The sequence below is a fragment of the Callithrix jacchus genome, chromosome 1 (genome assembly GCF_049354715.1).
Source record: "Callithrix jacchus isolate 240 chromosome 1, calJac240_pri, whole genome shotgun sequence".
Taxonomy (NCBI): domain Eukaryota; kingdom Metazoa; phylum Chordata; class Mammalia; order Primates; family Cebidae; genus Callithrix; species Callithrix jacchus.
Genome location: NC_133502.1, coordinates 90,153,569 through 90,441,926, shown reverse-complemented (window position 1 = coordinate 90,441,926; position 288,358 = coordinate 90,153,569). Strand labels below are relative to the sequence as shown.

General features: G+C 37.5%; 1 protein-coding gene and 1 long non-coding RNA gene across 9 annotated transcripts; one reads left to right on the top strand and one right to left on the bottom strand.

Annotated features, from left to right (window-relative positions):
* Positions 1-57,524: 57,524 nt before the first annotated feature.
* LOC103792776 (uncharacterized) lies at positions 57,525-77,442 on the bottom strand. 5 transcript variants are annotated; one of them, XR_013526425.1, is made up of 6 exons: positions 77,323-77,442; positions 76,869-76,992; positions 64,213-64,268; positions 62,391-62,644; positions 58,840-58,898; positions 57,525-58,191 (listed from the first exon to the last, which is right to left on the bottom strand). It is a non-coding gene; the product is annotated as an uncharacterized LOC103792776 (long non-coding RNA). The 5 variants fall into 5 exon arrangements; XR_013526427.1 differs by lacking the exons at positions 57,525-58,191; positions 58,840-58,898 and adding an exon at positions 62,862-63,021 and having other exon boundaries at positions 61,034-62,644; XR_013526426.1 differs by lacking the exons at positions 57,525-58,191; positions 58,840-58,898 and adding an exon at positions 62,912-63,021 and having other exon boundaries at positions 61,034-62,644.
* A 493-nt stretch (positions 77,443-77,935) lies between these two features.
* Positions 77,936-276,636, top strand: RORB (RAR related orphan receptor B). 4 transcript variants are annotated; one of them, XM_035302344.3, is made up of 11 exons: positions 77,936-78,288; positions 95,667-95,753; positions 214,485-214,570; positions 218,787-218,928; positions 226,150-226,551; positions 245,058-245,179; positions 246,570-246,702; positions 249,476-249,583; positions 251,928-252,038; positions 255,941-256,053; positions 268,945-276,636. In XM_035302344.3, the coding sequence occupies exons 2-11, from the start codon at positions 95,744-95,746 to the stop codon at positions 269,098-269,100; spliced, it is 1,383 nt and encodes a 460-aa protein (XP_035158235.1). In that variant the 5' UTR covers positions 77,936-78,288; positions 95,667-95,743; the 3' UTR covers positions 269,101-276,636. The 4 variants fall into 4 exon arrangements, with proteins under 4 accessions (XP_035158235.1, XP_002742890.1, XP_078205101.1 ...); XM_002742844.6 differs by lacking the exon at positions 95,667-95,753; XM_078348975.1 differs by lacking the exon at positions 95,667-95,753 and having other exon boundaries at positions 78,267-78,684.
* Positions 276,637-288,358: the final 11,722 nt, after the last annotated feature.

The following is a 288,358-nucleotide window of genomic DNA, read 5'->3' as shown; positions in this document are numbered from 1 at the left end:
AGGTTTCTTGGGATACAGGACTTTGAATAAGAAAGCCTGGAAAGTCCCAGGCACTTAATTTCTTATCATGACAAGCATGAATGACTTTTGAACTTTGAAAACATCAAATAAACAAATAAGCTAGTTTTGGCTGGACTTAATGATTTTTGAATGCTCTAAGAAAAGACTTTTAGTTCTCTAACAAAGTTCTAAGTGAGGTGGCCTGTGAAAGTTCTTTTCTTTTCTTTTAATTATAACAGGGTCTCATTTTGTCACCCAGGCTGCAGTGCAGTGGTACAAACACAGGTCCCTTCCCTTGACCTCCAGGGCACAAACCATCCCCCCAACCTCAGCCTCCCAAGTAGCTGGGCCCACAGATGCACGCCACCTTGCGTGCTTGAAAGTTCTTTTCTGACTCAAAAAGAAAATAAGGCCAGTGACTGAGTGTAAGAACAGTAAAGTCATGAAGGTAGTTTGAGAAGAGAAACGAAATTTAACGGTCTATGGAAAAAATGAGTTGAGGAGGGAAGCAGGGTAGGCTTGCCAAGAGGCATAAGACCCAATTTTGTTTTGAAGTCATGAATTTAAAGCGGGACCAACATGCACAGGTGTGCACTTCTTCTAGCTATGTCTGGCTGCACAAAATCCAGGCAGAGCATTGAGGCAATCTCAGTAGGATTTATATAAGGTTGCAATTTTATTAGGAGGGTGATAAAGAAAGAGAGGGGTCAGGTGGGTGAGATGAGAAGCAAAAGAAGAACCATGATGATAGTCCATTGAATATAAACTTGATACACAAGGAAATGAGAATACAAATGGGGATGGGAGATGGTGAAAAGGTGGTAGAATCCAAAAGGGTGGAGTGGCAGAACTGGCAAGGTGGGACTTAAAGGGGGTGACTAACTGCTTAGAAAGATAAGTGGCTATGATCAGAGAACAAGAGTGAGAGTTACAGCATCTTAAAACAGAACAGTCAGCTGGCTTTTTTTTCCCCCAGAGAATCCAGTGGCTCTAAGTTATGGCCATTCTGAAAATATGTACAAATAATAGCAGAACAGCTCCTTTCCCTGTCACAACACCAGTATTCATTGAGCATGAGATTATGTAGTACATGAAGTTAGTGATGGCAAAGATTCAAAGCATGTGGAGAAGAGGAGAAGGACAGAGAGGCCAGTTCCTTATGTCAGTCTGAAAATTACCAAGAATTATAACAAGAATGGAAGGAAACAAAAACAAAAAAGAATAAACACTGACTAAAGCTATTCAAAACACAAATACAGTAGAAATCACAAAAAACAGAGGAGTGAGATAAAGTGACTGAGTGATTTAGGAATGCCTAAGGTGCCATTTTAAAAGAGCAGTTTCAAACCCATAAAAAAGTAGAGCAAAACCCAGAACTATTAGTGCTCACCAAACAAAAAGAAGCATTTTATAGGTTGTTTGTAGCTTTGTTCTGAATAGCTTTTGAAAAACAAATCTGGATCAGATAAGATCAGGAAATTTTTTTTTTAACTGCCTACAGATGACAATAGCCAAAGTTGCAGGAAAGGAACATGAATACAATTTATGTAAGCAAGGTCATCAAATATCCTTAGATGTGACCTTTTTAATCCACTGGTTACAGAGTGATGTAATTTGGCTCTGTGTCCCCACTGAAATCTCATGTTTAATTGTAATCCCCCATTTTGGGGAAGGGACCTGGAGGGAGGTGACTGGCTCATGGGGTGGATTTCCACCTCACTGTGCTCATGGTAGTGAGTGAGTTCTCACGAGCTCTGGTTGTTTTGAAAGTATGTGGCACCCTGCCCTATGCTTTCTCTCTCTCCTGCTGCCATGTGAAGATGTGCTTGTTTCCCCTTCACTTTCCACCATGATTATAAGTTTCCTGAGGCCTCCCAGCTATGCTTCCTGTACAGCTTGTGGAATTGTGTGTCAATTAAGCCTCTTTTCTTTATAAATTACCCAAACTCGGGTAGTTCATTATAGAAGTGTGAGAATGGACTAATACACAGAGTAACGAGTAATATATAACATCTATAATGAATGTTGATGTGCTGATATTTCAGTGAAGTATAGTTTCATAGGGAAAACATACTTGGGTTCTTCTTGCTTGCTGGATGACACATTTCTCTCCATTTATTCATTTCTGAAGGAAAACTCAGTAATTATAAAAGAGGAATCTGTCCAACTGAAACTACATACCCAAAATGCAGCTTTGAATTAATTATGTCACTTCTAGGAGGCCCATTGAACATTTTTACCTTTATTATGATGCAATAGCACAGAACTATTGAGCAAACTTACTAAGTTTTGTGAAAAATTATAAAAAATTATGGTGTCTTGAAACAGAACACTTGGTTGAACTTCTTTTCTGGAAAATCCAGCCAGAACTCTAGGATATAGACATTCTAATAACATGTACAAATAATAGCAGAGTAGTCCCTACCCTGTCAAATCATGAGTGCTAATTTTAGAAACCCAGATTTCCTACAGTGAACATTTAAAGACCCCATAACATTTGGAGGCCTTCTTTAACATTTTATTTTTCTTGAAAAAAAGGTACAAAGAGGAAAGATGCATTAACCAAGAAAAATAATAATGTGCCTGAAAGAATACAAATTGTTATTTAACCAGGGGGTGAAATTTTCCAAGATAGATCCTTAAAGAAAATGTTTACATTCTTTTTTTTATACAAAAGGACTCATCTAACAATGTATTACAAACAAAACTCACAACCCTGTTGCTGATCTCAGCTGGAGTGAAAGGATAGAATGCAGACCAATTTATTGCCAACTGGTTTAAAGAAGTTATAGGCCCAGATCCAGGGGAAAAAAGGAAGGGAAGCTCTTCAGGGCATAGAAGATAGGAAATTCACATTTTCTGATCATGAAACATGAACAAGCTTTGTGCCTGGCAGTTTATAGAAATTTTCTTATTAATCCAAAAAGTAACTTCATGATAAGTAAACCTGATATGCTCTTAAGGAAAGTGAGGCTCAATGAACTCGGCAAATTGTTCAAGGTAAAACAACCCAGAAAATGTAAACCTGGTTTATCTGACTTAAAAACCAGTGAAAGACACCTAAAGAATTTCATCGGATATTTTTAAAACCTTATTTGAAAAACAAAAAAATGCAAAAATTGAAGTAATTTTAAGGCTCTGTCCCCTGTCCCTGCCTAAATTTACTTAGATAATAATTCACAAAATGTGATTACAGCAGCTCTGTGATGTGACTTAAAGACAATTGAAGGTTGTTAGGCTGTGTGCCTTTTGTGGCTCTTTTGGACCCTACGACTAAATGATAGCATGTCTATACCCTAAAAAAAAAGTGCTAAGAACAGGATTAAATGCACCAATAGTTGAAATTAAAGGATTAACTTCAGCGTTTATAAACAGGTAGTTGGTGGACCAAATACAGCCCTGAAACCTGTTTTCTATGATTGGAATTGGGTTTGAATTTGACAGGTTATTCAGTCTCTAGTTTGCTGCAGGCTTTGCTTCCCTCCTCCCTATGATCTTAAACCCAGCCAGATTCACATATTTATGTTACCTGCCTGACCCTTGGAGGCGTTTGAGTTTGTAATCCCTGGACACAATGCTGCAGAAAGCTTCTTCCAGCTCTCAGACTCTATGATTATTTGATCTAGAATTACTGAAATATGTACCCAGAGCCATCAAAACTTTAAAGAAAAAGTTTCTAACTCACAATTTGATATGAAGAAAAGGAATTCTTTTTAAAGGCAAAAACTTTCTGATCTTCAGAAGACATCAGTATTTGTAGGAAAATAATATGAGAATGTGACATTTCCTTAGCATTTAACTAAAATAAAATCTATATATTGTAATCACATGTCAAACAATCAACAAATGTCTATTAGAAATCAACACTGTACATGGCATACGCTAGACATTTACAATAATGCAAAGAAGCTAAACGCATGTCTCTCATAATCCAAAAGGAAGCTTCTCATTTAATTTAAAAACTAATGATAATTACCCTGTAAATTTACTGTGTCTGGATTTCTGAAAGGGGGTAGATAGAGTTTAAAATGCTAAATCAAAAGTACTTTTCCCTAGGAAAGAAATAACATCAAAGAGATATATCTTGGTAAGTAAAAAAAAAAAAAAAAAAAAAATGCCAATCATGGCCTTTTGGGCCGTACTGAACTGAATGAACAACAGAAAAATACTGGTTTATGTGAAAAGGGGATTTTTAAAAATTCATTCATGAAATTAAAAGTCATTTGTTTTGCCCAGAAGCTCAGATAAGTTGAGATATAATCTTTCATCTTGTCTTCTTCATTACAGGAATCCTTGTCCAGAGCATCAGATATCCTATAAGTTCCAAACATAGTACTCTTTTAATTTGGCTGATTTCAGTCAAAATTTGTCTCTCCTGTCACAAAGGTGAAGCCTGTAGCCAACACCAGAAATCTTTTCTTTATATGCCTGATATCTGCTGTTGAATGACTAAGCAGTCATCTTCTAGAACAATAATGAGCACATAGTAAGTACCCAATAAATATTAGATCTTTATAATTTTTATTGTCATCATGGTCATTATTTTGGCTGTAATTGTAAGGGCCAATTTCTTTGTCAGGAAGCTCCCAGGGCTTTTAACTGATATTTTCTAACATACTTTCATTTTTCAGTTAAAATAAATACTTGGGAAATTAAATTCATAGGAAAAAAACTCAGAATATTGAGCACTAGACACATGACAAAAGAAATGGTCACCCAAGAGGATGGTTTGTGTTACTTGTTTAGAAGCATGCTACCCACCGAACTTGTCTCTGGACTCCTAAACTATGCAGCTGACAAAGAGCCTTACATGAGATAGTGGTCAGTTTAAACTCTATCATTGTAGCATTAGCAAATATATTTCCCAAAAACATTCCTTCATTCCCATAAGCGGAATATGTACATCTTAAACAAATCAGGAACCAGGTGCAAAAGATAGAAAGTGATACCACATATGTGAAGTGGGGTTGGAGAAAGAGTGTAGTAATAGGACTTTCATTGAATTCACATGGACAGAAAGATGGGATCAGTAGTCACTGGGATTACTGGAGTTTGAAGGGTGAAGGTGAGGTGGCATAGAGTTAAAAACTACCTGTTGGATACTATGTTAACTACTTAGGTGACAGGATCATTAGTACACCAAACCTCAGCGACATGCAATTTACCTATGTAACAAACCTGCACACATACCCTCAAACATAAAATAAAAGTTCAGAGAAAAAAAAGAAATGGAGGTTCCCCATGAACTAAAGTTGACAGTTGCTCATTGTGTACTTTCCAACATGCTCCCATGGCCCCATGTGCTTACATATGCTGTTACCACCGTTGTTTTTTAAGTATCTTATCTGCCTTTCCCACTCCACAGTGAGTAACATTACTCATTTTGCTCAGTATTTGGCCTCTAGGCCTAGTGGACATCCTGAACATAATGGGCTTTTGGTATATCATTACTGAGAAAATAAATGTATAAAATTGCAAGTGAGGTATTCACTATTTAACTGTGAAACCACCTTGATCCTGTGAAAATCCATCAAGGCCAAAATTAAGTGTCATGATCCGAAGTTCATGATCTAACAAGAAAATTCTTGATATTTTTGAGATGCCTCCTTTTCTTGAAATCATCATTGATGTATCCTGACTCTGAAACTTTATCCACACTAATTTTTTGGAAGACATTTACTTCAAGAATTTCAGCTAAACGTGTCAACATGGATTCTCACAGGCCATACAACCTATTGTAGATTCAGAGTCAGAAGGGAGTGTCTAACACATGCAAGACCCTGAGCCAACTGCTTCATATGTTGCTTTTACTCATCCTCACTGCAGCCCTGTGAGAAAAGCCATGTGATCACCATGCCGCGTATGAGCAAACTGCAGCTCGGAGCGATAAAGTTAGCCAGACACTAAAGAGCTAGTATGTGGAAGGGCTGGACTTCAAACTAGATCATTCTGATTCCAAAGTCCATGCATTTTTCATAACTCGATAAATAAGCAAATAAAATTTAAACAGAAATGTATTAAGGCAAGTTTGTAAATTTTTTAAAAATTGAAATTCTAACAAACATATATTCCAATTATTTAAAATTAAGACCCAGACTGAAAGTACAAAGTCCTTTGTCTTTGGTTCAGATTATTACTGCTAAATAACTGTACTGCAGATATGGAAAGTATTTGACTACTGTCTAAACAGTCCAATTCTGTAATAGACATCAGTATGATGCATTTGGTTTTTGCTATAAGAACCTGAAAATTATTTTCCCCATATTTGTGTTTGAAAATAATCTCTTTAGGAGGATAGAAAAGGATATGACCTTGCAACGTATTTGCAGGTATAACACATCAAATAGCATAATTTTGACCATCAATATTTACATCAAAATATGAGAAAGAAGCTACTTCCTAGGACATGCTTCCCCTAGAACTGTTCCCTTTCCAAATCGGGAAGTAATAAGAGTTTTTAAAAGGATGGGAGGCAGGGCTTGATGAATTACTAGGCATTCAGTGTTAACCATATGCTAGTGCTTGATTGGATAAAGATGTAGAAAGATGAAAGTTGCAACTACAATAATTACTGGGAAATGTCTATCATCTTTCTATACCCCAGAATTCTCAATTGAAATCTTGTTCAGAGAATTGTCTGTGTTCAACTCCCCACCCCCGGGAATTCCTCCAGCTATATCTCTACGGAAGGCAATATTCTGCTTATCCACGGAGAGAAGGAAGTTAATCTGCTGAGCTGTTGTCCTGTTCTTTAGAAATACCAAATCACTGACAGTATTGATTTTTGGCTGTTTATACAACTTTAACTCTTCAGAATTTAATACGAAGAAACTAATGTTCTTTTTTTTTAAGACCTTTTTCGTGGGTGAAAAGCTCAGTGCTTTGAGGGTAAACAAGTATTTTGTAAATTGGTCCAGTGAATGACAAGGCAACAGACTTGAAGCCAGCTGTCACCTTTCATTAGTCACACCCATAAATCCAGCCTGGTGCTTGGATTGTTCCCAGTGTCAAGAATCATGGACAAGGTACTGGGGGAGGGTGTTATTTCCCCCTTTAGAGCATTCTATTTGGAAGTGTGAGGGATTGACTGTGTCCGATGAATTAATTTCCTCGTAAATTTTCATAAGGAGAAAATTGAGGACCTGTGCTATTTTTCTTTCTGTCTCTCAAATTGTCCACTTTTCAGTCATACATTTGGACACAAATCCTGACTAACATAAATCTAAAATCGATCACTCTTCATCAGTACAATTATTTCTGTTTTGTCCCTCCTCCCTAAAAATAAGTAATACTACCTTTTTGTTACTAGATCTCACAGGCTTGAAACATTACTAAAAAAGTATAATAACGAAAGCTGAGCCTTTGTTTTATCATCAATATGAATTTTAAAAGAATGTCATCAAGAAAATCATCTTCAAAGATTTTTTTTTTTTTTTGCATGCTTAAGTCCTGCTGCTGAGATGAAACCGGAGTGACTGCAGCAGTTCTGATACCCTGGGCTTTTTGGTGTTCTGATTCTTTCCTCACTAGCAGAGGCAGTGAATTTAACACTCAGATTTGCTCTGACAGGCTGACAACTGATATCACAAGACCACAGCTAAGAGTGGTTTATTACTTTTAGTGGGATTTATTTAATTCAGTCTCACAGCCTGAGGGTGGGGTAAAGATTTAACTTGAAATTAAATTCCAGCAGGAGACCTTTTAATATAAGAAAAATGGGCAGAGGGATAAATGGCATGCTCAATTGCAATGAATTTTTTTAAAAAAAAGCTTATATTTAACGTGGAAAAAAAATCTCACAAAATCATTTCAGTTATTTGACAGATATAAAGAGGAAAAAATGCAGAGGAACAAGTAAGAATGATAGAACTTAAAAGAGAATGATCTAAAAGAAAGTTTTTGACAAACTAAAATTTCTTCAATCCATCGCCCCCCCAAAAAATCTTAGTTTATGAATGCTTTCCATCAATGTCTGGATAAGTTGATAAGAAATCCCAAGTGTTCATCTCTTGTTTAACTTCAAACTATACAATAATTCTGGATGAAATAGTAGAGTTTAAGCAAAGCTGTAGGTAGAAATTACTTAGGTTTTTAACCTGAACACAGTGAATGCTTATACCCAAAAATTCAGAGCATGAAAGTGGTTTTCACTTGTTTTATAAGCTAAGAAAAATTGAGTTTTATCATAACAGGTAACCCAAATAGAGTCTTGCAAGTTAGGTTACTTAAGGGGTATTGGATGGTTATAATCATAGTCTTCTAGTATTTGCTTATGAGAAATAAATATCACTTACAGAGAGAAAAGGAGATAGCTCATGGTTGATAGATATTGGAGTAGTATCAGTGATATATTTTGCTTTCTATGGTAATATTTTGGTGGTTTGGAACTTTTTCAAAGAAAAAAAGATAATTTTATAAAAGCCTATTAAAATGAAATGCTTTCTATTAAAGGCATGTCTAATTTTGAGGCTTCTGGAAACTCGATGCCAAAGAAAGAGCAGAATATAATAAGCATAATGGCTATTTGCCTTATACTGGGTTTAAAGACATTTCAGTTCAGTCCAAGCTTCAGAAATGTGAGACCAGATCATATGAGACCGGGTATCCATCAACCCAATAGCAAGCTTGGCGCTAGACCCAATCATAAAGGTCATGACCATTTTGTTCCCTAGCCATATGCCACATCTTTACTGCATCTCTCCTTCTTCAGGAACCCAAAGTTCTAATGACTCTCCAAGAAAGCCTTCTTTGAAACTTCACACCCACTTGCTAAGGAGTTTTCTGACTCCCTCTTCCCTACAGAAACATGTGCTGTGTTCATTGAATCCAAGTGGTTAAAATATTGCCATATGATTAGTAAATGCAGGGCTTTCTATGTCTTCTTGGTTCATGACATCCTTAATTGTCTCAATAATTGTTTCATGTTATCATCCCTAGGTGAAAAGAAATACCTAACAGTCCTATTTATTAAATTCTTATGTCAAGAATTTAATATTTAACTCAAGCACCTTAACAAGCATTTAAGTATTAAAAATGTAGTGCCTACTGTTAGTTCCAGGAACCAACCCAAATGCCCATCGATGATAGAATGGACAGGGAAAATGTGGCACATCTACACCATGGAATACTATGCAGCCGTGAAAAACAATGAGTTCGTGACCTTTGTAGGGACATGGACGAATCTGGAAACGATCATTCTCAGCAAACTGACACAAGAACAGAAAATCAAATACCACATGTTCTCACTCATAGGTGGGTGTTGAACAATGAGAATACATGGACACAGGGAGGGGAGCATCACACACTGGGGTCTGTTCGGGGGGACTAGAGGAAGAACAGTGGGGGGTAGGGAGGTTGGGGAGGGATAACATGGGGAGAAAAGCCAGATATAGGTGACAGGGGGATGGAGGCAGCAAACCACATTGCCATGCATGTACCTATGCAACAATCCTGCATGATCTTCACATGTACTCTAGAATCTAAAGTACAATAAAAAACATATATTTTAAAAAATGGTGCCTATTGGACACTACACAAATTTCTCAAACTGTGAATCAGATTGGACTTCACCACCTTCATTGGAAGAAATGTAGTCATCGACCTTAAAAATGTTAGCTATCTTGAGCTCATAGTTTAGAAAATGTCCAAGAGATTTTACTGTTTTTCTTAAAATCTTTAAATATATTGCAGTGCTTTTTTGAATCTGCATTGGAGCCCTAAGTGACCTCGGTGCTCAGTTTGGGAATCATGAGTTTAATGTGTCATGTCTATTAACAACTCTGCATTATAACAGAAATGCCCATTGTTTATTCCAATGAACTATTGGTGCCAATTTCCAGCAATTGGTAGACTCAACTAGGAGAGATATTTGGAGACCATGATTCTTTTGCTGCCTCTGTTCTCATACCTCTCACAAGCTACCTAATTCATTGAGTGATAAAGCCCTCGTTAGAATCTAGCATATTCTTAGGGGTTTATCCAAAGTCCAAAGACTCTGGGGACAATTCTACTCATCCCAACTGACTTTTTAATATTATTATTGACATTTTTCATAAAATCTCTCTGTAATTTATCAATGAATCATTTTCTCTAGGAAGAGTCTGATCATGTCAAATCTCTGACCCCTTGTAGGAAAGCCCTCCTAAATAGGTAAACCACAAACTACGACCATGACCATTTTAAACACAAATATTTACATTTCTCTGGTTCCCAATACCCCTCTTACTCCTTTTGCATACCCACCTAGCCTGGACATACAACATATAATACAGCCAGCATCTTCCCTTGCTTGTATCTGTGTTTCTGTGATTGTTTTTCTCTTAAATTTGCCCCAATGTGTTTCCTCTACCAGTGTCTTTGTCTAGGATCTTGCTTGTACAAATTTGAATGCGTTCACCTTGACATAACTTGATACATTATTGCCTTAATCCAGTGGCTCCTAATCCTTGCATGAGCTTTTGTCTTTTCTTCCTAGGTGAGCTTCTCCCTCAAACTGGGATCTGAAATGCTTACTGTGCCTTAGGGCTCATGGCCACGATCAATAATTTCCGCAAGAGGAGAAAGAGAATCATTTCCAAAAGCTCTCTTAGGAGAATGAAAAAGAACTTCCTCAAAAGCCCCTAAGAAACTTCTTACATTTGACTCTTTTGTTTTTGAACTTTTCCACCTAGAACATACTAAATAAATATACTTTAAGAAGGAATAGTACAGATAGAAGGTGCTTTCCTGTTTTCTGATATTACTTTTAAGTGCAGATTGAGTGCCGGTTAATCATTAACCTCCAAACAAATGGAAAAATTAGAGGATAAATTTGTACAGAAAGGAATATGCCCTTTCAAAAGGTATCTCTCTGCCTCTTCTTACCTGCCACCAACTTCTTGGAAGTTTCACTTTTTTCGTGAGTTATTACATTGCATTTTACATATAAATTATATTTATTTACTTTTAAATCATTATAATGTTTATAGCATTATAACATTGTTTCCATTATCCAAGGATGTTTGTTTGTTTATCTATGGTTTGGAATAGAACTCTTCACAAATTTTCCTATTCAAGTTAACCAAATTTTTTCATTTACCAGCTTTTATTTAGTGGCAGGTTTTTCAGAAGAGAGTTAAAGTCATTAAGAAGAGATAGGTGTATACTCAAAGCAATTTACTTCTTAGGTGATTTGATAATTGAGACATCACCGTATTTTTTTCCACAGTGAAGTTTAACTGAAGGTCCATCTGCTGATGAGTAGCATAACCAGATTTTAGGTTAATTAGCTCCCCTGTGTCCTGTATGTATTTATATCATCAAAAGCTCAAAAGGTATGCATTAGAGTGTGTCTGAAACCAGAGCGCCCCTCTACTGAAATCTAGAGTATGCATTTTACAGAGCCCCTTCTCTGCCAAATAAATAGTCAGCAGTGCTTTTATAAATATATTCACATGGAAATTTTTATGCTGAAAGTTATTGGTAAGGAATCATTAAATGTTGTACTTTCTTAGCTTCCTAATGATGACACATATAGATATGTTGAATTTCTTCTAAAAATCTTTATGTGGAAACACCCTAGTACATAAACTCCTTGAGTGAAAGCAATATCTGTTTACAGAAAATACAAATCTTAGACCAAAGAGTATAATACACAAAAAATAATTTTTTGTATTGCAATTTAATTTCTATTATATTTCAAGTCCCCTTTCAAACCAGCTGGCAGAAAATTTTAATCTCATCCCTGTCCCCAGGACTGTGTCCATGCTCCAGGAGTCTTACATAGTACCAAGACACTGGATTCAGGTCCTTGAGTCGTTTTACCACGTATTCCACTAACATACTCATTATCCTAATCCGGAGGCTCTTTACTGATAAGTCACACTGTGGAGCACAAAAAAATCTTTCTGCAAAGATGTGATGTCCTTGATCACCTTACCCAAAAAGCTATCTACCACCTGCTGGCTGACGCTTGAAAATGTCTCTGGAGAAGTTTCACCATTTAGAATCAACCCCAATATAATGGAAATATCCTTGAGAGAAGAAAACTGTATAGAGGCAACCATTTTTGCTATGATATGAATTAGTGCTGGAGTTTTTCTTAAGAGCATGCTGACACATGGAAAGACCACAATGTGGGGTTCTCAAAGAGAAAAGGAAACTGCCCCACAGTTCTAGGTTCTCCATACATTACATTTGACAGCTCCCTATTTTTTCATGTACAAGTTATAATCTTTTCTTAAAGCCTAACAAACTGACAGATGGTGATTGATTCCATTTCCTATTGTCTTGATATATATTTTTAAAGAGAAAGTTCTCAAGGAATTTCTAAATTTAATTTATATGGGTACTTGGATGTAATGAATCCTAAGCAATATCCAGTCATAAATAAGAAGTAACTTCAGTAGAATATTGTTTATAGATTTTTTCCATGTTTTATCCTTCTATGAAAGAGCCTAATTCTCAAAATACACATGCGTCCTCACTCACTCTCTTTCTCTTTATCTCACCATAAACAAAAAAACTTAGACATACCATGTGGAGATAAATGTGAACATGTGCACTTTTATAAAGGAACTGAAGAAAAGATAAATAAGTTATGCATTTCGGTTGGTTTCACTAATAGATTTTTTGACTGAAAATGGAAAGCAAGTTGTCTAGGGTACTAGTTGCAATTGGAATAGAATAAAATCCATTTCAGATAAGTTGTGGGAAAAGGAGAAAAATATACAAATATAGTTTATCTGTTTTAATCTAATATTTGCATGTATCTACCTTTTTCACTCTCAACAGCTCTACCCATATTTAATAAGCCCTGCAAAGACTAACTGGATTACATGATGCCTTCTGTAGGTTAGTCACATTCAAAACAGAACTTGACAGGGTTATTTAGGGCAGAAGATGGGTAACCTTAGAGTTAGTAGCACGGAAAGCCTGTTTCATTGCAGAGCCTTAAGTATTCCAATTTATTTCAGCTTGGTGTGTGTGTTTGTTTGTTTGTTTGTTTGTTTGCTTGTTTGCCTTCCTTTGGCAGCCCAAAGATTCTTTGTACTTTTCACTTGCCCATGGGCTGTAAACTAATGTTAAGCCAATAATTATTTTCTCTATCCCCCTTATAAATTCTCACTTGGATCTTGCCTCAAGTCTCTGTTTTTTCTAAGATTGGGAAAAATTATTGGAGATCATGAAGCTGTGTTAGAAAGTAACCCTTAAATTAGCTGCTCTGTGATTTGGGTTCTATTGTTACTTTGGGTAAGGCGACCCCTTGGCTGAACTAAAATTATAGGCAATGTTGCCTAGTAAGGGAAGCGTAGGTTGAAAATCAGCTTCAGACTCTCCAGGGGTGGGGGGACACCATATATTATAGCCTTCTTATTGCATGAGGGTGTGTTTATCTCACTGTGCAAGGGTTACAGTTAAAAAAGATTATTACTTCACTAGTCAATTCAAATTCCAATATTCCAGGAACTAAAAGCAATAATAAAGATCAGCAAAATCTATTTTCAACATGATAGCTAGGTAAAAACAGGGCTCTCTTTACATAAATGTTGATGAAAAAAGGGAATGCTACAACTTGAGACTCTATCAAAGAAAGGCATGTTCAGATGAAATGCTAGAATGGAGAGCTATGTAAATACCAGTACACAGGTTCCCAAAGCCAGGGATGGAGAATTAGAGGAGATCATGATAGGTGAGCATGACCAAGTGGCCTATGGTATCAGAAGAGAGAAGGGCTCTTAATTTGAACATTTGTTCTTTCTGAACCTGCATGGTACATTGAGAGTCTTCATCAGAACTTCTCCAATTAGCTGACTTTGGATCCCTGAGCCAGCCCTGGTCTTCCCCAGACCACCAATGTGCCATGACAAGTGCAGTGAATTAACTTCTCTCCCAGTTTCCTTCCCAATGTGTAACAACAACTAAGTGCTTGCCACTTTAACCTGAGCATACCACTACAATAAAACCAGTGTTAAGTTGATATTCACACTAAGAGAGGTAGCATTTGAATGCTGGGAGAAAGTTTAGGTATAATCTTCTCCCTCAATGTAACTGCTACTCAAAACCAGTCACCTAGGAAGAAAATTTTATAGTTCTTATTCTGCTATTTCACCTTCCATATCAGTTGTCAATTCTCAAGTCCTTATGAATCTGACTTCCCAATATTCCTTACTTTTATTGTCACCTTGCCATTTCCACTGAATTCACTCTGGTTTAATTAACTAATTCATTTCTTAGATACATGTCTAACCTGATGAAAGAGCACTGGCTTTGGAATTAGGTAAATTGGGGTTAAATCTCATTTTTTCCCACTTGCCAGATGTATGATATTGGGCAAGCTTTGAACTTAAAGTGCTGCATTAATTTTATTATTTTATTAAATATATTTTGTTATTCCCAAATACCTTGAAATAATATCCAAATTGAAGGGAGGGAACCAAGATGGCCGATTAGGAGCTGGTCAGGGTTGTAGCTCCCAGTGAAAGTGTGGAGGGTGAGTGGACGCCCGCATTTCCAGATGGATTTTTATTGCCCACAGACCAGGAGATTCCCAGACAGAAGAGTCCCACAGGTCACCAGCTAAGCTGTTTTGGCCAGCACAGCTGTTTTCACCAGAGCTACTGTTTTGGCCGACGCAGCTGTTTTGGCCGCAGCCCAGCATGGCAGCCCTCCCTACAAAATACATGGGTCCGGGCACAGCATATTTTAGCTGGCCATTGGAGCTTTGGGAAGGCAGACTGGCCCATTCATCTGATTAAAAAGGGACTGAAACAGGGAGCCAGGCCAGGAGATTCCCCAGCAAAAAAGCCCACGAATCTCAGCACAGCTGTTTCAGCCAGTGCAGGCGCAGTGGGTCGCCACACGGGAAATCACACAGATCCCAGTGCCTTTTCAACAGGCGACTGGAACACCTGGCAGACAGTCAACCATTCAACAAAAAAAATAAAAAGGCTCTGAGGCAGGGAGCCAGGTGATCAGGCTTAGCTGGTCCCACCCCGACAAAAAAAAACAGCAGTCAGAAACACTCTGGATTGAGAGTTTCACAGCAAGCACAGCTGAACCGGGATGGTCCAGCTCCATGGGGGAGAGGTGTCCTCCATTACCGAGGCAGTCTGCCACTATGGAGGTAGTCTGCCATTGCTGAGGCAGCTCACTGTTACAGAGAGAGTCTGCCATTATAGAGGTGGGCAGCCATTGCCAAGGCAGTTCTAACTACACCCATATAAACAGGACTGAAGGGAAGTTCACACTCCAGCTGGGCAGAGGCCACAGCAGATCAGTAAAGCCTCTACAGGCAGACAGTGACTAAGCTGCCTCCTCATTGGGCATGGAAGCCCAGAAAAAAGGCAGCAGCACAACAGAAACCCACAAAAAAAGGCCTAACTCCCAGGGACAGAGCTCCTGGGAAAAAAGGGGGGGTGATTTATGAGTTCTGCTGCAGCAGACTTAAACATACCTGCCCAGCAGCTCTGAATGAAAATGGAGCTCACGACTCAGCAATTAAGCTCCTATAAAGGACAGACTGTCTCCTCAAGCAGCTCCCTGACCCCCGTATATCCAAAGAGTCACCTCACAAAGGAGAGCTGAGACTGACATCAGGCAGGTATCCTTCTGGGAAAAAGATAGCAGAAGAAGAAACTGGCAGCAACCCATATTGTTCTGAAGCCACTGCAGGTGATCCCCAGGCAAGCAGGGCCTGGAGTGGACCTCAGCAGTCCTCCAGCAGAGGGGCCTGAATGTTAGAAGGAAAACTAAGAAACAGAAATAACTTCATCATCAACAAACTGGACGTCCACTCAGAGACCCAATCTGAAAGTCAACAACCACAACCACAGGTAGATAAATCCACAAAGATGGAAAGAAACCAGCACAAAAAGGCTGAAACACCCAGAACCAGATGCCTCTCCTCCTCTAAGGGATCACAATCCCTCACCAACAAGGGAATAAAGCTGGACAGAGGATGAGTGTGATGAATTGACCGAATCAGGCTTCAAAAGGTGGGTAATAAGAAACTTCTGGGAGCTAAAAGGACATGTTCTAACCCAATGCAAAGAAACTAAGAACCATGAAAAAAAAATTTGACGAAATGCTAAAAAGAATAAACAACTTAGAGCGGAATATAAGTGAATTGATGGAGCTGAAAAACACAGCACGAGAACTTCGCAAAGCATGCATAAGTTTCAATAGCTGAATTGACCAAGCAGAAAAAAGGACATCAGAGGTGTAAAATCAACCCAATGAAATAAAATGAGATGGCAAGATTAGAGAAAAAAGGGTAAAAAGGAATGAACAAAGTCTCCAAGAGATATGGGACTATGTGAAAAGACCTGATCTACGTTTGACAGGTGTACCTGAATGTGACGGAGAGAATGAATCCAAGCTGGAAAGCACTCTTCAGGATATTATCCAGAAAAACTTCCCCAACCAAGCAAGGCAGGCTATAAAGGCTATATATTCAAGTCCAGGAAATACAGAGAACACCACAAAGATATTCGTCAAGAAGAGCAACACCAAGGCACATAATCGTCAGATTTACCAGGGTTGAAATGGAGAAAATGCTAAGGACAGCCAGAGAGAAAGGTTAGGTTACCCTCAAAGGGAAGCCCATCAGACTCACAGCAGATATCTCAGCAGAAACGCTACAAGCCAGAGGAGAGTGGGGGCCAATATTCAACATCCTTAAAGAAAAGAACCTTCAACCCAGAATTTTATATCCAGCCAAACTAAGCTTCATAAGTGAAGGAAAAATAAAATCCTTTGTGAAAAAGCAAGTACTCAGAGATTTCAGCACCACCAGGCCTGCTTTACAAGAGCTCCTGAAAGAGGCACTACACATAGAAAGGAACAACCAGTACCAGCCACTTCAAAAACATACCAAATGCTAAAGAGCATCAACACAATGAAGAAGCTGCATCAACTAATGGGAAAAACAGCCACCTAGCATCAAAATGGCAGGATCAAATTCACACTTAACAATATTAATCCTAAATGTAAATTAGCTAAATGCCCCAATCAAAAGACACAGACTGGCAAACTGGATAAAAAGCCAAAAGCAATTGGTGTGCTGTATCCAGGAAACACATCTCACATGCAAGGATACACAAAGTCTCAAAATAAAGGGATGAAGATTTACCAAGCAAATAAAAAGCAAAAAAAAAAAGCATGAGTTGCAATTCTCGTCTCTGATAAAATGGACTTTAAACCAACAAAGGTCAAAAGAGACAAAGAAGGACACTACATAAAGGTAAAAGGATCAATGCAACAAGAAGAGCTAATGATCCTAAATATATACGCACCCAATACAAGAGCATCCAGATATATAAGGCAAGTTCTTAATGACTTACAAAGAGACTTAGACTCCCACAAAATAATAGTGGGAGACTTTAACACCCCATTGTCAATATTAGACAGATAAATGAGACAGAAAATTAACAAGAATATCCAGGACTTGAACTCAGACCTGGACCAAGCAAACCTAATAGACATTCACAGAACTCTCCACCCAAAAACAATAGAATATACATTCTTCTCAGCACCACATCACACGTACTCTAAAATTGACCACATAATTGGAAGTAAATCACTCCTCAGCAAATGCAAAAGAACAGAAATTATAACAAACAGTCTCTCAGACCACAATGCAATCAAGTTAGAACTCAGAATTCAGAAACTAACTCAGAACTGCACAGCTTCATGGAAACTGAACAACTGGCTCTTGAATGTTGACTGGATGAACAATGAAATGAAGGCAGAAATAAAGATGTTCTTCAAAACCAGTGAGAACGAAGACACAACATATCAGAATCTCTGGGACACATTTAAAGCAGTTTCTAGAGGAAAATATATAGCAATAAATGCCCACATGAGAAGCAAGGAGAGATCTAAAATTGACACCCTATCATCAAAATTGAAAGAGCTAGAGGAGCAAGATAAAAAAAACTCAAAACCTAGCAGAAGGCAAGAAATAACTAACATCAGAGCAGAACTGAAGGAGATAGAGACACAAGAAACCCTTCAAAAAATCAATATATCCAGGAACTGGTTTTTTGAAAAGATCAACAAAATAGACAGACCACTAGCCAGACTAATAAAAAAGAGAGAATAATCAAATAGATGCAATAAAAAATGATAAAGCGGATATCACCACAGATTCCATAAAAATAAAAACCATCATCAGAAATTATTACAAATAACTCTATGCACATAAACTAGTAAACATGGAAGAAATGGATAAATTCCTGGACACTTGCATCCTCCCATGCCTAAACCAGGAAGAAGTTGAAACCCTGAATAGACCAATAGCAAGGTCTGAAGTTGAGGCAGCAATTAAGAGCCTACTAGCCAAAAAAAGCCCAGGTCCAGATGGGTTCACAGACAAATTCTACCAGACACACAAAGAGGAGCTGGTTCCATTCCTTCTGAAACTATTCCAAATAATCCAAAAAGAGGGAATCCTTCCAAATCATTTTATGAGACCAACATCATCCTGATTCCAAAACCCGGCAGAGACTCAGCAAGAAAAGAAAACTTCATGCCAACATCCATGATGAACATAGATGCAAAAATCATCAATAAAACACTGGCAAACTGATTGCAACAGCGCATCAAAAAGCTTAGCCATCATGATCAAGTAGGCTTCATCCCAGGGATGCAAGGCTGGTTCAACACATGCAAGTCTATAAACATAATTCACCACATAAACAGAACAAAAGACAAAAAACACATGATTATCTCAATTGATGCAGAGAATGCCTTTGACAAAATTTAACAGCCCTTTATGCTAAAAACCCTCAATAAACTAGGTATTGACGGAATGTATCTCAGAATGATAAAAGCTATTTATGACAAACCAACAGCCAACATTATACTGAATGGGCAAAAACTGGAATCATTCCCTTTGAAATCTGGCACTAGACAAGGATGCCCTCTCTCACCACTCCTATTCAATATAGTACTGGAAGTTCTAGCCAGAGCAATCAGGCAAGAAAAAGAAATAAAGGGTATTCAAATAGGAAAGGAGGAAGTCAAATTGTCTCTATTTGCAGACGACATGATTGTATATCTGGAAGACCCCAGCGTCTCAGCCCAAAATCTCCTGAAACTGATAAGCAACTTCAGCAAAGTCTCAGGATACTAAATCAATGTGCAAAAGTCACGAGCATTCCTATACACCAATAACAGACATAAAGAGAGCCAAATAAAGAATGAACTGCCATTCTCAATTGCTACAAAGAGAATAAAATACCTAGAAATACAACCAGCAAGGAATGTAAAGGACCTCTTCAGGAGAACTACAAACCACTGCTCAACAAAATAAGAGAGGACACAAACAGATGGAGAAACATTCCATGTTCGTAGTTAGGAAGAATCAATATTGTGAAAATGGCCATACTGCCCAAAGTAATTTACAAATGCTATCCCCATCAAGCTACCAATGACTTTCTTCACAGAACTGGAAAAAGATGCCTTAAACTTCATATGGAACCAAAAGAGAGCCCACATAGCCAAGTCAATTCTAAGCAAAAAGAAAAAAGCAGGAGGCATCACACTACCAGACTTCAAACTATACTACAAGGCTACAGTAATCAAAGCAGCATGGTACTGGTACCAAAACAGAGATATAGACCAGTGAAACAGAACAGAGGCCTTGGAGGCAACACAACATACCTACAACCATACAATCTTTGATAAACCTGACAAAAACAAGCAATGGGGAAAGGATTCCCTGTTTAATAAATGGTGTTGGGAAAACTGGCTAGCCATGTGCAAAAAGCAGAAACTGGACCCCTTTTTGGGAAAACTGGCTAGCCATGTGCAGAAAGCAGAAACTGGACCCCTTTCTGACACCTCACACTAAAATTAACTCCAAATGGATTAAAGACTTAAACATAAGACCTGGCACCATAAAAACCCTAGAAGAAAATCTAGGCAAAACCATTCAGGACATAGGCGTAGGCAAGGACTTCATGAACAAAACACCAAAAGTATTGGCAACAAAAGCCCAAATAGACAAATGGGACCTAATCAAACTCCACAGCTTCTTCACAGCAAAAGAAACAGTTATTAGAGTGAATCGGCAACCAACAGAATGGGAAAAAGTTTTTGTAATCTACCCATTTGACAAAGGGCTGATATCCAGAATCTACAAACAACTAAAACAGATTTATAAGAAAAAAACAAACAAGCCCATTCAAAAGTGGGTGAAGGATATAAACAGACACTTTACAAAAGAAGACATACATGAGGCCAACAAACATATGAAAAAATGCTCATCATCACTGGTCATTACAGAAATGCAAATCAAAGCCACATTGAGAAACCATCTCGTGCCAGATAGAATGGTGATCATTAAAAAATCTGGAGACACAGGATATAAAATCAATGTACAAAACTCACAAGCATTCCTATATACCAATAACAGACTTAAAGAGAGCCAAATAAAGAACCAACTGCCATTCACAATTGCTACAAAGAGAATAAAATACCTAGGAATACAACTTACAAGGAATGGAAAGGACCTCTTCAAGGAGAACTACAAACCACTGCTCAACTAAATAAGAGAGGACACAAACAGATGGAGAAACATTCCATGTTCATGGTTAGGAAGAATTAATATTGTGAAAATGGCCATACTGCCCAAAGTAATTTACAGACTCAATGCTATCCCCATCAAGCTACCATTGACTTTCTTCACAGAACTGGAAAAAACCACCTTGAACTTCATATGGAACCAAAAGAGAGCCCACATAGCCAAGTCAATTCTAAGCAAAAAGAACACAGTGGGAGGCATCACACTACTGGACTTCTAAATATACTACAAGGCTACAGTAATCAAAACAGCATGGTAATGATACCAAAACAGAGATATAGACCAATGGAACAAAACAGAGGCATTGGAGGCAAAACAACATATCTACAACCATACAATCTTTGATAAACCTGACAAAAACAAGCAATGGGGAAAGAATTCCCTGTTTAATAAATGGTGTTGGGAAAACTGGCTAGCCATGTGCAAAAAGCAGAAACTGGACCCCTTCCTGACACCTCACACTAAAATTAACTCCAGATGGATTAAAGACTTAAACATAAGACCTGGTACTATAAAAACCCTAGAAGAATATCTAGGCAAAACCATTCAGGACACAGGAGCAGGCAAGGACTTCATGACCAAAACACCAAAAGCATTGGCAGCAAAAGCCAAAATAGACAAATGGGACCTAATCAAACTCTGCAGCTTCTGCACGGGAACAGAAACAGTCACTAGAGTGAATCAGCAACCAACAGAATGGGAAAAACTTTTTTCAGTTTACCCATCTGACAAAGGGCTGATATCCAAAATTTACAAAGAACTCAAACAGATTTACAGGAAAAAAACAAACAAGCCCATTCAAAAATGGGCAAAGGATATGAACAGACACTTTACAAAAGAAGACATACATGAGGCCAACAAACATATGAAAAAATGCTCATCATCACTGGTCATCAGAGAAATGCAAATCAAAACTACATTGAGATACCATCTCACGCCAGTTAGAACGGCAATCATTAAAAAATCTGGAGACAACAGATGCTGGAGAGGATGTGGAGAAATAGGAACACTTTTACACTGCTGGTGGGAGTGTCAATTAGTTCAACCATTGTGGAAGACAGTGTGGTGATTCCTCAAGGACCTAGAAATAGGAATTCCACTTGACCCAGCAATCCCATTACTGGGTATATATCCAAGGACTATAAATCGTTCTACTATAAGGATACATGCACACGAATGTTCATTGCAGCATTGTTTACAATAGCAAAGACCTGGAACCAACCCAAATGTCCATTGATGATAGACTGGACTGGAAAAATGTGGCACATATACACCATGGAATACTATGCAGCAATCAAAAACAATGAGTTCATGTCCTTTGTAGGGACATGGATGAAACTGGAGACCATCATTCTCAGCAAACTGACACAAGAACAGAAAATGAAATACTGCATATTCTCACTCATAGGCGGGTGATGAACAATGAGAACACATGGACACAGGGAGGTGAGTACTACACACTGGTCTATTGGGGGGAATAGGGGAGGGACAGAGGGTGGGGAGAGCTGGGGAGGGATAGCATGGGGAGAAATGCCAGATGTGGGTGAAGGGGAGGAAGACAGCAAATCACACTGCCACGTGTGTACCTATGCAACTATCTTGCATGTTCTGCACATGTACCCCAAAACCTAAAATGCAATAAAAAAAATCTGGAGACAACAGATGCTGGAGATGATGTAGAGAAATAGGAACATTTTTACACTGTTGGTAGGAGTGTAAATTAGTTCAACCATTGTGGAAGACTGAGTGGCAATTCCTCAAGGACCTAGAGATAGAAATTCCATTTGACATAGCAATCCCAATATTGGGTATATATCCAAAGGATTATAAATCATTCTACTATAAGGACGCATGCACATGAATGTTCATTGCAGCACTGTTTACAATAGCAAAGACCTGGAACCAACCCAAATTCCCATCGCTGATAGACTGGACAGGGAAAATGTGGCACATATACACCATGGAATATTATGGAGCCATCAAAAACAATGAGTTTGTGTCCTTTGTAGGGACATAGATGAACCTGGAAACCATCATTCTCAGCAAACTGACACAAGAACAGAAAATCAAACACCACATGTTCTCACTCATAGGTGAGTGTTGAACAATGAGAGCACATGGACACAGGGAGGAGAGCATCACACACTGGGTCTTTCATGGGGAAATAGGGGTGGGGCAGCAGAAGGTGGGGAGTTGGGGAGAGATAGCATGGGGAGAAATGCCAGATATATGTGATGGGGAGGAAGGCATCAAATCATACTGCCATGTGTGTACCTATGCAACAATCTTGCATGTTCTTCACATGTACCCCAAAACCTAACATGCAATAAAAAAATAAAATAAAATAAACAGTATCCAAATTTCTTCCCCTGGAATCCTAGGTCCTACGCAGATGTCATTTAATTAGGGGAAACTCCCTCGATTCTCCTACACCAGCCTCCAGCTGCATCCAAGGTGGAGTCCTTGCTAACTCCTGTGCTCAACAGCCATGATCTGTGCAAGACCAATCGCATTTTTTCCACTCTCCAGAAGAAGAAAACTTTATTTTTCCCACTGCCCATCTCGAGCACAACTTACACCTCTTTCTAGATTGAAAAGGCCTCCAGTCACTTCAGACCTAAGAATAATTGTCTTTCATTGATGATTAAATATCCATTCCAGTGTCATCCTGTAACAATATTCACTTTGCTGATATACTTGAAAAATTCCCCCCACTTACCTTCAATTCAACCTGAGCTAAAAATAAAAACCAAATGATACAGACAGGGGAAACCCAGTCACTGTTTCTGAACTTTGAGAAAGACTGAATGGCTAGTTCCCAATTACTCCTCTACATCTGAGAGTGCTGGTATGTTCTGTTGCATCTCTGGGAAGAAATGTAAGACATATTTTATATATTGCCATTAGAAATATAGATGTGCTGGTTTGGGGAGGTGAGAGAGAATCTGCAGTGAAGCCTAAAGGAGTCCATGAAGATCTCCAGTTCAGCTTCCCAAAGGCAGCAGCATTAATTCTCCATTGGAGTTGAATGTGAGGATCTCCAAAGTTGTTAAATTGCATAAAATTGTGTCATAAGAACTAACAGTACTCACACAACACAAGAAAGAATTGTGGGAGATGTAGACTCCTGTAAATTTAGAAATGAGAGATACTTCATAAATCATGCTTTATAATGCTAGGTCACTCGGTTTACAGTAGAAGAAACAAGCATACCACCTCCAAATTCAATTTGTGATATACCTGTAGTATTTCAGCAACACTGATTCAGAAATCTTCAATTCTTCCTCAGACACAAATGGTACCTCCCTATATTGACAAACTCTGAATATCCTGTCTGAAGGTGATCCATAAACTTTTGATGTAAACAAACTTGCAAAAGGACTAAGCAATGTACAAGACATTGCCCAAAAATACTGTTTCTCAGCTACTGTGAAAAATACCATTCTTCTCCCTACATTTCCATGATACCAAATACTGAGAATAACCCATGCTTTGCCACTTTCTCAGCAGCTGGGTCAATTCTGGATAATCAACCACTGTGTCTCAGGACTTGTGACCTTATGTTGTACAGCTAGTCTCCAATATCCCCTAGAATAGCTCTGAGGGTCTGATCATTATTGTTTTAGTGAAAAAAAGTAATCATCATTTATTGCATTCATTAACAAAAACGCGATCTAAATCAGAAAAAAGAAACTGTCATGTGGCATGTCACATTTTCATTCATTTCTCCCTCAAAAGAGATACATGAGCTTGGACCTCATTTTTTTCAAGCAATAAACATTCTAACTCCTAAGCTGAGTTCATTATCTCTTTCAGGCTTTCACATAGCCCCCTATGCAGAACTCTGATTTAGAAAATAATACTTTGGCTTATAAGTATCAGTAAATTCACCTGCATCTCTGAGATTCTTTTTACCTGTCCTCACATTCACCCTAAACTGTAATCCTTTGGGGGCTGTTTAAGTTATTCATTGCTGTGTAATAAACAACTCCAATATTTAGCTACTTAAAATAACAACATTATATTGTCCCACAATTTTGTGTGTCAGTAATTTGGACAGTGCTCCTCTGAGCAATTTTTTTTCTCCATGTACTGTCAGCTTAGATCTTGTAGGTATCAGTTGGTGGATGGGTTGGCAAGAAGAATCCAAGCCAGCCTCATTCATTTGTTTCGTGTCTCCGAGGGGATGGCTGGAAGATTTGGCTCAGCTGGTATCATCCACTGGAATGCCTACAAATGGCCAATCTGCACGGTGGTCTCAGGGTAGTAAAATTTCTTCAATGGTCTTCCAGGGCTTTATTGAGTGATTATTCAAACAGGCACAGAGAGAAATTGCATGACTTCTAAAGACGCAGCTTCAGAAGCCTCAGAGCACCAGTTTATTTATGTTATATTGTTCAAACAATTCACTAAGGCCACCCCAAATAGAAGAAAAAGGAAATCAGACTTATCTTTCAAAGAGAAAAACCAAAGAATATATGATCATATTTAGTCTACTTTAGAAACTTTCCTTCATTTATCCAACACATACTTACTGATTCTCTTTGAATGCATACCACACAATGTGCTAAGGACTGGGGATAGAGAACTGAACAACTTAGATTTTAAAAAGGCCTACTCTCCTATTACTCATCTTAACATACTCTGTATTCCAGCACCAAGTGCTATGCATGGAACATATAGATGTTGATATAGTTTAGATATCTGTCCCCTCCAAATCTCATGCTGAAATTTGATCCCCAATGTTGGAAGTAGCACCTGGTGGAAGGTGTTTGGATCATGGGGATGGACCCCCCAAAAATGGCTGGGTGCCATCCTTTCAGTAATGAGTATGTTCTCACACTATTTTGTTCACAAGAGAACTGGTTATTTTAAAGAATATGGCACCCCTTTCCCACCCCCCCTCACCTTTTCCTACTCTCTTGCCATGTGTTGCTGGCTCCCCTTCCCTTTCTGCAAGAAGTGGAAGCTTCCTGAAGCCCTTACCAGAAATGAATGGTGGCACCATGCTTCTTGTATAACCCTGCAAGCCAAACAAACCTCTTTTCTTTATAAATTGCTCAACCTCAGATATACCTTTAAAGCAACACAAAAGAACTAAAACAGATCAAAATAAAATTTTAAGGATCGTAACAGGTAGGGTTGGAGAATTACAGGAATGGACAGCTCTTCCCTTTAGGAGTGTTGAGACCAAAGCAATGGAGAGGGAAGAAGGAGCACTCCTTACCACTTTGACTCCTTCTGGGCAACTGTCATATCTTCTGGTATGTTAAATGATGATGCCAAGTCAACCAGGTCTTAGCTTTGAGTTTGCCAGTGTCAATTGTTTACCCATTTTAGTGGAATGTATACTCGATGAAACAATCTCATGCTTTAGATTGAAGGAAGAATATTTGGTTGCCAATTCTACTTTAGTTCTTCCAACACTTAGGTGTTTTTGTTTTATGATTAAATTCAGAATGTTTTTGGAACATCTCTCTTTAGTACAAAAATCTACCTGAGTATTAAATTATAGTGATGACACTCTTATATACATCTGAGATACGTCTGAGGTGTGTATATATAGACTATTGCGGGTATTTGGGATGTTTTACTTGTTTTATTTCTGTGAGACTTGCCCAGATAACTTGAGAAAATCCATACAGTATGCAGAATAACCTATGAGTTCAGTTTCCTTCCAAATTTTTCTGATGGCATTAAGTATTTCAGTGTCAACGCACTCCTCCCCAAAAATCAATTGCTGTGACAACATGGACTCAAGAAGCAATTTTAATGATACATTTCACAAGGCATGATGCAATGTTTAATATAATGTAAAGGTGGTAAACTTATGACTTTTTCATAAAAAGCACATCATCTTTATAAAACATTATTTTAAGCAGAACACTTTCAAAGAAATATACAAAGAGCAATCTTTTTTTTATTAGAGTTGGGTTTTTTCATATAGGCAGTTTTCAATTATCACCACAAAAGGCAAACCTCAGTGTAAAGGAAAATCCAGTTCCCCTCTTTATGTAATTTAAGAAAACCTTGCAAATAATAATGCATTTTGGCAAGGTTCGATATGTATACACACATATAGATCGACTTAAATATGTATAAATATATAAATGTATAAATAAATATTAGCTGCCAGTAGGTGTTGTCTAGTAAGATGGATGCTTTAGCATGTTTTCTTAAGCTTACTTTTTCTTCACAAAAACATATGAATCTGGAAAAATGAGACCTTTTAAGAACAACTTTTGGACATTTGAACAATGTGTCACCGAATAATGACATACATTTCCAAGAGGAAATAATATTCTTTTTTCTAAAAATTTTCCTTAGAAAATACAAAGAGAAAAATCTAATGTTGAAAGAAAGTTTGCAAAAATGCATGTTCAAAGAGCTTTGATTTATTAAATAAGAAAAGATTGCTCCAGAATCATTCATACTTGTACTTAATGAAACTGCATGTAATAACTGCATTTCATTTCTTTTTACCATTTCTTTCTTGCATTTTAGGTTTCTTTTTACCATCTTTATGGAAATATTTGTACAGATGGTTAATAGAGAATTTCAAAGAAGAAAAAAGTGATCATTTTCAGAAGTTAATCATAACTAGAACCGAATGTAATGAAACAAAAAATATTAATATAAAATTGTAATTTCCATTTTTAAAATGTTTGCCTTTACAACATACCTTCTATTTTCTTATCTCTGAAAATAATAAAAACAATATGAAAGTCTGTTGATTCATTTCAGTTTTATATCTTAAGTATACTGCAACCTAGAAGCCTAGTGGAAATTTCGTGAAAATTATTAGCTCAATTCTCCCTGGACATTTGATGTGAATATTGTAGATGATAATGAGTAAATGGAAATGAATTTGGACTTTAAACCAATAAAAATTAAAACATTTGTTCATCTTTGCAGAAATACAAATATTAAGATCTTGTCATCCATAAACACTTTCTAAAAGAATCCATAAAGGATGTTCATCAGCAAAATACACAATGAACACAAAGGAGTCAAATGACAGAAGCTATAGCCACAGAAACTCATAAAAATCTGTTTGTAAATTTAATCAAATATTCACTATAAGGAGTAAATATCATATTAAAATATGTTCTTATGAAAGATCTGGAAAAAAGTTGAAACAATGAGAGGTGGAATATTGCTCATTGGGTAGGTAAAACATGGAACATTTCTTATGCTATCCAAAGGAAAGATGAAGCTATTGATTAAGTCTGGATCTTGTTAGAAAATTTTATGGCTGTGTATGTTTAAAATTTTGAGTGAATACTATATAATGATTTCCAAAGCAGCAGAAAAAATGAAAAAGAAAAATGTTAATTAATTCAACTTACCTGTTAAAAGGGAAAAAAATTAAAGCTTAATTAATAATAGAAATAACTGCAAATGTGCACCAGTAATATCAATGTACTTAAATGGACTAATTAAAAATGATAAAGATTATCAGATTCATTTTTCTAAATCCTGCTAAAAATTTTTATAATGGAATAATACTGGATAATACTGAATATGTGAAATAGGACAATACTGAATATTTTAAATGGGATAGGATAAGTTATAAAACAAAAATACTGCATTGACCAAAAGATGACATGTATCAATAAGAATTTTAGATGAAACAAATTAAGAAAAAAAGAGAATAAGAATAAGAACTTACAATACCTAAAGACAACAGTCTACCAAAAATTGTACAGCTATCATGAATTTGTGTGTACCTAACAAATTGGTTTGAAATACAGTTTCATAATGTTCAAAAAAATAGACAAATATGCAATAATATACCTCTACCAGAAACAGAAAGATAAAGCAAAGAAGAAAATTGTAAGATTATAGAAAATTGGAACAACACAGTTAATAGATGTCATTTAATAAGTGTATATCCACATTGCAGCCTACAAGCAAAAAATATATTGTTCTTTTAAACACATATGAACAAGACTGGTGTGGTGGCTCATGCCTGTAATTTCAGTATTTTGGGAGGCCAAGGAGGGAGAATTGCCTGGGGCTGAATTCAAGACCAACATGGCCAACATTGTGAGACCCACACTCTATTAAAGAAGAAAAAAACATATGAACAACTATAAAACACATGAAAAAGCATGAAGAAAGTCTTAACGAAGTTCAAAGAATAAATACCATACAGATCACATTTTCTTTTCATTCTTCTTTCTATTCTTTTTATTTATTTATTTTTTAGTAATTTCAACTTTTATTTTATATTCAGGGATACATATGCAGGTTTCTTACCTGGGCATATTGTTTGATGCTGAGGTTTGGAATACTACTGATCCCATCAACCAAGTACTGGGCATGGTACCCAGCAGTTTCAACCTTTTCCACTTCTCCTGTAAGTCCCCAGTGTCTACTGCTGTTATCTTAATGTCCATGAATACCCATTGTTTAGTTCCCACTTATAAGTAAGAACATGTAGTATTTGCTCTCCTATTTCTGCATTAATTCATTTAGTGAATTAGTGAATAATGGCCTCCAGTCACATCCATGTTGCTACAAAGGACATGATTTCACTCTTTTTATGGCTGCATAATATTCCATGGAGTATATGAACCACATTTTCTTTATCCAGTCCACCTTGATGGGCACTAAAGTTGAATTCATATCTTTGCTATCAAATGACCCATTTTCTTAATTTCCATTTCAAGACAATTGAAATAGAATTTCCAGATAAAATGCAGGACATCCAATTAAATATGAATTCCAGACAAATAAATGAATTTTTTGTGTAAGCAAGTTCCCTACAATATTTGATACATGTTTATATTTTTTAAATGTTGTTTATCTGAAATTCAAATTTCACTGGGCATCCTGTATTTTTGTATTCTAAAACCGGCAATCCTAGAAATATATATCGTCAATAAAAACACAGAAAACCAAACCAAAACAAAACCAAGACTATGCTTGTCTAGGAAATGTACTCCAAATGTACTCTTTGCACATAAGATTGAAAGCAAATTAGGAAGAAAAGTACCTGAATGAAAAGGGAATGGCAAGGAGCAGAAGGAAAGTCTCACGCTTCCAGATATTCAAAGCGTTATAAGGCTATGGTTTTTAAGTATTACTGCAGGAATAGATACAGAAGGCAGTGAAGCAGAATGAACAGACATGCATCCTTTTATGGAAGTTTGGCATTTAACAGAGAACATTACAAGCCCAAGGCTGACAAGTGAGTTTTTAATAAAACTCATTGTAACAGGTTACTTTCCAAATGGAAAACAAAGTTACATTACCTCTCAACATGAAATTTTTATGAATATTGAAAACAAATTAAAAGTTAAGGCTTCAGAGGAACATATAGAATATCTATTTGAGGTCAAGTTAGGAAAAGATTGTCTTATAAGAGCACAAAATAGTACATGAAGAAATATTCATAGCATTGTCTCTACATCTTCAAAAAGTCTATGGAAATCAAAAAGACTAGCTACAGACTGAGCAAAGATACTTTCATTACATATGATCGACAAGAGATAATTAGTAGCAAATTTATGTAAAGAACTCACACAAATAAACAAGAGAAAAGCAAATAACTCAATAGAAAAATGGGCATATGATATCAAGAAATAATTTATAGGAAAGGGACAATTTGAACTCCAGTAACTATGAAAAGAGGTTCAACCACACTAATAATTGGGTTGATACATATCACCCACAAGATAGGCAAAAGCAATAAAAATGAAAATATGCAAGTGACAAGTATCGTCTGATTTCAAAAATCACTCTACCCTTTATTAGTCGTATGACCATAGCAAGTTATTTAACCTATCTATGTCAGTTTTCATCAGTAAAAAGAGAACATTAAAGCACCGATGTCACAGAAATGTAATGAGAATTAAATGAGTTCGTGTTTTCAAAATTCTGAGAACAGAATCTGCCCATTTTTTGAGCATTATATAACTTTTGCCAGATGAACAAAATACTGGCAAGGATGTGGCAAAGTGGGAGTTCTCCATTCCTGTGAGTAGAGGTGTATTTTGGAACCCCTACATTGGAAAGCATTTTGATAATGTCTAATTGAGATTGAAATGTGTATAATTCTAATTTTAACAAGTAGAACACAATCCTAAAACAACTATGATTTTCCTTGAAAACAGTGTTAGGTCAATAAAGCAAATTGCAGAATTATGCATATTGTCTAACACCAATTATATTGTTTAAAAACAAAGTAGTACAATATAGTATTTTGAGTGCACGAATACACAGCAAAGTATAAGGCACAGTCAAGAAGGACACATGCCAACTTCATGACAGTGGTTACTTGATGGAGAAAGCAGTTTGGATTGGGGATAAGTGAACAAAATCTAAAGGTAATATGGCAAAAGTTGACATTTACTAGATCTGGGTGCAAAGGATTTTTTTACATTTCTTTTTTGTGGTGTTCTCTACTTTTGAAATATTTGTCATTAAAAATACATGAATTTTTCCACAGGGATTTAAGGAAGCTGATACATAAAAATCTTTATTTCATATACTAACAGTAAAGATTATTATATTTTATAAAACAGATAACTATAGAACATGTAGAATTTTAACCATTTTGAATGTAAAAATGCATTAAAAAGTCCTGACCGCTTCTTGATTATTGAAATATTTACAACCAGATAATGATAATATTACTATTAGAAATAGTAATAATATTTATTCTAACTAGTTGTCCTTTTGAAATAATTCCATAGAGGCAGAGGAGAAAAACAGCAAGTATCACAGGTGAAATGTCTAAGTTTCAGATTACATTATTAATTCAGAGATAAGCTTAAATAGTCTTTAAAATATGGAGTTGTTTTCAGGTTCTTTAAATTATTCATCTAAATAGTCAATTGACTGAGTAGAAACTCTTACAGCAGATAATTCAAACTTGAAGCCACGGATACACACTTGAAACACTCATATTTTGTCCAATAATTGGAAGAAGACCTGCATGCTGTAGATTTCAGGTATTTCAATGACAAGTAGATTTTTTTATTCTAAAAGCTGCTTTGTCATATTCTTGCTTTAATGTTGTGGATGGTCGGTAGAAAGGGAATAAACCTCTAAAGAGATGAGTAAATCTGCAAATTTTATTAATAATACTAAAGCTCTTAATATTTCTTTAGAAGAGGTTAAACATGCAAACTCTTTCTGACTATACAGCTTGTGCCTTAGGAAACTAATTTAGTCCAGACCAATCTAATAAATACTATGACCCATTGCTATGACACTACAATGTATGGTCTATTATTTATAGTCTTTTAAAAATATGAATAAGAACTTATTAATTTCCTCAATTATAATTTATCTATTCTGTCATATCAATCTAGTTAAACTGGCAAAATCAATGCTTCACCATGATTTGCTTAGTCATTTCTATTAAACACTTTGTTTACTAGCATCTAGAAGACCTGCACAATCAGAGATTTTTCCATGATAGGGATCTATTTTTTCCACAAAAAATGAAAACAAAATTCTCATTTAGAAATGGAATTTTAATTAAAATATATTAAGTACCAGTTGTGTCCAAAGCTATTATTTTTATTTCAAAAAAAATCTTTATTAAGTGATGTTTTTACTTAGCTTGACATGGAGCCAAGTTCAGCGACTAATAACAAAAAAAAAAATCACTGTTAACTTTATTAATGACCATTTATCTCCATATTATATTCCAAATCAATGGTACTAATTTGTTTTAAATAGCTATAATGCTGCTGGCAACTGAATTTGTCAGTGTTTTTAACAATTAATCATTGCCTCCTTTTTTTTCCCATCCAGAAATTAGTAGGGTGTTTCTGTTGGTTTTTACATTTCATATCAACATTCTAACTCAGCTGAAAGCAAGGCAGATCCACAATGGACTATTTAATTCAAACTGGCAATGGAGGTGGGAGGGGAGTTTGGATTGCAAGTAAAAACGTGAAATGCTTCAACTGATTGTATGTCTAACAACTACATTAATTAAGATCAGACTATTTCTATGAATTCATTTCCTTATTGCAAGTGGCAGAGATTCTATCAGACAGAAACTGGTGTAAATCCCATGCAAATGATTTTTATTGAACATGTACTGCTCATATTTTAGGGACTGTATTCTACCTAAATAATGCAGGAGCATGTGATGCCTGCCAAATCCCACACAATGTTGAAACCCCAGTTAGTGTTTTATCTTTAAAGAGCGAGCTCTGCATCCTTTTGGCAGCTGATGAGTTCAGATAGAAAACATGCCAGGAGTGTGGACCAATGCATTATCACACGCACCCCCCGCCGCATAACTGTGCCTCGTCATATGCCATAACATTGGCAAGCAGAGCCCAGAGCTCTTTAAGAACAAGAAGCAGCTCATAAATAATGGTTGAATCACACGAGGGATAATTAAATGAGACAACTGAATGCCAATGGACTCCCCAGCAGAAAATGCTCCTCAGTGAGGATCTTTCCTGCGCGGCTTTATTTTCTTTTTCTTTCTCAGTTTTAGTTCTGACTAGCAGTTCATTACTGCAGATACTTTTCAAATGGGAGTGTTTTTTAAAATTGTCAAACTCTGGAAAACATTTCGAGACACTTTCATATTTGGGAACATTTCTTCAATATATATAAACATATCAATATATTCTTATTTTAACATATTTTAGGTCTAGCCTCACCATTTAATGGCTTATACCTGCTTGACAAACCAACCACAGATAACACTCCTGAAAAGCGAAAGGGGAAATTTTCATAATGTGCAAAATCTCAGTGAGTTTTGCATCCTACAATGCGAGTAGAATTCATTCATTCTTTTCATTTAGGATAAATGCACATCAATGTTATAGCTGCCTCCTCATTCTTAAAAAATGAGATTCACAATGAATTTCAATGTGTCTCCACCAACCTCCTCCGAATTCTTTTTCAGAAAGGCTTAATGTTTCTGGCTTGACAGCTTTGTGCTCAAGGTTGACAGGATATTTTTAGTATCCCAAGTATTTTAAAGGCTCAGAAAAATCTAGCTCTGGTTTGCTTGTTTATGAAATACATTTAGCAGACAATTACAGTTCATTTAATATGCATTCATTGCTGTCTGAGAAAAAAATGCCTTTAGCTTTTTTGGCAAAATGAAGAGAAATATGTATTTTCTCACACTGAGGCCACTCAGAACAGGGCATACTCACTAATCACTGAGGATTGGGCACCTCAGACAGTGAAAGGGAAGAGGTGTAGAAGGAGGTAAACCTAGTTCAGCCCTACTACTTAATCAAGAAGGAGAGGACAAAGAGCCTGGGGTCGCCAGCCCAACACATTCAAATTTAGTAACAACAAGATAATACTGAGTAGCAGTGCAAAACTGCACCTCAATTTCAGGCAGCCTTCTGAAAAATTAAGTGAAATCTTACATTATCTCCTCTGCCAGTCATCAAATATTTATTTGGCACCCATTGTGTGCCAGGCTGTGTGGTCAGTTTTGGAGCTAAAAATGTAAATAGAATAAGGTTGGTCACTTCTCTCTTGGTGATTTCTATCCAACAAAAAGGGCAGAACAAAGAAGTAATTAATTAAAAGAGCAATGATGTCTCTAACACAACACAGTATCACGTATGCATTATTCCAGCCTGAAATGCAGAATATAAATCTAAACATAAAGGAAATCACACAAAACCAAAATTGAAAATGTTCTCTTTAAAAGAAAAAGGGGAAGTTTTTTTTAATGTTAATTTTTTGAAAAAGAAAATAAAAGCTGTGGAAATTGTATGAGACTAATGTTTTAAAATTAAAGAAATAAGAACCACATGAGCCTACACTCTATCCTGCACTATTAAAAGTGCTTTAAAAAGAATTAGTGGGTGAATTAACAAAAAACATGATAAGTGGTAATTAGACAAAAGTAATGTACCAATATGAAGCTTAATAAAGGTGATAACTCTGCTGTGGTTATGAAAGAGAATATCTCTATTCTTAGAAAATACACACAGATGTATTTAGGGATAAATATGTCATCCTTATTTGCATAGTATATGCAACCTACACTCAAATGGTTCAAAAAATAATATGCTATGTATGCGGGTTGTGTGTGTGAGAGAGAGAGAGAGAAAATAAATAGAAGAGAGAGAGAGTGAGAGAGAGAGGAGAGAATGCCAACAATAAGGCTAGTAAGACAAAATATTAACAACTGGTGAATCTGGGCAAAGGATTCTATTTACTATTCTTGAAACTTCTTGGTAAGTATGAAATTATAAACCAATAATAAAAAAAGGTCAACTCCTTTTTGCTGAAAAGGAGTTGCACACTGTGCTAGAAGCCATGTAGGAAGTAATTTAACCTAGTCTCTAAGGGAGACTGACTTAGAAAGTAACACGGTGATGCCTGAAAGATAAAGAGGAGAGTAGAGGAGACGTGAAGAACGTGAAGTGTTAGGAAATCATTCTAGGCACCAACATTTATGAAGACCTTGAGATAGTTGAGTGTTCAGACCAGAGAAGTCCTTTATAGCCAGAGCAAAGAAGTGTTAAAGAAATAGGGCTGTGCAGAAAATAGAAGGAGAAGAAGGGGCCTGGTCATGTGGAGTCTCATACACCAAGACACAACATTGGATAAGTCTGGGAATGGCTCAATAACTAGTGTAATGTAATTCAAGTCAAAGGAAAGAAACAGAACAATTATTTTTTTTTAATGGAGTTTTGCTCTTGTTACCCAGGCTGGAGTGCAATGGCACAATCTCAGCTGACCGCAACCTCCACCTCCTGGATTCAAGCAATTGTCCTGCCTCAGCCTCCTGAGTAGCTGGGACTACAGGTGCGCACCACCATGCCCAGTTAATTTTTGTATTTTTAGTAGAGATGGGGTTTCACCATGTTGACCAGGATGGTCTTGATCTCTTGACCTCATGATCCACCCGCCTCAGCCTCCCAAAGTGCTGGGATTATAGGCATCAGCCACCGCGCCCAGCCAACAGAACAATTCTTTTAGCATGATTAAAAATAAAGTTAAAAAGATCTTTGAAGGGTAAAGATCTGTCTTGTCAACCAGAATCCAACTTGAGACCCCCAAATGGTAAGGGCTTGCACACACTACTAATCATCAGGGAAATGTCAATCAAAACCACAATAAGATATCATTCAACCCATTTACATGACTATTATCAAAAAGACAAAAAATAACACATGCTGGTGAGGATACAGATAAAACAGAACTCTTGTATAGGTGGGAATGTAAATTAGTACAGTCACTATGGAAAACAGTATGAAGGTTCCTCAGGACACTAAAAATAGAACTACTATGTGACCCAACAATGCCACTGCTGGGTATACCTCCCAGAGAGTGGAAGTTAGTGTACTGAAGATATAGCCGCCCTCCCATATTTAAATTGCAGCACTATTCATATAGCCAGAATATGGAATGAGCCTACCTTCATTAATAGATGAATGAATTTTTAAAAAGGGGTAAATATACACAATGGTCATAAAATAGAATGGAATCCTGTCATTTGCAGCAATATGGATAGAACTTACTGGGAGATCATTATATTGAGTAAAGTAAGCCAGGCACAGAAAGACAAACATCACATGTTCTCACTTATTTGTGAGATTTAAAAATCAAAACAACTGAAATGATGGAGATAGAGTGTAGAAAGATGGTTACCAGAGGCTGCAAAGGATAGTAAGGAGGGGAGAGGGATGAAAAGAAGTTGACTAATGGATACAAAACACAGTTAAATATAAAGAATAAGCTTTAGTATTCAATAGTACAGTAGAGTGACTATAGTTAACAATAATTTATTGTATATTTCAAAATAGCTAGAAGAAAATGAAGAGTTCACAACACAAAACAGATAAATGTTTGAAGTAATGGATATCCCAATTGCCTTGATTTGATTATTACATATCATATCAAAATATCACGTGCACCCCCCAAATATGTAAAGCTTTTATATATCAATGAAAAAAAAGGAAAGAAAACTTACAAACTTAAATTAAAATGTCAGGACACACCACTGTGTGTATAGCTGCCATTTCTTTTTCTTTGAGAAAATAACAATTTTGCAGCTTAAAGGGAAATAAAATCCTAAATTGTAGAAAGGCAGAGGGAGAGAGAGAGAGAAAAAAGAAGAGAGAGAGATTAGTATAAATATGCAACAGTGAAAGACCACATGAAGACACAGGGAGAAGATGGACATCTATGAACTGAAGGACAGAGGCTTCAGAATGAAATTAACCTTGCTAATGCCTTGATCTTGGACTTCTAGCCTCCAGAACTGTAAGGAAATAGTATCTGCATTTAAGTCACCCAGTCTGTGCACTTTGCTATGGCATCCCTAGCAAGTAAATGCAACCATTTGGCATAAAGTCTGGATCTGATAATTAGATTTTTTTTAGACAAAGTCTTGCTCTGTCACCAGGCTGGAGTGCATTGACACAATGTCAGCTCATTGCAACCTCTGCCAGGTTCAAGAGATTCCCCTGCCTCAGCCTCTGGAGTAGGGGACTACAGGCACGAGCCACCATGCCTTTTTTTGTATTTAGTAGAGACGAGGTTTCACCACGTTGGCCAGGATGGTCTCTATCTCCTGACCTCATGATGTATATGTTAATTAGCTCTATTTAGTCATTCCATGATATGTTTCTCCAAACATATCAAATACAACTTTTATTTGTCAATTAAAAATAAATTAATTAATTAGAGGAAAAAGAAAATGTGTTTCCTTTATGGCAACTGGAGGCATTCTGGAGAAATCTTCAGCAATAGAAATACTAATTTCACTGAAAAAGTTATAAAACAGTTAAATGAGTTATTGCAAACATTATCATTGTCCCTATCATATTTAGTCTTCTGGGAAAGTTGAAAGGACAAGTGGCATTTAAAATTGAAATTGACAAAGTTAACTAAATCAACTAGATTGCTTTACTAACGACATTATCATTGGCTTTGATGGAAAGCATATCCATCCATACTGGAAAACACAAATTAATCCCTTGTGAAATAGTTACTAGGAGACCTACGTCCCTAATATTAAAACCTTCTGTATCTTCTGCTCTTACAAACTCTGACATGATTCAGTGTTGCAAGGCTTTAATGCATTATGCAAACATATATTTTCATCAGGTAAAAGAAGCCTTCTGTGACCCACAAAAAACAACCAGACATCTCATAAACTAAGACTTAAAGCCTGCGACTTTTTGGGAATGGCACCAGAGAAGGACTGCCCTTTAACCCTGTTGGAAGGGAGTATACTGTATTCTCACCACCCACACATCAGCAAAACTTCAAAACCTCAAGCCTTGGGTCCATGTCTCTCAATTCAAGAGGGCCCCTCCAGACTCAGGAGTGTACACTTGTTGAAGACCTAAACTTATGAGGGAGCTTCCTCCCAGAAGCAGGTGACATCTCAGATGTGGACAGCTTTCCCAAGATCACAAATCAAGACTTCTTTCCTCTGTCATTGTAAAATGTTTACTCTTTTTCTTCTTTTTTCTGTGCCACTATTCTGTTTATGCATGGGAAGATATGATATGGTTATAATTTCACAACTGATAGCCTTCACAGAAATTTAACTGAATGATGAATATATCATGTTAAGCCTAAATTTCTACATCATCTTAGAGATCCTCTAGCTTATCCTATAACAAATTTCATTCATATTCCAAGTACAACTACTGTTCAAATTGCACATCTGATTCCTTCCATAGTGTTAGGCTTTTAGATTCATGTATTCGCAGTGTTTGTTTAAATCTGACAGCAGGCAAAAGCTCTAGTGAGGGTTTGGCAGTTTTATGCCAGAAACCACATAAGAAAATTAAAAGGAAAGATAATTCAATAATTTGTAGACAAATTCCTAATTCTAATTTTCATTATCCTCCTAGTAGTCATCATAGGAATCTCCCTAGTACACTGTATCAGGAGTCTTAAATGCTTGTATGCAGCCATCCACTATGCATCAAATGGTCTCAATCTGGTTAGAATAATAAAAACATAAAGAAAACATAAAGCATCAATCCATTGACCTGACACCCTGACTTGTGAATTCCATGCTAAGACCAAAAAAGGCCATCATGATGGTAACAGAGAGTGGTGTCAATGTTGACAGTTTTGACAAGCTGACTAAAATGGAGAAATTATTAAAGCAAAATTAGCAGGAGTTCATTAGCCTGAGGCTATCTTCATACTTAGAGTTTCTTTTTTGGGGGGGGAACCTAAAAATCAAATCAATTGAACTCATGGGAATAAAGAGTAGAAGGATGGTTTCCAGAGGCTGGGAAGGGTAGTGTGGGGTTGGAGAAAGGATGGGAATGGTTAATAGGAGCAAAAAAAAATTAGAAAGAATGAATAAGACCTATTATTTGATAGCACAATAGGGTGAATATAGTCAATAACAACTTAATTGTATATTTTAAAATAAAGAATGTAATTGGCTTGTTTGTAAATGAAAGGATAAATGATTGAGAGGATGGATATGTCACTCTCCATGATGTGCTTATTTCACCTCGCATGCCTGTGTCAAAACATCTCATGTACCCCATAAATATATACATACACCTACCATATACCCACAAAATTAAGTTAAAAGTCAGAAAAATATAGTATATTCAACTTATAATTTTTCATTACAATGGCAGAGATAAATGACTTTGGATATATGAAATTCATAAGTAATATTTTTTTGAGTCAGCATAAGCCAAAAAGCTAAGCTTCATTCACCTCCCACCATATCTTTTTCCAGAGCTGATCTTTGGTCTCTCCATCAATTAAGGTTAAACTTGTTTCTCTTTTTCTCCCCAGAGTTAATGTGAAGGACAGTTAACCCAAAGGGAAGAGTAGGTGGCCCTAAAGGACTTAATAATTCGCAGATTAGATATGAGTTTGTGGATAAGCAGGAGTTTGCTATAACTGTTCTTCATCATTGCCTTTGATTGGAAACCTGTGTTCCCTTTTCCAACAGGAGCCCCAAGGATTGAGTTCATGCAATACAGGATTGCTTTTATCCTTATCCCCCATGCACCCCACTGCCGGCACTCAGGGAATGTCTGAAATTTAGAGCAGGCATGGCCCGCCAATACTCTGTTCTTTTACCACATGTTCTTTCACCACATTTCAAGGTTATCAGAAAGGAGGAAGTTCCATAAAATAGCATAACAATTCTTAAGAAATTGCACGTAGAAGCCAAAATACTCTTTGCCACCAGAATCTTTTGAATGCCGTTTTCCTGGCATTTTTTATTTCCTATTGGCTCTTAAGGGTTACCTACATTTTCTGGAGATCACAATTAGGAGTTATTTCTCCCAACTGTGAGGACATAGTGCTGGCTGAAGAGGCTACTTATCATCTTAGCTGGGGTTTTGCACCTACCTATTGGGCCTCCTCTCATGGGCCTCCCCACAGTTTTCCAGCACCCCATTGTGTCCCTGCTCTGATCACCACTTGAGTTATTCAGAAATGAGCCATTCAAGGTTGGAGATTTGAAAGAGGGAACGTTTAATAAAGAGTTTCTCCCATAGCATCTCTTCCTCTCTGCAGTACCTCTTTTTCCTTTTTTTTTTTTTTTGTAATGGATTGGAGGTTTCAGTGGGACAGGAGAATCACAAGGAATCAGGTGTTCAGAGGAATGTATTGAGTAGAGGTGAGGAACTAGGATGTTGAATAGTAAAAAAAGGAGAGAAGGAGAGGAAGAAAGAGGAAGAAAAAGAGGAAGAGAGAACAGGAATATTGCTTCATTCTAAAAATGGGTATTAATAATGGCCGATCAATATTTTGTGTATTTAAAATGGAGAACTCTATAAATATTTATTGAGTTTACTTGTTCCGTGTCTGAGTTGAAGTCCTGGATATCCTTCTTAATTTTCTGTCTTGTTGAGTCTAAATCTTGTTATGGGTCTTATGTATCCGGGTATTAAGATCTCTTATTGTTGCATTGATCCTTTTACCGCTGTATCTTTGTTGCTTTGAAATCTATTTTATCAAATGTGAGAATTGCAACTCCTGCTTTTTGTTTATTTATTTATTTTTGCTCTCCATTTTGTTGGTAAATTTTTCTCCAAAGCTTTGTTTTGAGTCTTTGTGTATCTTTGGATATACCATTAGGTTTTGGCTGTATCTTTTGATTGGGGGATTTAGTCGATTTAAATTTAAGGTTACTGCCATTTGATATTAACTGGCTCTTTTACTTAGAGTTTCTATAATAAACTACAATAAAATATAGTATACAAACAAACTGAAGGCTAACTTAGTATTAACAAACAGCCAGGTTTCAGCCAATCACAAACAGACAACTGAACAGCTTCAGCCAATCACGATCAATCAACTGATGGAACTATAATCAAATAAGGCAAATGCCTAGCTGTAGCCAAGCAGATGACTTCTCTCCTTTATTTCTGTGTTTGGCCTATAAAAGGTCACTGCTTATGCTGCTGGGCAAAGCTCTCTGAACTATTTATTCTGATTACTGCCTGGTTCATGAATTGTTCTTTGCACAAATATACTCTGTTAAATGTATCTAAAGTATTTATTTTAATAACTATATGAATGCATATGTGTGTGTATATATATATATATATCCACCAACAGACATACACAAGAATTTTATAGCTGTATAATTTATAAAAGCCTGAATAGGAAATAACCCTAATGTCTATCAACAGTAGAATTGTCAAATAGATTGTGTGATATTTATTTAATGGAATAGCATAAAGCAAAGAAAATGAACAAGCAAGTTAACACCACAACATGGCCAATGCTGTGGTGAACAGTTAAACAATAAGTCTGCTGTGAAGTTGAATAAGATTATTTCTATGAATGGCCTGTTGCTTAGACTCTTCAAAATTCCTCCACTTACTAACTGCACCTAACTACAGAAGCAAATCTTGGTTACATTTATTTTACTTCTTTAGTGGAAGTATCCTTTCTGATGCTCAGCCTGTAACATTGCTATGCATCTACTTGATGCCCTTCTGAGCTGCTGGCCTTAAGAAAAGGTGGTGTCAAGAAGGGACAAAGGACAGCATGAACACTGACTATGAGGAAATTCTGAGTCAGGTTCTGCTGATCTATTAATATCTGTGGTCCAAGAGGAAGAGAAAAAGAAAGTTTATTGTTATCTATAGATTTATCAGCAAGAGAACAATTCCCCGTACTGAGCAGCCAAAGGACATAGGATATAGAGTGTGGGTGACGGAGCTGCAGCCCATACTGCAATACAGTACAGAACCCTGAGTGCGGAGCATACTGTGCACACACGACAAACTTTCCTATCCCATGGTCTTGGAAAGGAAGGCACAGACAAGCTCTGAGAAATGGACAGACAACTTGGAAATCATGAAAGAACTTTCACACTCAGAAAGTTTGTATGGCGTATCAACAGCCTCTTTAAATGTGATCCAAACTGTGAATGACAACTCTAAATATTCTTTGATCCACATCTGTGAAAGTAAGATCTGTGAACAAGTAACCTCAAATACTAGTCAACCTATAAAAAAAAACAACAACAGCCTCAACAAAATCAAGAGTTCAGTAGTCAAGGCTTTTACACTTCAGAGTCACAGTTACATATGCTGTAATCTCAGGATTTTCTCAGTTGCTAGCTGTAATGTGTCCAATTAATCTTTCTGAGGTCAAGTTTTATCATGTCTAAAGTTGGTGTAATAATATCTACCAAACGGGAGCATTAAAAAATAAAGAAATAATATATGTAACGTACATATCACACTGGTTAGTAAAAAATAATTACTGAATAATGGCAGCTATTATCCAAAAGACAAACACATTCTCTCTATTCACACACACACACACACAAACACACACACATTCATGCTCTCAAGTAACTCAAAGTCTCAAGAGGGGAGTTAATACTCATATGAGAAATATGTGCAGAGGTTTAGATGGGTTATCAAATCAAATCTAGGGACTGGCTATCAAGAAAAAATTGTTCTACTGAAAGGAATACACATTTATGGTTCCACATATGCTATATGATAGATGGCAATGCATGCTGTATAATATCTTAATGCAATCCACAATGCCCCCAATAATGTATAAGTATTGCAAGTTTCACAAAAAACCATGCTTACATAAGGTGCTATTTTGTTGTTGTTTGGACTTATTTTCAGACTGTTAGATGTTAATTTTTAGAACTTCATGAAATGTTTATTTTCCATGAGTTTTAGGAGACAGTTAATTAACAAGCATTATAGAGCTGTTCAACTGAGCAAATTGGTTTTCATCACTAGCATAGGTTGATGAGGCCCATCAAACAAAGAATGTGAGAAGGCATAAAAAAGACTTGTTGTGCTCCAAAATGATACATCCTTAATCCGGAAGCTCATGCAGTTCTGAAGCTCTTTCACAAAGCATTTGCAATTATCCATCAAATGTGCTTCCCAAGAGCATTTTGAAAACTCAAAATTGGGGGTTATTTTCACACAGCTCAGTATTTTCAGGCTTTCACTGGTTTTTAAATTAATGGAAAAAGTATGACAAAACAAACAGAATTTTTTTCTTACAAGAACCTGTTTGAATGCCCATTGTGCTTTTTGACAGTAAACACCAGGTAGGAAATTCAAGGGTTTTTTTTTGAAGTCAGTGCACATAATTTTCTACTTACTCTTAAAGAGTAATTTGTTAAGAAGTTTCTTTATTTGCAGTAATAAAATATGTCTCACCATCTCAAAAGCAAAATAATCATTAATAATGACAATTATCTGACAAAAAGAATTAGGTCTTAAGAGAAGAAAATCAAATTTAGATAGCTTGTGATAAATTATTTTGTGAATACTAAAATGTATTATGAATACTAAAAGGTATTTTAGTATTGAAATACTAAAAATGTATTATGTTTGTGTATGTTTGCGCACACATGTGTATGTATATGCTTATGTATGAGTGTGGGTACATATATATCATATAAATGTTATTATTACTATCTACTCTCATTGCTGACTATGACACCTGTGATTATGGTTATGATGTCACAGACATATATAATCATACTGTGATAGTATTTGTCATTTCTTCTATTATGTGGAAGGGTGGTAACAAGGATCTACTATGTAGCTAATAACAACCAAGAATCCTGATAAACTCAGTACAACACCAAGTTGTCTCTCTCATTTTCTGTTAAAAAAATAGAAGAAGAAATAGTACATAAGGTATATCATCATGCCCTCTATAATTTGTGTGAAACAGCTCAATACAGTTGTCACCTGAATTAGGTGTGACCTTCCCTACCACTTTGGAAATAAGACTATTTATTGTATATTTCTATTCTATGCTAACTTGCCTATCATTCTTGAGAGTGCAGCACTGAGAATAAATCACCTTTTTAAAATAACCTCCATGACTTGTACTTTAAGGATGTTGTTGAGGATGCTGTTTGCTACATCAAACAGATCTTCCTGATGAAGTTAGCTTAGAAAAATGTTGCATTATTTTCATGCTGCTCTAAAGAAATTCTCATGACTGGGTAATTTATAAAGAAAAGAGGTTTAATTGACTCACAGTTTTGCAGGGCTTGGGAAGCCTCAGGAAACTTACAATCATGGTGGAAGAGGAAGAAAACACATACTTCTTCACATGGCAGGAAGGAGAAGTCCAAGCAAAGAATGAAAATCCTATAAAACTATCAGATCTTGTGAAAACTCACTCACTATCATAAGAACAGCAGCATGGGGGTAACCACCCTCATAATTCAGTTACCTCCCACTGGGTCCCACCCATAATTCCCTCTCATAATATGGGGATTATGAGAACTACAATTCAAGATAAGATTTAGGTGAGGATACAGCCAAACTATAACATGTCTTTCAAGTCCTATGTCAAAATAACTGGGCTTCTCATCAGTAACTTACCTATTTTCATCTCATGCACATTGGGCCTACTGTAAATAAATGATTGTATTTCTCTTTTTGCCTTGGCTTACCATCAAATTTGTGGACCACCTCCATACTGGAAAACACCACATAGTTGCTATGAACCAATCTTGTATGTTAATTTATTTGATTTTTTCCTTTCTTTACTCTTATTTCATTTTTGAAATTGTATTATAAAAATTTTAAGCTCCCTTAAATTCTTTTTGACAATGCAAAATAGGTATCATCAGAATAGAACCACTGATACAATACCAATATATTTTCTTTGTGTATGTATACTAATTGATCATCTACCTTTCCCAAAGAACTGTAAAAGATATCAACATGAATCAAATATGGCTTCTGCTCCAGTTTTGAAAGAGACCTACACACAAATAAGTTTAATAAAACAGAGATCGATAAAAGTACAGAAAATGGATCACGAGGTCAAGAGATCGAGACCATCCTGATCAACATGGTGAAACCCCATCTCTACTAAAAATACAAAAAATTAGCTGGGCACGGTGGCGCGTGCCTGTAATCCCAGCTACTCAGGAGGCTGAGGCAGGAGAATTGCCTGAACCCAGGAGGCGGAGGTTGCGATGAGCCGAGATCGCGCCATTGCACTCCAGCCTGGGTAACAAGAGCGAAACTCCATCTCAAAAAAAAAAAAAAGTACAGAAAAAATTATATGGAAATTGGGGAAAAGAGAGATATTAATTGCCCTTGGTGTTAAAAAAAGATAAGAGACATGTAGTAAAGTAAAATGAGCAACGCTGTTGCTTACTAGCTGTGTGACTTTGGATGAATCACTCACCTTCTTTGTACCTCAATCTCCTCATCTGCAAAATGGGAATAGTAATATCTTGCTGTAAGTTAAATGAGATAATATACTTAGCACAAAGTAAATGCTTAATATAGTTTATCTGATATAGCTAACTTTTTGGTACCATAACAGAGATTATATCAGAGCTTGATTTTTATGGAAAAGTATAATTTTAATATTTGATATGAGAAGAAAAAGTATCTAGCACTATAAAAATATACAAAGAGAAAAGGAACAGAGACAAGAAATCATTGTACATACACAAGGAAGAGAAGGTAGAAGGCTTTGACTGGGTCTATAGCACTCAAAGAAAGTCAGTTGGACATAGGTCTTAATAAAAAAGCTTAAATGGAGGTAATGAATGTGGGATTTTTTTTTTTCAGGAGCCATGGAAGCATTCTGAAGTTTTCAACGAGTATATATTGCAATCAAATTAATTGAAGGACAAATGAATTAAAATGTGAGTAAAAATAACGAACAGTGAGATGATTCGTGTAGCGGCCCAAGTCAGAGGTAATGATATCTGAATTAGTGTATTTGTAGAAAGAATAGAAAGGAAAGGATAGCTGCAATATATTCACAGTCTACAGATGCTACAGAATTTGGCAACCTTTTGGTTTTAGTGTTAAAAAAAGGAGAGAAATTGAAGTCTATGGTTTTAATTGTAGCTGATAATTGATATTCAGTGTCATCAAAAAAAGGGCAAGTTAAGGAGAAAGAAGAGTGGTGAAGGCGAGTTGATCAATTCACATTAAGATAGTTGCCATTTGTGACACTGATGGGCTGCAAGAGCTGAGGTGCCAATGAAGCTGGAAATGAAAGCACTTAGATGAGGAACAGAAATAGGGGTAAAGAATTGGGAGTCATCTTCATTGCTGAGCTATCCAATTAGGTGAGCTTTATCAGACAGAAAGTAAGGGAGAAGGTAAAAGAGATAAGGATTAGCCCTAGAAATGCATTATATTTAGGATGGAGAGGAAGAAGAGCACCCAAAGAGGAGTAATTGATGAAGTGAGAATAAAATCAAGGAGATTTGGTGCAACCCCAAAATGACGATTCCATTCAAGTGATGCAGTTTTCCTTCATCTTTTGCTATTTTTTAAAATTAGAACTTGATGTAATTGGAGTAAACACTTCTCCCAGAATCATGTTATTTAAATTTTTTCTAAATATAAGAATTATATCCTCAGCTGGGGCACGGCGGCAGCCGGCCCTACCCAGCAATCCCCACAGGGCGTGCTTGTCCGGGTGCCCTGTTGAACCGGCAACCTGAGACTTGAGAGGGCTGGACTTGAGACTGAAGGAGACTTGGACAATAGGCCAGCCCAGGGGATTGCAGGGACAGAGCATTCGGGATACCAGTGGGATGAACAAAACTGCGATTTCAAACTATCCCGAGCAGACGGTCCGAGACGCTCTGTGGGGGAGGGGCGTCCACCACTACCGAGGCAACCCGCCCCAACTGAGATACACGCCCACTGCTGACGCAGCCAGCCGTTGCCGAGGCAACCTGTCCCTACTGAGATACACGCCCACTGCGGACGCAGCCTCCCGTTGCCGAGGCAACCCATCCCTACTGAGATACACACCCACTGCTGACGCAGCCTGCCGTTGCCAAGGCAACACGCTACAATGAAGAGACTCCGCCGCAGGGCGTGGCGGAGACCACAGCAGAGCCTGCAGGAACAGGGCGAATCACACAACAGCAGGGCGGAGACTCGGCAGGCAAACAGTGGCTAGTCTGCCTCCTAGCTGGGCAGGACACCTCAAAGGACATCGAAAAATAAAGCCCGAACCCCCCAACACAGAGCATTTGAGAAAAAGAGGGTTTTTTTAATGAGCTCTGTTGCAGTAGAATCAAACATAGCAGCCTAACAGCCCGGAATGAACAACAGAACTCACAGCTCAGAAATTGAGCTCCTAAAGAACAGACTGTCTCCTCAAGCAGCTCCCTGACCCCTCTATATCCAAAAGACTGACATTTGGCAGGCATCATCCTGGGACAAAGATAGCAGAAAAAGAAACGGGTAGCATCCCTCGCTGCACCACAGCTGCTAGAGGTGCACCCCAGACAAGCAGGGCCTGGAGTGGACCTCAGCAGTCGTACAGCGAAGGGGCTAGGCTGGTAGAAGGAAAACCAAGTAACAGAAATACTTCATCATCAACAATCTGGGTGTCCACTCAGAGACCCAATGGAAAAGTCAGCAACTACGCAGACGACAAGTGGATAAACCCACAAAGATGGGAAGAAACCAGCGAAAAAAGGAGGAAAACACCCGAAACCAGAACACCTCGCCTCCTAGAAAGGACCAAAACTCCTCACCAGCAAGGGAACAAAGCTGGACGGAGAATGACTGTGACGAAATGACGGAATTAGACTTCAGAAGGTGGATAATGAGAAACTTTTGTGAGCTAAAAGAACATGTATTAAATCAATGCAAAGAAACTAAGGAACTTAAAAAAAGATATGAGGAAATGATAACAAGAATGGATAACTTAGAAAGGAAAATGAACTAATTAAAGGAGCTGCAAAACACAATACGAGAACTTCGCGAAGCATGCACAAGTTTCAATAGCCGAATAGACCAAGTAGAAGAAAGAATATCTGAAGTCGAAGACCAACTCAATGAAATAAAACGAGAAACCAAGATCAGAGAAAAAAGCGCAAAAAGGAATGAACAAAGTCTCCAAGAAATGTGGGACTATGTGAAAAGACCTAACCTACGTTTGATAGGTGTACCAGAAGGGGACGAAGAGAATGAATCCAAGCTGGAAAATACTCTTCAGGACATCATCCAGGAAAACTTCCCCCACCTAGCAAGACAGGCCAACACTCAAATGCAGGAAATACAGAGAACACCACAAAGATATTCCGCAACAAGAGCAACCCCAAGGCACATAATCGTCAGATTCAACAAGGTTGAAATAAAGGAGAAAATACTAAGGGCAGCCAGAGAGAAAGGTCGAGTTACCCACAAAGGGAAGCCCATCAGACTCACAGCAGATCTCTCGGCAGAAACACTACAAGCCAGAAGAGAATGGGGGCCAATATTCAACATTCTTAAAGAAAAGAACTTTCAACCCAGAATTTCATATCCAGCCAAACTGAGCTTCAGAAGTGAAGGAAAAATAAAATCCTTTGCGAACAAGCAAGTACTCAGAGATTTTGTCACCACCAGGCCTGCTTTACAAGACCTCCTAAAAGAGGCCCTACACATAGAAAGAAACAACCAGTACCAGCCATTCCAAAATCACACTAAATGCTAAAGAGCATCAACATAATGAAGAATCTACAACAACTAACAGGCAAAACAGCCACTTAGCATCAAAATGGCAGTATCAAATTCACACATAACAATATTAACCCTAAATGTAAATGGACTAAATGCACCAATCAAAAGACACAGACTGGCAAATTGGATGAAAAGCCACAACCCATCAGTGTGCTGTATCCAGGAAACCCATCTCACATGCAAGGATACACAAAGGCTCAAAATAAAGGGATGGAGGAAGATTTACCAAGCAAATGGAGAGCAAAAAAAAGCAGGAGTTGCAATTCTCATCTCTGATAAAACAGACTTTAAAGCAACAAAGATCAAAAGAGACAAAGAAGGCCATTACATAATGGTAAAAGGATGAATAAAACAAGAAGAGCTAATGATCCTAAACATATATGGACCCAATGCTGGAGCACCCAGATACATAAGGCAAGTTCTTAATGACTTACAAAGAGACTTAGACTCCCACACAATAATAGTGGGAGACTTTAACACTCCACTGTCAATATTAGACAGATCAACCAGACAGAAAATCAACAAGGATATCCAGGGCTTGAACTCAGACCTGGAGCAAGCAAACCTGATAGACATTTACAGAACTCTCCACCCCAAATCCACAGAATATACATTCTTCTCAGCACCACATCACACCTACTCAAAAACTGACCACATAATTGGAAGTAAAGCACTGCTCAACAAATGCAAAACAACTGAAATCATAACAAACAGCCTCTCAGACCATAGTGCAATCAAGTTAGAACTCAGAATACAGAAACCAACCCAGAACCGCACAGCTTCATGGAAACTGAACAACTGGCTCTTGAATGTTGACTGGGTAAAAAATGAAATGAAGTCGGAAATAAAGAAGTTCTTTGAAACCAATGAGAACGAAGACACAACATGCCAGAACCTCTGGGACACATTTAAAGCAGTCTCTAGAGGAAAGTATATAGCAATAAGTGCCCATATGAGGAGAATGGAGAGATCCAAAATTGACACCCTATCCTCAAAATTGAAAGAGCTAGAGGAGCAAGATCAAAAAAACTCAAAACCCAGCAGAAGACAAGAAATAACTAAGATCAGAGCTGAACTGAAGGAGATTGAGACACGAAAAACCCTTCAAAAAATCAATAAATCCAAGAGCTGGTTTTCTGATAAGATCAACAAAATAGACCACTAGCCAGATTGATTAAAAAGAAAAGAGAGAACAACCAAATAGACGCAATAAAAAATGATAAAGGGGAAATCACCACAGATTCCACAGAAATTCAAACCATCATCAGAGAATATTACAAACAACTCTATGCACATAAACTAGTAAACCTGGAAGAAATGGATAAATTCCTAAACTCCTGCATCCTCCCAAGCCTAAACCGGGAGGAAGCTGAAACGATGAATAGACCAATAACAAGGGCAGAAGTCGAGGCAGCAATTAAGAGCCTACCACACAAAAAAAGCCCAGGTCCAGACGGGTTCACAGCCGAATTCTACCAGACACACAAAGAGGAGCTGGTACCATTCCTTCTAAAACTATTTAAAACAATCCAAAAAGAGGGAATCCTTCCCAAATCATTTTATGAGACCAACATCATTCTGATACCAAAACCCGGCAGAGACCCAACAAGAAAAGAAAACTTCAGGCCAATATCCATGATGAACGTAGATGCAAAAATCTTCAATAAAATATTGGCAAGCCGATTGCAACAGCAAATCAAAAAACTTATTCACCATGATCAAGTAGGATTCATCCCGGGGATGCAAGGCTGATTCAACATACGCAAGTCTATAAACGCACATAAACAGAACCAAAAACAAAAACCACATGATTATCTCAATTGACGCAGAGAAGGCATTTGACAAAATTCAACAGCCCTTTATGCTAAAAACCCTCAATAAACTCGGTATCGATGGAACATATCTCAAAGTAATAAAAGCTATTTATGACAAACCAACAGCCAATATCATACTGAATGGGCAAAAACTGGAAGCATTCCCTTTGAAATCTGGCACTAGACAAGGATGCCCTCTTTCACCACTCCTATTCAATATAGTTCTGGAAGTTCTAGCCAGAGCAAACAGGCAAGAAAAAGAAATAAAGGGTATTCAAATAGGAAAGGAGGAAGCCAAATTGTCTCTATTTGTAGACGACATGATAGTATACCTAGAAGACCCCATCACCTCAGCCCAAAAACTCCTCAAACGGATAAACAACTTCAGCAAAGTCTCAGGATATAAAATCAATGTGCAAAAATCACAAGCATTCGTCTACACCAATAACAGACTTAAAGAAAGCCAAATCAAGAGCGAACTGCCATTCACAATTGCTACAAAAAGAATAAAATACCTTGGAATACAACTCACAAGGAACGTAAGGGACCTCTTCAAGAAGAACTACAAACCGCTGCTCAACGAAATCAGAGAGGGCACAAACAGATGGAGAAACATTCCATGTTCATGGTTAGGAAGAATTAACATCATAAAAATGGCTATACTGCCCAAAGTAATTTACAGAATCAACGCTATCCCCATCAAGCTACCATTGACTTTCTTCACAGAACTGGAAAAAACCACATGAACTTCATATGGAACCAAAAGAGAGCCCGCATAGCCAAGTCAATTCTAAGCAAAAAGAACACAGCGGGGGGCATCACACTACCGGATTTCAAACTATACTACAAGGCTACAGTAATCAAAACAGCATGGTACTGGTACCAAAACAGAGATATAGACCAATGGAACAAAACAGAGGCACCGGAGGCAACACAACATATCTACAACTATACAATCTTTGATAAACCTGACAAAAACAAGCAAGGGGGAAAGGATTCCCTGTTTAACAAATGGTGTTGGGAAAACTGGCTAGCCATGTGCAGAAAGCAGAAACTGGACCCCTTCCTGACACCTTACACTAAAATTAACTCCAGATAGATTAAAGACTTAAACATAAGACCTGGCACCATAAAAACCCTAGAAGGAAATCTAGGCAAAACCATCCAGGACATACGAGTAGGCAAGGACTTCATGAACAAAACAACAAAAGCATTGGCAACAAAAGCCAAAATAGACAAATGGGACCTAATCAAACTCCACAGCTTCTGCACGGCAAAAGAAACAGTCACCAGAGTGGATCGGCAACCAACAGAATGGGAAAAAATTTTTGCAGTTTACCCATCTGACAAAGGGCTGATATCCAGAATTTACAAAGAACTCAAACAGATTTACAGGAAAAAAACAAACAAGCCCATTCAAAAGTGGGCAAAGGATATGAACAGACACTTTACAAAAGAAGACATATATGAGGCCAACAATCATATGAAAAAATGCTCATCATCACTGGTCATCAGAGAGATGCAAATCAAAACCACATTGAGATACCATCTCACGCCAGTTAGAATGGCGATCATTAAAAAATCTGGAGACAACAGATGCTGGAGAGGATGTGGAGGAAAAGGAACAGTTTTACACTGTTGGTGGGAGTGTAAATTAGTTCAACCATTGTGGAAGACAGTGTGGCGATTCCTCAAGGCCTTAGAAATAGAAATTCCATTTGACCCAGCAATCCCATTACTGGGTATATATCCAAAAGACTATAAATCGTTCTACTATAAGGACACATGTACACGAATGTTCATTGCTGCACTGTTTACAATTGCAAAGACCTGGAATCAACCAAAATGCCCATTGATAATAGACTGGATTGGAAAAATGTGGCACATATACACCATGGAATATTATGCAGCAATCAGAAATGATGAGTTTGTGTCGTTTGTAGGGACGTGGATGAATCTGGAGAACGTCATCCTCAGCAAACTGACACAAGAACAGAAAATGAAACACCGCATATTCTCACTCATAGGCGGGTGATGAAAAATGAGAACACATGGACACAGAAAGGGGAGTACTAAACACTGGGGTCTATTGGGGGGAAAAGGGGAGGGCCAGTGGGAGGGGGAGGGGGGGAGGGATAGGCTGGGGAGAAATGCCAAATGTGGGTGAAGGGGAGAAGGAAAGAAAAGCACACTGCCATATGTGTTCCTACGCAACTGTCTTGCATGCTCTGCTCATGTACCCCAAAACCTAAAATCCAATAAAAAATAAAATAAATTAAAAAAAAAAAAGAATTATATCCTGAGGTAGCTTAAGCCTGAAAAATTCAACAGAAGTAATTTGACTCCATAAAGTATGTTTCAGTCTCGGTGGTCATAAATATTACTCCAACTATGAATTAAATTTTTTCAAAAGAAACTAAATTAAATCATAGTACATTTAGTGTAACTTTTGAAAAACTGCAACACTTCTGGGTAATATGATACTATTGTTTCTCCAGTAATTCATTTTCCATATCATTTAGGACAGATAAGTACACTTTCCTTGCAGTCTGACCATTTTGCTTCTATTTGTACATTTTGCCTTCAGATTTTCTTCACTTCTAAAAATCTATTATCATTTGGCATTTGGGTAATTGTTTTTATTAATATTTTTCCCTTAACAGTCTATTTTTTCATGTTTAATTTCTATCATGCATTTTTTAAAATGTAAAGTAAAATGGACCATTGGTAGTAAATGATTGCTTACTAAAGTGACTTAAAAGCTTCAAATACAGCAGCAAATGAGAACCAATAAGCTCATATGAATATTAAAAGATTTTTCTGTTTACTTCTCCCAACCAAGTCACTCATAGTGATTTTTTGTACTTTATGTGATTGATACACTTGGGGTCTCTTGTTCCTTCCTTCTAGTCTCCTCCACTGCCTGTAATTCTGCTTTTAAGTCATACCCTTCTACTACCGCTGTGTTGATGCCCTCAATTAAAACAAGGCTTCCTGGTGTATGAACTTCAAGTTATCAAAAATAGAAGTATGTTAGGGCTCTCCACAAAGACAGAACCAATAGAATTATGAATAAATAGATGAGAGAGGATTAATTTGAAAAATTGGCTCATGCAATTATGGAGACTGAGAAATACCACAATAGGATGTTGGAGAACCAGTGACTCTGTAGTGTGGCTGCTCAGTTCAAGCCCAAAGGCCTCAGAACCAGAGAAGCTGATGGTGTAACTCTTTGTCCAAAGCTAAAGGCCTGAGAATCTAGAGGTGTGGGAGGTGGTATAAGTCCTAGAGTCCAGAGGCTAGAGAACCTGGAATTCTGATGCCCAAGGGCAGGAGAAGGATGTCCCAGCTCCAGGAAAGAGAGAATTCACCTTCCATCTGCCTTTTTGTTCTATTTGGCTCCAGACAGTTGAATGGTGGTGCTCACTCACATTTAGGGTGATCTTTCCCGTTCAATCCACCAAATCACATGCCAATCTCCTCCAAAAATACCTTCACAGACACACCCAGAAATAATGGTTTACCAGCTATCTAGGTATTCCATAATCCAGTCAAGTTGACATTAAAAAATTAACCATCACAAACAGCATGTTCCTTTCAATCATTCATGCACCAAAACCAAATTATATTCCACAGAAATAGGAAGAATGCCTATGCAGCTCACACATTATCTATTAAACATGGATGGAGAATAATGTTTTCCCCATTTCTCTCCTAAGGTGTCCATTTCAAAGCACCCTCCATATAGCCTCTCTTTATTCTAATGCAAATTATATCATCCAAATGTGTGCTTATGATAACACACAGTTCAGCTATTTATTAGATTTATTAGACCCTGATTTCCAGTTTAGATCAAGGCAGTCTTCTTAATATGGAAAGAGATAAACGTAGTTACATAAAAATGAGCTCTAGAGATATAGATACAGAATAAGTAAAAATAAAAATAAGTAAAACAAACTATCAATAATCATTTTTATTTTGATACCAATTACCTATATCTTAATGTAGATCCCATATATACAATAAAATTATCAAATTAGTTTGAATGTTGTAGTAGTTACTTTTTTCTGCATAAAAAACACCTCAAAACTTAGTGGCTTACAGTCACTTATTTAGCTTACAACTCTACAAGTTGGCAATTTGGGCTAGGTTCAGCTAGAAGTTTCTTGTAGGTTCAGCTGAATTGGCTCATCAGGACTCTAGTGAGCCTGTACAGACCAATTCACAGAGAAGCCACAGAGATCTGAGGAAAAAAAAAGGGGAAGCATTCAGGACTTCCAATTACCTAAGCTCAAAACTGGCACATCATCACTTCTGCCATATACTTTGTCCAACGCAAGTGACAAGGCCAGTCCAGATTCAAAGGACAGGTAGACAGACTTTCCTTTTTATGGAAGGAGCTACAAAGTCATGTTTTAAAGGTTTTTGGACATGGGACTAGAAGACATTTTTTAAGCTGTTAAATAAAAAACTGATTAAAACAAACAATAAAATATGCAAGTTCACACGACAGCCTTCTCCCCAGGAGGGTCTATGCTACATAATAAACAGTGAAGGTCATTGAAAGACATTTCAGGACAGTATCTGGCAAAAGAAAGGCATTCAAACCTATTTGTTGCATAAATAAATGATTTGAGAAAATGAATTTTCATGGCAACTAAAAAATGGTTAACTCCTAGCATATTCTGAAAAAATATTATATCCTCCAGATGGTTATCATTAACTTAAATAAAAATATTGTTTTTCTTTTTTCTTTTTTTTTTTTTTTTTGAGACGGAGTTTTGCTCTTGTTACCCAGGCTGGAGTGTAATGGCGCAATCTTGACTCACCACAACCTCCACCTCCTGGGTTAAAGCAATTCTCCTGCCTCAGCCTCCTGAGTAGCTGGGACTACAGGCACGTGCCACCATGTCCGGCTAATTTTTTGTATTTTTAGTAGAGACTGGGTTTCACCATGTTGACCAGGATGGTCTCGATCTCTTTACCTCGTGATCCACCTGCCTCGGCCTCCCAAAGTGCTGGGATTACAGGCGTGAGCCACCGCGCCCGGCCTTGTTTTTCCAAGTGACAAGAGTTTAGAAACATAAACAGTTTTTTAAAAGACAAATGATACATAGTAAGTCCTCACTTAACATTGTAGATAGGTTCTTGAAACTGTGACTTTAAGCAGAATGATGTATAACAAAACCAATACTTTTGTCATCAATGTTATAACAGAATAATGTTAACTGAGGGCAGCAATACCTTACTTTCTTTAAAGTCTTAGTTTCTAAAAACCAATTTTGATACTAAGTGAGGATTTATTGTACCAAAATGGATAGCGCATCTTGCATTTTCTAAAGAGAAATGGACTTAAGCAGCTTCAAATCCTCTCGAGTACAAGCCCATCAAAAGATAAGTCAGGCTGAGCACAGTGGCTCACAATTCTAACCCCAGTACTTTGGAAGGCCAAGCCCAGGAGTTCGAGATCATTCTGGGCAACATATTGAGACTCCATTTCCACAAAAAAATTCTTTAAAAAATTAGCAAGGCATGGTGATCTGCACCCTGTAGTCCCTACTCAAGAGGCTGAGGTGAGAGGATTGCAAGGCTTCAGTGAGCCATGACCATGGCACTGCACTCCAGCCTGGGCAACAGTAAGACACTGACTCAAAAATAAATAAATAAGAAATAGAAATTGGTATCGTTTGGCCTGTGTCCCCACCCAAATCTCATTTTGAATTTCCATGTGTTGTGGGAGGGACCTGGTATGGGGTAATTGAATCATGGGGGAGGTTATTTCCCATGCTGTTCTCATGATAGCAAAAAAGTCTCACAAGATCTGATGGTTTTAAAAAGAGACATTCCCCTACACAAGCTCTCACTCTTTTCTCTTGCCACCATCCGTGTAAGATATGACTTGCTCCTCCTTGCCTTCCACAACGATTGTTTGGCTTTCCCAGACACATGGAACTGTTAGTCCAATTAAAGCTCTTTCTTTTGTAAATTGCTCAGTCTTGAGTATGTCTTTATCAGCAGTGTGAAAACAGACTAATAAAGTAAACTGGTACCAGTAGAGTGGGGCGTTGCTGAAAAGATACCCAAAAATGTGAAAGCGGCTTAGGGACCTGGGTAACAGGCAGAGACTGGAAGTCTGGAGGGCTCAGAAAAGAGAAAAATGTGGGAAAGTTTGAAACTCCCTGGTGACTTGTTGAATGGCTTTGAGAAAAATGCTGATCATGATATGGACAATGAAATCCAGGTTGAGGTGGTCTCATATGGAGATGAAGAACTTGTTGGGAACTGGAGTAAAGATGACTCTTTTTATGTTTTAGCAAAGAGGCTGGCAGCATTTTGCCCATACCCTAGAGATCTGTGGAACTTTCAACTTGAGAGAGATGCTTTATCTGGCAGAATAAATTTCTGAGCAGCAAAGCACTCAAGATTTGACTTGAGTACTGTTAAATGCATTCGGTTTTATAAGGGAAGCAGAGCATAAAAGTTTAGAAAATTTGCAACCTGACAATGTGATAAAAAAGAAAATCTCATTTTCTGAGGAGAAATTCAAGGTGGCTGCAAAAACTTGCATAAATAACAAGGAGCCGAATGTTAGTCACCAAGACAAGGAGAAGAATTTCTCCAGGGTATGTTAGAGGTTTTTATGGCAGCTCCTCCCATCACAGGCCCAGAGACCTAGGAGGAAAAAGTGGTTTCATGGGCTGTGTCCAGGGTCTCTGAGCTGTGTGTAACCTAGGGACTTGGTGCCCTATGTCCCAACTGCTCCAGCCATGCTGATATGGGCCAATGTAGAGCTCAGGCCATGGCTTCAGAGGGTGAAATCCTTGGCAGCCTTCACACGGTGTTGAGTCTGTGGGTGCACAGATGTCGTGAATTGGGGTATGGGAACCTCTGCCTAGATTTCAGGTGAGGCCCTTATGGAGAACCTCTGCTAGAGCAGTGCAGAAGGGAAATGTGGGGTCAGAACCCCCACAGAGAGTCCCTACCGGGGACTAGAATCACCCAATGGAGCTGTGAGAAGAGGGCCACCAGCCTCTAAAACCCAGAATGGTAGATCCACCAACAGCTTGCATCGTGTACCTAGAAAAGCCATAGACATTCAATGCCAGCCTGTGAAGACAGTGAGAAGGAAGGCTGTACTCTTTGAAGCCACAGGGGTTGAGCTTCCCCATGGAAACCTACCTCTTGCATCAGCATGACTTGAATGTGAGACATGGAGACAAAGCAGATCATTCTGGAACTTTAATATTTGACTGCTCCACTGGATTTCAGACTTACATGGGTCTGTAGCCCCTTTGTTTTGACCAGTTTCTCCCATTTGGAATGGCTTTATCTACCCAATGCCTGTGCCCCCATTGTATCTAGTAAGTAACTTACTTGTTTTTGATATTACAGGCTCACAGTGGGAAGGAACTTGCCTTGTCTCTGATGAGACTTTGGACTGTGCACTTTTGAGTTAATGCTGAAATTAGTTAAGACTTTAGGGGACTGTTGTGAAGGCATGATTGGTTTTGAAATGTGAAGCTGTGAGATTTGGTAGGGGCCAAGGGCACAGTGATATGGTTTGGGTATGTCCCCACCCCAATCTCATCTCAAATTCCCACTTGTTGTACCTGGTGGGTGGTAATTGGATCATGGCAGCAGGTTTTCCCATGCTGTTCTCATGATAGTGAATAAGTCTCACATGATCTGATGGTTTTAAAAAGAGGCATTTCCCTGCATAAGCTCCCTCTCCTTCTGCCTGCTGCCATCCAGTAAGATGTTATTTGTTCCTCCTTGTCTTCACTGTGATTATGAGGCTTCTCCAGCCACATGAAATTGTAAGTCCAGTTAAATCTTTCTTTTGTAAATTGCTCAGTCTTCAGTATGTCTTTATCAGCAGCATGAAAATGGACTAATTCAGAAACAAATAAAAAATTAAAGATATATCAGAGGTAATTCTCAGAAGACAGTTGCCTAAATACTTTGCTTCTTTCCTTAGCCAATGTACAGCTGAGGTGACTCAAGCAGTAGGAGGCCGGTAGTGCAATTGAGGAGGCAGGAGGACATGCAGGATAGTTTTTAAGCCTGAAGGAAATGCTGCAAACATCTAAGGAGCTGCTCTCAATCACAACATACAACTTATAGGAGTCTCCACGACACAATGTGAATCAGATGGAAAGGAAGGTAGCCTCCTCTGGCAAAGTATGCAGCAGAGCACTTCAATCTTGAGGCTATTTAAGGGTTTAAAAGATTGGTAACAGGATCCACTCAGTTCATAGAAAAACTATCCCAGCCCTCTTGTTCCTCAGGCCTAGAAAAGGACTACTGGAAAAAATCCAGCTATTTGGAAAATTAACTGCTTTCTTTGTCCCCACTGCTTGCCAATATAGCACTTCCCAAGATACTGAGTGTAATAACCTCAACTTGCACAGACTAACATAGAAAAATAAAACGAGGCTTGGTTATTTCAAGGAAGCCGACTGTCTTAGTCCCTTTGGTGCTGCCACAACAGAATACTAGGGACTGGGTAATTTATAAAGAACAGAGATTTATTTCTTACAGTTCTGGAGTCTGGGAAGTCCAAAATCAAAAGGTGCATATTTGATGAAGGCCTTCATGCTGTATCATCCCATGGTGGAAGGTGAAAGGTCAAGAGAGAACCAAAGAAAGAGAGGGGAAAGAAAATCAAGCAGGCATCAGATTTCTCATTTACTACACAAAAACAAAAAAAGACAGTGGAATTTTTTTTTGAGATGAAGTCTTGCTGTCACCAGGCTGGAGTGCAGTGGCGTGATCTCAGCTCACTGCAACCTCCACCTCCCAGGTTCAAGCAATTTCCCCACCTCAGCCTCCCGAGTAGCTGGGACTACAGGCACACATCACCACGCCCAGTTAATTTTTGCATTTTAGTATGGATGGGGTTTCACCATGTTGGCCAAGATGGTCTCAATCTCCTGACCTCATGATCCACCTGCCTCGGCCTCCCAGGGTGCTGGGATTATAGGTGTAGCCACTATGCCCAGCCAACAGTGGAATATTTTAAACATTTTGTTATTTTGTGAATTAGGAAACAAGAGACACTCTCAGACATTCAAGTATTCAGAAAGTATACAGTGTAGAAATGCTTTCCAAGGAAAATAATTAAGAAACTAGTAAAAAAAAATTAATTAATAGTAAAAAAAATCAAACCAAATATCAATTAAGAAGAAAAGTATACCCCAAATTAGAATAATAGAGATTTCCATTTATTCTGCCTTCTTAGGTAATTTCCCTATTGCTCAGGAGTTCCGGCGGCAGCGTGGGAAGGGCAGGGACATGAATTAAGTTTAAAGCAGTTGTGGATACATACATTCTTCTAGTTACAGGAATTAATTCAGAGATGGGAGCTTGACCAAGTCAAAATTGCTAACATACAACAAGACTCTCCCATGCTCCTATGTCTGACTAACAGTAACAACATCTGGAATTCTTCAGCCACTTTACAATCAGAAGCAAGATATGAAGAAAATGCTAACATTTTGCTGAGGAACATAAAATAAGACAAATTTTTTGAACAATGTGTCACATGTGAACCCATCTTCCAGGAAAATTCAATATTATAAAAATATTAATTCTCCCTAAAGTGATTTATACATTTAAGTACAATCCTAAATAAATTTCTGTGGAAACTAACTCTTTGTATTGAAGTCAGCAAGATGTTTCTTATAGAACTTAAAAAGATCATTTTAAAATTCATCTGTAGAAGAAACATGAGGAGGATAATTTTTTTAGAAAAAGAACAGTGTATTAGTCTGTTCTCACACTGCTATGAAGAAATATCCAATGGTGGATAATTTATAAGGGAAAGAGGTTTGTTGATTCATAGTTTCACATTGCTGGGGTGGCCTCTGGAAACTTATGATCATGGCAGAAGGCAAAGGAGAAGCAGGCACCTACCTTCCTCACAGGGTGGCAGGACAGAGTGAGTGCAAGCAGGGGAAGTGCCAGATGCTTACAAAACCATCAGATCTCGTGAGACTCACTCATTATCACCAGAACAGCATGGGGAAAACTGCCTCCATGATCCAATTACCTCCACCTGGTCCTACCCCAGGGATTATGGGGATACATGTGGGCCTTATGCGGATTACGGGGATTACAATTCAAGATGAGATTTTGGGTGGGGACACAGCCAAACCATATCAAACAATGAAAGGCATATGCCCTTCCAGACGCCAAATATATCTTAAAGTTATAGTAAGTAAAACAAAGGTAAGTGGCACAATTAGGTCAATAAAACTGAATAGAACCCAAAAGCAGGCCCATTTATGTATATAAATTATAGTAAATGTGATGTATTAATTCACTAGAGGAGAGTTTAGATTTGTTTCGTTGCTGTTGTTGTTTTGTTTGGGGGATTCTTGTTGTGGTTAGCATATATTAAGAAGAGTTTACAATATGCCAGACACTATTCTAAGTGTTTTTCATGTAATAATTCATTTTATCAGTCCCACAATCTTATGAGATAGATAAAAATATTATTCACACTTTGTGATAATAAAACTGAGGCACAGAAGAGGCTAGTCATTCTGAACTACCAGCAAACAGGAGAGCTGGAAAATGAACTGGAGAATTTTGACTCCATCACATCATGTAAGAAGACACATTTGATTCCTACCTACATTATATCAAATAAGAAAGCTCAGATTCTTGGCTGAACCTAAAGCCATACTGTAAAGTATTTGAATAAAATATGGGAGAAAATTCTTACAAGATTGGATTAAAGAAAAATTTTATTGTAAAACACAAAACTCAGAAGCTAAAAAGAAAAAAATGTTGTCATGTAATAATATATATATAAATATATCTATAATAAAATATCTTATATTATGGTAAACTAAAAGGCAACTTGCCGAGTGAGAGAAAATGTTTTCAACTCGTATGATTACAACACAGAATTAATATCCATACCACATAAACACTCCAGACAAATCAGCAAGAAGAATAAGAATAAACAAATCATAGAACAAGAATTCCTAACAGTCCATAAACATATGAAATGGTCCTCAACATCAGTAGTAATCAGGGAAATTAAACCAACAGTGGGGTACCAAGTGCTTCACTGAAGAGTGAGTAACTCTGGGTTGGTAAGGGTAAGAGGAAATGACTACCTTCATACACCATTTGTGGCCATAAAAGAACATTTTGGAGTCTGGTCACCAAAAGGTTAAAGTTAAACCTTAGACTCAGCAGTTCTACTTGTTATGGTAAGAGAGTAACTTGTATGTATAAGGGAAGACAATGATACACACACGCACACACACACAAGAAACTAAAATGAGTGTGACTGTAAAGAGGAAAATTCTCTACTAAATGCACTAATATTTTAGCAGTAGTTCCTGCTAGTAAGGGAAGGTTGTGGAGGAAGGGAAAGGAAACTGTAATGTTCACTCTATATGCTCATATTATTTAATACTTGACTGTTTTATAGTACATAAGTGTTTATGTATCAATTGTGTTATTTAATTTTTTAAAGAATAAATCTTGGTTGTTTAAGAAAATGTCAAAACTAGGTTCTCCTGTGTGCAAATAAAACTGTATTTCACAGTTGCCATTTGCTGTCTCAGTTTGCCTTCCCTGAGACTATTTACATAAATCTAGACAGAGAATTAATGTAACTTTTTGAAATGTATTTACAGAGGTCCACTTGGGCCGTGCAAGTGTTAGTCAAATCTAGTCCAACTTGTGAATAGTCAAAGGTTTTTTTCCACCCCTTTTCTTCAAAACGCTAACTATAATTCTGGTATCTCTAGCACTGTCTCTTTAGTTGCTAAGGCCTAGCCATGAGTGCCAGGTCAGCTCCTAGCAACAAGGCCCATTGATAGTGCCAGGCCAGCTCCTGGCTGCCAGGGCTGCCCCCACCCCTCTCTCTGAGGACAGTTAACTGGCATGCAACTTCTTCCCTCTGCCTTCTACTTCTTCCTGAGGTAAGGCAGGAAGTGGAGAAAATACTTTGAGATCTTCAGGGAAAGTGCAAGAGGACAAAATCCATATTCTGTGAGTGTCTAAGGAACAGACAGAAGCCCCTGTGTCCCTGATGGAGTCATGAAGATACTGTACTGGCCCTCTTACCTCTGGCCTTCACGTAGTGTAAAATAACACTAACTCTCTATGTGGTTCCTCCACAGATAAACTGGTCTTTCTGCAATTTACAAACACCATCCTCACTTGTATTGAAAGCTCAGTGACAATTCAGGAAAACAAGGTAGAATTGGACCAGGTGGTAAGATGAAAAAAGAAGACAGCGGCAGTTCCTCTTGATCCACAAGGCTGGTTGTTGTGTAACTCCTGTGGCAGGAGCAGTTGATTCAGGAGTTCTTTATTCCCTTAGGGGAGAACAAATGAGAATAGATGTGATTTTTTTTTTTTTTGACTGTCTTTCCCTCCTGCAATGTTCCTTAAAAAGGACCACAAAATGCACACATGTCATTTTGCCTGCCAAATCATTTTCTTTTGGGACATTTTCCTTTCACATAATTCCAGTAGGGCTGACCCCTTCAGTGATCACCAAGGACCCCTTCCAGACCTGCCAATCAGACTCACAACCATTGCATCAAGGATATGAATATGATCCAGGCCAAACCAATTGATACCAGATCTGGGGCTTTTGCTGAAACTGTTAGAAGAGATATGGCATTTGCACGGAGTTTACTCAGGTGGTAGAATATAAGCTAGAACATCTGGTAAGCAGCTTTGCCATTTCCTAGGGACATGAGAAGGAAGACAACATAAAGTAAGACACAGTCAGAAGATGGAAGGCGACAAGCCTGATAATAGTATGTGAAGTCCTATATCCAACTGTGTTCCTTCTGGACATAAGCCAATAATTTCCTGTTTTTCTCAAGCGAGTGTTATTTTTTAAGTGCTTGAGTTTTTCCTATCACTTGTAACCCATAGAATCCTGACCATGCAAATATACTGCAGAATTGCCTTACCTTAACAATTAGAATTTCAATAAACTATAAACAAGACGAGTTGTTCCAAGGAGCATACTAACATTTAGATAATAATAATTAGATGCTGGGTGCTTTTGAATATGGTACTTCCTTTAATTCTCAAAAATTCCTGTTGGATTGGTAAGACAAATGAGAAACAAGGAAGAGATGGAGTAAATGACCACTCTCTGACTCTGAATCCTTACTCTTTTCCTGGCCTAATTCTTCTTTTAGCTCAGAGACCTCTATCTTGGCCTCATTCTTCAAGCACAGAGAAATGGTTACAGAGCTCCCTGTCAACAAAGAATTCTGATAAGTCATAAGAAATGTTAACATTCTAATTAGAAATGCTAGGATCACAGAGAACGTATTAAAATTTTCAAAGCTCAAAACTGTGCCACCTTTGAGAAGTTCTTCAAAGAACTAATCATGGAGCTTTTATGATAGGGTTGTACTCCTGGAAGACACTTTTCTATCTTCTGGGTTTTCACAATCACCAAATTAAATTTCATATGTTGGGGGCTCCACCAGGACAAAACCTTGTCAGCATTTGCATGTTAAAATGATCCATATCTATCTAAAATCTCCTGTTTATATTAAGATATTTTAAGTCTCTGATTTTAGAGGCAACAGGTCCATAGAACATGTTTTGTTAGGTTTATCTACAAAATAATTCTGCATTTCCAACACAGGTCACTTTAACCTGCCAAAAAAAAATATTAAGCAGAATTTCCAGTTTTCAACTCAAAAAGAAATCTACAGGGTCCAGGTTCAGTGGCTCATGCCCGTAATTCCAGCACTTTGGATGGCCAAGGCAGGAGGATTGCTTGAGTCCAGTCAGGGAAACATAGTAAGACTCTGTCTCCACAAAAATATTATAATAATAATAAAAGTAAGCTTGCTGTGGTGGTACACACCTGCAGTCCCAGCTACTCAAGAGGTTTAGTTAGGAGGATTACCTAATCCTGGGAGTTTGAAGCTACTGTGAGCAGTGATCACACCATTGCACTCCAGCCTGGGTGACACAAAAAAAAAAAAAAATTTATAAATTTGTTTTGTTTTAAAAAAGCTTTTAAAAACATTGCATGACAAATGGAAGTAACCTAAAAAAGATTAAGTTAATTGTAATATATCTACTTGTTTATAACAAATTCTAGTAATAATTACAAGATATGTTATAATATTTGCAAAGGACTATACAAAATTGTATATATAATAATAATAATTACATAAAATCATTTTGCATTTGAACAAAATAACAGAAAAAGAGAATAGAAAAACAACAATCATATGGTTAATTATGATTTTAAATAACATTTTTCTTTTTCCATACTTTCTTTTTGACTATTGTATATGTTTTATAAATTTAAAATGATTATTTTTAAACAAAATATCTGAACAAACACCTCATTAATGGAGGCATACAAATATAAATAAGCATATGAGATGCTCAACATGATATGTTATTAGAGAACTGCAAATTAAAATAGCAATGAGATACCACAACACACCTATTAAAATGTCAACAACAACAAAAAAAAAACCCAGAACACTGGCGATTGCTGGCAAGGATGTTGAGTAACAGAAACTCTGATTTACTGCTGCTGGGAATGCAAAATGCTACAGCCACTTTGAAAGACTGGTGGTTTCTTGTTAAAACTAGGCATGCTCCTACTATATGATTCAGCAATCATACACTCCTTGGTATTTACATGAATAAACTGAAAATTTATGTCCATTCAAAACCTGCACACGAATATTTATAGCAGCTTTATTCATAATTGCCAAAACTTGAAAGCAACCAAGATGTCCTTCAATAGGTGGATAAACAAATTGTGGATATCCAAACATTGGAATATTATTATTAGGTACCAAAAGAAAAAAGAGTTATCGGCCCATCAAAAGATATGAAGTAAAAGTCAATGTGTACTACTAAGTATAAGAAACTAATCCAAAAAGGCTTAGTGTGATTGTAAATATATGACTTTCTGGAAAAGGCAAAACTATGGAGACAGTAAAAAGCTCAGTGTTTATCAGGGGTTATGTCAGGGAATGACTAGGTGAATCACAGCGGATTTTTTGGGCAATGGAACTATCTGTGTGCTACTACAATGGTGTATACATGTCACTATACACTTGTCAACACCCATAGAAGATACAACACAAAGTGTGAACTTAAATGTAAACTTTGAACAATAGTTAATAATATATCAATATTAGTTCATTCACTGTAAAAACAACTCACCACACTAATGCAAGATATTATTAATAGAGAAAACTGTTGTGGAAGTGGGAGGGTGCATATGGGAACTCTCTGTACTTTCTGCTCAATTTTTCTATAAACCTAAAACTGCTCTAAAAAAATAAGTTTATTAAAAGCTATCAATCATTTTGATGTGATTTACAAGATCATCTTATTAGTACATTTTAGTTTAGCTTTACATTTAGTTTGCTTAATATTTTGGTTTTAGGGTATTTCTTTTTGTTTGTAAAATTCCTACAAATTTTCTCCATAAATTATAAAGCAGAATTATATAGAACAATAATTTTTCAGGTTTATCTATATCTTAGAATATTTTATGGAAGGACTTCTGTTTAAATAAATATCAAATGACCCATGATTTTTAACAATTTTTACTGTCTTTGCAACAAAATTTACTCAAGGTGTGCCCTTTGTTGAAATGTATAGGAAATTGAAATGAAAGATTTTACTCAAATCTGTATTTATTGACTCTTTAAATGAATGACAAATCCACCTGTAAATATAGTGATGGCTTGGTAAAGTCTGCTTTTTAAACTATGCTTTTCAAAAATAATTCCCTTTTTCCTCCCTAGAGCTGAATTCCTCTCAATCATTTGTAACTACATCCTCCACATTCTTCTCTTGAGTCCAGGATGCTTGTACAGACACCGAGTTGGTCCCCACTCATCACAGCCCACAGGGATCAAAACCTGTTTCTTTTTCCTTAGGCATTTTAATGTTTCCATTTTCTGTTCTTACTGTCGAGTTCATTAGTTCTTTAGAAAAAACAATTATTTTTTGAGATTGTAGAGCTTTTTGAGAGCTAATGTAAGGATCTATTATTAACCAGAAAAGGTAATTTCCAAGTTAAGAAAACCAATCTGCAGCCAGATTAATAAAGACTTAGCTATTTCAACATTTCAATGAAACATAAATTTGTCAGGAAAAAAATTGACTCTATAGGAAGATAGTAACATATGAGAAATATAAGACATACTATAATAAACTACTCTTGATTGAAGACAACTTTGAAAAAAATTATATCTGCACTTCCCTGATATCTCCTAATTCATACATGTGCTACTTCAATAAAAATAAAGTGAAATAACTATTAAGGCAGACAAGTATAGTTTCTTCTACTTAATTTTGAGCTCAATGGGTTTGAGGTTAAAATAGTGATTTTGTAGCCTGCAGGTAGCTCCCCACAAATGGGAAGATGCTGGTAATTTCAAACCAATAAAGTTGAAAGTGTTTGCTAAATCAGATCCTGCTACCAGCACTACTCCCTCTGCTGGACACTGTTCTTCCATTTCCAAAACTCTTGGGGCAGGAAGTTGATGCAAGGGACCCCTTGGATGTGGCAGAGAACACAAGCTTATTTGCTGCCCCAAACCCTCATTTACCCATTTCATTTATATCCCATCCATATCTCCAGAAGCAAAGATACAAGTGATCTAAGCAAATCTCTACAACTCTTTATTAACTTATCCCTGAGTTTAAAGACATGAAATAACTTCACTAGCCTTCTCTGGGGACACACCTGCACATGTGTTAAGTGTAACATGATATGACCAATTATTTTCAAAGCTCTGCTTTTCTGCTTCCACTTTGATTACATAACCCTTTGGGACTCATAGTCCATAAAAATTAATTCTTTTATAAAATACTTTTGTTCCTGTTTCTGGTACATTTTGAGTATAACAAACTTACTGAAGAAAAAAAAAGACTCACTTGAATGTATTGTAACTTCACTGTATTGTAGATTTACTGATATTTGGAAGAAACTATTTTCCTTTTTAACATATAATTGTCTCATAGCACTAATTTCATTAATCTTACATAATCCCCAAATGAACAATGCCAGCTTTACCAAAATAATTTTTTACAACTTCATAAAGCAATTTAGTTAATGGATATGTGCTTGCTTTGCAGTAAAGCAAAACAATCCTTTCTGAAACTTTTATTGGGGGACTGCGAACACTGCCTTGCATTATTGGTTTCATGTTTGCATGTCATACATAAAGTAAACACAAGCAGAAAAGCCCATTATTCCCTTTTCCCAGAGTAGACTATGGTTGTTAAAGATAGAGACTGGTAGTTTACAGAGGCCATTAAGAGAAGACCCTTGAGACTTAATTGCCAAAAATACAAACAACAAAAACCCCAATACTACTCTTCAGGACCCAGACAATCAATTCAGTCCTGAGTGATCAACTCCCCTTCACATAAGCCAATAAACAAAGTCAAAGTTGTCCCCGCTCTTTGTCCTCTTCCCTTTTTCCTTTGTCCCTTCTTTTTCTGCTCACCATCCTCAGGACTCACCCCTGCTTTTTCTCATTCACCATCGAATGACTCATCTGAAACATGTCCATGAAATATACAATGCACATTCTTTAAAGACATATGTATGCCTTCCCTGTCTCTCTCAAGGACTTTTTAATCCCTTAATTCTCATTCCTTTTCTTATTCTTTATTCCTACTTTTCATCTCAACTCGTGTTTTTGGTTTTGGTTTTTTCACTCCTTCTTCTAAGTCCTGGCTGTTGAGTTAACAGAATTTACATTCAGATAAAACGTTTTCTCCACATTTTAACATAAACTGACTGAGGTTGTAGCCATCCTACTAGGGAGTTCAGGTAGAGTTGCTTAGAATTTTTTTTTAAAGCATGCTGATTTCATTCCTTTACTCCCAGTGTCCCTTCAGAGAGAAAGACGAGCTATTCTAAAATTGGTTCATTTTGATAAAGTATTTGCCCTTATTTAAAGGGCTCATCTTCCCTTAACCTCTCTTCTCATTTACTAAACAGATTCTGCAGCTCTCCTCATCTGAGAAAATTGGACTCCCTTGTCTGCTTTGATCCAGAAAATTATGCTTTTATTAACACGAACATTTCCTGATCTCTGCCAGTGCATTTAAAATTTCCAGATTATGTATGTGCATCATTTATCAAAATGCCATCAGTTCCCAGGAATGCCAAGCATTCAAACTGAGTGACCTATGGCCTATATGTGGATGCATTCTAAGGAAGGGACATGGTGATTATAATCTTAGTCTCCAAGGTAGCTGCAGTTAGCTATATATTTTTTATTTCAAGGAAAGAAATGTGGCAATAAACTTCAAGGATGAGCTCTCACCAAACTGTAGAATCTCAAGGGAAAACAAAGATTCCCATCTACTCCTTTAAGCAATAGAAAAGATGAAAACATTTTGTACTAAAAAATTATCTGATTTTAGTGAGTGTGTTGAAGGGAACATAGTAATTTCAGTGATATTGTAAACATGCAACTATGTATCAGTAACAATTTTGATGTTTGGGAAGAAAAACGCACAGTAAGTTCTTTAATCTTTGTGGAAAATACCATGAGTCAAGTTTGGCCTATGTGCATGCTTTTCAACAAAATGCTGTTCAAACTCAAATCTTCAAAATTGTCTTGACTTGTGTTTTCTCTGCTCATTCCAATCTTCTCTGTAACAGAGAAAGAAAACACCACCATAACAAGCAGCATTTTGATCACCCAGAGATCCTTTAATTTTTATAAACCATGTCCAGAATTTCAATTTAAAAACTCTAGAGAATATATTAAAAATATATCAAGTGAACAGATGACCTAGATATTGGAATTATCGGACATGGGCTTTAAAGTAATGATGTATTCATATGTTCAAAAAAAAAGGACAAGATGGAGGATTTTATCAGATAACAGAAATCTATAAAAAAGAACAAAATGGAAATTCTAAGACTAAAGACAGTAACTGAAGTAAATGCCTAAGTAGATAGGTCTGTCAACAGACTTGAAGAATGGACATAGTTGAGGAAAGGATTAATAAACTAGAAGTTGGTTAAGTATAACATATACTGATGGAAGTCTGGAGAACACAAAAAATGGAAACTATGTATAAAACTGAAAGGGACATGTGGGACATGATGAAACGTTCTAGCACGTATGCAACACCATCTCCCTCCAGAAGGGAAAACAGTGAAAATGAGGTGAGAACTACATTTAAGAGTAAATATTAGCCAGGCATGGTGGCTCACACCTGTAATCCCCAAACTTTGGGAGGCTGAGGTGGGTGGGTCACAAGATCAGGAGTTTGAGACCAGCTTGGCCAATGTGGTAAAACCCTGTCTCTACTAAAAATACAAAATTAGCCAGGTGTGGTGGCCAGCACTTGTAGTCCCAGCTACTCAGGAGGCTAAGGCAGGAGAATCACTTGAACCTGGGAGGCAGAGGCTGCAGTCAGCCAAGATCACACCAGTGCACTCTAGCCTGGGTGACAGACTTAGACTCCATGTCAAAAAATAAAAATAAAAAGAGTAAATATCAAGAACACTCCAAATGCTAAAAGATACCCAGCCACAGATCCAAGAAGTGCTTCAAAGTCTAGAGAGAGCAATTAAAAAGAAAAACACAGCTAAGCTCATCTTCTTGCTGTACTCTCACATGGCAGAGAGAGGAAATTGTGGTATTTCTTTCTCTTCTTATAAGGACACTAATCCCATAATAGGGGCTCCATTGTCATGACCCATCTAAATCTACTTACCTCCCAAAGGCCCTACGTCTTTAGACCATCCAATGGGAGTTGGCGCTTCAACATATGAATTTAGAGACGATACAAACATGCAGACCATAACCAGTAGGTTCACAGCCAGCTAGAAGTTACCTCGCAAATAGCAGATCTGGTGACAAAATCGGTTTTTGTTTGTTTTGATTGCTGTCCTGTTTTATTTACTCCCAAACCAATACATTAAATCAGCACTATATGTCAGTTGCCTTGAAAGGAAAAACAATATTTCGTGCATTTTTAATGCGGTCATAATGAGATCTTGAGTTATCTTAGCAAATATGTGAATAAAGTTTTCAAAAAGCAAAAGAATTATTACTTACATCGCTTTAATTGTGGCAATTAGTCAAAGTTATCAATTCACTGAACAAACTTACTAAGCATGTACTAAGTGTCAGCCATCATACCAGGCACTGATAATGTAATACAAAATAAAAGAAGTGGTCACTGCCTCCTGGAGCTAATAATAATATTAATTATAAATTAATTGAGTTCTTTCATTAGATATTAAAAGAAAACAAATAATCATAAATTCTGATATACACTATAAAGAAAACAGAGGCTATTTGCTAAAAAATTATAAACCAGTGCTCGCTTAGGTGGCATTATGAGGGACAATTTCTCTAAGACTATAACATTTAAGCCAGAAATGCTTTATAATCATCAGGGTAACTACTAAGCATTGCTCAAACAGGAACATATTTGAAAATGAAAGGGACACTTTTAACAATTATGCAGGGTTTCAGGGCAAACTATAATATATATGCGCCCTACTTCTAAGTCACAGTAAATATTGGCACAGTAAATATAGATTGTCTAAATGCAATAGGAAGACACTAATGTTTTTTACAGGGGGATATTTATTATCTGACTTTTAAAAGTTCTCTCTAACTGCCAGTTGGGAAATTAATGGGGTGAGAAGCAAGAATGGAGGTAGAGAAAATATTCTAAGAATATTATACCCATCTAGGCAGGAAAGGGACAGTAGCTTAGATTGATAAGGTGGTGAAGTTACAGAAAAGTAGGCAATTCAAGATGAACTTTAAAGACTATCAGCAAGAACAGTGAAGTTATACAAAATATTACATTTGCATCTTAATTAATATTTTAGTAAATGTACAAGAAATTATCCTAAAGCCTTGTCAATTGATCTGGAAAGGAACTTCTCAACCGTATTCACAGAGCTATAGATACAAAGAACAAATTATTCACCTGTATCAAAAACCATAAAGAAAAAACCATTTTAAAAAATTGTCTACTAAATTATCTCCCCTTTCTTCTCTACCAACCTCAATTTTTAGGTTTTTTTTTTAATCTAAATCTTATCAATTTGTAAGTTTGCATACATTTGTTTATGAAGGCTACTAATCTTCCATCTGTCACACGTGCAACAAATATTTTCTCCAGGCTATTGAGTTTGTTTGGGGGGGTCTTTGCCATTTAAAATACTTACTTTTAATGTATAGGAAAATGTATCTAACCTTGTGGTGTCCGGGTTTCCTGATGTAGCAAGTTTGTCCCTATTTAAAATATTATAGGGACAAATATACACAAAAATGTAATTCTATTATTTTATGTACCTATTTGTCCACATTTAAATCTGACATTGTCTCTATTCTCCTTGGTGTTTCTGAATGTCATAATTTTTTTTTTTTTTTTTTTTTTTAGACGGGGCCTTGCTCTGTCACCTGGAGTGCCGTGGTGTAATCTCAGTTCACTGGAACCTCCGCTTCAGCTTCCCAGGTAGCTGAGATTACAGATGCTCACCACCACTCCTGGCTAATTTTTGTATTTTTAGTAGAGATACGGTTTCAACACATTGGCCAGGCTGGTCTCGAACTCCTGACCTAAAATGATCTACCCACTTCGGCCTCCCAAAGCGCTGGGATTACAGGCCAGAGCCAACATGCCCAGCCTAAATGTCATAAATCTTACTTTGACCTCTAATCAATTTCCAAATCTCCAGTTCTATCAATAGCCAACTATCTATCTGTTGGACATCATCACTGATAGGCAAAATTGAAAATTCATGTCAATATTTTCCCCTATTTAAATAAGAATCTGCTCTTTCTTCCTTATATACTTAGATAAGTGGGATATTCATTCTAGAAGCTTTGGTTTGACTTCTCCCTTCCTTTACCCAACATTCTGCCCACCAGCACCACTGGTCTAATCATTGCATTCGATGTCATAGCTTCTGCCTGCAAAATGTGTCAGGCATCCAACCTTTTCATTTTCTCCCTTTTTTCCTAGTGCCAATTCAATTCAGGCTTACATTGTTTACAACCTGAAATATTTATTGCAGAAATATTTTCCTAAACTCCATGATGAACCAAATCAGGCCATTGTCGTTTCATAAATTTTTCACAGTATCCTTTTATTTTTAAAGTCAGAATTCATTGTTCTTGGCGGGGCACAGTGTCTCACGCCTGTAATCCCAGCACTTTGGGAGGCCGAGGCGGGCGGATCACGAGATTGGGAGTTCAAGACCAGCCTGACCAACATGGTGATTCCTTGTTTCTACTAAAAATTCAAAAATTAAACAGTCGAGGTGGCGCATGCCTGTAATCCCAGCTACTCAGGAGGCTGAGACAGGAGAATTGCTTGAATCCAGGAGGTGGAGGTTGCAGTGAGCCGAGATCACGCCATTGCACTTCAGCCTAGGTGACAGAGAGACTGTCTCAAAAAAAAAAAAATCACTGTTCTTATTTAATATCATTTTGTGACATATGACTATTTATCAGGCAAGACTCTAGATTCTGTGGATTCAGCATTGAAAAAATTAAAATAAAATGAAGAAAGTTCCTGCACTCATGAAACACATTTTAGTGGCTATATCTGGGTTTAAATCTTGGATCCAGCATTTTAAGATTTGTGATCTTAGATAAGTAAACTTTTTTAAGCCTCTGTTCTTTTAGCCATAAAATAATTTTTTTAATGTAGGGAGGAGGAGGAGATATAATGTATAACATATAGACTCTTGTAAGAAATAGAAATTAGACAGGTTGAGAGATCATGTGATTCATCCAATAAATGTTGGCTCTTGTTTTTCCTGACCTGTATGTTTTTTCCTTGTCCCAAAGCTAGCCTTACCTCTCCCACATACTGGGGTTCATTCATGCTTTGGCCCTTACCACCTTTTCCAATTTATTAAAAAGTACACGCTCAATTTTAATATTTGCCTTTTTTTTAATTTGAAATCTTATTGAACTTGCATCTATATTTTAAAATGACGCAGAACTTAAAGAAGTCAAAGATTATGAAGAAGACTCAGCACCTGGGAATAAAATTGAGAATAGGGCTGGGCATGATGGCTCACATCTGTAATCTCAGCACTTTGGGAGGCCAAGGCAGGCTCACCTGAGGTCGGGAGTTTGGGACCAGTGTGACCAACATGGTAAAACCCCATCTCTACTAAAATATAAAAATTAGCGAGGTGTGGTGGCGGGTGCCTTTATCCCAGCTACTCAGGAAGCTGAGGCAGGAGAATCACTTGAACCCAAGAGGTAGAGACTGCAGTGAGCAGAGATGGTGCCACTGCACTTCAGCTTCCAGTGGTACTCCCTCTCAAAAACATAAATACCTAAATAAATAAAATTAATTTGATAATAGTAATAAATATAAAAATAACTAAATTTACCTTTCTTTTTTAACTACATAACCAAAATAATAGTAATAAATATGAAAATAACTAAATTTAGCTTTCTTTTTTAACTACATAACCAAATATCAACCATCATTTTTTTGCCCCTCCAAATTAGAAGAATTTAAAATGCAGATTCTCCCCACCTCCTCTTCCCATTCAACAGAAACTAAGAAAGAAGGATCTTATTCAGGTCTTCACTCCATTTGTGGTTCACATCCAGTGACCCAAAGGTTAGAAAGCATTCATTCCACCAATAATTACCAAGCACATATAAACTACCAGCAGTTCTTACGAACTCTAGGGATATCCTGGCTCCTGCTGTCATGAATTTTGCATTCTCAGATAGGAAATATGGCTCTGATGCCTGCTGGGGCAGTGGTAGCAAACTTTACTCCATGTGAATTCAGTCATCCCTTGGTATCCATGGGGGATTGGTTCCAAGACCTCCCACGGATACCAAAACCCATAGATACTCAAGTTTCTGGTATAAAAGGGTGTAGTATTTGCACATAACCTATGCACATCTTCCTATATATTTTGAATCATCTCTAGATTACTTATAATGCCAATGTAAACACTACATAAATAATTATTATACGGTATTGTTTTGGGGATAATGACAAGAAAAAATCTGTACATGTTCAATACACATGCAATTTATTTTTGCTCTGCTCTTGGTTGAATCCACAGATGCAGAACCCACAGACAGGGAGGCCAACATTACACTTAGAGCTACAGATGATCTTGGAGGTAATTTAGACAACTTCCAACCTGGTATAGAAATCTGTATACTAGAGCATCTCTACCAGAACCTTTCATTCAACACTTGCTTGGATGCCTTCAGCAACAGAGAGCTCAGTACTTCACCCTTCCCACTTGTAAAAGGTTTGAATGTTAAAAGTTCTTAAACTTTTCTGGCTTTTACAATATTTAATAGCAACTTTATATCTCTTTTTCAACTTTCACAACCACACAGCTCCCTAAATAGAGTTAAACATACCTAATCTGTCAGTCATTCCCAAACATAACATTGTTATTGGTATTGCTAATGTCCCTTCAAGATTCATAATTATTTCAAATATTCCCTGACCAGGGAATACCCTCACTTACCAGCTCAGAATATCGTGAACTGTACTTCCTGTTTAAGTATTTTAGGACTGGAAATAATTCTAAATGCTGTGGCCATCCTATCTGGTTGGCTTATACTAAAACTTTGCCTCCTTTGGGATATTTGTTGCCATTAATGCTCCATGATACAGCTCAACCAGAGGGACACTAACGTATCTGAAAAACAGGTGAGCATGCAAGCCTAAGTGGAATACTATGCAATTCTTGAGACTGAGGACAGTGCTATGTGACTGATTGTCATTTAATCAAAATGTAACTATCAGCTTAGACTATCCTTTAGGCCCAGATCCAAAAGGAGAGTTTCAAGCTTATAGGAAACCAGACATGATCATTCAAATGAAATTACTGATACTGTACTTCATGTGAGCAAGGACATTATATCAACATATTATTATGCCACTTGAAATATGGTTATTTGCTGGCAGGTAGGTTATAAAACCATCAGATTATATGTACGTGTTTTGTGAGTTCTTAGAAAATACTTATTTCATTTGAATTCTTAATATTTATTCTACATAAATGGGATCCATTCAGTTAAAATAAGTGTGAAAATTATTAGAAAATTTCAACAAATCAGTTCTTAAATTTTTAGAAAGATCCAAAATGTCCCAGGCCGCCACATTACAACCAATGATGAGCATTTAAAGAGAAAATGCATACTTTTGCATCACCATAAATAGAGAATATGAGTTTTAAAAAATAAAATAACATACTAATTAATAATTTATTCAAAAATACTCAGAAGGAATTAAGAAATACGTACTAAGCAAAATTATGCCTTGTTGAACCCACTAAACAAAGAGAATATAAAAATATGCGGGGGGGTAAAATACTTTTTATACATGTGCTGACTACCTTTTTCAAGGATTACAGATACTGCAGCAGTAAAAAAAAAAAATCAGAATTCAATAAATGTTTAGAAAGTTAAAACAACATAATTTCAATTTTTGATTTTTTTCTAAGGTTTAAATTCCTATTTACGCTAAGGAGAAATAGAAATCTAAAATGATAACAACAACAATAATAATTACACAATGTTTACAAAGCCTTTAGAATTTTCGATATTACTGTGTCTCTGCTTGAAGCAACAACATGAAAATGATATAGTCACAATTTGTTTCTTGACTATTTTATATTCAGTAATTTTTAATGAAGCAACTAAATTAGGCATAACTTTCTACAGCTTTAACATAGTTATTATGAATATATTTTACTTGATTAAAAATAATAAAACTAGGGAGCCTTAAATATTATCTTAAAAGATTACTGTGTCAATTACAAATCTAGGAGAAAGGTATTTAGAAAGGAATAACTATTCTGAACAGTTACTTCCTTTTGTTCATTTCATTTAATTAATGACTCAATCAGCTTTCACTCTTAATACTAAAATTTTCCTAAATTACACATTGGTTTGCAAATGGGATGGCATATAGCAGGGTTATGTCAATTTAACGCTGGTAAAAATTCAGCAGATAATTTATTTTTTATTTAATCAAGAAAGAAAAAACTAGCTGGCAGTGTAGAGAGACCTAATTAACTAAATAACTGCCAATTCTACACTGTACTTTGTGTTACATGACATATCGTGAATAAATACCAGTCAAAAATCAAATTATTTGGATACTTAAGTGATGATGAGGCCTGCTGTGCCAACAGGTATGCTAATGAGTAGACATCTCCCAGACTCAAGGCTGAGTGAATGAGGCAAATGTTTTCACCTCCTAATCTTTTAGGGTGTTCAATTAACGCCAAGTATTTAAGAAGTTCCCTACTATTGGGAAAGAAGTAGACGTAATTATCTATATGCTTATTTTGTCAACTGAGGAGGAAAAACTTGCAAAGAAACAGTTTTTATATATGTATTAGATTTTTGTACAATTAAATGGTCATAGATGACGATTTTCGCCTAAGGAAGACAAGTTTATCTATGTTCAGTTACCGATCGCCTCTAAATAGGGTAAATGTCTTCTGTTGGCAACTAAAGTTAACGATGTCTTCCTTCTAAAATCTTTCTAAAGAGCACGCTACAATCTCACCTTCGAGCCTCAAGCCCTTTTCCTTGAATTAGTAAGGTGACCATACCGCCAATTTGAGCTGTTCTCCTTCAGTCCTGTAGTCCACGCCAGGGGATTCTCCAAATGCTAATAAAAATCAATTTCCCTGACAAAAGAACATAAACATGAATGCTTTTGTTTTCCTTTTAAAGAAGGGGGTCAGGGAGCATGTGACCGACGTTTTTAAAGGAAGGGGACAGCTACTTGCATGGGACTGCATTTTAGTTGTGCTAAAAGTGATGGAAGTGGGTTAGCATTATTCTACCACTAACACCCACGGAAGACCTGCCCACGGAAACCCCTGCCAGAGACGCGAAGTTTGCCGAAACAGCGCTCGGCCAAGTGCTGGCACAAATTCAAAACTAACTGTGCCGGGCCCGCGGGGGTGGCGAGAGAGGGACCTAACGTAAAACCCGGGGAGACCCGCGTCTCTTGCCTCCGAAGGTCTGCCGCGACCAGTGTCCCCTTCTCCGCTGGAGTCGGAAGTGCCTGTCACCTGCGGATCTGCCCGCCTCTCCCGGTCCGCCCTTCTCCTCCGCCCAGTTCGGACAGTCTCGAATTCCCCGATGCAGCCCAGGCCACCGAGGACTCCCCGGTCCCCAGCCCCCGCCCCCGCCACCGCCGTGTCCCCTCCCCGCGGTCCCAGCCTCTCCAGGCGCTGCCGGGCGCTGATTGGCGGCGGCGCTGACAGCAGGCGGGGCCTGGAAGTCGCGGCCGAGCCCGCCCTCGCGTATAAGCCCCTCTCAGCGCTCTCTCTCCATCTCTCCCCTCTCTTTCTCTCTCGCTGCTCCCTTCCTCCCTGTAACTGAACAGTGAAAATTCACATTGTGGATCCGCTAACAGGCACAGATGTCATGTGAAAACGCACATGCTCTGCCATCCACACCGCCTTTCTTTCCTTTCTTTCTGTTTCCTTTTTTCCCCCTTGCTCCTTCTCCCTCTTCTTTGTAACTAACAAAACCACCACCAACTCCTCCTCCTGCTGCTGCCCTTCCTCCTCCTCCTCAGTCCAAGTGATCACAAAAGAAATCTTCTGAGCCGGAGGCGGTGGCATTTTTAAAAAGCAAGCACATTGGAGAGAAAGAAATAAGAAAAACAAAACCAAAACAAAACCCAGGCACCAGCCAGCCAGAACATTTTTTTCACCCTTCCTGAAAACAAACAAACAAACAATCATCAAAACAGTCACCACCAACATCAAAACTGTTAACATAGCGGCGGCGGCGGCAAACGTCACCCTGCGGCCAAGGCGTCCGCCTAAAGGGATGGTTTTCTCGGCACAGCAGCTCTTCGCCTACCACCTTCTTCACTCGTGCTGAGCGGGATTTTTGGGCTCTCCGGGGTTCGGGCTGGGAGCAGCTTCATGACTACGCGGAGCGGGAGAGCGGCCACACCATGCGAGGTAAGCGAGTCTGCGGGCACCGAGGTTCCCCGAGTCCGGCCAACTCCATGCAGAAGGGGAGATGGGGGAGGGGAGGGCACCCAGCCGAAGGGGAGAGAGGTTGCCCAGGCGCAGTTCCCGAGTTCGCTCTCGCAGGTGGGGCTGCAAATGGCCTGGGCGTAGAAAGTTGTGGGAAGGTGTTGCTGCCTCTCGGGAGTTCTGGAGGGACGCGGGAGGGCGCTTTATTGGAGAGAGGGGAGAGGCTAGTTGGATCCGACCAGTCCTTGAGTTGCACTGAATCTTTTTTGCCTGTCGCTCTCGGGTGCGGAAGCGGACGCGGGATAGAGAAAGCCGAGGGAGGATGCCTCTGGGCAGGAGCAGCTTGGAAGCCCCTGCGCGCAGCGGTCGCCCGCCAGGGTTGGTCGCGCTGGGCGCACAGGCGGGAGCCAGGGTGGACAGGCGCGGGCACACACTCGCCAGGTTACGAGGCCCACTAGCGTCCTGGTCAGCAGGCAGGTCCCTTCGCAGGGGTAATAGGCAGAAGAGCAGTGCTGCGAGGCTGGACTGGGCTGAGGTAAAACAGTTAGTTCGGCGCGCGCCTTCGCGCCGGCGCTGCGCCCTGGCCAGGTCCCCGTGCCCGAGCCCGCGCGGCCCAGGGAGCAGTGCGACCCCGGAAAAGTTGTAATGAGAAAGTTCTGGAGGCTTCGAAAGACCACGCTACACGGCCGGAGAGCCCTGGGCTCCGGCTCTTCTGTCAGATAAAGGGGCCCGTAGTGGAAGAAGGTTCTGGGTGCATCCTCGGGCCGGGACCCTCGCAGCCGCAGGAGGTGGCGGCGGCGGACCCCGGAGCGAGATGAGGTCTGCGGGGATGCGCGCCAGGGGGTGTAGCGTTACACCTGCTTCGGCTGAACTCTGGGCCTCTGGAAGGGATGGCAGTTGGGCTTCGAGGAGTCACTTGGTCTCCTCTCCTGCCTTGCGGGAGACCTCAGGTTTCTTTCATGCTGTGCTCGGCCATTCTTCACGCTTTTACTGAAGAGCCAGGCAAGTGTCCCCCTTACACTGGGGATCTGTGCAAGCCTCTGGACCCGCACCCCCACCCCCACCCCCGGTCTCTCTTCCTGGTCAGGCCGCTGTTCATCGGGGACTCTTCTCTACCCTTCGCACGTCCACCTGGGTCTTGACAACAGAAAGTTAGCAACGGCCAGCTCCAGACTTTCCTACATCCCGGACCCGGAAAGAGGTGGTCTAGGGAAGAAGCACTTGGGATGCAACCACTGGTCTTCTCCTTCCACTAACTGTGATCCTCTTCCACTCACTCCCTCTACGCCCCGGGAGGAGCACCCCAGGAAGCAGCAGGTCTCACTCCCACTCCCTCTCGCACCCCGTGAGCCCCGAGCCTGGACTCAAGGGTTTGCTGGCTGGATGCTGGGATGTGTTAGGAAAGGGAACGAGAAGAAGGAAAGGAGAGAGAATATCCATGGGGGAGGGGATTGACTGTAGATAAGAAACAAGGACGTCCTGTTGGGATGGTCTTGATTGGCCCGCTCGCTGGGAGTGGGGCACACTGTGTGCGCGCTGGCTCCAGCTGATTGTCCCTGTTGAGGGTTGGTTACATTCTCCACTGTCTAAATTCTTTCGAGAAACTTTACTTGGGCAATTGGCGAGTACAGAACCTTTGCTTAGTAAGAGAGGCCCAGTCTTTGTTTTTCTTTTTCTGGCCCATCTCACCATCCCACCCATTCTTTCAGTTTTCCCTGTCCGGGTCTGGAGCTACCAATTCGTCCCTTCTCTTCTACCCTTCTAACTTTCCCCCTGTGGCTGGGTTCGTACTTTCCGAAGGTCGGAAACTACCCGCCACCTCAGCTCGGACCCAGCACTAAGACCTAGGGCAAAAAAGCCGCTCACTCCCTACAAGGTAGAATGGAGAGCGGCGCGGGGGTGGGGGTGGGTTAGTAGCTTGATCTAGCCGCTCCTGAAGCAGCAATTTGCAGATGATTGTCCCGGTTCGCCACGGCGGTCGCTTTGAGAACTCCAGAAGCTTGAAGGATTGATTGAAAGCCAAGCGCTGGTCCTAGGCTCACCTTGAGAAAGCCAGTTTAAGCCCACACACCTATCCCAGAGGGCGTCAGCCTTGCCAGGCGCCCGAGGACCCCTTACAACTTCTAACTTGAGACACCTCACAGGCGGCCTAGGGGAACGCGCTGGAGAAAATGTAAGCCTCAAAGATGGTCAGGTCGCTCTCTCGCCCTTCCTGGCTCCCCTTTCCTGATCTCTAGGGTCTTTCCTCACTGACTCTTCCTATTTTCTGCGGACAGTGCCCTTCCACATTGTGAGAGGCTGTTCACTAAGAATGGGATTGAGGAAAGATCCAGGCTACTCTGACGTCTTGTGGAGTTGGGGGTTGAACTTGAGCGTGAACTTAGAAGTGAAAGCGGGAAATGAATCAGCTTTCGCTCGTGCAGGGCTACTAAGCAGCCTATGTTGGGAGAGGGGCCGTTTTTGATCTGGGCTTTACCGTGGGCCCACTCCATTTCCCTCATCCACGCGCGCGCTTTCCATTCCCAGGTGGCCCTCCTTAGCGCCTGGGCTCCACAGTTTGCAGCTGACAACTGTCCAGGCTGGGGCTGCTTTGCGCGACGGAAAGGTGATATAGGATTGATTGAGCGGTCTCCCTCGGGGCCAATCCGGCAAACCTATTCCCTCCCCTACTCCTCCCTTGCCTAGGGCATTTAAAAGACTTTATCCCCAGGGAAGCTACTGGGGAAAGAAAAGGGTTAAGAGTCTCTGATCTCTAACGTCCTGGTCCTGCCCCACGGCTGAACTGAGTCCGGGACACAGCACAGTGGCTTACTCTGGCCGGGGTCGGAGGAGGTTGTATTTGGTGGTACACAAAGACTTTCATCCTTTGTCTGTGAGAGGGTACCACAGAAGTTCTAGAGAGGCTTCTCCGTAGATTTCATTATTGAAAGGAGTAACTTCTGGCGGGGAAAGGGAGACCCTTTAATTGGGCCCATCAATAAGTGAGAAAGAAGTGAGCCGAGGTGTGGGTTTCAGGACTCCTTCTTGAAAGATCTGTGGGCTGTTTATCACACAGGGGCGCGGGCATGGTCGGATTTTTCATTCCTGCATCCACGGAAAATCCTGCTTCCAAAAACAGAGGCACAGATGTCGTCGCAATCAATAGGTGACTGTCGCTGGGGTGGATTAAAAATCTGGTTTTATGTTTGCTATAAACAAGGATTGGACTTGGCTTTTTTAAAGTCTAGTTTTCATCTGTTATTTTCAGGTAGTTAATTTTTATTGAGTGCTAAACTTGAGAAAAGAGGCAGCTTGCTCTCAGAGGTATGGCAGCCCTTCAGAGGTATGGAGCTCCAAATGTCCTGCTGGCAAGGCCTTTAGATTTCCTAAACAAGTTCTCACTCTTAATTTCCTCCACAAGTTCCAATTAAATATTTCTAACCAACATTCCACCTCCTGCAATTAAAAAACATTGCTGGAAGGACATCTCTGTTAGCAGTCCATTAATAATTGCTCATTAAGTAATCATCAGTAAGCTGTCTTCATTCCAAGAAATGTTATTCAGTTTAAAAGGAAATCTTAAAGCTGTCATTCAAGTATTGTTGAAATAATATATAGTCATAAAAATAAAATATTTTCTTAAATGGTTACATCTAGTGACTCTCTCCTTCCTCCCCCAACATCATGGGTGAGTTTGTAACAAGTATTATGACACAGAAGTGCTTGGCATATTGGACTTCTGGGATAGGTATTAGTATCATCAAGGTTTACTTTTCTATATTTTCTAATAATCAGGAATTGGGAAACCAGGATGAAAATGTAAATGAAGAAATTTAAGCAGCAAACTTGATAAACATGAGGGACACCAGATTAAAACTCCTTTGTTGGCATTTACTTAAAACTGACTAATCTTTGGATTTTCCATCAGCCACAATTAGCTTTTGCTCATTACCCTATCCCTAAAAGATGAGTTTTTGCATCATTATTAAAGTGGTTTTATGTGATCATTCAACAAATAAAAACATTATTTTGTACTGTTAACCAAATATGAATGTTAACATTTACTTATTTTGGCAGCGATTTGGTAATATTAAACTATGATCAGCCACCAAAAAAAAAAAAAAAACTATTCAGGAGTTTATTTGCATAGGTTACACTTTAAATTACATTTTAAAGTGTTTCCAAGCCATGACACTTAATTTTACAGCAACAAAAATTCTATAGCACCAAAAATATACAAAGTTTCCAGGTTGGTCTTCATGAAAATGACATTTAAATCTTGTAATAATAGCTATAATTTTCCCCCAAAAAGTAGCATATACATACTTGTCAACAGGGATTTAATATGATTTGATACAGGAAGTTTTTCTATGTAAAAAAATTAAATAAATTGTTTTCTCAGCTATGATGTCCCCTTTTCTAAACCTGTATTCACCTTTTAGATGTAAGATGGCCTACATGGTTTTTATACCTTTCATTATGATAGTTTTAAGATGTAAAAGTGTAAATCACAGCACATTACTAGATTATACCACTGCAATGAATAATACACCTCTAATTTAAAGTGCATAGTATAGCATTCAATTAATAAAGTTTAATATTAAAACTTACAAATTGTTGAGTTAAAAATTATTTTTGCATGGTTCTGCTGGGATTCTGCAAATTTATATATAAAGTGAGGCTTAAAATTGTGAATAATAACATCAGTGCCACTGCGCATTGGTGAAGCCTAAGCCTTACAAGTAAACATTATTAGGAAATAAGAATTCATTCAAAGTGAAGACTGTCAAATTCCAGCCAAATTGAAACACATCAAAGGTTCATGAGCACATAAGTTGTGAGTACAAAAGATATTAGTGATCGAGGTGACATTCTAATAATATGAGGAGAATTTCTTAAGACTAAACTATTTCTGTGTTTATTCTACAAAGACAAAAGGAAGTAAAGGCTTTATTTATACTGGCATTAGTTTAGCATTAACAAAACATTTACTGTGATGTTAAAATATATAGAAAAGTAAACATTAGAAATGGAAATGGTGCTTAATAATTAATGTGTGTTTCTTATTCTAGAGGTAGCTCTGTTATTCTCTCTATTCTTATCTAAAGGATAGAAATCAAGCAGACTAATGAAATAAGTCTTTTGTGATATAATGAATGATGACCTTTGATGAAATAAGCACTTTAAACAAAAAGTATTATTCCTGTAATTTTGTAATCATCTTCCAATTACAGCTTTTTGCAAATATTTATCTTACTTTGAATAGAATCTCTGACTTAACAGAATCCCCAGCAGATAATAGCAGTCTTTGGAGGCGTCTGTTGATACACACTGATACGCAATATGTATATGTATGTGCCTATAACCACCCACTCAGACAAGAAGAATGAATATTTGAGAGAGAAAATCATTCTTATCTTTGCTTTCACAATCCAGACTTCCAAACTCAAACATATTTAGAGAAACAGAAGCAACTTTCCAGAGCATTCAAAGGGAAGATCTGAATACACGTGGTACTGGAGTTGCATAAAAAAGAAACTGTTAATAATGTCTATTTATAAATAATCTACACAAAACTCCATTATACTACCTAATGTTAATTAGAGAGAAAGGGAATCAAAGAATTCAGGACTGCCAAGTAAATAAAATATTCCCTCTCAAATTAAGCAACAAATTCATAGATAACAAGGTTTATGCCATGAATTTGAAGGATGTCTCCTTTGTAGCGCAAGACAAAGGGAGCATAGAGGAATAAATATTGATTGAACTAATCATCTGATGAATAGAAATGAGATTTACCAGTGCACCAATATAATAGGCTATGTTAACTAGTTCTTTCATAGCGCATATGCTGCCCTTTCAACCCCTGACCCCATCCATTCAATTCTTAATGAGGGAAACCACAGGTGTTATAACGGCATTTATAGTGAATCAAGCTACATATAATAACCATGTGGTTAACTAATGGCACTGGGGGTAGATTCTTATGAAAGGAAATATTGTGATCATAATGTGACAAAATTATTGTACATTTCAAACCACTCAGAATTTTGGCTTACTCAGGTAACCTCTAAAATATATCTACGTGACCACTAACATCTCAAGACCCAGATTTGGTGGCTCTGGCTCTGTAATAAGTGCAAATTTATTAGTGTGTATCTCAGGGGCTAGAATTATTCAATATATATACTACCCACATTGTTGTACACCTTGCATAGTAAGTAAACATTTAAAACATTAAAAAGTAACATTTAGGAGGTACAGTGTTTTATACTCAATGCACATTGCTTGTTTAGTATTTTATAAATATTGTAAATAGATTATAACTTTATAGTTATAATCAAATGATACATTTTGTGTTAAATTTACATTAGGATATTCTTGACATAGACATGTTTTTACAAAAGCCAAAGTGAACATCTCACCTTTGCCAAGATATGAGGCTAAAATCTTACTTAAAAATATGCTCTTAGAAAAGAACAAAATTAATTTGCTTTGGCTTCAGCATGTTCTGCACAGTAAATATTTTATTACTTGGCTGGGTATGCTGACATTAAAGTTACTAGAATGGGCATTCATTGATGTCATTTTTTGTGTGATTAGTTATCATATCATATGGTCCTGACTTATATTTCTCTAATTTAGAGGAATCATGGACATCAGTAAGGAAAGATCAAATTAATCTGGTTGTTTACTAAATTATGCTTTTCTTACTACTCTACTTATTACTTTGTGTTCATATGAACCAAATATCTTGGCACTGTGGAGTATCTGAAAAATTTTGGATGCTTAAGAAAAACTGTTATATAGATTTTACCTCATAGTCAAGCTTTTTTCAATAAATATTGCAACAAATTAATTTTAAATTGTATATTTCAAAAATTGTCACTCAACTGTCCAATATAGAATTCTTCTTTTAAAGACTGCTACACCATTAACTGAATTTCACTAGATTATGTTGTAATCATGTGACAACCACAGATATACAATATTTTAGGACTGAATTAGATGTACAAATGGTATTCTGAATTTAAGCACAAAATTATCCTTAAAAAAGAAACAGCAAGAGCTTTTTAAAAAGGCCTTGGCATTTATAACCAGAACTTGGCATGAAATAAATGAGTATTATTAGCTGCAAAAAAATGCAGATTTATTTTAATTTTCTGACCAGCTTTATTTTGTTTTGTTTTGTTTTAATATTTTCAAATACAAATGTCTCTCCTTATCTGAAACCAACTAAGCTTGATCCTCATCTGTTCTGAAAACTTTGTCAAACTCATTGATCAACTCATTTTCAGGAGCCCAAATTAAGATATACTCTCAAGTACAAGAACGATACCATCTTTCCCAAAATGTTTCAGTTTTAATTTTAAAAGGGATAAGCTCAAAGATGTCATCTCTTACAGCCATATATATAAATAGAAATGTACATGACTCACATATTTATTTATTCATGATTTATTGAATATATCCACTCAAAGTAAGGTACAGGGCTGAACCCCAGGGATGCTCAGGTTGGTAAAGCACAGTCAGCTGTGCAGCGGAAGCTAAGATCAAAGAGAAAGCAGAACAGAACATAGCAAGGACGCTATCAGAAAGTCGGAATCGCTCTCCAAGGAAAAGCGATGTTTGAGATGGGCCTCTAAAGATAAGCAGGACTCCCTCTTTGGGTTGATTTGTTCATCATAAATGAGGTCTATTAAATTACTGTTAGTTGTACTCCCAGTTGCCTTATATGGTTGGTGTTATGTGAAATTGAGTTTATATTAGAACTATCCCAAAAAGAAAATAACCTAATGTAGCACAAGTAACAGTGTTGCTCTCAAAACTTCTAGTGGTAAAATTATTCTCAAGTGACAATTGAAAAAAAAACTCTTTAAGGTCATTTTTTAAATTACATAAAGAAAATGCATTGAAGGTGAGACAAATATGAGTGTAAAGAAGAAGATATAACTTGTTTTTTTAAAAAGTATCACTAAGAAAAACATAAAAATACTTTATAATATCCTTATACATTTGTTTTTATAAGGAAAATTCTTACTTTCTTAAAAAAAGAAAATGGCTGATATATATTGAGTTTCATTTTCTTTAATGTTTAAGCTATCTGAAAGTAGTGATATCTGCTCTAGAAAGATTAGATACTGGACACTCTTAGATTACTAGATATCAAGTAAAAAAAATCCATTGAAGTAATAGAGTATGTAGGCCGTATCTGAGGGCCACAGTCATGTTCTTCAAACTCTTCCATTCCACATACTTGGATATAATACTGTACTCTGAAAATTAAGTTATAAAGTCAACACATAGTCTTGCTGACTTTTGAGCTATTCTCTTTCTTTAGCATGTTTAAAGAAGGGAAATTCTGGAGACTTTTAGTGATAAAAACATGAGTGTGAGAGGCAAATATTAGCTGGTTCCATTCTAGCACTATGAATGAGTTGCTGATCAAGCTGAAAGTAGTGTCCCTACAGCCCACAGTTAAAGCTCTATCATTTTGAAAGGATAGTTGCCATTCTGGTCTTATATATTAGTTCTTACAAGCTTAGTTAACATAGGTCCTCATACTAATGTCTGATCTACTCTGAAACTCTGGTAAGATCAAGTTTCTGGGACCACAAAGCTGAAAAACAGACTCTGGGCTGGGATAAATTCACATAAGCAAACGCCGCCATTTGAAACTTGCAAGCAGCCAAATTGTCACTCTTGGCCATAACCTTCTGCATTAACATGAATCTCATCTTCACATTTTTACATAGTGAGCAAGACCACAGAGTCATATCTTTTAAGTTCTGAAAAGCAAATACTTGTTTTAAATGCTGAACATTAACTAGAATTTATTAGACTAAGGAATTATGCCCTTCTGTTGTAACAATATCCAGATAACATAGTGACTATGGTACTTCCAGTTTTTTTTTTGGAATTAGAAGAATTCAAAAAGTGCACAAATGATTCCATTTCTTGAGGTTTTTCCAAAAAGGTGAAAGCTTGGAAGGCCCCTGTAACTTTTACTAGCCTTGATTAATCAGCTATTTAATAAGACAACCAGTTTTCTGGACACTCCTTTCTTCCACCCTTATTGCAATTTGTCTCTGGTGTTCCTATGTTATGTGATGGACACATGCAACCACTTCATCTTATGCCTGGGCCAGTGTACTATTCTGGTCGGTAAATAGAGACTGAATCCTTGAAGTAGTTTTACTTCAAGTGTTGCATATAACGTGAGTATAATGTTTTTACTCTAGCTTTCATGTAAATATGCATCATACTTAGTAAACAGTAAACCACTATTTTGGTTTTTCCACTAAAAAGCAATTTAAAGACAATCTTATTAAATAGGATCAAAATGAATTGGTGCCAGTAATTAGCTCTGAGAACATGAAATGCAGACATACTATTTTTATTTGCCTAGTATAATGAAAATAAGTGAAACTAGTTGTATTTGACAAGCTAGATTTAAAAAGTTTCACTTTACCTGTCAAAGGAAAGGATCACATAGTGCTTCATATGGGTTTGTAATTCTGCATTAGCATGAAAACTCATATTCTGTTTCCCAAGTAATCATTTTATCATATAGCTTGAACCAGAATAAACACTCAAATCATATTTTATCATCCAGCAGCTGTTGACTTCCAGAATCCAGAACTAAACAATAACACATGAGTTTCAAGAACTTAGACATGTTGAGTTTCTAATGAATAATTGGCTTTCGTTATCATTGTCAGGACAAATAATAAAATTATTACACAGAACATTTCCTGTTAACTTGTATATAAATTGTGCCTGGCACATGCAAAGGAATTAAAGACTTTTAAAGAAAGGAGGAGAAACCTTGTTCCAAATTTCCACAGTTGTTGAGTATGAGCAAATGCCACACAGTCTGGTGGAACAGAGGAACATTTGTTCAGGAAAAACACATCATATCGTTAAGGTATATGTTTCTTGGCAATAGGTTGTTTTTTACAAGAATAAAATATTTTAAATAAATTATTTAGAATATTTTAGGATCCCAACTTAATAATCTATTTGCTCTAAAATTAAATTTAAAACACACAGTTCAATATGCTGAGTTTTTCCCACTTAAATGCTTACTACTTTTTAATAAGCTTAACTCTAAGCACTGGTATCCTCTCACATATACTTTCATTCTTGTGATTTTGGAAAAAAAAAAAAAAGTTAACTACCAAAGGAAAAGAGCTTGTGTAGTAAATTATCCCAAGGACAACTCAGAAATACCAATAATGAGAATCCTAGTCAGACAGCATTAATACCCTTCCAGTTCTGTTTTTTTGTTGTTGTTTATTAATATTATTAAAGATCAGTTCTCGCTGTCACTCATATTCGAATTAGTTAAAATTTATGTGATTGGTTTTATAAAGTGTCCTTTTGTAATAAAATAAACTGATTTGGAATTTTTTCCACCAAAATTGTACTGTATCCTTATGTTCATTAATGATTGTTGAAAAGTTATGTAACATGGTTGATTTGTGTGTTGATTTAGAGTGAAAGATATACTTTTTTAAAATAAAATAACACTTTAAAAGTAAAGGAAAATATCTGACAGAGTTGTAGATGACACCTTCTATAGTGAAGAAGGTTTAAATGCAACTCAACGAATCTTAAATTTTGAGCATTTATGATGTCTAAGAAGCAATGCCCTCCAAGTTAGCAGTCTCAAATACAACAAAACTACGTTTCTTATAAGTCTTAAGGAATTCCTTAGATAATATTTGATTCATTTGAATTTCTCAAATTTTCAATATTATGTCTTTTTTTCTTAAATGAGAAAAATAAATGACTTCATCATAATTATTTGTTAAAAGAGACTGATACCAAAATTTGACTGGAAAGAAGAGTTCCTGCCTCCAAGTCCAGTTCTACTGTTTTCATTAATCTATGTGCGCGCTCTCTCTCTCTCCCTCTCTCTCTCTCTCTCTCTCTCTCTCTCTCTCTCTCTCTCTCTCTCTCGCCATACTATTTTTGCCACCCCCGTATTTGTAGTAGATATCCCTAATCAATCATGGCATTAATGCTTGCTAAGTCCAAATGCAACCTCTGCTACCATTTGGCCAGCATTGCCCCTTAAAATAAAACTTGTTACCATAACTCTCAACAGTGTTTTGACCACATAAATAACAGAGAGTAATATAGTAAAACTGTTATTTTTTCACAAGATCCCCTTGGGTAAACCACAGCTCTCCACAGCTTTCTCTTCCAAAATAATAATGGCATTTACCAATCTCAGGAAAAACTAAAATAAAATAAGTATTATGGAAAAATCTACAGATTCTGAACTGGATCTCTCTAGTCAAAATAATAACAAATTCAAAGTATAAGTACTAATTTGTTTTTCTTTCCATAATTATTCCCTTGGAAGTTCCAAATATTTAATTTTGTAAACAAATATATCACCTTTTATATGGATTTCACATTTTGAAAATATTGCATATTTATAATTTTTTTCCTCACTAAGAATCTGTATCCACGTTAAAGAAGCAATTTTATGGGAAATAAATAGCTATGAAGACAATTGATGACTAAATTTTAAAAAATTCTTTTCATTCAATAGCCAACATGCACTTTTAGTTTGTGATGTGAATGCACTCATTTGACCCTCAGCTTGTCAATTCTTTCCTCTAGTTTTTAATGCCTGTCAAGAGGCGGGTCTCCATCTTCGACTATAAGCATTTCAAGGAAAAAACTGTGCTAATAGCCTAGCATACCACCATTTATCCACCTGAGTTTAATTAATTTTGTCTGATTGACTGAGACTGGAACTCTCATCAATGCACTATTTATATCAAAGGCCTATTATCATCCTTCTATGTTTCGTACAAGCATAAGATGTTTTCTTAAGGAAAGAACCTTGACAACATTAAGAAGGTGCCATGTCTAATCGTGCCCAGCAAGATAAAGAAAAAAAACCAATTAAATTTGACATTAATTCTAAAGAAATGCAGAGTTCTGCTCCTCCTTAACGATATCCCAGTTTAATTTGTTTTGCATTTTAGCTGAAACTTAATATTCCTTACATCAAGTTATCATTTATATGGTTAATTTTTATGCTTTTAAATGAAGTTTATTTGCGTTTCTTTAAAAGCACAGTTATTAGTCTACTGTGAGTGATTTTTCAGGCCTCTTTAATGTAAACTGCACTGTAAAAAACATAGCTTGAAGTAACAGCCCTACCCTGTGATTTATTCTGCAGGACTCCAATTGATTGTATTATAGAATGGTCTTGACACCCACAACTTGACTAAATTTGACTGCGGTTGCTATTAGCAAGAAAATGAGCTACACTGGGTTTTCTTCATCTTATATTTAGTATCTACTGTGTTTAACAATATCAGGCTGGAAAAGACTGTACACTTATCTCAGGTGATTCTCTTTGTTTTACGGCATGTAAAGTATCTTCTTTGCTTGCTCCATTTTAGACATAGTGGTATGTTTCTTCATATTCACTGATTCTGTCTATTCTGCAGCTGCTTGTAAGGAAAATTCTGAAAACATTTAAGAAAGGAACTATGTAAACCTGAGGAGCTGACAAATGCAGTCTCCTCTCTACAAATATAAGAGCAGTTCGAATTTATAATAACATCTTGCCTGTGTTTCCTACTCTATAGTTCTCAATAAGCTTATGTAGCCACTGTCTCAATACACACCCAGCAATCTTGTGAGATATGCAGGACAGGTATGAATTGAAATGTGCCCAGAGGAGCCGAACCAAAGAAAACGCTACAATATAAAAGAGCACTTTTTAAACAGTTTTTAAATGCAGTTTCTACACTTCAAAAACATTGTACCACATCAAAAATATAAATATTTGGTTTGTAAAAAGAGGAAATATAAATGGTTAATAAACATTTGAACAAAAGAGCTCAACTTCACTTATTAAAGAATGCAAACAGAATGAATAGCATAATAATGCTGTCAAATAATAGCAGTTGTGACGAATTGGACACCATCATATTCTGTAGCAGGAATTTATAGGGTACAGTCTTTGAACTTAAACCCTTAAAAATATCATACTCTTTGGCCCAGTAATTCACCTTCTGGGACCTTTCCAAAGAACTAAAGTGAAAAAAAAAAAAAAAAAAAAACCTTTATACTGAAAGATTTGTGCCTAAAAACATATTGCGGCCTCACTGTGATGTTTTCAATAATATAGGGAAGCCTTAGTTGCAATGCTCTTTACCACATACTTTTATGTAATATGTATTCACTGTGTATACTATTATATACTCATCATGTATTCCATATACTTCATTAGCATTAAATCTCTATATGTATTTAATCATGTATTTTAGGTACTGGGATAAAATAGTGAGCAAAAAGACATCATCCTGACCTCACTGAACTAACAAAAGACTAAATCATCCTGACCTCACTAAAGACTAACAAAAACTAAATAAAATGCAAAATTGTATGTACTATGTGATCTAAATTATATAAAAATCCACAAAAGAGCAACTGAAGAAAACATAAAAATGTTAAAAATCACCCCTTGATATTAATATTTTAGTTAACTATTTTTCCTTTATTTTTTTTCCTATACTATCAAATTTTCCCACACAGTCTCTGTAGATTAGTTTTAAGTGTCAAAGTGTGGGAGGCGTGGTGCCCCAGGCCTGTGATCCTAGCACCTAAGGAGGTTAGGCCAGGAGTTCAAAACCAGCCTGGGCAACATAGCAAGCCCTCATCTCTATAGCAAAAAAAAAAATGAGAAAAAACAAAATGCATCAAAGTGAATGAATGCTCAGTTACTCTGGCATAGTAACAAGGCTTTGCTTTATCTGTCACTCCTTGTGTTTCAGCTCATCCATTTGCCTGAGGTCATCTAGTATGACGATAAGGTTAAGGTTGAAAGTTTAATGGTGCATTGATAAAATCAACTGATTTGATATTTGCACAACTACTCCTTCCCTCATCATCAAATATTTATCAAGGATCTATTATGCACCAGACACTATTTTAAGTTTTGAAGATACACAGGTGAATAGGATTCAGTCTCATGCTCTCAAGACCTTAGAGTCTGGTCTTCTTAAGAACTGTATAATTCACAATAGGTACTAGAAATAGCAATAATACAAGTGATTAAATAATAATCAGAAGAAGAAGATGAAGTTTAAAAAACTTTTTCCATCATTGAGAAAATAAGAATTCTACCATATTAAATTCTTTAGCAGTGGATTAATACTGCGCTTTTTGTCTCTAAAGGCTCATAATTGGGGAAATCTATTTTAAATGTTAGAGGAAAGATCAGGATATTCATATAGAAAAATTAATCAGCTTGCCTTCAATTTGTTTCCATTAAACTAGCTCATATCTATTCCCTGACAAAGCTAGAAGACTTTGCAATTCCTAAGAATGCTGAAGAATATCAACACAGACATACCAGTTCTCAAAATATAAGATATATGATGAATTGATTCTCATTGGTGGAGTTGTGAGAACACTTTAAATATTTCTTTGCTCTGTGATAAATGAAGAATCTCAATTTGCCCATAAGGCTATTCGAAACTCATTGGTATTTAGTAGGGCAGAATCCATTATGATGTTCACTGCTGAAATAGTCTTCATATATTAGTACTTATACCCCTAATGCAGTGATTCAAAACAGGCGGTGATTTTGCCCTGCAGGAGGTATATGACAATATCTAGGAAAATGTGGAGTTGTCACAACTGAGAAGATGCTGCTAATGTCCCATAGGTAGAGGTAAGGAATGCTCTTAAACATCTGCAAGTACAGGACAGCCCACAAAGCAAAGACTATCCTGTCCAAAATGCCCATAAAGCTGAGATTGAGAAATGTCGCCCTAGGATTATATGAAGGTTTTCTGAATAGAATCACTTTAGGATCCTGTTTTCTTGTGCATCCTCTGAGAAAGCTGCTTCCTCTTTTCTGCCTCTCCCTTCACTATCATCTCACTTCCACTCCACAAAAGAAAGATTGAACTCTTTCACTCATTTCAAATCTTATTATGTGCATGGTTCCCAACATGGAAAACTTCCATTGCAGTAAAAAACAGACAATTCGAAATAATGATTTTGATGCTGAGAAAAGGAGTGATTTTAACGAATGAGCAAAATAGTCTTTTGCAAGTCATGTAGTTTCCTTTACTTTCAACAAAACTGAAGGAAGATCTATTCAAATTATCAGTTATAGGTCATTAAAAACAGTTTTTGATAATAGAATGCTAGTGATTTGAGGCATATATCTCAGAATGAGTTTGAAGAAGTGAGTTCAATTGCTATGGCAAAATTAGTTTCCCTTTCCTCTTCATATTTATGTGAATAAGTTTTCAACACGTGTATTCCTAAAAACAAAAATATAAATAGAATTGATGTGAAACCCCATTACATTCTAGTAGTAAATAATAGTCAAGCAAAAGTACCAGATTTAAGTGAAAGAAAAAACCTCCTTCTGGACTATTAAAAGATAAATTTTCTGGCCAGGCACGGTGGCTCAAGCCTGTAATCCCAGCACTTTGGGAGGCTGAGGCGGGCGGATCACAAGGTCCGGAGTTCAAGACCAGACTGGCCAACATGGTGAAACCCCATCTCTACTAAAAAATACAAAAATTAGCTGGGCATGGTGGCTCGTGCCTGTAATCCCAGCTACTTGGGAGACAGAGGTAGGAGAATTGCTTGAACCAGGACCAGGAGGCGGAGGTTGCAGTGAGCCAACATGGCGCCACTGCACTCCATCCTGGGTTACAGAGCAAGACTCCATCTGGAAAAAAAACATATATATATTTTTTTTTCTTTTAATATTTATTCTTACACTTAGCATTAGGTTGACGCAAAAGTTATTGCAGTTTTTACCATTACATCAGCAAAAAACGCAGTAACTTTTGCACCAACCTTAATAAATATAAAACATGTAATGTATTTGTGTGATTTTTATCAGTTGTGTTCTAGTGTTGATAATAATTCAATCTAGAAGGAGTTTTAATAAGATTCACAGAGAAAAATGGTTCACAGAAAAAATGGTTAAATATAAAATATATACTTATTTTTGTTGGAGAGAGGTATAACCTAGTAATTAATAAAAGACTTTCAAACATGAGAATGTAGACATTAGAATAAAATTATGAGCAGGAAGTGAAGGTATGAATTCAAGGAAAAAAGTAGATATTATAAAATTTCTGTAAAAGAGTTTGTTTATGGATTTTCTTTTCAAATGTATGATATGGCTATTAAAACATTTTGAGATTTAGATTCCATTGGTATATTTAAATAGAAACTCATCAGTTTTATTTTAATATATAAAATCTAAAATGACTCAAATATTACATTCTTTGCAGTGTTACTGTATACATTATATAGTCTGTTTTTACAAAAGTTCTGAAATAAAAAAGAATGCCAGAGCACCTCTATTTTAGAGGGTTCTGTCGTGGTTTCTCAGGTCTGTATTAACCTGTTATCCTTATTGCTTAGGAACAGCATCGGTCAAGTACTTGGCTAACAACTATTTCAAACTCTTTGCAGAACCCAGAATAATAATTCACTCTTCATTAACTTTTCGTAGATGACCAGGCACAGTCATATCTGAGAGGCTTTGGATAATAGCTACTGCTCATTTCACTCAAGTTTTTAAAGTGCTAGTTTTCTGCAGAAATTGTGAATAACTACCAACCTCAGAATCAGCAACCCTGAGAGAGAAACAGTATCCTCCTCAAAGGAACACTTCAGTACATTCCGCTAGACTAATTATCTGCAAACTTTTCTGTAAAGCCCCAAATATAAATATTTTAGACTTTGTGGCCCATGTGGTCTCTGTTGCTCTGACATTGTAATGTATAATGTCAGAGTAGCACAAACATAGCACAGTCAATGTGTAGATGAACGATCATGTCAATGTGCCAGTAAAACTCTATTTACAAAAACAGGTGGCAGGCTAAATTTGAGTGGGCAGTAGTTTGCTGACCCCAACACTTGACTGTCAAGTCCCTGAAGACAGGATATATGTCTTATTGAACTTAGTATTTTCATCGCCTAGCACAGAACCTGAAACTCAATAAATGTTGAATAAATGAGTAGAAGTATTTAAGCCTTAAGAGGATAACAGTATATTTAAAATATGCTGAATGATATTTATATAACATATACATATAATTAATTATATGTATAATTAAATATATGTAAAATGAATGATAGAAGAGAATAAGACAATTGTAAACCTCATCAAGCTTAGATACTGGCTAAGGAGCCCTATTTCTCTAAGTACTAGGCAGCTTGACCACAGCTGATAGAATGAAGCTATAGTATTCAATTATTTCAATATAATTTAATACAGTTATTTTAACATAATATTGAATAATTTACCAATCCTCAAGTATAACTTCTCATGTATTTGTCTTTTATATTTTGAACCCCTTCAGGTCAGACAGCTTTGAATACCTAACACCAACTCTGTATCTTCTCCATAATAGACCATTGAAAATTGAATTAATTGTGGATGAGGAAAGGTAAATCAAAATATGACCAATTAATAAATTAACAAACATCTTGTCTATCTAGTATGCTGTAAGCATTACATGGTTGTTGAAAAAGATCCAAGGAAGAAAATGTATTTATTCAACAAACTAACACCATTATAGTACTTATGTGTCATGTTTGCCTCTAATTTCTAACAAATACTAACTCAGTTAATCCTTATGGCAAGTTTGTGATAAAACAGTATTTATTATTAGATCCATTTGATAGATGAAGAGGCTAAGGTACAGAATGGTTAAGTAACTTGTCCAAAGTCGCACATCTAGTAAATGGCAAAACTGGAATTCAAACACAGGCATTCTATCTGCTGAGTCTGTGTTCTCATCATTGCAAAATTCTGTCACTTTTCTTGCAAAGTGAACCCATGAGGTTTCAAAATGACAGATGCAAATTGTTAAGTAAGAGTACAACACACTATGGCATTGCCAAATGACACTTGTAACTGATAAAGCTAGATGAGTTCAAAAAGATGATCACTATCACAGTGATTAGGAAGAACTCTAGGAGAAGTCACTTGAGCCAAGCCTTCAAACTGTGTAGAATTTTATTGGCAAAGAACCACAGAGAAACTTTCCAGGTGGAAGGACAGAGGGAACAAAACCTTGGCGGCAGAAATCGTGTACCACTCAAATGAAACAAAGCATAAGAGAGAGAACTAACATTGATTCTGCCCTATGTGGCAGATACTGCATTTGGTCCTTGACCTCCTAGGGGGGCTAGTTACAATCCCAAGCATGGTAGTAAAGCAGTCCAGGTACCAGTGCCACCTTTACCACTTACCGTCCTACTTAATTTCTCTAAGCCTCAATTTTTTTGTAAAGTGAAGATAAATAATACCTTCATCATAGGCTCATTGTAAAAGTTAAATCAAATTAAATAACATTATAATATGCTTAGCTTGCACCTGTATTTAGCCCTCATTAAGTGGCTTATTATTGTTCTTGAATTTCTATTGTCACACAAAAAAAAGTGAAGTATTGTTATCTCTACATTGCAAATGAGAAAGCTGAGACTCAGAGAGTCTTAGACTAACATCTGTAATATATGTATAATTACCCCAGTACAATAGGCCTCCAAGGGAGTTCTCATTGGGAAGCAGAGATTTGGTTATTAGAAGAAACAATTGAGAGATGCTGAAATGTCAAAATAGGAGTTTTGTTGTACTGAGATAAATTGAAAATGTTGGGGGCCTAACGTTTGAACTTTAAAAAAAAAAAAAAGGAAATCTGTGACTGTTCCTGTGTTTAAAACTTGCCTCTTAATGATTTAGGGGTCACTGAATAAAAAGAGGAGTCAAGCATGAAGCAGAGAGGCAGTCTGGAGACTTGGCTTGGCATTCAGAGTCAGTAGTGTCAGCTTAGCTGACATATCAGTTACTGCCCTAAAACCTGTCTCTTAGTAAGTGTCCTCAATCCCACCTGACAGTTCTCAACATACCTGGTGCACTTGATTTGAGTCTGGTGTTTTTTTCCTTATATTTATTTACATTTGTTTAGCGCAATCTGGTTGAAAAAATTTATAGACATAACATTTACCAAATATAAATTGCAATGTTTCCTCACATACCATCTCACTGAATATTATTATACCCATTGTGTTTTTTACATAGCTGTGGAAGGTTGATTTGTTCTTTCAGGGGAGTGTTTTATGAAGGAGCTCACCCCTTTTTCAATGGGAGCTAATTAATTTATTTTATCATGCTTTACACATAACTTTTGAAGATTCTTCTGAGAATCTAAAATAGCTGAGTCTTTCCTTCTCTCCCACTAAAAAAAAATATACGCTTTCTGTTAGAAAAACTCAAAATTTCATCTGAGTCTACTTTCAAACATACACCTGCAAAATGCATGTGTCTTTAAAAGAAAAATAAAATTGTCTCATCATTTTTTTTCTTAAAACAAATCAGTGTTTTTCTTCATCATTTCATTTTTAAGATTCCCTTTATTCTCATGGTTCCAATGGTGTTTTCTGCTGTAACGAAAGTTACTGACATCAGGAGATCTAAATTGTGAAACTTATGTAACTTGCACTATACCCGTTCCAACATCTTGTAGTCTAATTAAATACAAGCCAAGTCAGTTGGCAGAAAGGTACGGCGTGGTGGTGTGGATATTAGCACCTTGTTAGCAGTCAAAACCTGCTTTCTCCGGCAGAACCTATTCCTGAATGCAAAGTTTTATATAGATTAATGCTGTAATGTTTGATAGGCATTTGATAAACTTATATTTGAATCCAGAAATAGAAATATTTTCTTGCCAGACATTTTAATCTATTTTTTTTAAAAAAGGCTAACCACATACTCTAGTGGGCATTTGCCCAAAACCATTGTTTTACTTTTTAGTGTTTAATTTATAGAAAAAGAAAAAATTATATTTAAAATATCTCTATGAGAGAAATGATCTTGGAAAAAATATTATAAATGTGTAATATAAATAAAATAAGTTATAAGGTTCATGTTCCCTGGCATTAGTTTAAATCTTCTTCATCATCATAGGTAATTCTTGTTGAACACTTACTATGTGAAAGGCACCGTGGTGAATACTTCATAAGAATTACCTCAGTTAATCATCAGAATAAATCCTTGAGATTAGTAATATTACACCCATGTTACAGGTGAAGAAAATGAAGCACAGAGAGGTTAAGTCATTTGTCCAAAGTCACCCAGTTATTACTTGAAGGAACTGGGATTTTAATTCAGATTTTTAACAGCTCTGCCCTCCCCATTACAGACTTATGTCTGGAAGATGCTTCAAGCTGACCTCCTCCTCTGGGTCTGTCTTGTTTGTCTCAGAGGTCCTTTCTGGGGTACACGACCTTCAGACACCTCCCTTACTCTCACCAAGCCAAACCTAAATGAGTGGTCTGGGGAAATGTACTAATGTATCTTCCTCTTTAAGTCGTGCATAATATGAAAGCTTCCCTCTGTGGCACTGTTAATTGAACATGTGAAACGAGAGGATGATTGTTCAAAAACATTGGAAAGCATGTCTTTCTATCGAATGGGCATTTTAAAAACTGCCACCAATGTCCACACACTGCAACCGGCCCTAAGACAACCTGTCTTAATTTGAGACCGTGTGGCTCGCACCCAAGTACAAGAAGTATCCAACATAGTGGTATGTTGCTATCTCACAAAAGACACACTGTCTTTTGGGGATTCAGTGGAAAGACTTCTAGAATTTAAATCAGGAGGCATTTTGCTACCCTTACCCATGTAGCCTGAGCAAGTCACGTCTTGGGCCTGCCCTCCTCATTTCTGAATGTGAATGTGGCCTGTGGTTGTCTCCAGAGTATTTTGCAGCTTCCACAGTCCAGAAGTTCATGCCCTCCAGGATGATACTTTTGTTACATTGTTACAAGGATTGGTTTTCAGTTATTTTAGTTTTTGAGGGAACAAGGGTTTTTATGGACTAGGTAACCTGTCCCAAACCAGATATAAGATGTGCCACTGGGATTCTACCTTAGAACTATGTAATACCAAAATCCTGAACTACAGTGTCCTTTGTGATTTTAAGATCCAGTAGATCTGTCCCCTAAAATAGGCTTTTTCTCCAACTTGTTAGAATTACAGTTAATTTTTACATAGTTTCATATCTTATAATACACCAATAGTACCATATTCATTAGAACTATAGAAAGGTAAGGGTCACATATATTAAAAGAAGAGTATGGTTGTTCTTGAATGCTATGATAAAGTATATTTTACAGAGAAATTCAGCCTAGATATTATTTATACCCCAGTAAATGAGTTTACCTTATCCTTTCCTAAGAACTTATTTTCTTTTATTTTTTTTTTATTTTTTTATTTTTTGCTTTCTTGTCGAACAGAAAACCAAACACCGCATGTTCCCACTCACAAATGGGTGTTGAACAATGAGAGCACATGGACACAGGGAGGGGAACATCACACACCGGGGCCTGCTGAGGGGTAGAGGGGCTAGGGGAGGGACAGCAGGGTATAGGGGGACTGGGGAAGGACAACATTAGGAGCAATACCTAATGTAGATGATAGAGGGGATGGATGCAGCAAACCACCCAGGCATGTGTATACCCATGCAACAATCCTGCATGATTTTATTTTCATAGGAATATGAGGTAAAAGCTCAAAGGCCTGAAAACTTGAAAGATCGTTCCATCCTGTCTTGACAAAGTCAAGATGTGGCCAGGAAAGTTGTGCTGATTTCAGATAAATATCCTACCTACTGCACAGTTCTGCTGAGGGCTGGTTGGAGTGTGCACACACATGCACGAGGGACGTATTTAGAGAAGTCAGGGTGGGTAGGTTGTGTGGGAGACAGGGGAATTCAATGAAGGGAGATTCTTTAGCCTTTCCTTCAAGTACATCTTTCTCCTGAGTACATTTACTTCCATCACAATGGACTAGAAGAGATCCTTGCTTAGTGGTGCAGAACCCTTGAGACCTAATTTAGCTTTTATAGGAAATTCAAAAAGAGACGGCACAAGAGCAAGAGAACAGAACAAAGATATAAGTTTGTACAGGGAATATTGATACTTGTGAACTGCTTCTGTGACTCTTTTAAAAGAAATTTTCTAAGTAAATGCTGACGTATACTTTTCTGTTGGTGGAAGGCTGAGCTCCTCCCGCCAAACAATGCACTCCCCAAATCATCTTTACAATTCCCGACAGTCTGTCGTCTCGGAAGCTCGGGTTCATTGGTTTTTATTCTGTGAAGGTCAGGAAACGTTTTGGAAAAATAAATTTTCCTTTTTAATCTCTTAAATTAAATGTGTCTTCCCAAGGATGCTCAGAAATAGGAAAGTTACATAAATGCTAATTAAAAACATGCCTGACAAGCTGTGCCCACTAGTCCCGTTGATCATTTTTTAATTCACATTTCACAGCAATTTCTAAGAACATCACCACATCTTCATTAACTACATATCAATTAAAATACCTCTGAGACTCAGGTACAATAATGCACTATTTATTATCCTTGAAAACTGAAAGGCCCACTTTGCTAACTGCTCCACACAGCATATAGAGACTTAGAGAGAGAAGGGAAAATAAATAAAGCCTGCCCTTAGGGGTTTCACAGACGATGAAGAAAGACATTTTTTCCAATGCTGTACAAAAAGAAAAGAAAATCAGCAGCTTAAACAGACAATCAGTGGGCGGGATAAGACCAGACCTAGACATTCTTATTCTTTCTCATCTAATGCAGCCACAAAATCGTCATTCACAAGCAATGTTTTGAATGACAACACAAATATAAAGTTGTTAATGTAAAGAGCCCATATTATATTTGTGGATGGCTATTGTGGTGTAATAGTGAAAGGCAGACTGAATGAAAGCAAAACAACTTTGAAAACCTTGAATTCTGAAATTAAGTGTCTTTCTACCCTACTTATGTTCTGGGTCGGCTAGGATCATTTACCTACTCCTCTTCATCTGTTTCCTTAATATGATACTAATGATTGCTACTTCACTGAATAGATGTAAGAATTAAATGAGGCAATAAATATCAAATCTATTAGGTTCTTTTTAAAAATGTTTTGTTTGTTTATTTACTTAAATTCAGCTGACAAATAAATCTACCGGGTTCTTAACTAGTTGTATTATTGTTTGATAGATAGCAATAAATAATATATAATATTTGAACTTTTAAAAGTTGGCTTCTAACAGCTACCTAGTTTAATACACCTTTTCTATTTCTGGGCCTGGCTTTTTTTCCTGCACATTGTGAACCTGCCTGTTGTTCTGTTGATCTTGCGTCTTGCCTGATAACGAGCTAATCATTATCTTTAATCTTAGAGTCTTACATATTCTATAGTATATTTTCTATCTATAGCTCCACACTACTGCAGGCCAGTTAGACATGAAAAAAAAAAACGGTAAAATTCTGTGATTTGACAGATTCATTAACCAGGTCGAGGTGTTAAATTGAGGCAATCATCTTCACGTGACTAACCCTATATTTAGTTTATTAGGCAACTGGATGCCAATTGGCATTGCCTACAAGCTAGAAAATTACATGAACATATCGTCTTCCTGGTCTCTTAATCCTGCCGTTAACTAAAACTTCATTGTACTGCTGCATTAATCACCAAGCTTGAGCTGAAACTCTTGTTTTTATTCTGGGAAGATAATTTATTCCAAATAATGTTTCACTTAAGGATCTAATCATAAACCCAAGATGATTCAGATGGTGAAGTCCAGCTGTAACAACAACAGTATCATCCAGAAAAATAACCCCATGTATTTTGAATCCCTTGAAAGTTTTCCATAACAGATCTGAGGGTGATAAATCATGCAAACTCATTCTATAATTAACTAAAGTGTTTCTTTTCCTTCACCATAATCCAAAAGGATTAGCCCATGACCTTAAGCTGGATAAATCAGGGGGACATAATTTACTCCACTGTACAAAATTAAATTCAGATTTTAAAATCTAACAACAAAAAATATCAAACGCACACCAAAGTGAGCCTTTTCTGAAACTGTATAAGAAGTCTTCACAGTAAATAAAAGTTTGAACAATGAACAATGGCTCTATAGTAAACACCACAGCTTTCAATAATATATTTCAGAACTTTTCCATAGGAATCTCCTGAAATGTCATGATCGTGTCATCTGGGAAAGTTATTGAGCAAGTGATGTGGATAAACTAAGAGAACCAGGCTTCTACAGTTTACTCCTGATCTCAGATTGTCACAGGCTAATTTTTCACAATTTTATCCCTATTGCTGATGGTGGTACCTGTCACAAGTGTCTGTTAAATGAATGCACCAAGAAAATTTAACCATACCTTGTTTCCTCATCTGTAGTAGTATGAAAGTACATACGGTTAACCTCTTTAGATGACTTACTATAAAATTATAAGGACTGGTGAAGCAACATTGCTAGTCCTTTGATGTTTTATAAATATGGTCCTTGTTTATCCTATACCAATTCCTGCTCCTGTCTGCAACAGACTTTGGTTTGTTCTTATTTGGCCTTTGTTTTCTGCTGTCACACCACTGATACATTCAATGAAAATATATTGGGCAGTCACTTAAGACCTTTTTGCAACAAACCAAAAGATGGATGGATTAGTAGAAAGATAACTTTCTCCAGAAAACATTTATAATTACTGAATTTTAGCAGTAAATTTAGTAAAATTGCTGCATTTTAGCGTGCCTTCAATTTGCTTTACATTTTCAGCCCTCTAAAAAATTGACTGTCTTTAGAGAGTTGCATTGTGTTGAACTTATTGATTTCCACTAAGCATGCTGAAAATGCCCATTATTTGATGCATCATTAATATAATAATAGAGATCAAGCATTTTTAGATCCAAAATCACTGACATCAAAATCTTACAAGCATTAGAAAAATAGAAAGTAGAATTTACTTTCCTTCCAGGAACTACTAGCCAAAATTATTCTATACAGTGATTTTATTACATTATTGTCTGAGTTACCTGTATGTAGGTCAAATAAAGGCTGAGAAATTGAGTTCACATTATTAATCCAATAACTGATCACAAACTGGTAATACAGCAGTGGATGGGTGTTTGCTTCAATAAGGGCAAAGCCTCATTTTTTGATTTTGCTAAAATAAATTATGTACACGGTAGTGCATTGTCCATCACTTGCTTCCCTAGGGGATGGTGTTGATATTCAGTTTTTAAAAATGGTTACCAAAAAGAGGGCAACATAAATCAGAATCTGTGTAGGTTATTCTTCACGAGGAACAACCTGTAAGCCAAAGTCATTGTTTGGTGCTCTGCTGTACCCAGATAATCAACCAAAGAATGGAAGGAAGTGTTTTGATGAATAGAGGCGTCACTGCAAATCACTACTCACCTAAAAAAAGAAGCAGAATGTAAAATGCATGTGAGCACCTTTTTTACTTGCTTCTAGCTCTATCTAATCCTTATTAACCTAGCACATCACACTGATTTATAGGGTAGGGATGGTCCCACTCGAGTTTAGGTGGGTAACAAGCAGTCAACATTTGGTAAACGTTTCTTGAGGTTTGACTCTGGTTGTTATCTGTTGATTTGTTCAAATTTCTCCTCTTTTAATGTAAAAATTTAAATTTAAATGTAGTCTTTTAATTTGATATAGTCTTAGGTTTTCCCCTTATATTTTCTTACAAGTTTATATTTTTTACCTGTCATTTCTCAGTTTTCCCATTATCTTGTAGTTCTCTCCCTTGAGATTGATTCATTTTCTCTCTTCTTTTGTTATCCTTTCATCTTTTCTTCTTCTTTTTCTCTTTTTCATTGATTTTATCTTGGTAATCTTCTACTTTTTCCCATTTATTTTCAAAGCATTTGCTTGGCTTGCATCTTCCTCTTCCTCTCTTCAATCTGGCCATTTTCATGCTCTCCTTTAAATAGCTCCACCTTTAGCAAAACTTTATCACAACTGCCACTGGATTAAGGAAAGAAAGATTGCAAAATCTTGTTCTCGTACCTTCATAAACTGGGAGAGATGCAAAGTATAAATCTGTATTTACAGGCCATGGATCTGATTTAAAAGTATGTTTGTCCCATATCTGTGTTGTTGTACATACATGAACATTTTACAACTACAGGACTCCAGCCAGAACTTTCAAAATGAAAGTGCTGGCCTGATTGTCAGTGCCCTATAATCAGAACATTAAAAGGAAAAATATCACCTGTGATACTTTTTCCAAACTAGCTTTAACTGAACTCTTCTTCTGGAAGACGGTTAATCCAAACACTTTTTAAACCTGATTCTTTTAATAAGGATAAGTAATCTTTTGTTTCCTGTTGAATCTTCCTTCTCAAATCAGAATTAAGTGTGGCCTGACTTTTGATGAACTGATTATGCACCTGAGGCTGTTTGGGTTCATAATCAGTCTTAGTTCCTGAGCCGTGAAATGCTCTTGAGAGTGAGTCAATGGTACACCACACCAGAGTTTGAAATTTTCAAAATGAAAATTACGGCCATCACTTTATTCATTGAATCAACCCCACATTTTTTACCAAATACTACATACCAAAACTTGCGCTAATTTGGAGGGAGTAAAGAGGAACAAGGTAAACATCTCGTCATCTACAGAAAACCGGAGACATGACCAAGCAGTAATTCCAGTACAGTGTGATATGCCAGGGTGGGGTTTTATGTGAGGTGCTAGGAAGACACAGGAGAGGAGACTTAGTTTGCCCTGGGTGGCAAGTGAGGGGAAGAGTGTGGAAAGGCTTGATGAAAAGTGAGATTTCAGAGGGAGGAATAGTTAAGGTCAGTCTAAGCAAGAGCAATATCCAAAAAGTGATTCACTTTTTATTAGATGTTATGAATACTGAAAGTGGGGGGAAAAAACTTGCCATGAATGATTGATACTACAGCAGAGTCATTATAATCTCTTACATACTCAGTCATAATAGATCTTGAAGGAAATCCAAAGGTCTTGACTTCTACTGAAAAGCTAATTACCTTTATTTTTTGCTGATCTTTTCATTTCCTTTCTACAAGATGAGCTGTTGATTTAAATGCATACATGAAAAGATTCCACTAATTTATAGATGTAATGTTTAAGTACCTATCCTATTTTTCTGTTCAAAGTATGCCTGTGGTGTCTTCTCTATTTGCATAATGTAAATACGTTTTTTCAACCATTATTGGTTCTTCCCTTGTCTAGTAATCAAGGCTTAAATCAACCATTCTAACTCAAATATGAAAAGCCACATTTAAAAATTTGTATTTGTCCTTCTTTTATATTCAACAATTAAAAAGAAAAAGAAAAATATTATATAGCCTGCAAAGATCATATCTGGAATCCTGATTTTTTTAATGTATTAAAAACTTTTTGGAAATATATCTTGGATTCCAATTTCCTAATACCTAATAATTCAATATTCTAATAATCTAATAAGGAAAATCTTTAGAAAGGAAAATTATTGTTTTCACCTTGAATCTGCTGTAGCACAAAGCTAAGGATATGCAAAGTACCCAATAATTACACATTAAATTATATTTAATTTTACTTAAAACTAAGTCTGCTTAGTGATTTACATTCTTAATGCTAGTAATTAAACACAAAAGATTAACCCAAAGCTATATAATCTTTAGATCAAGAATGACAATGTTAGACTCCTGATTTTCAAAAAATGAGCAATACTTCATGTTGTCAACTGAATGGAGAAAGAAGTGTGTTTTCTGTGCCATAATCACTACTGCAACTTATTAATTCCTTTGTAAGAAAAATGTATAAGTTATAAAGAGTTGGAGGTTATATTGATTTTTCATTACTAGCTAAAGGCTTGCATGCCATGTGAAATGCATTCTAAAATCAAGGTGGGAGAAATCCTGTTCCCAGGATCCTTTTTTAGAAATCAGTGGGAAACCAAACAGTTATATAGTCTAGTTAATAAAGTTAGGCAGTAGGGTGGTAAAACTGTATTGTTACTCTTTCACAGAGAAAGCTAGAGGTTTATCTCTATACATAATTGATCAAATTATCTTCCATTTCCCATCTTTCATTTCATATTTTATTAAATCAAGCCAGATTTTCTTCCTGGTCCCTCTTAAAAGGACAAGAGGATGTCATGCCCACACAGAATTTTCACTCTATGAACACAGCAAGTAGGCAGGTATGTGAGAAACCGGATTTAAGTTCAGATGTTCCCATGGGAAGATGAATAAATTAAACAGCATACATTTTCAGTTTTTGTAATAAGTATAGAATTCTACTGTTTTTTGTTTTTTATCCCTATTCCAACAGAACCTTGATGAAATTCAGGAACCCTTTGAGTCCTGAAATTCCCAATTAAATGAATTTTTTTTTAAAGATTCAGGTGATTTTCACATAGAGTTAAGGCTGAGAGACATTGAGAAAGCAAATGCAAATGTACTATTGTTAATCACTAATTTTTTTAATGTATAGGGAAAAACTGCAAGACTAGTTAGAAAATACAAGGATGGGATATAGTCACTTTAAGAAAAAGTTGTTTGTGCCTTTGAATCTAATTTACAGTTTCTTCACATTCACTCCCTTCCACAATAAGAAACCAAAATGGACTATCAAAAACTCTTCTAATATGGAATCACTCAAGTCGTAGTAGGCACTCCTGGCTTGCATCAGAGCCACAAGGGAATTTATTTGAAATGCAGATCACTGAATCAAAATCTCTAACAGAGGGACCCAGTAATTGTACAAATATTCGCTTCCACTTTAACAAAAAAACCCAACAAGATTCTTATGCTAAAGCTGGAGATTCATTACTGCAGTTAACTCACACACTTTCCCCTTAGGGAATAAAAGGTTTACATTTAACTTTGTGGTTTGAGCAACCAATGAGAAAACCCTAAAAGACTTTTCCAATCCCAACTGGGCAGTCAGCAGCAGTGATCCCAGCATGGAGCTCACCTCCAAGTGAGCCCAGTGCCTCCTCTTTCCCCTGCTCAGTGCCTCCTCCATCACAGTTTCTTTCTCATCTTTGAAGCTGCTCTGCAGACCTAGGCTGCCACAATAGAATGGGTCCATTTTCATCAAATGCCTGCTTCTCAGAGTTTTCCATGACTTCTTCCAACTAATGAGGATGCATCTGTGAGAGATCCAACACAAACTTCCTGTCAACTACCAAAAATTCACATTTGGGCCAGAAACTTGAAGAAGGTGTCTTTTCTTGCATGCTCAATGTACTGTGATTTGTGATATGGCTGTGGTGGTATCTGGTTTTTAAAACTGTAGTTATAATCAATTTCAGAATGCACCACATCTGCAATAATATAAACAAGACACTTGGGGTAAAGATGGGAGATGCTCATGGGCTGATCAGAAGAAAAAAGGGGCCAATATACCGTTTAGAAATGGATGCTTTAAAATACAAAAGCAAACAAAACAACAAAGAGAGTTGCATCAGGCTCTATTGTTGGACCTATGATGAGAGCTTGGAAGGGTTGGCTTTCAGGGAGGTTTACAAACATAAGCCTCCCTGAATGGAACGTTGGAATTAAAGAGCTAAATTCCATCAAGTGCTAATATTATATGTTGATAGATTTACAGCTACTCTCAAAAGACAATTTGTGAAAGACATCCTTATTAATTAAAGCTAGCCAAAAGACTCATGAGAATTTAGATCTAGAAACCATAAGCATGAGTAATTGACCGTTATCTGTTACTATAATGGTAATACATTTCTCAATATGAAAGGACTTTGATTATTATTCAGGTTTCACATTAGAAATTTATTCTCAAGCATTTTTTAGATAGGATGTGAGGAGTAGGTTTAATTACCATACTCTACTATGGAAAACAAGATGCTAAATTATGAACAGTTATGAATCATTCATCTAAAGTATTCACTGAACACCTATTATGTGCCAGTCGCTGTTCCAAAATCTGGAAATATAGCAGTGACAAAAGAGACCAAACTCCCCTACCCTAAAGAAACCGACATTCCAGAAGGGAACAGCAGACGGTAATTTTTAAAAAAAAACAAGTAAAATTGAAAGTATTTGTGATGATGGTAAGTTCTACGAAGAATAGTAAATCAAGAAAGAGGTTTAGAGACTTTCAGAAGGATATGTTGCAGGGATTTTTTTTATACGACAAAATTTAAACAACATCTATTATCACCAAAAATAATTTTAGATTTTACAGGCTCAGTATCATTTAGCTCAATCCCCTGGTTTTACAGAAGAGAACACAACTGTCCACAATTCATGTTTTGTCTAAGATTTCCAAGGCTTATCACGTGAAGGCCAGTGCTCTTTGCACTGTATCTTGTGCCTGTCTTGGGAGTTTAGGAGTTGTCCCTTCAAATCCATTTTGTCACTACAAATGAGCCCAGGCTTTGACTAAGAATGTTTTCACTCTTCCAAAATATTTCTCTCTGTGTATCTCACCAGCAGCGTGTTTATAGGGTAGCAGGTTGACTTCGTGCACTTGAAGATAGATGGCTGCTAACACCATGTTGTGAGTGGTGACGTAATTTCACATGATTCCAAATGGGGTTTCGGAGCTACTCTTCCAAGACAGAGATCTATATAGACGATCAACAGATGACCATAAATATAGTTTGCTATCATTTATTTTTAAACTATCTATGTGTTTTTAAAAGAAACTCCAAATCTGTCACTTTCTTTTCCCTGAACCTCAGTGGCATAAAACCAGAGATTATTTTTTTTTTTACCAGGGCAAGAGCCAGAGAGACCTTGAAGGAAGAGGAGCAAGAAATTATCCAACTTGAGTGAAACTGTAATCTACATAAAGGGACTGAGGGGTTCTTAGAGTCCAAGTGTTGAAACACTTTTAAAGTGCAGTTATTACTAGAAGTAACTGTGAAAATACTACTCTCCTAGCGCAGCTGCTCCCTGCATATTTGCTTTACTGAAAAAAGAAAAATGTTTATTCTGGTTAGTACTGCAAGCCTCAGGCATCAACGTCTCAAGTGTCTCCTAATCTCTCCTCGCACAGCCGTCCGTCTGGCGATGGGAAAAGCAGCAGCTCTGGATGTTTGAATCCAGGATTTAGAGTGCCAGGCCAAAGTCTTGTTACCCTTTACACTTGTAAACTGTGAACAAATGAGAGAAAGACAGAGACAGACTGTGGATATACCTAAAGTAGTTTTTACACTCTAACTGTGAGTATAATTGAGTTTTCAATACCATTTAGCCACAACCTGAAAATTATTTCCTCTAAATGTAACATCTTCTTTTGTAATAGTACTGAAATTATTTTCTTCTTCTTTTGAAATGTTGCACTAGCATTTATTGAAGAGCTACTAGGTGCTATTCTGTGTCCTATGCTTTAGGTTTTGTTGCACAGGTGAGAAGAGTGACCAACACTCGTTGTGTGCCTACTCTATCCCAGGCCCTGGATAGGCAATCTCATGAAGTGGATTTTGCTATTAATGCGATTTTTTCCATGAGGAAATGAGACTAAGGTAGGTTAAATAACATTCCTAAGCTTATGTACTCACTCAGTGAGTGTTGGAACTAGGATTTCGGACCAGCAGCATTCAAATTCTTGAAGCTTGTTTCAAAAAATCATTGATTGAACTCTCTCTGATTTACAACAATTTTAGGGAGAGGTGCCCTATTCATTATCTATGAAGATGGTTAAAGACTAGAGGAAGTATTATTGCAACCACCAAATATTTCATAATTAAGAAAAATTCCTCCTGCGACTACAGAATTTCCAAGCATGGACTTATAGATCATAGCATTTATTTTTCTTAATACAGGAAAGAGACGTTAAAACCCAAGGACTTCTAAAGTTTGACTTGTTATAGAAAAATTAAGAAAGAAAGGAAAGAAGGATAGTCTGTCATGGAAACAGGACCGAACAGAAGAATAAAGATAAATAAGAAATTTATAACCTAAGAATAGTTAATGCAAAGCCAGAAAGAAAAAATGTGACACTGAGATCAGCTTTAACAATTTAGTTCATAACCATAAAGAAAGTCTCCATAATTTCTGCTCCTTGTAGGATCACTGCATGTTTCTCTAATATTTAAATCTTTGAAAATTGAGGTTTTGTTCACCTCATCTTTAAAATGGGCATAATAATAGTACTTGGCTCAATGACTTTTGAGAATTAAAATAGTAAAATTTACTATTAATAAATAGTAAATTTGTATTTATTTCAAATATAAATAGTATGTTTGAAAGAGCTAATATAAAGTATCTTAAAAGTGCTTTAAACAGTGACTAGTGTACATAACAAGTACACAGTAAATGTTGGATATTGTTATTTCTATTTTTATATATCTCTTTATATAAAAGCATGATACCTAGGGAAATGAAAACTAGCTCCCTGGTTTCTGTCCTAAATTATAGATTTTTTTTAAATTGCATTTTAGGTTTTGGGGTACATGTGAAGGACATGCAGAATTGTTGCATAGGTACACACATGGCAGTGTGATTTGCTGTCTTCCTCCCCATCACCTATATCTGGCGTTTCCCCCCACACTATCTCTCCCCAACTTCCCACCCCCTGCTGTCCCTCCCCTATTTCTCCCCAACAGACCCCAGTGTGTGATGCTCCCCCCCTGTGTTTTTTTAAATAAATTGGTATATTACGGTGATGAGCGCACCAAAATCTCAGAAATCACCGCTAAAGGACTTGAATGTAACTAAACACCACAAGTTCCCTAAAAACCTATTAAAATAATTTTAAAAATAATAAATTTTTATATTAATTTATCAACACTCCACAGTTATGTCAAAAAAAAAGTACATCAGACTGATGGCGTGCCCACTCAAGATTCTGTAGTATAAATGTCCTCTCTCTCATCCCAAATGTAAAAGCACTTCATGTTTCTTCTGAAAACGGATCCTCCCTTTCTGTTTCTACAAATCTCTAAGATAAATCCCAATTCCAGTCCAAGTATGATGAAAGGTCACATAAGCAAAATATTTTCCGATTAGAAGTAAAACTGTATTTACTATTAAATTTTGGTAGTTGAAGAAGAAAATGTGATTCTATTCATTCCTTTTGGGAGTAGACTGAAAATTCTTCAGCTCTCCTTTAGGTTTAGCAAAGTCAAATCTATCATAGTTTGTATACCCTGAATTTGAAGCCAAATACAGCCCCGAGATTTGAAGTGAAGCCAATATCTGTAAAGGTGACACTGGTCATGTTATGGATGCTGCTGTGAAAACTTCATCTTGCTTTCTGCAAGTAGAATTGGCCATGTGGCCACCTGGAGAGAAAATCTGGTATTTTCTTTCATGTAGATCCAGGGACAATGGACCAAGTAGAGGAAAAACTGTCACTCTGACATTTATGCTGGTAATCAAAAGGAACTGATCAGCAAAGGAGACAAACACCTATGGCTTGTGGCTTGAAATTATTCATTTTTCTTTATATCATTCCTCCTGGTATGTATGAATTAAGAACATTGACCCTTCCACGCTGGCCTCAGGGGGGCTTTGTTTCTAATGTAGTCTAATTGTTTATTTCCCAATGACTAATTGAGATTTTTTTTAAATGGTATTTTCCTTTTTATCATTTTTATTTGTTAAATGTTAATCTTATCCCAGAAATGAATTTACTTTTAACTCTTCGTTTTTCCTTGTTTCATAAAGTACTAGATTATTATATTGTTAATGATACTATCCTGCAATATAGTACTCCCCTAATGATGCTATTTATGTCAGGAAAAAGCCTTCAATACGTGAGCACATTTTGTTAAGGAGGCAGTTTACTTTGAAATAGTTATCAGTCAGCATGAGTGAGCTCACATCTTTGTAAAGATGGAAACTGATGGCCTAAACACTGAGCTCTCACTGATTATTGTATCAAAGCAACAATAATTGATCAAAGTCAAGTTTTCTGCTTTTTAAAATGCCACCTGTACCCCAAAGTTGCCTACCTCACAATGGGTGCAAGATGCCAACTGCAGACAAGGTCCATGTGCGCAGCCAGATCAAAAGGGGCCCCAAAGCTTCCAGTTTTCTAAGTATTATGCCCAAGATAAACTGAAGATCTAGAAATACTGAGGAAGCTGAATTTCCTTTCCTGAATGAATGGCATTCCCATTTCAGAAATACCAAGCTTGGGGTTTTATACCATTTTATCCCTCTGTTAAATGCAATTGTATTATGAGATCCATTTAGAGAGCTCAGACATCTTAGGTTCAGACATCTGAGCTTAGGATATGTATAACCACTGCATAATTGCCTTCTTTAAATAGAATGACAATCAAGTTTTATTGTTATTTGGCTTCTTTAATATACAAGAGAAAAAAATAAGCCCTACATTTTTTAATGATATCTTCTTTTGAAAGAAAAATAAGTACAAATGAACTCAGAATAGCTTTTCTCTTTCCACCCTCCCCTAGTAAATTTTAAGTGTAAACATACTAAACTTTACATGAGAATTTCTTCATAAAGACTGGTGTTTTCTTGCAGATGGAGTGCAGTTTATCTGGAAGGGTGATGAATTCCTAGTCTTGAAATTCACAGTGTCAAAATTATTGCCATTTAAAGTCACATCTTGAAAATTTTTTACCAGAATTAGTGCTATGTGATGTCTGAAGCCCATTCAGTGTTTCTTTTTATCTAAGCTGACACACTGTCACTGTGAATAAAAATAAAGGAACATATAATGCTGTGGAATCATTTGCAATCAGAAATTTTGTTTCAAGCTTAACTGTCCTTGATCAGCTATGATCTTTAAAGTCAGTATTAGTTTCTAAGAATTAAACTTGAATAATATTTATATCATTCTTTCCTATGCTATTCTATACATAAGGGAAATGACTAAATGTAAATGTAATCCTATTTGAACAACAGTCACATTAAACAGATGTGTATATCTTTGAAGATCATCCAAATCTAACAGATTCCCCAGCTCTCCCCACGTTTTCTCAGTGATCAGTTCTGATATCCTGCTCCAAAGCACCACTCTAAGTTTCATTTCTATTTTTCCTTCCCACTCTCCTTCACTCCTCCTAGTCTTTATTCCACAAAAGCCTATTCCTTTTAGGCTTATTAAAGTCTTATTACTACTGCTAATCAGAGTGAAGAATGAAATGCTTTACTGTACTGTACATTGCTACTTTCCTTATTGTCTCAGCTATACATCATACTCTCTAGGAGTAAAATTCTTGTCTTCAACATATCCAACATATCCTTCAGAGCATTAATATTGAGCTTTATGTTTAGGAGACCCTTAGTAAATGTGTATAATGTAGTAACATATTCCACGAGCTAAAAATGACAGCTGGTGTGATGAATTCCATATATGTGTATGTGTGTGTGTTATACATAAACTAAGATATGTATATATGTTAGTTTTTGTTGGGTTCACTTTAAATAAGTGGTCTTCATTTAAAATTAGGAAACTTTGCAAAAATTCAGATTTTCAGTTTCTCTTTCAAAACACTAGGAGGGGGCAGGCGCAGGGGCTCACGCCTGTAATCCCAGCACTTTGGAAGGCCAAGGTGGGTGTATCACAAGGTTAAGGGATGGAGACCATTCTGGCCAACATGGTGATACCCCGTCTCTACTAAAATACAAAAAATTAGCTGGGCATGGTGGCATGCGCCTGTAGTCCCAGCTTCTTGGGAGGCTGAGGCAGGAGAATCGCTTGAACCTGGGAGGTGGAGGTTGCAGTGAGCCGAGATCACGCCACTGCACTCCAGCCTAGTGACAGAGTGAGACTCCATCTAAAAAAAAAAAAAGCTAGGAGATTTGGGCTCCCATTCCCATGAGGCAACATATCTGGAGCTGAGAAATGGCTTCCATCTTGAGATGGGCATCACTTTCTCTGTATTTCCATTGTTCTCTGAACTTGCTTTATTCATTACACTACCTGCCTGGACTCTCTAGGCATTTGTGTTTGCTACCTCTACTCCACACAAACATTGTTCAAAGACTTTCTAATTCATTTTATATAATAAATTTAACTTCCCCATGAGGAAAATAATAGACGCTTTCCCCTGAGAGGATCCAGTCAGCGTCAAAATGTTTTTCCTGGGGCTTTCCTCATATTTATGCAAAATTTTGCGGCACTTTATACTTACACAGGAGCCCTCATTCAGCTGCTCTCATTCTGGGAATATAATAATATCTACATTTTTTAAATGTTCTGTAAAATGTTATGAAAAATTACTAACAATGGCAGCGACAGCAACAGCCCCAAACTGGAGTACTAATGATGATAAAATAGAAGCAGAGTCCTTTTGACAATATGCTTTTCATCACAACGTGGTTCTCCAAGGGTTAACCAGCTCTAACGAGCATTATTTTGTTGTCTTTTAAAAATCTATCCCCCCACACACAATTTTTTGAAAAATTAATTTAATCTGGGAGGGCCTAGTCAAGCCTATTTAAACTGATTGCAGGGCTGAGCATCCGTCCCGAAACAATGGCGCCGGCTCTCACACATTTGACTTTGTTGTTGTATCCATCGGCTATAGTAGTTATGATTCTTTAATTAGGAGGAACCTAGGGAAATGTCTAATTCCTTTTTACTGCATATATTCATGCTGAAATTTCAGACCTTGAAGAATATTGATGGTGTTCTCTTACTGAAAAGTTAAAGAGTTAGCGACAGTCTTGAAAAGAACATTGTGCCTTAGGGGTTGGTAAAGGGGCCATTGAAGAGGGACGCTGTACTATTGACTTGTTTCTTTAATCTTGAATTGAGGATACAATCTCTCCAAATAGTGGATGGCCACTGTAGTGTCAGGATAGCTGTTCTGCTGACAAAATTATTTCTTTCTCTACCGGGTGTTCTTCAGGACTGAGCCCAAATGTAACTTTTCTGAAGCTGTTCGTTCTTCTGTTTCACAATTCTCTTTTCCCTGTGTTTGCTATTTTCTTCCTATCATCAAAATGGCAAGGTTCATATAGGGATAAAAATAAACTAAATACCTTTTAGCACTCCCTTAAGGAGCTAGGAGGGTTCAGAGAAAGAAGTTTCTCTCAAATACGGAAGAGTCAATGGAAGTCGGTAGTTAAAGGGTACTAGTTAAATATGATTGATAATGACCTGATATTATTTCTTTGATCTTATTTCTTTTCCCCTCTTTAATCCACATGAATAGTAATAAACACAGCTGAATGAATGAACACAAAAGCAGATAAGCCACTGTGTGCATTTTATACCCTCCAATCTAATGAGTACATTGTCTTTAGCATCGTTAATGAGTTTTGCAAAATCTGTAATATTTTCATAGAACACCACTGCAGCTTGTGTAAGGGTCATTTGACCATATTTTGCCCCTGGCACCAGAGCAATGGCTTCATTTTTAATGACAAATGCTAATTCTAATTAGCAGTCCTGGCAAAAGTCAGACTGGGTTCTGGATGAGCCTGCCTATCCACCCACTTACACCCTAGATGCTAACTTGAACCCCAGTGCCACCATATATAAATTCTCTCTGCAACTGAGAAAAGATGCTGAAGTTGCTGCTGCACCCCCTATGGTAGATACGAAGGAAGGGAATATTTTGACCTAGTGATCACAATAATATTTTCATTCTGCAGCTACTGTACCCCCAAAGTGGCTATGTCAGGACATTACTTCGTCTTTTTCTGTTTTCTCAACCACAAAACCAGGCTCACAATTGGATTTGGCAGCTGCCAAGCTACCCTAATATAGCAGCAGACGAATCCAGGCAAAGAACAGATCTATCACTGTATCTGACTGATCTTTCTGCTTATGCACAGTGACAAATTCTCACCTCTCCATATAGATCAGCAGGCTCTGTAACCAGTCAGTCACGCATAAGTTGTGACAGCGCATCACAAGATTGGCAATTTGGAGCCCTGGAGAACAAGGTGAAACATGCAGTTATTTTACATGAAAATTGCAGCCTTTCCCAAGGCAACATAGGGGTGTGTGTGTGTGTGTGTGTGTATAACATTTTACAAAAAGAAACATATTGTTCTATTCACTGTATTAAAATACATGGAGAAAGGAGATGAAAAACAAATCTTTGTGGTGCAGGAGAGGGATTTACATTGCCCATTGGATAAAGACTAAGCAGATCTTTTTTCCCACCTGCTTCTAGGTTACTCAGAATGGCTAAATCAAGGGAACATCTGGCTAATGAGAATATGTGTATGTATCTCTGGGATTCCAGAACTGTGCTTAGGATGGCAGAATGGAAAAAAATTGTGGGATAAATTTTCCAATCTTCCTCTCCTTAGTTCTAGTAAAACACAATCATGTCAGGCTTCTGTTTACCCTCGTAAAATCAACCCCCTTCCCACTTTTATCTCTCAATTTAAGAACTTCGAGAAATGGTTTTGATATTTGCAAGGATTTTAGAGAAACTTTCTTTGGCATTTTATGGTAAGCATATTAACAAAAGAAGATGTCTGGCTGCTTCAGAAATGTTTCAAGGTATCAGGTGATAATAATTCCTATGAGCTATCCAAATTCAGAAAAAAATCAGGAACTTGCTAAAAAAAATCCAGAATAACGCATGCATGTTGGAATTCATAGGTTAGTGGTATACAAGTTAAACATATTTTGACATTACTCATTTATAAGGAGCCAAATGTAAGACCAAATGACTGGAAAATAAAATACATAGAATTTTAGGGTTGTTGTTGTTGATGACGAATATCTATAAATCATAGATATAAGGGATAGTAGGTCCTGGTCTTAGGACAATTTTAGGTCATCAATTCAACAGATATCCCCAAATGTAACAAATAGAATCGTATCTAAAAAGTAAATTTATTACAAAATTTCATGAAATATAACACATTTGTCTGCTTACATGAAATATTCTTCTGTTCAGTTACTTCCACCAAGAAAAGACAAGACTTTATTCAGTTTATGGTTTATTCTAATTTAGATAATTAAAGTAACATCTTGTTTTTAGGTTTAAAAAAGGGAGGAGTCAGTTGCTATACTTACTGTGCTAAAAAGGGGCTAAAATACTGCATTAAAACTGAGTAGGATTCTGATGATGCTGAAGAGGAGGACGAGGAGAGGGAAGAGAAGGAGAACAAGAAAGAAAAGAGGAAGTAGAAGAGGAAGAGGAGATTAGAAAAATTATATTAACTCTGATTTCTATAGGATAACGGACAGAGAGGCTCCTCTCTGTGTTAACTAGTTCAACTTCATCTAAGTTCTTGGAAATACATTAACTAAAATTCTTCACCTCTTTTTGAGACATGACAAAGCCATTAGTTCAAATATTTGGTAAATTAAGATTATAAACAACTGTAAACCTCCCTTCTCTCACTTTCTGGAGCAAACTCAACTATATTATTCCAAACCAATTGTTCACGTTGACTGTCCTGTAGCAATAAGACCAAGTCGGTAACTTCCAGGTTCAAAAAATGGATTGCGTGTCTGGAGTCATTTCTTAAACTGTTTCCATAGCAAGAAAAAAAATTCTGAAAATGTAAGAACAACAAAGAGGAAGCATCAGCTTACTAGCCCGCAGTCACCTGGTGAGACAGCAATAATAACAGTAGTTTAATAACTGCCATTCAAAAAGCTTTTAACTTGCAGAGAGAGAATTTTTAAAACTTTTCTGTAATGTGTTAATTATCTCCACTACCCACACAAGAGAGAATTTTCTCTTATATTAATATTACACTTTTATCCTTTGCTCATACAGTTTACTTATTTGAATTGGAATTGATTCCCACAATCACTTGGTAACATAATAAGGCCCATTTTACAAATAAGGAAACTGAGCCCAAGAGGTTGAGTGACTTACTTTTAGTTATAGCGCAAGTTAAAAGCCATGCTGAAAATAGATTGCAGATCTTTATTCTCTGAATTTAATGTAGTTATCTGCAGATCTTTATTCTCTGAATTTAATGTAGTTTTCTAGAATGCCATGGTGCCTCCTTCATCATTCCTCATTGTCTCTTCCCCATGGCTCCTGGCATGAAAATCTGTTTTTGCTTGCACTTGGGAACTTGAAGCATAAAGACGGTGTATCCTCTTATGCAGTAAAAAGAGGTGAATGAAGTAATAATGTATTAAGCATCTGAAAGCAAAGGCATTTTTTTGCATTTGGCTTTCTGGTTCTTAAAGTTTTTTTTTTTTTTCCTTGAGATGGAGTCTCACTCTGTTGCCCAGGGTGGAGTATAGTGGCGTGATCTTGGCTCACTGCAACCTCCACCTCCCGAGTTCAAGTGATTCTCCTGCCTCAGCCTCCCAAGTAGCTGGGACTACAGGCATACACCACCACACCCAGCTAACTTGTATTTTTAGTAAAGACAAGGTTTCATCATATGGGTCAGGATGGTCTCTATCTCTTGATTTTGTGATTCACCTGCTTCAGCCTTCCAAAGTGCTGAGATTACAGGTGTAAGCCACCACGTCTGGCCAAAGTTTTAATTTTTTTATTTATTCAAAAGAAAGTACCCACAACATCTCCTGAAACTTGAAAAAAGTAAATTTTTCCCCCACATGAAACCTTCCACTCTAGTTTTTTTTAATTAGAGTTTAAAAAAATCAAACAGGTATTTGTTTTCTTAAAAACAAGAATAACATTTAATTTTATACAATCTGTTTCAAAATAAGCATTTTATTCATTAGTTCAAAATTAAATATTTTAAAAGAGCTTCTTTGCTGACTAGTTGCAAGCCATTTGAAGTTTTGAACGTCATTTGATGAGTTTTAGCAGTACAGACAAAGAAATGATAAAAAGATGCATGAAATACATAATACAGTCATGTGCTACATTTTGGTCTGATGGGGGTGCCATAAATGTATAATAGAGCTGAAAAAATACCTATCTCCTAGTTATGACATAGCAATTATAACACTGTAGCACAATTACTTTTTTTTTTTTTTTTTTTTTTTTTTTTGAGACAGAGTCTCCCTGTGCGGCCAGGCGCCGGGCTGGAGCGCAGTGGCCCAATCTCGGCTTGCTGCAACCTCTGCCTCCCAGGTTCAAGCAATTCTCCTGCCTCAGCCTCCCAAGTAGCATGTGCCCCCCCGCCCAGCTATTTTTTTTTTTTTTTTTTTTTTTGAGGCTGAGTTTCGCTCTCGCTACCCAGGCTGGAGTGCAATGGCACGATATCGGCTCACCGCAACCTCCGCCTCCTGGGTCCAGGCAATTCTCCTGCCTCAGCCTCCTGAGTAGCTGGGATTACAGGCATGCGCCACCATGTCCAGCTAATTTTTTTGTATTTTTAGTAGAGACGGGGTTTCACCATGTTGACCAGGATGGTCTCGATCTGTTGACCTCGTGATCCACCCGCCTCGGCCTCCCAAAGTGCTGGGATTACAGGCATGAGCCACTGCGCCCAGCCCAATTTTTGTACTTTTTAGTAGAGACAGGGTTTCACGAAGGTCTCGATCTCTTGACCTCGTGATCATCCCACCTTAGCGTCCCAAAATGCTGTGATTAAAGGCATGAGCCACCACGCCCAGCCAGCACAATTACTTTTTTTAAAAAGTAAATATAGTGAAGCCTAAGTGTAAAGTGTTTAGGAAGTCTACAGTAGTGTACATTAGTATCCTGGTCCTTCTCATTCACTCAGCACGCACTCACTGACTCACCCAGAGCAACTTCCAGTCCTGCAAGCTCCACTAATGGTAAGTTCCCTATATAGGTGTACCACTTTTACCTTTTATATTCTATTTTTACTGTACCTTCTCTGTGTTTAGATATGTTTAGATGCACAAATATTTACCATTATGTTACGATTGCCTATAGTATTTAGTATAGTCACATGCTATACATGTTTGTAGCCTCGGAGCAATAGCTAGACTGCATGGCCTAGGCATGTAGTAAGCTACACATTTAGACTCGTGTAAGTACACTCTGTGATGTTTACCAATCAACGAGATCACCTAACATGCACGTCTCTGAACTTAACTCCCAAATTAAGTTATGCATGATTGTATTCTTGTTCTCAAGAAGCACTCTTGGATAATTTTAAAATACTAAAAGAAATGTTAATAGAGAAATTTATCTGGTTTTGTCCACTCTTCACCCCTCAGTTAAAAAAATTAAAAATGAATGAAAGAAATAAACTTTACGATTTGAAAAGCAGGGAAAAATTTCAAGAGGTTATCTATTTGGTGTAATTTATTGTAAAAGTGCTTCCTCTGTTAGTATTTTGCTTCAGTAATACTCTTATAAATACTGTGCTCCTTGATTGTTATTATTTATTAGCAATTATTAATTAATCATTCAGTTAGTAAACAAATAAAAATCAGAAAACTTTGGGAGATGTTTATTTATATATGCATATGTCTATAGATACTATGCCTGATCTCCTTCATACAGTAATTTTCAGCAGCTTACAGCAAAAGACAAAGATGCAAAAAAAATAACAGGGTTAAAAGGAAGGGTTAAATAGTAAAAGGGAAATATTCCAGTCATAATTAAGAGCATAATCTTTAGAGTCAGATGAAACTGGCAGTTTGGCATTTCTAATCCAAGATTGTCTGGCTGTGTGACCTTGGACAATTCACTCAACCTCCCTGATCCCAGCTCCTTAATTAATCAAGCACAGATAGTAATGTTCACCTCAAAGAAAACAATGGTGGCTGCTGTTGTTTTCATTCCTGAAATGCTTTTGCTAATGAACTCTATGCTAATTAAATACAAAACCAAAATTCTGACCTACACATCCTGCCCCACTTATGATTATATAGAAATATATATTTAAAAAGCTAAACTAACGATAATTTTCTATGAAGATTAGAAATACCAAGTTAAATTTTAAAACAAACCCTGTAGAATGGTATTCATAAATACACCTCACACATTGAGCAATATCTTATGGAAGTAAGCAATCAATTAAGAACCACAGCAGAAAACTGTAAGCAAACATCAGAGATAATGACATATATTTAGTTTTAAATTTATAGGCATGTTTTGCATTAGATTTCATTTAGATGTTACTGGTTTCTCTTTATAACACCCCTTGAAATGCAGTATCTTTAGAGAAAATACTTCCATCATGCTGTAAAAATGAGTGCACAGCTTTCCAAGATTGGCTGTTGTTTGGATGAGAACAAATAAAAGAAACAAAATGTCATGTACAAAATTGCTCATTTCGAATATAAACTGGAACTTTCTATTCATAACTTTCATACATATTTACGGAAAGCAGGCCCCATTCGAGGCACTGCTCTAAAGTACTGGGCTACAGCGTTAAGAAGCCAGACAAGGTTCTTGCCCTCATAGAGCATTTTGTTCATTTGTAGTGAAGACAAATCATGAACACAACAACAAAAAATGATGCAAATGCCATCTATAAGTAAATGCTATGAAGAAAAATAAAGCTGGATAAGAAAATAAAGAATGGCAGGGAAGCCAGGAGACAAGGGGATGGGGCCAGCTTTCACTATGAATTTTATGTGTAGGTAGAAGGAAAATATTTCATGTACAATTCCAGAAAGCCTTAAATTCTGTGGTTAAATTACCAAATCACCTACTCACCTTAACCCCTCAAAAAAAAAGTTTCCAAAGAAACAGAGTAATTTTGCTTCTTGCTTCAGCCCTAAGTCATCTCCCAGACAAAAAAGCAATCATCATTTTCAATTTTAAAAGGGAAAAGGAAAGTCTATTTTATTTGAATGAAAAGATTTTTTTTAGTGTGATAGAGAAGACTGAAATAAACAGAATTTACAATCTTTGCACTTTTGCACCTTCCTCTTCTAGCAGTATTGCAAACTAAATAACTTCCACTGAAAACAACTAAAAAGGCTGTATGCTTTTTTTAAAAATAATCTTGTTTATGTCATTGATATGCACCATTTGAAGACAGAAATATATATAACAGGGAGTATATTGAGGGCTCTTGCTCCCACCCCTGCCCCATCTGCCTGCTCTGTGCCCCAACCTGCCTCCTCTGGCTTATCACATGTGTTACTTTTGCATCCTTCCACATCATAGCTATGTAACCTCAGTCATGTTATTTATCCCCTCTATTCTTCAATTTCTGCATCTGCAAAAATAAAGAAAACAGTATCCACATCAAAGGGTCTTACTATTAATTGGTTTAATATTCAGAAAAACACATCGAAGAATTCCTGATGAATAAAATGGGCACACTGTCTCTTTGTTCAGTAAATCAATACATACAACAAATAAGAAAATATATCAGTAACATCCTCCTCAATTGTACAAATGGTAGGATATGATGCCCTCTCATTTGTGATTTGGTATTTTTTACTTAAAAGATCTCATTATTGGTACAGAGACCTTTCTTACTTTTTTTTAAGTGGCATAGTATTACATTGAATAGATGTACCATATTTAATTCAAATGCTTTTCTGTTGATCATTTGGGATGCTTCCAGTCTTTTGCTTTTAGGAACAATGCTTCAGTGGAAAACCACATAGATATATCATCTTGTAGGTATGCAGGTAAATCTGTTGGACAAATTTCCAAAAGTGAGATTGCAGAGTTGAAGAGTTAAATACATCTGTTCATTTACATACATTTCCAAACTGCTCTCTGTAGTTTCCAAACTGCTCTCTGTAGTGTTTATATTGTGTTGTACCCCACTTGCAATCTTTGAGAGTGCCCAAGAAAACATCTTTTAAAAATACATTGTTGAGCTGGGCACAGTGGCTCACACCTATAATTCCAGCCTTTGGGAGGCAAAGGCAGGTGGATCACCTGAGGTCAGGAGTTCAAAACCAGCCTGGCCAACATGGTGAAACCCTGTCTCTACTAAAAATATAAAATTAGCCAGGTCATGATGGCACGTGCCTATAATCCCAGCTACTCAGGAGGCTAAGGCATGAGAATCAATTGAATTTGGGAGGTAGAGGTCATGGTGAGCCAACATCTCACCACTGCACTCCGGCCCGGGCAACAGAGACTAGTCCTAAAAGTAAAGGCTTTTGAGAACCAACCAAGAAAACAAACAAAAAAAGCACATATATGAAAGCTAGAATGAAGAGAAGTGGGCTCTACTTTAAACTATTATATTTTTATAAAAAGATTAAATAATAAAATTAATTCTTGTAATGAAAACTTAGAATGATGTGCATAGTACAAAAGGACAGCCCTCCCCTGCAAACAGTCACCTTATCCTCCTGCCTCCCTTCATTTTCTTAAACTGATTCTATTTAACCTGTGATTAATTCTTTACCTAAACATGCTTTGAAGTTTTAGAGATGATGTAGTTCTGGGAAAAGGGCTATTGATAGTTTTGATGTGTGTTTAAATTGTGAGAGATTTGCAAAGTTTAAATACAAAGGTTTGGGTAGAAATATAAGCTTTCCTTTAATAAATGTACAAACATACCTAATCCAGAAAGGAGAAGGAGGGTATTAAAGCTTTTGTTCCTAAGCTATTTGCCAACCCTGATGAGCTTCCATTTCAATAGCTGTGGGGAGTAGGGAGATTCTAATAGGAGATCTTCATGACATTAGCTAATTTTTAAATTTAATAACTATAAAAAATTCCTGAGAATTAATACTACAGTTTTGCTCTTGTGGATTTGCAGCCCAAATTTATACTACCTAGGTGAGTGAGAGGGAGCCCAATCCAATACAAAACTTTATCTTAACTAATTCATAGTATCTTTCAATACCCACCTAGAAAGCAAAGATAATCCTCTTCAAAAAAAAATGAAACTTCAATCCAGACTTCAAAGAATTCACACAAAGTTCTATAGAACATAAATTGACAGTCAAAAATTACAAAAACACTAAAGTAAACAAAATACGGGCAGAAAATCTAGATGCAGAAACACAGACAGAAAATTTAGATTCCCTAAGACTTCAGAGATTGGAATTACAGGATCCAAATATAAAATTAGTATGCTTCCTATGACTCAAGAAATAAAAAGTGGTATATAATATATAAGTAATAAGCAGGAGACAATGAATAACATCAAGTATATCTGCAAAAAAGCAAAAACACTTACAGAAATGAAAAATACATTGACTGAAATCAAATTTCAGTGGGCATTAAATTGCAAAGTAGACACAACTGAAGAGAGACTTAGTGAAGACATTACCCTCAATGCAGCACAAAAAGGCCAGGACCTAGAAAACATAAAAGACAAAGGAAGAGAAATGGAAGATGAAAGTCTAACATACAGGTAACTAGAATCACAGAAAGATAGGGAGAGAAAATGAGAGGCAATATTAAGGAAGATACTCTCTGCAGTTTTTCACAAATGATGAAAGATGTTACTTCTCCAATTTAGCAAAATCATCCCTTTCCTGCTTCTTATCCAATGTTTTTCCAAAAATCATGGCTAACTCTACTCAAGATGCTCACAATTCCAATTTTAATTATCTAAGAATCCTTCCAAGGATCTCCCAAGAACACATTTCTCAATCTTGTTTCTCAGGTTAAACAACTTAAAAGGTGGTGTGGTATTGTAGAAAGCCTGGGAATACAACAATCTGGATCAAGGTCTGATCTTTGCATAGCCTATCTTTGTAGTGCCGGGCAAGTTACTTAAGCCTTCTGTGCTTCAACATTCTCATGCTTAAAATGGGAATGATGGAATTTACCTTAAAAGACAGGTTATAAAAATTAAATTCTGTAGCATATATAAAATGTCCAGCATACTGCTTGGCACATTTTAGGTACTTAACACATGTTCATTCCATTTGCACATCAGTTCTCACAGTCCCTAACCGTGACAGCCTTCAGACAGACGGACCTATCAAAGCCCTTCTGTCAGGTACACTCACACCACTCATTCACTGATTTTGGTATTAATCACACTACTGAGCTTGGTAGGAGTCAACATGCTTCTTTCCACCACATATGGCAACCCACCCTCAAGTGAGAATACTGGTTTTCACCCCTAATGGTATCTACAGGCTTCAGGTGCAGGCAGATATAAGTAACAGGAGGTGTGGTCCCCCTCAAAGGGAGACCTTCCCTTTGAGGGAGTTCTGCCTCATCACATGACACTCGTCCAATTCACGTATTGTGGAAAAATAACAGAGCCCCATTTGCTCTTTTAATTTCAAGGAATCCTCTTTGTTCATTCTTCATTATTTCATTCAACAAAGATTTGCTGAGCCCATTTTTTTGTGTGTACCAGACACTATTCTAGCCTTGACATCAGGACCACATCCGTCTCAGAAGTCATGAGGCTGTTTTCAAAACATTACTCTAGGTAAATTCAGAAGTTCAAGGAATTTTAGTTTAAAAATGTTTTAAATCTTCGATTGATGGAGGAGGAAGCAAAGTAGTTGGAACTGTTTTGAAATAATGCACATGTCCAAATGAAAACAAATTAAGTCAGTAAATAATATCTCCCTAATCACTTCTATCAAAAACTAATATAATCTCCCTATCAATGATCTTTAAAAGAGAGTTGGGAGATATTTTTCTTTGTAGTAATGCAAAGGAAATTAATATCACTTCATCAGAGCCTGAGAGGAAATTACTGTGAAATACAGTCTTAGCTAAATGCATATAATATGAAACCTTGTTTCATATATAGGTGTAAACTAGGCTGTGATGTGGATTTGCAATTAAATAGAACATCTTGAAGCTAGACTCAAGCTGCTAGAGAGTTTTGTTTCCAATCCCTTGACCTAGGGTTTAAATTGGATGAAATCTTCCAGGATTTTGTACCAGTGATTCTCTTTGGTGGAAGAGAGCCAGTGAAATGTACTGTCAGCAGACACAATACCTTTTTACTTTCTTATTTGGTCTTCATTACTCGGCCTCTGTTCCCGCCTCCTCCAAACACTCTCAGCCTTGCCGCTTGCCTCAGTACCTCTGTTTGCTCCATTCTCTATCATTATCCTTCTGATTTGAGGACACAGCTATTGATGTTGATTGCTATCTGGTCACATGACGGAGGCTGAAAAGGCCCACACCAGTACAGCAAGCCCTCTTTTCCTCACTCACACACATGCAAAGACTGTTCTTCAGTTTCCAGAGACCACAGGATATCTACGCACAATTCAGTACTGTAAATTGTTAAAGCCAAAGGCAGGGGAAAGGCATGTGCTCCAGTGATTGATTTATAATTTTCTCATTTGCATACAGTGGGGCTAAATAAATAAATAAATGTGTTCTGAGGCTGCAGGCCTGATACACAGGTCTAGTTCTGTGCTAAACTGACATTTATCTTGAAAGCCCGTATGTCTTCACCTGCCTCCTTTCTTGCTTATTCTTCTCCCTCCCAACACAGCCTTACTGGGTTGTCATGCAATGCTGTAGCTCATGGAAGTCCCAAACTAGGAAACCTTATCACGACCAGCCCTCCTCTATGTTTTTATCACGCATGTCCTGCCAGAAACAAGTGCACAGATTCCTGTCTTCTGTGTGTGCACAGAAATCCTGAGGGGAAAAGCCTTCCCCTATCCAGACAGCTCAATCAGCCAAGTCAGCTCCACCTGCAGAAGGATAACAGCTGTCACAGTCAGGTCCCCATCACATTCAGAGGACTAAACATCAACTTTGAAAGTAGATCTTTAGAATTTGCAGTCAGCATGGCCACTGACTGGTTGGGTGCAATTGAGGAGGCCATTTAACTCCTTGGAGGCTCATTCACCTCACCTTAAAATCAGCATTAGCAATATAGGATATTGCAGCACTTGAATGAGGGAATGTATTGAAAGTTCTATGGAAATTGCTATGTACTAAAGCATTGCTCTTCTATTTCCACTGTGAGCAGGATTTTTTGCAGCACTTATTGGGGTTGAGAGTTCTTCCTTCTGTTTTGCAAAGTGATAGCTCTTGGTTAACTAGTGTTAAGTTGCAAGGAGTTCATGGCTTAATTTACTTACAGGCCCTCCCTTCTGATTTGGGGCCTCAAAAGAGATCTTCTGGTACAGTGTTTAACCCAAGTTATTTCAGTCATGGGGATTTGGAGCACATTGGTAGTTCTAGTTGGAGGAAGATTGCAGTGCCTTTTTGTATCCATCAAATTATTCTATTGTTTTACACAAACAATGAGCCCACTGGATTTTTTGAGATACTCCAAGTCATTTATATTAAATATATCTAACATTATCATAGCTAACTCATTCTCTGTTTTAGAAATGAATGAATCAAATTTCCCAATATAGGTGATCAGGAGAGGTGTTTGTGAAATAGGTACTGTCCAAGAAAAGCCTTTAGAAATCAGAGAAAGAAGTAGAGTACCCTTAAGAAGAAAAACAAGCAAGGGTAAAGACAGAGAGATGAGATGGTTGGAGAGAGGTTGTAGAAAACTAATCTGATTAGGCTGGGGAAATTTCTCAGGAGAGAAAGAAGTTCCCAGGTCAATTACACTTAGAAACACTTCAGACACTCTTTTTAGAGACTTGCAATGCTCCTTAGAATATTAATATGCAATACGGAAATTACAGTTTAGTAACTCTTACCCGAAAGTTGGTTTTGTTTTTTTGTTGTTGTTGTTTTTTAAGCGGACATATGTCTATTATCATTGGCATAGGCCAATAATTGATAGGCCCTTGGTAGAGCCTTTAAATCAGGGCAATGCACTAACAACATTTTGTTTCAAACAAAGTCATCTAACAAAATGCAAAGGCATAAAGACAAAAGGAATGGAACTGGCAATAGAGAAATATTTACAGGTTGTTGTGTTAGTCCAGGAGTGTGATACTTATGAGGATTTTTATAGTTACAGATAAAAGGATAAATATGAAGCCATGGCAGAAGGAAAATATGTGAGCTTTGGCATCTTATCAATGGGGATGATCTAGATAGAGCAATCTGAAAATGACTTGAAGATTTCAAACTACCATGATGGGAAGCAATAATGAATTTGATTTTAGATGGAGAAGCTTGGATGTTCCCATGTGGAAATGGTAGAAATCTGGATTTACCGCTTGAAAGGAGAGATACGCCACGGTTTAGGGAATCATCTTCAGAAAAGTCATCATTGAAATTGCTGAAGCAGCTGATATCTCTGATAAATAATATAGTAAGAGAAGAGATCAGGGTTGACATGAGACCTTGGAGGATTGTCTGCCTTTAGAAGGTAGAAAGAGGAAGAGGTGCTAGCAAATAATGCAGCAAAAAAGAGAAGAACTAGTGTAGAACAGTGTCACAGAAGCAAGTGAAAAATGTCTTAGAAGAAGGACATAATTGATGGTATAAACTGATGAGAGTTTCAGGAAGAGAAAAGCTAAGAAAAAGCCATTGGTTCTGATGCTTAGAATTTTAATCACGGGCAGCTAAGAGGGAAAAGTTCTAAGAGAGAAGTGGCAGATAGACTGCCAGGAACTAAGACTGTGGTGCTGGGTAGGTCTAGACCCTGTTGTGCATTTGAATCACCTGTGGATTTGACTGCAGTTGTTATTTAATGCACGAAATCAAAACCCACCTTGAGATTCTGATGTGGTAGGTTTAGGATGGAGCCTATTATCTCTTGTGAGTGAGTTTAGAGGTAATACAAATAAAGGACTATGTTTTGAGAATACTGACAATGAGAGTGAAGAGAGAAGAATATCAGGATCAAAATTCGGGAGTTTGAGACCAACCTGGCCAACATGATGAAACCCTGTCTCTATTAAAAATCCAAAAAATTAGCCAGGTATGGTGGTGCATGCCTGTAGTCCCAGCAGTGTGTAAAAAGATGAGGTAGTGAGGGGAGAATTAATAAGGGAGGAGAAGTAGTGATTCCTATGACCCATGATTACATAGGACCTTATACAACATTGTAAAGAATGTATTTGTTTATTTTTGGTTTTATTTTTATTTTTATTTTTTATTTATTTATTTGAGATGGAGTCTCACTTTGTCACCCAGGCTGGAGTGAAGTGGTGCAATCTCGGCTCACTGCAACCTCTGCTCAGGTTCAAGTGATTCTCCTGCCTCATCCTCCCAAGTGACTGGGACTACAGGCACATGCCACCACGTCCACCTAATTTTTGTATTTTTAGTAGAGACTGGGTTTCTCCATATTGGCCAGGCTGGTCTTGAATTCCAGACCTCATGATCCACCTGCCTTGGCCTCCCAAAGTACTGGGAATACAGGCTTGAGCCAGCGTGCCTGGCCAAGAATTTATTTTTATGGTAAGTAAAACAGGAATTCATTCAATGGTGTAATGGAGAGTGATACTATCTGATATGTTTTTTGAAACTCCTCCTGGCTAGAGAAAACAGGCTGAAAGGAGGCAAGTAAGAAACCAGGAAAATCAACTACCAGGCTACTGTAATAATCCAGGCTAGAAATTAGGGTGACTTAGACCAGAAATATAGCTCTGAAAATGGTTTAAATTTTTTAAACCATTTTCAATACAGTTTTTAAGGTTTTTTCAATATAGTTTTTAATGAGTTTTCAATTTAGTTTTTAAGGAAAGAATAAACAAGTTGCTGATGAATTGAATATGGAGTACGAGAGATCACTCAAAGATGACTCCCCATTTTTTTAGCAAGAGCAGCCAGATCATAACGTTACCCATAACAGCATGACTGTGTGGGGATAGGGTTAGGATGGAGCAGATCACGAGCTAATAAGTGTGAGTTAGCTGTTATTATTGTAGCTTCTCTTATGATCACCTTCTCTTATCCTAGACATAATCTTTTTTTCATTGAATGGTATTGTCTGTATTGAGATTATAAATTAGGTATTTTTATATTTATATTTTATATTTATATAAAACAATTTTCACAACTTCAGCTTCTCTGAAGCAGCAGTTTCTGTTGGCTGAGAAATGTAAGAAAACTATAATTTCAAAATAATGCATGGATGACAAACCCTACATTGGAAATGAGCTTTCTGGTTAGAAAATATTTTCTTTATCCCATGGAATTCACTATTTCTTGTCCAGATTTGTTCTTTTTAGTGTTTCTTATTTTGCAATTTACTTTTTCAGAATAAGTGGATTTACAGCGTAATCTGGGTTTGCTGCACAAATAGCACACTGCATAACTCCGTTCATGTTGTGGCTTCTTGCTCCCTGGAGTGGGTCGATGCAGCTATCCTGAGAGCAGTGTGAGCTTCAAAAGAAATAAGTCATTGCAGAGAATGTGGAAAATGCAGAAACATAAAGAAAAAACAAACATGTTAAAATATGTCAGTGAATTCTCTTCCAGACTTATTTTCTGTACATAATACTATAAACAAATTTAGTATACTACTCTTTTCATTTAAAATATTCTAAGGATTTTTCTATGGTTTTTCCTGAACTTCCATGGTGATCCATAATATGGATAATGGATATCTCATATATGTTTAATAATTGCATAATTATTGGATATTTATGTTCTTTTAAACAAAATATATTACAAATAATGCTATTTCAGTCCTTAAATTTTCAATTCTTTATTTAAATTGACCACATGAAAATCCAATATTGCATCAAATGGTATCACTATTTTAAAACTTTTGACATAAGCATACTGCTCAGTTGCTTTCTGTTAAAGTTGTACCACTTTAAATTCTCTTTCGCATTGCTTAAGAACTGCTTGTCTCATTCTACCACTTTTAGGATTATGTGTATTTCTAATTCCCTTTCTTGTAGCCACACTAAGCAATCGTATCAATTTAGAAACATGAATTCAAATTACTCTCATTAATATTTTCTTAAGTATTATAAAATATTTTACATTGTCCCACAGTTAATTAGTTTGATATTTTTTAAGTGGAATGTTTTTAACCTCTGCCATTTTCCACTTAAAAAAGAAAAAAAAATCTATGTTTTGAAAATATAAATTTTTTTAAATTACTTGCAAATACCAATCTAATAACATTAAAGATCAGAACTCACTCTTCGAGAAAGACATACTTTTCCAGCCCTGACTGACTATAATAAGTGGTTCTTAACTTTGACCACAGATCAGGATAACCTGAACTCTATCTCCAGAAATTCTCATTTAGCAGACCAGGGTGGGGCTTGGGTAACTGTAAGCTCTGAAAGCTCTACAAGTGGTCTTATAGCCTAGCTAGGGTTGAGAAATACTTTTCCATTAGTTTCCAATGTTAGAGAAGTAGTTTTTATTTCTAGCTCTCTTCAAGTTACTCTTAATTGGCCAATACAAACTTTAGTCCCTTTCACCTTTCAATTACCACTTGACAGTACATTTGACAGAAATGGATGTCACTAAAAACCATTTTCTCTTTTCTTATACAGCTACCCTGGAAGAAAGCAATTGTCATGTTGATCCTATATGCTGGTAAAGCAATTGTCATGTTGATCCTATATGTTGGTAATCATAAATAGCAAAATCTAAAGGGCAGCGCAAAGAATAAATATGTACTGGGCATTATCTCTTCTTTGAGCATTCAGAGCTGCATTGTCCAATATGGCACCACTAGCTGTTGTGCGGCTGCAATGTGGCCAGTCCAAATTGGCATTTTCTATTAGTGTAAAATGTACAATTGATTCTGAAGACTACCCAAAAAAATAAACTTTTTTATTAATAATTTTCATATTGCTTACATGTGAAAATAATATTTTAGATATATTGGAATTAACTAAAATACATTTTAAATTTTTATCTCTTTCTTTTACTTTTTTAATGCAGCTACTAAAAAGTTTTAAATTATGTGTAACATTTGCATTCTATTCCACAGAACAGTGCCGATCTGGAGGTAATGTATGCTCACTGGCACAAATTAAATTTGTTGTTTTCACATTATGCTATTCTTCATTTATCTGAGGGGGAATATTTTCCAAGACTATCAGTGGATTCCTGAAACTGGATAGTAGTGAACCCTATATATGCTATGATTTCTCCTTATTGTAAGTCAAAACTTTTACCCTCTTCACTTAAAGAAAGCACTTTATGGCTTTTTTTGGCATATCTAAATTTACACCGAATGCTTTGGGCCATTTTTAAATAAAAGAAGGGTGACTTGAACACAAGTGCGGTGATACCACAATAGTTAATATAATCACCAGATCAGCTACTAAGTGACTAAGGGGTGGAGAGTGTCAACAGCATGGATACAGTGGATAAAGAGGTGATTCACGTCCCAGATGACAGACCAGGATGGTGAGAGATTGCATCATGCTACTCAAACCTTATGAATTGTTCATCTATAGAATTTTTTTATGTAATATTTTTAGACCAACGTTGACTGTTGGTAACTGAAAGCACAGAAAGCCAAACCACAGATTGGGCCAGACAATTATATTGGAAATGAATTTAGGGATCCCAACTTATACAATAAAATTAGAGACTTAACAATAGATAGTTTAGTTTAGTTTAGTTTAGCTTAATCTTAGATTTTTTTCATTGTGTATATGGAAATCTCTCAGAGTAATTAGAAGGCAAGAGTTCATCCTGGGAAAAAAATTATAGTGGTTGCCATTTGTTTGATTTTCAAAAGCTTATTATAGAGTCTTTTTTCACCCTTTTTTGTTGACCAGATCATACTAGATATATTGTATCCAATGCAGAGACCAAATTATTAGAGGATATAGACAAGATGGAGCATGTTCAGAAGAGAGCAGTAAGTAAGTAGTAAGAGGGCTAAGGTATCACTATAAAGAGGCCATTGAAAGAACAAGGGATGGTCAGTGAAGAAGGAGGCAATGCTGAGTAGCTTGCCGATGCTAGGGACATTCGGGTAGACGAGAGGTTACAGTTGTTTGTTTTGTGTGTGTGTGTGTGTGTGTGTGCGTGCGCGCGCATGTGTGTGTTTTTAATTTTTTATTGGATTTTAGGTTTTGGGGTACATGAGCAGAGCATGCAAGACAGTTGCATAGGTACACACATGGCAGTGTGCTTTGCTTTCCTTCTCCCCTTCACCCACATTTGGCATTTCTCCCCAGGCTATCCCTCCCCACCTCCCTCTCCCACTGGCCTTCCCCTTTTCCCCCCAATAGACCCCAGTGTTTAGTACTCCCCTTTCTGTGTCCATGTGTTCTCATTTTTCATCACCCGCCTATGAGTGAGAATATGCGGTGTTTCATTTTCTGTTCTTGTGTCAGTTTGCTGAGGATGATGTTCTCCAGATTCATCCATGTCCCTACAAACGACACGAACTCATCATTTCTGATTGCTGCATAATATTCCATGGTGTATATGTGCCACATTTTTCCAATCCAGTCTATTATCAATGAGCATTTGGGTTGATTCCAGGTCTTTGCTATTGTAAACTGTGGCAATGAACATTTGTGTACATGTGTCCTTATAGTAGAACAATTTATAGTCTTTTGGATATATACCCAGTAATGGGATTGCTGGGTCAAATGGAATTTCTATTTCTAAGGCCTTGAGGAATCGCCACACTGTCTTCCACAATGGTTGAACTAATTTACACTCCCACCAACAGTGTAAAAGTATTCCTTTTCCTCCACATCCTCTCCAGCATCTGTTGTCTCCAGATTTTTTAATGATCGCCATTCTAACTGGCGTGAGATGGTATCTCAATGTGGTTTTGATTTGCATCTCTCTGATGACCAGTGACGATGAGCATTTTTTCATACGATTGTTGGCCTCATATATGTCTTCTTTTGTAAAGTGTCTGTTCATATCCTTTGCCCACTTTTGAATGGGCTTGTTTGTTTTTTTCCTGTAAATCTGTTTGAGTTCTTTGTAAATTCTGGATATCAGCCCTTTGTCAGATGGGTAAACTGCAAAAATTTTTTCCCATTCTGTTGGTTGCCGATTCACTCTAGTGACTGTTTCTTTGCCGTGCAGAAGCTGTGGAGTTTGATTAGGTCCCATTTGTCTATTTTGGCTTTTGTTGCCAATGCTTTGGTGTTTTGTTCATGAAGTCCTTGCCTACTCCTATGTCCTGGATAGTTTTGCCTAGATTTCCTTCTAGGGTTTTTATCGTGCCAGGTCTTATGTTTAAGTCTTTAATCCATCTGGAGTTAACAGTTGTTTTATAGGCCTCAAGAAATGAAGCTGCAACTAAAGGGTGAGGCAGCACTGGGAGAAATTTTGGGTCAGAAAAAGGAGAATTCCTTATCAGAGCTTTCACTGTAAGAAATGGGCTGATTCTAAGGTAATGAGAATCTCATCACTGGAAATGATCAAGTGTTAATGGGTAATCATTTGGCATGGATATGTTTCATGAGGAGGATTTATTTTCAGAATTTCATCTTATCATCTATAATATAATGGTTAAGAGCACAGGTTCTGAAAACAGACAATCTGAGTTTGAATCCTGGCCATGTACTTACTGGCTTTCTGACTTTGAGCAAGTTAAGTAAGTTCTCACTGCTTCCATTTCCTCCTTTGTAAAATGTGGAGTGTGATGATAGGACTACATCTTAAGTATGTTAGGAGAATTAAATATTAATATATTAATAAATAGAGTACTTTAAAACTGCCTAGTATGTGATATGCACATAAAAGTGTTTAGTTATTAACAGTTCAATGTAGGATCATGTTTCTATACTGTGCAAAAGGGCGTCTTCCATATCATGTTATAATATCATTTATTCATCCACTCATACAGCCAATAAACTAATATATTGAGCACATATCATGCACGGTGCACCCTTCTAGGTTCTCAGTATAAGACAGTCAAAGCAGAGAAGATATCTGCCCTCACAGAGAGACAAGCAATAAAGATATAAAGACACAAAATAATAATAATAACAAATGCTGTGCCATTAAAATAGGACAATGTAATGGAGAAGGATTGGCAGTCATGGAAGAACTCTCTGAAGATCTGAGGACCTAAGCAAGAGAGCATTTCAGACAGGTGTTTTTGGTGGAAAGACCATGAGGAGGAAATCAATTTGGAATGTTCAAAGGTCAGAAAGAAGATCACTGTGGAGTTTAGGAAGCCATAGGAAGAAGACTTAGGGCAGATGAGTTTGGGGAGGAGCAGGAGCCTTGATATAGAGTTTGGATTTTATTCTGAGATCAGGGAGAAGCTGTTGGAGGATTTTACGCAGAGGGGTACAGAGAAGAAGTGGAAGCAGGAAGACCAATTTTGGGTAGTCCTGGCGAGAGCAGATGGGTTTTAACAATTATTTTTCTTCCTGAATCTGGAGCTACCAGATGAGACTTATGTAGTTTGCCTCTTTTTTCATTTACATTTTGGTTCTGTTTCAGAAACCAAACATTTCATCTACTTACATATTTGAAAATTCAGAATCATAAATAAATATTAAGAATTCCAGGAAAGAATGTTCTTTTTACCGATAAGAATTTTGAGACCCGGAGTAGTAAAATTACTTCTCTAAAGCTGTATTTTATCGGTAACAGAACTATAACCAGAATTGACCTCACATAACTTACCAGAGACTAACAGATTACCGCTTACATATCAAGCGCTAAGGGTAGTGCTCAACAGTGAGGTGAAATTTATGTCAAAAATGAGATTTTAAATGCAAGGAGTAAATGGATTCAAAGAGAAAGCACAAGTTCTATAAGCATGTACTTAACAAATGAATCACCCACTCTTTCTTTGCAGGCCAATTTGTACAACCACTAGTTGATAGATTGTTTACCTGTTTAAAAAAATTATTTTGCACTTTCAATCATTTTATACCCTCTGTTTTAACTATCAAGCAAATGACCTCAAAGAAAATTGGAGTCTTATGATTCCTACTAAAGCCAGAGGAGGCTGAGCTATGGGGCCAGTCTTTAGTTTTCTTAACCCGGGCATAAACAATATGCAATGATCTAGAACTCACATGAAATGGTCTGTAGCACTTCAGAACTTGAAGATCGCTTGGAAATCACCAAATTCAACAGTTCCCAATGAGAGACTCCCTGACCCACAGCATGGGCATCACCTAGGAAATTGTTCATTTGCAATTAACAATTGGAGATTATGATTTCTCAGGCCCCACCTGCTGAATCAAACCTTAGAGATGGAGTCCAGCAACTGGTGCTTTAACAAGCCCTCTTGTTAGGTGATCTCAATCCACACTTAGGTTTCACGACCACTGATTTACTCCAAACTCTTGATTGCACAGGTGAGACAACTGAGAACCAGAAAAGTAAAATGATTTGCTTGGGATGATCCAGCTTACCATCCAAATCAGGACCAGAACCTGGGCCTCCCAACTCCTAGTGCCATGTATTTGCATCTTGAACTGGACTTCCTTTCTCTGCAGTTGCAACCTGAGAAGCCCAGGTTAGGTCAATCATCAAGCCAGGTTAGGACTTTCTATCTGTGCCCTCCTATCCTACATCAGGGAAAGGTATGCTTCACCGAAGCACCTGGGCTCTTTCATTTCTTTTTGGACAGTTGCAGGAGTTTGTTATTTAAAAGCTGCATAAATAATGAGCAGGCACAGCCAGCCCTGTTTAGCCACGGGCAAACCTTAGAAGGGAGTGTAGAACTACCCAAAGTCCAGCCTCTTCCAGATGCAATTTGAATTAGCTTAAAAAAAAAAAAAAACAGAATATAAGGCCGCTATCTATCTTCACCAGCTTCAATACAAGCCTTCTGTTTGTTTGTTTGTTTGTTGAGGACTGAATTAATACAAAGGTCTCAGTAAACGTGGAAAGATAGTTGAAATACTAGCCTGAAAATTCAGATGACCAATGAATATTTGGTAGCACCAGGCGATAGCAGTGTTCCCCCTACTTTCTTTGCTAGTAAGATGGCATTGGGAATTCAGTCCCCACTAAAAACATATCTTGTCATTCTAGAACGTTGCCCAGCATCTCCTTTCTATAGTTGTCAGTATAGCCAAATACGATACAGTTACCCCAATGGTCAGGTGGTTTCTCTCAATCAGAGTGTGTCTGTGTACAGAAAAGGAGAGCAAAACAAGACCTAGAGAGAAAAGTGGACACAGAAGCAAAATCAACACTGGGAATTGGCTATCCAGGGAAATCAGTCATTAAAACTAGGCATATGCTAATTGCATGCCCTGGCCCCGATCTTTCTCCCTCATAGCCCCCTCTCAATTCAGTTTATTCTCCTAAGCACTGAGGCTGCAGCCTGGCTGGCCTCTTATGTAAGTCTGAAATCAGATCTGGCATGCGGTTTGTTTTAGCCTGTCACAGACGCAGGGCACTGTGTTGCCCTGGACAAGGCTGTTCAGCATAGCATATGACTGTAAATCTTCTTTTTCATGCACCACAGTGGGGACCTTTGTCCTAGCAGTGATTTAGCAGCTTTTATTAGCCTGAGAAGCAGCTAGTAATCAGGAGACATTTAAAGTGGGAGCTTGCTCATTTCGATGAAGAAGAATCCAGAAACCAACAGCTCTTTGAAAATTACTTTTGATGATAGAGAAATAAAACCTTAATACATATAAGTATATGGTACATTTCCATTTTAAATTTATTATTGCTCACACAAATCTATACATAATTCACCAAAGACTTGAAGTCACATATCTTTAAAACTCTGCATTCATCAAGTCATGGAGCTCAAGGGTTTATTTAACTTTGAATTTTCAGAAGTATGCATTTTGAAAGAATGTAGGTCTTGGATGGCAGTTCCCTGTATGTTATTCAGATCCTGGAGTGTCCACTGCTTTTAAATTCACTGTAATTCCAATTAGAGCTTGGGCTCAGGGGTTGGCAGCAGCTGCAAATAAGAACTAATAATGTTTCATTCCACTACTTATGTATTCTGCAAATGCGTTCTTGACATGGTAGTTTGCATATGATGTCAGCGTGGGAAAATAAGAAGGTATTAGCATCTGTAAGCCCAGCAGAAGTTTCTCAGAGAAGTCACTTCTCAAGTTCATACAGCTGATCCCACAGTTTTGGCAGTGTTCACATTTTTAAAATATATTTTGGTGATTTTTTTAAATTAATCGAGTCATAAAGTATTAACGGTTCTTTATTTGCATGTATTTGCAAGGCTTAAATTCACTTTTTCTGAGACCAACTTTTCCATTGCAAATGGAAGTCTTGTTACTTTCTGCCTTTTTAATTCTGACACTGATGTAAAATAATTATTGTTAGCAATTTAAACATATATGTATAGCCATCAATGTGAAGGCTAGTGGTTGAACTGATTTCTGTAAGTCCCTGGAACTATTTGTCAGAAGACAGAAGCATTATATGAATTCAGTTCATTTATGTCTTGTACTTATTACTGAGATATGTTATTGTAGAAACACAGGGTCTCTGCTGTAGGTCGTAGGACCCTCTGGGATGGTGAAAGAGTGTCATATGACACTAAAAGAGTAAAATGAGCCTTTCAAAAGGAACTCTTGCTTTTAAAATGTGGCATAAATGATCTTATCTCTACAGCAAGGAGTTTGATCCTGATGCACAAAGAGCTGGAGTTATGCAGCCAAAGAAAAGTGGAGCCCTGTCCATTTATCTGAGGATTTGGGACCATCCACAGCGACCAGGCAGATTGTTCAGGAAACAAAGCCCACCCTTCCCTGCATTATCTGATGGCATAGATGGTCTTATATTTCCCAGATAATTGCACCACACACTGTTTTGCTTTGCTGGGTCATAGCAATTGGCTGATCTGCCATGAGATAAATGGCAACAACAAAAAAAAAATTCACCAGGAAAGTCATTGCTTTAAAAGTATTTACCTATATGCTGTAGTGGGTGCTTTGTGTGCTGGGGAGCAGGCAGCCAGGATGGGGGCGGTTAGGAAATGAGGAATGATCTGATAATGGAGCTGAATGGGGCCATAGAAATATTTTCACACCATCCTGCCGTTGCTACAATAGCTGAAACCCAGAAATTTTGTGGCTTTCTTCACAGTTAAATGATGTGTTAATGTCAATAGATTCTGGATGTTATTGACTCATTTCTTGATAACTTTTTTTCTACTATGACTATACTGTCATGTAGTAGCTATGTCCTCACCTATTCAGTATTTATTTCCTCTTTTTTTCTAACCACTAGTAACTCCCCTCCCAGCTTTTCTTCCAAGGGCAAACTCTTTCCCCATGTAGCTCATAAGACACAGGTGAAGTTGATCCTATTCTCATCCCCATTATCAGATTGAATCAGTCTAAATGAATCAAGGTAACCTCTTCTCCTTTCCCTGGGATTGCTCTGGGAAACAGGCTTAAGCCAGTCGTCACATGGCATTCTCTAACGTCGTTGTTGGCTCAAATAAATGGATGAGAAAACTACTGTTCTATACTTGAGACAGAGCTGCTCCTGCCCCTCCGTAGATATTCATGAAGAAGCAGGTAACTCCGGTTGCTACTGGCAAACACCTGGAACCACGCAGAAAGCCAGCTTGAGGAACAAGCCTTACACACAGAGGAGAATAGTGCCAAGACAACAATCTGAACCTTAATGGTATTGCACCTTGAACTTATCCTGTCTCTGGATATTTTAAGGGAGTTAATATATATTTTGTAATTATTTCAGCCAATTTGAGTCAGGCTTTCTGTGACTTGCCATTGAAACATCCCACCTCATGCACACTAATGTATTCAGGTATGTAAAAATACCAGTACCTGTGATTTGGGCTAAGGAAATGATTTTGCTTTTACAGAAGATCCCACAACTTTGGCCTTAATTATATAATGGCTGAGGACTCTTTATAGTATCCCTCACAACTCAAGTAACCAAGACAAACTTATCAGGGCCTCAGCACACAAACTGCAACAAGCAGAACTAAAAATTCTAAATAGAGACTAAAATTCTGTCTTGTTCCTTTCTTTTCGTTTTGGTTTTGACTTCCTAACAGGAAGAAAACATCAAGTTTGATTTCTTTCTGGTTGCTCCTATTAGGCACATTTATTGGTTCAAGTTGTATTTTTCTGTAAGTTTTAAGTTTATACAACTTAAGATATGATAACCAATTACTGTATAAAATTTAAAAAGTATTTAAACAAGAAGAAAATAAAATGGCCTGTCATAGTCCTCCCCTCCAGGGCAAACACTTATTAGCAGATACTTAACATATGCTTCATTATGTATACATTTTCATTAATATTTACTTTATGTAAATATTGCTATTTATAAAATTACTGTTTTTTCCTGTACTGTGAACATCTTGATTCATGTTATATTTCATTTGAATTCTCACAGCCCTCAGAACTACCCTTCCTTTTGCAGCTGCTCCTCAAATAGCTGCATCCGGCCTGTGTGCCTATGGATTAAAAGGATATTCAGTTGAGCCCAAGCAGGATGTGTGACCATCAGAGCTAGGGACTGTTATTATTCATCATTCCGAATCTGTTGTCCTTGTGTTGGCACTTCTTTGAGACAGGCCTATTACTGCTGCCAGTTTTCCCTCTTTCTCTACCTTTTTAACTTAGTTCTCCTTCCCATTTTAAGCCGGTATTAAATGGATACAAATGTTGACTTTAGAACTCAAATGAATGGAAGATTCACTTGTTTCATAAACTGCATCCACTCTTTCATCCGTTCACTCAATTCCTATTTATTGAACACCCTTGTTATGGAGTGAGTAGATCACAGTACCTGATCTTCAGAATTTTCAGTGTATTTGGAGAGATAGAACTTTAAAAATATCACAGCAATACAATGTAAGAAGAATAAGGACAACGCGCTGAGAAGAGATAGAGGGAGAAATGACGAGAATCTGCAAGCCCCATTTGTCTTCAGGAGCTTTGCGATCTATCTATATGATGTCATTTTACATAAGCCTCAAGACTGGTTATTTGCCAGTTGTCCTGGGACTTTAGCTATAGCAGGGATCTGAGCACTTGAATACTATATTAAATATCCCCCTTGGAGAGAGTCTACTAAAAGCAGACACATGTAAGTGGTCATTGTTGGCAACAGTTAAGAAAAGAAAATTCTGCCCCTCCATAGACATGCATGAAGGGAGAGTGTAACTGACCCATTTAATTAAGACTTCAGTCTCTTGGATTGGAACATGGTTGTCCACTTTAAAATGTTGTATTGGTAGCCATATTTTCCAAACTCCATGCTTTCGATTTGATAAGCACCATGGGCCCAGGGCAGGGGAAAAAATATATAAAATTACTACTGTTTTAAAAAATTCAAGGCACCGGATCTCTATAAACAATGTTTCTTAATATTTCCTTGTATATCTGTGTCTTTTTAACAAATCATTTTATTTACTATATATACCAAAATACCAGGCTTCTAAAACCCTGAAAGAGGTAGAGTGATTCGTGATACATTGCCTCCCAAGCTCCACGGTATAGAAATTAATGGAAGGCAAACACCTTAGACCTAGCTGCTCCTGCCACAGTATGAAAACGAGACTGGTATTGGGTGGAGTTACTGGATGACAACTCCCTCGACCCAGATCCATGTTTCCCTGCATGTTTTAAAGTCTTGGTGAGTTGTTTTTCTTTTTAATATAGCTACAGTTTCACCTTTGACTTTGCACATTATTGATAGAGCTAAAATTCTGATGAAATTTAAGAACAAATCCAGATATTTCAGACTGGATTTTTATACACAATGACAGGACCTTTGGACTGTAAAGATCACTCAGGCTAGACAGGATAATAATAGTAAAATTCTGGTTTTCTATGACATTTTCCTACCAAAGAGATGAATGCACCTTGATAGCAATATTGAAATATTCATAACCTTCCCATACAGTAGATGTAATACTGTTATCCTCCCTTGTTTATGAAAAAACCAAAGCCTGCTTCTTTTAAAGGCATTGTTCAAGGTCATATAGAAAGGAGTTGAGTTAGCACTCTCAGGATCTTTCAGGCAAGGACAGTAAGGAAAGATCTAAGAATTCCACATAAATGTCATTCGTATTGCAAATCATTTGCAAAATGTCATTTGAATGTATTAATATTGAATAGTCATATAGAATAAATCCTGCTTGAAATTCATGTATCAAAAACCTAAAGCAAAGGTACTCAGAAAATGCTAAGAGAATTGGACCATTTGTTTCCCCTACAGTTTACCCATTTCTATTGACTATTCTGCAGTGACATGCGAGAACCTCAAGGCTCTCATATGACATGTCATTTAGGAGTAAGAATCCATCTCTAGAAGCATCCTTTGGGTGTTTACCTTACAACTTAGTCTACAAAGTTCAAACTGCAAATCATGACTTGAAGTGCAAAATGTTTTTAATTTATAGTGTGCTTGTGAGTGTGGCTTAATGAAAGTACTCAGAATTTGAAGTAGGGCAGAAGGCCCAATATGCAACATCCCTTAAATTCTCTAGCAATGTAAGAATGTCATCCACATAAAGTGTGCTAAACAGCACTGTGTCTCCATCTGTGAACAATCACCTTTAATTCTAAACCGGGTTATTGAACTGAAAACATCAGGGAAAACCGCACAGGTAGGATTGCTTTTTCAAAGATCTAAGAAAATGCATATATTCTCAGAAGTTTTAGATTTGGTAGAAACATTTGGTATCTTTCCAAAAAGACACCAAAAGTTGTTGGGTTAAATTTTAAGGCAGATTCCAAATATCTTCTTTTGAAATTTTTCTAATAAATTTGTCTAACCATAATTGATATAACAAAATAATAAATGTATATAATAATAAACCTAAACATATTTTGGTATTGATAAATGGTATGTGATTATCACAGTTTTTTGTAATTTCATAATTATTTACCCTCACTAAAAATCAAAAGTAACACATAAATGGTTCTTTCCTGCAACCTGTTTCTCCAACATAATCCATTTAAAGCTATGGGAATGTACACTGTTTGCCTTCATTCTATCTGAAAATACATTAGTTATCAGGATTAAGCCATGAAATCCAGCATGAGAACCTTAGTCTTAGCTTTTATTCTGTAGGGTGGGCAAGAAGTAGTTATTCCTCCCAGCTCCTGAGTCAAATTAAAAATGATGTTACTGCCGATAGATTCAACTTCCCTTCCATTCTTCTGTAAGAGAGTAAGCAACATTCTTCTACATACTCCCAGTGAATTGAATGAGAAGAAGAAATATTAGAATCAAATTGTAGGAGTAGAGCTCTCCAACTTCCTAGGAGGCCTTCACTGAGTCTCTCCCCAAGATGTGAGGAATGGATTGTTTCAGCTCATCAAATAGTAATCGCTGCATTCTATGTTTCTCTGATTCTTGTTCAATGAAAAAGAGGAGTGAAATACCAGGAGAAATAGTTAATAAAGAAATACATTCCCCTGAAAGGTCCTAAAGTATCTTTTTTTTAAAATGAATAACATAAACCTATACAATCATGCTTTGATGTCTCTTTCTAAGTACAAACTAAATGAATATGAGTTTAAGATTTCAATCTTTTATTTCCAGCATAAAATAACAAAATTGGAACATTCAAACTAGAATTGTAGTAGTTTTGTTAGGAAGACTGAGTCCTTAGTAATATTTTATTTTATAATTTGAAATACCATAATTTTAGACTTACAGGAAGGGGCAAAAATAGTACAGAGAGTTCACACACAGCCTTTATGCAACTTTCCCTAATGTTAACAGTTTACATAACCAGAATACTGTGATCAAAACCAGGAAATTAACATTGGTACAATACTAAAAATTAAATCACAAACATTTTTCAAATTTCACCAGTTTTTGCTCTAATGTCCTTTTTCTCATCCAGGATCCAATCCAGAATCCCCTGTGCATTTAGTTGATGATGTGTCTCTCTAATCGATGAGAAACTCTTCGTCTTTCTTCTCTCATGACTAAGCACTTTTGATGAGTACTAGCCAGGTATTATGTAGAATGTCATGCCACTCAATTTGGGTTTGTCTGATATTTTCATGAGTAGATTGCTTATATGCATTTTCAGCCAGAATATTGTAAAAACGTTGTATCCTTTTCAGTGTGCTGTATCAGAGGATGGTACATGTTGTCAATATGTCATATTGCTTTAGGTGTTTACTTAGATCATTTGCTTAAGGTGAGGTCTTGCAAATCACTAGTAATCTTGACTCTGCTATCTTTGAACCCTTGAAAACTTCTATACCCAAATGCACTATGAATTTCAGTCTACTGTCTTATTATACACTCAATTATATGTCAGGTGTGACTCCATATCTTATTTGAGTATATCCTATAAGGATATACTCAAATATTATTCTTGGTATCAAAGTTAGATCCAATAGAGTAGGAATTCAAGTAAAAGATTTTACAATGTACTGTGATTCCTGCAATATTCTCTGTGTGTATGTAGAATAAATTGTTGTATTTGTAATATATAATATTGCTGCAATGCATTTATGCCAAGGATATCAAGAAATTCATAAATTTTTATTTGTTTGGGAATCCCTTCTGAGACCTCAGGTGTAGCTCTGAATGCTTTTGGAGGCACTCCCATCACTGTTTTGCTAGTTTGCCTCCTCTTAGACCTGATGTACTATGTGCCTGTCTTTTCTTCTCTCTACTCCTTCACCATTACCCAGTGCTGGCTCATGTATCTCTGAAGCACTGAAGGAATTGAGTGGTGGGTATCATCATTTCTTAACAAACATCAGTCAACACAGACATCGGAATCCATATCAGTGAGGAACTTAGCAGGAATGAGACAGCATACAACTAGAATTTTTGAAAACTCTTTTGAAATGTTTTTTATTTTGAAATGCTTTCCAACTTAAATAAAAGTTGCAAGAATAGCAAAAATAATCCCATGTACACTTCACCCAGATCTCCCAATTATTAGCACTTTATCACTGTTGCTTTCTCATTCTTTCTCCTTTTCTCCCTCTCCTCCCATCTATATATATGTATATGTAAATATAGAAAATTTATTAATTTTTTGTTCCTTTTTAAGTCAGGTGGAGACATGTTCTTTTATTTCTCTAAATACTTCAATGTGCATTTCTTAAAAACATTATCTCATATAATCACAGTACACTCATCAAAATCAAGAAATTAACAGTGATATGTTGCCACTACCTAGTGCACAAACCTTATATATATTTCACCTACTTTCCCAATAATGTACTTTTTAGCAAAAAATAAAAATCTTACCTGGGGTCTGATCCAAGATCATGCACGTTTTCAGTTTTCATGTCTCTTCAGTCTGTTTTTTTTTTTTGAAACAGTGTCTTGCTCCATCACCCAAGCTGGAGTGCAGTGGTGTGATCTCGGCCCACTGCAACCTCCACCTTGCCAGGTTCAAAAGATTCTCCTGCCTCAGCCTCTTGAGTAGCTGGGATTAGAGGTGCATGTCACCATGCCCAGCTAATTTTTGTATTTTCAGTAGAGATGGGGTTTCACCATATTGGCCAAGCTGGTCTCAAACTCCTGACCTTGTGATCTGCCCACCTCTGCATCCCAAAATGCTGAGATTACAGGCATGAGACACCACACCCAATTGTCAGTATCCTTGAATCAGAACTATTTCCTCAGTTCATTTTCTTCTTTTATGACATTAGCATTTTAAAGTGTAAAGTCCAGTTATTACATTGATGTTTCCTGCATATGGATTTGTCCAACGTTCCTTTGTGATTAGATTGAAGTTGTGCATTTTTTACAGTGATGTGTCTTGAAGAGACTTGTAATGAAGAGACTATCTATAAAGGATGGGCAGGGCTAAGGGATGCTGAGACATGCAGAACTAACAACAAAGGAAGTGGCTACAACCCTAGGGCAGCCTGTTTCCAGCTAAAACCTGTGAGTGAGTGGGTGGGTTAGGGACTGAAGAAAGCAAGTGTTAGAGGGATGCAGACACCACCAGAGCCGTGCCAAAGACAAAAGTTTGAAATAGATGCCTCCCAATGGTGACTATAATGAGAAGCCAGAAGGCAGGGAAGACCAGTGATGTCCTCATAAGTGCCAGCCTTCTGAGGCTCAAAACAAGGCAAACAATGGCAGAGAATGCAGCTGTAGGCAAATGGAGACTAGCCACCACAAAATTTAATATGCCTGTTTCTCATTTCTCTTCTTCAACATATACTAGTACAAATGCTGTTTCAAATGCTAGTCAAGTTGTCATGTCCAATGTCCGACACAAGAAAACATATAAAGAATTCTAATCTATAAATTAGAAAACCTGGTCTCAGTTGCTAGTATCACCTGCTTTGGGCCATGATAACCTTAGAGGAGACACTTAGCCCCTCTGAGTCTCTGTAAAGATGTATTCTAAAATCTGTCCATCTCCCTCATGGTATAGCTATGAAGATCATTATCTTTGCTATATAATAGTATAGAATTGTGACAATTAATGTCATTGATTCATTGACTTAGAGAAAAGGCAGATGAAGCAAAAGGATTTGTGTTTATACCTCATGTTCACAGTAAGATTGCCTATGGCTCTGTATTTGAATCGTTTTCCAAGAAAATCATTTTCTACTGTAGTTTTCCTTTCTTGCATCTACCACATCACTACTTCCTTGTGAGTTATGTAACCTGTAAATTACTGGAACTTGCAAACCCACCATTTTCTCCCACTTGGGCATATTGCTGAAAAGAATTGTACTTGTTTTGGCTGCTGTATCTCTTGGTTGCTCTGTTTTTCTTCCCCTTTTCCATTTCTGCAGTCATTACTTTGTATAGCTGCCTATGGTTCTTTCAACAGTCTGTAAATATGCAGTTGGTGAAAGGTAGGTAGAGTTTATGTAAATGTGGTTTTTATTTTAGTCTCCTTTTTAAAAAAAATATGGCATTCTCTAGGATTCAAAAAAATTTAGAAATGAAAAAGAAGATTTTTTTAAGAGAAACAGACTAGGCGAAAGTACTGACAGGTTGAGATTTAATGGGATCTCAATTTCTCAGTTCTAGTATTTTTTTTTAAGGGTGTAAAGAGGCCAGGAGCTTAGGCTTAGTTGGTGGCATTGAGAAAGTGTGGCTTTCTGATTGGCAGCAAACATTCAGAACATCTTTCTGCTTACAACTTCTCAGCATGGGTTGAGTAAATATTGGTTCACCGGCATCTTTGAACAGTGGCGACTATCACAAAGATCTCTTTACTGTAATGGGCACTTAGCAGACATAGAAAAAGCAAATAAGCTTCTCTTTAAATTTCCTATTGTGTTGTTACATCTCTGTCAGTGGTGGTTCCTATTATGTGTTACTTGAATCTGGTATTCAGTAACTAATGACATGAATACCAGATATCAGGATAACTCTGAGCTAAAAACACCCACTCTTTGCAAAGTCACACCACAATATACTCACTCAGCAGAAGGGTCCCTGTGCAAAAATCCATTTATTCACAAATGTTTACAAATAAAATTACTGTTTGGGAATTGCTAGAAAGAACCACCAGGTGGATTTCTAACTCTTTCTTCTTTGATTTAACATCTAGTGATGTTGAGTAGAACAGTAAATATTTGATAAATATTCACATCAAAATCAATATATTGACTAACATAATATAAATGATGAGTTTCATTACTGTTCACTGCCAGCTCTTATTTTAGCTGGCAGATATCAGCATCCAACTTTTTTTGTAAGTTTTCTGTACCTTAAAGATCAAAGTGGTTTTATTTACTTTTAACTTGTTAAGCAGATGCATGACCTCTGAGTAAACTTATTAATTGTGTTGTTAAGATGAAAATTATTTATCTTTACATTTATTCAAAAAGTGAAATGTAAAAACTTGTCTTAATATCTTAAACCATGCCTTTCCCTAAAAAGCATCTTCTTTTTCATATGTTTTTATTTAAGCTTTTCTGCTTGTGTGTTAGCAAAATAAATATTTTTCAGGTTATATGTGATTGTCCTATGGATATTCTGTTAAGTAAGATTTCCTGGTTTCATCATCTATATTTAGACATAAGTCAGAGTCCTCTTCATGTCTCTTAACGTGAATATCAGAATTGCCTAAGTCGAGTAAAACTTCCCTGATTAATGACAAGTACTCTTTGAACAAGATGGTCTGATGATCTCCAATCCTAAAAATCCTCATTAAAAGGGTTGGGTAAAAATACTTCATACATTCCTATCTTGCTCTCAGGCACTGACAAATGAATAAAAGTGAAAAAGACCATTGTTGTCAATGTGTGTGCTACTTATTTAGGGCAATGGTAAATTTGCTTCCTTCCTCTGCTGTCCTTTACCAACCCTTATCACCTCAAACGATGAAAGAAAGAGTGAGAAAATGATAAAATCCAAACCAGGGAAATCCATTAGCCCAAATATACTCTCCAGTAATGCCTTTTATCAAAAGCTTTTACAGCAATTCATTTTTTTTTCCTGCTCTATGAAATCTAAACTTTTTAAGTTAGAATCTCAAAATCATCCTGCTTCATAGAGTTGTTGGGAGGATACAAAATAATGCATGCATATTTCTTCTCATGTTATGCGAACATATTACTTATGTTATTTTCTATTATTTTGTTAGTTGTATTAGTTGTCTTATTCTGTCTCTACTACTATCAACGGTTTTGTGTTTCCACGGTGGTTCTTTATATCTTCTTCTCCAAATCTTTATCTTCTCTAAAATAAGCCCTTTTGTCTGGGTGCAGTAGCTTATGCCTGTAATCCCAACACCTCGGGAGGCTGAGGTGGATGGATCACCTGAGGTCAACAGTTTGAGACTATCCTGGCCAACAAGGTGAAACAGCGTGTCTACTAAAAACACAAAAGTTATTCAGGCGTGGTGGCATGCCTGTAATCCCAGCTACTGCAGAGGCTGAAGCAGGAGAATTACTTGAACTCAAAAGGCGGAGGTTGCAGTGAGCTGGGATTGTGCCACTGCACTCCAGCCTGGGAGACAGAGAAATACTCTATTCAAAAAAAAAAAAAAAAAAGTAGGGTAAGATGTAAGGCTGCTAGCCCCAATTAAATCAGAGATGTCATTAGTATTTCAGCTATTCAGTCATACTGATGTTGTCATTTGTTGATGTCAGTGGTCTTTCTATCTAGAAACTTAAAATAACCCAGAAGCTTCTGTGGGTTTCGGTTTTCAAAAAGCTGTTGCTTGTCCACCTCATATGGGGCAACAAATGCCCTTTTTTTTTTTTTTTTTCTGAGATGGAATCTTGCTCTGTCATCCAGGCTGGAGTGCAATGGCAGGATCTTGGCTCACTGTAACCTCTGCCTCCTGGGTTTTAGCTCCTGCCTCAGCCTCCTGAATACCTGGAAATACAGGCGCACACCACCATGCCTGGCTAATGTTTTTGTATTTTTAGCAGAGGCAAGGTTTTGCCATGTTGCCCAGGCTGGTCTTGAACTCCTGTCCTCAAATGATCCACCTGCCTCGGCCTCCCAAAGTGCTGGAATTATGGGTGTGAGCCACTGCTCCTGGCCAGAATGCCCTCTATATGAGAGGAAACTCCAGTCCTAGAAAAGTTGGATGAATTCCAAAGGAGCGGAACAGAGATTGACACAAGACCACATTGAATTGGACCTTGACATTTTCTTCTTGGTTACTGAGCTCACATAACCAAGATAGGGAACGGGGTAGGGATTCAGAGTAAGTAATGGCAAGGACAGAAAAGTCAGGTTCCTCAAAGTCACAGCTCTCAGGAACAGGAACATGATAAATGTTGGGGGAAATGACGGTCTCCACAGAAACCATAGTTTTGATAGATCCTGTTTTTTCCAAAGCAATTACTCATATCAATTCAGTAATTCAGCACCACAGTCTGTCCTCATTCTGAGATTTTGTTGCCAGTCATAAGGAAAATGGTAGATAAAGACTGGGCAGTCCCATTTTCAGAACTCTGAAGTATTTCTCTGAGTGAGTGGTTCCTTTCATTCGAAGGTATTGCATGTATCTGTGCTTTCTTTGGAATGGAAGTGCCATGAAAGAATATCCATTTTGATGAATTCCAGACCAAGCATCAAGAACTGCCAGGTGACTTGTCATAGAGCTTTTAAGCCTACTGTCATTTTATTTTTACAACCCAGAGTTTTAGCAACTTCAGAGACTTTATATGTGTTCATTAGCCACAAATCTGTAATTTAAACAAATTATCTAGGTTAGTAATCTAGCACATCATTTCCAATTCTTCCTGCTGTCAATATTTCACACAGAGCTCAAATATTTATATAATACCTTTCACATGTTAAGCGTGTACAGTTTGCCACACAAAACAAAACAAAATAAAGTTCAGTACTGGACAACACTCCCAAAGCTGCTGATTCAGGTGAAAAATATTTTTCTTCTATATTGGCCTACAGCATCTATGTATATAATTTTTTTGAAAATAGAAACCCAACAAAATTATTGTGATTTTTTAGGTCATTATATAAAAGATAGAGAGAGGTCACCTAAAATTATTAAAATTAGCACAATAAATATGACTATGAGAGCAGCAATCATTTATTTTCTTAAGAAAATTAACTGGGAGATTGTCTTTAAAAATGTTACAATGGTTTGAACTAGCATTATCACCTAGAGTGAAATCAACATTTAAAATCTAAACCTAAAATATTTATAAGTATAAATGTGTACTAAAATATTTGCCGTTTCCTCAAGATATTTATAGTTTCACAGCTCTGGTTATGAAAATCTTTCATCTTTTATCAAATATTGAAAATTATAAACTCAAAAAAGCCCTTATTGGAAGAACTCTTCTTCTAAGAAAACATAATGTGTTTAGCTAGACACATTAGTGTGAATGTACCAATGTTAAGGTTTTTGTTAGCTGAACAGGTTGTTGCTAGGATAAATATAAACCATTGGTAGGTTATAGTATAAATAAAGCATATATGAATCTACGTCAGTCACCAGACACAAGTGGAAAAAATTCTTATTAGATTGCTATAAAATAGAATTATTATTATTATTGTTATGCAAGTCCAAATTGGGAGGTCATTAATACAATGACCTATTTGTCATTATTTCAAGCTTTATAAAGCTTGTTTTCATTTTTCTTAAGTTTTATGAATATATGAGACGCTCTTTTAACTCCGTTGTTAAAAAGACTATACTCAAAGACATTAGGAATGTATACATATATATACACACACATACAGGTATATTATATATACATACATAAATACACACATATATATAAGTATATAGTGTGTAGTGTAGCCATAGGCAGGTTTATTTAGAAATGTCAATGCTATTTTTTTGTGTGAAAGTTTATTATGATGACAATTTTAAAAGTAAGGCCAATTCAAGAGTGTTTATTATATACCAAAAAGGTACAAAATATTTACTTTGTATTTTTTTATGTCTGGGGATAAGATTAATTTGTAAATTTGATGTATTGCACTGAAATAGCAAATGCAAAAACCGATCACAAATACTAGCCTTAAAGGTAAAATGTGTGCTGTTTTTATAAACCCTTGCACATCATTGGAGCCAGGTGACCTCAAAATAGTCTACAAAATTAAAAAATTTGTAGTTTTATTTATAAATATTTTTTAAATAGCTCAGGAAAATTATATACTGCATTTTTTTCACAAATATGACTACCTATCTGACAACTATGATACAAATGTACATTTCTCTTTCTTTTACTGTATATAAATAAGGCCAAATATCTAGCTTATTAAATTAAAGATTCACCTGTATGTTTTCCCACCAAATATTTGGAAACTCTTCACATTTTTATTCTATTATTTTAAATCTCCTTAAAGTTTTCGATTAATATCTTTTTTATTTTCCCCTCCCCTCCATTGTTCCTTAAAAAATAACAGCATATCCATTTTAACAACATAAAACTTCAGTTGATATTTTTTAGAGCTAGTAAAACTGTCAGTCTTATAATACTAAAATTCTTCCTCAGAAATCTTTGGAATTACATGGAGAATAATCCACAAAATAAATTTGATTCCTTAGAAGTTTGTTATTTTTAACCAAAAGATATTTTCCATAAGCATTCTTCAAATAGCTTTGTTCCATACCTTCTCATATTTTAATATTTGTATCATTACATGTATCATTTATTTGTAAATTAATTGAATTCTGCATACAGGCATATATGTGCTGAATGTATAAATGAATATGTATTTGTCATCTTTAATGTATTTGAACTTGGCTGATATGCCCATAAAAAAAGCTTCCAGCATATTTGCATAATTAAGCATAATATTATGATAACCATTTCAAGGGAAATGGTTGGTCTTACAATCACAATATGTTTATTTTTTTCAACCTTGTAAATTTAGAATACATTTGTAGGAAGAATTGGAGATAGAAAAGATTGGCTTTACCTTCATGAAAAGAGGTCAAATGTTACTTTAATCAATCTTGTGTTATGCCAAAAGGAGTAATTATATAACACATAAATATTAAACATTGCTGGTACAGTTTCGGGGGGAAAGAGTATTCTATTCTTTCTAACGTTCACAAAACAAAATAATTCTAGAAAAGAATTCTCGAAGAATTCTTGATTAGGACTCAAATGTACTCCGGCTCATGAAGTTGGGTGTGCACACGTGTGTGTGTGTATGAATGTGTCTCACCACAGAGCCTGAAAAATTGTGTTCAATACATGCCCTTTGATTAATTCTTACTATACTTCCCAGTTATATCATCAGAACATATGTGAAAGTGAATAAGCAAATGGATCTTTTAAAAGGATATTACTTTTACATTTTATTATAAATATTTTTAAAGTAAACCTCAAAAATTGTAAATTGTGGGAATCACACTATTGTTATAAATTAATAATAAATAATATAATTAATAGTAAATCCTTGTAGTTTGACAGAAAGAAAATTCATGAACAAAATAGAAAACAATTTAACCTATGGGGAAATGTGTGTATTAGTTTCTTCCCAAGGCTATCAGTACTACAGTTATTGGTGACATCGTGTGGTTGATGTTGGTATCAACAGCAAAGTCAGAGCATTTCCTAAAAACGGTTAAATTACTATAAGCAAAATTACAGTCTTAACATGCATACTGTCTGCATTAAATTTGAAACAAAGAATTTCACCTAAATCATGACTAAATGATTCATCCCTCAAATTCTAGAATTCTTTAAAATATTGTGGTATACAACATATGAAAATTGATGAATTACAGAACTATGTAACAGTGAGTACTCCAGAGCAGTGTTTTTTACTACGGTTATTGCTACTTTCCTTTAAAAATAAAAGATAGTTTAAAGTTGGGGAATAGTTGTTCTCTTCCAAAAAAAAATTCTCTATTCTGTCTCACATTTTTACTTGAAAAAGGTTATCATTGTTAAAAGAATTTTTAAAACTAAATATGGATTTTTTTTACTTAAATTACCTCTGATATTTTAAACAAACATTATCATGGATGGGGAGTACCTAATATTACCCAATAGTATTTGTTTCATTGATAGAAAAAGATGAACTAATATTTTTTAACTTTGAGGTTATTTTTTAAATGAGAATTCTGGTTTTTAATATGATAAATTTCACCTCCCCGATGTCATGCCCCTATAATTCGATCAAATGAGAGGCTGAAGATGTTAAATATAGCCCTGTTCTCCTAAAGGAAAGGAAAGGCTGAAAGGCAGGATTTCCAGCACAGGTTGTGGTAAATGCTCTCTGAGCCATCTTCCTCACACAAAGAAGCAGTGATAATTCCGTGGACATTCCCAGTTGGTGCAGGCTCTGTACCTCTCCCTCTCCTGAGGCTCTTACCTGGTTTCTGCATAACATTACATTGCATCGTGCAGAGACCTCTGGGGAACTTTCTTTTTCTTCCTGGAGAAGGCCTTCTACACTCCAACACAGCACCACCTGAGATGTTAATTTGCGACTGTCACTAGGATTTAGTGAAAGCTAATTCCCTAGAGTAACTATTATTGTACCATGCAATACTAAATGAAAAGCTCTATCGTTCTCTCTTTTTTAAAATTCAGACTGCTAAATTCAATGGGCTACGGAAGCACAGATAACAGTTATTCATATAGACAATTTGTACTGGTTTTAAAGGAAGATGGTTACAATAGGTACTGATATAAAAAAATATTACGGTCAGTTATGTCTCAAGACCAAAACCACAAGAAATGTAATCCTTATTTGACTATGAACATGTCCCAAAGAAAGCACAGGTATGAAGTTTTTTCCTGAGCTTAGATGACCGAGGAAATCTGGGGTTACCTGGCACTGCATACAGGCTATTTTTGGAGAGAGCCAAGATCTGCAGTTGCCTCTCATCAAGAAAGATGCCCTGCCATGATAGCTGGTTATTGAACTGGTAGCATTGACAATTGATGAGCTGATGGTATCACCCTTGAAGTGCAGGTCACAGGAGGGAAAAGGGTGCTCTTGAGGGTAATGAGATACAAAACCAGCAGAAACACACTGCCATTGCCCAGAGCTAAATTAAAACTGATAAGGAAAATCCCTTGGAATATTTTTTCTTTCTACACTTGGGGCCAGTCTTGGGATTAATTAGCTAAATTCAGTTGAAATCCCCGTTTTCCTCAGTAGGTTTCACTTAATTACTTTATATGTTTCTTTATCCAGGTGTAACAGGACAATATAAGTTAAAACAACTCCCAGTGCCACCTTGTGAAAGATATTCCCAATTTTCCCTTCGTGTGTGGCATCAGGGGTAAGAATGTGAGGAAATTGCTTATCAAACAACTGTTCCAAAATTAGAAAATTGTAGCTAAATTTGAGAGGGTAATTTTCACCCTTCAGAATCTTCTAATTGTAGATCACGAAAATCTTATCTTCTTTGCATTAAACTATTTTGATAATTCAGTCAGATGCCCATTTTTCCAACCTATCAAGTGTATAACTTGAGGTAAAAGTAACAAAAGTTTCACATGTATTTCAATTTCTGAAGACTAGAGAGTTTAAATGTGTTTTTTCCACATCTTCATTCCATGGACCTCACTTTTTTGAACAAAGTGTGTGGTGCCTTTTTGGATATTTAATTAATGGGTACATCTTATAAAGGATTCAAGCATGATCTGTAACTGTTTTGAGGGGGTTACACATCAAATATCAATGAGGGGCCAACCAGCCACTTGTGCATGTCGTTTGTACAAGTGTGTTTTCCCATTCAATTTTGGCTCCTCTCTAAATGACAGCATCAGTGCTTGAATTTTTTTCCATGGAAGGCCAGAAGCACTGCATTCCCTGAGCTTGATGTAACAATCTTCAACCAAAGCCTGAGCTTTTGTTGTTTAAAAAAAAAAAACAACTGGGCCTAATGATTGCAGCAAACAGGGCTGGGGTTTTATTGATGTACTCTATGTGACTGTGACAGTGTTGACATGAAATCAAATTCAATTAACAGGGGCTTGCTAATGACTTACAGTGCTTCAAAAACTCACAAGGACAAAGCACTTGGCCAAAAATCTCCCAGTTACTGTCTGGTTTCCAACTCCTTTTGGTTGCTTTTCAGAGCGATAATCAACTGCCAGATTGTCTCCATAGATTAATGTTAAAGAACTTCACTAATAAAACTCTTGACAACGTCTGTGTATGATGAGAGGGAAAGGGTAGTGAGGGCAGAGGGCATTTCTGTCCTCAGGTGCTCTTGAAGCAATTTCTAAAACCACTGTGGAGCACATCGAAAGAAACAGCAACTGTGTCTCCGGAGGATAACTTGGCTGGACAGGGTATCAAAGCTGCAAGGGGAAATAAGGTCTGTGGTCAGGATAGAGTTTCAGTAAGGCTAGAGGCACCCTCTCGGAATGTGTGGGAGGCCAGGCCATTATCTGAGCAGTGTTTTAAAGGAACAGAGGTGCCATTATGATGCCCACATCAGCCCAGCAAGATGAAGACGATGTCCATTCTAGATTTCCACAGCTTTTATTGACTGCCTCCTCATTGTGTCTTTCCTGATCGTCTGGCGGTCTCATTATCATATCCGCTCCTTCCCCAAAAAAGAAGCAGTGACTGCTTTGATTCACACATACAACTCCCACTACCCGATCAGAAAACAGACCCAGCCATGAGTCAGTTTCAGGGGTCCTCCATAAGTACAATATCAAATAAATAAAATGTGATCTTAATTGAAAGTTTACGAGGGGAAATACACCAGTATTCTGCTGTGTTGTTCTGTCACTTTAACACTTCAAGCTGGTTTACTTCAATGTTTATCCTCAAATTATCTTCTCTATTTTACCTCATGAATATTTTCCCTTAATATTTCTTTCTTTATTAATTTAAATATGCTGTTAACAACAATTGCATAAATAGTAGCATTAAAGAGCTCTTAAAAATAATAAAGCATGAAATTTGGTGAAAACGTGGTTATTTGTGTGTCTGTAGGGTTTTACCACCATCCACATTATAGTGCAACCAGACTATTATAAAATGACAAAACCATAGAGTCAGAATTGGGCACAAACTCCAACCATTTTGGATCTCCTGTAATTCATAGGTAAATTTTCTATGTAAACCTGCAACTTGAAAGCATTAAAAAGCCATAAACTAACCATATGATTCAGAATCCGAGTAATATTTTGTTAAGCAAGAAGAAATCTTACAATTCTGGTGACTTTTTTCTGAGATTATAAAGAAAGAGGAAAAGACAGAAAGCAATGCCTCAGAAATGACACTGAACACAAAGGAGAGCCCGTTCCTATCATCAGTCCCAATCACACTGCTCAGTGCTAAGCTTATATGGGACCGAAACTTGGCACTGATGGGGGCCAAAAGAGAATTTGTGCAGGAGGAATATGTAAGTAAATAACTATAAGAAATTGAATTGCTGAAAGTGTGTCCTAAACCCTTGAAAAACTGGTTGAGCCATATTGACATTGAGTATGGACACCTTAAATACCTGGACTGATAAAAAAGGTAGACTGTGCCTCTCTCAATAGCAACAGTTGCAAGACTATCATTTTTATGCCCAGACTCTTAACAAATCACGTTGTTCACCTTAAAAATTACCCTGCAAGGAGTATTCTCATCTTACAAACAAGGAAACTGAGTCTCAGCCTCTGTGATGGCTCTAGGATTGCTCGGAAAATGTCTACTTGTTAGAGACAGTCCCTGGCAAAGGGAAGATGGACTTTGCATTTGCTTAGCAGTCACCCCCTTTTCACCCAAGTCGATCGTTTATTTGACATGGCTTGACACTGTCATTCTCTTCACCTGAGCACTTGAGAAACTTTTCTGAAGCCCCCTGAGCAGTACAGGAAGTGGTAGAGCCAGAATGATTTGAATTAACCTGCCTGACAGAAAGCCCGAGTTTATATAGATTGTCTGCAAAAATTTCTAACTTTCATTTACTATTCTTATCTTCCAAGACAAATGTATATGCCTGCATTCACCAAGGAATCGTCTAATTATCTCATAAGGCCAATTGTTTAAAATCTGACTACCAGAGCTCACAAGGCAGTTGACACAGAAAAATGTTGAGCAGTTTCCTGTGTAAGTTAGAGATCTGCCTCCTAAAATCTTGCAAATTAAAAGTCAGAAAAGGGAGGAATAAAAAGCAGTCTTCTTACAGAGTGGTACAGGGAATATTAGACTCCACAGAGTAGGAAGGACAAATCGGACACAATTTTATGAAGATCAAATGAGATAATGCATGTAAAAGCACTTTGTAAATTAAAAAGCCCTGTGAAATGTGAGCTGGTGTTATTATTAATATTATCACGCAGGATTTCTTTGCCTCCTTCTTAATAAAATAATGGTCTTCTTCAAGGTCCCTAGAAGCCAAACCAAAGGAGTGCTTTCCAGAGAAATGAAATGTAAAGGTAATTGTGGATGTTCAATAAATATTAAACAGCCTCGCTATTTGTGGGAAGCGTCAAGTACATGATTAAGTTGCAGGTGATAGTAAAGGAAACCAGCATGATCTTTAATTATAAAATACTTGTTAGGTTTGATTCCAGTAAAATGCAATTACCTTGAGACTTCTGGTAATATCTCACAAGAGGTTATGTTCTCAAGATGAAAGCTTTTGTGGATGCATGTTACACTCCATTGTTTGGGACCATGTACACCCGTCCTGGCTCCTGTCTGTAACAGCTAATCACCATTAACTTGGCGAGCCTTGCAGGAATTCCCAGTTGTATGCCAGCCTTCTGTGGCCTGCCTTGAAGTATGGAAACATCACAGAAGTGGGGATAAGGGCAACAGTGGCAGACCATAGCATTAGCTAGGCTTAGGGAGAAAGAGACTTGAAGGGAATTCAAGATCTCATAGGGGACAAAAGAGGGCTCAGTAGGAGGGAGAAAATGGAATTGTCCTTGTACATGTCACCATGATTATAATGCAAGCAATTTTTTTTAAGACTAGCAGGAAAACCTCTGGATTTCATTTTGGAAAATTATCCATCAATCTGTATAGCTTCATTTTAAAATGAAATGTTTAATCAGTGTATATTTTTTGAACCCGCCCGGGAAGGCAATTGGTGGGCTTAGAAAATGTTATTTTGAAAGCCTTTTTTAGTTTCGTGCTGGTAGGGTTCCAAACGCCTTTTTTAAAGAACATTCTTATATAATAATAATAGCTAGCACTTAACTAGTGGGTACTACATGCCATGTACTGGCAAGTGCTTTATATATTACCTCTGTCAATACTCATAATGAACCCATGGGGAAACTGTGGCATTAATGCTCATTCATTTGTCTACAGTCACGCAGCCTATAAGGGGAGGATCCGGTTTTCGCGTCCAGGCAGTCTGGATGCAGAAATAATGCTCTTCCTAGCAACACTGCCTCCAAGGCCAGTGCTCTAGAGGTTTCAAGTGTATGTAGGTTACAAGAAAGACTGCATGTGTGTGTCTGTGTAGTCTGCTTAAGTGAGATGCTTAAGATGAAAATGTCTACTCATTAAAAACTATGTTGCTTATCTTCTTACACACTAAAGCAATTTTCTCTCTATGTTCATCCATTTCTTCCTGTGCAATTAGTTCTATGAATTGGATTTAGTTTCTTCACTGGTGTCAAAATGGTTCTATAAGAGTCCTATCCTCCTTTTAAGAATAATCTTGGTGTCTTTCCTTTGTCTTCCAAATTATTACTCCTTAAATTATAGTCAAGGGCTTTAATGCAGAGTTACCATCAGTCTAGTTTTAGGAATCGACTTAGTTTCCTTTGCTTTTCCTCACCATAAATTTGCTCTAGGGACCACTATCAGGCATCATAGTGCATGACTCTTCATATGGAAAATACTAGTCAGTAGGCAAAGTCGTGTGTATATTTCTATTTGAAATAAACTGTGAACTATGGACATTCAATTGCAAGGTGGATGATAGATGGCCTCCAAAACCAAGAGCAAAACACTTTCTGAGAGAAAGTTAGCAGAGGTGGCACCCATTATGGATACAAAGTGAAATGGAGCAGAGACACCAAAACCAAATAAGCAAGTTTGCCCCAGCTTTTTTATTTTGCAGTTATTTAGTTTCTCTGATCCTTGGATTTCCACCCTATAAAATGGAGGCAAAAACATAGCTCTGAAGGTTTGTTATGAGACCTAAATTACAATCTGTATAAAATGCCTGACACCCTGACAGGTTAGTTATGATGCGAAGCAGCAATTGCTTTTGTTCAATTTGGTTTTTTAACTAAAAGGAACTTTGTTACACTCCTTGAGACCAGCTCCACAGCTCTCGGGCCCCAACTCAAAGAATCTTAAGCAGCGAAACTGAAAGAAATCCCAAAATATTATTTAGCCTAACTGGATAAAATATTAATCCCTATTATACAGATCAGGACACCGAGGACCTGAGAAGGTAAGTGGCTTCCTCAAGATCATACACTAGCAAGTGAAGAAGATAAAACTGGGACTAAACCCTCTGCCTCCTTATGGGGCTTTTTTCATTTTGCTTGCCGTTTTTCTTTGTACTAAAAGTCTTAGGACAGTAGGGGTCATCCAAGAGCAATCCTGTCTAAATTTTTAGTGTTTCCAGTCACTAAGATCGTATGATAAAAACCGGGGTCTAGAAAGGGGACAAGATATGATTATATTAGGTCATTCATGGCTCATGTGAGAAAGAAAGCAGTAAATGTTTACAGAGAGCATTATGCAGATCCAAATTGAACATATCCCTAGAGATGGTCCTATTGCCTCATTATTTGGTTGAGTAAAGTATGTTTAGGTTTAAGGAATGAAGGACTTTGGGAAGTCAAAAACAATCAGGTAAAAACACCAAAGACATGCAATTTACCCATGTAACAAACCTGCACATGTACTTTCTGAACCTAAAAGACAGAATTTTTTTTTTTTTTTTTTTTTTTTAGACAGAGTCTTGTTCTGTGGCCAGGTGCCAGGCTGGAGTGCAGTGGCGCGATGGCACTCACTGCAACTTCCGCCTCCCGGATTCAAGCAATTCTCCTGCCTCAGCCTCCCAAGTAGCTGGGACCACAGGCGCGTACCACCATGCCCAGCTAATTTTTGTATTTTTAGTAGAGACGGGTTTCACCATGTTGGCCAGGATGGTCTAGATCTCTTGACCTCATGATCTGCCCACCTTGGCCTCCCAAAGTGCTGGGATTACAGGCGTGAGCCACCGCGTCCGGCTAGAAAAAAAACTTTTAATAAAATAAAATTAAAAAGACAACCAAGTGATACAAATGTCTTATCAAATGAATTCTTTAAATTTTGACATAAAATGCTGTGAAAGATTTTTTTTTTTTTTTGAATTTTAAAAGTTTATCTGGAGAAGATTCTTTTAAGGAAACCTTATTAATTTAACCATATACCACAAATGTAGTTAAAATGGTACAAGTCTTTAGCCTTCAGCACTGTTTCTGTAAGAAGTATATTCTAGTTAAATTGCTACTAGGGTTCTATCTTTCCGCCCAAGGCCACCCAAGTCATTTGCATGAGTTTTCATTACCAATCAGGTACTCTGCTGGTTGATGTGCTTCAGCATGTCCTTATCCCTTGTCCTCTGCCTGTCCTGCTGTACTCCAGCTTGCCAATCAGCAATTATCTGCATGGGAAAAGAGAGTACTCACTGACCTTGACTTTATATATCTGAGTAGAAGAATGCCTCTTTCCAACAAACCAGGTTTTATACTATATTAATCCTATATATGAAGATTTCTGGTTGATCATTAAGTTATATTTTTGAGATTTTCTAATGTTTATTTCATTGTTTCCTCATCTAGACTAATAAGCAACAATTTACATTTAGTAAATAATAAATTTAGTCTGTAAGAAACATCCCATTTCATAGAACCTTCAGCAACATAGAACTTTAAACTCAATATCGAATGCTGGACAGTAGCAAAACTACTGTTTATTATTTATTTTATTAAACACATTAACAATGATTTACACATTGCAAAGTGTATTTTCACATTTTTATATTTCTCTCTCTCTCTCTTTTTTTTTTTTTTTTGTTGTTGTTGTTTGTTTGTTTGTTTGTCTGTTTTAAGTTGCTGGTAACATCTTTGAGTATTTTAAACAGGCTGAACTCCCAAAGGCTTTCCTCCCAGACAACAGGATTAAATGAATTCTGAGGGGTGGGTCACTTTTTTTCTCCTGGTTTTGTTAAAAGCTACAGGGTTGACACAAGCTTAAAATATTGATGGTTAACAAGCTTCTGGATAACAAACTTTATTTGCATGAGAATGTAAATTGCAAACGTGAACTGGTTTGTAAAAGCTACAATGTTGCAATACACAAGAGCTAAGTTGACACAAGATTAAAATACTGATGGTTAACAAAGCTTCTGGATAACAAGCTTTATTTGCCTAAGAATGTAAATTGCAAACCTGAACTGGAGAATCACTTTCATTGACTTTTCCTATCATATCACACTCACCACAATGGAAGGAAGTAACATATAAAGCCCCAGCTACACAAAAGGGAAAATACCAGATTTTTATTTCAGTTTGTATCAGTCAGCCTTGGCTCTCATCTGTCCGTGGACAGAGTTTGTTTTGGGGAAGGCTTATCTGACCACAGAACATTGGGAGGGCAGGGGTGGCATTTCAGAGCAGCCTTAAAGAGCTTTTACAGTAGTACCTTTTTATCCAATTTCGCTTTCAGCAGTTTCAATTATACGCAGTCAATTATGGTCTGAAAATATTGATATTTTGAGAAAGAGAGAAACCACATTTATGTAACTTTTTACAGTATAATTGTTCTATTTTATTATTGTTGTTAATCTCTTATTGTGCCTAATATATAAACTGTCATAGGTATGCATGTGTAGGGGAAAAAAAAACATGGTATTTTGAGGATTTGGTATGATCTGTGGTTTCAGGCATCCACTGGGGTTTTAGAACACATCCCCTTTGAATAAGCGGTGACGACTGCATTTAGCAGGAGTAAAATTTGAAATGGCACAGACACAATATACCTCAACAAGAGTGTGACTGGAGGAATGAGGAAGTCATTAGCCAGTGTAAAATAAACTTCCCTGTGACACAAAGAATCTCAAAATATGTATGAAATACAGTCGAATGTTTTTCTATGTTAATTTGCTAACCCAATGTTACCTTTTGCCAAGATTTGCATGAATATTCAAGAAAGTGCAATTATTCTAATATTGTTCCTTGACTGGGAAGTGGAATCATCTTTCCATGAGATATTTCCTAGCAAACAGTGTAAGACCAAGAGTAAAGTCTGGTTGATACACTAATTGATGGTAGCTAAAAGGAAGATTAGAGAGAAACTATCAATTCTCGTTTGTGCTTCCAAAATAATTCTATAATGAATTTTTAGGAATATACTATTTTTCCTGAAAGGAATTAAGGCCATCAAAATATGTTCATCAGGGACAGTAGATCAGACAGTTAGTTGCATTTTCCTTAAGCTGCTGATCCCAACCAATTCACAGAAATCAGCCCAAACAACTGACAAGAAAGCTCTGCTAGCCAAATGGTTTTGTTTTGTTGTTGTTTTTGGATTTTTTTGTTTTTTGTTTTGTTTTGTTTTGTTTTTGTTTTTGTTTTTTGTTTTGTTTTTTGAGACGGAGTTTCGCTCGTTACCCAGGCTGCAGTGCAATGGCGCCATCTCAGCTCACCACAACCTCCGCCTCCTGGGTTCAGGCAATTTTCCTGCCTCAGCCTCCTGAGTAGCTGGGATTACAGGCACGCGCCACCATGCCCAGCTAATTTTTTGTATTTTTTTTTTCTTTTTTTTTTTAATTTTTTATTGGATTATAGGTTTTGGGGTACATGAGCAGAGCATGCAAGACAGTTGCGTAGGTACACACATGGCAGTGTGCTTTGCTTTTCTTCTCCCCTTCACCCACATTTGGCATTTCTCCCCAGGCTATCCCTCCCCACCTCCCCCTCCCACTGGCCCTCCCCTTTTCCCCCCAATAGACCCCAGTGTTTAGTACTCCCCTTTCTGTGTCCATGTGTTCTCATTTTTCATCACCCACCTATGAGTGAGAATATGCGGTGTTTCATTTTCTGTTCTTGTGTCAGTTTGCTGAGGATGATGTTTTCCAGATTCATCCATGTCCCTACATTGTATTTTTTTTTTAGTAGAGACAGGGTTTCACCATGTTGACCAGGACGGTCTCGATCTCTTGACCTCATGATCCACCAGCCTCTGCCTCCCAAAGTGCTGGCATTACAGGCTTGAGCCACAGCGGCCGGCCGCCAGTGTTTTATAATGATGTCATCTTACCTTGGGGAAGCCACTGAAATAAACTATGCCTTAGTTACTTTGACTGTATAATGGGAATGTTTATAACACCAAAAGTCGTAAGAGGAAAATTTATCTAGAAAGTACACAAATAAATAAGGGGAAGTTATAGCTCTTTCAGCATCAAATACTCCATTGAATCTCCAGATATGAATAAAGCTTTCCCCCATCCAGCTGTGGGAGGAGCCAGAAGTTCAGACGGGGATGCAGCCTAATTTCTTCCCTTTACGTTAAGGCTTATTCCTGAGTAGTTCTTGAACTTGGTAGCACAGAATCACAGACAAATTACATAATTTCTGTGTCCCTAAGTTGAAATAAGAATGTATTTACTAGCTTCGTTCTTCCCTTATCAAAATTCACCAGCCCCTTTTCTTAAGGGGCTTTAAACCCTTTGAACCTTTAAACCTTCTTAAAGGTTCTAAGCCCTAGAGAAAAGGCTCCATGCAATCTCAGAGACTAAACAATGCACCCATGACATATAAAACAGATAGTGGTAAAATGTTAAGAGCATGAAATAGGATCCAAAAGGTCTACTCCTTCTTGAGCTGTAAACAAACATTCTCCCTGTGCTCTACTGCTACATCAGCTGATTAATAAACTAAGATGACTCGTTTCAGGGGGAAAATGGGGGAGAGATCATTTACTAAGAAAATCAGGTTTGTTTTGTTTTTCATCTCTTATGCCAGGAACTTAAGACCAGTGGAAGTCTTCTATTAACAAGTGAGGTTTGCTGGAAATGAATTGATTATCTTCACAACCTCACCACAATTTTGGAAAGTGTCTCCACCTGTTTGAGCAGGGAAAGTTTGCAGACCTCAAACCAAAATGCAAAGGAGCAAGAGACATTAACCATAAAATGTGAGCCTCAGTCTTCCTCTTTAAATCTTCTACTCTTCCTACAAAAGTCTAGAGATCTACATCAATCTATTCAGAGGTTCTGCTCTGTATAAACCTGCAATGAAATTCTCTCTTGAACTGATTCCCCCGCCAGAGAACCAAACATCATTTGATATTGAATTCATGAGTGTAAGTGGGCATGAGAACACAGGGCATCTCTCTGATGGATTATTACATTTTATATTTTATGCCACAATTTCTCTAGAGCTTCAGAAACTCAACGGTGTCTGCTATGTACTTTATCCATGTGTACATTATTATTTTACATTCTAAAAAAAAAACAGCATTGTTATTTCTGCTCTTAGAGTCTATACTTATGAAGTGAAATGAAGAATTTTCATCTGTATCAATCAGTTCAAAGAACACTCAGATTCCTTGGGTTTGTGGTAACAGTATAAATATTCTATCATCTATTCAATGCCTATTTATATCTCTTCTTGAAGTTAGCAGCATGGATGAAATAGTGCATTCTGTCAGAAGAAATAACACCCAAAATAGCATTGTGCTTTAAGTGGAGTGGGAAAATTATGAGACTATACAAGTTTATAACCATACTTAGTTGTTTAGGCCATGATGTTAATAAGACCAAGATTAAGGGTTGAAATTATGAACCAGTTAACCATTCTATGGGTAATTGACTTCCTACCATTCTCAAATATGAATATCTAGCTGACTTTTCCTACGTGTACAATAAAGAACTAGTCAAGAGGGCAAATGGGCCAGTGGAAGATTTCCCCCATATTAGAAAAATGGCTCAGAGCCCATGCCCTATGAATGGCAGATAAGGAATGTCATTATTACTCAAAAATGTGAGCAAATTGTCACATTGAAGAAAACCTTATAGAGGTTACAAACTGGTGGACTGCATGCCAAATACCCTTCACTGTGTTGTTTTTTTGGCCCTTACATTATCCTTAAAACATTAGGATGAATTACCAACATTACAAGATTGGAAGATGTCACCAAAAAAAATCTGGGTGGCCCTCTGAGTCTGCATTCTTGCTTAGCAACAATCAGCTGGATCTGAGCAGCCACTGCTCCTCTAGACAGAGCAGGTATTGACTAGTTCACCTTAGCCCCCACACCCTGTCTTCTTATGCCCATCTCCCTTCAACCATGTCTATTACCTGCCCAAACCTCAGAAGGCACTTTAGCTTGCAACTTCCTAAAGATCCTATATGCATAAGATAAACAGTCGTGGGATCTGAGTAGTGTATCTTGCAAAAAAGAAAAAAGATTCACTTTTTGGTTGGTGTCAAAATTTGCTTTGTAGGAGGATAGCAAAGCGAGAGCTGCTAAATGTTCAAAAGATGACTGAAGAGCTTGGACCTGCTCAGGTGTCTAGATGGGATATGGGATCATATGTCTTACAGGTCCTACTCATGAATAAGGCAGCAATGTGGCACATGGACTGGGCCACCAGGTACACAAATGGAAATGTGGGGAATGGCATATGTTGCCCCCTCTATCCACCCTCCTTCCCCAAAACTCAGCAAGGCATATCACTTTAAGGACTGACACAAACCTACTTTTTAATCAAGCGCTCATGTAAGGGTGTGTTTTTGTTTTTTTTTTTTAACCAACTTACTATTGCCTCAGTAGATGGTTATAAAGCAGCTCATAGACTGAAGAGGAACTACCACATATCCACGTAGACAATTCCCAAAGCTGCACATGCCCCAAGCACCTTTCCCAAACACCCAGACAGTTCCTATAGAAACGCTGGATCCATTTTCTGTACACAGTCGTGGTAATTCTGCAAAACAGATACTGCTTTACCTCTCTTTTCAGGATTGTTTATATTTCTGAAAATTTATGAGATCCTTAACTTGGGTTACTAATTCTACAGGTCATTATTTGTTTGCCAAATGATCGTTTTGTCCAGGGAGCATTTTCAAACAAACAGATTTCCAAAAGTTACTCCCAGGTTGATGTTCTGTCTGTTGTAGAAGATGAACAGTTCAGACTACAAAGCAGCTCTATCCATCCTTAAAACTCAGGCTGGAGTGAGGGTGTTGGCATATGGCTGAAGTGTAGCATCTAAGGAGTAAATATTATTTAGCACTAACCCTCTCAACTTTTTTTGAGATTCTCAAAGCTGAATCAAAATATGCTCAGTGTTAGTTCTGGTGGGCTGTCTACTAGTTAAAGATGTCTCTTCCCTCTATAAGGCAGAATTCAGCATTTGCCAGCCAGAAAATAAGCTCACTAGGAGACAGACTGAGCACTCTGGTGGTGTTGCTCAAGCTTATGCAAATGTTGTCTTTGTGTAGAACGGGCACAAAAATGCAACCTCTTCTGTGAGATAACATTTCAGAGGACTTAGCTTGTGCCAGTCTTGACAGCCATAAACGCTTTTTCTAACCTTGAGACTTTGGCTGGAGAAGCTGAGAATTAAAAAATATTAATACCATGAAATAGGCTATTCCCTGTGCAGTCTTACCAATTTTGTGGGGTTTGTTGTTTTTTAAAATACCGCTGTGTCATTTCTGCAGCATGTATAGACAGTATGATGGAGTGGTAGAGAGTTCTTTGGGAGCCAGTCTGTCTGGAGTTGTACTGTCTGCATAATATTGGGCAAATTATGTATCCTCTCTCTTCCTCTCAGTTTTCTTATGCAAAATGGGTATTATGATAATATAATTACTTATAGGGTTGTTGTGAAGATTAAATGAGATAATACATAAAACAAGACTTACTACAATGTTCAGCTTATAGTCAGTACTCATTTAAATGTTAGTTTCTTATTATTTCTGCAGGAAGTATGGTAAGCTTGGTTCTAAAGAGCAGTCTGGGACTTTCACCATGCCATTCATTGTATCAGAAAGGTTATCCATTGGTTCTCAGAGCCCAGAGTCTACTGTTCTTCATGTCAGCTCAGTACCACAGAAGACAGAAATCCATTAAGAACATACCCAACAAGGCTTGTTTATTCTATTTAAAGTCATTGTTTGTTGGTAATGGAGATACAAGCTTGGTAATGGAGACACTGGCTACTGTCACAGACCCTTGGGCTCATGGAGCTATAGGGAAAAGGGAGGCAGAAGCCACAGAATGAGTCTGGGACCTGCCTTCAAAGTGGATAGCCAATTATGCTAACAAAAGCTTCCGGCACTAAGACTGGCTATCAATGGATGGGAAGTTGGGTTGTTGAATACAAAACAACCATACAAAAACAAATGCTTTGGAATGTGCTGAAAGTGATGATATCCCCAGGGCTCTGGAGGACTGGGTCCCCACCCCACCTTCAGTCTCAGCCCTAATGCAGTGGTCCAGACAGAAATCCTTGGGATAATGGCAGAGCCACCCAAAATATACCCGCACTAAGTATTGCCTGAAGACTAAATAACTATTAAATAGATAAATCTAGCCATTTTTCAAATGTAGATGTTTTACTGAGTGCATTGGTAGCATTTTATAATGTGAATCCTCCCCATCAACGGCTTCTAAAACTACAACTTAGGATGGGTCTGAAAACTTACCTACTCCAAAGCAGGTTTTTTTATTCCAAATTTTGGAAACCACTCTCCCTAGCCTAATTTCAAAATACATCAAGGACTGAAAGAGTAAACTATGCAAATACAAAAGCAAATGGAGTTCTCCAAAGATTGAATAACATATTCTATATGAAACTCCACACTTTATTTTCTTTTAATGTAATCAGGTGTCTACTATTAGATTTTCAACCAGGTCATAAATTATTCCGAAGTTGTCAGACTGAAAATGTAGAACCTTTTGGTAATCTTGGTGAAGTCCTCCCCACTTTCTGAATTCTGTGTTAGAGGGAATGAAGCTGATAGCAATGTCTACCTTTTGCCTTGTCCTGACCATTAGGTTGTGAAGAACAGCCTCATTGGTACTCTACCATCAACTAGTCCCTTTCTTCTCCCCTATAAAAAGCTATTCACATGGTTTGTACATATTACCACTCAATTCTAATCCTATATAAGCTCATGAGCATTTAGATATTCTAAAAAATCTACACAGCACTCTTTTTAGAAGGGATATTTAAACAGCATAAGATAGTTATAAATCTACCAAAGTGTTAATGACCCACAGATGTTAATGGCATATAAAATCTAGACTAACAGATATTTCATACAGAAGTATATTTTGGGCCAGGTGTGGTGGCTCAGGCCTGTAAACCCAGCACTTTTAGAGGCCAAAGCAGGTGGACTGCTTGAGTACAGGAGTTTGAGACCAGCCTAGGCGACATGGTAAATCCCTGTCTATACAAAAAATACAAAACTGAGCCAGGCACGTTGGTTCATGCCTGCAGTCTCAACAACTTGGGGGGCTGAAGCAGGAGAATCATTTGAACCTGGGACGTGGAGATTGCAGTAAGCCAAGATTGCACCACTGTACTCCAGCCTAGGTGACAGAGTTGAGACCCTATCTGAAAAGAAAAAAAAAAGAGAGAGAGAGAGAAGTGTGTTTTATTTATTTGTATTTGTTCTGTTGTTTTGAAAACAACAAAATTGTATGCAAATGAGTGTATATGTAATGTCCGCGTGTGTGTGTGTGTGCGCGCGCACGCGCGTGTGTGTGTATGTGTATTTTTGGAATACTTTATTTTGGGAATCATTGTTCCTACTTATGCTACTCCACATGGACAAAGTTGGAATATTTTCTCGAAATCCGGCAAATGTTTTTATTTGTGTTTTGCCATGTATTTGAATTTAGAGAAGAGGGATTACAAGAGCGTGTGCTAGTATCACTCAGGAGGTGGATCAGATCGAACAAAATTTTTAACTTTCGTTTAATCATACAATTAACAATGTAGCCTCTCCTGTTCATGTCAATGTAGATGCATTGTTCAGTTTTTTAACCTTGTGCCCCATACTAAATGTCATATCTGATGCCCAGTGAGCTCCTAACCAATCTGTCCATTGTCTTGGTATAGACATTAGCTGGTACTGCCTTACAGATCAGATTGTTTAACTTTGGATTTTAATTTTCTCCATCAACAAATTGAACAACTTCATCTAAACTGAAAGTAGTAGTATGAATGATATAAACACTTACGAATCAATAATGATCAAATAATTAAAGAAGTCCGGCCCAGTCAACCCACAGTGCTCTGAATGGATGGCTTCAGGATTTGAGCTTTAATTGGTCAGAGCTTTATTGCGCCCATCAGATACTATTCATACTTTTTTTCCTAAGCATCTTCCAGTGGAATATGCGAAATTCTTTATCAGAAGTTACTGTTACATGCAAACTTCTATCACCTCTAAAGATAAAAGGATTGTTTTTATTTTTGGAACTATTTAAGAATTGCCAGACTACATGGATAACCCTGGAACCACCCTCTTGCCTATTTTATATATTGTTCTCTATGTTTTTCAGTCATAGCCTTATTGTCTCTCAAACTACCCCAAAACCTGGGAACCTGCAAAAACAAACATGTATTATTAATTGTGAGTCTGGGGGTCATCCAGGTGGTTCTTCTTGTATGAGTCAGTTTAGCTGATCTCTGAGGTCAGCTGAGGACTTAGCTGGGGATGGATGATCCAGGATGGCCTTACCCACATGTCTGGGGTTGGGAAGATGGGTGGTGGTCAAGGGAGCCTCAGCTGGCTTGACTTATACTCCAGTAGGCTGGCCTGGGCTTTCTTATATGTGATCTTAGCATTCCAAAGAGCAACAAGTGATGGGAAGGCCCAATGTGTACACACGTCAAGCTCTGCTGCTCTCAAGATCTCTATTGTCCCATTAGCCAAAGCAAATCACATGGCCAATTTTAAAGGCAGGGTGGGAGGCACTACCAGAAAGTGTGGATATAGGGAAATGTGCAACATTGGGAGCCATTACTGCAATAATCTACCAGACTAAACTGGCATGAGTTTAGTCTGAAAAATCAGTCCAATACAAATGTGCATAATTTGTCACTAGAAATTATTTTGTCCCTGTCACACATGGCTCTTAGGTAATAAAATTCTATATTACTCATAGGAGGTTTTTTTTTAAAAAAAAAAAAAAAAAAAGTAAATTTTCTCTGGATTTAGAAGACAATTTTCAAAATGTTTAATGAAGGTGGGGGAAATGGCTGTGAGAAAGTTAGACTAAATCTAAACAAGCATGCTTTTCCACCAGCACGATAGTGGGGCAAGTGTAATAATTAGGGTAAGTTGCTTACTCTCAGTGAAACTCGGTTTCCGTACCTGGAAATTGAAGGACTTTGGCTAAGCCTCCTTCTGATTCTAATATTCTTAAACTTTAAGCCATCTGGAATATGTAGAACCATACACAAAGTGACTCTGTGGTTCAGTAAATATATGGATATAATGCCTTATGAGAAAAATATTGACTTCGGCAAACTCAGGTCAATGAATTTTGATGTGTGCCTCAAAGAAATCAATGCCTGTTTTTAATCTACACATAAAATAATGCTTTTAAGAGTCAAAGCTATTGATGGAATAAGTCTATGTCTCATCCTAATAAATACCATTATATATGGTGTAATATTATTATAGATCGTCATTCATTATGGTTGAGTATTCTTTGATTTAGAACAAGGGTATTATACTCTTAATTCATCATCCAGTTAACTTTTCTTCTGAAGGTAAGATAAAAAACATTTCTCATTCTTTTCAGGCCATTAGTACATGAAATAGTATATTCATTACATAAGAACTGGAGCTTTTAAGCTATCAATGGAATCTTGTTTAGTCTGTTAAAGCACATGTATTACCTTGTTGTATGTGTACAAAGTGATTCAAAGCAAGATATCTTTTAATCCTCTGAGGAAAACAATTGTATATTTTTCTCTGGCCTGCTTTCCCTGTTCACGTTTCTTATTTCTTTTTGTTTTCCTCTGGATTTGGCTCTGACCATTAAATAACGGTTTGAAAAAAAAAAAAAAGAAAGAAAGAATAAGGGACCCAAAAAGAAGTGAAACCTTCATGTTCATGCTTAGGAAAATAATTATTCTAACCATAATTTTCTTTTAAAATGAAACATAGTGTTAATATTCACAGCATAGTACAAGGAGGACTTATTGAATGTCCAATTACAGAGCACCTCAGAAATATCACTTGAAAATAATTGTCCATGTTTTAGGTCAGAATATTCTTTAGAATCATGTTCCCACAGTTAGAATCAATCTAAGGATTTAGTTTTATTTTGCAAATAGACAGGAAGGGCAGAAAGTGGAATTAGGGAAGTAGTGAGTTTCAACATTTAAATGAAAGAATTTGTGGACGTAAAAGAACAAAAAACTTTAACTGGGTTTCTGTGTCTTTCTATTTCTTCCATTCCTGAAATATTACTACACAGGTTCCCACCTCCCTCCCCCAACACTCACAGCATGGCCCCAAATTTTCTCCTCAAACAGGGTCCCCATGTATCAGTGATAAGAGCCCAGACCAGAACTGAATGCAAATCCTGGCTTCAACTTGTGAGACAGTGGGCAAATCACTTTGTATACCTCAAGTTTCTCATTTTTAAATGATATCAAGACTTATCTCACAGGACATTTATGAGAATTTAAAATAACTTATTGTACAGATGTAGCTAGCAAAGTGCCTAATTATTCAATAAATATTAGCATTCTTTTTCACATTTAGATGCTTCATCTCCACATTCTTGTAAACAAAATTTAAAAAGAAAAGTAAAAAGCACAGGATGCATGTCACAGGGGACTCCTCACATGCTCTCACATGAATCCCATGGTCTCCTCCCCAAGGGACTTGCTGGCCTCACTCGTCCTGCACTCCACCCAAACCACAAGCATCGGGTCTTCCTCAGGGAAGTCCTTTCCAACCACGGACATCAGGTCTGGTCTCCAGTTACACACGCCCCATTCTTTGCCACAATTTGCACACTTGCTATTAATTAATTTATTACAGTTAGTGGCTTTCTGTGGAGGATAAGAACACCAACTTTGGTGTCAGACTACTTAAATTCAAATTCCACCCCCTCCATTCACTACCTGTGTGACGTTGGGCAAGTGACTTCGTATTTACCTCCACTTCAGTTTTCTCATCTGTAACATGTGGATCACAGTATTACCTACCTCAATGAGGCAATGTATAGAAAGTATTTAAAATCCTGCTGGGCACATAGTAAGCTCTAAGTTGTAACAGTAGACGTAGTAATAGTAATAGTAGTAGTAGCAGTAGCAGCAGCAGCAGGAGAGCTGGGAGTACAAAACCTCTAGGAGAAGCTGTACTGTCTACTGGACTGGAATGCAATGTCTTGTTTACCACTCTATTCTCAGTGCCTAGGTTTGTGCCTGGTGCACAGTAAGTTCTCAGATACATTTTGTGACTGACTGATTACTTTCAGATCAATTATGAGTCTTCGTACAATGTACTAGAAATTACTTTATTACTTATGTGTAACAATCTGGGTTATCATCTAAGAGTTGTAGTGGTTAAAACGCAGTACCTTGGTCTCAGTGTAAGTCCTGTTTCTGCCGTATATATATTGTCTGATTTGCAGACATTTTTTTTTAGTGAAATCTCACTCTGTCACCCAGACTGGAGTACAGTGGCGTGATCTTGGCTCACTGCAACCTCTGCCTTCCGGGTTCAAGCAATTCTCTTGCCTCAGCCTCCCTTCTAGCTGGACTACAGGTGTGCACCACCACACCCAGCTAATTTTCGTATTTTCAGTAGAGACGGGGTTTCATCATATTGGTCAGGCTGGTCTTGAACTCCTGACCTCATTATCCACCTGCCTCAGCTTTCCAAAGTGAAGGGATTACAGGTGTAAGTCACCATACCCGTCCTACTTGAAGAAATTAACTAAGCCTCTCTAATCTTTTATTTCTTACCTATAAGTGAAAATCATCATGAGAATTAAATATAATAATTCATATAAAATGCCAAGCATGTTGACGTGTACACAGCAAGCTCTTTCCAGGACATGCTGTCATGTCAGGTGAGACCTCTGGCCCAGCCAGCTAGGGGTTCTGTCCCTCACAAAGCCCCAAGGGGGATTTTGGATTTTGCAGACATACCATCATTGCCCTTTAGGAGATATTTGTGTTTTCTCTTCTAAAATCTTCCTAATTTGAGCAATTTGGTTATTTTAAAAGGAGTTTCAGAGCCAGCTGAATAGAGTGAAAAGAGGTAACGATGAACATTCCTTCTTCCAAGCCTTAGAAAGCACTGAAATTTCTAGATGAGTTTTTGCAAAAAGAACCTTAGTGTAGACTGAACTTCTAAAATTCAACTAGCTTTATATTGCCTTTTTAAAATGGCCCCAATTGTGGATCACCTGAGGTCAGGAGTTTGAGACCAGCCTGGCCAAGATGGTGTAACCCTGTCTCTACTAAAAATAAAAAAATTAGCCAGGTGTGGTGGAACATGCTTGTAGTCCCAGCTACTCAGGAGGCTGAGGCAGGAGAATCCCTTGAACCTGGTAAGTGGAGGTTGCAATGAGCTGAAATCATACCACTTTACTCCAGCCTGGGTGACAGAGTAAGACTCTGTCTAAAATAAATAAATAAATAAAAACGGCCCCAATCTAAAATTGGGACCATGCTAGCCCATGCATGTGAATGAACTGCTTTCCACCATATGAATCGATATGTAATCAGCAGGCAAAACATCATGGTCACCTCATTGACTCCCTCTTTAAGATGGAGTCCCTTAGCTTTAAAAATATTTTAAAAGAATACAAAAGTTGCCCACACTCTAGTTACAAAGAAAAGAAAACTCCAGATTTATGGCAAATAATCTAAATAAAACAAAGCCATGAACACTCGAATTTAATATGGATAGCTGATACTAGGTGGACCATAAAGTCCTGGTGACTAGTCTGATTATTTATTTTACAGCCCTCATGTGATATGATTGAGATAATAAATAGATGCTTTCATACAACTTGAAATTGTTTTTCATATAAAATATGTTTTTCTCAAAACTGGATTTACCTAAATTCACTGACAGCTGGAAACCAAATGTATTCACACCAAATTGTTTATATCACAGGGATTACAGTAGATAGATTAAATATGTTTTATTTATTAATGTACAACAAGTAGAAGAGACCCTGGCTACCGTATTTTACCAAATATGTTTCTCATTATTTCTAAAGTTTAGAATGCTACTGAAATGTCGTATGGGGTCTGTGTGTGCATTTTGCATGTGCGTGCATGTTCATGTGTGTGTGCGAGAGAGAGACTGGGAGAGAGAATAGTTGATTGTTTTGACAATATGCCATTTTTATAGGCTGTTTTCTTTTTGGTTTTGCAAAATAGGAAGTAGATGATTGTTTACAATGGCCCAAATTTTGATCGTTCAGAAACTGACCTTAACCATTCATACTCACTTGGATCTTCCTGGAATCCTCAATCTCCTGTTTGAGGAGTCTCACACCTCTTGAAAATAAACAATAGGAATGCAGAACTTCAGGAATGATAAAACAAGAATTTACTTTCTTGTTAGAGAAAATAGTACCCAGAGTGGAAGGATTTATTAAAAATTCAAACTCTCAGGCCCCATCTCATACCTACTGAACCAGAATCTGTTTTATAAAAGTGATTTTTACAAACATTAAGTTTGGGAAGCACTGCCCTGGGAGATTTCCCACACCGCTGGCCACCAGTTACTTTGGAATATCCCCATGGCATTGCTATAGAACTCGATAATGAAAAACAGCCAAGGGCATAGAGAAACCCTTCTTTTACCACTCATTGCCTCGGAATAGATGACTTACATGCTGATGGAAAGAGTACTCCAGGGGGAAAAACAAGGACTACCTGTACATGATCGGAAGAGCCAGACCCAAGTGGCTGATAATGGTCAGTAACATGTCTCAAAACCTGCAGTGGGTGATAAGAAGGCACTGGCAGTCTATCAGGAACATTCCAAAAGCCTTGATTCAGGGGTGAGGAGAGATAGTGGAAGCCGTCAGGAGGGCTGCAAAGAGCTTTCTGAACCTTAATAAAGTCTTCCTTGTATCTGTGGACTGTTTTTTGGGCTGATGAGAATCACAGCAGCTTTCTCTCAAGGTGTCTTCAGGTATAGCCCTTTGTCCATCCATTACTGAAACATCTAGTGTTGTCTTCCCCAGATACACACCATAAGTTTTGCTTAATTCAACTCAACAGTTATTGATTGCATGTCAGGCACTATAACCATGACTTGATTAAAACAGAAGAGGAAGAAGAACTTCTAAATAACCAAAATAAGTGGCAAAATTTATTCCTAAAGCTCATTACTCTTCCATGTAGAATCAGGCTGGGCCTATGCTGAGTCTATTTTTATTTTTTCCATTTTATTCTACATTACACATAATTCCAACAATCTTGGTTGTCTGGTTTCCAAGTCCTCCATAAGAAGGGGTGAATTGGAGTCCATGGAAAGGAAGGGAGAGGACAGTGAATGATGTTGCTGTACCAAATGCACCAGTCCAGCCAGAAGAGCAATAGATTCTTAGCAAACAGAGGAACAGAGACCTACAAATAGAAGACACAAGAGCTTATAACGCATGGCCATCTGGTGCCATTTTTGGGTAAACACTAACATTTCTACATACCTCAAAAGACCTGGGCCTTGATATATTACATCAGTGCAATGGGTTCTGAAAAGGGAGCTGAGTCTTCACGAAAAGTTAACTCATGCTCAGAATACTATAATCAGAAAAAATAAAAATTATGTAATATATTTTAGAAAGCGCTCCATGCAAAAAGGCTTCAGTAGAAAAATAATGGTGCTTGAAATAGCAACCACAGTATTTTTGGGGAATTTGCAAAGGCTCCATCTATAAAATTCTGGATGGCTGAGACTTCAGTATGTTTTTAAAAAAATAAAACTTACTTAGCATAATGTCAATTGACTGAAATAAGGAACATTTACCCTGAGGGGCCCTAAGCTATCCATATGCCTTTTACATGAGTGGGACTTTTGCATTTTCTGCACCAGCTGTGCAGGTATGAACACTGCATACCACTGCCCATGATGAGTCCAAGGACTCACAGCTGTCAGCACAGCCCTCTCATACTTCAGCCCAAATTTCCAGGTCCTCGATGGTTATTTCAATCAAACCTCATGAAAGCTCCAAACTAAAGAACCACAATTTTTATTTGCCCACTCCTTAAGATACATTCAAAACTGGGAATAGCTGGGTATAAAATATCATGCAAAGCATATATACAATCTATATGTAGTGTATATATTGATATAGTATACTAAATATAAATTTTATATCATCACATTCATATATGTGAGACAGAAGAAAAAAAAGTTGGAAATATGCATAGAGAAAGTTCATAAAAATATATTGTAAACTCTTAACAGTGATTGTTTTTCTGGGAAATAGTATTATTTGCAGTTTTACTTCTTTACATCTTTGGCTGCATTCTATAAAGTTTTTGCAATGAGCACACACATGCACACAAACACATACATATAAAATTCCACTATTTTCATTTGAGAGGAAAAGAAGAGAGAAAAAGGAGGGAAGAGGGGAGGAGGGAGGGAAGCTGCTTCATTGATATCCCAATTATCATCTATCCTATAAGTTCCCACTCATCTTTCTCTACACCAGGATAGCCTTCCTTTCTTACTTGTATGTGGCTTCCCTGTCCATGCCATTGATTATTCTACACATCCAGTCTTTGAGGGTAATCTCTTTGTGGTGGATGATAAAACCCAGGCCCTAAGGATGAAAACCATCCTGAAGCCATAAATCCAGCCTTGGACACCACCAAAAACTGGGAACCCTTCACCAGTTGAGTCACCCTTCCAGAAACATAAAGTATGCTGTGACCCTTTGCTTCGATTCCATAATGCAGTCAGGTCATCTGAATAGGAAGATGTTCCTATTCAGAAATATGCCTACAAACTGAGACCAATCATTGGCTCAGAATGACAATCATCCTGTCAATGGTTAGTACACATTAGGACAGGCAGTAGAAAGTGATGACTTTGGAGACAGGCTTGCTGTCATTCAAGAAACCTTCCCTGAAGCTCATTGCTCACTAAAAGTAAGCAGAGCTTAAGTAACCTAACAAAGCAGTCTTACTTTATTCATTCCTTCCTGACCATGCCCTTTCTTTGTATGCTGTTTAAGATAAACAGTATAAAACAAGATTGACATTATGTAATTACTTGCCTTTTACACTGTGCTAACTTAATTTGCTTTTCATTCTCAAGTATTTAAGAAACCATTACTTTCCCATCAGACTTTACTGTCTGCCAATTAAAGCATTAGATCAATGAGGTAGGGAGAGCACAGTGTTTGGCAAGACTTCAGGTGGACCAATTGAAAACAACAGCTTTGTATCACTTTTCTTTTGTCAGGGACAGAATGGTTTTGCCAGTTTACCAGTTTATCTGACACCCTCTGTTCATCATATGTTGTTTTTTGGTTACACTTGCAAGTAAGGATGGTCTAGCCATCGTCTAAGATTGACAACTAAATACAAACTGAATTTCCTCTCTATAGGAAGAGTAGGTAGATAGGGATCAGGTGGAGGAGGTGGAGTTTTTTTAGCTCACCTTTACTCTCTTGGGGGCACCTAAATTACCTAGCACTTTGTGATGGGCTCCTCAGAGGTCCCACAGAATTGTAAATCCCTCTGTCTTAGCTAGTAAATTTCCACAGGAGCTACATCCCAGCTCCACAGAGCCTGCTTCAATCTCATGATCAAATATGATTTGTATCCAGGGAAACTCAGGGTTTGAGTTGGCTTAAGTAAGGCATGATGACCTGAGCAAAAAATGCAAGTGACTTTTCTTCTAATTCACTCTTATTTTGAGTAATAAGAGTTGTAGCACTGAGGGCTTTCTATCTCCTCCTCATCCCTTGAAAACCAGTCATTTTCTTTTTCTCTATGTCATTATGAAAAACACCTGTACTTTAGACGTACAGGAAATCATAGTAATTGCCCCGAAGAGCAGCAGAGGGAAGAAGAGTCCAGGGCAAAACTAGAGACATTCATCAGCTCCAGAAAGCATTTCTTAGAAAATAAAATTAACAAATAAAAAGGGTCACCATCAGCACAGCCAGATAGCCTGTGTCATTAAAAAATTAATAGACTTCCAGTTCTGATAACTCAGGGGCCAGGGGATGAGAACAGCTTGTCCAATCGCTAAATACAAAATATGATTATTGTGTGTTGTGGCCTCCTTGTGAGACTGCATGGTTCTGCTGATCTAGAAAAAGTCCACGAGTCTTAATCAAACAATGGGCTATGGGTCGTTTTGATTACCCTCATCTTGGGTTTAGAACACACACTGATTCAGTGAATCCATCTTTTCGCCATTCAAAGAATGGAGAGTATCCCTGGAGAAGACAGGGCTGTTGCCTAACAGAGTCTGCCTCAGATTTAACCCTGAGCTCACTCCAAGTTTGGATTAATGATTCCTCACTACAATTACTGAACCCATGCGTCCCCTCTTTCTTGGTAAAAAGAGGTTAATTAGCCACTAAAAACATGCAGCTCTCTAAATTTATATTGTAGCTAATTAAAATGAAAGAGAATTTACAACTTAGTTCCTCATTTGCACTAGCCACATTTCAAATAGTCAATAGTCACATGGCTAGTGGCTACCATATTAGAGAGTGCTGATATGAAACATTTCCACTATCACAGAAGTTCTATCAGACAGCACTGCAGAATGAGAAGCTCTTGCTCGCTTGGCATCCCTTCATTCCCAGGAAAGGAAAATAAGACTTCTTTAGACCTACAGCATTACTTCTCATAGATCACTGGGGCCTACCCCAAGAGGTTCTAACTCAGTGGGTCTGAAATTAGGTCCCAAGGATTTGCATTTGTCACAAGCTCCCAGGTGATACAGATGCTTCTAGTAGGAGACTACATTTTGAGAATCGCTGCTCTATAGGAAGTAGGAGCAATACCAGGTAATTGGTAACTGGCACATCTGAAAAATGCATCAGCATACCCAAGTTTTAGTCTCAATTCAGTCAAAACTTGTTTGTTGAGTGTCTTCTATAAGCCAAGCACCAGGCTGCAAATACCAAGGTTTGATTCTCTAACTGAAAACGAGCATTATATAGAGATGCACTGACCAATACAGCAGCCACAGGGCCATGTGTGGCCAGTGAGCCCTTGAAACATGCACAGAATAAGCTAAATTTGTAACATTATTACATTTAAATATCAAAGTGATCTAAAATCGTTTCCATTAAGCATAACTATATCATTTTGGCAGAACTATGTTTCACTTCAATCTCTGAAAATTTAATGTTAAAAGAAATTGAGAAAATTCAGATGAAAACAAATTGAGATGTCGTCCAAATATAAAACACATTTTGGAAATATAGTATGAAAAAAGAAGGTAAAATATCTCAATAATTTTATATTGGTTATGTGCTGAAATGATAATATTTGATAGATATAGGTTAAATAAAATGTGTTATTGAAATTATTTTCAGCTGTCTCGTGCTACATTTTTAATGTGGCTACCAGAAAAATTTGAATTCCATGTGTATTTTGCATTATATTTGTATTAGACTGTACTTACCTGCAACTCGACCTCACTCTCTGGGCCTGTCGACTGCCTATCAGTTGACTGGGGCCCTGGTTACTGGAGAAGAGTAGTAGATCAGTGACCTCTAAGGCCACTCCCATCACTAGAAGTCTGTGATTCCTAGAGAAACTGCTAGGAGATCCTGTTTTTTAGGTTCTGGTTTTTCCTCCAAACACTGGGCAAAATCTGCCATTTATTCCCCTTTGAAGATCATGACAGCCCACTCTCCATCTGTAGTTCAGAGGAAAAGAACGATCATAATTGTATTTCCTTCAGCCACAGAGGACAGCACGTTGGATCCACACACACTTTCTAACTGGGCTGTACTTTTTTTTTTTTTTTTTTTTTTTGGAAACAGGGAAAATGCAGGACATTGGTCTTGACAATAATTTTTTTGGATATGACATTGAAAGCACAGGCAACAAAGGCAAAACCAAACAGGTGGGACTAAGATGACATTTTAAATATTTCTCTCCATTTAAAAACAAGAAACTTCAAAAAGGCATTGACCACCTTCTTCTTTGTTCCAATTACTTCCTAGTCTGAAGTCTTTATATCTCAATTATTGCTATGGAAGTATTATTTTATGTTATATAGTCTATCTTTTAATAATGACTTTTGGCTATTGCATGCAGTTTTCAACCAAATTTGTAAGAATCATTTACATTAGTTTTTGGTTTAATAGGTTTGATGTTTCCTGCTAGTCCTTTTGTAATACCACTTGCCTATTCTTGACTTCTTCATTTTCTTTACTTTTCAATTGGATAGAGTTTATTTTCAACTAAATTTTTCAGAAGTGCATATATAGTGAATATATCTTTTATTTATTTTTTTTAAAGAGAAAAAGAAGGGGAAAAAAAGAAAAAGAGGGAAAAAGGAATATTACTTCATTCCTAAAATGGGTTTCAATAATGGTCGATCAATATTTTGAGTGTTTAAAGTGGTTAATGCATATTTTATGTGTTTAAAATGGAGACCTCTATTGTGTTTATTTGTTCTGGCTCTGAGTTCAAGTCCTGGATATCGTTATCAATTTTTTGTCTCGTTGAATCTAAATCTTATTATGTGTCTTATGTATCTGGGTGTTAAGATCTCTTATTGTTACCTTAATCCTTTTACCCTTGCATCCTTGTAGCTTTGAAATCTATTTTATTAAGTGTGAGAACTGCTACTCCTGCTTTTTATTTATTTATTTTTGCTCTCCATTTGGTTGGTGAGTTTTTTTCCATCCCCTTGTTTTGAGTCTTTGTATATCTTTAGATATATCGTTAGATTTTGTGGATAATGTATATTTTGTGTGTTTAAAATGGAGAGCTCTATTGAGTTTATTTGTTCTGGATCTTAGTTCCAGTCCCAGATATTGTTATCAATTTTCTGTCTCGTTGAATCTAAATCTCATTATGGGTCTTATGTATCTGGGTGTTAAGATCTCTTATTATTACATTAATAATAATAAGGTAAAAGGTTACCCTTGTATCCTTGTAGCTTTGAAATCTATTTTGTCAAATGTGAAAATTGCAACTCCTGCTTTTTATTTATTTATTTTTGCTCTCCATTTGGTTGGTACGTTTTTTTTTCCAACCCTTTATTTTGAGTCTTTGTATATCTTTGGATATACTGTTAGATTTTGTCTGTATCTTTTGATTGGGAGATATGGACGATTTAAATTTAGGGTTGCTGCCATTTGATATTAACTGGCTATTTTGTCCTTTCGTTGATAAAAATTCTTCTTTATGTTAATGCTCTTTACTTTTTGGTGTATTTTTAGAAAGGGTCGTACTGGTTGTTCCTTTCTGTGTATAATGCTTCTTTTAGAAGTTCTTGTAAAGCAGGCCTGGTGGTAATAAAATCTCTGAGTACTTGCTTGTTCCTAAAAGATTTTATTTTTCCTTCAAATGTAAAGCTTAAATTGGCAGGATATGAAATTCTGGGCTGAAAGTTCTGTTGATTAAGTATATTGAATATTGGCCCCCACTCTCTTCTAGCTTGTAGGGTTTCCGTTGAGAGATCTGCTGTAAGCCTAATAGGCTTACCTTTATGGGTAACTTGATCTTTCTCTCTGGCTGCCCTTAATATTTTCTCCTTCGTTTCGATCTTGGTGAATCTAACGATTATGTGCCTTGGGGTTGGTCTTCTTGAGGAATATCTTTGTGGTGTTCTCTGTATTGCCTGGGGTTGAATAATGTCCTGCTTTGCTAAATTAGGAAAATTTTCCTGAATAATATCCTGGAGAGTATTTTCCAGCTTGAATTCATTCTCTCCGTCACATTCAGGTACACCTATCAAGCGTATATTAGGTCTTTTCACATAGTCCCATATTGCTTGGAGACTTTGCTCATTCCTTTTTATCCTTTTTTCTCTATTCTTGTCTTGTTTTGTTTCATTAAGTTGGTCTTCAACCTCTGATACCCTTTCTTCTGCTTGATCCATTCGGCTGTTTAAGCTTGTACATATTTCACTAAGTTCTCGTGCTGTATTTTTCAACTCCATAAGTTCATTTGTATTCCTCTCTATATTGTCTATTCTTTTCAACATTTCATCGAACCTTTTTTCCAAGTTCTTAGTTTCTTTACATTGGGTTAGAACAAGTTCCTTTAACTCCCAGAAGTTTCTTATCATCCACCTTTTAAAGCCTACTTCAGATAATGGAACACAGTCCTTTTCCATCAGGGCTTGTTCAGCTGCTGATGATTGCTTTTCCATCAGGGCTTGTTCCGTTGCTGATGGGTTCTGATTTTGAGTATACTCGGCCTTCTTAGGCTGTTTTTTTCCTTCATTGTAGATGACCTGCCTTTCTAATTAGGTTTCTGAGTCGACGTCCGACTTATTGATTCCCAGTGCTGGGATCTGAGCAACCCACTGCGGCGGCCTAAATAGCAGCGATAAGACTGATGGTGCTCTTCTGCCTGGGAATCTCTGGTCTGGCTTCCCTCTTGAGTCCGCAACAAGCGGCTGACTTCCCAGAGCTCCAACCTCCGGTCAGTAGGGGAAGCAGTCCCATTGGCTCTGCATGAATAGCTGCTGTGCCGAGACGCCGGCAAAACCGCTGCGGCGGCCACAAGAGTCACGCTGGTGACCCGTGGGGCTCCTCCACTGGGAATCGGCTGATCGGTGAGTGACGAAAATTCGTCTAAAGATGTGGCGTCGTCTCATTCTCTGAGCTTTCACTGGGAGCTACAATCCTGAGCTGTTAGTGGTCGGCCATCTTGGATCGATCCAGCTGGCTGTACTTTTTCAAAGTTTATTTTTTAAATTATATATTGACTCAGTAGAGTCTATAGTTATATATATTTGTGGGTACAAAGTGATGTTATGATTGCTAAATGCAGTGTGGAATATTATATTAATTCACAGTTTTGTGTTGAGAACATCTGAAATTCCCTCTTAGCAATATTGAAGTATATAGGACTCACTTATTAGCCATATTCAGCATGCTGTGCAATTGATATAATAATAATCAGACTCATTTACCCTATCTAACTGAGTGCCCTGTTTAGTATCACTACAACAGAATACCTGAGGCTGGGTAACTTATAAAGAAAAGAGGTTTATTTATCTCATGCCCCTGTAGCCTAGGAAATTCAAAGGTATGGCCCTGGCTTCTGGTGAGGGCTTTAGTGATATATCATAACAGCAGGGAAGGTCAAGGCAGGAGCAGACACATGCAAAGAGAGAAAACCAGAAGAGAAACCTCACTTTACAACCATCCTCTCTCTCATGAATAATCCATTCCCTCAAGAACTTATTGAATCTCTCTCACTACTATGAGAACAGCACCAAAATATGCATGAGGGATCCAGCTGCATGACCCAAACACCTCCTGCTAGACTGTGCCTCCTGACACTGCCACATGGGATAAAATTTCAGCATGAGTTTTGGTGGGGACAAACTCAAACCATAGCACCAAGGCTTTGTACACTTTGGCTAACATGTCCCCATTCTCCCATACTTCGCCCTTTGGACTGTACTTCTTAAACACACACCTATGTAATTAAGCAAAAATGGGCTTGTTTTTCTTGCGTATAGCAAGACATTGGGCTCCCAACTCCAGTCTTGCCACCAGACAAAAATGCCAAGAATTGAAATGCTAACTATTATTCAATGGCCTCCAAAGTCAAAAATATGGAATCTACTTCAATCAGAATGAGTAATACAGACACATTTAAAGAAATTAAAGCAAGTTTAAGCCAGACCTGAAAGGTTGATTTGTAATGATCTGCAGGAGGCCACTGGAGGCAGCGGCCAGGGTTTTCCACTTAGGGGATCAATGTCTCCCCTGGTGGAAAAGTAGGGGTCATACAGGGACTGGCTTCTGAGTTGTTCAAAGGTCGACCTGGGGAAAGACTGATTTTGAGGTTTTAATAGGCTGGAGTGCCATGGCACCAATCTCAGTTTACTGTAACCTCCACCTCCTGGATTCAAGCGATTCTCCTGCCTCAGCCTCCGGAGGAGCTGGAGTTACAGATGCCCGCCACCATGCCCAGCTAATGTTTCATATTTGTAGTAGAGACCGGGTTTCATTATGTTGGACAGGCTGGTCTCAGACTCCTGACCTAAGGCGATGCACCCGCCCTCATCTCCCAAAGTATTAGAATTACAGGCATCAGCCACTGCGCCGGCCTCTACATCACATCTTAATTAGTCATTTCCTTTTAGTTAGAATCCTGCTCTACTCTTCGTCACCTTCAGTTTTTCAGTGTTTGGATAATGTGCTGTGAATACCTTTGAGCACCCATTTCTTTATTCAGCTCATACCACTGAAAGATACTACTAATAATAGAATTGTTGATGAAAAGATAGAAACCATTTTTAAAAAAGAAAGAAAAAAAGAGAGAGAGAAAGAAAGAAAAGAAAAGAAAGCAAGAGGCCAGGTGTGGTGGCTCACACTTGTAATCCCAACACTTTGGGAGGCTGAGGCAGGCAGATCAAAAAGTCAAGAGATAGAGACCATTCTGGCCAATATGGTGAAACCACGTCTCTACTAAAAATACAAAAATCATCTGGGTGTGGTGGTGCTTGCCTGTAGTCCCAGCTACTTGGGAGGCTGAGGAAGGAGAATCACCTGGACCCGGGAGGCAGAGGTTGTAGTGAGCCGAGATTGTGCCACTGCACTCCAGCTTGACAACAGAGCAAGACTCTGTCGCAAAAAGGAAAAAAAAAAAAAGTTAAAACAAGCCCATAGATTATCTAACATTATGAGTGCTATCTAATATCTCCTTTCCTCTGCTGTCTCTGAAGATCACTCAGTCCCATAGAGTCCTTACCAATTGTAGTAATACTAACAATAACTCATCCTAGAGTTGTGTTGTATTTAGCACAGTCTTTTAAAAGGCTTTGTAAATGCTAAAACATTTACAAAACCTTCAAAATACAATATTTCAATTTACACTGCCAACCACATTGTAACCATGTAGCTATACATAATTAGCTACATTGAGGAGTAAGGTTCAATGACGTGTCCAATGTCATAAGGCTGAGTCGTGGGAGGCCCAGAACTCTGTCTCCATGCTCTGGCTCTTACCTGCACTGTACCTTGCCTTCTCCCAGGGTGCTAAGGGATACTCCAGAATTATGATTGAGCCAAACCATGGGACAAACTTACCCTAGAACTTCCAGTTATTTTATAAACTGCTAGCTGTGGAGCTGCTAAGAACCAGTTAAGAAACTTGAGAACTAACACTAGACAAATTATGAAGTTGAGATTTTTCGCTAGTGAATTTCTACCTTCCCTTTTTATGCTGTCATCTCCTGCCTAGACTTACATCTGCCTCTCAGATAACCAACACTTTGCTACTGTCTTATGAAGACTAGTTTCCAATAATGACACTTAGGGCGGCTCAGGACATGTCCCTCTCCCCTGCTGCATTAAAACTTACCCATCCTGTGTCTTCTTCATTTAGAGCTTAGCAATAAGCTCCAGACTCGTAAAAGATTAATTCACATTCAGGATTGCAGTATTTCTCCTAGAGGTGGTTTTATTCTTGAAAGTAATTCCTGGGAGAAGGCAATATCTTAAAAGAATAAATGATCAAAAAAAAAAGAATAAATGATCAAAAAATCTTAAACACGGCTGGGCGCGGCAGCTCACACCTGTAATCCCAGCACTTTGGGAGGCCGAGGAGGGTGGATCACAAGGTCAGGAGTTCAAGACCTCCCTGGCCAAGATGGTGAAACCCAATCTCTACTAAAAATGCAAAAATTAGCCAGACATGGTGGCAGGCTCCTTTAATCCCAGCTACTCAGGAAGCTGAGGCAGAGAATTGCTTGAAACCAGGAGGCAGAGGTTGCAGTGAGCTAAGATCTCACCACTGTACTCTAGCCTTGGCAACAGAGAGAGACTCTGTATCAAAAAAAAAAAAAAATCTTGGACACTAGACAGATCAAAAATATTTTCATACTTGACGGTGTCTTAATCAAATTATGGAAACATTTATTTATAGGTGAAGGTCATATTCAAAGTGAATTAAACCTCTCTGTTTATCACTGAGTGCTTTGGCCACCTTGCTGAAAGGTAACGAAGATGTAGAAAGGTTCATGAAGTCCTTTTGTAGCAATTGGTGTTTCTTGGATCATTGATGGGCTGCACAGTCTATCACCCATGACTGTCTTTCAGATCATCCTCTGAACTATAGCTGGTCCCAATTTAAACTACTGACCTGAGTTAAGGGTCTTGTGCTAGATTTGGTATAGTTTTCTTATGGAGACAGACTCGATACCAAGATATTAAAATATTTCAAAGGCTTTAGAGTTAACAACACTAATATATTGAAATATTTTATTGAAGTGTAAGTCCTATTTTATCAGTACGTCTTCTACATTGATAATTTATTCTTTATCCAGTGAATATCTAAAATAATGCATGGTCTACCAAAATTATGAGAAATCTACAGACTACTTCTATCTAGGGTTGAGCAGATTTCCCTTTAAAATTATAACTTTGTTAGACTAATGCTTTATTCAAAACATACAAGAGCCAAAAATTCATGTTAAGTGGCAGGTAGAAGGCAATCTTGGATAAAATATGTTATTGTATTATAACATGGAGATTTCAAGAGGCCATTGTTCACCTATTAAATAACAGTTACTATTTTTTAAACTAGTAGTACTCAGTGTCAGTAAGAGGCATGATATAGGCATGCTCATGCAATGTTCAATGTTTCAAAGAACTTTGAAATAATTATACTATTTTTCTTAGCTATTTCTCTTCTAGGAATAAGAGAAGTAAACAGACATGTGCGATTTGAAGTAGGGAAAAGAAGCTTAGAAACAACTTAAACATTCACTTATGAAAAATTTGAATAATTAAGGTACATTCATGAAGAAATATTATGTATCCACTAAAAGTAATCTTTTGAAATTTTTTTTACTTTAAATTTAATTTAATTTAATTTTGCCTAAAGAATATTTGAAATATATATATTATATATAAATTATATATATAAAATATTTTAGTGGCAGAGAAGGTTTTCAATTATGTATTCTCTTCACATGCCTAACTATCTCCCCAAGGCAATCAGTTTTACCAGTGTCTTGTATATCATATCAGAGATATTTTATGCATAAACAACTTCTAACATGTGTCCCTAAAGGAAACTACATTAAATTTGGAACTTAAAGATTACCACTCAATTCTCTATGATTTCTCACGATAAAGCTTCCTGTGAGATTTCTAAAATTTTCAGTATACAAGGACTTCCTACCATGGGACATTGCTAGAAATCCTATTTGCCTACCTGTCTATAGAGACCTTTTTATTAAGAGCAAAAGAAATAAGGAGTAGTGGCAGTCATGCAGGCACTTTCCCTCCAAATTTCTAATCACTGGTTGCATTTTAGAGGATGAATGAATTTTCCTTTTTCTCAGCCTAAATGAGGCTCATGCACCCACTGGAAGAGATGGGTTGAACAAGCAAAGCAACTTCTTAATTTTGACACTGGCTACAGTGACAAGGAAACAAAGTTAGTTCACCTGAGATCTGGCTGTTTTAAAACGAGCGTGGCATTTCCTCCCTCTCTTTCTTGCTGCTGTGCTCTCCATGTGACATTGTGGATCCCAATTGCCTTTCAACATGATTGTAATCTTCCTGAGGCCTCACCAGAAGCAGATGCCAACACTATTCTTCCTTAAAACCTGCCAAACCATGAGACAATTAAATCTCTTTTCTTTATTAAAAAAAAAAAAAAGCAAAAGTAGGCCTTGAACACATGGTCAGCAGAACTATGTGCTGGCCAGTTCACACCGACACTTCTTGCCCTCCACCACGCTGAGCCAGGGTCCCCACTATGTCATCATGGTGCATCTAACTTCCATCCAGGTCCTCCATCAACACCACTGCCCTCACATCATGCTTAAAGGAAATTTCACAAACCTTGGAGAGCAACCTAATGCACTCTTTGCCCAGGCAGAATAAAATGTTTTCACGATGGCTTTTTTGCTGAGTTTTTTCCTCAGATAAAAATTATAAAATGTAAAATTTGTTATGTAAACTGTTTAATGAATTTCTGGGCCTGAAGCATGATAAGTACTTAATAATTTTCCAAGCAATGACTAAACGAATGAATCCTATACTGTTGTTTTAAAGAATAAATGTTAAAGATGCATGCATGATAGCTTTTGGCACTGTGTATGGTACTAAATAAAAACAGCAAAGGTGGACATTCTGGTAGTGAGAAAAGGACTTCTGGATTTATATTCGTGAAATGTTTAATGCAGTGTTCGGTTCCAAAGTCCTAATGGTAACAGGATACACATGTTGACAAGTGACGCGCTGTAGTTAACAGCTGACCTAACTAACAAACTAAACAAACTTATTATGTTTATAAGCTATTTTGTCTGAACCGAGCCACACCAACAGAGGGGAAGGAAATGAACGATTCTTGAGTTATATAGCACCTTTCTCCCTCAAAAGAAATCCTGCACTTAGTTGGCGATTCCTTCCCTTCTATCTGGCTATTTAATGTCTTTCCTTCTGCTCTGCAGAGAAACTCTTCACTGTATAAATTGGTTTCATTTATAAATGGTGAAAATTTTTTAATTAAAAATGTACAGTGCCATTTAAATATAAAGTATTATTATTTATGGTAACTATTATTGCTGTTTTAATTAGTATAAGAATGATAATGCTTGTAATGTTCTCCCAAAATAACAAGCAACTTGTTAGCTGGATAACTAGCTAGTGTAAATGAGGATAAGCTCGGGCACTTAGTACGCATTTGATAAGAATTTATTGCTGAATTAATCAGTAGGTCTAATTTCCCCTGTCTTGGAATTGTAGGGAATAAGAACTAGCTTCTAGAGGAAGGAATGCATGGTCTATTTGGACAGTTCTGCTTGATACATGATCTGCCAGGTCAGAAGAGTTTCAGGTACTCAACCCCCAAACATGCATATACCCAGAAGCCGCTTATGGAGAGGTTGCCCAACCTCCAGTGATGAGGAAATTCCAGGCACTCAGCACGTCTGAAGTTTTGCAGCTCCTTTTGATGCAGTGGCAGTGAACTCAGCTATAAGGTGGGCAGTTTTCATCCTCTGTAGTGACCACCATCTGCTGACCACTTTCTGTTTGCCAAGCATGAGTAAGGAATCATGGCACCAGTTTGATAAATGGGGAAAGTTGGACACAGAGAGTTTGGTTCTGCTGACTAAGGATACATCTTTTAAGTGGACTAGTCATAACATGAGTACAGGTCCAAAGCCCATGCCACAAACCGGTCTTTTCCAAAGATGAATTCTCAGTCCACTGGGAGGATCATAAATTCCTCCAGGTGAGACCCTAATTAACTATCACAAGCCCTTTTCTCAGTTCCTGTAATACAAAAATAATTATTCCACTGAGTTTCACTTTTATATAAACATAAAGACCAATTCACTGGTAACTTCCTTAGTCAATTACTAGGAGCTATTAAAATGTTGGTATTCACAAACTAAAATAAACATGTTACTAGATAGTTTATAGATGGCTCTAATACGTTACCAAGAGTTCAGGCTAACATAACACATTATAAAATTGCTATTTTGCCTATGTGACACACAGAGAGCAGGAAATCCACTAGAAAGTGGGAATGAGTGGGGTCAGAAGATTGTGAGGTCTTTGCCTTGCTTAAGTGTGCTGTAATAATTTTTTTATAAGGTTGAATCCTAACCAATTCGCTAAAAGGAAAGAGGAGAGTGAAGTTTATTCCCTTGCATGGGAATTGAGCAGTGCAAGCTGGTATTATGTTTTCATACATGGAAAGGTAGCTTAAGCACTAAATATTATTTCATTTTTCTCATATACCTATAATTTACATAGAACATAATTATTTTTAAAATGTCCTTTTATTTTCTAAACTAATGATCTAGAATCTCAAATAAGGCAGGACATATCCAATGCTGATGAGGTCTTAATTCACAGGTTGATGCATTTTTTGAGTAAATACTATTTGAATCCTTGCCTGTTTTGAGGTATGCTAACCAGCCTGTCTTTTTCATACCCTAAGCAATATAAACTCTTTGGCAAGGCCATTTAATCTCCCTTCAAAAAATCAGAATAAGCACTTTTCTAAAACATACCTAAGGCAGCTGTGCATTCAACACATCACCTATCAACTGCCTTTAGCAAACAGATCATTTTTAGATTCCCAGCATTAGCTATTCTTGGACCCATTAGTTGCAAGGGCGTGGACAAATTACTTTATTCATTTATGAGCGTTTTTGTCACAGAGTTGACCATATGTATTGTTCTTTAGTAAAATGTTCCCACTCTTCTGAAAAATTCTTTGGCCATTGGGATACAGCTCTTAATTTTCAACTATAAGACAATGATTCGACATTTATTTCTCTAGATCACCCAGTTATCATTTGCTTGTAAGTGTAGTGGTGTCAAATAGCAATTATTTCTACTTGGCAACTTTTATCTCAGCCGGGGAAAAAATTATTTCAACAAGGTAGAAGATGAAGTCTTTTAGTCTTTGATATGACATTTATCACTGAAGGTTCCCCAGGCTTTGTTGACCCTCAAAGCAGCTATATTTTAATAATGTTTTTCAAGCAGTTTGAAAATAATTTTCTTTTACCACTTAATAGTACTTAGGACAGCAACTTGAGCAACTAGCAAGTATTAAGAATAAGAAACAAAAAGTAAATAAAATGGAAGTGCAAATGCTACTATAAATTGTATTCACACTCAGTATTCTTTATTTTGTTCTAATAAAATAGGGTAAGCTTTCAAGTTTTACGTAGTAACATTTCATCCTAGAAAGCAAAGGCGAGAGATCACTGTGCATATGTATTTGTCTTTGTACTTTTTTCTTTCTTTAGGGAAACCAGAGTTAAATATGTTTTCATTCAGTCCCAAAATAACATTCAACATTAAGTATAGCATAGGTATTAATGATAATAAAAATGGTAATAATGAAAATGCCGACCCAACCAAATATCTGTGATTAAAAGGTAGAAAGAAAAAAACAAGTGACAGTTCTCATTTGGAAACACAGATATACGGCAGGTAGTCAAATTTCATGAGGGTTAGGAAGATTGTAGATAGACTTTCAAATCAAAAACTCTTGATATTGTTGGTCAGTAAACTCCTAGGGACCAGCAGCATCCCAAAAGAGGCCTTTTGGGGAATTTAAACTTCAACAACAGTGACATGTTGTATTTTCCACAGGATAGGTAGTGTATCCACCATGGTAGCCAGCAAATTGCTCCTAGCAAGGAGGTGACCCAGTGTCTGTCTGGTACTTACACTAAAGAGGAAAAGGCTTGTAATGTGTAGCTTGTCTTTGTTGGCAAAGATCACCTAGCCCCACTAAAAGTATGGGAAGTGAAAGCACAATTCTTCAACACTTCTTCAAATAGAAGAAATATCAGTATTTAATACTGAAACATTAAAAAGTATGTGTTTCTTGAAGTGCTCTAAATATCACTCACTTTTGTAAACAAGTCTACATATTGTTTATGTGATTTAGAGAACGGGCTTAAATGCTCAAACAGACATGGATCCACATTATTAATTAGGTAATATAAGCCATTGTTCGCAGATTTTAGCAAGCATTAGAATCAAGCTGGAGAGTGTTTGAAGACACAGATTGCTATAATGTTCATTCCTAGGGTTCCTGGACCACATCTCAGTAGGTTTGAGGTGGGTCAGAGAATTTGCAACTCTAACAAGTACACAGGAGCAGGAGGTGCTACTGATGCTACCCATTGGAGAACCACATGTGGAGAATTACCAATCTAAAGTTTCATTCCTTAGCCCTGCTGTACCTCAGTTTCTTCACCAGTTGCTTGAGAGCACTAACATCTACCACCCAGAGCTGTTGCGATTAAATAAATGAGATAATGCATTTAAATCTCTTAACATATTGCCTGGTACCTACTGTAATATGTTCTCAAACCATGTTAGCTATTATTACTGTTTAATTCTATAAACCCTGGAGACATCAGAAAATGAAGACAATAAATGGCGTGATGTATTTGCCTTTGATTGCTTCTCTGAATTTTCTGCTTTTAACTTTATTTAGACTAAACTCCTGTTTTCACTTCTGAGTTAGAAAGATGTAGTTCTTCAAGGATGCTAAGTCCACATTTAGTTTGGCAATGTGAATTGTTCATGTGGTTTTACATTCCTCATTTGTTTCTCACTCTGTTCAGTAAAATATTCATGATTTTGGTTGGCTACAAGGTGTCCCAGGATGAGCAAGGGAAAAGAACCGTGCGCATTTCTACCTCGTAAGATACTTCAGGGACAAATTTCTTTTTGCTAATGCAAACTTGGGCTGCACACAGAGATAATGCTACCATTCTTGGACTATTCTACATTTTTAAGTAAATTTACTGTAGTTGGTTGTTAAACTGTCTCCTGGTGAATATGTTCCTTAGAAGATATAAGACAAGAAACTCAACTCTTGCTGGTTTTGGAACAGAGATGAGTTGGTTTAACACTAATGACTGTACCTGAATTCTTTCTGACAGGATTGCCTGGTTTTTATGTAAATGAGTGTATGTTGTTGATGCCTTTGTACAGAAAGAAAAAAAAAGAATGGGATCTAAAGAATGGCAATAAATGAACCAAATATACATATCTAGGGTTAAAAAGCACTAATGTTTATAAAGAAGCAGCTTTTCTATTTGTTGCTGTTGTGATAACCACAATGGAAGACCAGACTCTGAGAGATAGGAATGGTTTTAGTAGAAAATACTGAGCTAGTATGAATGAAACCCATGCAAGAATGTATAATAACATAGGGCCCAGGTGCAGCATCTTATAGCCATGTCTCCTGGGTTAAAACACTCAAAGCTCATCCTATGATATTGCATATTCAGCAACATGCAAAATTACTGCCATCACTCATGACACCAAATAATAGAAGTCTTCATCATATGGGCTTCTGAAGGAACTTATCTGAAGTCAACTTCCAAGTTAAGATCCCTTGGGAAAGATTCCTATGTTATCAATTTCTTTGTCTATTTTTTTAATGGTGTCTCCTTCACTCAGGGAAATGACTTCAGACTGCAAGGAGATAGAATAAACATCATTAAGGTGGAATTGAAGCTCACCACTGAGTTGAAGGTTGTAACGGTGAGACTTGCCACTTTACATAATTATAAGTGTCAGATAAAAGGTATATTGGGGGACTACAGATGTGTTTCTTCTTTGATGACAATCTTTATGATTCCTAGATAAATGAAAGCATTTTAGAAGATTAGAAATAATTGAAATGTTCTCCATTCAAAAGCAGACAGAGAAAGATATATTTCATATAGATACATGTTTATACTATAAATATAGTATATATATTTATATATACATACACATATATGTAAGTGTATACATATGTATGTAAGTATATCTATATACATATATGCATGTATACATATATACACACATGCACTACAGACATTATAAACACTCTACACCATGGCTGTAGGACAAATTACTAACTAGAGTCTTAGGGCTCAGGAAGTAAAGTGGTATCATTGGTAGCCATCTTGGGCACACCAGAAATTAAGTAATGACAAACTAATCCCATAGCATTTCTGATAGGGTTTACTATACTGAAATGATCAAGGGAGCAACACAGAAATTGTGTTTTTATTTTAGCAAGGTTTATAGGCATAGTACAGACATATGGGCTGGAGGGAATCATAATTGGTTTCAGCAGAATGCACCAGAGAAACTTGTTTTGCAATATGCTGAACTTCCCATTGTTGAACACAACCAAATAGATGCTGAATAAGAACCAGGAAAGTCTGTTTCTCTTCCTGCACAATAAGCTTTTGGGCTGAAAGTTCCGTGAAGTGAGGTACTTAATTCAGGTAGTGGAATATCCACTCAACAAATAGGTATTTGATAAATGAATAAACGTCAAAATGTAAGAAATGATTGTTACAGTCATTTTCTAACATCCAGATCTCTATTACTAAATAGCTTGGATTTCCTCTAAGTTAGGACCTGTTTGCTTAATATCAAAAATGTTTAGCACTTTTTTATGCAAATAAAAATTGTTTCCCCAAATCTACCTTACATATTTTATCTATATAGTAACTTATATAATAGAAAGAATCTATTTTACATGATATTATGAAGTGATTCCTGTTCTTTTTTTCTCTGTTTTCTTATGATTTAAAATAAAAAATATAGAAAAGAAGCTGGGAAACATATTAGTAAATGAGCAATCAGGGCTCAAGATTTCTGCTGTTCAAATTTTGGGTTCTGCTCCTACTGTCATCCAATAAGAAAATTGCTAGTCTCTTTGTTTTCTACTCTATTATTTGTATAACTCCCTTTGATAAAAAATAAATAGAAGCACTGTCAGGAAAATACTTAAAACTGTGAATGGCTTTTTATAACATGGATTTGAATCAAAGTTATTTGCAAACCCAGTCACTGGAATAATTTTACTACTAATTAAAGCAATAATCACTATTCTACACTGCACCAAAATTAAACTGCTAAAGTTTCTTAGTTAATTGTAAAAAAAAAAGTGCTCAATAGCACAAAGCATTTGCAAAACCGTAAATAGATTAACCCATTCTTTTAGCCTTCTAAAGAATTGACTACATTAAAATAATATTGAATTTCAGTAAGCACCCTTCAGATACCTCATTTTACCAATGCAGATTTGACAAAACAAAATGCTGTCATGATTGAAGAAATATTTTTCACTGCTCACACACCAATTCAGATGAAATCATGTCATGCAAAGTCAAACTTCATAAAGACACAGATATACCCACATTATTCCCACATTGTTTCCTTCTATGCTCTCATCTATAATTTTAATGGAATTAAATGGTTTTTTTCTTTTTTTTTTTTTTTTACATATTATATTGTAATACTGATATGGTTTGGTTGTGTTCCCACCAAATTGAATTGTGTTAATAGTTTCCATAATCCCACGTGTTGTGGGAGGGACCCAGTGGGCAGTAATCTAATCATGGTGGTGGTTACCCTCATGCTATTCTTGTGATGGTGAGGTCTCATGAGAGCTTATGGTTTTATAAGGGGATTTCCCCCCTTTGCTTGGCACTTCTTCTTCCTGCTGCCATTTGAAGAAGGACATGTTTGCTTCCCATTTAATGGAATTAAATGTTTAATGAGTGTCTATATATACCAGGATATTGGTTTAAGTGCATTCACATGTATTATCTGATTCAATTCTCATAACAAATACATAAAAAAATAATTATTTTTCCTAATTCCAAATAAGGAAACATGGTTCTGAGGGGTTGTTACTTCCTAACATTGCATAGCTAGGAAAGTGTGGAAATAGAACCCTCTTGTAATTCTGATACATCCTTTCACCCTTGCTCTTTTCTTTATCAGAACGACTTTTTGGTCGTTCTGATTCTAAACTCAAAGGATAAATTAATGAATGGACACACAGCTTCTTTTTTTTCTTTTTAATGCTACCCATACTACCTCTAGAAGGATACACAACTTCAACGTAAAGACTTCAAGAGAAGATTTTTTTTTTGGAGATTTGAAATCAAAATAAGACTAGCAACAAACATAGAATTGATAGCTGATATTTACTGAATATTTACCATGTTTCAGACACCGTCACCTGTGCTTCATGTGCATTTTCTCATTTATTTCTGAAACAGCAAAACGGAACTTTTATCGGTTGGGTACAATTTTCATCTCTACTTCACAGGAGAGGAAACTGGTGCCCAGAGGGGTTAGGTAACTTCCACTAATCATACTGTTAAGTAGTAAAGCCTGGACTTGTATTCAGGCACTGAAACTCTAGAACAGTGGTTTCAGCTGGGGCTTATTTTGTCCCCAGGGGGAATTTGGCAGTATTTGGAAACCTGTTTGGTTGTCATAACTGAGGGGTGATACTGGCATCTACTGGATAGAGGCCAAGAATGTTAAAAATACACAGAACAGCTCCCCAGAGAAAAGAATTACCCAGCCCAAAATTTCAATGGCAAGCATAAGAAACCCGCTCTAGAACCTGCCTTTTGGCATTTCTCTGTACTTCTGAATTTGGATGGAAATAATGAATACAACATCTCACATTGCTGATGATTAACTCTAAGCTGCATTTAATCTCACAACACTTTCTCATGACAATATTGATTATAATACACTGCAACAGCAGATTTTCCTGTACCTCATAATGATCTTGGTATCTTCTGTAAAATAAAAATGCTTGGTTTCACTTCCCAAAATTCTTGCTAAATTAGTCTGATGTAAATCTCTTGGGAATCAGATATTTTTTAGAAAGCTCCCCAAGTGATTTTAATGTGCAGCCAAGTTTTGAGAAACGTGTAGAGAAAAATAACAGGATTTTTAAAGTATGGAACACTTTCTATTCTCCACTAAAATAGTATCCTAGTAATGGCTCAACGTTATTGAATGTTTGTTATGTGCCCAGGGCTGGACTGAATGCTTTGCAGGAATTATCTTACTTTAAATACTTCAACACCTCTGTCAGGTAGTTGTTCTTATCACCTGTCTTAGTTTGTTTGGGCTATTACAACAAAGTACCATAGACTGCGTGACTTGTAAGTGACAGCAATTTATTTCTTACCTTTCTAAAGTCTGGTTAGTCAAAGATCAAGGTGTCAGCAGATTCAACGTCTAGGTCTTGCTTTCTGCTTCACAGGCTTCTCCCTGGTCCTCACATGATGGAAGAGACAAGGCAGCTCCCTTGAGCCTCTTATACAATGACACAAACCCAATTTATGAGGGCTCTGCCTTAATGTCCTTCATTCTCTAATCACCTCCCAAACACCCCACTTCCTAATACCATCACCTTGAGGGTAAGAATTTCAACATATGAATTTGGAAGAGACACCCACACTCAGACCATAGTATTACCATTTTACAGATGATGAAACTGAAACATCTGAAAATTAACTGATCCAGACCACGCAGCTACTGAGAAACAGAGCTGTTTATTAAATCTAGCTCCTTCTGAAGAGAAAATGCATGGTGTAAATCAGCAGTTCTGAAACGTGAGCATGCCTCAGAACCATCCAGAGAGCTAGTGAACACACAGATTGTTGAACTCAGCCCCAGAGTCTCTGACTCAGGTCTAGAGTGGTGTCTAAGAACCTACATGTTTAACAAGTTACCAGTGATGCTACTGACTTTGCTGGTCTGGGGACTACACTTTTTGAGAACCACTGTGGGATGGTTTCTATAAAATCAAGCTATTTTCATGACATTTCTTCTATTTAAGGGGATTCATCCCTCATTTCCTCCTGAATCTTGGCAGTGGTGGGTGGTTGGAGAACATTTCTGTCCCTCTAGCATAATGTCTTCTGATACTAGGAACAATTGCAAGCACCATGTTAGTGTGAAAAGTGTAAAATAGCTGCTACCTACTGTGAGATTGGATCAAGGGAGAAATCAACCCCCTCTTGCCTCTACAGGTAAGATCCTCTAACCAGAGACAATGAAATCTACCAACAGGACAGAAACAGACCTAAACCATTGGGACAACAATTCAAAGTGACAATTCAATGCCAGATAAAGAGGATAAAGGGACAGGTTTTATATTAAGGGAAAACAGGAAATCAACAGAAGTTTTTTGTTTCAACTTCCTTGTTCCTACACTTAGAACCAACTAGGATTAAATACAGAACAAAAAGAAGCAAGTGCTCTTCTTTTTGACCTAGCTCTCCTCCCCACTAAACATCAGCAAACAGGAAAACAAACATACCCCAAACACGAGCCATCAACATGAAACATGAAATAGGGAAAATCATGAGAGTAGGCAGTGAGACTCTTATATCGTCCCCTAATGTTGCAGTTAAGCAGCAAGTATGTATTCAACCATTGATAGTCGTCATTCTTTTTTTTTTTTGAGATGGAATTTCACTCTTGTTGCCCAGGCTGGAGTGCAATGGCACAATCTCAGCTTACTGCAACCTCTGCCTCCTGGGTTTAAGCAATTCTCTTGCCTTAGCCTCCAGATTAGTTGCATTTATAGGTGCCCACCACCACACCTGGCTAATTTTTTTGTGTTTTTAGTAGAGACAGAGTTTCACCATGCTGGTCAGGCTGGTCTTGAACTCCTGACCTCAGGTGATCCATCCACCTTGGCTTCCCAAAGTGCTGGGATTACAGGCGTGAGCCACCATGCCCAGCCAAGTTCATTCATTTTATTGAATCCCTATGTTAGACACTGGGAGACACACAAAGAGAGGGTTTTATCCCTAAGGAGCTTATAGTCAAGGTGAAAGAGAAACATATAAACAGGATTATTGAAGAGTACCAGGACCAAATTAGTGGTGGAGACATAGGATCTCCCACAGGAGAAATCACTGTGGGTGAATGGTCAGGGGGAACTTTGCAAACGTGGTGGGAGTTGAGCTGGGTCTTCAAAAATAGGTCAGATACGGGTAATTGGAGCCAGCGGAGAGAGGCTTTCAGGACGTCCAAGGAGGAGATAGAGGTGGCGGCATAAAAAGGCAGAGAAATGAGGCATTTGGGGTGGCTAAGGTGAATGGATGGCTTTGACGTAGGATCACAGGTGAGTGCCAGAAGACAGAGCAGGACTGAGTTATAGAAAGGTAGGCCAAGGAGGAGCTTGGGTTTGTTTTGTGGAACCTAGAGGGCTGAAAAGTTTTTGATAAGGAAGGTGATGTTATAAAACTGTAACTGTAGAGAGATACCAGCCATCCTCCTTTTTTCCTGAACACAGGCTAGATCCATTCCTCATATCTGAGCTCCTATCTCCAACTCTGCCCTTTGTTTCTAGGGGATGAGTATACTCTGCGTCCAGATACTGTTAATTCTCCTTTGATGCTCTTTTTTACCCATTTCCTGGTTGCAAGAGTGGGAGCTGGATTTTTATCATGGCTCAGGAGACATAAAGATGTGTAAGTTTCTACCCCTAACACTGGCTTTCAGCACCCTATGAAGGGTGCCTATTAACTGCATTCTACTCAAGTTAATATTTCACAACCTCATTATTTAAAAAGCTTATTAAATAGTTTACAGAGAAACATTCTGTCTCCACATTTGAACTATAACACATAAAATATTTGGTATCCCCCAAATCTGTTTGCTTTCTGACAAAAACAAGTTCTTAAATAATTTTCTTACTTATCCTCATTACCTACAGATCTTCTAAGTTAGAATTTTATTTCTTGTATAATACAGAAAAATAACAATTACAATGAAAAGAATCAAATAGGATTAAATCCATAGGTTTAAAATACAAACTGCACTGTGCGCTTCATCATATTTATTTCCAAGTACAAACACTGGTAATGACTTATGAATTACTTAACAAACATTGATTGAATGAATGAATAAAAACCAAAGTCAACAGCCAAAATGCATATCACCAAGATGAGCAAAGGCATGCAGATTCATACTGAACTATGTTTACTGAATTCCCAATATGTTTCAGACATAGTGTTAAGCACTTCCCCATTTACTCCTTTTACAACTTAATGAGTGTTACAATCTTATTTCAGGCATGAGTAGCCTAAGGTATGAAAAATTAAGTAATTTACCCAAGAAGTAACACCAGATGTGTTAACTCAAAGCCCAAGTTTCTTTGCTAAAGTTTTTACCAAATTTATCTAACCATAACAAATACCTAAGTGCTGATTCCTATAGATTCCCAGACCCCTCCTCAGATTCTGACTCAGTAGTTCACAGGGTCAGGAATCTTTACCATATGTCTACCATTATTCTGAGGACCATTCCAAGGGTCTTCAGTCCCACTGCCCATTAGAATTATTTTAGAAGTGTTTAAAATTCCAGATGACTTCCCCGCCCCCCACCAAACAAATCAATAAGAAGGGAATACCTGGACATCAATTTTTTTAAGCTCTCCAGGTTATTCCAATGGGCAACCACAGTTGAGAATGACTGAGTTTCAAAGAGAAGACAGGAATAAAAGGAGGCTTATTAAACCATTTGTTTTCTGTTGTTATGTTAATTCACTTAGGATAACTGCCTCCAGCCACATCCATGTTGCTATTAAGGACATGATTTTATTATTTTTTATGGCTGTGCAGTATTCCATGGTGTATATGTACCATAATTTCTTTATCCAATCCACCGTTGATGGGCATCTGGGCTGATTGCATGTTTTTGCTATTGCAAATAAAGCTGTGATGAACACATGGGTTCATGTGTCTTTGGTAGAATGATTTGTTTTCCTTTGAGTATTTATCCAATAATGGGATTGCTGGGTTGAATGATAGTACTGTTTGAAATTGAGAAATATCCACCTGCTTTCCACAGTGGCTGAACTAATTTACACTCCCTCCAACATATAGGGTTGCATATGCATAGACTTGTTCTGGGAAAAAAAAAAAAAAGCAAGGAAATATCAGTGGATAACTCAATGGGGTAGTAATGAAGGCTGAGGGTGGGGCTTATGCAGAGAGATTAAAATTTTCCCTTTGTATCTTTCTGTATGTTTTGATTTGTTTCATATTCAAATATCACTTTTAAATTAAAAGACAGCCTAGTTAAAAAAAAGAAAAAGAAAAATCATTTGTTATAATTGTGTATTGTATTTTCTACTAAATTAGTAGATTATAGTTGCTCTTGCCACAAGGAGGGAAATGGGTAATTATGTGAGATGATGGATATGTTCATTTGTTTCGCTATAATAACCATTTTACTATGTACAATACATGTGTCCTATAACATCATATTGTATATTTTAAATATACATAATAAAATTTATTTTTTAAAAATTAGAAGAAAAATATTTGTGATAAGTGATTAGTGGAAAGAAATTGAGAGCTGTCAAAGGTGGTAGGGGATGTGAGGAGCAAAGAGAAAGATCTGGGATTCATCATGGAAGCAATTGAGCAACTCTACGTAAAGTTAAATAAAGCTAATACATACGTAGGCATTTAGCTTTCATATAAAGAACATGTTTTGTTCCTATGGAAATTAAAGCAATTTTTACCTATTCATATATTTATCCTTCCTAGCGAAGATCACAAATGTCTATCTTTGTTTCTTCATCATTTTTACTTTACAAGTGGGAGCACCTGAGCACACTGGGGAAATGAAGTCACTTTAGACTTCAGGTGTGGGCCGGGTGAGGTCACCTGATGTTAACTCTCTAAACTGGTTCCCAGGCTTTCTTTGCTCCTCTGTTGTATTAACTTCTTCATAGACAACTGTGATCCAATATGTGAAAGAACAGGAACATGCTAATACCTTGATATGATCCATCATCCAAAATAATTTGAGACAAACTAATTCTGAAGAAAATTTATGTTGTACTTTTATAGTCACAGGGATAACTTTTGTAACATGCCATATGCATATCGAGTCTGTTTCCAACAGGATGAAAACAAAGGGGAATTTAAGTGCAGAAATTACATGTATCTGTATAATTCGAGGGTGGGAACATTTTGAAGTTGTTGATTGCTATTAAGCAAATGCGGCATTCTTTAGTGAATAAGTAGCATCCAAAAGAAAAACCAATATTCTCCCTCCCACCTTCTGCGCCTGAGCAGCCTTTCACCCTTGCTTAATGAAATGGAGCCGTTGATGCCTTTAACTCCTCTTTCATTTAATCTCATTAATGCAGTCTGTTGGGATTGTAGTTGTGGGTTAACGCAGGGGCAGTCGTCAGATCTCCAGTGAAAAGTGTCATACTTTTCAGTTACACTTTTAATTGCTACATCAAAATGTGTGAGAACCAGCTCAAAACTAAAGCTGACGCCACTGGTGAGTTTTACATTTTCTTCTTTCTTCTGACATTTAGCTGTATGGACTATCCTCCAGGCAAGGAAGTAAGCATTTATAAGGTCTCAGCAAAATACATTGATAGCTAGGTGTGGGGCAAAAAAATATTTTCTGACTCAGGAATGTATATAATGAAACAAGTCACTCAGGCTTAATTTTACACTGGAGAATGTATTTATACATAAATACTGTCATATCCTGGAGTGAACTACGAAATGCATAAGTTTTGAAATTAAATTCAAGTAGTTATCCACCATATCACACTAACATTAGGTTAATCATATGAATACCCTTCTCACAGTTTGTAGTTTTGATTTTGGTCATCAGCATTGCTATCGTGATCATTTTACTTTTTTAAGTTTTAAAAAAAATTCAGTATATATATATATATATATATATATATATATATGGTACCAGATGCTTTATAATATGTAAGAAATATATTTACAAAAATAATAGCTATTTGGTTGAATGATTAACAATGAGGTTAATTATGTTTGAGTTTTTCTCCTAAATTTTTTACAAGTTAGTGCATAATTCCCTAGACACATATTATCTCATAACATAGGCAGATCTGGAGAACTTGTTTTAAGAATATTTCAGGGTAAAAGGATTTATTGTCATTTCCTTGCTAGTACTAGATAGCAATGCGCAACAGTTGGAAATATTAAAATGTAAATTGATATAATCGTATCAGATAATATAAACACTACATTGTTCAAAAAAAGTTACTAATCAAACTAAAACACCTTTAAATGTAAAAACTCAGAATCACATCTTTCCACAATGCTTATAGCTTCCTGGTGCTTGTATTTGTAAGGGAAAAAGTAGATATTGTTTCTATGCAATTATCAATTTCAAAATACATGCATTAAAAGATTTTGTTGGTGAAATAAACTATTGCCTGCAGATTGCAGTTATGACATCAATGGAGTCTTTAAGTAACTATTTATCCTTACTACTGACAGATTTACTCAGGATACTGTTGCTACTGTTGTTTAGAAATTAATAACACTAGACATACTAATGTCTATGTACCTAATCCTCTTTGGGTCTGAACCACAATTAGCAGAGCTCACAGGTGAACAGAAATGTGTTTTTCTCCTCTGATATGGTGTTTAAAAAAACATGAATTTATCTTCTAATGTAAAATTACATAAAGAATAGTGGTCGATTTTAGGAGTTTATGTGCACATACACACACACACTATTCACTTTTTAAATTATCTATATGAACAAATGTGTTTCTACATTTTGCAATGTGAACCAGATATTTCTCTTTCCCCTCTTAAATTTTAGTAGAATAAAAATGAATATCCCACCTTGAAGCTGTAGCTTTAAAAAAAAGTTCCTACAATAAAATACTTGATGCTATGCTTAGTAATTTCTAGTTTTAAGTCATGTCTTTCTCATCTAATATTCTCCCCCCCCAAAAAAATCTCTCCCTCTTTAGAAGTAATTCAAATGGCTAAAAAAATGGAAAAGAAATTTTTTCCACCAATTCAATTTACATGGTAGCATCAAAATGCCTTTGCTATAAATTAATGTATAAGAAACACAGCTAACAAATGCAACAACCATAAATATCGCCATTCAGATGTTAGTATAGGTCACCAAAAGATCATTACATTGTTCTACCTGTAGAAAAAGGAATCTAAAAGAAGGAAATTTGTTAAAGTGAAATTGAAAAATTATAACATCTTTTCTCACTACTTTTCGTGGCAATTATACAGAGTGATGTTGTCTCTGGGAATAAGGAACAGTCAACATGTTCATACAACAACTTCACCAGCTTACATCAACACTGAATAAAGCTGTTAGGGATTATGGGCAGCATGCTGGATCTGATGCGCTCAAATATAAGATATCTCGGGTCCCATAATATTTAGGATTGTGCTGGTAATCTCTTTAGAGAAAGTGTGCAGTATCAGCAGAACAGGCACTTCAGTCTTTGAGGGAGCTATTCACTAATTCTACATTTGCTGGGAAACTAAGCCTCCACCTCGGTCCCACACTGACACCGGGCCTCCATGACATTTTGCATAGGGCGAAATTATAAAAGGAAGCTTCTAGAGTGACATTCTAAATTATCATTTTGCTCCTGAAGCAATTTCTTTTGTGGTGTGTAAATGAGAATACTTTCCTTTAAATTCTGTATGTCTCCTTTTTAAAAAGGCCATTATGGGTAAAGATGAACTAAACTCAAACATGCCCTTCTCCAACCTCTGAAGTCATTCTCATCTCTAGAGATGAAATAAGAACTAAAATTGTCTCTTAAATTCTACCATTTCCTTTTATTTCAAGATTTAATTCTGAAGCCATGGAGGCTAAATTGCAAATTTGCTGGAACATAAATTATATAACAACATAATTTTCAATGCAAAAATTGACAATATATTTAGTCATTGTAGCATCATCTATGTTCAAAAAAATCAGAGCTCTTGGAGATAATTCAATCACACACACAAACACACTAGTGCGCATGCCTGTAAATATGTCACCCATGTTCTATAGTTTGTGTATGTATTTGCTTCATCGTGGCTAAAGGCACATTAAAAATCAAACATGTCTATAAACATGAAAAAGGGACAAACAATACTACTGTTTGGTTTTGGGCTACCCAGGCAAATTGTTAAGATATTATGAACCAGTTAAATAAAGTTCTTATTAGATTAGGAAGAGAAATGTTGGTATAGTACTAACATTCTAGTCTCACATGGACATTGTCTTAGTGTGGGGTGATAATCCACTCTAATACCTCATGAGAAGATATGATGTCACTTTTATTTTACAAGGTTTCTTTTTTCCAAAACAAAGGCATTGAAATTGGATTCTGACCACTATATTTTAGAATATATCCTCCTTCTTTTCTCTACCATCCTGGCTTGTCTCTTTTTTTAACACACTCAAGAGATTTAGTCTTTCTTTGCCACCAACCAGAAAAAGACATGTTTTGCTTATTTTCAAACTCTCGGAACAAGTGCTGAGAACTTCAGGAACAGTCTCTACCGCGTCTATCAGCGAATACAATGAGAAACAGCATGTATGCGTTCTACCTCAAACTTCAGTTACTTGACTTTGGCTCATGTGTGCGTGTGTGTGTGTGTGTGTGTGTGTGTGTGTGTGTGTGTGTGTGTTGTGGGGGGTGAGGAGACAAAGATTATTGTCCCAACCTTTGAATTGTCTGACTCCAAGAATATAGTTTAATGGCTTTATATTTATGTTTAGCAAGCATGCATTGTATCCTTGGTCTTTTTAAGTATTCTTGAAAACAATGCAGTATAGGAATTACATCTCAGAATACAGTGAGTAATACTTGGTTAAACTGTATAAAATTGGCAATATTGACAATTTTTTGTACCAAAAGATGGCAATTGCATATGGTTCAACTTGATAAATGGTTAGTAACTACAGATTAAGGCATGATTGGTAATTCTGGAAGCATTCTGCTACTATTTACTTTTCATTTAACCCCATTAACTAAGTCCCCAAAATAAAAATGTAATCTGGAATTTTGCTCTTGTTATTAGATTTCCTTCTTTCACTCTTTAGCCACCACCTTTAAGATTGCCCTTTCCCATAGATATTTGCTACTTGAAACTTGCTCACTTTCCAAGACCTGGCTCAAAAGCCACCTCAGCACCAAACCTTCCCAGTTCTCATATTTAATATTAACATCGTCTTCTTTCAGGTTCATTCAGCAGTCATCTGTCTGCCCTGCATTCAAGTGATGTAAACATGTGTGGCTGTAGAATTATAGTATTCATTGTGAAGACAGAAACTTGGTTTTGCATATAACTGTGGTCTAAAATAAACAGATGCTGACTGAATTGGTTGTTCTTAAAGTACTCCTTACTTATTTTTGCCGGACCATCTCGGATGCTCCTCACTACCTCCAGCAAAAGAAGCACCTCTATGCAATTCACTTTTTTTTAAGTTAATAGACATTTTTAGTACCACTTTAAATTTATAAAATAATTGAGCAGATAGTACATAGAAGTCTATGCGCTTACTAACCTCTCAGACACAATTTCCTCTATTATTATTTTGCATTAGTATGGTATAATTGTTACAACTATAAACCAATGCTGATACATTATTAATTACCATTTATTCTTTGTGTTGTACCATTCTATAGGTTTTGACAAATCTGTAATGACATGAACCTGTCATTACCTGTATTTCATTACAGGTAATTTCATTACCCTATCAATTCCCTGTCCTTCACCCTCTTCCCCAACTCCAAACCAATGGCAACCAGTGATTTTTTAAATTGTCTTTATAGTTTTGCCCTACATTATGTAGTTGGAATCAGACTGTCTTCTTTCACTCAGTAATATACAACATATATTTTCATGGCTTAATAGCTCTTTTTATATTGTCAAATATAAGCCAATACTGGTACAATATTTCAATGCACAAATGTACCACAGTTGGTTTGTCTATTCACCTGTTGAAGAACATCTTAGTTCTTTCCAGTTTTTGGTAATTATGAATGAAATTGCCATAAATATTTATGCACAGGTTGCCATGTGGACGTAAGTTTTCAGTTCTTTGCACAGCATCCTCTCCAGCATTTGGTATTGTCAGTTTTTTAACAGGCATCCAGTGGCACCTCATTGCTTTTAATTTGCAATTCCTTAATGACATATGATATTCAGCATCTTTTCATATGCTTATTTGCCATTCATAAATCTTCTTTGGTAAAGTGTCTATTCAGATCTTTTACTCACTTTTTGAATTACAAGAGCTCTTTGTATATTTTAAATTCAAGTACTTTATTACATACATGTTTCACAATATTTTCTCTCAATCCTGACTTGTCTCTTCATTCCCTTAATGCAGTTTGATTTTTAACATAGAAAAGCTGTATCTTTTTTTCATTTTCTGAAACGCTGTTTTTTGCTCATCCTGAATTATTCTCCAGGGAATAAACTCTGCCTGGTCATTCTAAATTATCTCTGAGACCTGGTCTTGTGGTGTGCCTCATCCCTGTCCTTCAGTGAAGGAGGTGCTGTATAATCAAGAGCTTCCTGTTGAAGGTTTTAACTAAATGTAGACTACAGAAAGGGGGTTAGAAAAAATTAAGAAACTCAAGAGAGATGACTTTTATTTACTGAAGCAAATAATTCTGTTTCTTCTTTTCATGACTGGATAAAATGAGCTATCAAGTAGAGTACATGTCTTCATATAGAGAGATACATATAGATAAAGTTCTCATCACAGAGAGGAGAGGTTTGAGAACAGAGATCCTGAGGAGTAAATTATAGATTATACTGTTTTCCTCTTTTCTAGAACCTCTCAAATGTTACCCTGTATATGAAGCACAGAGATACTGTTACAACCCAGATGCTTATAGGCCCAGGGTAGGAGGGAAATGCTGCATTTCTATCAGGCACCCAGGAAAGGGCAATGCTACTGGTCAGGGACCACACTTTGAGTCAGCAAGTCTCAGGGCAGCATACCACAGATGAGAGGAATGCCATGAGTATCCGTCATGACCCTTGAACTCCATGTTAACTAATCTGCCTCAATGAGACAAGACAGTTTTTCAAATGTTGTATTTCCAGAATTACCATGAATAGCTAAAATGAGTTCATTGCTTGACTGCTTGGCCTCTCTTACATTTTCCAAAAGAATAAACTTTGTACCACTTGATGTTTAAAATAGAAAAACTGTATGTTTTTAAACCTTCTCAAGAGAGCCTTTGTCATACTGAGTATCCAGGGAGTGAGCTAGCAGCCACAACCTCAAGAGTGAGTGTACAGAAGAGGGAGATGGCATTACCAAGCATTGCTAGAATGTAGAGAAAATGTGGGTGCAGGTAACAATCATTAAATCTACAAAGGAAACCTGGTACACTGGGTGTTAATTACAGTAACTCAAGACATTTCTGGAATATGCCATCTTCTCTTTTTTCTGCCTTGTCAGAGTTTTCTCTTTTTTTTTCTTCTAGCCCTTTCATTACCCTACTGCCTTTATAATCAAAAGGAAATCCCTAAAAGGCAAAAGCAAAAACCACTTTTCCAGAATCCAGGGAAACTTAAAATTCCATCAGTTCTTAGAGTTGCTAAAACTGTCTACCTGGACGTCACAAAACAGTGTTTCTCAAACTCAAATGCTAGCCTTGGGATCTCGTTACAAAGCAGATTCTGATTCCACTGGTCTTGAGTGAGTCATATAGTCTGCAGTTCTACCATGATCCCTGGCAATGCCAATGCTGCTGGTCTGTGGTCCACACCTCAAGTGGTCATGGAAGACATTCACTCAACCTGAATGATGTCAGGTCCCGTGCACAAGCTATCCCATTTTAATTAAAATGTTGACAGGACAAGATTAATTTGATGGGAATTAATTTTTAAAGTATGAGTTTAAAGCCATTACAACTAATAAAAGTGATTTACTTTGTTTACAAGAGGAATATTGAACTTACCGGTATTTTCTCTTAATGATTATACTACTATTGTTGTTTGTTGGTCTCATGTTCTGCTGTTTCCGTCCTCTAGGGAGTGAGCAACCCTTCGGGAGTAAATGTTCACATGTAAAAGATAAATTAGCCTCTTTTGTGATAATCCTACACATTATGCCTTTGAAAACGATCTTCCTTTGTCATTATTCTATGGTAGAAATTTTTTCTTAATCTGGCTTTCAATGATAAATGGTATAGAGAATTAAAATAATATAAAGCCAAATGTATCTTTAAGTTTTTTAAGGGCTATCAGCTAATTGGAACAGAAAACTCACACAGCCCACAACCCAGAGTATACAGAGAAGACCCTAGATGCTCACAGACACAAGAGTGTTACAGTAGAAATTAGAGTTCACTGAATTTCATGCACTGTATTGTGTATTCAGGCAGGAAGCTGGTGTTGAGATGCACCCTGTACTGATGAAAGACACGTGGGCACACTCCAGTGTCAGGAATCTTTTAGAATCACCACCTTCTACCATAGTATAGGGGCCATAGTTCAAGACTTTTACACTTGTCCTCTGAGGATCTTATTTTTCCAAGTTTCCTTCTCACCCTAGCCTTGCGGCTACCAACTGATGAATCACGGTTACAGTGGAATTGGGTCCCAGGGATACCTGCTGCATCACACACCTTTGGGTTTGTCATTAGGTGACATCAGAATATATTGTGCCTAATAGAGATAGATACTTATCAGTCTGCCAGTGAGAGAGGGAAAGAGTACAAACAGAGATTTTTAACTTGGATTTGTCACAGATGGTAGATGAGATACAATTTGGGTAGATGAGATACAACTTGGGCTACTGAGACCATCTGCAAAAGGATTTTTAACCAAAATAGTCATCTTTATTGGAAATTTCTACATGTGTAAATTGTGCTTTACTCAGACATTAAGAGATTTAATTGCACTGCCCACTTTTAGCATAACTGTAAAATTATGGGAAACAGAAGCTGACAGGTGAATCCAATGTCCAGAAATGTAGTCTGTATCGAGGAATACAGTGGCGGATGTGCAGGTATCATAGCCAGGTCAGATGCTCCTTTTTTCCCTTAAGGCAAAAAGAGAGACAGAGAGAGAGAGAGAGAGAGAGAGAGAGAGAGAGAGAGAGAGAGAGAGAGAGAAGAAAACAAAGATGCTACAAGTATAGCCCCAAATGAAAAGTGAGAAAACATAGAATTACTGGTGACTTTAAAATGTTCAGATTTGGCCTGTCCCTGGGTTTTTCCACCTTCACAGGTGATTTATATGGTAGAGAAAATTTCTAGCTAAAACTTAATTCATTTACTTCCCAGTGGGATCCTCATCATATACAAGAATCACTTGGGGGCCTTTTCAAAAATATATATCCCTCCACAACCTCTGATTTATTTTCTTCATCCCAATATGAAAATGACCCAGCATGGTGGCTCACACCTGTAATTCCAGCACTTTGGTAGGACAAGGCAAGTGGATCACTTGGGGCCAGAAGTTAGAGACCAGCCCGGACAACATGGCAAGAATCTGTCCCTACAAAAAAATGTAAAACTTCTCCAGGCATGGTGGTGCACACCTATAAGGTTCCTAGATACTCAGGAGGCTGAGACGGAAGGATCTCCTGAGTCTGGGAGTTTGAAGCTGCAGTGAGCTATGATCATACTGCACTCCAGCCTAGATGACAAAGTGAGACCCTGTCTCAAAAAGAAATTCATATTGCCTATTGCCTCTTTTATACGGAGTGTATCACATCTCGTGATTGTACTGAAATAAATGAAATATTTAGAACCACTGCTTTAAGGAGTTATAAAAGTTCTCCTTTAGACACCATAGGAAACAAAGTATGGCCTTGTCCCTGTCTTCAATGGATTTAAAATGCCCAGAATATAGAAATGGCCAAGTTGAATTGTAAGAGTCGGAATGGTGAGAATTGAGAGCCATAGGAGTAAACACAGTAAAAATGTTTCCTCCAACCAGAAAGTACCTGAAAGTTATATTATTACTACTATTCTTAATGGATGCCTTTAAGAGTTAAGGTATTTTGTTGCATCAAAGTGATGCATTTTCTAGTTAACTCATTAGCCTGGATTCATTTATATAATCTTAACACCTGCTGTTACTAACAGAGGTTCTGAGGGGGCAGAACTAAAAATGTGTGTTTCCATACTCAGGAAGAAGTGAAAACATGGTAGTTTTATGCAAAGTTACGGCAAGGAACTCTAAGCAAGGAAGGGGTTTTCAGGGGGATTCCAGGGAGAGAATCACCATCTTCAAAGAGGAAGATAAATTTTGATTATTCCATAATTGTTGAATAGTATCTGTCTGCCAGATTACAAGACAGTAAACTAATTATACTTCAATTGTTCAAATATAAAGTAAAGCAGCAAATTATTTTAAATCTTTCATGACGCTCTTTGACACTGTCGGAATATTGTTTCAAAAAAGATAAAACTACATAGCGTTAATTTTATAAACAAAAGCATTAAGTAATATATAAAATTTTAACTATAGTCTCCACAAAGGATTACCAATAGAAAAATATAAGTGAAATGAATATATAAGAAATTGAAAAAATGAAAAATGAATAAACCTCACTCGAGGCACCTCTCAGGGCATTTCAGTTCCTCTAAGTTTGTCTCTTGGAGAATACTACTGTTGAATAAATCCATGAGTCAAGCAAAAGTACAAAAGTCAAACTCTTCCTCAGTTACCTTCTATTACCTTCATTGTAACAGCTGGTGAGGTCCAAACAACCAAATCCTCCCAAGATGTTCAGTTGGAAACCACAGTCAGTAGCATGTCACTAGATCTGTATTCACTGCAAGACAATTCCACAAGAGGCTATGCCTATAATAATAGCAAGATATTTAGAAATGGCAGGCATTGGAGCAATAACAGGATTTGTTGTTCTAATCAGTGTGTGAAATGCTGTCTGGAAGATGTACTTTATAAAATACATAACATAGGCTGGGTGCGGTCACTCACACTTGTAATCCCAGCACTTTGGGAGGCTACGGTGGGCAGATCACAAGGTCAGGAGACAGAGACCAGCCTGGCCAATATGGTGAAACCCTGTCTCTACTAAAAATACAAAAATTAGCTGGGGGTGGTGGCACGTGCCTGTAGTACCAGCTACTTGGGAGGCTGAGGCAGGAGAATTGCTTGAACCTAGGAGGTAGAAGTTGCAGTGAGCCAAGTTTGCACCACTACACTCTAGCCAGGCAACAGAGCGAGACTGCATCTCAAAAAAAGAAAAGAAAAAAATCATATATACTATAAAGATGTGGCTTGGAAACAGTTTATTTCCTTACATGAAAGAAAATAAAAAGAATTAGTACTTTAAATGACTTAAATTTACCTTTACATAGAATAAACCTCAGATGATTTATTCTATCACAATAAGTTAAAATGGTCACAGATTTCCAAACTGATGACCCTTTTCCACACACAACTATACACATATACCATTTTAAGTGACTTATTTCTCTGTAAAAATGCTGTTAAGATGTTTATAGTTCTTCAGGATTACATGTTGAGCCAGGATTATAAATATGTATAAATATGCAGATGCTCTATCGAATGTTCCTTATCTCATTTGTATTTCCAAAGTTGTGTAAGATATAACCTCTGTGGCTTTCAAAAACATCTTGTCACACCCCAGGGGGCAAATTACCTCTATTTTCATTTCCTTTAAAGTTAGATCATTTTATAATTAAGAACTTATTGAAGCAGATTCTCCCCACGTGTAAGCTACTCCCTGGGGAGTAATTTATGCAAAGAGACCCTCTGACTTAACATCATATAAGCTAAAAACTATACAATGGACACCTGAGATTTTCAATCAATTTTGTAATCATTATAAACAATCCAACATTTGAAAGGTTATTGCTAAAAAAAAAAAAACCCCATACTACAATGATTTGCAGTGTCATTCATTAGATTATTTTTAAATGAAAATATTTTTGATAAAGAAATAATAATGTGACTTGTCATATTTTGTATCCAAAACTTTTAGAAAACCAGTTAACGATGAAGATTGATGTCATGATGATGGTGGTGGTGAAGGATAACATTTCCTAGCTCTTTACCATTTTACAAAGTGCTTCTACGTAAAATATCTACTTGATCCTCACAAATCTATGAAGTTTGTCAGTTAAGCTTTGTAAACCAGAAAACAAAAGATCAGAGATTTTATCTTGGCCATGGCTCCAATCATTAACAGACTAAGGACTGGAGTCCAGAAGGACAGAATAGAATAACATCCAATTATTTTTCTCCTATCACAAAATCTTAAAAACAAATACTAGTTCACATCATCTAGAAGCTAAAATAAAAAGAAATAAATAGAACTTAGTCTCATAAGTGTTTTACCGATTTTTTTGTCATTAGCTCTTTAGCTGGAGCTGTTGGAGTAATAAAGGAGTTTAAAAATGTAATCTTATTCTGTCTGTGTGGGAGTCTGATAATGGTTACTGAATGAAGCATCAGGATATTTAGCTAATTTCTGGTTGTCACTTCCCAAATCAACTCAAAACCAGAATTTAACAACCTGGATCTTCAATTTTTTTTCACATGAAAAGTAGGCACAACACTGAAGATTTTTTGTTTAAAAAGATGATTTGAAATTTCTGTGAAAATTAACTTTTTAAAACAATGTACTACCCTAAAGCTAAGTATTGTCTTTAAAAAAAAAAAAAAAAAGTAAAATAATAAGAAAAAGAGGGCAATGTCTTGCATTTATTTGTTTTGTATATTCAAGAGTGAGAAACTGTAGAAAAGCATCCAAGTGGCAGATTGATATACAAAGCATTTTAAAGTATATTTTGCATAATTATTTTAAATTGGAAGAGGAAATAGCAGATCTTCCTAGTGTGTATAATTTTAACAACTCTTAGAATACTATCAGACATAAGAATCACTACATTCTAAATAAATTTTATCTCATGGATTCGTCCATAACCTGTGTGCTGATTATTTAAAATCATCTTGCCAAGAGGTTCCATATACATACAGGACATTACAACAAATTGCACACAGAAAATGGAAATCCCATGCCCCACCATATTCCACCAAAGTAACTGCCTTACCAACAACCCCATTTTTGTCAAACCTACTACTTTATCTCTCTCAGCCTCTTGGCTAGAAAACGAGAAGTTACCTTTGACTCTTCATTTCATGTCTGTTTCCTTTTTAAAATCATATAATCTAGCTTCTACCTTTGAACCATCTTTCTATTTACATCTTCCTCTCCATTTATCCTGCCACTGATGTAATAAGCCATGTTTTCATCACCTAACACCCAAGTTAGGAATGATCTTTAGTTGGTCTTCTGCTTGTCTATGGCTAGCCTGCCAAACACACAACTTTCTAAGGTGAATTATTTTCATTATTTCTTCACTCTGTTCACTTCCTTGATTCCTTATGGCCAGTGAGATCGGGTGAAAACCCCTCTGCCTAACCCCAGGAGCTCCATAATCTGACATCATCCCTGTAACCAATCATCTGACCTAAATTTACATTATAGCCAAATTATGGTCTCAATGATTACAATCCACAATCATCCCAGACCTCCCTCCAATCTTTCTTCATTCCCGTCTGCCTGCAGAAATGCTCTTTGCCTTTTCTTTCAGCCTAACTAAATCCTGTACAATCTTCGAAATCAACAAAAATACCTTCATCTCCAATGAAACTATTTCAGTTTGTATTAAATTCATATTTAACACCCTCATAATTTATCTTGATTTCTCCATGTGTTAATTTTATTTTATTAATTAGATTATTGGTATCATTAGCACATCTTATCCTCCACCAACAACCTTTATTATCTCAGAGAACATATACAGCCTGCTCAATATATATTGGACTGATTTACTATTGGCATTTTTGTAAGTAAACATCCAGCCACACAATATATACAGCTACCATGCACTGCCCCCTCCCAGAGTTTTGCTTTAATTTATGTATTTATTTTAAATATCATTGAGATAAGGCCATGTGAAAGCTCTCAGGAACTTAATGTTTCAAGTGCAAAATAAAAGCCGTAGGTTCAAGGGCTTTTTGAGTCATGCTATTTTAAGGTCAAGTTCAAAAAGGAGAAAACAGTGACTGCAAGACTTGGGAAAACTGGGTGCTGGCTGTATTTTTTTAGTTTGAGAAAAACAAAGCCAACAATGTCAGGTAAATGTACTTTGACTTAGAAGCAGCTTAGGACACCCACTGAAATAATAAAGCATGACTCCCACACCACCACCCACACCCCAGGGTTTTGAAACACAAATATCACCACAGAGATAGACGGAACAGAGATAGGAAGAGTGAAAGGAGAAAGAAAATTTTCGTATGCTCAAAATGTCTATTTTCTCCTTTCAGCACAAATCGAAGTGATACCATGCAAAATTTGTGGCGATAAGTCCTCTGGGATCCACTACGGAGTCATCACATGTGAAGGCTGCAAGGTATGGGACTTTCATACTGCATGGTTCTGTATTTGCCTCAGGCATCTGTATACCTCACAAGACGCGGTGACACCTTTTTAAAGAAGGCTTGCTAAAGGATTCTTCTGCCTGCTGCTGACATTCAGGAATTCTTGTGCGGTGGGTGGGAGGGTTGATTTTCTGTTCCTTTGCCTTTTGCCTTTTTGTTATTGTGTAACTGGTCAGCAGCTCCTTAAAAGAGGATACATATTTAAAACCTTGAGTTATTCACATTTCCAGACTTATAAATACTGATTTGCTGTTTTAGCAGTATTGTCTCCAGTAAATGCCAAGGCACTTATTACTATATTTAAAAACTAAAGGTTAAAATAAAGATTATAAACTAATAGATATATATTTAACTATCTGCTTGAGAAAGAGGAAGTCAAGGTAACAGCTGCAATATGCATATGGCCACCTTTATTCTCACATTCCAGGGAAAAAAAATAGAAGCATGGTAAGTTAGAAGCAAACAAGATTATCTCTAAATCGACTAAAATTCACCTGCCCCCACCTCTTCATTTTCCGATGAGGTCCTGAGGTATAAACAAGATCAAGTCGTTTGATCAACATCACTGATTCAGACAGTAAAGAACAGAGCATGGCCAAAAACACGGAGTTTTTCAGTCTCAGTCCAGCGTTCCCCCTCCAGACAGATTCCACCCATTTTTCCTGTGGCAAACTAATTCCTGTTAGCAAGTTGCTTTCCTAAATGAAGAGCTAGACAAATAGCAGTAAATGTAGACCTAATCTAAAATGAGAAAACTTTGAAATTTAACAGTAAGTTTTAATAATGAATCCTTAGAAGCAAAGAAAGTGAATGTGAGAGATACAATAGCCAGGGGAAATCAAAACAGTTCTACAGCTAACGTTAAAGAACTATGTGTAACCAGAACAAATAAAATGCAGCCACAGTCTGGGAGGGAAAGGTAATATGCCAGTACAGTTGTTGGCCAGAGCAATTATAATTTTGATCAAAGATGCAAGCAAGGTGAATTATTCTTTTAAGGCCAGTAAACTGAGGGAGATGTAGTACAGTCACAGAGTCTACGATCTAATCTTAATCTTAACAGGCTTTCAAATATAAAGAAGGCAAAACATACTGTAACTGTTGAATACTGGTACTGTGTGAAAAATTGACAGTGTCTTCATAATAGTCTAAAAATGCATGAGTCCTAGAATTAAAACTAGACAAAGAAAAGGAAAGGAAATAAATAAGAATAAACAGGGAAAAGGAAGAAGAGAGGGAGCGTAGTACTAACATACTAACCTGTCAACACACTGCTGTACTTTAGTGATTAGTAGTAATCTATTTGTGAATATCATGAGATCTTCTTCGCATTCTGTTCCTCTGCAGACCTATAATTAAGAATTGCATGTTATTCACTCTAATGCAATTTTTAAACTCATCAAGAAGAAACAATAAGCAAAATTATGTCAGCAATTCTTTACCCTTCTTGAATAAGTTATTACGTCCTCTAGGCAGATAGACAAATAGTTTTCTTCATAAACAATAATAATTATGAAGTCAGAATCCTCTTCCTTGAAAGTATTTCCATTGTTCTATTGGCTTGCTATGCAATCTTGAGAACTCTCGTTTGCTGATATCTACTAAAACTGATTTTTAGATCAATGTCAAAATGGAGATGCTTGGCATTTGATTGTATAAGCTCTATTTGAAAAATGTGTGATTTCAAAACATGGGGATATGTTCAAGTTAAAAAGCAAAATATTTTAAACAGTAATTTGCAAAAGATTTAACTAGTGCACAAATATAACCCAATAGGCCAACAGTCAAGAACAAATGTTATCTTTTCTGTTTAAAGGAAGAATCCATAATCAAAGTAATTATGCTATTATTATGAAGCATAATCTAAGGTTTTAGTCAAAATGGCACTGTACACCACACTATTTTTTTAATTCATGGAAAGCCCCACATTTGTAAATATGTTACATTTTTTTCTGCAAATAGAACACTTAAAATTTCTCTTCAGAATTTGATGTCAATGTCAGCACATTCAGTATCAACCTGAGTTTTCATAATACTGTTTTCAAGTCAACATAAACAACTCATTCTAAATAACATCAATTCAGCTTGTACACTTATTCAAATTCCTATTCACTCAAAAAAATTTGGAATGCAATCTCTTTTTCATGCCAAAAACCTCATTTGCAATAATGAGCAACAGATAAGCAAGAAACACTTCGTAATTAATGTCAAATTGGTCTTAAATTAGGGCTGTCGCTGTGACTTCAGAAAAGTCCTTTCTGTCCTGTCAGCTATTTTGCTAAGTAGTACTAGAGTATCCAAAGATAAAAACACACAATTCTGTCTTAAAATGTAAATTTCAAGTCATCTTTAATCAAGACTGATGGGCTGAAGTTATACTTTCTGACGGTTTTCAGGGTATATGAAGTGCATCATTTCAACCCCTGGGGGCTTATGTTTGATCTCTATTTTAAGGTGCTCCATGAATTCGGTCAAACTGGACAGTCAGATGTCTCATTCTGCCATCACTGGTTTATTAAATAAGAAATGCACATGGATCTATGAGGATGAAACTAGTCATTGTTGAATGGCTAAGCCAGTTGGGACTCTCTAAAGAGCTCCTTGGCCACACCTCCACTTCTGAGATGTCTCACAGATTGATTAAGCTCTCTTCAACAATGCTATGCTGAGCCATATTGGAGTTCAAGACAAAAGGAATATCAATAATACAGATCCTTTCTTTAAATTATTGTGTATTTTTGCAGTAATGTTGATTTTTAACACATTGTGTTAAAATACTGTTTTCTAATTACAAAAATTTTAGACAACCTTGAAATGTTGTGGGCAAGATGATTGCCTCACTAGGCTCACCTAGCCCTGGCCCTGCTTCTTCATCCTGTAGATAGTTGAGGAAACACAGAAGCTGTTTGAGGGAAGTCAGGGGATCTATTCCAGGCTTCTCTGCAAGATAGGCATTGAGTCTACCCTTCCTGAACTTTTCTAGACTTCCTCCTTCCAAATTATGATGCTGTAGGATATCTTTTCCCAAAATTTCTCTTGGAAAGCTTAATGTAGACCATCATTTTGTTCATGACACTTTGTACTTTTCCTTTTTTTGCTCTAGTCAATTCAAGAGTAAAGAGTGATTAGGGAAATTAATGAGTCAATGAATGGATGAATGATAACTTGTCTATCTATGGAGAAAATGCTTATTTTCTCCAACAGAGTTTTCTGTAAGACAACTAAGGGGAAATTTTTTAAAAATTAACTCAGCTGTGGATTTATTTAGAGAAGCAGTGTATGGTCACTGGGTAGTTCATTTTGTACCCCAAATATACTTGCATGAAGACGTCTTGCACTGACAAGTCTGAGGCCAAGTAGAGATCATTCATTCAGTTTTGACTTAATACTTTTTGTTGTTGAGCAGCTTATATATAATATTTTCTTTTTTCCAAGTTGGGGTTGATTATTTAAAACAACTTTCCACACCCATTCACGGTGGCACACATTTGTAATCCCAGCTATAGGCTGAGGCAGAAGGATCTCTTGAGTCTAGGAGTTTGGGGCCGAAGTACACTATAATCATGCCTGTAAACAGCCACGGCACTCTAGCATGAACATAGCAAGACACCTCCGAGAGCTTAAAAAAAGAAAAAACACTTTTCGGCTGCATTCTAGCCAAACTCAAAAATTTTATGGTGGGGAAAACGCATCTTAGAAACTAAGAAAACCACAGCACATACTCCTCAGTGTTGCTTTTGCTTACCAATACTTCAGGTTCCTCACCACCACAACACTTGGCACAAGCCTGTATGATTGTCCCCACCACGTTCTGTCGTGTTTGGTTTAGCAGTGACACTCTCCTTTGTTACTCCTTCCCCACTGCTCTTTAGGAGGCACAAACTTCTGTTTATTTCTAAACAGAAGAGCGCAGCTGCAAATGTCTTTCACATTTGTTCCTCGAACATTGACTCGAGGAACAAATGAATGAGTGAATGGGTAAATGAATGATACCTTCATATCTCTGCAGATAGCATATATTTTCCCCAGCAGAAATATCTGCAAGCCATACAAGAAGAGGTATCCAAAGAGCTTTAAAAATTAAACTCAATTATGTTCACTGTAGAAAATGTAGCAAATGCATATGTTAATGTTCTCTGTGTCCCTTCTTATAAATCTGTTTCCCTTCCCTTCTCGTTTTCCCTCAAGGGATTCTTTAGGAGGAGCCAGCAGAACAATGCCTCTTATTCCTGCCCAAGGCAGAGAAACTGTTTAATTGACAGAACCAACAGAAACCGTTGCCAACACTGCCGACTGCAGAAGTGTCTTGCCCTAGGAATGTCAAGAGATGGTAAGGCATTACCTTCCTGTTTCTTACTTAAGCCCTTCAAATGGATGTTTTGCTGGAGTCTATTTAAGCCACTGGAAGAATTCTAGATGAGGGAATTGGGGAAAAGAAGAAAAGAAAATCACTGTGCTAGTAGTGCATTAAAAGGAAAAGTAAGAACATACAAAAGTATAGCATTGCCTATGAAATGAGAAGAAAGCAAAGACTTTACCATAGCTCAAGGAGCAACTTGTGCTAAGTGGGTTTAGAGGAAGCCACATAGACCTAGGTTGAAGGTAACCATCTGTCTAGGTTTGCCTGCCAGTGAGGGATGTCCTGGGGACATGGGACTTTCAGACATAACGCCGGAAAGTCCTAAGCAAAGCAGGACCATATCTATGTTCACTGGGTAGGTCTGACTGGGCTTGCTTACTGTATGGAGAAACTAAGAAATTGCATATGCTTCCACGGGAAACCAGGAAGTTCTGCTGGCTGGTCATACTACCCAAAGGAGGTTTTGAACTATCTGAGCCCATAATGAAGTTTCCAAAGGCGAGAGCGGAAGTCCAAGTCTCAGAAGGGCTGTGTAGGTGATGTCCTACTCAGAACATGATACAATGTGCACTCCACCCTCATGCCCACCCACATTGAATGGCTTGGCTTCTCAAGGGAACATCTTAGAGTAATGGAAGAGGCCAAATAAACTTAAATAAGAGGAACAAAGAATTTCACCTAGCTTTTTTTCCATTTTCAGTCATTCATTCAAACTAATCCTTTCCCTGCTGACATTGGACACATCATCCCTGTATCATATTGTGAATGGCCCTGAGTCATGGGGCCATTTCTGTCTTGGTCTCATGAAAACCTCAGGCTCTGGTTAAAAGTACTCACCTAAATGTTTGTTGAATGATCCATGGAAATCTCTTCTACCTAGAGCCTGAGACATTGACAACGCCCCTGACACTTTCTGTCTTTAAGTAAATCACTGTGAATTTTGGGCCTCTGGTTGCACTTCCTCTGGTAAAATTCAAGGCTGTATAGACACACAGAAAACAAGAAACTTCCAAGTTTTAAAGAAATATGAATAATTGGCATGCATTTAGTATAAAGGGATTTCATGAGGGAGTAGATTCTTTACCTTTTCTCTAACTCCCAATTCACCTAAACTTGTCCTATACAAAAGTACACCTATAAAACAAATCTGACCAAAAAAAAAAAAAAAAGAATCTAATCTGAAACCCTTCAGTTTATAGGTAGCTTTTAAAGCTACAGAGATGAGGTTTCCAAAATTTTTCTATAAACTGATTTTCTTTTTAAATTTGTTTCACTGGGTTCACTAACCATATATGTTTACTCCTAAGGTAAATTTATAGCAATGTGTACTTCTGTATAACCAAGGCAAATAAATTCAGAGAGAGGGTTAAGTGGTTTTCAATAGTTATTTGGTATAATTATATGGGAATTTGAGTTGATGATTTTGAACTTCATGTCTACCATATGGCAGTAGGTAGCACATAATTCACAGTGTCTGAAAAGCCCCATTAATAATTGTGCAAAGAGATAAGTCATAGGGTATTTGTTTTTGTTACTTCCTCCTACAATAAAAGGAAGTATCTTTCTGGAAGGGCAGGTCTGAGTCTGTGCTGATGAACTGACAAGAGACGAATATATGATCCAAGGCATATTCAGCAGAATTAGTGACATCTGCCCACAAAATTTAGGTGGTCTTAATCCCATAACACAAAAGAAATGTGTTGAGAGGGTGGAAGGGTCATTTAACAGAGCCACAATTTATTCTCAAGGAGAAAGGAATTCATTGCAGCACATAAACCTCTATGCAAATAAAAGCAATATAGTGTCTAAGGACACTGAGGATTAAGAATAATGATTCATTTCAACTTTGGGTCCAGAGACAATCCTGAGGCTGCCTGGGACATCTTCCAAAATGCCTCCTAAACACATCCTATGTGAAATTAATCATGAGGAGAAAGGGTCGCGGTGTAGGTGGGGTGGGGAATGTGGAGAAGAAGGGGCTCAAGCAGAAGAAAAAACAAATGATTCTCTCTACGGGAAAAAGCTGCTTCTTCATTATATCACACAGAAAGTTTGGTCTGAACCTTGATTAGAAAGGGTATCTTATGCCAAGTAAATTAAACTAATACCAAAGAAGCTGAATAGGTTTTATCTCCTATTGATAAGTAATGCCTAGTATGTAGTATTGAACGATTCAAAAGCCCTGAAATTATGTTTGATTACCTATGTCTAGTAAGGGCTCAAGAATGAAAGGAAGGGTTATTTCTGACTCAGAATAATCCCTATCTTCTTCTGATTCAGCAACTATTTTTAAAGTGCTTTAGAAATTGTACGAATAGCCAGAGTGAGATATCCTCACATCTAACTGCTTTCTACAGCCCCCTACTTCCCTCAGAGATAAAGTGGCATATTCATTTTGGTATAGGCATTTGCTCTCTGTTGATTAGGCTCAAAGAATGTTTATTTCACCATATGTGGCTACTTAATGTGTCCACTAGGAGATAGCTTAAAATTACTGTTGAAAACACTGGATTTTCATTCTCTCCTGAAATTTCACTGCTATGCTGGTTAATTAGCTTTGGCAAATATATCAGTAGTCATCAAATTTATCAATAATAAATTTGTTCAAATTTAGCTTAAGCAAAGAATCAAAAATCAAATCCACTTGGAATTACATATACATGTGTCTTTATGTGTATAAAAAGGTGAAGGTATGTGTACATGTGTGTCTGTGTGTGTGTGTGTGTGTGTGTGTGTGAATTGGTAGCATGCATATGCCCACTGAATCTTCTCTATCATTTTTTTTTCTTTTACCTACACCCTTTACAAAGGAATCTTCAGGGTAACTGTTTCCAATTGTGCTACTACAAATTGATACTCAGTAGAATATGTCCTCCTGAGTGGCATGCCTCTACAAAAAGACAGAAGTTGTCCTATAAGGACAGGTTTCACAGATTAAGCTTTTTCTATCCAGAACTGCATTGCCCAATCCACATGTCACTATTTAAATTATTTAAATTTAAATGAATTTAAATTAAATAAAATTTAAAATTCAGTTCTTCAGTCACACTAGCTATATTTCAAGTGTTCATTAGGCACATGCAGCTTGCCGCTACCGTATTGGAAAGCACAGAGAACATTTCATGATCACAGGGCATTCTGTTGGAGAAAAAGAGGAAGGAGAAGAGTGACAAGATTTTAAAATAATGAATAGGCGTAGGTAGATTGAATCAGATTTCTAATACGAAGCCTACAGCACTAAAAAAGGGGCAGCAGAAGAGGCACATTTCGGAAGCTGAAAAGAGTTAAATTAAGACCAGTTTCATTGGTAAACAGCAAAATGTAAATATAGAGAACATTACAACCAATGATAGTAGATAAAATAATTTTGGAAATTTATAGAAAGTCATAAATGATAGTCAATTGGGTTCTCTTGAAAGCAAAAACACGTGTCCATGTCTTACGTAAATAGAAACCTTTGAAGGAGCTATGACTTTATTTTTTAGTTATATCAAAAACTTCCATTCCACTTAGCATATCACAGTTCAAATAAATATGAAATGATTTCCGATACTTTCACATAAAATTGTTCTTTGCTATTATGGGATCAAAATGAGGGTTAAGAGCATATAATGAGCAAATACCATCATCACTGAATATTTATAAAGCACTTGCAATGTATACAGAATTGTGCTGGTTTTTTTTAAAAGGTAGCAGTTTAATAAGAGGCTGTCTTTATACTCAAGTGAATGTCATTAACAGAATAATTCAGGTTTGAGAGAGGCAGTTAAAATATATGCCAGTCTGATTAATATGCAGTGATAAGAAGAATGCTAATATTTGAAATATTAACATCGCCTTTGTTAAAATAGTTCTATGAATACAACAAATGTATTTACAAACAGTGAAAATAAATTATGTCAAGAAAATCAGTAGGTTTATTTTTGTGATGTAATTTTTCCCCATATTTGTCACAACTGTTATTGCAAGAAGGGGCATAAAACTGAAACACTGGCTCATTCGTGTTTCTGAAATAAATGGAAAACTAATTCTAGAATAGTATTATAGTCATTGTCAGTGAAGTCTTTGATTTAGGATTATGCCTGAAACAAGTCTAAAATGTAGTAGTTTTACATTGTTTCCTTGAAAATATTTCAGTTGCTCAGTGACAGGATAAGTCAATTTTGTAAAAAAAACGCAGAGCTTTTCTTTGTTGAGTTCTTAGATGTTTACCATGGCAGAGGTCTTGGCAGCATACTCTTTTGACGTTGTTAGCTTATGATTATGATGTCTGTGGTTAACAGCAGATTTCTGCATACATCAGCTGCAGGTCACTTCTATAGCTCTGCTAATTGTAGATAGCCTTGCCTGGGAGGACCAAAGACGTTTGGCTCTGCTTCAGATATCCCCCAGCAAGCTTATCCTCCAGCAAGGTAGCTCAGGCATGTCCTTATCATGGTGTGGTGCATAATCACACAACCCTGTTTCAAGTCTCTGCCGTGTCACATTTGTCAATATTCCATTGGTCCCCAGTGGGTCACATGACTCTGGGCAGGATGCCTGCAAAGAAAGAAAGAGCACTGCAAATTGACCTGGGGAAAGGCATGGAAAGAAACAGACAAGAGGAATCAGGGTCATTAATGCAATCAGTCCTCCACAAAGTTTATTTCCTAAATAAAGTGTATACAGAAATCGATAGCAAGGATTAAATGGAAAAGATTTTTTCAAAAAATACTGCATTTCTGTATTTATGTTAGAAGAGATTCTTATTCTCAATTTTTAATTCCTATAAATTTTTAACCAATAAAATGCAAAACTATGCTACTAAAATAAGTCAGAAAGTAAATGTACCCTAGCTATAATAAAAATCTTGATCTATAGCAATGGATACAAACCTTGTATTCAGTTCCATAACTCTACAATAAAGAGCTATTCTGAACCCACCCAAATGCAAAGGGCAGAAGGGCAGCAAATAAAAAGCACTAGATTCCTGGGGGAATAGGGGAAGTTCCTTCTAAATCAATATTTGTAATTGTTTATTTTTTCCTATACAAAAGGTGTTTTTTCCCCTAGAGAATAATATGTAATAAACTGCTTGGAAAGATGTAATATAAAGATACGGAGTTACTATACAATTCGGCTCACAGACAAACTGGAAATATCACTGTAATTAGTAAGCAAATAAATTTACCTCTGAGAATCAAAATCTAAGAAAGGCAGTGTCTCTACAAACAAAGTTAAATACAACAATCTAAATAATTCAAGACCATATAAAAGCAACCACTCCAAGATGGAAGGGGAGATTAGTCTGAATGAGTCACACAGAAAAAATTACTAGATAATTATCACTTTGTTTACCTACTAAGGCAGCATCAGAAAGCCAGAATGTAGATTTTTAAGAAGGATTAAGAAGACACAGAAAGAGTTTGTTTTCTTCAAGTCCAGCCCTCACATCCACAATCCAGCAAGCAAGGAGGAAAACATGCCCCAATACCTGGGAGTGAATGCAACACTTCCATTTACTTCCCATTAATCAGAACTTGATCACCTACACACCCACCAGTGATGGGCATTGGGAGGTATGGTCTCCATTCTGATCAGCCTATGCTCAGATAAGTATGGTAGCTCTGTACCCAATGGAAGAAGAAAATGAATTTTGGAAGAATATTTGAGGAGGAGAGTGAATGGCAGCTCTTTCACTGAGGGAATTTCTTCTGTGTTCCCTTTGTGCTAGAGAGTTCTTAAGCATGTCACCATTTAAAGGATGTTCTCAGAAGAGTGTCAACCCTCATGATTGAATCCAGGAACTGAGCCTTTTTCTAAACTCCATTTCCTTCATTTTCCATTCTCTGAGCTCCTAACACAAGAGGTGGTAGGAATACAGTCACAAAAGAACAGAAAACAGAAACCTAGAGAGGAGCCTCTGCCTCCAAGTTTGTCATAGTCCCCAGCATTAACATGAGCTGATCAATGCTTGATAATTCAAACAAGGTAGGCTAGTGACTCAGGATGTTCACATCCTAAAAAGGCAGTTGACAACTTGTGAGGAAAAATGTCAATACTCACAACAGTTCAGGAGGTTCAGCATCTTAAGAAACAACACATTGAAATGAAAGCACCTTTATATTACTCTGTGACTACTTGCAGCACTTCCTTCTTCCTCAGACTGCCTGAGAATATTGCCAGAAGAGTTGGGGAAAATAAAGCTTGGGAGTGGTAGAATGAGAAAAGATAGTTGCTGTTCTGCTCATTGCTCGGCATTGGATGCCCCAAATTGCTGTTTTCCAAAGATTCTTATCATTTGATCCCAAAAGCCAACTGAAGACAAATGATGCCATCACTTAAAATTATTTATCACCCAGCCCCATGTCTTTGGTCTTAACCCAACACAGCGTTTAGAAAATCAACCTGGCTGGGTTCAGTGGCTCATGTCTGTAATCCCAGCACTTTGGGAAGATGAGATGGGAGGCTTGCTTGAGGCCAGGAGTTCACGACTAGACTGGGCAACATAGCAAAGCCCCATCTCTACAAAAATAAAAAGAGGTAGCTGGACCTGGTGGCGTGTACCTGGTGACATGTACCTGTAGTCCTAACTACTCAGGAGACTGAGGTGGGAGGGTTGCTTGAGCCCAGGAACCTGAGATTTCAGTGAGCTATGATCATACCATTGCACTCCAGCCTGGGCAACAGAGCAAGATCCTGTCTTTTAAAGAAAGATATTGTAAAAATTAAAAAGAAATTTAAGAAAGAGAAGAGAAAATCGGTCTGAAAGTGAAATACTAGGGTCCAATCTGGTAATCTAGTAATCCTAATGATTAAGGGAAAAGTTCGTTTTGAGTGTTGGGAAACATTTTTATAGCAAGTACTATTGGTAATTTGGTATTTTGGTTTTTTGCATTTTTTTCACAGGTAAGAAAAAAAGAGGAAAATATGCTTTCTAACTTCATGGCAATGAGAAATGCATACATAAGTTTTTATATTTCTTCCTGGCTTAGATTTATTTCTCACTGTGAGCATAAACCAGGATAGGTACCCTCTGAATATAACCTTTCCCCAAATGTGGAATCCAAATGAATGGGTTCTGAAGTTATGGTGCCAGACATTTGTGCGCTTGATGTTGAAGGGCCAGCCATCTCATGGCCCATCGTACCTGAGGTGGTTAATGCAAATGATAACCACAAGTGCTGTTTTCTGCTTTTCTCTCCAAACCAGCTGTGAAGTTTGGGAGGATGTCCAAGAAGCAAAGGGACAGCCTGTATGCTGAGGTGCAGAAGCACCAGCAGCGGCTGCAGGAACAGCGGCAGCAGCAGAGTGGGGAGGCGGAAGCCCTTGCCAGGGTGTACAGCAGCAGCATCAGCAATGGCCTGAGCAACCTGAACAATGAGACCAGCGGCACTTATGCCAACGGGCACGTCATTGACCTGCCCAAGTCTGAGGGTTATTACAACGTTGATTCCGGTCAGCCATCCCCTGATCAGTCAGGACTTGACATGACTGGAATCAAACAGATAAAGCAAGAACCTATCTATGACCTCACATCCGTACCCAACTTGTTTACCTATAACTCTTTCAACAATGGGCAGTTAGCACCAGGGATAACCATGACCGAAATCGGTAAGTGGAAGTCTCCTCCCAGTGTTTGTTTTTTGTTGTTGTTGTGATTCTGCTGCTTTGAATTTACCTTGGTCCCATTTAGCATGGTTATTTTCTTAGATCTAAATTGAATTACTTGGATTCACGGCTTCTAATGAGAAAAAAAATTGATTTTTAAATATATTCTAATAAATGTCATTTTTCCCCACCCCATAAAAGTTTATTTCAAGCAAAGGAAGAAAGAAGAAATTATAAATAGAAAGATGCTATCTGTAAAGAACAGATGCTATCTGTTGAATTCGGGTTCGCACTGAAGGAAAAATGTTATTGGTATAAACAGGGAAATTTCGGCATGTATTCAAAGTTGATGCTATTCAAAGTGAAATTGCTGAAAGATAGAGAAACAGTGTGGAATAACCAAATGAACAGGGGTCCAACTCTTCCTCTAAGATAAATGGGGACACACTTTAAGCAAGCAGTATCTCAGCTTCCTTCTTGGTGAAGTCAGGGCGATAGACCAGAAGACCGCCAAGGCTCTTGTAAATCTGAATTCAAGAATTCCATATGGGATTCTGAATTACAGCAATGAAAGGAGTGTAGTCTGCAATGTTTCAGAACACAAGAGCAACAAATAAGCTAGTCATAGGCATGATAGCATCAGAAAGCTGATCCTCTTTCCTTCGATTCCTAAGGAGTGATAGAGTGCCCTGTCTCAGGCAAGCTCTCTTCTGACCGCTGCAACTTTGTTTTACTCCATCAAACTCAGGAGTCTATTAAATGTTTAACCAGTTAATCTCATCAACTAACTGCCTTAAAAATATTGAAGTAGGTTTAACACATTGCTCTCCTGGGTAACAGGGTGGCATGTTAACAGTAGCCTAGAAGAGCTAAGCAAACAGTGGTGATCCCAGGCTTCACTGCAATATTTAGTGTACTGGAGGAAGCAGGCTAGAGCTCAGGAACCTTTGAGGGCTCTTTACATTTTACCCCAAGAGGTGGCAGAGCAGAGTGATTAAGAACCGTACTACCTGAGTTTAAATCCTGGCTCTTTGGCTTATTTAAGCTGGAGCAAATTTCTCAATCCCAGTTCCTTCATCTTTACAAGAGGGAAAGCATTAGTCTATAGCTCACAGGGACGTTGTAAAGCTTAAATGAGTCGATACGTGTAAAACATAGCAATGTTTGGCGCTCAGGAAGTACTCGATAAATGCTTAGCTATTATTGTTTTATGTCAGGCGCTCAGTCACCTGCTCTGTCTAACCTGCAAATAGGAGCCTAAAGCCTACAAGTGTTTTAAATTAAGCTGCTGTGAACACATAACGAAATACATGGCCATATTCTTGGCTACTTGTACCATCTGGTTGAGGAAGAAGCGATGTTACACAGTTATAAACCTGAAGTGTTATTTCTTCCTTTTTGCAATTCAGCATGTGACAGTGAGTAACATTGTTGACAAAGCACCTGTAATGACTTTCACAGCTGAGAGACATAAAAAAACTAAACATCAACTATAAGAACAGAAATAGCCAATTATTACTGTCATCCTTAACCTTGTTTTTACTCTGTCATGGGCTCTTCACACATTTACTTTTCACGAACATCTTAAAAGATAAATTGCAATAGTATTTCTCTTATACAGATGCCGAAACAGAGGTGTAGAGATATCTCATGACTTCTCAGATTCCTATAGTTGCTGAATGACAGAGCCAGGGTTCACCTCAGACAGTCTGATTCCAGAGTCCCTCCACTCCTCTGTTAACCTGCTACCTGCCATGGGTCTCAATTCATAAACTGCATTGTCAACTAATAGGGACAGTCATTTAAACTAGAGCCACTCAGTCTTTTCAAGAGGGAAAAGCACCTTTCTTTGCATTTATACAACTTAATATCTAAGTTCCTGAGTCTACTATTAATTTGGAACATATGTTTGACTCCTTATGAAACAAAAACTCACAACAGTGGAGCAATCTTCTGCCCTTTATTCAAAAGGGGAGTCTTCTAAGAACTCATAAATCACAGCTTTTTTTATGACTTAGCAACCACAGGAAATATTATGGGAAAAGAACTACAGCCAAACCATCATGTCTGGGTTACCCTGAACAAGTCATTTGTCCTCTCTGACAAAGTTATGTAACTTCTACTCTATGAACTGATAGAACTAGACTAGAGAATCTCAACATTTATCCAGATATTCTGCACAGACATTGACATGCAAAGTCAAGTCATATATATTTTTCTCAATTATTTCAAGATACCATTAGTCTTTAGGTATCTCTAATTATGTTCCAAATTTTGGAGGATTTTTCCATCAGACATTTAGGGATGCAAATAGACTGTCCTGCCAGTGCTTTCAAATTTAGCAGACCCCTAAGCCTAAACAGTGGCTTTGTTCATATTTCATAAAAACAGCAACGCCACCTAGTGGACACGAACGCATTCTATGAGTGCTGGATCTAGGTACCTATGACGAGCCGAAAGAGTGTAATATAATGTCTTTCCTACACCATTCAAAACACTGCCACTCATTTCACTAAAATATTAAGTCCTTGACAGTATCACTGGGCAGGAAGGCATAAGTGGTATAATGCAGTGGCTAAAAACTCTGCTTCTGGAGTCAAAGTGCCTGCGTTCAAAACCCAATTGTGCCTTTTCCTTTAAGCAATTTACTTAACATTTCTGAGTCTCAATTGTCAACCCAGGCCAATAATAGTCTTTATCTCTGTGTGTAGATTAAATAAGTTAATAGTTATGTAAGTATTTGTATATTCATTTTACTGATGAAAAAAAATTGAGGCTTAGAAGTCATGTAACTTGTAAAAAGCAAAGAACACACACAAGCCCATACCTGAGTAACATCAAAACCCACTCTTTTAACCATCATAGATATTTCCATTCACCAATGGCAGCTCCTCACAAGTTGATTGCCATGCTCACAGCAAAACAGAGTTGGTGTTTGCTGCCTCCTGACCTCCTTCTAGGTGCTACAAACTGGAGCTTTCAGAGTATGCACGCTGTCATTTTGACTTGATTTGATTAATGGGCATCTAAACCAATCCAGTTGGTGGCAAGCTGCCACAGAAAAAACCCCATCCATATGAAACAGAAAATCAGATTTTGCCACATCCTGACTGGGTGAATTCGAGATTATGTCACACCGAAAAATTTAACATTACTCTGGGCTACCAGAAGTCCTGATCTGTGCTTCCTCTGAATTCTAAGATAATAATGAAATGTGTACAATGAGGTCATTATGCTTCTGAAATTGGGTCATCTTAAAAGCCGATCATTTTTAAAACCAGTTTTTAGATCAGTCATATAGAATAAGATCTCATGGGTTGCAATTTTTGATAAAAACACACATTTAAGAACCATAACACAACTATATAAGCAATTGCAGGCAGATCCCAAAAGGTCAGTTTTCAAATATTATCAGAGTCAGGAATAGTCTCCCCAAGAAAACACAAACTTGTCTTGTTAAAAGTTCACCTGCAGAACTACGGAATTCCTGGGTTAAAGACCCTAATAATAATGTTTGATATATGGAGAAAAATGTAGAAAATCCTTTCACACATTTCAGCCATTTTGAGCCTCACACCAATTCCTTCAGGTGAGCAGTGAAGAAATGATTTTATTGTACAAATAAAGAAATTGAGAGTCCAAAACAGTGAGTGATTGACCTAGGACACAGAGCTAGTTAAGTGGTAAAGCTTAAATTCTAAGTCACTGCCCCTCAATACCTATTTTTGAAATGCTCCATAGATTTGAGAAGAGCAGAACAAGGCTTCTGCCCTCACCATCTAGGAGACACCACGAAAATAAATAGTCATGGAAATTCACAACATCATATAGTATATGTTCTGGGCATGATGGTACCACACTTTTCTGGAGGTGAGGAAGATGGCAGGTATTGATCAACCTGAGCCACATCTTTTATCAGGAATGTTCTATTCCTCTCGTTTTGAGAATAGAAATAAAATGTGGGTAAGCAAACAGAAAACCATGAAATGTTTCAGGAGTTACATCCTTGGATTTTTCTAAAACCATAGGAAAAATAAACCATGAAATGAAAGAATGGCAACAAGTAAGCTGAAAATTAATACTTAGACAGAAGTATTAACTGGGTTTAGCTGGAATTTTACGTCAAGCTGGCATGATTGATGTGTTATATGTTTAGGAATAACATTTTGCAGTGGTTGGTGGCACGGAGAGGAAGCTAGCTAAAAGATGCTCCCCAAACATGCAGAAAAGGAAAATAGAACATCTTGTCTTTGCTCCATCACTAACGAGCTCGGATGAGTTGGGGGATTCTGCAGGACTAATACTCTTAATGAAAGTTCATTTAAGCTGAAAGCTGATTGGCAATGTATCATCTACAAGGTCCCAGGCAACAAGACAATTCAAACAGCCAAACAACACACTTTTTTATATTTAAAAAAATCCGACAAATAAGCTACAGTGCTAAGTGTATACGTTGCCTTTTACAAACATCATCTTGGTTTGCTGTTCTATTAAGTAATTTTCTCTCTGGATAAAGACAATGAAATATGAATTCACCAGTCCCTTCTTATATATCTTTAACATTGACTTATTTTCATATTCCTTTTGTGTTCTATTTTTAGAACCTGTAATGTTAAGCATCATAAATAAATATGTCTTTTTTAAAAATTCACCTATTACAGAAACAGTATTAATAGTTAGAGGAGCTTATAAAAAGGTATTTGTCTAAAAGGATCTAGTCCCTGTCATTCTATTAAGGCTACATAAAAATTCAGAAGATTTTACTAGTAGTGTTTATTTTGCAGAATTCTGTTAAAGTTGGTGGTGTTTCAACTCTGTCTTATTAAGAACCCCCAAGCAGATGCTTTGGTCTTAAAGCAGCACCTTTAATGGCATATGCTTTTAAGGATAAATATTTTATACTGTTTAAAACTATTATGCACATCTAACTACCCACGCAGCAATGATGCAGAGAATAGAACTTAACTCTTGCTATATATTTCCTGTGTCCTGTGAGAGAACCTGTATCAAATACAGGTAGGCATTCCATTTAGAAGTAAATGTCCAATACATCATTAAAAGAGATAGAAGTAGACCAAACTAGCAAGAAAAATTACTTGAACAATGGGGAAAATTCAGTGTCTAGCTCTTTCTTCCTTGCCTTGAGAGGAGACATCTCATGAACTTTCATTGTCATCCAACCCTTCTATCACCCTCACCCCAACCACTCACCGTTTGCAGGCAGTTTAGGGAAAGTCCATTGAGATTCGGAGTCCTAACTCCACATACTAGCCACATGAACATACTCAAAATTTGTCCAGCCATCTGAGACTGTCTCACCATCTGAAAAATAAGACAGTTGGACCAAATGACTTTTAAAGACTATGGTTCTCTCATCTTCCAGAGAGCTTTGGTCATCTGCATAAATATATACCCCTTGTTATAGCCATGCCACACAGACAAGAATATGATAGAAGAGAGCAGGGAACTTGGAAGCAACTAGGCCATTGTGAATGCTGCTGAATAACTTGTCTCTGGCAGTAGCCAGCACACCTCCCTCCTGAGGAGTGCGACGACACTCAGGGCTTTCACTGAGTGAAATGACCCAGTCAAACATACAGTTAACTGTCAAATCAGAACTATGCACCAGCCTCTTCCCTCCACCCACCCTCCTGAAAAAAACAAGAAATCAGATTAAAATAAATGTCAAGGACAACCAGCAGCTCAAGGAAAGGGTAGTAGCCAATCCCAAACCACTCCAAGTTCATGTACAATCTAATTAAAGAGTGAGCAGCTGTACAGATGCCGCTTCAGGGCAAATATACCTGTCCTCACCAGTCCACTACAACCTGATCACTTCCAAGCTCCTCTTGAAGGAAAAGCAAATATGTTCATAAAATGAAGACAGTTTTTTTTTTTGTTTGGTTGGGGTTTTTGTTTGTTTTTTTTGAAATGGAGTCTTGTGTCTTGCTCTGCCGCCAGGCTGAGGTGCAGTGGCGCGATCTCGACTCACTGCAACCTCCACCTCCAGGGTTCAAGCGATTCCCCTACCTCAGCCTCCCTAGTAACTGGGACTACAGGTGAGCGCCACCACGCCCGGCTAATTTTTTGTATTTTAGTAGAGACAAGTTTCACCGTGTTGGCCAGAATGGTCTTGAACTCTTGAACTCAGGTGATCCACCCTCCTCAGCCCCCGAAAAGTGCTGATAATACAGGCATGAGCCACCACACCTGGCAGAAGATGTGTTCTTGACTACTAAGTAACCAGTCTACTTAGGTCACCTGGCTCATTGGAGAGGGGCTTACTTGACTCTTCTGAAATTTTAACATCATCTTGTCCTGCTCCACCCACAGAATATCTCCCAAAGCCTGCTTATTTCCAAAGTCCTGCCTTCTGTCTCAGAAAGGAATTCTCCCAGTTTGGGGCCAATTTGTCATATTCCTAGGGTCTCTATCATAATTACAACAACAGTGCTAACCAGTCTATGGCTGTGGATTATTGTAGAGGATACCTGGAAGCAAGGACTCTACAGTTAATACCTAGGGTTATTTGAATGCGTGTCTTTCTAGATATCTTCCAATAACTCTGCAAAGATGTTCTACAATCACCTAGTAATACATGCAGTGCTTCCCCACAACTGCAATAAATGTAGAATGTACAGAAAGCACTTTGTAACCATCAAGTTTCCAAACAAATGTAAATATGGATTTATATCACAAACAACACACACACACATATATGCTCAATTCGAGTACTCATAGACATGTATACCTGCTTATAGTATATGTGTGCCTATTAATCACTACATGCCTGTGACTCTGTTAATACGGTTTTCCTAATGTGCTAGCAATTCACTAGATTAGAATAATCTTCTAAAGCACCTTTTTAATTTTGAGTCGAAATTGTGCAAAATTTATCTTCCTGAGTGGATTTCTCCTGGAGATACTAGTTTGGGATTACATTTTGCCTTAGAATTTAGAACATCGTGAGAGGATTTGAAAATGTACCAAAAACAACAACAAAAATAATGTTATTGAGAAGCTCCTGGAAAATCAACTCCATTTTATACATTCAATTTCAAAAGCCATGGTAGTTATAAAATATTCTACAGTAAGCAAAAGGAAAGGAGATTTCAGGAGGTTCTTTCTGTGACTTGGAGGAGGAGGGAATATTTCTATTTATGAAGTGACCTCAGAATCAGTCCCTAATGAAAGTTTCCACATTAAATAGTATTTCAAGATGTTATATTTCAGAGAAGCCATACTTTTAAGGCATTGCAAGCTTTGACATTGACTCTCAGAGTTCTGAATTACTTTTCCACCGGCTGGGTGAATATATCAGCCACACTTTCAAGCACCCATTTTTGGAAGAGCTGGTAAGGCTTAAAATACCACATGGGCTATGGAACACAGAAATGCCAGTTGATCACAAGATTGATGGAAATTAGTATACTTTGGTGTGATTAGCATGGTATGCAACCAATTTAACAGGCACTCTGCTAACCAATACGGGATTTATTTCTGTGATGTTTGCAAATGTGAGGAAACCTGTTGGAAATACTCTCAGCTGGAAAAACTTTTTTGTTTTGTTTATTTATTTTTTTAATGTCAGCTTTCTCTTGACAACATAATCTTAATACTGAGGAGCACGAACTTGCTGTTTAAATTTGAGTCATGTTTATAAGGCCTATTGGGGAACTGCTATTTGGTTTTCAGCATCATTTGTTCTGGAACAATTTGACACAATAAAAAAACACTATTTTAAAACATTAGTCGATTAAATGCATTATTTAAATAACCAAAGTACTTTTTAAAATTTAGAGTGTTTGAAAAAATAAAAATGGCCTCCAAAGATTACTTCTAAATTAGTTCCTCCTAAAGGTCAGAAATGCATTGACTAAACATGCAAAAGGGTGGCGAGGTGGGGGAAGGATTGCATCTGTTTAAATTAACAACCAATCCATATGTCAACAAAATTCAAGTGGTAAAAATCAATCCTAATGATGGCCCTGGGCAATTTTCATAATGAGGTTTCATCATCTGTGACCCATTAGTTGTCCTTTGGTAGCATGTGGAGGTGCAGTTTTTAAGGAGACTAAAGGAAGATTTTAATGGCCTCTGGATTGTACTATTTTGTTTTGTCCTATCTAAGACTCTTCAAGTGCCTTTAAGGCTGTAAACTGTACTCTCACCCTCTGTAACTCTGCAAGGCTTCTCCCTCATGAGTCAAAACAAATTCTCATGTCGGCCAGGTGCAGTGGCTCACACCTGTAATCCCAGCACTTTGGGAGGCCGAGGCCAGTGGATCACATGAAGTCAGGAGTTCAAGACCAGCCTGGCCAACATGGTGAAACCCTGTCTCCACTAAAAATACCATAATCATCCAGGTGTGGTGGCACAGCCTGTAATCCCAGCTTCTTGAGAGGCTGAGGCAGGAGAATTGCTTGAACCTGGAAGGCGAAGGGGTTGCAGTGAGCCGAGATCGCACCACTGCACTTCAGCCTGGGCAGTAGAATAGGAGTCTGTTTAAAAAACAAAGAAGGAAAGAAAGAAAATTCTCATGTAGCCTCTCCAGACTCAGGTTGTCAAGCTTCACACAGTCCTTAGAAAACATCGCTGATGCCAAATCTTCTTGCAGATGGAAGATCAAACCCAAAGAAACTGAGCTAAATAGGTTAAGCAACTTCCCCAAATACACAAACTACAAGACTGAAAGGGGCCATGTTGGCTTTCTTGGTCTTACCATAATAACTCCCCTAAAACTCATCAATTGCAGGACATTTCAGTACATTAATCTTTCTGATTGTTCTGTGAAGGAGATCTTTTTACTGTAAAAGTTCTCTTTTGGCCGGGAGCGGTGGCTCAAGCCTATAATCCCAGCACTTTGGGAGGCCGAGGCGGGTGGATCACGAGGTCAAGATATCGAGACCATCCTGGTCAACATGGTGAAACCCCGTCTCTACTAAAGATACAAAAAATTAGCTGGGCATGGTGGCGCGTGCCTGTAATCCCAGCTACTCAGGAGGCTGAGGCAGGAGAATTGCCTGAACCCAGGAGGCGGAGGTTGCGGTGAGCCGAGATCGCACCATTGCACTCCAGCCTGGGTAACAAGAGTGAAACTCCGTCTCAAAAAAAAAAAAAAAAAAAGTTCTCTTTTAAATGTAATCTTTTTAAAATAGATTCTTTCTCAATTTCGTCAACTGATTTCAAGAAAGGGAACAGTAATTTTCCAAAAATTAGACACACACTGTTGCAATATAGCAAAATGCTTGTGTTCCAAAACAGCTTTCTGTTATTAAATAAAGAAAGCAGCCTCTTAGATAGTTAACTTGTTTTTGCTGCTTATGATTTTTTTCCCCCCACTTTGGATACACTCTGCTTAAACACAAATGCTATGTAAGTTCTTTCAGCTTTATTTTCTACTTTCTTACCTTCTATTAGAAAATGCTTTCTTACTTGAGGCTAGGCGTGGTGGCTAACACCTGTAATCTCAGCACTTCGGGAGGCTGAAGTGGGCAGATCACTTGAGGCCAGGAGTTTGAGACCAGCCTGGCCAACATGGTGAAACTCCATCTATACTAAAAGATACAAAAATCAGCCAGGTGTGGTGGCACATGCTGTAATCCCAGCTAATTGGGAGACTGAGGAAAGAGAATCCCTTAAGCCAGGGAGGCAGAGGTTGCAGTGAGCCAAGATTGCACCACTGCACTCCAGCCAAGCAACAGAGCAAGACTCCAACACAACAGAAAAAAAAAAAGTTATCTTACTTGATAAAATTTCCTCAAATTTGAGAAAATGTTAATTATTTTATTAATCTATTCATTCAGTTTTGCCCAGATGTTACTATTACTTGCATTAATCTGATTTTTTAAATTGTTTTTTCCATTTCTTATTTTATTGAACTGTGTTTTATTATATTTTTATCATTTTTAAAAGTTAACAGCATCATCTTACATTTTGTCCACATATTTTTTCTGAAGAGCTCTAGGAACAAATTGATCTTAGAATATTCAGATCCACATGAAGTAAAAATCAGTTATGCCATTCTCTGATATGTGAGTTGGCAATAGAATTTGCATGAAAAGTAAATTGAAAGCTATCTTGATTAATTAGGAGGAAGTAATGAGTGGTTGGACCATGAACTGAGCCAACAGATAAGTTATAAATTGTTGATTCCCCCAATTTCTGCCTAAAAAACTTGAGGAAAAAAATGCTAAATCTACTACTCTTCTTTTGAATCTACAGATCACTAATGATTGCTGTTTTAAGCTTAAATATATTGATAGTTTTATTCTGACAGCAGAATTCTATTCATGCTAAAAATAATGATCTTTAAATAGGGATTAGAAAAATCAGAAAGGTCTTTAAATGACATTGTCTTTTCTGACATTCATCAATGACAAATCATTAGACTTGTTCTATCTAATGACAGAAAACAGAACTGGTGGTCTGTTGAGAAAAAGGAAAAATGTGTGGGCATTTGGTTAAATGTTTCACTTTTCAACCAATTGTTTAATATGCTTTCATTACCTCCTAAGAGTACAAATTCTGAGAAATCTTGATATTACAAAAACCTAATGTAGACACTTAAAACATGCCTTGAGCAAGTCCATAGAGATATCCTGCCATTAATTCAAAATGAATCCCCTAAGAATTCCATTTTCGCACTCGTAGTATAAACTAAACAGAGAATTCAGTGGTACTCTAGATCCTTAAGGCAAGTGACAAATTAAAAATTCATTAATCACTTTGAGGCTGAGATATGGTATTTTAGAAAGAATACTTCTAACTTTAAAAAAAAGTCCCTTGTGGAAGAAAATGAATAGAGGGTATAGTTCAACAAGAAGAAACCATTCTTTCTCCTGAGAGAGAAAAAAAACGGAGAGGAGGAGGTGGGGGCAGAGAATTAGGAAGTTCAGGAGCAACAGCCTCTAGCGCTATATATAGCTCTGAGTCTCAGCTTTCTCACCTTGGTGCAGTGGGGCCTCGGGTGCTCTTAGTAATAACACTGAAAGCAGCAGTTTTTAAAGATATGCTCAACTTTCCCCACTCCCAGGATGTGGGATTCTAATGAAACTACCCGTGCAATCCGTGTCTGAGCCACTGTAGCCTTTGGAGAGCGCCATTTGCTGAAATGTCTAGTGAGAGCTAAAATAAGCCGCTTTGGTGGAAAAAACCTGCTGAGTGGTTGAAATCAGAGCTGCAGAAGGTCACTTACTATTTTAGTAGCTGCAAGCTGGTCCTCATTTTATAACATCACAGTTATAAACAAGAAATTGTCACCTTGCTTGTCAGTTTACTTCTTTCTCACCAAAATAAGCAGATGTAGCCCTTTTCTTTCTACATAGGATTAGGTAATTTGGATGACTTGTTTCCAAACTTTGCTTAACTATGTGGATCAATATGTAAGAGAAGTTATTTTCATTTATTTCTTTAAATATTGCTTCAAAATATTATTCTTACACCTTTTTACATCATCTAATATAACTGACCAAAAAACTCTATTTGCCTATATAAACCTTATCACACACATCTCAATCATGCTGCAAATCCTTACACTGGGCTTTGTTTCTTACTTCTTTGATTTATTAATAGAGTATTGAGGAAGGGTTAGGATATGTAGAAGAAGTCCTTCACAGTCTCAGGGTGGGAGAGAGAGAGAGAGAGAGAGAGAGAGAGAAAAAGAGAGAGAGAGAGAGAGAGGAGGCTTAACTAATTTCTAGGATTATTTAGATACAGTCCATTTGGAAATGGAGGAAGGAGATTAGTTTCAACCCCAGGGTTCTATAATTATTGCACATACTATTGAGAATTATCATCAATTTTATTCCAGTTTTCCCTTAAAAAATGTAATTTCTCTCTTCTTATTGCCCACATCAAAAGTAAAGATTACCCTAAGACTTCTAAGGAGGTGTAACAATTTTAACAATATTTTTAAATCTTTTTTATAAAAGTCATACAGAAGTATATTTACCTAAATCAATTATTTTAAAGCTTTCTAAGACCATTTTTTTATTTGAATCACACATTGTCATTTCTATTCCATAAAGTTACTTAATATATAAAGTTACAAATTCAAGGGCCGGGCGTGGTGGCTCATGCCTGTAATTCAAGCACTTTGGAGGCCAAGGTGGGTGGATCACCTGAGGTCCGGAGTTCAAGACTAACCTGACCAACATGGTGAAACCTGTCGTTAAAAAAAAAAATTCTATTAATTGAATATGAATCTTGGATTTCAATAAGTCGTCCACCAAGAATAGTATCAGGGTCCAAGTTGAAAACAAAACAGCAGTGGGGGGAGAGTTTCATGTGTTTATGCATATGAGAATATAGAAGGCAAAGGAAGAGAAAGAAAGTGAGAGCAAGTGATTTTTCATGAAATTAACAAATAGAAGGTGAGGAATCTGAACTTAATATTAACCTGTAATACACACCCAATTTTTCCTTGCCTGCATAAATATTCACTTTTTGCCTTTTTGCCTTATAATTTAAAAGGAATGACTGGACAGACTGAGCATATAAAATTGTTTTTCTCCTTCCTCTCCATCATTAGATTAACTATCAAAGCAGCCCACATGCTTTTAATAAATTGAACAAACCTCTGTCTCACTGAACACTGAATCTTAACTACTGAGAAGTTGCAGCTGCATTTTCATTAAAGGTTTTCTTTCACATCCCCTTAAGAAATCTCCAGCCTCATCCCTGTCTCAGGAAGAGCAGAGTGTAGAGTTTGTGTGCATCACCTTTGGAGGTGGTAGAATTTCCCACCAGTTAGTTATCTAGGCCATATTCCTGTCAGACCTACCATCCCAGCGCAGAGCATGCTGACTCCTTCTTCGACATGTACCATCTGCAGCTCAAGCTAGTCAAAGAATCCAACAAAAACTGAGCTGAGAAACAGCTGCAATCCAAGTTAGGGTAACGGATGAAGGATGTGAGATTGCCCAGAAAGATTCCATATCCTCTGCTCTTTTACCTCAGTCTCTTTTGTCTGGACTTTCTCATGTGGTTGGTCCCTAGAGAGGACTACATTTACTATTACCTTTTCTACTTTTCCAGGCAAGGACTCTTGAAAGTTCCTTTGGCTCCCAACAGGAACTTTGCATACTGTATTCATTGTCTCTCCTTTGGCCTTTCTTTTTAAATCCTTCTCCTCTTTTCACAACTGCAGACTCTCAGTCTAAGCAAACCATCTCCTCGGACATTCAAACATCTTTCTAATTGACAGAATGAGCCCTCCAGCCTTGCTCCCATGAGACCCAGTCTAGCGCTACCACGTCTTGTATCAACCTGAGCTTTGAGAGAGTCAAGTTGGTTTTTACACATGGCTCACCTCTGCACTGCAGAACAGTGAGAGAAAGTGGAGGAGGAAAGTGTCTGCAGTTGCTGCTGCTATGCTTTTGTCTTCATTGCCATTTATAATAAGTCTTATGTTCAAAAGACATTTGACTTGTATTTCCCACCACAAGGATACGGGAAATAATTTTGCACGCTTACCATTCGACTTCAGAGCCATTCTGAGTGCTCAGGCTTTAAGATCTTCAAGGGGTCAATCTTAACTTTTCAAATCCTTTGTGAAATCAAGCAGACAATTGAAGGAAGGAAGAATGGATGGACATCTTCAGCATTATCTTCACTAACTCAGCATTGGTTGAGCACCCACTATAGTTAATAATTTCTCTCTGTGCCACATCTGCTGGTCCCATGTATTGTCCTTCAAAATTGTCTTGCATCTAGCTCCTTCACTCCATCTCTGTCATTATGACCTAGTCCAGATCTTACTTATAGCTTGCCTCAATTTTCACAACAGCCTGATTAATTTCATGTACTCACTAATGCCATCTCATCATTGCCATGACCAAAGTCACATTTCTAAAAGAAAAACCAAGGCTGGGCATGGTGGCTCATGCCTGCAATCCCAACACTTTGGGAGGCTGAGGCGGGTGGATCACCTGAGGTCAAAAGTCTGAGACCAGCCTGGCCAACATGGAGAAACCCTGTCTCTACTGAAGATACAAACGTTAGCCAGGTGTAGTGGCACAGGCCTGTAGTCCCAGCTACTTGGGAGACTGAGGCAGGAGAATCACTTGAACCTGCCTCAGTCAAGTGGGAGGTGAAGGTTGCAGTGAGCCATAATCTTGCCACTGCACTCCAGCCTGGGCAACAGAATGAGACTCTGTCTCAAAAATAAATAAATAAATAAATAAATAAGACAAAAAACCGACCACGTCACTCTCCTACCTTACAGCTTCAGTTGGTTACCAGTTACCTCTGAATTGGTAACATTCAGAGATAAAATCCAAAACTCATAAAGATAAAATTCCTTGGCCTGCTTACGCAGACGCCCCTACTTCAGTCACAAATTTCATCTACCCTAGTCTTATTTCTCCCTGTCTCCTCCATGCACCCTATGTTGCAAATACACAAGACTTCCAGCCTGGAAAGACAGACTTGGTTTCAAAACACCTTACTAGCTCCATAGAAACTGGTCTAGACTCACTCACTCTTTCTAAACATTGCTTGAATTCTTCAGTAAAGCGGAGACTGATTATAAATAAGTAGAGGTTGTAGGGAACCGCCATCTTCCAGTAATTCGCCAAAATGATGAATGCAAAGGGATAGAGGAGAGGCACTCTCTCTATGTGTTCTCTAGGCTTTTTAAAAAACATGGAGTTGTTCCTTTGGCCATGTATATGTGAATCTATAAGAAAGGTGATATTGTAGACATCAAGGGAATGGGTACTGTTCAAAAAGGAATGCCCCACAAATGTTATCACAACAAAACTGGAAGAATCTACAATGTTACCCAGCATGCTGTTGGCATTGTTGTAAACAAGTTAAGGGCAAGATTCTTGCCAAGAGAATTAATGTGTGTATTGAGCACATCGAGCACTCTAAGAGCCCAGATCGCTTCCTGAAACGTGTGAAGGAAAATAATCAGAATAAGAAAGAAGCCAAAGAGAAAGGTACTTGGGTTCAACTGAAGTGCCAGCCTGCTGCTCCACCCAGAGAAGTGCACTGTGTGAGAACCAATGGGAAGGAGCCTGAGCTACTGGAACCTCTTCCCTATGAATTCATGGCATAATAGGTGTTAAAGAAATAAAAGACCTCTGGACTGAAAAAAAAAAAAAAAAAGGTACAGGTTGGAAAGATGTAGGATGTAATGTCAGAAATTACCTAGCCTAGAGCTAGCTTTCTATCTGTGCCTTCATAACATCATTCCCTCTACCTGGGGCACATCTTTCTCTTCTCCATGTGACAAACTGTGCTCAACCTTCAAGACTCAGGCATCTCCTCTGTAGTTATTTTCCCACCCCCATCCCCGGACTTAGTTAGCCACTTTCTTCTTTGGGCTCCCACAATAACTGTGGGCATTCATTGCATCATGATATGAAATTAAAGTATTGTAAGATGCTTTAAAACAAAGGCAAGGGTTGGGCACAGTGGTTCATGTCTGTAATCCCAGCACTTTGGGAGGCTGAAGAAGGTAGATCCCTTGAGGTCAGGAGTTCGAGACCAGTCTAGCCAAGGTGAGGAAACCCCATCTCTACTAAAAATACAAAAATTAGCCAGGCATGTTGGTGAGCACCTGTCATCCCATCTACTCTGGAGGCTGACGCATGAGAATCGCTTGAAGCTGGGAGGCGGGGGTTGCAGTGAGCGGAGATTGTGCCACTGCACTCCATTCTGGGCACCAGAGTGAGATTTGGTCAAAAAAAGAAAGAAGAAAGAAAGAAAGAGAGAAAGAGAAAGAGAGGAAGGAAGGAAGGAAGGAAGGAAGGAAGGAAGGAAGGAAGGAAGGAAGGAAGGAAGGAAGGAAAGAAAAGAAAGAAAGAAAGAAAGAAATACAGTATCTTCTCAAAAATATTTGTTGAATTAATATATGAAGGCATTATGCTGGGATCTGCTGCCCAGTTCTTGAAGAGCTCATAATCTTAAAGGGTGTGGGACAGAGGGATTCAAATAACCACAGTATGAATCTCACTGGAATAAGGGCCCAATTAAGGCAGAATCAAAGTGTGGTGGCTGCCAGCCCTTCTTCCTGAGGACTTGGGAGGCAGGGAAACTTTCACCAGCCATGGTCATCTGAGTTGAGTCCTAAAACATGCATGTGGATTTAATTTCCTCTTTCCTTAACCTTCCCATGTTTTTATTGTACCTACCCTTCCTCACAAACCATAGAATCCTAAATTTTGATATGAGAAGGCCAGAGAATTCTTAAGCTTTGGCCAACAGTTCCAGGCAGGTATCATAAAGAAACAGATAGAGTTTTTCATAATACAATTGTGAGTGGCAATGATAGTCTTGTTTATAAATCCTGAAGCCTGTAAATTACCAACAAATCAGCATGTCTTTGAAGATGAAAACAAACTACACCAAGAAGATAATAGTTTGAAAACTATAGAGCTATAAAATCTTATGTTTTCATTATATACCAACTGAAAAACAAGTATGTTTTTTAGATTCTAAGTAATTACACTGCACAGGTGAAATTGAAAAATGATGAACCATGACATACCAATCTATTTTAATGTGATGGATAGAGTAATTTTTACCTTTCTATACCATAGGAGAATGTTCAATAAAACTTCAAATATAGGATTTTTTAAAGAAAAGATTTTGGGCCGGGCACAGTGGCTCAAGCCTGTAATCCCAGCACTTTGGGAGGCCGAGGCACCGGCCTCAGCCTTGACCTCTTGATCACGAGGTCAAGAGATCGAGACCATTCTGGTCAACATGGTGAAATTCCATCTCTACTAAAAATACAAAAAATTAGCTGGGCATGGTGGCGCGTGCCTGTAGTCCCAGCTACTCAGGAGGCTGAGGCAGGAGAATTGCCTGAGCCCAGGAGACGGAGGTTGCCGTGAGCCGAGATCGCGCCATTGCACTCCAGCCTGGGTAACAAGAGCGAAACTTCATCTCAAAAAAAAAAAAGAAAGAAAAAATTTTGTAATCAAAATCATAAGCAGTGCAAGCCTAGAAATGTCAATGTTGAATCCAATAGAGTAGAACTATCATCAGAAGTTAGTATTTGGTAGCATCTTCTACATATATCACTTCATTTTGATTGAAAAACTCTACTAAATATTGAAATACCTTCCTTCAGTAAGACGATTGCAGAATTAAATATCTCCACTGAATTTTATTTCCATTGGAGTCATCATATTGCTCCTCTGATGAGAAACTATGTAGACTGTCCTAAGAAGAATAACTGTGGCTACCATTTATTCAGTGTCTCCAATGTGCCAGGCGCTGGTCTATAGGAGATTTTTATTTAGAAAATTTATTAGAAGGTTAAATTTACATTTTTGTCTCTACATTACTAAAATTTGATTTACTTTGTACCCTATGTACCAGAAGCTCAGTGAGATAAAAGGAGACATTCAAATGCTGCTTTGAGGGCTGTCCTGGAGAAACGGGGCTGGCCATTTAGAAAGAACAGAACTTACATTTGAAATGGGACAACCTGAAATACAAGAAAAATTTTATTTCTGTATGACCCAAGAGCAGGTATTGGGAAGATTTGGTCATATTCATTCCACTCACCACATACAGAAATCCTGAATAGTTTGGTTTTCTAAGCTGTCGCCTTCTCCATGTGTTCAACTAGCAGTTGTGATTATAAGAGACCTCCTTCTAGTTCTAGCCACCTTCAGGGGACTCACAGCAGGCTTTTCTTAAGGAGAGCTCTTATGTCTGGTTCTATTGCTCAACTTTCCTGCCTCCAAACTCATAATGGTTGGTATTTAAGATACAATATGAAATTCAACTCGATTAGGATAAACTGCCCAAAAAGACCGATTGTGTTTGCTACTAATTTTTGTGAATATAATCATTTTTGTCATTTTTAAACTTTCTGTAAAAGAAAAAATGTATTATATAAAAAATTTAAAAGGAGAATATAATGGTCCCTATGACCCAATTCCAATCATTATCAACTCATGAGCCAGTATTTTATTGTGTACACCACCTCTCTTATTATTATGTCAGATATTTACATTGCCCTAAAGTCAAATCGACAAATATAGTATTATCAGAAAATTTAATTTCTTTCCTTGTCCCCACATTCTATTCCTTATTTCCTCTTTACTCAGCCTTTTTTTTTAAAGTGTATTGTTTAATATTTCCTTTAAAAAAAAAAAACAAATTTATATTTTAATTCCTCCTTTCTGAGATAAACGATAGGGTTCTAGTGATTTTCAAAATATTTTAAAGTATTTGGAGTGCAAATATTAAGACTACTAGTTGAATTTCTAGCCAAAAAGCATGAAATATTATAATTTTCTATCTTTTTTATAAATAAATACCTTTGAATGGTTTACAACTTGTAAAACCCGTAAGCTGTGATCAAAAAGATCTGGGGAAAGCAGTAAATTTTGATTAAAATCCTGACAATTGAAAAAAGGTAATAAAGAGTTTGTCTGAAGATTTTAAGATAGATAGCAAAGGCATTCTTATAGTACACATTGAAACCTAAAGAGCAGAGTGATTTTATTCACAAACCTTTGAACTGATATCTTTTCTCACAGATCGAATTGCACAGAACATCATTAAGTCCCATTTGGAGACATGTCAATATACCATGGAAGAGCTGCACCAGCTGGCGTGGCAGACCCACACCTATGAAGAAATTAAAGCTTATCAAAGCAAGGTAGTCTGGAAACCATGAGAACCTTTTTCTGTGATTACCCTATGTCTGTCTTGCTCAAGCTCAGCACTATTGGCATGTTGCGCTGGGCAATTCTTTTCTGTAAGGGCATCCTGCAAATTATACGATACCAGCATCCCTGGCTCTACCCACTAGATGTGGTATCGCCCTCACCCACATTTATGACAACCAGAAATGTCTCCAGATACTGCCAACTGTTCCAAGGAGGCAAAACTACCATGATTGGAAATCACTGCCCTATTTGAGTTACTACAGAGAGTATGCCTTCATCAAATGATTTTAGGACACTCTTGGTGACTTCTTGCATCAAGGCAAGAAGCAGAAGCAATGTAGTAATCATAGCAGTTGTAATCATCACAAACTTACACAACAAATATATGGAACAAAACTTTCTAACTTTTTTTCTTGCCCTACATGTTGAAAAGAATCCAAAAAAAGGGAGAACTCATCCCAAATGATTATTATTACATTATGTTATTTCTTGGGTTTACTGAAGAAGTTTTTAAGAGGAATTTATTGTTGTTTTCCAGGAGTCACATTACGTTACTTTGGGATAGAGATTCCCAATTACAAGATCTACCAGTAGATGGAATTTTAATAAAATATGTAAATGTTTGTGTATCTAAATAAATGTTTACAATATGCTGATTTTTCTCCACTAGAACAATTAAATCTTAGTACTTTCATATAAATAGGGAAACAAAGGTATTGTGTCTGTATGGTCAATAAAAAGTAGAATTAACACATATAGATTTATGTTTCTCATTTCAGAAAATAATCCAAGGACTAAAATATGTTTGGGGCATTCTATTTAACTTAGGAGAATAATTTGATTTGATGTAATACCTTTTTCCTCAGAACTCTTTTTATACCAAAAAACAATTTCTGTAGGTCTGAAAACATTAAAATATTACAAATTTAGTGTCCATCAGGTACCCATTAAAATGATGTCATGGAAGCCGGTGAATGAACTGGTTATCCCTCAATGCAAAGCTTTGCTTTTTATATTAATAGTATGTGAAGATAGATTTGTTATTTTCTCTACAAACTCAGGCTTTGTTTAAGCAAGGAGGAAGAAAGAGAGGAAAAAATAGTAAAGAAAATAACAAAGCTATCCTATATTCTATAAACAGTGTTGCTATTATTTTCACCTCAGTACTTTGATAATTGTGGCATATTGAGGTCCAAATAGGTCAAAATATTATCAAGGGGAAAAAAATAAAAATAGTACCCTCCTCATTTAAAGGAAACACATAAATTACCTCCTTGGGCCCCAAGTGACTGGTAAGCACCAGTAAGGCAAACCTGAATGTTCTGTTGACTCTCCGTAAGTTGTTTCCCCCATTTACATCCTGTGTCTTCTCTCCTGAAGTCCAGGGAAGCACTGTGGCAACAATGTGCCATCCAGATCACTCACGCCATCCAATACGTGGTGGAGTTTGCAAAACGGATAACAGGCTTCATGGAGCTCTGTCAAAATGATCAAATTCTACTTCTGAAGTCAGGTAAGCAATAATATTCATGGGGGGCCTATTTCAGGCCAGGATGTGGTCGGCCCTTAGCACTGTGTTGGTTCAAGAAAATCCTCCTTCCAATATGCAGCTCGTTTTTACCACCCACATTGTCAGCCAACTCCCAAAGGAAACTCTCAGTAATAAAAATGCCCTGATACTCATTCAGTTCCCCTTTGAAGTCAAATACAATTTTGCTTATTGAAAGTGGAGCTATTAATTGTGGAGGTTGAGATACCCAGCTTGACAGGCAGTGCAAGTAATTAGCGTGTCAAGGTGGCTGAATTGCTGAGCCGGCACTAAAACGTACTCCTTGCCTTCTGTGAAGGGAAAAAAATGCAGGCTAGCTGAGTTCTGCCTCTGTGGTCATTTCCAATCATTTTAATGAGGATAGCCTGCAGCCAGTACACACCAGGAGAAACTCCACAGTACTCTAATCTTTCCCCACCCTTCCCTCGCACACTCCCTGACACACACAATCGCTTCGGAAGTAGCTCAAGAAACTCTGCATATGATTGACTTTGCAGATGTTATTACCAAACAGGAAAAAGAAATTATTTGTCTTTCTTGGGTCCCTTTGAAAATAGAAAATAAGAACCATGATGGTGTTTATGCAAACTTTCATGGTCCTAGGCCATGGTAATAACAATAACATACTCATATATAAAATAGCATACATATATGTTTATGTTTCCCTATGATATCTCAAGTAGTCTTGTGAGATCTACGTTATTATTTCCATCTTAGAGAGGAGGAAGAAAAGAGTCAGAGAAGTGAAGAGCTATGTTCAATATTACAAAACCAGTACATGACAAAGTTGGGATTTAAACTTGGGCCAAATATAACTGTTATTCTAAGATATTGCTCCTTGTTTACCAAATGATGCAAGTTTATGAAAGCCTTGACTGAAGTGCCAAACTGATGTACCAGTCATCTAAACCACTGTAAAATTTAATCACAGCAACAAGAAAAATCATTTCTTTCACTCTCAAAGCTAAAATTTGGGCAGGGCTCAGCAGTGATGACCTTAACTCTGCTCTATGTGGTATTCACTGAGTCAACTCAACTCAGGCCAGAGGAATCCACTTTCAAATTGGATTTGAAACTGGTGAGTTGTGCTGGTTGACAGCCTGGAGTTTAGCCAAGGATCTGGGCTGTGGGCTTCAGTTCCTCCCCATGTGAGACCCTCCATAGACTGCTTGGACTTGCTCACAGCATAATCACTAGGCTCCGAAAGCTAGCACCCCAAAAGAACAAGACAGAAATGCATATATTTTTCTAACTTATTTTCAGAAAACACATATTGTTATTTCCATTATTAACCATCAGTCATGAAGATCAACCTAGATTCAAGGATAGGAGACATGGATTCTACTACTTGATAGGGGAGTGGTAAGGTCCTAGAAAACATATGGAATGGAAGATATTTTTCTGATCCTCTTTGAAAAGTCAAATCTGCCACACTTGATATGTGAGCTCAACTCTCTAGATAGCAGTTTCTTCATTTGTAAAATAAAGAGATGTACTTGAAACAATGAACTCCAAACTTGGAATTGCATCAACAACGTCAAAGGAGATTACTGGCAGTTCAGTGACACAGGCACTATGAGCCTATGGAATCCAGTTCATTGTATCTCTAAGACTCAGACATAACTGACTCATAGGCTAATGTTTGGGAACCACTGCGCCATATAATCTTTAACATCTCTACCTGGTGTAAAAATGTTGACTCTAGTACTCTGGTAAAAAAGGCAAGGTAGTTAATATTTTCAACCCTTGTGTAACTCCTCCATAAATAGAGCTAATAAACCTGAAATAGTTATTGTAAGGAGCAAACATAAAAATCAATGTAAGAGGCTAAAGAAAGTTCCTTCCATTGTGTAGATACTTAATAAATGATACCCATCTACTGTTTGTGTCAGAAAAGCATTGCTTCAATTGATATTTGTAAATTATGTATAAGCCTCTATTCTAGGTGACATACCAAAGAGAAGCAGAGAGAAATCATCATACATACATGTAGCAAAGGAACTAAAACAGACATAAAGATAAAGTGGTGCCGTAAGACAGGTACCAAAGTCATAGGCTAATCACCAGAATGATGCTCTCATGTACATCTGTGGCTGCTGAGTCTGGCTATGAACTTCAACTGCACTACGGGCAAAAGCCCATTTCTCCAGGAGAAATTATGCAGCAGTATTTCCTCAGGATGTTAATAATGCTCAAAGGGAAGAACAATGGTAGTAAACAAATGCATTCAATAAATATTTACTAAGCAATTACTATGTGCCAGAAACTTTTCTTTGTCCTGGAGATACAAGAATGAATTCAATAATTATGGCTGCATATCCCTGCAGACAAAGTTCCTGCCCTCATTTCATCAATTGTGAATTCACGAATTGAAACTAGCTTTAATATTAGTCGAAAAATAGAGAGAAATGTATTTTCACAAAGTAATGTCTATGCCCTCCAGCTTAGCCACCTGTAAAGTATATTTTCTCCTTAATTCCTCACATAAGTATCAAGAGTTCTAATGTATTAAGTTGGTGCAAATATATTAGGTTTTTGCCAGTATGTTTAATAGCAAAAACTGCAATTATTTTTCTACCAAACTAATAGTTATTTTTGGGGAAGAAACTTAAGGGATTTCTGTGTGTGTGTGTCTGTGTGTTTTAAAATTCTTGAAAGTCTCTTACCTATATGCAGTAATAACCTCTTTATTATCAAATATATATGTATATTTTTATTTTTATTTTTTTACTCATAGGTTGCTTGGAAGTGGTTTTAGTGAGAATGTGCCGTGCCTTCAACCCATTAAACAACACTGTTCTGTTTGAAGGAAAATATGGAGGGATGCAAATGTTCAAAGCCTTAGGTAAGTTTCCCTTTGATGAGGACACAATTTTATTAGCTACCATCAGTTTCTCCACTTAGATTGAAATCGGTAAATGAAATGCCTTGATTCTTTGATGTGAACCAGTAACTCATTATTCTATAAGAGATGGACCTGATGAGCTTCTCATTCAGACGAGCCTCTCCTGATCTTGTAACTGTGGCTCCCAATACAAAAGAAAGAGAGAACCAAGGTCCCTGCTGAGAACAACGCTATTGAGACATCATTCATTCAGAAATAAGTCAAGGGCCAGTGCAGTGGATCATGCCTGTAACCCTAGCACTTTTGGAGGCCAGAGGGCACAGATTGCTTGATCCCTGGAGCTCAAGACCAGCATGGGCAACATGGCAAAATCCCATCTGTACTAAAAATACAAAAATTAGCTGGGTATGGTGGCATGCACCTATAGTCCCAGCTACTTGGGAGGCTGAGACAGGATAATTGCTTGAATCCAGGAGGCAGAGGGTGCAGTGAGCTAAGGTCATGCCACTGCACTCCAGCCCAGCAACAGAATGAGACTCCATCTCAAGACAAACAAAAAAATAAAAAAATTTGCTAGGCATCACCAAGTGCAGTGGCTCACACCTATAATCCCAGTATTTTGGGAGGCTGAGGCAGGTGGATCACTTAAGGTCAGGAGTTCTAGACCAGCCTGGACAACATGGTAAAACCCTGTCTCTACCAAAAATACAAAAATTAGCCAGGCGTGGTGGCACACACTTGTAATCCTGGCTACTTGGGAGGCTGAGGAAAGAGAATCGCTTAAACGTAGGAGGCTAAGGTTGCAGTGAGCTGAGATCATGCCACTGCACTCCAGCTTGGGTGACACGGCAAGACTCCAACTCAAAAATAAATAAATAAAAATAAAATAATAATAATTAGTTGGGCATGGTGACACACAGCTGTAGTCCCAGCTACTTGGGAGGCTAAGCAGGAAGATCGCTTGATCCCGGGAGGTTGAGGCTACAGTGAGTCATGTTCTCACCACTGCACTACAGCCTGGGTGACAAAGTGAGACCCTGTTAAAAAAAAAAAAAGAAGAAGAAATAACTAGAGATTGATGCTGAAAGAGCTGCGCTGCATTATAAAACATTCTTTATAAAATCAGCTTCTTTTGGTCAACTTTCTTATATATTGTGTAAACCTCCGGTCATCCATGGGGGTGACCTCTGATGTTTCTATGTAAATTTATCATCATGAGTTAAGATACTTAATTAAAAGAGGAGTTCCTCTACTTGTTTCTCACCCACAGAGGTTAATTCATGAGGTTCTGGGAGCACAGAGAGCTCATGCCAACCTGTCCAAAATGATTCCAGACCATTCCTATGGGAAGGCACTAACAGAGTCAGTCTTTGTTTGGAAGTGTTGTGTATCATCACATCCAGTCATCAGTGCATGGCATGGATAGGAAGAACATTAGCAAAGATGGGCTGATGCCAGGAAAGGTTTTAACGATTGATGGTGCCATTTGTTCCATATCCTGCCCACGGACACCAAAGAAGGCCACTGCCCTTTCACCTCTTGTGCTGTTAGCTGATATGGCAGCCAACAAACATCAAGGCTGGCAATGTTTCCCTTCTACAGCTGATACACATCCATGTCATCTCAAAGGCTAGATTTTCAGGAAAGGAGGAAAAGCCTTGGCAAGCAACCTCAGTATATTTCCAGCTTCATCAAATAAACATTTACCAGGGATCAGTGTAGAGCTGCAACATTATTTTGCCAAAATTCACAACAGCTAAGCAACTGACCTATGAGTCATTCATTAGAAGGTAAAAATAAGTAAACTCTAGCTCCTCAATCAAATTCCCAAGGAAATTGCTAACCTGAAGTGTATCTCATCTCTGTTCTGCAAGATATTTCTAACATCTCAGTCTAAAAGCCTGAAATACCCTACATTGCTAGCTTCAAGTGCTACAAAGACTGACAATCCTCAGCCTCTATTGTAATGTTTTTCTATGAATATTATCCCTATTGTAAAGGATCCCCAAATCACTTATTTCATATTCCTTAATGGGAAATCATTTCAAATTTGTAAGAATATAATCAGATTACAGATTCCCAGACAGATGTCACACTGCTCACACACCAAGTCTACTTGCTCGTCATTGGTAATGTTAACTTTGATGGCCTGGCCAAGATGTTGCCCAATTTTCCTATTTTTGATGAGTATCAAATTACTATTTATAATTAGAAACTTAAAAATATATTTTCTAGAAGTCTAGTGTGCACTTCCTTGAACAGCTTATTGTTTATGATGATTTTCTTACTCTTGACCCATTTCAAGTTCAAGTATTTTTCTTCAATTTTCCTTCTTCCTTTGTAGGTTCTGATGACCTAGTGAATGAAGCATTTGACTTTGCAAAGAATTTGTGTTCCTTGCAGCTGACTGAGGAGGAGATCGCTTTGTTCTCATCTGCTGTTCTGATATCTCCAGGTAGGGCAGTCTCAGTTCTCTTACCTTTTTTAAAAACTTGGCTTTATTATTTATAACGTCGATGACACCTGCCTAAGCCGAAGTGTTCAGGATAAACTTTACAGAACTGTGTACTTTTTACCAAGCTTTTGATATTTTTGGACAATGCAAAGAGAAGTAGCCTCATGTTTATTAAAATGACCAGTTTTGGCCCAAGTGCAAGAGTAAAGCATAGGATAGGGATCATTCCTGATTGAGGTAAGAAGAATCGTTCCTTAACAAATAAAGGAAGACCAATAGTGGCCTGAGTTACAGCCAAGTTCTATTTTTGACTTTAAGAATAAAGTACATGGAAAATAAATTTCCAGTCGGATGAGATGCAGTAGAAATGTACCTAAATGAAAGATCCAGAATGGGGACCTACATAAGTAAAAGAAACACTTTCTACTTTTTAGATACACTTTCTACTTTTTAAATACCTTTTATGTTGGCATCTTTGCCCAAATTCATGTTGGTGTGCTCACTTCAGACAAATGCTGGTGTATATTTTCTTAGCAATGCATTTGACCTTGAACAATGCAGGGGTTGGAGCACCAACCAACCCCCTACATGCAGTCAAAAATCTGCATGTAAATTTTGACTCTGAAAAATTTCACTACTAATAGCCTACTGTTGACAGGAAGCCTTGCTGATAACATAAACAGTCCATTGACACATAGTTTGCAAGTTAAATGTATTGTATACTGTATTCTTAAAATAAGGTAAGCCAAAGAAAAGAAAATGTTACTAAGAAAATTATAAGCAAGAGAATACAGATCTCCTGCTCATTAAGTTGAAGTGGATCATCATAAAGGTCTTTATCCTGGTCATCTTCAAGCTGAGTAGGCTGAGGAAAAGGAGGAAGAGGAGGGTTTGGTCTCACCATCCCAAAGTGGCAGAAACAGAAGGGAAATTTTCATATAAATGAACCTATGTAGTTCAAACCCATGTTGTAGAAGGTTCAAGTGTATCAGGCGTTTTTAAAAAAGATGAGGATGGCAGAGGGGAAAATGACTCATACTGAAGGCGGCCCAGTAGAAGAGGAAGAACTTCAGACATGGAGGTGGACATTCTGGTACCAGCTCTGTGACCATTTATCTGTGTGATATTAAACATTTGACACCTTAGAGCCCCAGTTTCCGCATCTAGAAAATAAGAGGATTGGACTCCATAATAACTAAAACATCTACTAGCTTTAAAGTGCACTAAAATGCCAAGTTTTCAAACGATTCAAGGTGTGCCGATATTTATGGCTAGAACCATAATGAGTAAAATACTGTTTAAAATTATATGCCAGGCCAGGCACAGTGGCTCACACCTGTAATCCCAACACTTCAGGAGGCAGAGGCCAGGGGATCACCTGAGGTCAGGAGTTTGAAACCAGCCTGGCCAACAAGGTGAAACCCTGTCTCTACTAAAAACATAAAAATTAGCCGGGTATGGTAATGGATGCCTGTAATTCCAGCTCCTTGGGAAGCTGAGGCAAGAGAATCACTTAAACCTAGGAGTGGAGGTTGCAGTGAGCTGAGATTATGCCATTGCACTCCAGGCTGGGCAATAAGAGTGAAGCTCTGCTTCAAAAAAAAGTATATGCCAGCTTAAAATATAATAATAAATAATATAATCATAATAATGTAACAGCAATAATATAAAACACATGACTCTCTAGCCAGAATGAGAATTCAGTTACTTACTCAGCTGTTGTTTGGTTAAATTTTGGGCTAATGGATAACAGCATCACCGACAGTTCTCTATAGAAAGAAAAATAAATTCCTGCCTAATTTTTAAGGTCAAGAGACTCATTCCTTCTGTTACCCATTTATTTTTAGAGACCAGATCTCTTTTTTTATATATACCCTACTATATTTTTCAATGAAGCTGGAAGAAATTAATCTTACCTATGATCTAAGATTACATATTATAATTTTAACATGTCATTGTAGCTATATTTTCCAATAATACCAATGTCTACAGTTTTTACCTGTTTGGCTTTATTATTTCTAATATGATTCTTAATGGTCTTATCAGGGTATTTTTAATTTGATACTGTTTTTTATTTAACCACTTTATCAAAAATGGAAATTAGTTATCACATAGAGTGTTTTTACTAACAGTTTCTTTTATGGCTCTGTCTAAAATCAAGCTGTTCTTCTAGGTCTTTTTTTTTTTTTAAACCCTAGAAAGTTTCCCAGGCTTGGAAGCACAAAGATAGAAGGAAGAAGTGACAAGAAATACTTTTCTCTGTTACCAGCCACATGCCAAATAATTTTCCTTCTACCATTTTCTCATTACATTTGATCATTTCCATTGTGAATAGTTCAATAGAACACTAAATCTAAGCCTGTGGATCTATGGATGAGAGAGATAGTTTCTCTCTGGTTCCTGCTTGCTCAAAGGAAGCATTAGAGTCACTCTTCTCTTTGGGTATATTTGTGGCAAGTCAGTAAATTTTAAGCAGCAAATATTTAAGATATGAAATATTAAATATGAATGATCTGTGAAAATAATCACCCTAGAAGAAAAGCTAGCCTGTTCCTTCTGAGTTAGAAATCAGCTGAGCTGTTTGGCCTTTTTCTAGGAAAAAAAAAAAACCATACTGTCACCATTAAATTCTGAGGCATTTGGAAGCATGCAATTTGGTTTACTCTATCTAGTGGGGACTCTTCCAGTGCTGCTAGCAGACCCACACTGAAAGGCTTCATGAACTCCAAATACCTCGTTTGCCACCCTGGCTTAGTGCCATATTCAAAAAGAGAGGGAAGACAGATTTCCAGCCTATGTAGCCTCCATCTCCTGCCAGACCACCCCCTATTCTTTCTCCAGGGTCCTGACATAAGAGCCACTGTTTATTCAGCTCCAAACAGCTTAGGGAAGGGAAAGGGAGGGGAACTTAATGTATTCTGATTGACAATTGTCACTGAAAGCTTTTGTACTCACTTACGTAAGGGTTTGCTTAACTGTTGGCTAGACTTGTCTTCATCCTGTCTAGGATTACAGAATCGAGTTTCTCACCTGACCTGAACTGTGTTCAGGAATATCATGTTCAAGTTCTTTTCCATGAGTATTTGTTCGGCATTTGAAGATTTGGGGTTTCTCTTCAATAAAGGTCCAACCTAAGTTATTGATGCTGGGCTGAATTTTGTCACCATGGTGTATAATAAATCTTCTAGGAAGGAAGGAGAGCATGAAGGAGAGATTGAAGGAGAGAGGGCTTGAGAGAAGGAAAGAAGTGTGGGAGGGAGGGAGAAAAAGAGAGAGGAAGAAAGGAGGGAAGGAAGGAAAGAAGGGAGAGAGGGTCTGGGGGATGGAGAAACAGAGGAGAGGGAGGAAGGAAAGGAGGGATTATCCTATTCACCATTTAAAAATTCAATATAGGAAAATAGAACTTAGAAGTGAATTTTTTAAACTGATTTGTGTTTATGCTATATAAATTCTAACAAGCTTCAGCTTTATATCTGATGAGAGAATAAGCTGAGAAAAGGAAAAGGGATCCTGAACACCAAAAATATTCCTGTGATTTTCTTCACTTCTATAATTCTTCTTCACAAATCGCTAACTTCTACTTTGAAAGAAAACCTAAGCATATGTCCAAAGCAAAGAGTGAGAGATGTAAATTGTCACAGACAATAAGAAACAGAGAAGCTGATTATCTGAACCATTGTGTCCTTTCCTCCAAACTGATTTCCTGTGTCATAATATTGTGCATTCCTGTCATCACGGTATTGCCTATGAAATACTCATGTTTTATGTAAATAATGACATGTCTTCAGAAGCAACTTATAACTAAGTAATATGAAATGAGTCTGAAACTTGGCACATATATATGTGGGTGAAGCAATATATAGTTGATGTTCCCTCCACTTATCCACTCTTTCTTTCATCAGACCGAGCCTGGCTTATAGAACCACGGAAGGTCCAGAAGCTTCAGGAAAAAATTTATTTTGCACTTCAACATGTGATTCAGAAGAATCACCTGGATGATGAGACCTTGGCAAAGGTAGGTGACAGAGCCACCACCACCAAAAGAGAACGCGGTGAGTGAAAGGGTTTGCTTATAAATCAGGGGAAATTTCTCAGCAGCAACAATTTCTGAAAGTTACCAAAGACTGCATAAATTTTAAGGTATGCAATTTAAAACGGAGACTAGCGAATTGTAATCTCCTGCAAGAAGGGCTTTCTTCTAGAGGGATGATATTGACAGATCTGAACCCAAGGTTCAGGAAGACAAATGAAAGAAGCCAAGTGTATTTCATCAGAACAAACACTCAAAGCAAGGAAACAAGTCTTTAAAAGTCATATGTATAGAAAGAGAAGGCTTTGTGTCAGTTCAGGAGCCAGGTCTTGGAGAAAGTTCAAAGTAGATAAATTTTTATTCAAAATAAGAGAAAACCATCAAATGATGAGAACTGTTGCACAGAGGGGTGGACTACTGTGTAAAGCAATGAGTTCTGTGTCATAGGTCACATTCTAGTAGACACTACCTAGTCACTTCTCAGGTATGTTATAAATGACAGTCCTACCCAGAGTGCAAGATTAGACTGATGACTTTTAAATTTCACTTCAATGCTAATCTATTCATGCAAGACTTGCCCTGAGGTTCTTTCAAAATGGGGAAGTTTCCCTGGAGCAAAATGTATGCAACATGCCATCAATTTCTTGATTCAGCTTAATTAAAAACGATCTTTAATAAGAGCACTGAAAAAAAATTGTTTACCAAAGTAAAATAATCACAAAAGGAAAAGGTAATTCTCAATGATTGATATTCAGCATTATTTTATATCTTAAAGTATCTTTGATTTCTCAAGAACTGAAATTTTTGGGCAGCCAGAATTATCTTAGATGTTCAAGTATCTTTGATTTCCTAAGAACTAGAATATTTTAGAGGGTAAGAAATTAAGAAATTGAGCTTATTCTTGGTTAAAGATCATAGGAATCCTACTCTTTATATTTTTATCATTAAAATCTTCCCATTCTGCCCTTGAAGTTCTTTGTTTCAAAAAGGGGGATGGTAAAGATTCTATTTGGAGATACCATCAGATTTTACTTTGCACATACAGAGTACTGCTATAAAAAACCTCCATGAGTTAAATATGCTGCTTCATTATGGTAACATTTTGTTAAAATTAACGCATCACTAGCAAGAACATTTCCACATTATAGAGCAATAGTTCTCTTTGACATAACTTTTCATGTATTAGGTGGTCAAGGACAAATCACCTACTCTCTGCACCTGTTTTCTCCCAGTTGATAGCAGAACTTCAACATGCTTTCAGATTCACTGGGCAGAAAAGACAATAATGTAAATATATGCATGTGTCTGTATAGTTGCTTGGTAGCATATATGCATAAATACATCTTGTTAATTAATGTGGAGTGATGTTTTCTGCATTTGGGATCTCCTGAAGACTTTTGTCCCCATATTTACCATCCTAAAATTAAAATCTTGAAAAAACATGAAGTTAGATGAAAATTCTTGCTATTCTTCTTGCTTGGGAGGTTTGTCTGCTTGTGTGAAAACCATGGTCTCATCATCTATAAAATGAAGATTACAATTTCTTCTCCTGTACAGATGTGTTGTGATGTTCAAATGGGATTCTAACACATTGTGAAATTGTGATTATTACTCCCCTAGAAGGATAAAATATTTATGCTTGCACCACTTTCTACCTCCCACTTCCTTGGTTATGATTTGAGGTATGCAAGGTAGGAAAAAGACTGAAATTGAAGAACAAAAAGTATTTGATGGTAAGAAGGAAAATTATGTCGACTGTAGATCAGCTTAACTTCCCTTTCTCCATCTTTAGTTGGAAGAGTACACAATTCAGTTCTTATTGACAGGCAATGTTGCAAAGCTGAGAAAACATTAGAAGAGAATGATTTCTTGGATAAAATTCACTAGAACCAGGTTACAAAGCATTGCTTCTATAGGCCATGTGCAGATACTGGGTTTTTGTGTTGCCCCTTTCTTGTAACAGTCATCATTTTAATAGGATGTTAACTGAACTAATGCGAACTGACCATGAAACTGAATCAGAACTGAATCTTCATTTATCACAGCTCTGATCTCTGTGGCTTCAGAGAAGTCACTCCATGTGACTAAGTCTCACATTTGTCCACTATCAAATGCTGGAGTGTCAGTAGTATGGAGTGAGACCCATTAGAGCCTAACTGCCTTAACACCTGGCAAAATGTACCAATGACTGTCTAGGATGCCCTCTCATCAAATTCCCCAAAAGGAATATTTTATTTAAATGCGAGAGAAACTGTTTCATCCCACCACGGATTCTTCTTATGTTTTCAGAAAGGCTCCTTATGCCATCATAGTCATGGAGCTCTTCTGCCTTCCGCAATATCTCTAAAACAGTGAAGGTCATTCTTAATATTTGATATTCATAGACTCCTTTGGAGAGTTGTGAAAGTCTCTAAAACAAAAATGCACATGTGCCCAAAATGTAGTGTTGAAGCCGAGGGACTCCGATCAAATCTCCAGTAAGTAGAGGGTACATCTGCCTTCTGTGACATATGCAAAAGATTATTTCTACCGCTGACCTGTAGTGGTATTAACCCTGAATAGGTGTCAACACACATCAGGTTAGAGATACAGGGCTCATACACAATCATTGAACTTCACATCCTGCAAGAGCAATCTCCAACACACTTTCTACATGCCTACTTCCTGAAACTAAAGTTCAGGTAGCAGTGCCTTCTACTTTAGGCCAAACTTTAACCTTAGAAGGTTTGAAAATTCAGGGATTATGTACCTATTAACTAGAAGATTTCAATCCCCATGTGTTAACCTGTGATTTGGTATGGGGAGAGGAGTTAGTTAGTTAGGAAAAAAAAAATCCTATTAAAGAATCTAGTTTCCTCTCCTCATCAGCATAATGATTATACAAAGCATATTTATAGTAAATCATGAAAGCCACCCGCTAGCTGAGTGTCCCTGGACATGCAACTTTAACTCTCTGTGCCTCAGTTTCCTCATTTGTATGATGTCACTAAAGATATACCAATATCATATGGCTATTTTGAGAACTAAATGAGATAAAATATAAGCTGCCCGGTCCATAATAGGTTATATGTAAGTACTGTTATTGTGTTGTAGCTGTTGTTGTTGACAAAAAAAATTGTTTCAGCAGAGAAATTTTTATCTAAGAGAAGGCATATTTGAGCTAATCACTTATAGGTAAAATTTATTTCAAAAGATGGACGTTGGGAAGTTGGAGAAGTGCAGGATGGCATTCCAAGTGATGGGGGCAATGGTATGGAGGTAGGAAAGCATAAGGTATATTCAGGCTATAAATAAAAGTTAGATTTGGCTGGATCCTGGATTTAAGAAGCCAGGAAATGAGATAACACTGGTCACTTTCACTAAAGCTCATGAAAAAAAAATACATACATATATATATAAAATAAATATACATATATATTTTTAAGCCCCATATGACTAGAGGAGGCAGCCCATCTGTTCTCTGGGCTTCACTTTTCTTGTCTGGGAAATGAGTAGGTTGGACTGCATGGTCTTTAAGGTCTCTTCAGTATTATATTCTTTGACTCCCTAAAGAGAAAAACAAAGGTTCCTCCCGACATCTTGTGTTGCCCTCCAATGTCCAGTCCAGTGTGACTGTTTTAAGGACTTTTTTTTTATTTTACTGCTTTCATAAGTGAAGAAAAAGACTGATTTTGCCAAGTCTTATGGGTCCAAATTAGTACTCAGTGCACTATGGTCATTTAGTTTAGAACGATATTCCAGCCTCATAGCTGCAAAGCAAACAATGTGTCCAGAGGTCAGCGTGCCTGTCAGGCTTCCAGGAAGAGCTCCATGACTTGCGCTTTGAATGATACCATGACTCACTTTAAGAGGTTTATTTCCTCAGGGAAGACTGCTGTGGGGATTAGGAACCTGTGATACTCTTTCCCCACTCAGCTGAGAACAGCAGGACCACTGCGGGTAGAGGAGAGAGGGTGAGAGATAGGGCAGCAAATGTTTGAACTGTAAAGACTGTTGATGCTTCCATTCTAGGGTTTTCTCTACTAAAGTCACTGAGTCTGCCATTCTTGTTGCCCTGACCAGAGGTGCAGAGGGTGGAGGATAAGGAAGGCCAGTCTAGCTGGGGCCAGGCTGTGGCGGTGTGCTCAAGGCCAAGGCCAAAGCTTGGATCTGTGCTGTTTTGCTCACATCTTGTCCTCAGATGCATGCGTCCAGCCCTTTCCCAAACGCAGCCTCCAGGTCAGACCCATAGCTGGAGCCTTGCCTTGTGTTGGCCTTCCCCAGTCCAGCCCCTCATTTTGTGCCTCCTGGTTAATTAGAGTCATGAAATATTGTTAGATAGCGTATTTATTTTTCCCAGCACTCCTGAAAATAGATACAACACTCCTGGAGGTGTGTTCTTGCCCAAAGCTGTATTGAGAAGTTTGAAAATAGCTAACTCTATAACAACACATATATCCAACAGGAAGGCATACAGAACTGCTGATATCCCTCAGAGGCAAAGCCCACTCAGCTCACCATATGCAGGCTTAGAGAGAATGTTGCTTTTTATTTTCCCACAACTGTAACATTCAGCGAGTACCATGCCTTCAATTCACTTCTGAAATGTTCAAGTGCTTGTGCCCCACCATGTGCTTCACATGCAAGCTTTCTAGGAATCATGGGCCACCCCACACCTCTGGGTGGTCTAGATCCATAGCACTATGCTGATAAATCCTTTCTAATTCTTCTAGGATGTAGAAGTGTCTATAGTCACTTTGCTGAAGTTCACAATCTCCCTTTCTCTTTCTTCCTATTTCTGGCTGGCCAGAAAGTTATATCCTGCCCCACACAGGGCTTTCTCTTTTCCTGTTATTCTTCCTAAACTCCTGCTAACCATGTAGATGTCCTAACCACACACCTGCATCCATAAGGTATTAGTGTAGTCCAACGTTATGTCATATTAATGAAAATGCAGTGGGAATCTAAAGATAGCCACGGGAAGAGAATATCCTGACTTAGAAGAATGACTGAAGCGTGTGCTGACAAATCTGTCCCTTTGAAGTTCATCTCCTCAGATCGTTTGCCTGATTCACTGCCATTGCCAAGTGGACCACAGAGGAGACAGACCTTCACACAGCTGAACCCCAGAGTAAACACTAGGCCTTTCTCCAGGTCAGACTTCTCACAAAGACATACTCCATCCAGGCTACAACACAGAGAGAGGAGATTGATCTAACCACGAATTGTCAGGTGTAAAAAGTCCACCCTTCCCCATTAGGCACCTATCCCATTCCAACAAGGCTCAGGAAGTCGAGAAAGAGAGGGCTTCCCTTTATTTCCTGACTTTTGACCGACTATGCTATGGCCAGCACTGCCTTGGCCAAGATTCTCCTTCCTAAGTCTTTAGACTTACATATACTCATTTCAAAGAGTTAGGATTTAAAACAAAATGGAAAATATGTCATTCATACTTTTTATGATTATATGTTGAAATAACAATTTTAGGTACTTTGAGTTATATCAAATATATTATAAAATTAATTTCACCTGTTTTTTTTTAACTTTGTCTAATGTGGCTGCTACAAAATTTTAGGTTATAGCTATAGGCGACATTATATTTGGACATGACTGGTCTAGAATCTCTGAGGTTCAGACAAGAGGGAAATTCACCTCCTCTGCCTACACCAGAGATGTTCTCTTGTTTCCATCATTCTGTCTGAGCAAAATCCTCTTATCCCAGTGAAGGAACTGAGCATTACCTTCAACTTTCAGGTGAGACCCTATCTAGAGTATACAGCCTTCACTTTGCAGGATACAATGATAATGCACTATATTAATACAACATCATAGCCACAGCTTTCATACTGCAAAAGAAACATTCACATGGAAACAGGGCAAAGTAGGAAGTGTTTCTAAAATTCATTTTTATCATTTTCATTCACTCAATAAATATTTACTGCAGGTCAAATATGCAAGATAGATAAACATAAATGAGACACAAGTTCACATGCTGTGGAGAAAAAAATCAAATGCCTCAATGACAACAATGAAAAGAAATACATGATCAGAATCATATGACTGCTGAAAAAGAATGGCAAAAGTTGAAAGGGAATCAGCATTTACTATGTGTCAGGCCCTGTGCTGATAGATTCTAAATAGATTGTCATTTAATTTTTAAAACTATACTCTCATTACTTGAAACTTCAAGTGATTATGTATCTTGCCTAAGGGTAAGCAGCTTCTCAGTCAGAGACACAGAATTTGAACCCAGTTAAGCCAATTCCAGCACCTGAACTCTTAATGGTTGGGCAGCTACTCCTAAATGTTTGAGAGGCCCAGAAAATGTCTATTTCTAGCTCAGGCCTCTGCACCTTCCCAGGGAAAATTGCAATAAGTTGAGCCTGGAAAGGTACATGCCAACAGATTCACTAACTTCTTAATTCCTATATGTTTCTAGCATAAAGATAACAAAACTGTATCATCAACATGAGAGAGAAGCTTGAGTTTCTATTATAACAATAATGAATTGCTAAAAAAAAAAAAAAAGTTTAAAAGATAGAAGGCTTAAAAAACCATATTTTGCATGTTAATTGAAATTGTACTTGAAAGACATCATTTCTGATCACATTGGGAGTGCATTATCATTCAGATTTAGGAAAAACAGTCAGATTGATTTGTAGATGGAGTCTATGGACCAAACACTAATTGAGAGATCAATGAAATCTGCAAAATTTATTTACAGTGATTTTTATTGCTCTCTCATTGAGATCAAAATAGACTTCACTATGATTAATAATGGATGGGCCAAGCGCCATGCATGGCTCATGCCTGCAATCCCAGAATTTTGGGAGGCTGAGGTGGGCAGATCACCTGAGGTCGGTTCAAGACCAGCCTGGCCAACATCATGAAACTCCATCTTTATCAAAAATACAAAAATTACTCAGGCATGGTAATGGGTGCCAGTAATCCCAGCTACTCAAGAGGCTGAGGCAGGAGAATCACTTGAACTCAGGAGGCAGAGGTGGCAGTGGGCCAATGTCACACCACTGCACTTTGGTCTGGGAGACAGAACAAGACTCCATTTAAAAAAAAAAACTGGGTGTTATATTAGAATTTCCAGCAGGTGGGACTAGAGATTGGGTTCACTTTCATCTTGAACAGCACAACCGATCTAATCAGCACTTAAGGAGCTCCGACCCAGATGATGTGACTCATGGTTTTAGCCTCCCCATTCCCATTTCTGTTTGGTCAGGACTTTGTTTTATACTTTAAAATGTCTATACTTTTTAAAAAGTATAACACACATAGTGAAAAGTTCCCAAGTTGGAAGTACACACCTCAGTGAATTATCAGTTAGCATACCGGTGTGACCGCTGCTGAGGTAAAACTAGCATCCCCAAAGCCCCCCTCAGGCTTCTTCCCAACAGTAAATATACTTTAAAATAATGCAAGAATAGGCAAAATTATAGAAAACAGTTCAAAGGATCCCCTGAGTTTTTAAATTCCAAACCTAGACTGAAGAAACATAGCTCTCTCCTGGGACAGTTTTCTGCTTGAACCTGCATTTATTATGAATCGGTACTTCGGGCCAGGTGGAAAGAGACAATGGTGAATAATACATGCTGGTTTCCTTGAGGAACTCCAGTGAGAAGCCAGATTATGTCAATATATTCTAACTGTTTATGGTTTGCTGGCACATACTATAGGTACAACAGCCAGAAATTCTAAGGGTTGTCCATCAGATTAATGGTCTGAAAATGAGAAGGAAGGTTTTGATACTACTCCTCATTCAGCATATTGCAAGTTGATGTATTCATTAAGACTCTTCGGTGACAAGTAACAGAAATCAACTCTAACTAGGTTAAGGAAAAGTATAAAAAATAAAAATAAAATAAATAATGAAGCAACATCTCACAGAACCCAAGGTCAAAAATGCAGCCATCAATCAGGAAAGTACTAAAACAACGAATTGGGAAGCCGTCTGAATTCTTCATCTTACACACTCTTTTCTCTGTAGGTATCTACTTCATTCTTCTCCCTCTCTGAGTACCAGTTTTCTGTGCATCCCTGATCCACATGATGAAATGGGCTAGCTCTTTGCTCCTTAGGTTGCTAGTAGTTTCTGCTACAATTAGAAAGTAACTTGCTGACTCTCAGTCTGGTTTCCTATCGCAACCCCAGATGAGTCAAGTGTCCGCTTCCACTCTGGTCAGCCATGCCCGGGGTAGAAAGTATAGGTACTGCCACATGGATGCTAAGGATGGATGGTGGGGGCAGGGCTTATGACCAGGAAAGATATCTCAAGTTTAATGTTATAATTCGAATCCAACTAGGTTTGGCTCAACAAAAACAAAAACAAAAACAAAAAAAAGGAAAGAAAAGAAAATCAAATGTCCATGTGAAATTGATATGTTCAGCTTCACTTTATGTGCCCTGTTTTTATTAGTGCTCCTGAAGCTTCCTCCAGTTTGATCAAACCATCGCTGGCTTCCTGCTTTAGGTTGGAGGGCATCTTGATGGCCTGGAAGCCAACACGAACAAGATCACTAGTTTTACCCTCTGCATGTTCCATTTTTCTAACATCAAATGTACAAGTTACAAAATTGTGAATTTTCTCATAAAACTGCCCTCTGGAGAGAAGCATAGGATTATTATCTCTTCTCAAACAGCTGCTTTTTCTTCTTGTAGACCCCTGTAGGTATAAGCTAAAGCTCCCTTCTCATAAGAAATGCTTGTCATAAGAAAGAGATGAGTGTGAAAATGCCTTTTTATAGAGCCTCTGTCTACTTCTGCTATGGGGATTATTTAAACATGAAGGAATTTCATGATGATTTAAAATTGACTACCCCCTCCATCTCCAAGTGCTTCTGGATCACCTCCCCAGCTGTTTAAAAAGTTGTTGAGCCATTACTGCTGTGGAGGCTGCTCTGAGCTCCCTTTGAAATGGGGGTCCCCCAGCTGCAGTACATAATATTAATGAGCAGTAAGTGATTGCCTGCTGCTCTCTAACCCAGGCCCTTCTGCGCTCTGACAAGTGCTGCTGCCACCTCTGCATGGCCTCCTGGCCCAACATGCCTCCAGAGTGATGGATGCCCCTGTCGGCACTTCTGCTTCCACAGCCGATTGGGTGTCTTGCAGTCAGCCTATTCCAAGAGCATGGACGCTGGGAGAACTCTGCCTTCTCAGTGCTGTTTACCAAAGCAGTCTGGGTGCTCTTTAACAGAAAGCACCATCTGACCCATTCTGCAGATAAGCAACAGGAACTAGATCCAATTTGCATTTAAAAAAAAAGGCAGAACTGGGTCCTGAAGCAGATTCTTAAATCCCAGTTTTTTTCCAGGAATGGAGCAAGTGTCCATATTAACTTTCCAAAACCAGACACATAGCGAAATATCTCCAGAGCAAATGAACAACTATGAAAGGGTAAGAGTTTCAGTCATCCTATTATACATTTCATGGCCCATACCACCCTGTCACTAAAGGAGCAGAAAAATGCTTCAAGAATTGTTGTACTTAGGATTCTACTTTACAAGTCGCAGTTGGTAAATAAGCAACTTACTGGAATTGTTATAAGAAATTGAAAAATCAAGATGATTTTGTGTTTTCATTTCAATAAACATTAATGGCTGACTTTGCCATGCCATTAACTTTTGGTTACTGACTCCACTTTTGGAGCTTTGTTGAGAGCTAAGCTGGCTTCCTGCCCTCCATGTCCTTTGACTGAAAAGCATGGCCTTGACTCCTTCTCTCCTAAAAGGAGGTGAGATATCTCAGACTGTGGGAGTGGAAACATGACAGCTACCACATAGATCACCACTGTGTGTCAGGCACCACTGTAAAAAAATTTTTGTTGACCCACTTAATCCTCACAACCTCCCTCTGAGGCAGGGATTCTTATAATCACACCTGACAGATAAGAAAGCCGAGAGGTTAAGTGACTTACCCGAGATCACATAGCTGTAAAGAACAGAAATAGGATTCAAACCCAGGCAGCCTGACACCAAAGCCCATGTTCTTTATCAACAGACTAATCCTCTCTATGTAGTATTTGTGTGTCACAGGGAACTCAAGAATTTCATTACTCAACCCCCACCAAACTAATAGCCCTAAACACATGGAAACTTCCCTCTCTAGAGGTGAGAACTTCCATGTCTGCCTCCTGAGAAGCAGCTAACTTAGTTCACAGGACTATTTCAAATTCAATGTATAATTTACTTTGTTAAAAAATTTTTTAAGAGAGAAGTCTTGCTATGTTGGTCAGACTGGTCTCAAACTCCTGGCTTCAAGTGATCCTCTTGCCTCAGCCTCAGGAGTGGTTGGGATTACAGATTTGAGCCACTGTAACTCAACTTTTCAATTTTGAAAACCCGTTGTAAATTTATAAAATTTGAACCTCTGGAGCAGTGTTTTTCAAAGTCCATCCCATAAACCCACTGCATCAGTGTCTGCAGGGGATGTTTGTTTCAAACATGGAGTCTGAGCTTCACTCAGACTCATTGAAACTGAATCCCCAGGAGTAGGTCCCAGTAATCTGCGTTTTTAAGAAGCACCCCAGTCACTCTTATTGACAAGATTGACGATAATTATAGAGTTGCATCTGGAAGTTTCAGGAGCTCTTCACATCATCAATTCAACTGCAGATTGAATTGCAGTGGCTTTCAAAGCCACTCTGCATTCAACAGCTATTTCAGGGAGGATTACAATGTGCAAGAACTGTTCCTAAATTGTTGTAGTCTCCTTCTGTGTGAGCCAGCTGGTTAGAGAGTTTGAATAATTCCCCAAGCGACTCCAGTTAAGTGGACACTTGTACACTCTGTACCTATGAAAATATAAAAAAGACACAGTTTTCCACCCTGGACCCAAAGTGAGTCTTTCAGAATGGGACTCTGAATCATCTTTCTTTTTTGCTAAAAACCCTCCCAGAGAACATAACGTGAACTATGAGGGTTTACATAATCTGGCCATGCCCACTTCTCTGGCATTACCTCTCCCACTCACTGCTCCAGCGACCCTGAACCGCCTTCAGATCTTCCAGAGTGCCAAGCGCCACAGCATCTTTGCACATGATCCTGGGGCATGTTATGTACCCTCTACCCTAGCACCTAATTAGCTCTCTCACTCTTTCATCAGAGCTCAGCTTCAGTGTCACTTTCTCAGGGTGCCTTCCCAGGCCTGCCACAAGTCAGGGCATCCTCTTTTCTCCCACTTTTCCTCCTGCTGTTTTTCCTTGGCACTCACCACAGTTTTTCAGTTTTTGACTGTGTAGTAAACTTATTTTCATCAGTCTCCTCAAGTTGACTACAAACAAGAGCCATAATGTTTTGTGCATTCTGGTGTTTAGCCGAGCACTGGCTACATATTAGGCATGCAATTTATTGTGATATATCAATAATGAAAAAAAATTAATTCATTATGTTGGAGATACAGTTTTGATTCTCAGTCTAAAATTTAACATCCATTCTATAGACAAAGATTCTGCATTTTTCCATTCTATCCCGGTCTTTAAATAGCAGTGGAGATGGTTAAGATTGGAAAGTCTAAACTCTAAACTTCTTTACATGTTCTAGATCCCTTTACTGAATGTGTCAACAGCTCTAATCCTGATGCTATTTTTAAACTGCTCATAATATGGTTATATAGTCATTAGCTGTTAAAGGAAAAGTTAATGAAAGAGTGGAAGTTTCTGATTTTGAAAAACCACAAAGTAACTAATTATTTCCTCTTTTACTTCAAAGGCTGAAATTGATTCTTGTTATTGAACAGGGTAGGGAACATGATGAGCCTAATTGGTGACAAGATAGGTTTTGTTTAATTGTATTTTTCATCACTTTCAAGTGTGTCCTTAGTCAGCTATGTGAACTATCATGCTTCTCTTTTGTATGAGTGTTCTCTATACATCTCTCTACACATCTCTCACAATAATTTAATCACGATGACTTTTGTTTAAGCTAATTTTGACATATATGATGGATTGGAAGTGTTCTAAATGATAAGTATGTTAATAGCTAGAATTGTTCATCTCCTAAGACCCATACAGCATTTAAATTATTATAAAACACTGTCTTCTGGGTATCTTAACTCAAAAAATTGTATCTTACATGATACATATATCAAAACCTAACAATTATAAGTGGATATTCTTCCACTCATTTTTAGAACACCTCCCTAAGGAAGCTAAGTGCCAGGAACCTCCCAAATTCTCTGTGTGTTTCATATTATGCATTACAGTGGAAACAGATTAGAGCCACTATACAAGTGGGTTAGAGAGCTTGATAGCCAAGCAGTCCAGATCATCTTATATTACACCTCATACAATTTGGTTGTACATTCCTAAATACCGTCACCTTACAAAGCTAAAAATCTAATATTCGTTTCACAAAAATCTATGGGAAATTACGGGTAATCATAATGTTCACTAACAATTACACTTCACATCTCCAGTGTTCTTAACACTTTTACAGGAATTACCTCCCTCAGTCCACACAACAACCCAGTGAAGTAGGTATTATTGGTAAGCCCATTTTATGAATGAGAAAACTGAGACATAGACAAAGTCATAGCTACACCATTACTAAGCTCTTCGGGAACTCAGGTAGTCTGCCTACATAGCACCCACTTGTAGCTATTAAACTGGAAAACCTCTCATACATACTTATTTAAGAGCAATGATCCAGGGATCTTGGTCCTGCTTGCTTGCTTTCTCTCTATTTTTCCTTTAGGAGATGGAGTGGGGAGGGAATACATTTTATTTCGTTTTGTTCTGAGAGAAAAGCTGAAAGTGAGCCTTCTTTCTTTCTGAACATCTTTTTCCAAAGCCGTTTACCTTCATCTGGGGGCAGAAAGGACACTGATTCCACAGACAGAGCACTAATGAGCTTCCTTCTCTATCTCCCTCTCTGTCTTTCCGTTCTGCAGTTAATAGCCAAGATACCAACCATCACGGCAGTTTGCAACTTGCACGGGGAGAAGCTGCAGGTATTTAAGCAATCTCATCCAGAGATAGTGAATACACTGTTTCCTCCGTTATACAAGGAGCTTTTTAATCCTGACTGTGCCACCAGCTGCAAATGAAGGGGACAAGAGAACTGTCTCATAGTCATGGAATGCATCACCATTAAGACAAAAGCAATGTGTTCATGAAGACTTAAGAAAAATGTCACTACTGCAACATTAGGAATGTCCTGCACTTAATAGAATTATTTTTCACCGCTACAGTTTGAAGAATGTAAATATGCACCTGAGTGGGGCTCTTTTATTTGTTTGTTTGTTTTTGAAATGACCATAAATATACAAATATAGGACACTGGGTGTTATCCTTTTTTTTAATTTTATTCGGGTATGTTTTGGGAGACAACTGTTTATAGAATTTTATTGTAGATATATACAAGAAAAGAGCGGTACTTTACATGATTACTTTTCCTGTTGATTGTTCAAATATAATTTAAGAAAATTTCACTTAATAGGCTTACCTATTTCTATGTTTTTAGGTAGTTGATGCATGTGTAAATTTGTAGCTGTCTTGGAAAGTACTGTGCATGTATGTAATAAGTATATAATATGTGAGAATATTATATATGACTATTACTTATACATGCACAGGCACTGTGGCTTAAATATCATACCTACTAGCAATGGAGGTTCAGTCAGGCTCTCTTCTATGATTTATCTTCTGTGTTATATGTTACCTTTATGTTCGACAATCAGGATTTTGTTTTCCCAGCCAGAGTTTTCATCTATAGTCAATGGCAGAACGGTATCAACTCAGAAATGAGTCTACAAAGGAATAAACATACTGCGTGGCCTCTATATACAAACTCTGTTTCTGAAAGTGACATCAAAGCCTTGTCAAAATGGTAAATATTGAGAGGGGAGAGTATTTGGAGCCATTTTCCTGTTTCAAGAATTAGGCCACAGATAATATCACGAGGTCCAAGACTTTTTTGACCAAACAGTAGCTATTTTCTATTTTTCATCAGAACACATAAAAACATTTTTTTCTTTTGGATATCCAGTTGTGAAAGAAACTTGATTTCAGTGCTTAATGTGTCTTCTACTGAAAAATACAATCTGTGGATTATGACTAACAGCAATTTTTTCTAGAAAAATAAAAAGAATAAATCAGAACCCAGGACAACAATGCCACTTTATGTAAACATTTTCTGTCTCACCATGTTTTGGCAAGAACAGGTAGAAAGAAAAGACACAAAGTAAAAAAATAATTCTTTATATTTATTCTCTTTAATACATTTGTTAGGAAAAGTGGCAATAAAGGGGGAGGCATATTGTAAAATGCCATAATATAAAAACATAGCAAAAACTTGACAAATCAGAAAAAAGTCTGTGTTATTCCAGGGAATGAATATACCCCAAAGCCAAAACTAATTCCTATGTAATTTACAATTATATCATCCATCTATCCTAGCAACTTTTAAAAGTAAAGAATACAAGGGCGACATTAGGATCAGCGATTTTAGACTTCCTTGTACAAATTCTCACTTCTCCACCTACTCACCAATGAAATTAATCATAAGAAAAGCATATATTCGGAGGCATTTGTTTTGCCTGTGTCCTGGAGGCCTATACCTTTGGTATTTTCTGATCCAAAACAAAACTTAGAAAAAAAAGAAAAACAAGCTAGGAGGGAAGTCTGTGTCTAAAACAATGAAAATTATGGTCTCCCGTAAGCATATCCCAGCCACCAACTCCTAAAGAACTGCCCTTTTCTCCTCGTTACACACACACACACACACACACACACACACACACCTGCTTTGCAAAGTTACCATCAGTGGAAACTTTGGTTTTTTTTTTAAATCTCTTATGCTCTCCTGAAGCTCATGGTTGAGTACCATCTCCATGATACCACAGAACTCCTGATTGATGATCAAAACAGTAGTGTCGACTTTTTCTTTTAGAAAATGGAACATTTTCTCAGCTAATGATTGATGAATTCTAAACCAATAGGGAAAAACAAAAAGGCTTTAAAATAATGAATCTCTTTCTCAACTACTGTTATATTCAATTAATTTAACTACATTGAACCAAATTACCTTTGGTTCTAAGAAGACAGCTGTAGACTGCTTATTATGCTGCTACAGGGACTCAATTCTTTTTGGTGTAAATGTCACTCCTGCTAGCTCTTTGTATAAAGAATTAATTCCCAGAGTCATATTTCCTTCTAATGGAAAGATTACTCTACTGATTGCTAGGAAAACAGGGTAATGGAAGGCACTCAATTAAACCAAGCCGTTTCCAAATGCAATGTATGTTTTATGATTGGCTTGTGATAGGCAATGCTTAATGTGTCCACTTGGTGTTTCCCTTTGAGCTTTGAACTTATGTCAAACTTTGTTTTCATTGTTCTGTTGGCCTAGTGTTTTCCATTGTCAGCCTTTAATTCCTGCTCAGTTGCAGAGGGAATTATTTATTTCTTCCAATTTACCTTAGAGGATTTAAATTGGTTCAATTGATGTAGTGGCTCAGAATTTTTTCCTCCCTTTTCCCATGGGTGTTATAGGAAAAAGATTGTTCCCCACATTTACCTTGGGAGGTACAGCTTTTGAATTTGTGTTGTTTCCACTAGTGTAAGCATTTCACTGGGACAGCATGGACCTTTTGAAGCTGGGAGAGAGGAAACAGAGCTAGTGTCTGAACTAGAACAGAACAATGGCAACCAGGACGTACTCAGCCCACTTAGTTGAGAGAAGAGATTTCTAGTTTGAGTTACAGTTGCCCAGCCTTCTCTTAAAAGAGAATCCAGTCATGTTTTCAAGGTAAAAAGCCTTAAAAAGCTGCCCTTTGAAGATCTGCTATAACTGCACATCAAGGTATTTTGTACATGCAATCCCAGAACTTTGTTCCTTCCCCATGAGGACTAACAAATGTTCATAACACTCATGATCAAGTGTGCACTGAAAGAAAAAATCCACAATCTGTGCTTCTCACATCATGCTTCATAAATGACAATCACTGCTTGATGCAGATGTTGCACTGTATCCACTCAGGGATGTTTCATTAAAAAAATACATCAAGAAGGAGGAAAAAATTAAAAACAGGAAAATGACAACAAAACATAAATGGTATAAATTAAATATGCCACTGAGAGCACCTCTCTGACAAGGCTTTCAGACCAACAAGCAGTAACTTCATGTCATAAACTGGATTGAATTATTTGGATTTGCTGAAAAGTTGCACCCAAGTAAGGACAACTTGTTCTCATTTTCTAAACTCTGCTAAGAGCCAAATAATCTAGCTCTCCCATTCATAGGAATTTTTATCTCCCTGCAAATCCAAACTTTCTGTACAAATCCTGAACAAGGAAAATATAGAAATCTAACTGGCATTAGATAAAATGGACAAGGGAGGTGAAGCTGTGTGAATTCAAACTTCAGTGTATTTGTGGTCCATAAAAATAAATGGAAATTTTTTGAGGGAAAATAGAAGAGGAAAGGATTCCAAATCTGGTTTGACACCCATATATACCCATACTGCCCACGACTCATCTTTGTGCCCCTTTTTCTGTGGCTTTTTTCTTGTTTCTTTGTTTGTTTTGGTTTGTTTTGAGACATAGTCTCGCTCTGTTGCCCAGGCTGGAGTGCAGTGGTGCAACCTCTGCCTCCCCTGAGTTCAAGTGATTCTCCTGCCTCCACCTCCCAAGTAGCTGGGATTACAAGCACATGACTCTACACCTGGCTATTTTTTGTATTTTTAGTAGAGATGGGGTTTCACCATGGTGGCCAGGCTGGTCTTAAACTCCTGACCTCAAGTGATCCATCTCCCTCAGCCTCCCAAAATGCTGGGATTACAGGCATGAGCCACCACACCCAGCCTTCTATGGCTCTTTTATCCCCCAAAGACTGAAAGCTGAAGGTGAAGATGTTCTCCACAAACATACTCTTTCTGAATTTCCTGAATTTCCCTTGTTTTAACACTGTGTTCAGGGCTCTGTACTAAAGTACCTCTGAGTAGGTAAAATCAGATAATATAATGGTCTCCTGAGTGATTAGATTTCTTTGGTAGATTCTAAGAGATCTTAAATCATAATAACTCTGCATATTAACAAGAGGTACCAGGGAGGTGTCAGTACATTTCCTATCATAGCTGCCTGGTTCAACGCATAACTTCACAGCAGTCAAGCTAAACTGTTTGTAGAAAACCATAAAGATCAACTCATGCTCACTCTCTACAATGCAATGTAAACCAGACTTAACGACGAAAACAATTCTTGGGTCCCAAGGACAACCTAAAACTCACCAACTTTTTACAGAAACAACAACCAGATGCAAATAATGGCAGTGTTGTTCTATGTTCTTTCTTTCTGTTTATTACAGAAGCAAGGAAAAATTCTACTTCTCTTGGAAATTAGAAGAAATAATTTTTTCCTGACTTTTTTTTTCTATAAACTTTTATTTCCAAGGAAGCTGCTACAGTTGGCTGTAAATTCAGGCTGGGGACGTCTGTTCCCTGACAGAAGCACCATTCAATAGAACAGCAATAACTTTAAAGTGTGCATCTGTAGTGAAACTGCACAGAGTCCCCTGTATAAAGAAGAAGGAAAAGCCTACCATCTGCTTTAGATGAAGTGCTATTTGATGTTCTGTTTCCAATTGCCAGTACAAGCAGCAACTAGAGTAAAGGCCTAATGTGGGAAACTATGGGGGCCTTTCAAAAAAGAGCTGACACCCTATTCATTTTTGGGTCTCAGGACCAGAGGGTACAGGGTAGAGGGTACTTTACCATTTAAAGCAGGGGTTGAAAATTCAAAAGCCTAAAAGGGCCTGGGGGCTTAATGCAAATGGGTGAAGCAGCCCAGTGACAAGCTCGCCAAGACATGCCCTGTGGAATAAGGGACATCCACGATTTAGCTAACACTGAATGCTGCTAGAACTTCTGAATTTTATAAAATCTCTCAAGTTATACATGATGGCAGTTGATTCGGAGCTTAGTGTAGACCAAACAAATAAATCACTGAGCAGAAGAGAGTCCATAGATCATCAGCTTGCAGCCTATGGTTTAAAACAAAATTGTATCTGGGGCCAGCTGAACTAGACCAAGTCCGGCCAGATCCAACCCTGGATGATATTAGAATGATAATAGTTTTAGAAGGAGGGGATGGAGATTTTGCCCTTCTGATACTCAATTTTGTTTACATATTTGATTATCACAACTAGATGATATAATAGGAGGTCAGTTTTAAAATAGCAGTCCAAAAATGAAAACAATTCAATTTAGTGATGGCTTATAAGACACTTCAATTTGTCTTGCCCAAACTCCCTTCTTCATGGAGCCAGGGGGCTGGATTTCTTGCCACTTTCTTTCTAAAAGGCAAATACATGACTTTTATTCTTTTGAGTCTCAATGTTTCTTTAACTGTGTCACTTCAATAACTGCAAAAAGTTTTTATTTTCTCTTAGTCGTATGTGAAGAATTTATTCTATAGTCGTGATAATGTAGTCCTCCATTGTTCTGAAGGGCAGACCATGGATTCCTATGCAGCAGATGGGGGTTATCTGTTTGTGCACTTTTTTCCTAAGCTGCTGAAATTCCTCCGAAGTGAATGGGCCATAGTAATCTTTGCCTCCTGTGTGACTGTAAGCATGGCCTCCAGTGGATCAGAGAAAGCAGCTCAGTGATTGTTCTCATGGCCAAAAATAAAGCACAAGGGTTACTGGAATTGAATGAGCCCCATTGAGGGCAGCGCAGGGCATCTGCACCCCAGCTGGGCAGTATGATCCTTATATTCAACTATACTCTTCTGGTGGTGGCTGGTGGCAAGCATTCGCATGTCTCTGTCACAACCATATGTAGACACACATTAGGTATATCTGAAAAGCTACAAATCCCACATCAAAGCACAGTACCGTCTGCTTCATCTGATTAACACACACACAAGAAAGAAAAATTACACCCACAGAAAACTGAGTATGTATTGTAGAAATGTAGAGGAAAAATAAAAATATTTTTTCAAATGTAATTACTTTTAATATATGCTTGTGGAAGGTCTAATACAATGTATGCTGTCTCTTTAATTTTTGCTGTAAATAACTGGAGACAGTGAGTACACTGATTTTTCTATGTCTGTTTAAGCATAAGACTTTGTAACAATTTTTTTAGAGGGGGAAATCAACAAAGAGCAAATATGTACTTGCTTCCTTTCTGCGTGTTATGTACTTCTCAGTTTTTTAATGGAAACTGGTTGTAACAGTTTAAGCATCTTGACGGGTCATTGGTGTTAAGTGTATGCTTCTTTTTGTAATATGACTGAGAAAGGGACAGGGCTGTCAATTAAATCTGCTCCAAAGAATCTGTACTGAAGATTGGCCTAAGACCTGCAAACTCTATCTGAACTAGACATATGAAAAAGGAAAATTTTTTTTAAAAATGTTGCCCGAGTTAAGTCATCTTTTCTTGTAGCAAATGGCTTTGTCCAAATCCTTTCTGCATGGAATAGCTTAAGGAAAACAAACTCTGCTTTCTGATGAACAAAATATTTTTGTACACGTTTATTTCTTTTTAATAACCTGAGGTCAGATCACTCATTTGCTGAAGCCATAACTGACCTTCACCAAATAAATGTTGTAAAGAACCTGGGGGAGGGTTGGGGAGAGACTGAGAGGGAGGAAAATCCAAGGTATCATCAGCTATAGCAACACAGGCAGGAGCAAGTCGTTGAAACTGATGCTTTTCCTGCATCCCAAATATGACTTTAAAAGGCTAGTATTTTATGATGATTGATTTATAATAATAAAAAAGATATTTAGATTTAAATGAGACATTCCAATATTTTTGAAATCCCTGACAATGCTTCCTTGCTTTTAGGATTGAGAGAAATGATTTTCATATACTTCCAATGTTCAGAGATTTAATGTTTTTACCTTAGCTCCAGTTCACACTTGTAAAGTGAAGAGTGACTCTAAGCCCTCCAGTTGTTGAAACCTTGGGCTACCTGGGGCTTGGCTGTGCCCACTAACCTACTGCGCCTAGGGGGCAGCATGGGAGGGGTACACTTTGCATCTCATTAGCATGCACACTGCTATTGGCATTGCATAAGAGTTGCATTGCCACAAGTTTGTAAAATAAAAATATTCACTCTAAAAAGAATAATAATTCTACTTTTTTAAAAGAATAATGCCTCTTATAGTCACCACTGACTTTTCTGGAGTTTAATTACATTATTGCCATGTATTCTTATTGGCCTATAGAGGCAAAAGGCAAACCACAAATAAATCCAGTGACATATGTAGTTTTAAAATCTATAATTTTCTGATCTCTCTCTCCTTGTTTAATATATAAGCCCTAATTTCTGTGTATGTGAATAAAACTGCAGCCTGAGTCATTTAGGAAGTAAGCATTGAGTTGTTTTTTTTTAATTATAAATATACTAGAATAAAACAGCACTCCCTAACAATTAAAAAAAGTTTTATATTACTTTAGAATGTAATAGGTTTTTGTCCTTATTTTATGTCCTGTAAATTATTAGTTGAATACTGTTAGCATTCCCGGATAATGCACACATGATTTCTGAATGTTTTCTGTAAATGACAATCAATGTTTATGAAGTTCCCTCCTTTAATGCTGAACAAAATTAAAAGAAGAAAAAGAAAAAAAGGACTTGCCTAATGGTTTTCTTTCCTCCCCACCCCAATCCCCACCCTCACCCTTGGGAACAAGGAATGGGTGGAAAAGATAAGATTTAGCTTTGAAAACATTACCCCATGGGTTCTTACCTACAGAGTTGTTCTTTTTCTAGTAAGTAATGGGTAATTTTTGTTTCAGGAAATTCTTGTTTCCTCAGGGACCTGTCCTGAGTTAGAAATATTCATTGAGAAAAGACTCAGAGTCCATTTTAGCCAAATAGCTTACCAAGTTACAATTAAAATGAGAGCAGCATCTCTCAAAGATAATAGCTCTCCTTTTCTCAGCACTTTAATAAAAGGAAGCCCCAGCTAGCAGAGCTATAAGCAACTTACCTGCAAGCACTTTGTTGAAATAATGTGCAGCAGGTTTAAAAGGGATGTGACAATCCCTACATCTGATGAAAGCTTTCAGATAATTAATGATTAAGTCTCTGGACCTGATTTTTCTTGTTGTTTTTTAGCAAAGCTTTATCAAGCTGTTCCACTACCAAAATCAATGCCCACTAACATATGAATGCTCTGAATCTTATTTGGAGGTGGATTAGGAAGCAATTGAGGATAATCACGGACTCATGGTGATGTTGAAAAAGGCAGCTCCAAGAGAAGCCAGCAATATTTCAGGTGCTTGGAAGTTACTGCAGATTGGGGTCCCTAGAGCTGAAATGCTCCAAGAATAGTAATTTAAAGCAAGATTTAACAGATTTTAAAAGTAAAAGCATTGATGCAAAATATGGGATGAGCCCTAGAAACCCTTCTGTAAAGTTTCTTCCAACCTTCGCTGGTCTTTGGAACCAATGAAAACCCTTGCCATATGTTTCAAGCCACATCTCTACTCTAGACATTCAGATCTCATGCGGCTCTGCTCTGAGGTTACAGAAACAGAAAAGTGTACTGATTTTTCTGTGAGAGCACCATTTATGTCCCTTGGTTTATAATGAGGTCTTCAAGTGTCTAGTCAAAGATGGTAAATGTATTACCTCAACCTATCCCAGGCTCATGTCAATTGTTGTCAATGATTGGTCATAGAACTTTTGGCTACAAAATCACCTAAGGTTTTTTCAGAAACCTAGATCGAGGTAGCATTGCAATCAATACACAAAACTTAACATTTTGGCCGGGTGCGGTGGCTCAAAGCCTGTAATCCCAGCACTTTGGGAGGCCGAGGCGGGTGGATCACAAGGTCAAGAGATAGAGACCATCCTGGTCAACATGGTGAAACCCCGTCTCTACTAAAAATACAAAAATTAGCTGGGCATGGTGGCACGTGCCTGTAATCCCAGGTACTCAGGAGGCTGAGGCAGGAGAATTGCCTGAACCCAGAAGGCGGAGGTTGCAGTGAGCCAAGATCGCACCATTGCACTCCAGCCTGGGTAACAAGAGTGAAACTCTGTCTCAAAAAAAAAAAAAGAAAAGAAAACTTACCATTTTAAAATTCACCTTGGACTGTATAACATGATAATTGTTAACTTTTGATAGAGTTATCAAAAATTATAAATTAAGCCCTTTTTATGCACAAAGCTTTGTTCTGTTCATAGATCCTCTTCTTAAGAGCAAGACCTGGCAACATATTCCCACAATCACACTAGGCCAGTGTGCATGAGGTATGTCAGTTATCAAAGGTATAGCCCAGGTGTGGCCACATATTCCAGGTGGCAGCAGCTTCTTAATCCATTTAGAGAAAAGGCAGAAGTGAAGCAAACTCTAATACCATCTTGGCAATTAGGTGTCTCACATTACAAAGCCACCATGCTATAAGTTTTCTCTTATTGTTTTCTGAACTTGAACTTGCTAAGCTTAACTGGTTGAATGAATAGTATTCCAAGAGACTGTAAAATTCATGACAGCCATGTCTCAGAGGTCTTTAAACCACCCAATATTATGAGGTAGGTCATGGTATGGTGGCACTCAATAATAAATGTGTCAATAACAATTGGAGTCTATTCTTTTTTTCTACTTCTAGCTTCCCAACTATTTGCTGTCATTTCACTGATTTTGCCCTTGAGAAAATCATCCTCCAGCAGAGTCACCAGACATAGACATGCTTTTCATCATAAGCAATGAGAAAGAAAATGGTGGCTCATTGGCAATGGACATTGAAAGAATGTTCTTTCCCTTTATCCAAAGATTTAGCCAAAAGCAACAAGAGAAGAAGCCTGAGAGTAGCTATCAGAGGGCACTAGATATTAGACATACCTTCTTAGATTTTCACAGGAGGCTCAGCTGGGCAGGAAACAAGAAACAGAAAGATCTGGGAGCCTAATTTGTAAAACAAATTTTGCATGAAAGTCTGGCATTGGTTTTTATGGATCAAACCTTCCAGTCTGGTTTGATCAAATCCCAAAATCTTAGTCAAAAAGTAGAGAATCTGGATAACTGATTACTTTTGAAATATATCCCTGCCCGGGTAAGAATTTTAGAAAAGGTCCTACTTTTTAAGAGCTGGAAACCATTATATCTGTGATCATATGTTCCTGTTAATAGCAGTCAAAGTAGCAGATCAAATGTCATTTTAGATGTCCACCTAGTCACTAAGATGCTTTGCACGTGGCTACAAAATGAAGGAGCAAGAAAGAGCATGCAGGATTACACAGTAGATTTACATGGGCTAGACTTACTCCCGTCTCATCACCCAGAATTAATCCCATGGCACCAGGCAGCAGTGGAGGCGGCCGAGATACATAGCCTAGCTGTGTGCCCACAGAGAAAAGGAAACAGGGTTTAGGGTACAGTTAGCAGTCCGGACCCAAATATGAAAGAAATTCAGGAAAGTCTCTAATGTCATCTTCCATCAGATACTGCAACAAACATTTGTTCAACTTATTCAACAAGTATTAATTGATCCACTACAATGCCAAGAAACTCACTCAGAATACAACAGTGAAACATGACGGGTACAGCTTCTGCCCTCATGGAATCTATGGTCTGGGTCCAAGAAAGGTGGATGTACAGAGGAAAAAGATATCATATAAATAATTATAAAGAATAAATCTTATTATAACTGCTACACCAGCTACAAACAAAATTATAAACTGTCACTACAGATTGTTATTTTCTATTTAGCTCTATTCTTGAACTCATTATCACCCATCATAGCTTATTTTGGTTTTTTAAAAATAATGTTAATTATTTAATTAGTTTCTTAAAAGTGAAATAAAATCTTTCCTCTCATATCTTTTCCCCAAGTTATAGCTAGTTCTGATCATTGAGACTAAGCAGAACAGAGCAAGTGTATGTCCAAACCTATCTCTGTCCTATTAACACCTTCAGTAAAATTGATACATTTTTCAATCCTTGCTCCCTAATTTTTAGCACAGTAAAAACTCTCACTTATCCCCGCTATCCCTCACAATTCAACCTGCTCATAAAGTCAAGTTTTGTTCATTTGAAGAACATCATCAGAACAACCATGAACACAGATCATTGACATGGAGACCAATCAGGGATTCTGTCTACACCATCAATGTCAGTCATATGCATTTAGAACATGGCTTTTGCAGGCACTTGTGTTACAATGTAGGTTTTATTATTATTCAGGTATTGTGAGGCCAAGAGATCAGGAGACATATACCATTGAAAAGACAGTTACTCACAGTTCCCAAGAGGAGGGGACATGCCACACCACACAGGGCCACAAGGGGAAGCACCGGTTTAGGTGTCAGGAGGCAGAGGGAATAAGGGGGACATGTGGGTAAGACCCTTTATTGTGGCTGTGAAAAGGAACAGGTAAAGTAGACTAAGGAGGTTTAGGATTCATAATTTGAATAATTTCAGTTGACTCTTGGGTGTGGCAGCTGTCTCTAGTTTCTAGTACCTGGCTCTAGGTGATTAGGCAAGAGTTGCTAATGGCACCCTGTGTGAGAGCTCAATAAAGATGACTGGGAGTATGGACCCTGGATTGGTGAATTTGCATGCGAAAGGAGGGCTCAAAGGCAAATAATTCACTATCTCTAGGAACTGGCTAGCCCAGGAAGGGGCAGTCTTTCCTCCATCAGTGAGGCCCCAGATGTCAAAGCACCAGGATAAAAAGGCACGCTTAACACAGATTGATTGGTGCATGCTGATCCACAGTGGGAAAATACCTTATCCCAAACCTCATATATGAAGAATAAAGGAATATCGGTCCATCATGAAAGGAAACATTTTTTGAGAATTTCATCTGTGTTTTTCCTTCTTTATTTTCCCTCCTCTGACTCACACCTAAGCCTCTTTGTACTTCCTTTCCTCAAGGATTTTTATTGGTTAGAAAGCTGATTCCCAGGCTCCTGAGGGCTCTGCAAAGATTGCTGTGTCTCACACGGGGCACCAAAGAGGAGAATTTTCTATCTGCAAGGTTTGCATCATGAAGGAATATGCAGTGATTACAATGGCTCTAGAACACAGGCACTGAATTTCAATTTCTAGATGTCATAGAGGCCTCCTATGTGAAGGGGATATTCATTTATTAACTCATGCAGATTTGCCAGGGATCGAATGTCCCACTGTTTATTTAAACATGAACCTTCTTGCAGCCAGGTAAAAATATTTAACCAAGAGGATGAAGAAGAGAATTAAGAATTCCTTTACAGCTCCAAGTGGCAGCAGAAGAGACTCACCAAATGGCAGGCAAATTCTACCTGAGCTGTGAGCCATACTGAGTGACACCTGGTATCATCTAGTCTGTTAAAAACTTCCTCCTCTATACTTTCCATCCTCACCACACATTACAAGCCTAAAGTCCTGCAGTCTTCAAACATGCTTGGCTTTGATGCCATTTGGATTTTCCCCCTTTGGAAAGATTAAACATTATTTTAAGGTGGGATGGATTGGAAGTAGGCGAGTGGAGAAAAAAGAGTCAGGAAAGACTTTCCCAAAATAAATAGCAACTCTCACACCCGCGCCCCTCAGTCACCGGAAACTGTTTCTTCTCAAACCACACATCCACATCATTGGCTAGAGAATTCTTGTTCATTACACCTCAAAATTCCCTGCACACATAGTAGACAATCTAAAAACGTGACATACACAGAAACTTGACTTTTTTTGTCTTGTGCTTAAAACCATTAAGCCCTAAGATGGTTCTAGTCTTGAAAAAAAAAGTCATAAAAACGTTTGCTATTAAAATAATCCCTTGGCACATATCTTAATTCTACATCTTCCAACTAAAAGAAAATCTTCACCTTTATTTATTCTTTTATTCAAACTAATTATTTCAGGATAACAGGGAGGGGGCTCTAAGTTTTCTCTATTTAAATTCTCCTTTCAAAAATACTATTCATCCCTGAAGTTAGGATTTTAAATTCTAAAAGTAATTTTAATCTAAACTTGTGGAAACCTCAACTCTCAGATGGTCAAATGACCATCTGAGAGTATTTTGGGGGAGATACTAATTTATTCCTTAGTACAATTTAAATCTCTTTTTAAGAAATTCATAGGTTCAAGGTAGCAGTTAGATTGCTCTTTCTAATTCACATTCCAGAAGAGAGTTCCAGATGTTTCCAGTTTCATCCAGCTTCCACCTTGTACCTTGGTCACACATTCCCCTCCACCCTGGCAAGAACAAATGCCTGACCAATTGCTCTCAGTGCACTGCACAGGAAAATACTCTTTAAACACAGACTTTTCAAAGGAAGAGCCCAGACATTTGCTCAATAAAATCAGTAAGTTTTTCACACTAGTTTTCCATATATGTTGTATCAGCTATTTTTCTGCTTATCCCCAAAGATTAGAAATAATAATTTTTGTAAGGCAATGTACATTACTCTTAATCACAATGCCTTGCCTTTTAGCAAAAAGAATTTGAGAGGTAAAGCAGAAAAGAGATCTGAGCTCAGGCCTCAGGTCCCCAAATCATGTCTATTTCTTTCATATATTCAACAAACGTTGAGTGCTTACTATGTGCTAAGTAGTATACCAGATTCTAAGGATAAAAGGATGGTTAACATGGCCCCCATCTTTAAGGTTTTCACAATGTAGCAAAGCAGGTAGACCAGCAAAAAAAAAAGAAGGAAGGAAGGAAGGAAGGAAGGAAGGAAGGAAGGAAGGAAGGAAGGAAGGAAGGAAGGAAGGAAGGAAGGAAGGGAGGGAAAGAAATGCCGTGACACATTTTGAAGGAGGTATTTGAAGAGAGAACTCTGGAAACTGTAAAGAAGTACCAGCCTGGTCAACATGACAAAACCTTGTCTCTACTAAAAATACAAAAATTAGCCAGGAGTGGTGGTGCACATCTGTAATCCCAGCTACTAGAGAGACGGAGGCACAAGAATAGCTTGAACCCAGGAGACAGAGGTTGTAGTGAGCCAAGATCACTCCACTACACTCCAGTGTGGGCAACAGAGCAGGACTCCATTGCAAAAAAAAGAAAAAGAAAAAGGAAGAAGAAGGAGAAGGAGGAGGAGGAGGAGGAAGAGGAGGGAGTAATACTATTTGGAAATAGCTATAGGGGAAAATGGCACAACAGAGAAAAGAGGCCATTCGAACTGAGCCCTGAAGTATGCCAATATGTTTGCCACAACAAAGAGTGAAAGAAGCATGTTGAGACAGAGAGAAAGGTCTAAAATGTAGCATAACTGGCAGCTGCATTCTAAATATTGCCTTCAGACATGTTTTGTGGGGTTATACCTAATTAGAAAATTTTGTATCAAATCAAAATTTCTAGATTCTTTTGTAAAAAACAGAAGATCTGGCAACATCGTTCCCACATTCCCACATGCAAAAATTGATGAGTGCCCAGTCAAGGCTATTTCCTTTAGACAGGACACATTTTCTCTGGTTTTCATCTTGTAAGCATTTACTACCTGCCTGGCTCCATAGACAGTTGAGTACATGATGAGCAATGATGGAGGGGGTGTGGAAGAGGAAGGTCATAAGTAGGCTGGCTACAGAGGCTAAGTATGCCTACTGGGAAGCTTATTTTTAGCCCAGTGTTTCTACCACTGTGCCCTCACCAAACTGGTCATGTCATCCACAAGCTAGATCAATCGTTGATTTTTCTCCCTTATAATTCTTTTTTAAAACATTGGGACTGGATGCCACTCATCTATATTGGTGAACCAGGAAAAAAATATTGGTTACCTATAATCACAACTACCTACTCAGAAAGACAGTGTCCATTAAACATAAAAATGCTCCATTCTGTTGAGACTTTATGGCTTTGGACTTACAGGTTTTAGAGAATAATTCAGTTTCCAAGGCTCCCTAAGATAGAAGTACATAAAGAAACCAGGGAAGAGACAACAAGAAAAGATTCAATGAGATCATGCAACTTGGGCACTGATGAACCAACAGGTCAATGAGAAACTCTTGGTGGCAGAGTAGCCCAGAGGATTTTAAGAGCAGGGATGGCTAATGTATGGTTCTGAGTTGTTTGCTGCTCGTTGAACAATGTCATTCCCATGCACTTTCAAATTTTTAGTAAAAACCTCAAAATGATTTCTGTAGTGCTGAGCATTTAAATAACCAGAAACTCACAGAAATCTTGAGGTTTAGCTGTACTTGGGCAAGGAATTGTGTGTTGAAGCTAGAGTTCATAAAGTAAGAAAGCCTTGACTAAATATTGTTTATATTAGAATTTAACCACCAATGAAATAATGTTTAAAACCAAAATATTTATTAAATTCTTTTATGACTAATAGTAACACTTGACAATAAGTGTTATTTTTTTTCTGTAAAAAGCATGTGAGCTCAGATACCTGAACGTATCTGATAACCACAAAGCAGAATAAGACATTCTAGGCTCTTTACTTAGAAAAGGCTCATGGTACCCAACCTAGGAGAAACCACGGGGTATTTTCTCTAAGTCTGTGCTTACCTTGTGGAAAGATACTTCCCTTATAGGGAAAGACCCTGGCAAAGTCTATGCCAGCTTGCCTGAGTGCTCGTTGTTGACAAATGCAGTTCTACCTGCATTGGAATTGAATTGCAAAGTCTCACCAGCTGGTGAAACAGCTTTAGTCTATAATTCACCTTCTGGCTCCTGATCCTTATGCCTGATGGATATAAATCCCCAAGCTTCCCATTTCATTCTGCATATAAATCCCTATAGTAAACCTCGGGTCTCACAGTAAATCATCAACTCATAATCCTGCCTTCAGCTGGAATGAAATGTGTTCTTCAAATTTCCCAGCCTGGAGACTCTTGCCAAGTCAACAAAGGCCTGCCAGGTGGTTGGCGCTCAAGCATGCATCTGCTCAGCTTCGTGTTTGACCAAAATGACCACTGGGAAGCATGTATTTCACAGACGTGTTGTCAGCATCAACAGTAAAATCAGACCCCAAAGTCTGCCTTTAAACCAAGGCTGTCTATTGTAATTCATCTGTAAATAAATAATTCCCACATACCTACCGCATTCCTGGGCACAAGCTCACATACTCCTTTTTAAAAAGGCACAGATAACTGCAAAAGGAAATATGCTGTTAAGGTGGCCAAGTTAGGTATCAAATTGAATTAACATATACTGATTGAGCACTTGCTATAATAACAGTGACTAACCACTACAGAGTTCTTTATATCTTATGACATCTTTCACATATATTTTTTTATCTGAACACCACAATAGCCCATTATGAGAAAAACAATTATTACAGAAGATCAGTATTTGTAAGCAGTACTTCCAAAATGCAGCTGTGAAGAACAATTTCCCACCATAAAATGAAGTAAAGTCCAAATGAGAAATATAAAGAAGAACTTCAGATCTTAATATTACTAGAAATTTAAGATTAAGGTCATTTATAAAGTTATTAATATAAATTCCACCATTAAATAAACAATATATCACATTGTATTATTATTGTATATGTATTGTATACTCTTTATTGTCTGCATATGATGAAAAGAAAGAAAAATGATTCCTAAAAGCTATAAACTTCCCACATAACAAATTTAGGTTGAAATAAATGTTACATAGGAATTGATCAGAAAACAAGAGCCTATACTTTGCTAATAGCTGCCAAAAGACATACTTAATAACAAACTCTGATATATGACTAGAAGGAAACTATGTATAGCTGATAAAAAGTATTATTTAATTGGAATATATATAAAACAAAACTTTAAAAATCATCTTTCTATTATAAGCAATATTATTGTATATCGACAAAACACAAAATGACTACTTTCCAACAATCTATTCAAAGTAAAAAGATAATTTCATTAGATAGTGGCATGCATAATCAAAATGAAAAAATCTACATTTTAAAGTACTATATCAGTAAGAAATGAAATGAAACAAACTCACTGAATACAGTAATAAATACCATAAAGTACAAAATCTCATACGATCAAAATTATAAACACTTGTTGTAAGGCAGAAAAAAATATTTAAGTACATGGAGAAGCATACTACATTCCTGGAAAAAAAGAGAAACAATAGACAGCATACAGAAAACATATAATAAAATGACACAAAATGAATGTATACACACTAATTTATAACAGATACGTTAGTTACCCTTTATAAAGATGGAGTCTTATAGCAATGCAAAAAGTGAAAAAAATTTAAAAATATGTATTGAGTCACAAATCAGGCTTTTTAAAAAAAATCTAAATAAGTAATATTTTAAAAGAGAACCTTAGGGGAGAAGGGAGCAACATAGTCTCAGAGAGCCCTCCAGTGACTGTCTCCCTGCAGGAACACCAAATTGAACAACTATCCATGCAAAAAGCACTTTCATAGGACACAAAAATAAGGTGAGAAATTATAGTACCAAATTTTAATATAATATCAAGGAAAGAGTTATTAAAGAGGGTAGGGGAGACCGACTCAAGATGGCGTGGTGAGAACAACCCAGGATTGAAGCTCTCGGTGAATGTGTGGAGGGTGAGTCAGGGCTGCATTTCCAGACGGATCTTAGTCGCCCACAGAACAGGGAAATTCCCAGGTATAGGAGAGACATGGGACGCCAGCGCAGTGGTTTTGGCTGGTACAGCCGGCGGCCGGCACCGCAGCAGTGCTCCACAGCACTCCGCACAAAGCGCACAGGGCTGGGTGCCCTGTTGAACCGGCAATCTGAGACTTGGGAGGGCAGATTGGAATATCCATCTGATTGCACGGGACTTGGACAGTGAGCCAAGCCAGGAGATTCCAGGGAAAGGGCGTTTGGGCCAGCGCAGTGGAACAAACAAAACGGCGATTCCAAACACTCCAGGTGGAGAGTTTCACTGCAGGTATAGCTGAACCCAGGATGGTGCAGCTCAGTGGGGGAGGGGCGTCCGCCATTACCGAGGCAATCCGCCCCTACTGAGGTACACTCCCATTGCTGACGCAGCCTGCCATTGCTGAGGCAACCCGCCACAACAGAGACTCCACGGCAGGGCATAGCCCATGGAAGCAGGGCGGAGACCACAGCAGCAGGGCAGAGCCTGCAGCAACAAGGCGGACCTCACACCAGCAGGGCGTGAGGCAAATACTGACTAGACTGCCTCCTAGCTGGGCAGGACAGCACAACAGACACTCATAAAGAAAGCCCCAACCCTGGAGACAGAGCATCTGAGAAACAAAAGGGTTTTTCTATGAGTTCTGCTGCAGCAGAATTAAACGTACCAGCCTAACAGCCCAGAATGAACAACAGAGCTCACAGCTCAGCACTTGAGCTCCTATAAAGTACAGACTGTCTCCTCAAACAGCTCCCTGACCCCTGTATATCCAAAAGACTGACATTTGACGGGCATCATTCTGGGACAAAGATAGCAGAAAAAGAAACTGGTAGCATCGCTCACTGTTCTGCAGCTGCTATAGGTGCACCCCAGAGAAGCAGGGCCTGGAGTGAACCTCAGCAGTTGTACAGTGGAGGGGCTAGGCTGGTAGAAGGAAAACCAAGTAACAGAAATACTTCATCATCAACTATCAGGGCGTCCACTCAGAGACCCAATCGAAAAGTCAGCAACTACTCAGACGACAGGTGAATAAATCCACAAAGATGGGAAGGAACCAGTGCAAAAAGGAGGAAAACACCCGAAACCAGAACACCTTGCCTCCTATAAAGGACCAAAACTCCTCGCCAGCAAGGGAACAAAGCTGGATGGAGAATGACTGTGACGAAATGATGGAATTAGACGTCAGAAGGTGGGTAATGAGAAACTTTTGTGAGCTAAAAGAACATGTTTTAAATCAATGCAAAGAAACTAAGAACCTTGAAAAAAGATTCGAGTAAATCATAACAAGAATGGATAACTTAGAGAGGAATATTAATGAATTGAAGGAGCTGAAAAACACAACACGAGAACTTCGCAAAGCATGCACAAGTTTCAATAGCTGAAATGATCAAACAGAAGAAAGAATATCAGAAGTCGAAGATCAACTCAATGAAATGAAACAAGAAACCAAGATTAGAGAAAAAAGCACAAAAAGGAATCAACAAAGTCTCCAAGAAATGTGGGACTATGTTAAGAGACCTAACCTACGTTTGATAGGTGTAGCAGAATGTGACGAAGAGAATGAATTCAAGCTAGAAAATATTCTTCAGGATATTATCCAGGAAAATTTCCCCAACCTAGCAAGGCAGGCCAACACTCAAATCCAGGAAATACAGAGAACACCACAAAGATATTCCGCAAGAAGAGCAACCCCAAGGCACATAATCGTCAGATTCACCAGGGTTGAAATAAAGGAGAGAATACTAAGGGCAGCCAGAGAGATAGGTCAGGTCACCCACATGGGGAAGCCCAACAGACTCATAGCAGATCTCTCGGCAGAAACTCTACAAGCCAGAAGAGAGTGG

Excerpts from the sequence above, each read along its gene's own strand:
- RORB (XM_078348975.1), top strand. The coding sequence starts at position 78,282 with ATGCGAGGTAAGCGAGTCTGCGGGCACCGAGGTTCCCCGAGTCCGGCC. Across the intron at positions 252,039-255,940 it reads TGCTGTTCTGATATCTCCAG|ACCGAGCCTGGCTTATAGAA; the intron begins GTAGGGCAGTCT and ends TTCTTTCATCAG. Across the intron at positions 256,054-268,944 it reads ATGATGAGACCTTGGCAAAG|TTAATAGCCAAGATACCAAC; the intron begins GTAGGTGACAGA and ends TCCGTTCTGCAG.